This window comes from Phalacrocorax aristotelis, chromosome 12 (genome assembly GCF_949628215.1).
Source record: "Phalacrocorax aristotelis chromosome 12, bGulAri2.1, whole genome shotgun sequence".
NCBI lineage: Eukaryota > Metazoa > Chordata > Aves > Suliformes > Phalacrocoracidae > Phalacrocorax > Phalacrocorax aristotelis.
The window spans coordinates 7,169,788-7,393,630 of NC_134287.1; the positions used below are offsets into that span (position 1 = coordinate 7,169,788).

At 54.1% G+C, this 223,843-nt stretch overlaps 8 protein-coding genes and 1 long non-coding RNA gene across 25 annotated transcripts; 5 read left to right on the forward strand and 4 right to left on the reverse strand.

Moving 5' to 3' along the window:
• Positions 1-5,120: 5,120 nt before the first annotated feature.
• NKX2-3 (NK2 homeobox 3) lies at positions 5,121-7,558 on the reverse strand. The gene is made up of 2 exons (XM_075107395.1): positions 6,861-7,558; positions 5,121-6,193 (listed from the first exon to the last, which is right to left on the reverse strand). Exons 1-2 carry the CDS (start codon positions 7,201-7,203, stop codon positions 5,553-5,555), a joined length of 984 nt encoding a protein of 327 aa, XP_074963496.1. The 5' UTR covers positions 7,204-7,558; the 3' UTR covers positions 5,121-5,552.
• A 24,363-nt stretch (positions 7,559-31,921) lies between these two features.
• Positions 31,922-36,237, forward strand: GOT1 (glutamic-oxaloacetic transaminase 1). The gene is made up of 9 exons (XM_075107396.1): positions 31,922-32,143; positions 32,438-32,619; positions 33,204-33,327; positions 33,577-33,689; positions 33,885-33,989; positions 34,550-34,700; positions 34,837-35,002; positions 35,132-35,274; positions 35,557-36,237. The coding sequence occupies exons 1-9, from the start codon at positions 32,029-32,031 to the stop codon at positions 35,694-35,696; spliced, it is 1,239 nt and encodes a 412-aa protein (XP_074963497.1). The 5' UTR covers positions 31,922-32,028; the 3' UTR covers positions 35,697-36,237.
• Positions 36,238-37,961: 1,724 nt separating this feature from the next.
• Positions 37,962-57,921, reverse strand: CNNM1 (cyclin and CBS domain divalent metal cation transport mediator 1). The gene is made up of 13 exons (XM_075108174.1): positions 55,955-57,921; positions 45,952-46,095; positions 45,237-45,377; positions 44,791-44,960; positions 44,514-44,613; positions 44,316-44,363; positions 41,706-41,768; positions 40,562-40,725; positions 40,179-40,356; positions 39,711-39,824; positions 39,507-39,623; positions 39,093-39,220; positions 37,962-38,726 (listed from the first exon to the last, which is right to left on the reverse strand). Exons 1-12 carry the CDS (start codon positions 57,729-57,731, stop codon positions 39,141-39,143), a joined length of 3,096 nt encoding a protein of 1,031 aa, XP_074964275.1. The 5' UTR covers positions 57,732-57,921; the 3' UTR covers positions 37,962-38,726; positions 39,093-39,140.
• Positions 57,922-61,354: 3,433 nt separating this feature from the next.
• Positions 61,355-66,086, reverse strand: LOC142063869 (uncharacterized). Its single transcript, XR_012662921.1, has 2 exons — positions 64,342-66,086; positions 61,355-63,516 (listed from the first exon to the last, which is right to left on the reverse strand). It is a non-coding gene; the product is annotated as an uncharacterized LOC142063869 (long non-coding RNA).
• Positions 66,087-66,831: 745 nt separating this feature from the next.
• HPSE2 (heparanase 2 (inactive)) lies at positions 66,832-180,904 on the forward strand. Of its 11 annotated transcripts, XM_075108184.1 has the most exons (14): positions 67,478-67,632; positions 68,931-68,970; positions 69,057-69,100; positions 70,164-70,321; positions 81,763-81,924; positions 141,075-141,248; positions 141,790-141,961; positions 152,625-152,672; positions 161,419-161,512; positions 164,211-164,317; positions 166,544-166,658; positions 178,826-178,971; positions 179,942-180,088; positions 180,171-180,904. In XM_075108184.1, the coding sequence occupies exons 1-14, from the start codon at positions 67,571-67,573 to the stop codon at positions 180,334-180,336; spliced, it is 1,635 nt and encodes a 544-aa protein (XP_074964285.1). In that variant the 5' UTR covers positions 67,478-67,570; the 3' UTR covers positions 180,337-180,904. The 11 variants fall into 11 exon arrangements, 10 of the variants coding, with proteins under 10 accessions (XP_074964276.1, XP_074964277.1, XP_074964278.1 ...); XR_012662920.1 differs by lacking the exon at positions 81,763-81,924 and adding an exon at positions 69,407-69,626 and having other exon boundaries at positions 66,832-67,632; positions 68,931-69,100; positions 141,079-141,248; positions 161,419-161,516; XM_075108175.1 differs by lacking the exon at positions 81,763-81,924 and adding an exon at positions 69,407-69,626 and having other exon boundaries at positions 66,832-67,632; positions 68,931-69,100; positions 141,079-141,248.
• A 155-nt stretch (positions 180,905-181,059) lies between these two features.
• Positions 181,060-186,258, forward strand: HPS1 (HPS1 biogenesis of lysosomal organelles complex 3 subunit 1). 5 transcript variants are annotated; one of them, XM_075108188.1, is made up of 18 exons: positions 181,060-181,142; positions 181,650-181,787; positions 181,854-181,996; positions 182,223-182,331; positions 182,549-182,709; positions 182,786-182,888; positions 182,984-183,091; positions 183,180-183,249; positions 183,359-183,426; positions 184,025-184,192; positions 184,267-184,443; positions 184,521-184,582; positions 184,717-184,839; positions 184,941-185,006; positions 185,202-185,346; positions 185,444-185,557; positions 185,692-185,774; positions 186,047-186,258. In XM_075108188.1, exons 2-18 carry the CDS (start codon positions 181,785-181,787, stop codon positions 186,207-186,209), a joined length of 1,866 nt encoding a protein of 621 aa, XP_074964289.1. In that variant the 5' UTR covers positions 181,060-181,142; positions 181,650-181,784; the 3' UTR covers positions 186,210-186,258. The 5 variants fall into 5 exon arrangements, with proteins under 5 accessions (XP_074964289.1, XP_074964290.1, XP_074964291.1 ...); XM_075108189.1 differs by having other exon boundaries at positions 182,987-183,091; positions 183,177-183,249; XM_075108190.1 differs by having other exon boundaries at positions 182,987-183,091.
• Positions 186,259-187,406: 1,148 nt separating this feature from the next.
• Positions 187,407-192,136, forward strand: PYROXD2 (pyridine nucleotide-disulphide oxidoreductase domain 2). Of its 2 annotated transcripts, XM_075107637.1 has the most exons (16): positions 187,407-187,631; positions 188,063-188,082; positions 188,302-188,395; positions 188,481-188,554; positions 188,666-188,812; positions 188,956-189,109; positions 189,313-189,374; positions 189,488-189,585; positions 189,976-190,117; positions 190,209-190,343; positions 190,437-190,509; positions 190,619-190,775; positions 190,909-191,063; positions 191,202-191,308; positions 191,415-191,535; positions 191,752-192,136. In XM_075107637.1, exons 1-16 carry the CDS (start codon positions 187,475-187,477, stop codon positions 191,820-191,822), a joined length of 1,767 nt encoding a protein of 588 aa, XP_074963738.1. In that variant the 5' UTR covers positions 187,407-187,474; the 3' UTR covers positions 191,823-192,136. The 2 variants fall into 2 exon arrangements, with proteins under 2 accessions (XP_074963738.1, XP_074963739.1); XM_075107638.1 differs by lacking the exons at positions 188,956-189,109; positions 189,313-189,374.
• Positions 192,137-195,101: 2,965 nt separating this feature from the next.
• LOXL4 (lysyl oxidase like 4) lies at positions 195,102-201,939 on the forward strand. Its single transcript, XM_075107279.1, has 14 exons — positions 195,102-195,399; positions 195,578-195,756; positions 195,885-196,096; positions 196,672-196,710; positions 196,834-197,050; positions 197,199-197,382; positions 197,652-197,806; positions 198,107-198,274; positions 198,488-198,650; positions 198,767-199,010; positions 199,266-199,381; positions 199,478-199,614; positions 199,808-199,919; positions 200,024-201,939. Exons 1-14 carry the CDS (start codon positions 195,120-195,122, stop codon positions 200,092-200,094), a joined length of 2,277 nt encoding a protein of 758 aa, XP_074963380.1. The 5' UTR covers positions 195,102-195,119; the 3' UTR covers positions 200,095-201,939.
• Positions 201,940-202,119: 180 nt separating this feature from the next.
• Positions 202,120-214,147, reverse strand: R3HCC1L (R3H domain and coiled-coil containing 1 like). Of its 2 annotated transcripts, none has more exons than XM_075107549.1 (7): positions 214,088-214,147; positions 207,337-208,820; positions 203,473-203,648; positions 203,288-203,358; positions 203,074-203,169; positions 202,747-202,887; positions 202,120-202,569 (listed from the first exon to the last, which is right to left on the reverse strand). In XM_075107549.1, the coding sequence occupies exons 2-7, from the start codon at positions 208,804-208,806 to the stop codon at positions 202,514-202,516; spliced, it is 2,010 nt and encodes a 669-aa protein (XP_074963650.1). In that variant the 5' UTR covers positions 208,807-208,820; positions 214,088-214,147; the 3' UTR covers positions 202,120-202,513. The 2 variants fall into 2 exon arrangements, with proteins under 2 accessions (XP_074963650.1, XP_074963651.1); XM_075107550.1 differs by having other exon boundaries at positions 207,337-208,816; positions 214,088-214,126.
• Positions 214,148-223,843: the final 9,696 nt, after the last annotated feature.

Consider the following 223,843-nt stretch of genomic DNA (forward strand, 5'->3'; position numbering starts at 1 on the left):
CTTCCAGGAGATGGCGGGCTCCAGCCCTAATCTCCACAGCCCAGCACACTTGCAGATACAGCACTGCTGGTAGTGCGAGCCCCGGAGAAACCCTGCAGTCCCCCCAGGGCACTTACAGCCCAGGGACTGACAACTGAGCCTCCTGGCAGGGCATGAACTGCGTTTGGCATGGCTAGGTGTGTGCCAGGGAGAAAAGCAAACTCAAGCAGACTTCTCCTCTGTCCCCGGCACCTTTGGGTGCCCATGAAACCTGGGCAGTATGTCGCCCGCAGCACTGCCAAGGGCTACAAACAGGGGAGGGAGTAGGGAATTGGGCCAAAATTGGGGCGTGCTTTTGGCAGGGACACAGCTCCCTCTGGTGAGGACGCAGCTGTAACAGACACCAGGCACTGGACACCACAACCATCAAAAATGTCCTTGGGGAAGGACTTGCCGGGGGCGGGGGGGGATGAGCGCGGTAGCTGGAGGCTGCGGGCAGTGCCGGGGCATCGGGACCTTTGGGGCGGAGGGGCTCCTGGCACTGGGAGAATTGCACCACCACTTTGGGACAGGGAAGATAATCAGAGCTAAAAAGCTGCTGGGTCTCTCACAAAGCCATGCTGGATTCTTATGCTCAGTCAGAAAAACCACAGTGAGCAAAATATTGCTCATGGGAAAGGGACCTGCACGGTGGCTGGGAGGTGACACTGGCCCTGTCCCCAGCTCTCCCACCACAGTGGGTGCACGTGTGGGTGCTTTCCTTTCGCTGCATGTACAGTCCCCAGCGATGCTGCCTGATGCAGCAAAGCTCCTGCGTGTATGTCAGGAGACCCCAGCACCTGCAGAGACACCAGCCTGCCCCGAGCCAATGCAACCACCCCAGCCTTTCTGATGCCCAGCGTGTCCCACTGCTGTCCCCAACACCGGGGACGCGATGCCAGCGGGGGGAGGCAACTCTGCCCGCCTGCTCTGCAGCCTTCCAAGACTTGCAGAGGCACTGGGGCATCCCCAAACGAAACCGACACCAGAAAGAGTCCCTGTGGCGTGGGGTGACCGGGACAGAGAGACTCCTGTCTCTCCCTGTCCCGGGGTGCTTGCCGATAGATGGCGGTGGCGTATCTCGCTTGGGGACAGGCCCCGGGTGTCCCAGCTGGCAGCCCCGGGGACCTGGGTTTCCCAGCCAGCACCCCGCCGGCAGCCGGAGACAGCCCCGCCCCGCCCCCGCGGCAGGGCACGCTTGCAGCCGCCCCGGGCGCAGCGAAGGGTCGTCCTCAGGAAAGTGGCCGTGGGTTTTATTGCACAGGCAGGGAAAGGCGGCAGGGAGCAGCCGGGAAGGGCTCTGCAGGGTGCCGGGGCAGCTCTGGCCTTTAGCAGCACTTTGCTCTGGAAGGGACGAAGATGCAGTCCCCTTCTCCAGAATCCCTTGTCGCAGCACTGCGTGCAGGGAGGTGGGAAGGAACACCTAAAATATGCAAGTCCCCCCACCCTGCTTAGTCAGGTATAGTCATCTTGTGAGGCACAGGACAGGCTGGACGACTGGGGAGGGTCTGTGGCCCTCAGTGACTCATCCATGGAAGGGAGGCAGGTGCCTGGCCCTCGTGCTGGCAGGGAAGTAGTGGGAGAAGCCCTCACTGGAGGCTCCACAGCACAAGTGCTGATATTGTAATTTAATTACCTGATCCATCGCTGGCCTCAGCCTTCTTGGCACTTCAGAGTGCTTGTGTGACAACCCCACATTGTCCTTGCCAGGAGGAGCCTCCAGCATCTCTGGCACTGGCTGCTCATCAAGCCCTGATGGCTCCACAGAGCCCCCATGGTCAGGCAGCCTCAGCCGCACCCAGCTCACAGTGTGGGGTGGCTGTGGTGGGAAGCACTGCAGAGCAGGAGCTGCCACTCCAACCTGGCTCCAGCACAGAGGGACAAGAGCTGGGCACCACCCCAGCACACAGCTGGGTCCCCGGGCTCCTGGCCCCAAGGCAGCAGGCGGTGGCTGTACCTGGGTTGAAGCAGATGGGACCAGAACACAGAGAAGTCTTCCCAGGTCCACTGGCAGCCTGGCTGGCCTCACTGGGAGCAGGTGTCTCGCTCTGCGCCCAGGCAAGCGCCTTGCTGATGGTAGCAAGTGGGTGGTGAAGAGAGAAGGATGAAGGGTGCAATGGGGAGGGATGACCACGGTGGTGGTAGGGGGAGGAATGGAAAAAGATATCAGGAAACAAAGGAAACCAGAGCATATCTGCAGTACTGCAGAGGGAATAGGGCTGCTACCGCACGATCCTGAGCGTGATGGAGAGGCCAGAGAACACCAGCTAGCACTGGGGTTTGGATAGAGCCTCCCTGGGAACCGCTGGACAGAGGCAAGTTCTGCCCATGGGCTCCCTCCTTGGCCGGGAAACCTGAATGAAAAACAGAATTGGAGCTCGTGCACAGAGCCAGCCTGAGGCCCGGTAGTTAAAGCCTTGCTGCACCCTCAGTCCATCCTTTGCTCTAAGTCAATGCGTGGTTTTAGAGAATCTCGTCCCGGTCCAAAATCAATTGGCACTTTCCCTCTCTGACTCCCAAACAGCAGTAAATCCCTGTTTGACTGGGAAGAAACAACACGCACCCTCTGCCCCTGACCAAGGGCCTCCCCATCCCTTACTCCCTGATGTCCCTCTGCCTGCACCGTTGCCATACTGGGACCATGCCAGAGGGATTTCTACCAGCACCCTGCACCTCTCACCTCTCATCCCACCAGCAGCACCCCGCTTTGCCCTGGTGCACGGGGGACGAGGTGAGTCACAGGCAGGCGCTGCCTCTAGCACGGCCACGCAGCGACTTCCCTCCATTGTGTCTCCCCTCCCTGGGCAGCCTGTCCAATCTGCAGCCTCCCACCATCTCCCTCCCTCCGGCCTCTGCCGGCTGTTTCTCCTCTTTGCAGCGCTGCACTTCTGCTGCCCTGCTCCGGGCCCTCCGACACCACTAGCTCCTTGTGCTGCTCCATTCTCCCCATCAGCTCGGGGGCTTTGGGTGAGAGTTTGCAGAGGGGTCCCTCCCACTAACCCCCTGCCCTCCCCCCAGTCTGAGCTGATGGGACAGCTGGAGTCTGTCCCAGGAATGGAGCTCACTATGGTGGATGTCTAGAAACTTCCACCACCATGCCACATCGGCCTGCAGCCAGGCCTCTCCGCATCCCCCAGCTGGGCACTGCTCCAGCTCTGTGTGGGGAGGGGGGGCCAGGGAGCAGACATGGGAGTCACCAGGTGTAAGTGGGGTGAGCACAATACTGACCTCACATCTACAGCAATGCTGGGTGCTGGTGGTGCTTGATAATGCTGGCACTGCCTGGCATTGCCTCTTGCAACACAGCCGTGGGGTCCCCACATGACCCTTCGCTTTACATAACCATCGTTAGCTCCAGAGGCTGTGGCTATGGACATGGGCAGCGTATCCCGCGCAAGGGCTTTGGTCTCAGCCGGAGCCTCTGGGTGCTGCTGGGGACACAGTGGTTTTCTAATCAGCTGCCATGTACTTGGAGGGGATGTGCTAAGGTGGGAGCTCCTCTCACACACCCTGATTTCAGACGAGCTTGTATTGTGGTTACAATCCCTCTGACTTGCACGCTGAGGCATGAACTCACACGGGTCTCCTATTTTTGCAGACAACAGTCTGGCAGAACGTGGAGGAAAACACAACTCTTTCCTACGGCGGAGACAAATCTCCCCAGCCTGACTGCTGCTCCGAAGAGAGAGCATTACCTATCTTTGTTCTTGGCTATCCTGTTTCTACCCGCGAGACCACAGGGCCTTAACCGCTCATCTCTGAAAGCCAAGAGCAGGGCCTGGGCTTCCTCTCCCGCGACACCTTGCTGCCATCCAGCAAACAATCGGCTGGGCGTGCCGCATCCTCTCCCAGCGCCAACCCCGCAAAGCCTGCCGGCCTCGGGGTGGCTGGCGGGACAGCCGTGCCGAGGCAGGGCTGGGAGCCGGGGCCTGCTGGTCGCCTGCTCTCTCCCCGCAGTGCTGCAGTGGAAAGGATTTCTCCGATTCATTTCAAACAGCAAACCCCAAGGGTGCACATTCAGCTCATGTGGTGGAAATGTGCAGCGTAAAACGGGGTTCAACAGCGTAAATGGTCGTTACCTGCTGCCTCTGTGATGGCAGGCTACGAAACCGGGTCCTCTGCTCGTGGCAGAGGGACCGTCACATGACACGCGTGGCTAGGGCAGGGGGAGGACACGGTGGGCATCACTGGGCGACGGGGGAGGCGTACCAAGCCCCCGGGCTGCGTCCATCCTGGCGGCTCCGAAAAGGCTCCGCTGGAAACATCTTCGGGAGCTCCAGCGTCATGTTTGCGGAGACGTGCGGGACAGTGCAGCAGAGCTCCGCTGCGCCTGCGGTCTTCGCTGCCGCCCGGGGCGAGCCGGACGGGGCTCCGCGGGTGTCCGGCCCTCCCCGAGTACGGCTCTGGCACCGCCGGCGGCGGCGGCACTCAGCGGGACCCGCACGGCAGAGTCACGGCCGCGGCGGCAGAGCCGGGACCGCCCCGAGAGCTCCGCGGCGGCAGCGGCGGTGGGACGGGGCGGCCCAGGATGGAGCGGGCGGAGGGCGACCTCGCGGACGGTCCCGCGGGGCTCGGGGGGCCTCGGACGCCCCCTCCCCCTGCAGCCGAGCGAAATGGCTGAACATGTAGCAATAATGCCCCGGCATTCAAGCTGCCCGGCCCGGCCGGCCCTAATCAGCGGCCCGCGGACCCCCCTCCTCTCCTCCTGCGCTCCCAGAAAGGGGAACAAAACCCAGCACGTTTCTGCAGCCCCCGCGCATAAAGCGCCGGGCCTGGGCCTCAGTGGGGGGCAAAGCGGCCCGTCAATCTCGGCGCCGGGGCCCCTTTGTCCCTCGCCTCCCTGCCACACCTTTTGTTCCCGAATCCAATAAGCGCCTATTCCCGCTACCTTCCTCGGCGGCTCCTTTCAGCGCCGGCCCGGCGGCCACAATGGACCCGGCTCTGAGCGGCTCGGCCCCATTCAGCGCCCTTGGCACGATCACAAGCCGGCCGGGCCGCCCAGCCCCGCGGGCACGCCGCCGCGACCGCCCCGCCGCCGGGCACCGGACCCCGGCCCCGCCGGGCACCGGCCGCTGGGCGAAGGAGAGGCGGGCGGCGGATATTGCACCTGGTTTATTGACTGACTGGGCGAGCTGGCGCTGGCAGTAACCGATACAGAGTAGATAGAGGGGCCGCGGCACCCCCGGACCCCGCCGTCGGCTTTTTACAAGCAAAGCTGCTCCGCTGGCGCGGCGCGATCGGCTCCGGCCCGCCCGGCCGTCGCGACGGCTCCGCGGGGCGGCGGCGCTTCGCTGCGAGCTCGGCCGGCCCCGTCCCGCCGCGCCGCTCCTCCCGCCGCCGCCGGCCCTGCACTGCGGCCCGCGGGAGCGCCGGGGTCCCGCCGCGCCGTCCCGTCACCCCCGCGCCGCCGCCGTTCCTCCGGTCCAGGGCGCGCCTTGCGCGGCGCGCAGCTGGGCTGCGGTGCGGGTGATAACCGGGCCCCGGAGCCGCCGGGCCGTCCTGCCGGTACGCTCCCGGCCCTCAGTGCGTGCGGGCTACCAGGCCCGGATGCCCTGCAGTGCGCCCTGGCTGCAGGAGGGCCCCGCCGCCGCCTGGTGCAGCGGCTGGCCGCCGCCGCCGAAGCCCCCGAGGCCGCCCACGTTCACGAAGGGGCCGGCGGCCGCCGCCGGGCTGCAGGCGGCTTGCATGGAGGCGCCGCCGGTGCCCGCCGGGTAGGTGCAGCCGTAGCCGGGGTTGTAGGAGGCGGCGTTGCCGTAGCCGTAGGCGGGGAAGCCGTTGTAGGAGTAGGGCCCGTTGTACGCCGAGCTGTAGCCCTGCGACCCGCCGAGGCACGGCTTGCCGTCGCGGACCAGCACGGGCACGGCCACCCTGCGCGGCGGCGGCGGAGCCGCGGGGCTGCCCAGCTCCAGCGACTTGTCCTGCCGCTGCCGCTTGCACTTGTAGCGCCGGTTCTGGAACCAGATCTTCACCTGCGTAGAGGTGAGCTTGAGGCTGCTGGCCAGGTGCTCCCGCTCGGGCGCCGACAGGTAACGCTGCTGCTTGAACCGCCGCTCCAGCTCGAAGACCTGCGCCTGGGAGAAGAGGACGCGCGGCTTCCTCCGGCTCCGCTGCTTCGGCCTCTCCGCCTCCTCCGCCTTCTCCGCCGCATCCAGCGGCTTCTTCAGGACGCAGCTCTCTGCACGGAGGAGCACAGGTCATGGCTGCACCTCGCCGACGCCGGGCGCTCGCTGCTCCCGACAGGTCCCGCCGGCGGGAGAGAGCCCTGCCGCCGCGCCGCGCCCGTTGGGGAACCCCGGTGAGGGCGGGGAGGCAGCGCCGGGACCAGCCGCCCGCGGCACCGCCTTGGGTTTGCGAGCGGCCGGTTCGGGCGGCGGGGCCGGGCGCGTCCCCGCGCCTCCGGGTCGGCTGCGGCGGTACTGCTGCGGCACCGAGGGGCCGAGTCCCGGGCCGCGCCGCGCACGGCGCCGGGCACCTGCTTCGTCGCCGCGCTCCCGGGGAGCCCCGCCGCAGCGGGCGCGGGGTGGGCCTAACCCGCCCCGTTCCTCCCGCTCCGCTACCGAAATTGCGGGGTGCGGGCCTGAGCCGGGCAGCTCCGGATCGGGGCCTTGCGGAGGCGCTTGCCGGGGAGGCGGCGAGCAGGGCGCGGAGGAGGGTAGTGGCAGCCCCACGACGTGCCACTCCCGGCCCGACATGCCCCGGGTTACGCGGCGGCGGCGGCAGGGGGGACCGCGCTGCAAGCGCCGGGACAGGGGCTTCGCGGGGCGATGCCCAGCACCGCGGGGAGCGGGCCCGTCCCGGCGCAGCGGGGCGAGTGGGGGGAGCGCGGCGGGGCCGATACTCACTTGGGTCGCGGGTGGCGGGATCCAGCTCCTGTCCCGGGCCGGGGGCCTCGCAGGAGCCGCGCAGCACGGCGTGCACGTAGCTGTCGGCGGAGATCCGCGCGTCCGCCTGGCTGCCGGGCGCTGCCATGGGGCTCAGGTAGGACAGCTTCTCCTCCTCCTCTTCCTCCTCGCCGTCGGAGAAGCGGGCGCCGTCGGCGGCCGCCAGCAGGCAGGCGGCGGGGTGGAAATGGTGCTCCAGGTGGTGCGGGAGCTGGGCCCCATAGTGCGGGTCCTGCTGCTGCTCCAGGTTGAGGATGTCTTTGACAGAGAAGGGCGTGGAGGTGACGGGGCTCGGTAACATCATCGGGGCAGCGCAAGCGGCCAGGCAGTCCCGCGGGCCCGGCGGCGCTCGGGCGGCGGCTAGGCGGGGAGCGCCGCGCCCGGAGCGGGGGGGAAGCAGGCAGCGCCGAGAGACGAGGGGCCGCGCCTGCTCCTGTCTAAGTTGCCTCCATTAGCCCGGCGCTGGGGGGTCTGCGTTTTGTTACAGCTTCTGCAGGGACAGCCAAGGGCTCGGGAGCCTCCTCTGCCCCGGGCCGGCACGTCACGGCGAGGAGGGGCCGGGGGCCGGGGGCGGCCTCGCTATTGGAGGGAGGGGGAGGCAGAGCCGGCCCCCTGCCCGGCTCCGGCCGCCCGGCCAGAAATAGCAATGTATTAAGGCTGCGCCGGGGGAGGCCGCTTCCCCGCAGAGCGCCCCGCCAGCCCGGCACCCGCCCGGCGGGCGCGGGAGCAGTGCACCGGGGTCGGGGTCCCCGCAGAGACCCGCGGCCGCCGCGCCTCCCAGTGCTAACTAAGCACGTGTAGGTAGGTAGGGACCCCCGCACCCGGCGCGCCCCGCTGGCCCCTGTCCGCACACGGCGCGGCCCGGCCCCGGGAGGGGCAAACACGTGCGGCCCCGCCGGCCCGGCCTCCCCGCCCCGCCAGCACGGCAGCCCGGCCCCGCAAGTGCCTCCCGCTGCCCAGGACGCGGCGCGGAGGGGAGGTTCGCCTCCGCCGCCCCGCGCTCCCACTGGAGCCGACGGCAGCCCCGCCGTCCCGTAGCCGTGCGACGTACACGTTAACCGACCCGCTCCGCATCCCCGGTGCCCCCGGTGCCCCCCGCCGGTGTCCCCGCAGATTCCCCCCGCCACCGGCCCATCTGCCGCCCGCCTCGGCTCGCAGCAGCCGGTGCGCTGCGCTCCCACCCGGGGAAAGGCGCGCTGCGCCGCCGGTGCCGGATCGGGCCCCGCAGCCCCGCGACCACCAGGCCTGGCCAGGCCGGGTCGAACGGGCATCCCGGGGCCGCGGCGATGCGGGGCTGGGGCGGAAAGCACTACCCTGCGCCCTTCGATCTTTTCTTTCGTTTTCTTTCGTTTTCTTTCCCTTTCTTTCGTTTTCTTTCGTTTCGTTTTTCCCGTCGGTAACGGGAGGCGAGACCCTCCACCGAGCTACCACGTCGCCGTACTGGCGGGTAACGCACCGAGCAGGCCCGCCGAGCCCCATCCGCACCGCGGGTCCCCCGGGCCCCTGGGCTACACCGAGCACCGGGCCGAGCAGCCCCGGTGCGGCGGGGCGCGGCGGTGGATGCCGCGGGCCCGGTGCGGTGCCCCTCGGTCTCCGGGCCCTCCAAGGGCTCGGCGCCGCCGCGGCGCGGGGAACGGGCGCACCGAGGGCGGGACGGAGGGTCCCGAGAGAGATATTTCGTTGTGATTAAAATCCTGCCGCCCCGCAGGGCTGGGATCGGCGCCGAGGCGAGGCCACGGGGAGCCGGGCGCACACACCGGGCAGGTGAGTGTCCCGGTGCCGGGGCTTCGCGGGGCCTTCCCGGGCGCTTCTCTCGGGTCGTTTCACCATCCGGCGGCTCCGCCGTTTACCGGTTCTGTTGGCGCCTTCGTTTCGCCGGCTCCTGCCGCTCCCCACGCCCCGGAGAAACCCGTTTACTGGCGGCGCATCCCGGGACGGGAGCCCCGGTCCCGCGCACTTCGCCGCAGTTCGGGCGCTCCCGGTCCCGCGGCGGGGCCGGTTCCCGTTCCCCCGGGCGCGCCGGATCGTTCCCACCGCGCCGCTTCCAATTCCTTGCCATAAATCCCGGCGGATCGGTTTCTCCTCGCCGCTCTCCGCCCTCTCCCGGTGCCGGCCGCCATACTCCCGCCCTGAGGCCGCCCGGTTCAGACGGTGGACTGGGAAAGACGCTCGCCATACCCAGGCCTGATCGGGGCCCGGCTCTGCCCCGCGCCGCCGGTGTGCAGAGAAGCCCGGTGTTGCCTCGCTGCCGCGGCCCCGGTAACGATTAGTAACAATTAGCGCCTTACCGGCGTTACATATCCTCCACAGGCCCGGCCCGGCCCGTTCTCGCCTGCCGCGGGGCCCCGCTCCCGGGGAGGTGCAGGAGCGGCGGGCGGCCGGGGCTCTGCACGGCGCCGCGCTCCCCGGGAGCCACGCGGCGGGGAGAGCAGCCGCAGGCACCGGTGCCCTCGGTGGCGGGGGCAATGTGGGCTGCCGGGCCGCGGCCCGGTGTCCTCCTGCCCGGCCGTTTGCGGGAGCAGCCGCCGCCGTGCCGAGGGCCCGGGCCCGGCGGGGTCTGGCTCGCCTGGCGCCATTGCCCTCCCGCCCGCAGCAGGATCCCGGACGGGCCGAACGCCAGGCGTGGCCTGCGGGCACGGGGAGCCCCGGGCCGGGCGGAACCGGAGCTTTCGGGACGTCTCAGCGGCGGTGGGAGCCGTTCTCCCGCCGGGACCCGCTCAAACGTGCCGCCGTCGGCCGCAGACAGTGCTCGGGGAACCCCACGCCCCGCGGAGGGAGCAAGCCGCGGCCGGGCCCCGACACGCGTGGGAGCACCCCTTTGTTATCACGGCCTTTCCTGCGGCCGCCTCGTTTCCCGCCGATGCTCCCGGTGCGGTAACCGAGCCCGCGCCTTCCCGCCCTGCCGTCACCCCCTTTTCGGTGGGGCCGGATCAGGCCCGCTTCGGCGGGACACGAGCGGCGATTTCCACGCTGGGGAAGCCGAGGAAGAGGGGAGATGCTCAGGCATGACCGGGCCGGGGTAGGAGCCAGGTGGCGCAGCCCCGATACCTGCCGGCGGGTGTCAGCCCCGGGATGCGGCTCCGGGGCTTTCCCAAGCCGGCCGGGCTGGGGTCACCGGGCTGTTAACGGTTATTTTATTTATATCATTAGCGGCGTCCCCTGAGCTCTGTTTACAGCGCGGCCTTGTTGTCCCGGCCGTTTCTGCGCTCTGTTTAGACAGGGGATTATTGTAATAGATGGAGCTCGCCGTGCGGATGCTGCCACGGATCCAAGAGCCACCCCCCGGGCCCAGAGAGGGGGAAGAAGCCCTGCAGCGGCCGGGCACACCGCGGCTGGAGGGCAGCCCCCGCCTTCCCTTCCCCGGGGTCCCCCGGCCACAGTCAGCCCACCCCCCGCCGCCTTTCCCGAGCTCCCGGGCGCAGGCAGCCCCCCTCCCCTTCCCCGGGCGCCCGGGTGCAGGCAGCCCGGTAGCAGGCGGCTGCGGCCGGGGGCCTCGCCTGGGGCGATGCTATCAGCCACAGGGCTGCTAATTGCCCCATTAGTCTCGCGGGTGCCGAGTACTGGTGCCGGCCCCGCGGTAATGGCCGTAAACAAATAAACACCTTAATCCGGCCCGGTTTTCAGCTCCGGTGCTCGGAAAACAGACGAGGGACGGCGGGGCGGCTGCGGGAGGCCCTCGGTGGACAGCACCCACCTGCCCGCCGCCCCGGGCAGCCCGGAGGCCCGCGGTCCGGGGCCGGTGGAGACCCCCGCCGCCGGGAGCTGCCCCCCGCGCCCGGCTCTATTTACACAGACCCGGCCCTTGTGTAAACGCTGCGCGCCGTGGTTTATCTCAGGGCCCGTCTGTTTCTCGTTCTCTGTCAGCAGCGCCCGGTGAAGGATGGCCCTTTCCCAGGGGCTCAGCCCTGATTTATGTGAGAACCGCAGAGCACCGGGGACGCCCCCGCACGGCGGGGCCGGCGCCGCGCCGCGGAGAGGCGGCGGGTGCCGGGGCAGAGACCCGCCGACAGGGACGCGCCCGGCCCGGCCCGGCCCGGCCCGCACCGGCCGCGGACACCTGCCGGCAGCGGGCCTGCCCGCCACGGCGCAGCCCGGCACGGCACGGCACGGCACAGTGCTCCGCCCGCTCCCGGGCCGTGCTTTCCCTGCACCGAACCTCGGCTGCCCCGCACCGTGCGCAGCGGGCGCGCCCCCGGGGGGAGCGGGGGATGCGGGGAGCATCCCCGGCGCTCCCACCTGAGCACGGCCCCTGACCTGCCGCATCTCCCGGGGTGAAGGACGGCTTTTACCCCAGCCCCGCCACTTGCACAGGAATGATTCTTTTTCACAACTTTGTGCAACAAAATGTTGTCTTTATTCCCCAGTGGGCTGAGAGCTCCTGCAGGCGGGGAGCCACGTCCAGGCAAGGGATGCTGCACACTCACCCAGCTCTCTTCATCTCCCGCTTCTCTGTCCCAGCCTTGCCCAGGCAGTGCCCAGACCGTCCCGCCCACTTGGGTCTGCCAGTTGACACCTGCATCCACCTCTCAGGGTCCTGAGAATGCCCTGCTTGGGTTTGCCAAGAACCACCCATCTAATGCCCATTTTATTGAGAAATATGTCACTGCAAATATTTGCTTTTCTTTGGTATTTTCTTGCTCCACTGGCATTGGCTGGTTTACTTTTGCTTCACAGTCCTTGCAGGGATGTATGGCTTGGAAATATGTCCCAAAACAAAGCCTTGATGAGAAATGTGTTTTCTGAGTGTCAGAACCAGACTCCTTAGTATCCTGAGCAACGCATATGTTTTCAAGCTGGGAGCTTTATTTGGGGGAGTACCAGTAGCTGTGCGCAACATGCAGCGCTCAGCGCTTTGGGGGACAGGAGTGGCGCATGCAAGGGCACTGATCATTGCAGCAAGGGGAGCTTGGTAGGTTTGGACTCCAAAGGCAAGGCTGCCCTTGATTTCAGTGCCCGATGGACCCCTGAAACTGAGACTGATGCATTGAGCTTGGTGAGGGCCAACTTGCAGGAGCAAGTAAAGGTCATCCTACATCTGGCGCAATGCAGGATAGGAAATGTCAGTGCCAAGCACCCCCTCCCACCTTCTTTTATTTGGCATCCCTTGTGCACAAAATATATCCAGGCTTCACAAAGCCACCCTGCTGCACAGCACAGCCCCACAACTGTGGACATGCAGAGGGTAGCAAAACACCTCTTCCTCTGGAGGAGAGTTGTCATAAATCACCATTTACTGCTCGTGCGATGAGAAGGTCCCCTGCCCAGCAGCAGGACACTGCTGCAGACACACATACACCACCCCCTTGCTAGAGCAAAACCCACAGCCTTTCTGGGAGCACCTTTACTCCATGCCTCAGAAGCCACTGCTGCATGTTTACGTCCACAAGGTTAAGAAGCTGGGCTGAAATTCATCCTTCAGCAGGAGGCCCAGCACAAGGCTTGCTCACTACTCGCATCACAGGCCTGTGTACCACTTGCATCCCATAGGGCTTAAGTGGAGCCTAAGTGGACCCTGGGCCTTGCGCTGGCGGCCTGCCCAGCGCTGGATTTCAGCTCCGAGCCCAGGCCTGCAGATCTGATTCATGCATGTAATCCTGCTGAGGTCAGCGGGTTTCATCCTGCTCCCACCGCAGCCTGCGGGATGGTTCACACGAGAGCGGCAGGGTCAGGCTCTGTGTTTGCATGCGCCGTAGAAAATGGAACAATTAAGATTAAACCAATTAAATTTTAACAGGTCTGGAAAGCGTTTTATTACATAATAAACAGGAGGGATTAGCTGTCTCAGGCTTTGCTGCGTGTGTGCTGGCGGAGCGGTTCCTTGCTGTCCATGACACTCGGTGTTCCTCTGGGCTGGGGACCTCCCTGCACCGCTGCTGGGGCCAGCCCGCAGGGCTGGGAGTACAGCTGCACGCTGGCTCCTGTTCCTGTCCAGTGCCTTTCCCCGAAGCATTCTGGGTGCAATGCTTTTCTTAGCCTGAGCAAAGCCTTTTCTAGAAGAAATTTCGCAAGTTATTCGGTGGCTATTTCTACAGACGTCCTTTAGGGAGAGGGAAGCCCTCGTGCTTCTGTACGGGCGTGCTGGTGAGGAGTGAGCAGCCGGGCTGGATCTGTGCGAGGTGGTGACACATGTCTCATCTTGGAAACAAAGCTGATAAGTTCCTCTCTTGTTTAGGGCATCTGCCTGGCAGCCAGTCCCCACTTCTCTCCCTGCTTAATCAAGATTCCTCCGGCTGCAAGCAGGGCTTGTTCCCATGCAGATGAGGCCATCCTGGGCATGGCTATCCCCGGAGCTGGCAAATCTGTGCCAAAAATGGCACACAGCTGTGGGGTGATTGGACTGGGAAAGGATGCAGAAACTAGCTTTTGGTAGAAACTATGCCGCAACCTTGGCTGTGCACGTGCAGGGGCAGTGCACATGCAGGGCCAGTGCACAGGCAGTTGCCTGTCTGTGGTGGCACTCGCTCGTCTCTGCTGGCATTCATCTATAGGGGGCTGCCATGGGTTCTGAGGGGCACTGCAGCCAGGGGCTGTTGCACAGCTTCACCTTCTCAGCGCTAACTCACCGCTGGCCAGCTCAGCAGGCTTGTGCACAAATAGCCCCTTGCCTTGCCACAACCTGCAGCTGGGATCGAGGGAGGAAGACAGGGGCTGGGGAACCTTGTCCTCTGTCTCCGCTGGGTAAATATGGGACAAGAGCCTGGCAGGCTCAGCTGAAAGGCATTTTCCACGGTGCTTCCAAAGGCCACCATGGGCCAGCTTCTGACGCCATGGCGTCAGGGTTTTTCTCTGGAAGCAGAACGGTTGCTGCAGGTGGGGACAGTGCCATGTTCAGCGGTAGCAAAGGCAAACAGCTCCCTGGCTGGCTACTGCGCCTGGAAAGGTTAATGGTGGAGCATGCACTTGGTCTGCGTGCTTCTCATAAACACTAATTCTTTCATTTTCCTTTAAAATACTTCTCATATTTTGCTATGGCTGCTTGTGTTGCTCCCTCCTGAGACAGCTCCTCACTGACGGCCACTGTATAAATAGAGCAGCCCCTGGGTTGTGCACACAGGCAGGCAGGTGGGAGATTTGAAAGCTTCTGTTAATCGTTTATCTCTGAGTCCACCTAATGAATTCTCCTTGTAATTACTGTGCAGAAATTGTTAGTGTATCCTGATGATTCAGATCTTTCTAACAACAACTCTGGACCAAATTATAAACTGTTTTTCTATCTTGGAGTGGAGACTTGAGAGAGGATTCCTAATTGTTCTCGTCCCCTCGGGGGCCAGAGCTGGATTATCCCACACAGGCTTCTCTGCAGACTTGTTTTCAGTCTATCAGTGGGCTCTCTGCCAGACTGAAGGGATGGGGAACTCAGTTTTCCAGATTTAAATCCCCCTTTCCACCCTTCCACTCCACTTACACCTCTAAGGAAGAGCATGGATTAGAAAGGATTTGCCCTCATGGGGCTTTGGTTTGGGTTTGTGAAGATGCATCCTTAAAAGCTTTGCTGTTTGGTTGTTTTTTTTTTATCCCCATGTAAACCTGACTCTCAGCTTTACACCAGCAATGGACAGAAGTGAGGCGCTATGTTGTTTAGAGAGCAGAGATCTCCTATTTCTTTTTAAATACCTGCCTTTAAATGGCATTTGCTCTTGCAGACAATGGCTTAAAGTGAAGGACAAGCAGGTGGGGATGGGCAAAGGTAGTGTTTCAGGAGCAGGGCGTGGCTGGACCCCCCTGCCATGGTTGCTGTGCTTTGGGTACATGTGCAAAAGGCTGGATGGGCCCAAGGCTCATCCAAAATGCATCCCTTTGCCAGCAGTGACAGGGCAGCCTGGGTCTCTCTATACAGCTCCTGGCTTGTCCCTGTACCTCTGATGTCCCAGCGCACTGGTGGCCATGAGCAGGCATGCTGGGTCACCATCACCAAGGAGAGTGGGGCTGCTTTCCCCCAGGACCCATCCTCCACTGGGAATGACCCATGCAGCAATGCCGCGTCAGGCCAACAGTCCCAGGGCACTGGGGCTGTGGTGAAGGTGGCCAGCAGTTAGAACGAAGCTAAGGCAGCTCTTCCCTTCCTTGTCCCTGCTTTGCCAGGGAGACACGAGGCCACACCGCCAGCTGTGCCCCATCCCGCTAGAAGCACTGACGCCTGTCTGGCTGCTGGGACACCCCACCGGCCCTGTCCCAGGCATGTCCCCAGTGCCCGGCAGCAGCAAGTGGGCACCATGCCGCATCACGGGGCTGCCCGGGCCCAGGCGCCCTTCTCCAAACATCCCTCCCGCCGTGCGTCCGTGGTACCCCCATGGCTCGCCCACGTCCGCCCTGCGCACCCGCCCTTGCTGACGGCAGAAAAAGTAGGAGCCGTGTCCTTGTGTTGACCTTCGCCTGACCTTCCAGTAACGCTCGAGAAACCCTCGGAAAGGCTTTCTCATTGTGCAGCCCCAGGGTTTCCAGGGAATTAGTCAGCAGGCTGGAATTGTGCTCTGTGTATGTGACCCCCCCGCCTCCCCCCCCCACTCCCGCCTCTCCCATCTCTGGAGCCGGACCGGTCCAAGAGATATGTTGCCAGGGTGACAGCGAGGTGTGATGGATGGACAGAGAGTGGCTGTGGAGTGGCAGGGCCGCTGGTCAGTAACCCAGGGCTGTGTTTATAAGAAGGAAGAGGCTGTTTCCTGGAGCTAACATAATGCAGCTCTAAAAAAGGCAGGGGAAATACATCATGCAAGGAGAGCGCAGCCCTGGGAGGGGAGGGCCGCTGGGGAGCCCAGCACCAAAGAGAGCCTCCAGGTCAAGGTGCCTTTGACAGGGGCCTTTTTTATAGGCCATTTGCGTGAGAGTTCACTGCTGTTTCTCTGCAGCCCTGACAGCGGCTCAAGGGCCAGCCGGGGTTTGGGGAGGGTCTAATCTAAACTCACCGCTTTCCAGCCCTTTGCTGCAAGACCCGCTGATTTATTTGGAAAATAAATAATCATCACTGACTATTGTTCTGTTGCTGGAGAGTGACAGTCCACCCCTCAGTGTCGGTCCGTGCTCTGTCCTATGGCAGACACTAGAGGTGTGGGGAGCCGGTGCAGAGAGAATGAGGGGCTGAGCCAGCAGCCCCCTTCTGTCCCTGCCTTGACGGGCCCCAGAAAGCAGCCATGCTCATCGCCACAGTCCCTGCATGGGGTGGGGACCCAGGGCATCTCTCACAGTGCTCCTGGTGCCTGGGCTCAGAGCTGGGATGGAGGTGGCCAGCTGGAAAGTTGAGGAGACATCTCACCCGCCTTCTCAAATGCCAGCCATGGTGGTTTTCCTCCCTTTAGTCGCACTGCAGGTGTGCCAGGTCATCACACCCGGGGCCGGCATCTCTCCCCCTGCCAGGGGGTCCAGGGGCTCTGCAGCCCCACTGCTGCGACAGCTGTGGGGTTGTTCCCATGCCTCGTGTCACCTCCAAGCACTGCGGCCGTATTCCCCTGAACGCCACCCCCTCCACCGGAGGGTCTGGCTGCGGAAGAAGTGGCAGCTCCCAGAGCTGCAGGCAGGGTTTTTGACTGCTGACCTGGCAGCATGGGAGCTAAGCCCCCCGGGTGGGCTGGGGCATCACCCCTCCCTCACCCCTGCTGCTGCTCCCCATGCTCTGCCCTGCCCTCATCTCCTCTGGGCCTTAACCATCCTGGCTAACTGGAGAGCAGTGCCCCAGAAAATAACCCCCAATTTTTCCCTACCAAAAAGAAAATCTAATTAAAGCATTTCAGAAAAGAACCTCACAAAAAAAGGGTTTTTTGGCTTGAAGTCCCACCATTTTCTATGTGGGCATAAATTACTTTTATTACAGCTGAAAAATTATTGAAATTTTGAAAATCTTTTATTCTTTCTTCTCCTATTCCTTTCATTCTTACAGCCCTTCAATAGCTGAGCAAGTGATACTGCATTTAGGGGTTTTTTGTTTTTTCTTTTACAAGAGTGCCAAAACTTTGAAAGGTGTCAGCGTAGGGAAGAAATGATGAGAAAAGAGAGGAGGAAATCTAGTGCGAATGTCAGGCATTCTTTGAGCAGCTTTGGGGCAGGAGAGAAAAAGAAAACAAGGAAAACTTAAGAATACAGTGCTTTCGAATTTCAAACAGCTTTCTGGTTTAGGAAACTGAAATTAAAACTTGTTTCAAAATATCCAATTGAAAAGTTAAATGAAAATTATTTCCATAGAATAGTTTCAAGCTAATTAATTTGGGGTAAGAAAACTTTCAGTAATTTTTATACTGAATAAGTATAAGCTTTATAATTTATTTTTCACATTGTTAATAATTCTACCTTGATATAATAATAAAAATCCTCAATTTCCACCTTCCCAGCAAATATCTGGGTTCAGTCCTGTCCTCTTTGGCGCAGAATTAATTTTTTTCTTTCAAGTAGAGCCTCATTTCTGGATCAGGTTTTTGCTTTTCCCTATTTTCTTCAGAGGAGTGTTCTGTCTTTGGTGTTTTTCATACTTCCCCTGCTCTAATTCGTGCAAATACTGCCACGTGCACAAATTCCTCAATGAGTTCAATATTAATCAGCAAATAAGTTTTTTTTTTGCGATCCAGCCTGATTGCTGTCTAAAAGCCACTTTCTAAATAGGTATTTGATGAGTATTTGTGTATTTCATGTTTGCATTGTTCTAAGTGACTTTTAACATTAGGTTTTTTCCCTTGGTTTCAGTTCAAATTAGTACATTCACAGGCACTTACATCTGAATTTGCGTTCGGCTCGGATTTTATACAGCTGTATTGAACAACTTTCAAAAAAACAATCCATATTTTGGAGTTATTTGGTTTTGTCTGACATATCCGTCACAGCTGCCGGTGCAGGGGAAGGCGACCCGTCCTTCTGGAAGGCCCTGTGCCGGCAGCCCGGGGCAGCGCTGCCTGGCCGGGGAGGTTGGACCGCGCTGGTCCCCGAGCAGCCCCAGCCCCAGCCTCAGCCCTGCTGCACGGGGGTCGTGGGGCTGCCCTCTGATATCAGCCGTGAGTGTGGGCCAGTGTTTTTTCAAAACACTGGTTATTACCATTTCCATGACCAGTTGTCACTGTATTTGTGTCGGCTCCCTGTGGCACCCCTGGACATGCGTTGCCCTGGGGAGAAGCAGGGCTGGTCCCGGCGGATGGGGGGGTGGCTCATCCTTCCAGTTCGGCAGATTAGGGCTGACTGGCTCCTCTGCGAGCCTCCCCAGGTGGCCGTAATATTTCTAAAGGACTTGTCTGTGTGCCACAGTAAGCTCATTAGCTAATTCCCTTATTACGCAGCATCAACTGAAGCATGTGCGTTTGGGCTTCCAGGCAGCCCCCTCTCGCCTTTCCCCCCAGCTCTCCTTGCCTCCTCATTACTCCCTTCTTCGTTTTAGCTAAGAAGGTGGGTTTTTAAAAGTACCCTTGGCACAGCCATTCTAGGCACGTGCTCATCCTTCCCTCGCTGGTCCCAGTCCTGGAGTACCCCCAGCGAGAGGGGCTGCTGCGGGCTGGGGCTGCAGCAGACAGGACCCTGCTTGCCCAGCGGTGTGGCGCGGCACTTTCACCTCTGCCGAAGTGGCTTTTCGGGCCTGTTCACATTTCTGTGTCAATCTCAGAGCCCGGCTGGGCAAACGTGCTGAGGGTTTGATTCAGACAAAGCGAGGAGCGGGGATGTTCCTAGGAAGGAGGCTGTGGCATGAAGCCGCCATGGTGGGATGCCGCTGTTTGCGGGGTCGCCCTGGGTTTCGAGAGGGTTGGTGGGCTCTTGCATCTTGTTTGCAAAGTGACGCCGAGCCCCTTGCCCCCAACCCAGTGGATGCTCGCCCAGAGCCAAGGGGGTCAGAGCCCATGGGGCCAAGAGTTTTGCCCCCAAACATGGGGAGCCTGGGGGCCCCCTTCCCTCACCGCCTGCTCTGGGAGAAGCCCGGTCACAACCCCTGCCTGGGGAAGACAGACAGAGCCGGCATCCCACCCTCTTCCTTCTGGGGGGCCACATGCTGCAAAATCCACCTCGCACTGGCGCTTTCCGGCCCTCTATGAGAATGTAGAGTTTGTGGCTCCTTCATTGACTTTGAAGAATGTCCCTTTATTCACAATGTTATTTCCTTTAATCACTGTGAGGTTGCAGGAAATCTTCTTGGAAAATTGTTTCAGATTGGCTGGAATCACCGTACTGTTGCAGGGATGGAAAACTCACTTGAACTTGTTTTTATTTTACCCTAAAAAGTCACTGTCCCCAGAAGGTTCAGATGAATTTGGATAAACATATGAGTTCCGAGGATTTAGTTGTTGTTGAGCAGATTTTTCCCCCTCCTTTTTTTTTTCCCAAATGAACCTCTGTGTCTTTCCAAGTTCCTGAGCTTTACTCAAGACCAGGGGTGCAGAACTGAAGGAAAAATGGGACATTGGCATAAACAGATTGAAGACAGGCAAATACATCATTAAGGGACACAACACGCGAGTAAAGATAATGAAGCAGTGACAGCTTTGGCCATCAGCTAAGAGCCAAACCAACTGAATTTTCTTCTACTTGAGGATATCTATGCTGGCTGACACAGGAAAAATACAATGTGCTAAATTTTGACTTTCACTGGAGTTTAGTCCCATTTCCACATGAAATTCTTGTGAGTAATAGAGAGAAACATGGTCTAGGTGAATATGTGATTGGCTACGTGAGAACACAGCTGACTGGAGAACTTCACTGAAGGGGCAGTTACCAGTGCTCAACCCTCAGACAGGGTCTGGTCTGGGTCTAGGGCTAGTCAGTGCTTTCATCAGTGATTTTTACCTGCAGCACCAGTCTGATAGGGCCTGCAAGGGTGCTTTTCCTGAGAAATTGGAGAAATCTGAAATGAACCTGTTGATAAGAACGAATATAAGGCTTTTCTATGAGTTAGGAAAAATTAACGTTGCAAGCACTAGCTCCAATGAGCAAGGTTGCTCTGTGGGAAAGTAGCTGGAGGTGACACTGGGTCCCACAAGGAGCGCGAACCAGCAGCAGCCTGAGTGAGAAGAGCAAAATCAGATCAGGACATATAAACAAGGTGTTTGTAAGACACCTGATGTGATCCTGCTGCACTTAGAAAGTGTTAGCCTGAGCACTGAATCCCACTTGGGGCTCAGCGTTTCAAGTTGCGGTTCCTGGAGAAAGCCCAGGGAAGAACGAGATCAGAAATTCAGAAAACATGACATACTGGAGAAGGCTGAAGGACCAGGGTAGCTTGGTATCAAGACAAAAAGACTGTGGGGAAATAAGATAAAAGTCTTTAAATGCATAAAGCCCTGCTACAAAGCATGAGATAATGGGCTATTCCTTGTTTTCAGGGTGGGTAGAAGAGGAAGCCATAGGCTTACCCTGCAATGAGTGCGGTAAAGAAGATTAAAACTCGTTTTTCTTGGGAGCCGTCTTCACCACTAGAGGCTTATTTTAGGAAGAGTTTAGACAAAAGCTCCACCAGGAAGGTTTTGCCTCATCTAGGGGCAGGCAGACAGGCTAGGTGATCTTTCAAGGGCCTTCCAGGCTTATTTTTTATAATTCTGTGAATGTGGATACTAAAAAAAGAGAAGATCATTTTGCCTTTAGCCAGTCTATTTGGGACTGGTCCTTGCCAGGTGTGTTTTGCTTCTGCTGTGAATGTCGTCCAGGTTTCCGTCACCTCCATCAGCTTTGTTATTTGCTCCTAAACATTTTTTTTGCCATCCCATTTTTTGCCCATGTCTGTACATCCCTGTGGTCCTACTTTTTCCTGGAATAGTCGTGTGCCTTGTGTGGTCCCCCAACAAGCCATGCACAGAGAGACCTTCTCTTCCCTACCCGATGGACTGTATGCCTATACTTGGGATCCAAGAGCATCCTGGGGGAGACCCCATCTTGCTCATGAATTTGCCTGGTGTCAGACTCCTGATATTGCAACCTCACGTCTCACTCGTGTTTTCACTCCCTGTGGATCGTCCGTGGGCTGGGTGTTTTTCTAAATCAGGACTAGCTACTGTCATCGTCCTTCATCTGTGGGTTTGCAGATGTTGACTGTCCAGTGTTTATGCTGAGGTCATGCGATGGGCATTTTTCTATGCACATTAACAGCGTGATGTATTTTTACTCACGATGTTTAAGATCAGAGTTGGTCATTATATCACCTATGCTGATCTCCCCGATTGCCTTGTCTTGTTACTCTTTCTAGATACGAATAATTTGGGATTTTGCTAATGCACAAAAGCATCTGGTCTGGAGGAGCAAGGGAGTTCATGGTTTGGTCTTACTTAATCACTGATGGTTAATCCGCTGGCTAATCAGCATTGCTCAGAGAATGTATGTCGCATTTCTTATTCAGGTTTGTCTGGCTTTTAATTTCCAACCATTGATTCTTGTTCTGCCTTTTTTGGCTGGAATAAAAACGCTTTAGCACATGGTATTTTCTTACTATGAAAGTACTTGTGCATAGCAGTCAAATTTCTTAAGCTTTTTAAAGAAGAAAACAGGTTGAGCTTGATTCTGTCACTGTGGGGTGCATTCTCCTGCCCTTCTTTCTTTTCTGTGGCTGTTTTCTGCACCCTCTGTCATTTCACAGAATAATTTTGGCCTCAGGACCTCTGGCGGTACAGCCCGCTGGTCGGGCCTCGATCCATCGGATTTTGGAAATGTCTGAAGATGCAGATCCCACTGCCTCACTGGCTCTCTGTGCCAGCACTCAGTTTTTACCCCACCTCATGCCTCCCCACTTCCAGCCCACACTTCCCCAGTCTGGCTGCAAGGATGCTATGGGAGATGGTGAAAACAGAGAGGGGTAGGAATCACATCTATGCTCTCCCTTCATCTGCATCTTTTTAAATTGGGGCACCAGGCTAGTCACAGTATTTCAGGGCTGGCAGCTCATCCCCTGCTATGTAAGATGCTGCCTTGTAACTCCCTTTTGCTGCGCTCCCTGCTCTGATGCCCAGGATTGCATTTGCCATGTGGTCCTAGCATCAGGCTCACATCCAGCTGCTCACCCCTGGGACCCCAAACCAAATCTGCTCAGTACCAGAGCCCTGCCTTAGCCCCTGCTACCCAGAGGGATAGCCCATTTTCTTTGCCAACACATCCAACTTGTCATTTGGCTCAGCCAAAACCCACCATCAGGTGATCCCGTCTCTTCTATCACACATTGGATGGCAGCCGAGGTTGGCAGCAGCACGTTGGTGCTGACTCTCAGCTTACGTGTGCCTGTGCTGGGTACCCAGAGTCTAGCACTTACCTTTCTTGACATCATTTCAGCAACATCTCCCTGTTGAGAACGACTTTTGGAGACTGGTCAGGATGTAGGTAATGGGTGGGCAGTCAGCATTAATTAGGACAAACACTTAACTGGGATATCATGAAGCACCTCGCAGATACCCAAGTGTCTGACACGTGCAGCCTCACTGCCCCGTTTCTCTGAAGCCATTGCTTTTGGTCCTTCAGGCAGTTGGAGTCCCTGCTTGAATCTCACAAACCTCTTTGTTTCCCATTTTCAAACAAGATTTCCTTGGAAGATCCTATGAAGACAGCTAGGGACTAATAATATCTTCACCATATATGGTGCATTTCATCCTCGTTTGGTGCGCAGCTGTGAGCATGCGTTGCCCTGCATGCCACATGCAGCCAGCTGCTCGCCAGCGAGCACGTGTTATTCAGCCCAGCACGGCTGCACACTGCAGAGATCCAAGGCTCGGATACAAAACCAGGTACATTTTGGCCAGGGCCCTGCTTTTCCTTCCCCGTAACTTCAACACTGGACAGGTTTGGCCTGTGCCGTGCAGATGACTGCTAATGCTTACGTGTGCTTTTATAGTGCAGCATTTCAAAGGGCTGGTTGCAAGGAGGTGCATGAACATTTCCTGTACGTCTGGCCAAAAATCCGATACTTGAGAGTACCGGGGAACCCTACAGTTTCACAGTAAATGCCATTTTGATGTTCACAAAAGACAAAACGTTGCCAAAACCTGCGGAATGGCTTGGAAGGTGCCAGCATTATTTTCCTGCTCCTGGCTTCGCTCAGTTTTATTTCTCACTCTGCCCCTCCATGACCATCCAGCTGGCTTGTTCCCGCACTGTGCAGGTCCCAGCCCTGTTAGGGACAGCAGCTAGATGTGCCCCAGCTGGGATGGGGGCTCAGATTTAGCCTTGCTCTCTGCCAGCAAGTCGGAGGTGGCCAAGGCACAAGTGTGTGTAACACATGCTGATTGTTGTAACCGTAACACTCCAGGCTGGGGGAATACAGGTATCCACCTCCGGAGGGCAGGTATGTCCCCAGGTGCCAGCCATGCCATCAGGGGCACCTTTTCGTGCAAGTCAGCCCCCTCAAACCAGCCCCAACATGCCAGGTGCTCTCTAATGGCCAGGCGGGAGGACAGACCCAGTGCTTCCAGGTCTCTCATGACATCCGCCGGGTCCCCTTCCCGCACTAATCTTGTCCTTCTATCCAAAACAATTATGGAGGGCTTGTTGTTTTTGGCACAGTCCTTTATTTACAAATCCCATCCTGCTTATAGCTCATGGTTTCATTATCCTTTAGATGTTTACAGAGCTCCTTTTCTTAATATTTGTGCCATTATTTTACTAGGGACCCGGGTGAGACTTTCCAGACAGTAATTGTCTGGCTCATCCTCTCCCCCATCAGCTCTTTCTGCAGAAGTGCACATCTCCCTGCTGTCCGTGCATGCCCGGGGTGCCCGGTGGGGCAGGGACAGGCAGCACTGTGGGCAGTAGCAGAGGAGTGATCCGCTCCAAGGATGCGGGCAGTGATGTGCAGAGGGGGCAGCTGCTCCACCACCACAGTGCGTGTGCACCCCGCACCCCCTTGTTGCTGCACGTGGGTCACTGACATCCTCCCATAGCCTCCCGTACCTCCTTTCTCTCTGAGCCCCTGCAGTCCCTGCTCCCAGGCTCAGGGCATGGGTGCGCATCCCTGGCTGGGGGAGTAGCCCCTTGGCAGGCTTTGGGCCGGCTCGGGACCGTGTCCTGGGAAGGCAGACAGTGGCAAACCCGTTGCTGGGATTGTGGGGTCATTAGCGTGGTGCAGACATGGATCAGAGGTTTATGCTGCGCATCGCTCTGATGCTGGTCCCTGCCCCTGGGCCGTCTGTCGCAGGGGCTTGTTTAACCTTCTTTGCCACAGTATCTTGCAGTCTTTAATCTGTTTATCCTCGTAACCCCACTATGAGGTGAAGGATAGTTATCCTCATTTCAGAGGTAGGGAACTGAAGTGATTCTTTTCAAATGTAGATCAGTGTTTAATGATGCAGAGATAAAGATTTAAAAAACACTCCCAAGACAACAGGCGTACTGTGGCGTGAAACTGAGCCGGATGTTTCTGCAAATCCCATTAAGCACCTCTGCCTTTTTCAGTTGGTGCTGTTTTGGGGCAGACCTGGCACAGGGACACCGTCGAGGTGCCAGGTGGGCTCCAGCCTCCTGGCCCATGAGCCAAGCACGGGCTGGGCATGGGGAGACAGAGCTGACCCCGTGCCTGCCATTCAGCTTCCCTGGGTGCGCTGGGGGTGTGCCATGCCACAGCAGCCTCTGCTCAAAGCAGATGCTGAAACCTGAATTGCACAAGTGCAAAGATCCTCAGCTGCATTTAGGGATGAAACTTCGAGTTTGTTTGTGCTGCAAGTGTGTGTATAAAAGTGTAACATAAGGAGTACGAGGAGGTACTTCTGTAGCATCCTCAGGCTGTGCAACACAGGCAGTGCCGAGTACACCGTGCTGCTGAATGAAGAGAGAGCAATAACAGCAGGCTGTCTTTGCTGTCACTGTCTGAGCAATCAATATCTACAGTAGATCTGGTTGAAAACCCTGAGCTGCGGTTTCTCTGCAGTGATCCTCGTGGAGGAGTCACCAGCTGCTGCGCAGGCCCTTCCCGGCACCTGGCCAGCAGGGTTTGGTGCAGGTTTCCCTGCTGCTCCTGGGCAATTGTTGCTGTGCTTGTGGGAATGCAGCGGCTTGGGCTGCGCGGAGGTCAGTGCCTTTGTCTTGCTGCGGGGAGTTTATCTCTGCGGATCTTGCCTGCTTTCCTGGGTCAGGCTTCACCTCCGCTGTTATCAGCAAACGCAGGAACAGCCCGGTCCAGAGCCAGGCTGTGTAGGAACCTCTCGACCCCCTTGCAGGAGGAGGCAACACTCTCACATCCCTCCCACATTAATGGGCACCCGCCAGGCCCGAGCCCAAGGGCTGGGGATGGGACATGCGTGGCGCCATGGTTGCCGGTCCCCCTGCACCACTTTTTCTGTGCCATTCCCATGCACCTCGGCGGTGCTGGGTGCAGGCAGCAGGCACAGTGGCGTGCCAGGAGCTGCCCCACACTTAAAGCTCAGCCATGTGTTTTGCAGCGGTGGCTGCAGGCAGAGGTAGGGAGGAGGCAGTGGAGCTGGGACAGATCCCCAGCGGCAGCACCGACAGGACTGGCTCCCCCTTCCCTGCCGAGCTGCCCTGTCTCAGCACACCCTCCCCTTCCCAGCAGCTCTGGCTGGACCCCTCCAGCTGTCTCCACAAACCCAAACCATTAGCATTTCCTGTTCAAACATTTCCAATAAATAAATGGAGACATCATGCCACAAGCCCGCAAGTGACCCAGAGGCGGGTCCGAGGCCAGGATGGACACGACCACCCAGCGCCCGACCCCCTGGCTGGGCGCCAGCCCTGCCTTTGTTTGAATTCCTGGGTGAGTAAGCGCTCGGCTGACGCCAGCCAAAACATCGTAAGAAATTATTTTTGATATTAAATAAATTGTTTTCAGTAAATCTGCTCCTACACCAAGGTCCAGAAGCTACCCACGGCACCGGGCTCCCTGCAAGGAAGCCTGAGTCCTCTTTCCTGGCCTCATCCTGGCCATGCTGGGGCACACACCCTGCCCGGAGGGGTCCAGCTGGGACCGGCTGTGCTGCAGATGCCTCTGTCGCTCTGGCCCTGTGGGTGCAGCCAGGCTCCCGCAGCTGCCCAGCAGCCTGGGTGCGCCACAGTGGAGCAGCTCCCTGTGACACATCGGGACTATCTGTCCCGAGGCATGATCCAGGCTCACCAGTGAGGGGGCAGACCTTGGGTAGGGGATTTGCTGCCTCTGGAGCACTCCAGGCCTGGGGGGTGGCAGCTATCTCCCCCCATCGGACCTCCCAAAAACAGCTTCCTTGGCTGTGCAAAAGTCTATGCCCTGACATAGCAGTGACTGTCCTGCTCCAGAGCTGGGGATGCTCAGGGACCAACAGCCCAGTCTTCTCTCCATTGGTCCTCTGCACCCTTGGGAAACCATCTTTAATGCACCAGGGTACTGGGCATCAGCACCTGGACAGGTCAGGGTCCATGGGCTGGTCTCCTGACATCTGCCAGTGGGTGCTGATGCAAAAGGAAAGATTAGAGGAAAGCAGGTCTCTGAAACAGGCTTTCCCAGCCCCAGTGGCTCGTCCCGTGGTGAGCACTGGGACCAGCCCATCCCTTGCCCCTTTCAGGGCCAGTGCTCCTCCTGGGTTCCTGTGCTCCTCCCCAGTGCCTGGGGGCCAAGCAGATGCAGAGGAGGTGAGAATGGTCATGAGGCAGGTCCTGAGTGGTCCATGGACTGGCCTGGGACTCCAGAGACACCAGGACTAATATGCAAGATGGGTTTAAACAGAGAAATGGTGAGCCTCTGGCTATGCCCAGGCAGCAGTGGTGGCAGGAGAGGTTTGAGTCTGATAGGGTTGGTGGATATGCTCCTTCTTGGGGGCACACAGGCTTTGTTCTCGCTAGAGAACAGGGTTGGCCTCTGGCTGCAAAGAAGATGTATTTGGAGCTAACCAAGCTCTGTCATGGTGGCAATTAGGAAAAATACCGGGAATATAGCTTCCACTAGTTTTTTAAATTTTGTTTTGCTGAAGCCAGAAATTCCTTCAGGAACATTGTGTTTAAAGGCAAAATTTTGCTGTTGAAATTTTCTGAAGCATTTAAAGAGGTTGAAATGTTCTTTGAAAGAGAAGATGTGGATGTTCTGCTCCAGAAGTCTTCATTCAGTGGGATGTTTTGCTCCAGCATTATAAGAATCCAGAAACTGAAATGCAGTAAAACTACACTTTAAATAATTTGTTTTATGGAGAAACAATAAAGTCCTTTCTGATTTGGAATTATTTCATTTCTTTGGAGCGTTTGCCTTGCTCAAGGGAAACTCCTGTTGCTCCCACCTACAGCAGGTGAGAGAGGTGGCACAGTGTTTCAGCAGACAGGCAGCCGCTGTGGGCACAGTGCCTGAGTGAGCAGCTACTGAGCACCTGCATGTTCACCTGCAGCTCAGCAGAGCAGGAACTGATTTCTTTTTGTGCTGGTGGGTGAAATCCCTGGCACACCCTATCTGTGTATGTGGTGGGGCTGGGGGAGCAGGAGGTTGGCGCTGCAGGGCAGTGTGGCTGGGGGCTCAGCCTCAGGGGCACCTGTGGGGCCATGCTGTGGTCCAAGGCACTACCAGTGCCCCAGTGCAGCAAGAAGGCAGCAGTGGGGGCCCCTTCCCAGCCCCTGATGGTGCCCCTCGGTAGGACCTGCGGCCCCAGCTGCCACCAGGGCTTGGTGCCATCAGCACTCGCAGGCGTTGACAGATGGACCTGACGAGGGGCTGGTGGGGGCCGGAAACTCCTGTTCCCTCTTTATCTGCCCCTTGCCCTGCTCTCTTATATCCCTGTCACGCCCTCCATCTCGCCTGGTATCTCATGCTCCTATTCCTGTGCCTCCCTGGCTGCTGGGGGGCTGCCCACTGTTCGCAGCACCCTGCACCAAGCACTGGCCATCAGCACCCCATCCCAGCCACAGCGTGGGGTCCCAGAGCCCCCCATGACCTTCTGGGCTCGCTGCCTGCAGAGATCACCAGTCCTGAGCAAGGGGAGGCACCACAGGTGGCCCCGTCCTGTGTCTGCATGCTGAGCATCAGCCACAACAGCAGGCAAGTGCCTGGGACAGGGCTCTGCAGCTGCGGTGCATTGCAGGCTGGGGGGGGAGGAAAGGATCAGGCCCATCTCAGCAACACCATGTGCACTAAGGAGGTCAAGGAGGCTTACTGCTATCTTCCCAAAAAGTGCCAGCTGCTGCTGGGCCAGGGTCCAGCGGGGTACCAGCTCAAAAACAATCAGAAGCCTTTCACTTGGCTCTCCCGGCATCTCTGATCCCTATCACTCCATTGCAAACCCACTGCCCCAGCTGGGCAGAGTGGCGTCAGGGGTGTCAGGATCCACAGTTAATGTAGCTGCCCCTAAACACGCTGCCAGAGATCAGCTAATCTGATAATTACAGCAACAAAAGCCATTTAGACAAACCATGACCTGACCCCAGGAGCTTGGAATGAAAACATTTTACCCTCCTCTGTCTGGATCCTGCACTGAGAAAACATCTGTATTCGGAGGATGGCTGGGAAAACAGCCCCCACACAGCAGCCAGTGGGAACAGCCACAGCTTTGCTCCTTGCCCACACGCTGCCTGCACCCAGCCTCAGCACGGGATGGGCAGTGCCTTGGGGCAGGACAGCCTAAACCCTTGCTGTGATTCCAGGACTGAGGGTGCCCCAGCGCTGGGCAGGGCTTTTTGGCAAGGAAGAGGATGGGGCAGAGACTGGAGGGTGCAAGGGTGGACCTTGCTAGCAGGAGCGAGGGGGATGGGGTGAGTGGAGGTCGTCTATATCTTCCCAGAAAGGGCTTTTTCCAGGCCCACACAGGGCTTGACACCACAGGGAGGGCAGCACCTCGTACCCGGCTGTCCCTGCATCCCCACAGCAGCCTGAGCTTTGCAGGAGCCAGGCTGGCCACCGAGCCCACCTGCCTCTAGCTCCCAGGAGGGGATGAGTGTGGGGGTCCGTGCCTGCGTGCGGCGCAGCAGTGCGTGCCTAGGGGGCTCCTTTGCTCCAGGTAAGGTGTGCAAGCTTTCCTGCTGAGTGGCAGGTCATTGCTGGCTGTCAGTCAGAGGCAGGAGATGAAGGGAGGGATGCCTCAGGGCTGGCTCCCATGTTTCTCCTGCTTTTACATACATTTTGGTGGCACCCTTTGTGTAGGCTGGGGAGATGAAAGCTCAAGGCCAGAGGGATCTTGCTAACACACAACCACCCAGCTCGGGGGCCCGGCGGCCTGTTGTTTTGTGCCTGTCTGTCTCGTTCCTGCATCTGTTCCCAGCAAAGCCCCGTGCTGTGCCGCCAAGGGCACGGGACACCGGCGGGCTACGGGCAGCCAGGCGCACTGGCAGGTAACTCCTGCTGGGTCAGCAACCCTGGCCTTACAGGCATGGGCCATAGTACAGATGTCTCCACTGGACCGGCACCACTCAGCTCATGCTGCCCAGGAGCCCCTAAGGAAGGAGAGCAAGACAGTGCTGATTTGGGGAAACTGTATGTTCTCTCTTGTGACTGGCACTGTTCAGCCTGCTCTGGCGGTCCCAAGCAGCAGCTTGGTGCAGCCAGCTTGGCAGGCAGCACCTCTGTGCCTTTATGACTTCCTTGCTCTGCACTGGGAAAGGGCTTGGCCATGTCCCCAGATATCCCAGTGCTCTTTGGAGAGCAGTAGGATTAGGAACCAGTAAGTGCAGTGAAAGCCTGCCAGTCTGGGGACTCCCCAGCACTTCTGTCTGCTCCAGAAACATGCAGCCTTGTTCGGCTTTTCCCATTGCAGCATCCCACTTGTGCAGTGCTTTACTCCTCGTGAGCAGAAAATGTGACTCACCCGGCGGTGGGCTACCCTCATTTACCTCTGATGCCCTTGTTCTCATCAGCTGCTTCCCTGCTCAGCACTGCAGCATCCACCAACCTCAAGAAAACCAATTGCTTTTCATCCGGTCGGGGTTAGAGTTAAGCTTAGGGTTAGAGTTACAGGTAGGGTTAGATTTAAGGTTAGGATTAGAGTTAAGGGTAGGATTCGGAGATGCCCTGACAGCACCTTGACAAGGTCAGGCGCTTGCAGGGCTTCAAGGCAATTGTAAAGAGCAGACCTGAAGCCCTTTCGGGCTTTCCACACAGCTCTTTCTGAAAGTCCAACAGAAGTTTTGTCTGAGTTGGGCTAAAAAACCCACCAGGGCCAAGGCTGTGGTCTGGCGCTACTGTCTTGCTCCTCTGCCTTTCCCATTACTCTGTTTTCTCCAAAGGCAGAAGCGTTGGCACACTGCTGTGCCGTCGGGCAGCTCAGCTCTGCCTCTTCCCTGCTCTTATGCTAAGCAGAAAGTGCACTGGGCAGTTCTTCCAGGTGCTGCCCGGAGCTGGGGGAGGCAAGGGCTGTGCCCCTGGGCTCCCTCCCAGGCAGCCGGGCTGCGGAGCCACCATCGGCATGGGAGCGGGGCGAGGCACCAAACTGGTTTCCAGAGGGATCTTGGCTGGGTTAACAAAGGGAGCGTAGGACATGGGCTGTCTGCAAAAGCGTTTGGGGACAGAGGGGCCTTTCCCGTCCCGTATCCCTGTGTTTTATGTCACGGGAGGGGGCGGAGGGGGGGTGGGGTGCGGTCGCGCTGTTGTTCGCAAAGTCCTCTCCATTTCCCTCGAAGCCTTTCCCAGATGCTGCGGGATCGCGGGCGGACTCCCGCAAACTTCAAAAGCCGCTTTAGACTGGCGGCGGGCTCCTAGCGGAGCCGGTCACGCACCGAGCGGCAGCGAGCCCCCTCCCCGGGGATGAGCGGGGGGAGCCGCGGGTGGGATGCTGGGGCAGCCCTGGGCCACGTCCCGCCGGGACGGGCCGGAGCCGCTCCCGCCTTACGGTGCCGCTCCTCGCCGGGGCTGCGGAAGCAGCGGCAGGGCCGGACGGGGCGGTCGTGCCGGCGGCGGGGCGATGTGCGGGCCGGCTCTGCCCTCTGCCGACATCCCTCTGCACAGCCGCCGTTCCACCGCGCCCCGCGACGGCAGCCGCCCCAACACCCGGTGTTCCCGAAGGTCCCCGCGGGGCTGGAGGGAGCCTCCGGGGCGGTGGGACCACAAAGGGTGGGGGCAGCGTGGGGAGCACTGTGCCTGCGGGAAAGGTGCAGATCTTGGCAGCGAGGCGCCGCGAGAAATTCCCTGCGGATTAAGTGCAATGCCATGAGCTCGGGGAGGAGGGTCCCGAGCTAACAGGTGACCCCAAACGCTCCCCCTGGGCCGGAGCAGGGTTCGCCTTGGCGGTGCCACCTGCCAGAGGCTCTTGGTGGGAAGGCAGACACGCCCAGGGGACCCCGGCGTTTCCCCCGGGTTGGGAGAGTCTCAGGGGGCCGCCGCGCAGCGCCTGACCTGCTCGCTGGGAATCAGGAAAGCGACTGAAAAACCCGGGGCAGACGCACTGGAGGAGCCCCGTGGCCCGCCTTGGGGTGGAAACACCTACCGTCCTCACAGCCGTCCCCGTCCCGCACCCGGGTCGCTGCACCCCCGGGATCACCCCGCACTCCCGCCAATGCCCCTGCACCCATCCGCACCGGGGCACGGCCCTCCTGACCCCTTCCTGCACCCCCCAAGCCTTTCACCCTTGCACCACCCTGCACCCCCGGGCGCGGCCCTCCCTGGGGCTGCCGTGAACCCCGGCTTCGCCCTCCAGGGGCGATATGCAACCACACGTATGCTGCACCCCCGGGTCCCCCATAGGGAGCATGCCGTGCCCCACCGGGCACTGCACCCCCGAGCACTGCCGCAGAACAACACCGCCTCGGGCGCACGGCATCCCCACGCCCCGGGCGTTGCACCCCGAACCCACCCCGCACCATCGTCACGGTGGCTCCGGGACACTCCATCGCACCCCACCGGACGCTGCACCGCCGCAGCCCCGCGCCCCTGTGACGGCTCTGCAACCTTCGCCGCGGCCCCGGGCCTGCCGGCACCTCCGGGACCACACACCCGGCCCCGGCCACCTGCGGGCCCCGAGACGCTGCGCCCCACGGCGGCGCCGCGCGCCCGCCTGCCCCACGCGGCAGGGGAGTGGGTGAAGCTGGGCGGGAGGGAGATGGACGACTCCGGCCACCAATGGGCAGCACGTGCGTCCCCGCTGCCGGCCACCGTCCCCCTCTGCAATTGGCTGCCCATAGCTCCGCCCGAGGGACCGCGCTGCCCGCTGCCTGGCTGGCGGCGGGGAGGCGGGGCCGCTTGGAAGCTCGCTGATTGGCTGAGGCGTGCGGCGGGCCCGCCCCCGCCCCTGCCGGTGAAGGTGAGCGTCTCCTCCAGGCGCCGCGCGCCGCCCGTAACGGAGCGCAGCGGAGGGGAGGGGGTCGCGCCGCCATGGCCGCCTCCATCTTCACCGCCGTCCCCCGCGCTCCGCCTGTCGCTGTTTTCAAGCTCACGGCGGACTTCCGGGAGGACGGGGACGCGCGGAAGGTCAACTTGGGCGTGGGCGGTGAGTGTGCGGCCTCCCCCGGTGCGGCGGGAGCCCCTTCCCCGCGGGGTAGGCCGGCCGGCGACCTTGATGGCGGCCCCGGCCCCCGCCAGCGGGGAGGCAGCGGCGGGACCCGGGCTCCAAAGGTCCCCGGGCGGCTAGGCGGGGCGGGGGGCGACGGGTCACCGGCGAGCGTCAAGGTCGCGGGGGCGACCCCGTGCTGGGGGCCCGCCGCTCTCGGGTGTCGGTGCCCCGGGGCCGGGAGGCCCAGTGTCCCCCCGGGCGCTGAAAGGCCGCGTGTCCCTCTCCTCGCAGCCTACCGCACGGACGAGGGGCAGCCATGGGTCCTGCCGGTGGTGAAGAAGGTGGAGCAGATGATCGCCAACGACAACAGCCTGAACCACGAGTACCTGCCCATCCTGGGCCTGCCCGAGTTCCGGGCCAACGCCTCCCGCATCGCCCTGGGTGACGACAGCCCTGCCATCAAGGAGAACCGGGTAGGTGGTGGACGGGGAGCAAGACCACTCCTTGCTGGGAGAGCTGCTGGGATCCCTAGGGCATCTCTCCAGCAGACCAAGCAGAAGAGCACAAATACGTGGAGTAACAGCATTTTGGCAGGATTTGGGGATTTTTTTCCATTGTGGTCTTTACTGGTTGTAGGTTACTCAATGATCCTGTGTACATGAAGCTGTTTGCACAAGTAGTTGTAACTTCTGGGAAAAACCAAACATGGGCTGCGGTTGGAATTTGGTTTTTCCTTCATTTTCTAACTGTTGCCCCATGGGAAACCGATGTTAGATAATAGACCACCTTTCCCAAAATAAGGTGCTAGCTGGGAATCTGTGCTGTGCCAAAAAGTAACAGGAATAACTGGAGTCTATTTATAACTGTAGAAGGCATCAGGGTGGGCCTGAGCTCTGAAGGAGGTTGAAGACCACTGGAAGGCGATGATGCCCTGGCTGGGATGACCCCAGGGAGCGTGTTTGGGATCCTGGCTCACTCTTGCAAGCGCCTCTGTTCTCTGTGCACCGATAGTGAGGTTGACCTGGATGGACCCTGCTGGCAACTGTCTCTGTTGCAGATTGGAAGTGTTCAGTCCTTGGGTGGGACAGGTGCTCTGCGTATCGGCGCGGAGTTCCTGAGGCGCTGGTACAATGGAAACAACAACACAGCAACCCCGGTGTACATCTCTGCTCCATCCTGGGGTAAGTGCTGTCATCAGTGCTGCCATGTCCTTGCAGGGTCCCCTGTGGGTCAGCGGACGAGGGGGGCACAGCTGAGCTTCTTGCAGGGCAGGGGCTTGGGTAGCAAGAGGGGGGCCTTCCTCCTGTGCATAAAGGGAGCATAAGTGTCTCCATTGTGTATTTGGTGACATTTAGGGAGATGCTGGGACTGGAGAAGGTGGCTTGCTGGAGGGGCAGCCTGTTTTTCTGAAAAGTGATTTCTTTCCTCAGAGAACCACAACTCTGTGTTTGTGGATGCTGGCTTTAAAGATATTAGAACCTACCACTACTGGGATGCTGCTAAGAGGGGCCTGGATCTCCAGGGGCTGCTGGGTGACATGGAGGTGAGTAAAACTAGCATGGGATGGGCTGAGCTTGGTGCTGTGCTGTCAACAGCTGGCTGTTCTCTTGCATGCTGTGCCTGGCAGTGGTTCTCTACAAAAGAGACTGGCGGTGCCCAGAGCAGCTCGGGGCCTCTCCCTCTGCTGTGGGTGCCCAGTCTCGTCCCTGTGTGTGACCAAGACCCGCTCTCTCCTCAGAAAGCCCCAGAGTTCTCCATCTTCATCCTCCATGCCTGTGCACACAACCCAACTGGCACAGATCCCACTCCTGACCAGTGGAAGCAGATTGCTGCTGTTATGAAGGTATGGGCTGCTGCTGGGGCTAAAACGGCGCTGAGGGGACAGAGAGCTCTTGAGCCAGCTGGAGATGGGCTGTAGGGAATGGCAGGAGATGTGACAGAAGCTGGAGGAGTTCCACAGGGCAGGTGTTGAAGGAAGAGGCCGACAGGATGCTGGTTGTCTGCACTCAGAGGACAGAAGCATTCCAGTTCTTCTCATGCCTCAAAGTTCTTCCTTTCAAACTCTGTCACATGGGCTGCAGTGAGGTTTCCCATGCTGGAGAGATTATCTATGGGCACCTGCTTTTCACAGGTGCTGGATAGTAAGATATAAGGCAGTGCATCTCTTGTGCCTGTGACCTCAGATGCAGTTTTCTCCTGCATTTGACCCTTTCTTGACCAGTGCAGCCTTCCTATTCCTTTACGCCAGTAGAAAGAAAATATCTCAGTCTGGTGTTGCCAGACCATGTTTCCTTTGTGAAACCTGGAAGCTCAGTGGTTGTTTTTCCCTCCTACAGGGACAGCGGGGGGTAAAGTGAAGATTGTGGGGAAGGGGTTTCCCTCTAACACTGTTCCTCCTTGCAGCGACGGTTCCTGTTTCCGTTCTTCGACTCGGCGTACCAAGGTTTTGCCTCTGGCAGCCTGGACAAGGATGCCTGGGCTGTGCGATACTTTGTCTCCGAGGGCTTTGAGCTCTTCTGTGCACAGTCGTTTTCCAAGAACTTTGGTCTCTACAGTGAGTGTCTGGCAGTAAGCTGGCCCAGTAGCATCATACCCAGACAGATGGGGCTGGCATGCTGGGGCATGGGGAAAGCTCTGCTTTGCCATGATGCATGGGGACCAATGGCTCACATCCCTTGGCTTGTCCACAGATGAACGTGTGGGTAACCTGACTGTGGTGGGGAAGGACGCAGACAACGTGCAGCGTGTGCTTTCCCAGATGGAGAAGATTGTGCGCACAACTTGGTCCAACCCTCCCTCCCAAGGAGCACGCATTGTGGCAACTACGCTTTCTTCCCCACAGCTCTTTGCTGAGTGGTACGTGTCGCCAGGGCCAGTGGGAGAGGGAAAGTGGGGGAAGCCGCCTCACTGAGTGACAGGCTTGGCAAGAGGGCTCCAAACCAGGCAGGTGCCTGTCCCTCATGCTCTGCTTCCTGCCTGCTGCAGGAAGGACAATGTGAAGACGATGGCAGATCGAGTCTTGCTCATGCGGTCAGAGCTCCGGTCTCGCCTGGAGTCCCTTGGGACCCCAGGAACCTGGAACCATATCACAGAGCAGATCGGCATGTTTAGCTTCACAGGGTTGAACCGTAAGTACCAAGTGGCCTAGTGATGGGAGGACTGGGTGAGGACAGTTTTGCTGGGGGTGAACGGGGCTGAAGCAGTCCAGGCAGAAATCTCTCAGGGACTTCACTAGAGCCCTGGTATCACTACCTTTGTGGGTAAGCAGGGACATAGCAGCAAGCAGCATTTTAGTGGCCAGTGCTGGAAGTTTTCTGCTTGTGAAAGGTTCAAGCAGCACTGACTGGTTCTGTTGGCTTTTCTGAGCTGTGGGATTACTGCTCTCACCTGATGTCCAATTGTTTCCCCAGCTAAGCAGGTGGAGTACATGATCAAGGAAAAACACATCTACCTGATGGCTAGTGGGCGCATCAACATGTGTGGCCTGACTACCAAGAACCTGGACTATGTGGCTAAGTCCATCCACGAAGCTGTCACAAAAATCCAATGAAGCACATGAACAACCAAACTTACATGAAGTCACCAAAGCTGTAGTGTGTAGTCTGTGTCTTTCCCTGCTCGTGGCTAGCCTTGTCCCGCACCTCTTGGGGTTTAATAAAGATGGGAGCAGTAGCTCAATCAGGGATAATAATCTCTTGACCTTTTTGAAATACTGCTTGCAATGTGGTGGGTCAGTGCCCCCAGGAGGGTGGGGGCAGCATGAGCCGCTCTGGCTCTTGTTTGACTGACAGCAGCCTGGTCTTTAGGCACTTAGAGCTGCATCTTTAGCACATCAAAATCAACTCCATGTGACTGATCATTTTGATCTAGGTGAAGTCTAGTACCAGTGCAATGCGCTGTGGGGTAACAGCCCAGTTGGCTGGGATCTTGTACGGCTTTTGAACTAATGTCACTCGGTAGTATTTTGGGGAGGGGCGAAGCTGTTGCTGGCTTTCCCCCACCTGGTTCTGAGCCTTATGTGAGCAAACATTTGTAATTGTGATAATTGCTTCTTTGTGTTGCTGACAGAAAATTAAACCTCCATCTCTGAACTTGCCTGCAGTTGTGTGATGTCATACCTTCAGGCTGTGCTAGCCTCTTCCTAGGCTGAGATCAGAGCCTCAGCATCATGGTTTGTCCATTGGGTCTTAGTTTGTTTCAAGGCTTTCCCTTTCTTCCTCATGGTGTGTTGCATCTCTGATGATCACGGTTGCTACCAATGGGGCACAGTGCTATTGGGATAGTGTAGTTGAGATCTCCCTCTGACTCTACGTGTAGCTGACCAGTTCCTCCCATGTCCATCTCGTGTTCCTTTTCCTTTGCTCCTGCCCTGTGCTGTCCAGCCCATCCTGTCTATGTGCTTGCTTTCTGGATGGTTGTGTGTTACCCATCCATCTGGCCATCCCTCCCTGGCCCAGAGCTCCTGGCCTGTTGCTAATACGTCAAAAACGAGAGAGTTCCTGCTTCTCAGCAGGCCCCTGGTGAACCACCACCTACTACCCCTGGCTTCAGCAGGGCCTGCCAGCAACAGCCTGCATTTCTGGCACTGAAAAAGAGCTGGGACCATCTGCTTCTGCTCTTTACAGCCACTGTTTGCACATCTATTTGTGAGCTGATATTACCACCTTGACAGAGCAGCCTCCTGCCGAGATCTTGGTGAAGAAAGGGGCCCAGCCCCTTTCCCTGGGTCAGTTAGTGGTAGTCACTGCTGCCCTGATGGATTTTGCTTGTGCTGCAGCTTAGCGAAGGGGGAAATGGTGCCTTGTTTTCTTGGTATGTTTGCAGAGAGACAGTGCATGGGGTCTTGTGTGTCCTTTTCAGATTAGTGTCTGTGTTGCATAAAAGAGTGAGCCAGAGGCAGCCTTTCTTCTGTGCAGGTGGGGTTTTTTCTCCTCTTGATGTCCATCCACAGCTGGGATGATGGGGTAGTGGTTAAAGGATGACTTCTAGGGGTGATCTCAGGACAAAAGTTTAAGGAACCAACTCTTCTTTTGCCGTTTCTGACATCTGCATACACTTCTGTCCTGAGAGATTTCTAGGTGTGGGGCCTGGCCCACCCCACATGTGATCTGTACCAATGCTTTGCCAGTCTTACCAGCCTTGTTTTTCCTAATGAGTGACCTAAATTTCTCCCTTTCTGTAGTGTAAGCTCATTACCCATTATCCCATTTACCATAGCAACGGAGAACAGATTATTCCTTTCCTCTTTGCAACAGCTTTTTATGTATTTGAAAACTTCCTCTCTCCCCTTCACATCCTTCACCAGTTAAGATTAAGCGACCCTGTTTCCTTCAGCCTTTTAGGTAGGCTGTTTTCCAGCCCTTGCTTTCCTCTGGCCTCTTTTCAATTGCTGTGTTTCCTTAGAAGGGCAGTGCCCAGACAGGGATGCAGTTATTCCAGCTGAAGTTTTATCAGCATTGGTGGACTATGAGATTTCTGTTATCTGTCAGGCTGTACTCCAGCATGTGTATCCCACTATTGTGTTTGCAACAGCACGATATTAACTCCTGTTCTTCTCCAGCCCTTGTCAGCACTGCTGTGGTGTCACTCTCAGCACTGCTGAGTGCTTTCCTGGCAGCAAGAGTGACAAAGAGCCCAGGTTCACAGAGAGAAATTGGGAAGCACTTGCTGACCTGGTCCTCTACCTGTTCCCTTCAGCGATGCTGAGTCCTGTTACTCGAGCCACCTCTGGCTGTGGGTATGAGAGGCAGCCTAGCATGGTGGGAGAGGCTAGCACATCTTTCCCTACACCCATTGACACAGACAGGGCATCGCTCAGGGAGAAATTATTTTTAATGTTAATATCCCTGTTGCGTTCAGCCTCTACAAAAACTACTGACTGGTCTGTACCAACCCGAAGGCTCGGCGCGAGCCTCCCTCGCACAGGCAGCCATGCGCAGAGAGGGTGGTTCGATGCAGCGTGGAGCGTCTCTCCCCAGCGAGGGTGGCTGCGCTCAGCGGTGAGCTGGGCTCCCTGCCCTGATCCTAGCAGGGCTTCCGGAGTGCCAGGCTGCGTTGATGGTCAGTGTGCGCAATGCGCTGTGTTCATGTCACTAGGCATGGCACAAACATGTGCTGGGGCCCTGAGCTGCGTGTGGTAACCCCCAAATAACATGTTCTCCTTATGGTGGAGACCATGTCTGTGCAGCACCCAGCGCTGAGGGGCTCCGGGCCTTGTTGGGATGGGGATGGTAAATGATGCTAAGGGCAGTTCTGGGTAGGGCCGCCCCTCCCTGCTCTGCCTACAGGGAGGCCGTGCCAGACACTTCTCCACCTTCCCTTTCTCCACCTCTTCCTGAGACCAGATGCTACCAGGGAGCAGCTGGGCAAGGGCCCTCAGACTCCAGCTAGCTGGTCCAGGCTGCCTGGGTGGTTCAGCCCTGCTGGGGGCATGTCCTTTCTTGCCTGGGGATGGGGCTCTGCACAAGTCCTGCAGGGAAGGGCGGCATGAGCGGGCGGGCAGGCGGGCAGGCAGTGAGCGAGTGCAGACCTGCTGCTGTTGAACATGAGCCTCGTGGCAGGAGACCCCCATGCTGCAGACCTGGAAGACACAAGTGCAGCCTGGTGCAGGTGGCCAGAGCTTGCCCTCCCTGACCTGCTGCTGCTCAAACCTGCAGCACCTTTCCTAGCCAGGCTTGGGGATATTGGTGCAGACATACATGTCTAGCTGTGAAAATACAAGTCAGGGTCTCAGTCTGTCACCGACATCCATTCCTGCCCCAAGGATGGTTGGAGTCTGCCACTGCAGCCCTTGACCCTGCTCCAGCCCCCAGCAACACATGTACCTGCATGGACTCCAAACCACATTGGCTGGCTTTGCTGCTTGAAACTTGAGTTTACACTACTAAAATTGAGCAACCTCCCATTTGCTGGGGACGGAGTATTGCACCAAGAGGCAGGTTCCTACCTCCAGTCTGCATGGGCCTCCAGCACTGTGCTCTGGCCGCACTGCTGCTCAGGTGATTAACGGAGCGAGATTGGAGCTCTCCTCTGGCGTCTTCTCACCCTCCGGCGATGGCCGCTGCTTGCGCCCACCTGCAGCAGCAAGGGTGCCTAGGGCTGGGTGCTGGGGGCCAAGGGTGCTCAGAGCAGGGGGTACATGGGGTCGGGCCAGGACCAGGCAGCTGGCTCTGCCTGAGCTAGCCCTAGGTGCAGTTTTGCCTGCTGCTGGGGTACTGCTGGGGAACTGGGCTGCCCCCCTGCTCCAGGCTGGGCCCATGCAGGGTGTCCCCAGGACAGGGCTGGGGAGTAACTGATTTGGGCAGTGGGGTGCTGGGGGAGAATTCTCCCCTGGGTACTCCCTCCCGGGTCAGTCACTCACTGAGGGATCTCAGCAGCCTTCTGCCCAGCGTCTCCTCAGAGCTGCTTGGTGATGAGCTGGTCCCAGCCTCTCTGTCTGGGGACTCTGCCTCCAGGACGGTGCCACAGCACTCACTGTCTGCAAAAGCCCAGCCTGGCTGCAGTGCCTCGAGGTACCACAGCCCTTGCTGCCCCCAGGGTCATGTGTCCCCCCAGCCAGACTCACTCTGCCGCTTGCTGTTCTCCTCGTTGTCAGCCAGCTCCTCCTGGATGAAGGGGATGCCCTCCATGCGCAGGAACACCGACTCGCTGGGACTGTGCAGCCCCTCAGAGCGGCTGCCTGTGGGGACACAGGGCAGGCATGGCGGCAGGGCGGGCAGGCACCGTGCCCTGGGGCAGGACACTGGGGGACGCCTGCCACAGCAGCAAGTTCCAGCGCCAGGGACCACCAAGGAGCACAAGCACATGGGGAACAGGAATTCACATACCTGCACACCCACACCTGTGTGCACATGCAGGTGCAGAACAGCATCCACGGGGGTGTGTGTGCAAATGCCCATGTGCCCTGGGCCACATGCAACTGCATCTCAGTGGTGGTGTCCCCATCATGCCAGTGGGTCCCAGCATGACACACCCCCCCAGGGGACACACAGAATTGGCCTGTGGAATGAACGCGTGCTGCTCGGCAACTCACACATGACGCTGTTCTTCTCATTCAGTAGGGTGGTGGGGTCTTCCTTGGGTGTCTGTGGGGTTCCCCGCGTGGTTGAGGCCTTGGTTGAATCCCTGTCAAAGGCCTCCATGTCGGGGGACTGGGGTGAACTGTCCATGCGGCTGGCCACCAGCGCGTTGTGGTACTGCTGCCGGGTGACCTGGCCACACAGACACACGTGCCCAGCTCAGTGGGCACTGAGCCCCACTGGGACCTCCTGGGGATTTGGTGGCACCAAACCCCTGGGCAACAGGAATGCCAGACCCCCCAGTGCCCGGTGGGCACTCACTGGGGCACGGTGGGGCAAGAGGGTGCCAGGGCAGGGGTGGCTGGGATGGGACAGTTACCACCAGCCCAGCCAGTACCTTGACAAACTGCACATCGCAGAGGATGTGCACGGAGTAGTCGGGTGTGTAGATGTTGTTGCTGCTGCTGTGGAGCTGCGTGGTGCTGCCCCCGTAGTCGTTGTGCTCCCGGTTGGGGGACTCAGAGCGGTTGAGCCCGCTGCACCGTGACGGTGACCTGTTCACTGCAGGAGGGGATGGCAGAGAGGCAAACGCTCTCACTTGTGGTGCCGCTTGTGTCCCTGGTGCCGGTGCAGGGCCAGGGTGGACCAGTCACCTCCAGCGGCTGTGCCCCACGCACACCGGGGCTGACAGGGGCCCTACGCGGACCTGTGGTGGGGTCCTCCTTGGTGCACACTGGCGGTGGAGGCTCTGCACCATGCTAGCTCCATGCAAACCAAAAGGACTGGGCAGGCAGGCATCTAACCCTGGCACTGGCAAAAGAGGTTAGGGCTGCTGCCTGCCACCTGTCATGCAAACTGACTGACAGCTCTCCTGCTAACGCAGGCCTTCTGCACAGCATTTGGCACAAATTCTCCTGGTTGCAGCTGGCAGCCCGTGGGGGTTTACTTAACCTGCCTCAAGGGCAGGCTCCTATCCACTCCAACTCCGACATAACAGGAGCAGAGGCTGCCTCAGCAAGCTGGCCCATCATTTATGTTGACTGATGGCCTCTGACATGCAACGTGATGGATTTTGTCTGGTCAGTGATTTATTAGGGAACAAAGGCACTTTGTTCCTTGCACAGGTGAAATCAACAACTTGTTGAGTTTTCTCTGCTACTGAAATGCCCTTCTGTTACCCAGATTACCAGAAAGCAAGAGCAGCAGGGCAACATGCATGCAGGGCTGTGGGTAACTATCATCAGAAGCAGCAAGTAGCAAGAAAACCCAAGCACTTGAGTGCAGGAAATTACAGAATCCACACACCAAAGAAAGCCCAAGCCCTTGTCCCCATCCCATTCCTCCTGGGATTTGCATCTTACTGGGGAGGCTGTGGCAGGGACAGGGCTGCTGTCCCCCATCTCCAACCAGCCAACCCATGCTCCAACCAGCGAGGGGCTGCCTGACATGCAGGGTGAGGGGGGGCTTGGTGCACTGTGCACAGGGAGTGGGAAAGAGCCTGGCACATGTGGAATTCCCTGCCCAAAGCCATGCCCCATTACCTGGAGAGCCAGCCAGGGAGTCCCCTCTGCTGAAGGCGAAGGTACGGGACCCTGAGACAGGCACTGCAGAGAGAGGGAGGTGGAAGGAAGGAGGGGACAGGTGAAAGTGAGGGATGGAGGTGAGGTGGGGGGAAAGACCAAGAGGAAGAATGAGAAAAAAGACTCATGTGCCAGCAGTGCTGGGCTGGGCTCCCACCACTGCTGCTAGCCTTCCCTTCCCAACCCTTTTACACCCTCCTGCTTTTAGTCCGGGGAGGCTCTCGCCAGCCCTGGGGACAGCTGCTTCCTGTGGGAACAGCAAGAAGCCAGGACCCTGCATCCAGGGCTGCCTGACTCATCGCCACAGAGAGGGCGAATCACATGCCATTCGCTTTCCGTGTTTTATTGCCATAGGTTAGAGCAGCAGCGACAATTTCAAGGGCAGACGTTTCCCCACCCTGTGCCTCGCTGCCTGTGGGGAGCTGCCCTGCTGCCCACCACAGCATCGTTTCTGGGCCATGCCGCAGGGGTGCAGGCCTCCATGGGGGAGCATGGAGAGACTAACACACAGTGCGAGCAATGCACTCAACACCTCCCAGCCCCTCATCTTTGCTCTTACTGCTGGCAGTGCCCACCTTGAAAGCAGCAAGAGATGCACGCCCACTGGCTTCCAGCCCTATCCTCCAGCCATAGCCACTCTTCCCCAGCTTCCAGCCCTCCTGCCCGTGGCACGCTGCCCTCCCTCCAGCCACTGTGCCTGCACCATGGCTGCAACACCCTAGGAACTGTCTACTGCCTACGTGATTAATGTTTTTAAATTGCTCCAAAGGTAAAAAGCCCACGAAATTTGCCCTGCAGCCCTCTCCTTCTGATCTCCCTGCTCTTCCCCCAGTAACATTCTGTTCCTCGTCCTCCCTTGGATCAAAACCTGCAAATAAAAGTCCAAGCAAAGGCACCAGCATGAAGCGCTGCCCAGAACAACCTTGTCCAGACGGGAGCAAAGGACGGGTTGATAACCACTAGCACTCGCTCCCTGCTCTCACTGCCTGACCCTCCTGCAGTGGGGCTGGCCATGCTGGGTCTCTGCTGCCGCACCCCTGCCCCAGCTGCCAATGCCAAAGATTGCCTGGTGATAAAAAAGTTGCATAACAATGGTTAATTACTAACAAATTGTTAAATGCTCAAGGGTTAACGTCTGAATTCTCTGCTGTGACATGCTAGTCACACTCATTTCTGCTGGGCTTTGCTTCAAGGAGGAAGGACAAGGGGAACACCCTGTGACCTCTGCCTCCACCCTGCCTCCTTGCTGGCCAGGGGTGTGACGCTGCACGTCCTGCAGCAGGCAGGGGTGGCTGGATAGCAGAAAACATCTCATGACACAGCGTCACGTGCGAGCACAGGGAGCAAAGGAGCCCTTAGCAGGCTCCTGCCATGGCCCACACCTTGCCTGCCCCATTGCCCATGGGCAGCATTTACTACCTGAGCCCTGATGGGGCCCTGGGGACAGTCACCGAGGACCTGGGGGCATCAGGCCATGCAGCAACATCCTGAGGGGAAATCATCCACTTCATTGATTTCCTCTGTCCAAACCGAGTGCATTGCGGACGCACAGGGGAGCAGGAATGCGCACTGAGGGGTTAATCCAGCAGTCCACGAGCCAGCCTTTCGAATGGAAGCAAAGCAAGCAGCAAAAATACGTGAACCCTAGAGCTGCATGCAGATTGGGACCCATGGGAGTGAGAGTCATCTGCCCCAAGGGACTCCCCATTCTCTCAGCGACATCCCTCCCTACACGTCCCTAAAGGTTGAACTGAGTGGGTTCTTGTTTTGATTAGGCACCCAGCACATCCTCGGCTTACCATTAGCACTGCCAACCTGACTGCAACATCTGGGGTTTGGGATGAGGGATGTGCTGGACTGGGGGTGGGCAGCACCTCTGCCTGCTCCCAAGCCACCAGGGACTAAACATTTGCAGGGGTGATCAGCAAAGAAGTGGGGGGCCTCACAGTCTCCCCTAGTCAGAGCTCCCTCAACTCCTGCAAGCAGGGGATCTGCTCATTAACCCACCAGCTCTGCAGGCAGGGAATTTACTGGGGCTGGGGCACCTACTTTTAACTCAGCTGATTTCCCCCCCACCCCCCAAGTACGAATGGCTCACAGGTAAATTGACCCATCTCTGCAATTCCCGAACTGTCCCCATTCCCCCGGCTTAGGACCCATGTTAAGCTCATGCTCCAAGCCTCAGGAATGCAAACGGGTCCAGAGATGTTACACTCAGACCTAGATGCACCATGCCAGAAGTCACAGGGTTTACTGCTCCCATCTGTGTGGGCATGCTGCCACCCATGGGTAGAGCCCCTTGCAGCACCAGCCGTGCTGGGATCCACCTGCAGGAATCCAGCACATGGCTGAAACCTCAGAGGCACCTCAACGAGACCTCAAAGTCCTTCTGCTGAGACTTTGCTGCATCAGCCCCTCAGCATGTTGTTTCTCCACTGAGCTGTTTAAAAGGGGGTGACCTCGGGGCAGAACCCAAGCTACTCTTTGTGGGGTGCAAATCCATCCCTCCTCCAGCCAGCCGGTGCTGCAGAGGAGGGGTTTTAGAGGCCCAGCCTGTCCGAAAATACTTACATAGGAAGGAGGATCCAGCCAGGCTGCCCACTTTCCGCACATCATTATCTGAAATGACAGTTAGAGGTGTATGAATCACAGAGGATTCTGCCCCGTGCCCTGCAGCGGAGCCGCCCCACCGCACAGCCAGCCCATTCTCCTGGCCACCAGCTGGTTTAGCCCCTGTGGAGGGCTAGAGGAAGCCCACAGAGCCCTTACCAGAGGAGACAACAGCCATGATGGCAGGGACGCCATAGTAGGTGAACGCCCCGTTCTCAAACCGCAGTCCTTCCTTGCCAACCTCTACCTCCACTTTCCCCTGGAAGTAGAAGGAAAACCAGGTGCTCCTGGCCACCAACCCACCCAGTGCTGCAGGGACCCCCACCACCCCATACAAAAAGACAGGCATCTCCCCTGGCAGGAGCAGCCCAGCCCAAGGCAGCAAGGAGAGATGGGCCACCCCGTGCCACCCTCTGCTCGCCTCTGCCCCTGGCACCTGCAGGATCAGCACGAAGTAGTCGACAGGGCGGTTGCGCTGGTAGAGATAATGCTCTGCTGCCTTCTTGTTCTTTCGGTCATACTTGAGCTCTTGGATGATGTTGGGGTGTTTCAGGAGCCGCAGCAGGATCTTCTCGGAGAGGTAGGGGGACTTGAAAGGCTCCACTTCTAGAGGGGAGGCAACGCGCACTTGCTCAGTGGGGCTGGGACTGCCGGGAACCCCGCATCCTCTGAGCTGCATAGCCTTAGCCTCAGCACCCTGCTGCACAGAGGGGAGCCACGTGCAGACCCATGATGGGGAAGCAGCAGGATGCCCTGGCTGGGGGTCCAGTCAGGTGGAAACTGCTTGCTGCAGGGGAGCCCAACCCAGGAACAGCTCAGGGACACCCTGTGGGGCTGACACTACTGCAGGGAGACGCAGGGCTTGCATAAAGGCAAGGGTACCTGTTGCCATGAACCGATGCGTAGCCAGGAGGAGCTGCGGGGAGATCTTCACCTTCATCTCGCTGTCCGAGAGCCTGAAGATGGAGAAGTCCTGGGGCTTGCGTCCCCGGTGGGGCACCCGCTCCTTCTTCCGACTGTCTGCTGCGGGGCAGAGAGCAGAGTGGTCGCCCTTCTGCAGCAGCCACAAAGCCACTGCAGCTGCAGGGCCCCATACCACATGCACACATATGGAGAGCAGCACGTCTTGCTGCATGCTATGGGGGGGCTGCTGTGGAGCAGCAGCTAGAGTAGCTGGGCACACAAAACCTGCCACGCATCACAGCCTTGGGAGCAGCTCCCTGGGGAGGGAGGAGGGTGGTGAAACGCTCTTCTTTCTCAGGAACAAGTCCTGGATTGCCCTGGCTGTATGCATCACCCAGAGTCGGAAAGGAGCTTGGGAACCACCCATGGGCACTTCATGCCCAACACATGTGTCCCTGGGTCAGGCTCTGCTCAGCCACCAGCTGCTGATGCTGGTCCTTCTCTGCCTTGAGCTTTCAAGACTCCCTGACATCTGAGCAGCATCTATCATTCTTGTCTTTCCCACCATGACTGTTAATTGCTCTGGGGAAGAACCACAATTTGCTCTGGCCTGTTTCCTACCCACATGTCTGTTTGTCTGTGCGGGCTCCCACCCTGGGTCCTGCAACTGCAGTAGCTGCTCTGGGACACTAACTGTACAGATCCGTCTCATCCAGGATCTCGGACTTGATGATCTCCTCAATGACATCCTCCAGGGTGACAATACCCATCACCTCGTAGAACGGGTCTCCTTCCCCTTCATTGTTCACCCGCTGCACGATGGCCAGGTGGGACTTTCCTGTGGGGGAAGAGCAGAGCAGCAGTGAGACCCTCGCCCCTGGTGAGAGGGGTCCCCAGCACGGCAGGGTTGGCAGGCAGACAGGGCTCAGTGGGAGGCACAAAGCAAAGCCAAACCTCAGAACCAGCCACTGTCGCACAAACCCATCCTAACCACGCTAACCCAAGGAGAAGGGCTGGACACACAGCCCAGCCTAACAGGGCTGCTAGTCTCCAGGCTGCTTTCTAGGTGTCACAGGACTCTGCCTGGCTCTTTTCCGGGGAAGCTTGCTTTCTTTACCATCTGCTGTGAGTCACTCCATTTAGCTCTTTGACAGCCTCCTGTGCAGGACTGAAGTGTACGTTATACCAGCTGCTTCTTGCTTACCCTCAGCTTCATTGGCACAAGACAACTCTAACGGAGGAATGAGACAGTGTCCTGCAACACAGAAATGTGTGTGTGTCCTTGGGCTCTACTGGCTCCCCTCATCCTCTCATTCTGTTGTTAATTATCTTTCCTATCAAATTGCCAGGAACAGCTCCTCCACATCTTCCTATCCATCACTGTCTGGACCGATCCTAAAGCTTTTCTTAAAACACAGGCAAAGCCTCCAGCTCCTCGAAACAGCAGCTGGTTTTAATGCAGAAATGCGTATGTTTGTTTGCAGCTTTCAGCCCAGCTCCAGCGGAATTCTTGGGTGAACCATCTGGATGCAGAAGCTAAACACTTTTCAAGCTGTCAGCCTGCACCTGAACATCTCCAAACCCTGCCCCTGACAGCACCTCCTCTCTGTTACCTTAAACAAGCAGACTGGGACCAGGACCTTCTTTCAGCCACAATGGCAGTGACTCCAGCTCAGAAATCACAGTGTTTCTCAATCACAGTCTCAGCTTCCTCACTTGCCCCAGGAAGCTGGCAGTTCTGCTGACACATTCTCAGGCTTCTTCCTTTTGGCATACTCGAAACAACGCTATTTGCTTTTGCATGACCAGCTCACTGTAAACTGTTTTGACTTGTTCAACTTCTCCCTTCCTTTATTGTCTGCTCTTATTTACGCTCCTGCTCAGCAGCTTGACCAGAATCCAACTTCCAAGTCACAAACAACTTCTGGGTTTCTAGCTCTGATGTATTCTTGGACCTGCCAATGAACAGCACTGGTTTTCTTACTGGCCCTGGTGCTCCTATGCTGCTCAGCAGCACACCCAGGTTCTGAACCTCTAGTTCTGCTTAAAACATTAAAAATGTCCTTCATTGGCACCACAGCGAATGACTTTCCCTCCCTCTGTTTGCTCTGTTTCCTTGGTCTCCCTTTACAATGCCTGCACAAACCCAGCGTGTACTGTGAGCACTGCAGGGACCTCCAAGAAAGCAGCAAACACCTTATTTTCCCCAGAGGTTCAGAGCTGAGGTCCTTGAATAGCAATGGTCACCCAAAAGAGGGGCAGGTCCCTTCTGCTGTGCCGCTGCCTCTGCATCTGCTTCTCCCATAAAGCCTCCCCAACAAATTTGCCTGCCGCTCTGGGTGAGGGGATGTGAACAGTATTTATGCATACAAATGCAATACGGGTGGGCTCCTGCCTGCTGCACAGCTCCCTCCTCCCCTCCTCCTGGCTCATCCCTACAGAGGGACAGGGACAAGCGCATCCAGGGCAGCCCAGCAGTCCCACCAAACATGTCTTGCTGGGGACCATGCGACCATCAAATAACCTTGACATGGATCTGAGATGAGCAAATTATATTTCTCAGCCAAAGATCAGCACTATGCATTTCTCACAGCAGAGCTTGGGCATTTTCCACAGTATAAATTCCCTACTCCTCATACCAGGCTTTTATTGCAAGATTTCAGAGAGCAGCTCACTGCCTCCCACGCCTACAGAATTAGAAACGAGAACATAACATCGCAGCAAGTAGCACCAAGATGCACTTTAAAAACCCAAATCCATAGCCTCAGGGCACTGAAAATTCAGCATGTTCTTTGGACTAGGCTATTTCACTCCTTTCATACACAGGTTTGTGCATCTTGTCCATTCGGTGGGTAATAAAGCAACACAACTTGAGACTTAAAAAGAAAAAATCAGCAGAGTTGGCCACAAGACAGCAGCAACAGCTACGTTTCATCTTAGCAAAGTCCAATTTTTGAAAATGTCTCCTTTGCCAAACCTCGTTCCCAAACACTGGGGCCATCTGGTCTCCAACAAGTCCTCAGGTGAGCGAGGAGAGGGGAGAAGTTATTTCTTTTGGCTGAAAACTTGTTGTTAATGGCATTTACATGCAACCCTAAACCACCAAGCCCTTACGAAAAGCTTAGGTGCTACTTAAAGGCAGTCAGAGTAATGGAGGCAACTCTTTTTTTGGCCAAACACCTACATCAAGGCTGTAATTTACCTTAGAGCAGCCTCAAAGAAATGTGATTCCAGCTCCATGTTCACAGAGCGGCAAATGAGATTATTTAGATATAACCCAGTACCGTTAGCCTGGGAGGAGGCTCACAATTTCACTGCACTGGAGGCAGAGCCAGGAGGGCTGTTAGACTGCTCAAGAGTTCTTTATTTTCACAGAAAATAAACACTTGTAGCCATGCTATAAACCCCCAGCTTTAGATTTCCAGGCTAACACCCACATTACAGATGGAGCAAGTACCCAGCGACGGAAAATTGTTGCAATGCTCCCGGCCCACACTGAGTGAGCTGATCTTAGCCCTTGCCCAGCCGGCTGGTACCTGTTTCACAAAAACACCCCAAAACCCGCTCCCACCCCTCGTAGAGCTCCTGTAAATGACTGCTGCTCCCAGCTAGCCCCTGCTGGGAAAGGGCTGACTTGCCCTGATCTCCCACCCGAGGGACATAAGATTGTTTACAAAGTGCTGTCCCCCAACCTGGCTGGGCCCTGTGCCTCCTCCCATCATGTTTTTAACCGACCATATAAATTTGGCAGCAGGGGTGCTGGTGGCTTGCAGGTGCCCTGGCTGTGGCTTGCTCCCTTGTGAGCTGGGGATGCTGCCAAGCTCAGCTGTAGCCCACTGCCCGGCCCTGGGAGCTGCTATGCTTGCACAGAGAAAAAGCAGTGGCTTTTGGAGCATGTATGAGGGTAGAAGTGGGGCAATTTCATGAGGTGGTAGCAACATCCAAGGGAGGGTGGCACAGGGACAGACCTGGGGATGTCAGAGGGATTCCATTCTCTTCTGTAGCCTGTTATCCTGCAGGTCTGCCTCAGTTGGGGTACAACAGAGGGAGATAAATCATTTAAACACAATCCCAAACTTGATCTAAACCAGCTTTAAGATCTGCAAAACCAATTCCAAAAAATGTGCTATTGTAACTGATGCTTGATAGCTCAAATGAAATTAATTATAAGGGCAAGCTGCTTCCCCACTAGCAAGCTGTCACATGTAATTTTACAGGGCTATCACTGATGCAGGAAAGCACAGTGAAACACTTGAGAATCAAAGCTTTGGTCTGGCAAATGCTAGAACAAATGGGCAATTAACTTTACTTGTGTGAATAGCTTCACTGGCCTCCGCAGGACTGCTCTTGCACAGGAAGTCTATAGGTGATTAAGTGTCTGCTCAGCATGGGATACAACTGTACTAAATTCTTTATGAGCTACATGAAATCTGCTTTTTTCTAACAACAGCTTCAGTGGAAAGTTAATGCCTCAAAATGCTAAATTACAGAGCTAATATAAACAACCGAAAGCTTCCGGATGGAGCAAGCATCTGAACAGATATCTAAAGCTTTTATGCCCATTTTTAGAAGCCTTGTTTCTCATAGGTAACTAAATGACCTTGGGCTCATAGAGCCACCTCAGAGTCCTCCCCAGTGGGAGAACAGAGTCTGAACACACAGAAATGTCTTTACTTGTGGGAAAGAAAGTGCTGTTGGCTGCAAATATAGCCCAGACTACTTCCTTATCAGTTTTTTTATGTAGGTGCTCTGCCAGAGGAACGTTAAAGATGCTTTAGCCTTGTCTCTCTTTCCATGGGATGAGCATTCTGAGCATGAAATTTATTTTAATGGATTTTATGGTAAGATCTCAAGCTGTTACTAGGAGACCAAAGGTACAGGCACAAGCCATGAACCACTTACAGCTACAAAATGGAAGGAAAAAAAAAAAAAAAGAGTAATTGGTAAATAAGGTTGATTTGTGAAACAACCGTGATGTAGCTGAAATCTGTTTTCTGTGTGCTTTTCATCAGAGCTCTTCTCTGGGCCAGGGACTGCCGGCATCTCTGTGCCCCCTTGCAGACCTGATCTGAAGTAAGTGGGGACCGATTTGAACTTCTTGAAATGGAAACGTGTGTGAGTGTGCTCTTGTGTTATCACAGCTCTGCACTGAGGGTGCAACCACATGCCTGAGGAGTTGCACCTAGAGACAATGCATATCTACACCTAAATGGGGGAAATAACCAGGAGGGCTGCGGGGCACCCAGTTCTATGGGGAATCAGAGCTATGCGAAGGCAAAACTGTAAATCCTAATCTAATCCAGACCTTCCTCACAGATGAGAACTTCACCTGCTTACACGTGTCTCTAGCAGAATACAAAAGCCTTTCTCATGCTCTGCTTTGGTGCTTTCCCTAATCCTAAGGAAAACTGGGGAAAAAATTGATTATTTGGAATAGCTGATGTATTACCACTGAACAAACAGGAGGGTAAGGGGGAAGACAGTCCTATCTGCTGTACAACAGGGTTCTGACATCCTGGGTATGACCCTGCTTGCCCACAAACGGTAGGCCCCCTTGCATGATACCTGGAGCCTAAGGAAACCCACGAGGATGCCGAGGCTTTCTGAAGCTAAAAACTTCTAAAAAGCCAATGCAAAACTTCTAATTGGTGTCTGTAGCATAGGCCACTCTATTCCTTCCCACAGCTCAGTCTGAAGGTGCCTTTGACAGCTCCCACAAGGGAGGTGGCCAGCCAGGTACCCTCTCGCTTTGCTGAGCACCTCCCTGAAGCAGGCCTGCTCCCGGGCTTGCTGAGGGGATTTAAAGCAGCCCAAGGTTCACACAGTAAGATTTTGCACAGTTTTGGAGGGCAAAGCAAAGTATTTTTCAGGCAGAGTTGCAGCATGAGTCACTGAAACCATCGTTTGTGTATCAGCACCTCACCCACTCTCAGCCTGCCAACTGCCCTTCAGGGCACAAGTATGGAGAGCTCCTGGGTAACGACAGGCTCTTTAACCCATGCAACTGGCTAAGGAGGTCGTTGCTTCAGCCCATCAAGGTGCCCAAGATAGTGGCTATCACACTTGCAAAATCTCTTGAAGGCTGACTTAAATTTCAAGCCCTGTTCTTGCTATGGCTGCAGGCTCAGGACAGTAAGAAAAACAGCTGGAACAGTACTGACCCCAGTTCCTGGCAAGTGTAAGCACCTCTTCCAGCTACATTCAATTTGTAGAAGTCTAATAGAGGCTGTAGAGTATTTCGAAAAGCAAAGACAGACCCTAGGGCAGAGCTGTCCTCCTCAGGACAGGCTGTTTTCCTTGCTAAGCCAGGAAGTTTGGTTTTGGAGAATTTACTTTTAGTAACTCTTAAAAGATGCCAAACCACAGAAGGCTAATTTGAGTTGCACCTCAGTCTCTGCCTTGCTGCAGGAAAACTAACAGACAAGCAAATTTCTACTGTTCTTCTAACAGAGGAAAATTACTTGTTGAAAAGTACCGCTGCTGTATATAGACTTCTCCGGGAAATTAGTCAACAAAATCCATAAATTACTTGAGGAATAGGATAAGACAATGACTTCTGAAAGGCACTACAGAGCAAGAAGGCAGACCTTGCAGAAGAGCTTCCCATGAGGAGTTATATCACAGGACAGAAGCTGCAACGTGCATTGCTTCAGCTATCTTATAGGCATGGAGAAGAAACAGACTGCATCACCCACAGAATTTCACACTGAATGAATGCATAAACCTTGCCTCCTAGCTCCATATTCCCAAGGTGAATCTTATCCTACTGGGACCTCATTTGCCCCTCTACATTGCTTTAGCTTGCTAAATATGATGCAGTTATTTCTTTGGTGTATTAGGTGTTTCCTCCTGGGAGCCTGGAATAAAGCGAGGTACTCTGAGATGTGCCAATACAAATTGCCAAGAAATTCCCTCCAAATTTTTTCACTCCTTTGGCAGTTTCAGATTCTTTCAGGCTGCAGGTGACAAAGTTACTCTACTGGTATGTATCTTCTTATTTCTAGAGAAGAGGGGACACATTTTGTGTAGTGTCTTCCACTTAGCACTTCTAGGTAAATGCTACACAACTATGCAAGCCTTCTAGGGTCCAGACCTTATTATTTCTGAGTTTACTCCACTGAGTTTTGATGAGAAGATAAAGTCAAAACCATCTTCCAGCAGAACTACTTCCTTCAGCTGGACCTGTCTCACACAGCTGTAATGCTGTTCTTCAATAGTTTTAGCAGCTGCCCTCCTCTTTCGGGCTGTGGCACGAAGTCCAAGCTATCCTCTCACAGGCCAGCCCCTCCCTATGCAGCTGTTTGCAGCTTTCATTGGGTTTCTCCTAGTTTCCATTAGTGCTCCCAATTTGACCACCTTTCTCCAGGTACTGGTGCCAAAAGAGACATCAAATAATGCCAGCAGTGGGTTTGCGAAGAGCAGATGTGAAGGGTTTGACGCGTTTTGTTGTGATGGGGCGGGGTTTTGTCAAGCAGGAGCTCACAGCTGCTCTTGGGTGCTGTAACCACTCCGGGCCATTAGCTCCATAGACGCTACTGAAGTGTGTGCTACTATTTTCATAGAGTTGAAATGTTTTTGGCAAGTTGATGCTACAGAAGCGCCCTTCCCAGGGTCCGTGGAAGGGTAATCCCATCTACCCAGGGTCCTGCTAGGGGAGAGGGGATTCGTGACTCATGTCTGGATGAAATTTAAGGCAAAAATCAATGTATCTTAATGGAACTGAGCTCAAACAAGGTTAGGAGTGAGCATACCAAGAAACCAGTGAAGGAAAATTTCCCTTCAAACCCTGCTATACAAGGCCAGAGAGGAAAAAAAGCTGATAATCTTCATAGCTAGGATAGCACAAGGAGAGAAAATAAATGCTTCAGGTAAACAAGGGTAATACAGTGTGATATCAGTGAGTAGGAGAAAAGACAGAAATGGGAGAGTGCTGCTGGAGGTGTGAGCAAGAGTCCCAAAATGCTGTATTTAATCATCCTCTGACATTTTCAGTAAAAATGAACAAATGTTTGTGTACTATGGCAAGGAGCTCTGGTGGTGAAATCGTTGCTTGTCATTTTTATTGCATAATGTATATTATGGGTATAGTGGATGTGGCAGAACATTAATCACTAGTGAAACAGATCAGAAGTGTACATTGCTATCCAGGAAAGCAAGCTATAAAATGTGATGGGTATCTTGTATAAACACTGTAATAACTGAAAGAAATAAAGGATTAAAAAATCTGGTTGAGTTGTTCATGGCAGAAGGAAAAGAAAGCTAGCAAGGTCACCCTAGAGGTTTGTCAAGGCCCTAAGGACCTGGAGGTGGTTATCAATGACCATCCTTACTGGAGACTTTAATTTCCTAGAAAAAGCCAGGGCCTTATCAGTGGGAGTATTTGCTGTCCTGCAGGCACCTTGGATGTGTGAAGTGATGAATGCCTTCATTAAGCACTTGCTGAACCAACAAGCAATCAGGCTACTCTCTAATTAGTGGAGGTGTCACAGAAGACCTAGCCACGGAAAGCAACCTTGATTAGATCAAACAAGGTACTTCACCATAATTCAAATGGACACAGAAAAGGAGACAGTGATGAAGATTCTTAATTACAAATGGGAAATCTTTATTTTAGAAAATAAAGTAAGGCAGCTGGGAGCAAACGTCTATCACAGTGCATGAGCTGGCACAGGAACCTGTATTTGGAACTGGGAACAGAGTTTAGGAGGGGTTCAAGGCTGGGATGGGGGTATAGATAGTTTGCTATCTACGAAGACTGGGGGTGACCAAATGCCTACAAATAGGGGAAATACAAATTGGAAGAGAACAGCAACACCTGAGGAACATTTCAGGGGAGAGCTAGAACTGCTAAACACCACACTGAGTTAGATATTAAGACCAAAAGTTAGGCTTTTCAGCCATGTAATTTAGAAAATGCAAGGAGAAATTAGGTGGGAACAGAAATAAGTTTTAGGGAGAGGTCTATGCAAGGACTGTATGAAAACACCCCAGAAGGCCATGATGGCAAACAGATGCAAGGGAGGAAGAGCCTGAAGCAAAATGCTAAGAGTCTAATGGAGTAAAGCTGAAGAAGGATGGATAATCTTCAAGATGAGGACTAGCATGTGGAAGTGTAGCAAGGCAGGTAGCAAGGCTTGTTAAGGCACCTGTCAGCTCAGGGAGCGACACACAGAGAACATCTCTGTTTAAGCAGGGCAGAGAGGACGGCAAGCAAAGGACAGTGAGCTAGCCAACCGCAAGTCCATCTCTATAGATGTATTGATCCATAGGATATCAGGCTGCAGAACAAATCTGAAGGGGGAAGTAGCTGAATACATCAAAGTAAAACAGATAAAGTGCAGGGGGACTGTGCCAAAGTCATCTGACATCCTTGGTAATACCAAACTCTCTAGACAAGAGAGAGGTAGCAGAGACCTCAGGTGAACTTCAGTAATGTGATATCATGCAGGAAGCCACAGTTACGAAGGAACTGTAAAGCACATAAAGAATTAGTGAGAGACAACTGGTTATGTTAGAAGAGGCGTGGGGTGGGGGGCAACTACTGCAGCTCATCAGGGTTGAACCTGGAGAGCAATCTTAATGCTTTTGCTAACAGTCTCAGTATAAAAACCAGGAATTTGCTGATTTGCACCATTGGGAGTCTCCAGTCGTGCTGGTGGGCAGAGAGGGTAGGTGTTGTACGCCACACATAACTCCTCTCCCTCTGATCCTGGGAGGTGATGGGGCCACAGTATGCTGCCTGCATGTATCTGATGATCCCTTTCCTGGCACACAAGAAACATCCTATCCTCCCCATCTCCTGACCATGGAGATGACTCACAGGAGGGCTTTCTCTGTATCTGGGATGGGTCAGGTTGGCCTTTCTCACATGATCAGCTCTGCTTACGGCAGAGTGGCTCCAGGCAGCCCAGGAGCGGAGTGCTGACCTCCCACATTACATAATGCAGGATGTCATCGCTGCAGCTATTTCTTAAAGACTCACTCACCACAGTATGACGTACCGAGTACCAGGCAGCAAAACATAATTCCCGGTAGGGGGAAAAAAAGCTGCGTGTATTCTCAAGGTATCGTTAATGAAATACAGCTCTCAGCATCTCTGGGGCTGCCAGCAGCTGCTGCATTATGAATGCTGTCACAGCTGCAAAAAAAGTAACGCTCTTTCTAAGGGTTTAGGCTTTTCTTCTTCCTTTAAACCACTTGTACAAAAAACACTTTCTAGACCTGCTTCTCACTCCTAAGCTGAAAATGCGAGAGCTAAGAAACAAGACGCAATCTCCTGCCATAAAATCCTCCGCACAGAACAGAGTAGCAAACGAGGCCTTGCCTGGGCAGGGGTGCAAGGCAGGCACTGGGCCCCTGCTGGCAGGCTCCCGCAGAGACATCAGCCCTGTGGGACAGGCTCACCCGCTGAGCCAGCAACCTCTGAGGCTGAAGACTCTTACAGCCTCCATAACATCACAGGCATGACCAGCATTGCAGGCTCTCAATCCACCCAGGGGCTGTTCCACCCGGTGGCACCAGTGTCACCGCCACACCAGCGCATGCAGGGCCCAGCTCCCCCCAGCGTTCCCCGGTACCTGCCGGGTCCTGCCAGGAGGCCATGCAGGGTGGGCCGTGGGGGCTGCCGCCCTAGGAATCATTAGGGGTGTGGAGGGGGCACAGGGGGATCCCTGGGGGTGGCAGCCCGGCGGCCTCACCCTTCTTGAACTCCTCAAGTAGCGTGTCGAGTCGCGTGTCGTTGAAGACGCAGTGGAGCGGGCGGCGGTAGAAGCGGGTGACGGTCTGCAGGGGGGTGCAGTCATCGGGGTCAACGAAGGCCAGGTCCTTGACAAAAAGCAGGTCAACAATGTTGTCGCGTCGGTCGCCCTCATAGACAGGGATGCGCGTGTAGCCGGAGCGGAGGATCTCGGAGACGGTGGCGAAGTCCAGAACAGCATCAGCACGGAGCATGAAGCAGTCGGCCAGCGGCGTCAGCACATCCTCCACCACCTTGGTGCGCAGCTCCAGGGCTCCCTGCACCATGGCCAGCTCCTCTCGCACCAGGTCACCGTGGGGGCCGGCGGCGCGCAGCGTCTCCAGCAGCCGTTCCCTCGTAGAGAAGACGCTGAGCTCCTGCCGCAGCGCCCAGTCCAGCAGCCGGCTGAGCGGGTAGCAGAGGGGGAAGGCGGCCAGCATCAGCAGCCGGGTAAGGCAGAGGGTGCGGGAGGCGATGGCCAGCCCGTGGCGGGAGCAGACGGAGTAGGGCAGCACCTCGCCGCCCAGGAAGACGGCGGCGGCGCACAGCAGCACCGGCAGCCAGGGCGCTCCCCGGGGCCCGCCGGCCGCCGCCGCCCCGCCGCCGGGCAGCGAGGCGCAGAGCCAGCCGGCCAGCGCCGCGTTGGCCCCCGCCTGCCCCAGCAGCAGCGTGCAGAGCAGGTAGGTACCGCCGCCGCCCCGCACCGCCTGCACCCGCCGCGCCTGCTCCCGCTCGGCGGCCGAGCCGCTGTTGCGCAGGACGCGGAGCTCCAGCGGGTCCAGCGAGAGCAGCGAGAGGCGCAGCCCGCTGAACAGCGCCGACAGCCCCAGCAGCAGCAGCGCGCCCAGCGCCCGCAGCCAGCCCGCCTCGGGCAGCGGCAGCAGCCAGGCGCCCAGCGCCGGGGCCGCGGGCCGCACCCGCAGCAAGAAGCCGCCCGCCGCTCCGTGGTGCGCCCAGGCCCGCCCGTCCCAGGCGCACAGCGAGAAGAGCCGCCCGCCCGGCGGTGCCGCCGCCGCCTCGCCCTTCCGCGGCTCCCGCACCCGCACCTCGGCCAGCGCCGAGCCCGCCGCACCGCCCGAGCGCAGCGGCCCCACCACCTCTACGTCCGAGGCCCAGGCGCTGCGCTCCCGGCACCGCTCCGCCGGGCCCCGCACCGCCTTGCCCCCCGCCGCCGGAGCCGCCTCCTCGATGAAAACCAGCCGCGGTTCCCGCTCCCCCGCCGGTCCGCGGCTCGCGTTGCCCTCGGGCGGCGGCTGGAAGTAGAGGCGCAGGAGGAAGCGGCTCCCCTCCGCCGCCTGCACCGCACCGCCCTCCAGGGACACCCGGCCCGGCGCCGTGTCCTCGGGCCGCAGCCCCAGCAGCCAGGCGGCCCCGGCCGGCGGCCGCGGCGACAGCGAGAAGAAGAGCAGCAGCACGGCCCCCCGGCTCCGGCCCCAGCCGCCGCCGCCGCGCCCCGGGCCCGCCGCCGCCATGCCGCTGCACCGGCACCGCAGCGCCTGCCCGCCGCACCGGGACTGCGGCGGGGAGCCGGCGCGGCGCGGCGCCACACGTGGGCCGGGGGGGGGCGGGCAGCCGCCGCGCCACGTGCGACGGGGAACCGGCCGGCGGCGCCCCGGAGGAGCGCGACCTACCCCCCCCCCCCCCCACGCGGGGAACGGAGGGGGCGGTTCACGTTCCACCCCCGCACGGCCCACGCGGGAGTATCCCCACGCAGGCGGCACCGCACGCTCCCCCCACATCTAGTGCGAGGCTGGCGGGTCTGCTCCGGACGCGCACCCCCGGGGGTGCGGGGCCGCCCCCATCTCGGCAGCTGGAGAGGGCTGGGGGCCCCGAGCAGCGAGCCCTACCCCGCTCCCGCTTTCACCCCGGGGGCGCTGCGAGGGCCGGCTGCTGGCGGGGGCTGCGTCTCCCCCTGCACTCTGCAGTCGAGATTTGCTGAAAGGCCTTTTTACCAGCAGTCTCTAGAGGGTTTACAGCCAGCCTCCCTCAGTTATCTGCCGAGGCCCAGCTCCTTAGCTTTTCGGTTCAAATTCCTCTCCCTTCTTCCCCTGGGAGTGCTTTTTAAATTTTTTATTTAATGGGGGAATAGCCATCAGTTTGCAGTCTTGCTAGGAAACAAATGCACCATGCTGTAACTAACATTTATTCTTGTGTCTAGACCTGATGGAGAATGTGATACGCAAATGGGGTTTATCAGCTTCATAAGTATCTGCTGAAGAAGGCACTTTGGGACTGTTGAAACACTTGGGTTTTCCCTGGACCAATGTCCAGGACAGCCTGGAAGCAAAGGCTGAGGAACTGGAAGACAGTCCGTTGCTTACAGCTATAACGAGCTCATTAATGGCAAAGCAGGAAGCTAGTCAGAAAATGTCATGGAGGAAAAGGATGGCCTTCAAAATTTCTTATTATTTACTCATTATAGCACCCAAGAAAATGGGCCACTTCCTGTGTCAGTATGTCAGCAGGCAGATAGGCTTGAAAAGCTGCCAGGGAGATCTGTGCTCCTTGCTGCTTTAGGAGAGACTCTTCCCCCTCTCTGGGAGAGGCAGCTAAATTTTTTCCGAATTTGATTAATTCCCTGGGATTTCACAGCAGCCGTATGCTGCTTCACAAGCTTTTGCAGATTTTCCCATTCTAACTTTCCCTAGCTCATTGGGGAAATACTGTCTGGTGCTCTACCTGGGTGTGATTTATGGAGGAGGCAACTGGTAACTTCCTTTTCCAGACCTTACTCCAACTTGTACCACCTCAGGAACATATCTTACAAACTCTCCTAAGCATTAGCTGGAGTGACTAGGGAGAAGCTCAGCCTGCTCCTGCCTTTCTGTCTGCAGGTGGTGGGCACAAGCACGTGGACACCTTATATAGGACCCTGTGGGAACTGCTGACCGAGACCATCCCGAATTTTTGAAAGTGCAGGCTGTCATCAGCCCTGAATTTCTCACGGATTTCTTGATGCTGAGAATATGGTAAAGACGATCCGGTTTTGTGCATCCCTGCCATAGCATTTTGGATCACTGTTTGGAGGCTAGGTACCTGTGGTAGTAATTGTCTTTGTTAACTTGCAGATTAGATTCCTGAAAGATATTCTAGTGAGGAGTTTCTTAGTATAGGACCTGAAGGCTGTGAATTACTGGCTTGCTTTTTAGTTATGTGCTTGGAAAATATTGTTCTCCGTAGTACCCTTGACACCAGAAATCCTTGGACAGCAGTTTGGAAACTGGTTCGGGCTAGTACAATTAAAAAAAAACCAACAACAACAACAACAAAAAAAAACCACCAAAAATAGCCCAAACCAACAACAAACCAAACCATGGCACTGCAGGAGGAGGAACCACAAGGTGGCAATCTCTCTCCGTGCTTCTACTGGCAAAATAAACCTCGGGGAAAAAAAAAATCTGGGACAGTAACTGTGTAAAGTTGCAGAGATGTTTGGTCATGTCTCGTTTCTTCCAGAGTCGTGGCAATGTTCGCTTCGATGCTGGGTTTTCTCTTCTGAATGCTTTTCCCTTTAGGGTGAAACTCTCAGGCTTGAAGTGGTGGCCCTGGCAACTGCTCTTTGCTGGCTTTTCCATCCTTTGCCCCAAAATGGGCACCAGATGTTGCTTGTTAGATTGCTAACTACCAGTGCTGCTTGCGTGCATGCTGGCAGAGCTACTGTGTGCTTGGAGAGGAAGTTTCCTCCTTCACTGGAGGCACTGTCTGGTTCAGAGTATTGCTAACCTCATGTTGTATTAATGTACAATTGCATCAGGATCCTGCTTCATGCACTGAGATACCTCAACAGGAGTAAAATAACCTGGATGCTAGGACTAGGCAGTGACCTGTAGGTTGAGTGTGGCGTATGGTCTCGAGGGGACTGCAAAGCCTTAGTGACAATAGCTCCATTCCCAAAGAGATGTGGCCAGAGAGTGTAAAGACACAGAAGAGAAATAATGCTCCGTTTGGGGTGGAGTTGCCCTGGTCCTGCAGTATCAAACACCATCTGTTGCAATGAGCTCCATCTCGATCAGGACATAGTTGTGTTCTTGCCAGATGTTAGCTTACATGTGCTACATGTAAAAGTAAACTGGTGCGAAAGCTGTGGTCTGATGTGCTTTCAGTAGGATTTGCCCTGCGTAAGTGACGACGTGCTAGCCAGCCTCTCGCTGAGAGGATGCACTCCAGAAGTTGCAGGTGTGTGGCTGGAGCGTGTTCAATGAGTCAAGATAGGAAATATCTTCCAAAGCTCCAAATAAGACAAAACAAACTGAGCTTTAGCACATGCTCAATTGATTGAGTCTTTGGCAAAGTATGACATGAATTTGCAAGGCTCTCACTGAGGCCTGTCCTGGCTATATCCTGCCTGGAGAGTCCTTCAGCAAGCACGGCATGGCTGTCCTTGTTTTCTTCTTACACTTATATGTTTCCTTCTCTTACCTGTTCTCCCCTTACCACATTGCTCTCCAGTTAGGAATAATAACCTGCTTCCCGCTCACCAGGACTGCTCAGGTTCTGCTTTACACCATGTCTGCCACCACTGAGCTCCCTTTGCAGCTTCTGTGTCACAGCCTGCAACGCCCATGTTCCCTGCCAGTGGTGACATCTCTGATGGCAGCAGTCCTCCACCAGCTCTGACTGTGCAGGTCCAGGCAGGGCCTGGAGGAGGCAGGAAGTGTGGACATGGGGAATTTTGTGAAGTCCCTTCATACCACCTTGACTTTAAGGTCTGAGGCCAGGTTCCCAGAGGCTGCAGGTTGCAATACACTTCCTTCCTGGTTGACAGGAGCCCAGGGGATCTGCTGTCTGCTGGTCCTCTAGAAAAGGGCCAGGAGCCACCAGGGACTGCTGGTGGGGATAGAAATGTTAGCAGTCCAAATCATGATGGGAAACAGAAGGAGTAAAGAAAATCTGGAATTTCCCCCCCCCCCCCCCAGAAAGCGGGAAGAGATCTAGCAAGCACAAGGCTGGCTTCTCCTGGAACATGTGTGCAACATGATTGTTGCTAATGCTCTCTAGTCAGCTGAGAGAAGCTACTTTCCCCAAGTAAGTGAAATAAGCCCTGAGATGTGGGATATATGATAACTTCTGAGGCAGAAGGAATAAGACCCCAGGCAAGGGAGCTCCAGACAGTGCACTGTGTCTTCCCCCCCCCACCTCTGTGTCTGTGGTGTTCAATTAACCCCTTTTCTCTGTCCTGGCCATGGTTGCTGCAGGTTTGCAAAGCTTTACCCAGCCTTCTGGATGATGACGTGTTAAGCGCTCGATTTGTGATAACCAATTTTCTCCTGAAATGATACCAAAAGCCTGCTGTTTTGATTTAAACTGTTTCCCAAGCATTTTGGTTAGTAACAAAAGACAGTCCACTCCAAGAGAATCTAACTTGAGGAAGCCATGAAATTTAATTCATTTCTGCAACTAAATATATAATCAGTGACATATGGTAATACTAAATACAGGGGGAAATGTCATTGTTTAAGTCAAATTTCTGCATTCAGTCAAAACCCAATAGTTGTAACATCAAACTGTAGTTTCCATTATACAGGAAATAAAGCATAATTTTTTCAAAGAAAATAGACATGCAATTGCATGCCTATTATATTGCTTATATAGCTTTATGTTTAGCTTTCTCCATGTTGCTGTTACTAAAGGGCTAACAGAAGGGAAACTGTGGAGGGAGAAGAAACAAGGCAACACCCAGATCGTGACAGAAGGGACAAAGGACATGTGCGCACTACAAATACATGATCTTTCCCTGCAGTTGTGTCTAGGGGATAAGCTACTGTGCCTGGGTTAGGGACCTTGCACCTTCCCCTGCGCTTCTGCACCCCTGCCAGCACTGAAGCAGTGATGAGGTGAGGCTGTATCGCTGTAAGGGCTGTGGAAATGCTTCTCTCGTAGCTCTTTGTCGTGATGCAACACTTTTCTCCTGCCCCCTTGCTCCTAAGACAGAGGAAGGAACCATTTGCTTGTTCGTTGTCAGTAGGAGGAATGGGCTTAATGTCAGATTTGTGTAAAGCTGCAGGCAGACCGTGTCTTTGCATGGTTAGAGAATCCCAAAGAGATTCTCCAGATTCTGTACTTTCAACCTTACAAGTGATGCTTGCAGACCTTTGTCACTCCACCACTGCGATAAAGAGGAGCAGCTCAGGAACTTAACTGTTGTTATTGGAATTTATGCAGAAAGAGGATTGCTTTTTCTGGATTTATTTAATAGGTTTCAGTGGACAATGTAAGCAGACTATTATTTTAAGATCTATCCAGCATCAGCCCCACTCCTCCTCCCTCCATTAGTACAGCTCAATGGTGTACTGCTGGCCTTTCCTCCTCATTCTGTGGTGTTCACTTCTGATCCTCCTCATCTCCTGGGTTCATCCTGGGCATCCACTGCATCTACATCGCTGGCATTTCACTTCCTTTCTCCTTTATCTGCTTGCCTGGTTCTCAGGCATGACCCATAGTTCTCAATGGTTCCTCCTCTTGCTCTTTAGCCATGAGTTTCATAGTTTGCTTCTGATTTCTCTATGCAAGCCAACGGTTTGCAGCTTTGACACAGCTGATTTCCCCTGTCTCTGTCCATAGCAGGGCCACGCTTAATTGTTCTGATAGAGCTGGTGACAGAGGTTCCATAATCAAATAGATACAGAGGTTTACAATTTTATCTTTACCTGAAAGATTCTGATTTTTTTCTGCCTCCCTCACCCCAGCAGCATCCCCGACTTGAACACGTTTTGGCTGCTGTTTCTTCCCCTGAGCTCCATCTCCTTATTGGTCTCTGCACACAGCCCCTTCCTCTTTTTCATAATTGACTCGTTTGCTCCTCCAGCCTTGCACTTCATCCATCTTCCTATTTCCCCTCTCTGATCTACTCCTCATGTCCGCTTCCTTCATTTTTGCTGCTGGAATGTGAAGCATCTCTCCAGAAGAATAGAAGGTCTCTGTGAACTTTTACCACCAAAAACACGCCCGCCCCCCCCCGCCCCTTCCCTCTTCCTTTACCTCTATCATCTCCTCCCAGACTCCCAGATGATGGGACAAATACTTGCTTACATTCATGCTCAGGCTTGTAAAACCGGCATATTCACTTCTCTTTCTTTTTCGGGTGAAACGAGGATAATTCTACACATTTCTCTGCTCCTCAGGGCTGGGCTCAGTTTGAGGAAAATGTTTCTGAGGCTATTGTGGTCTTTGGATCGCTGCGGAGCTCCGTGTCTCACTGTTGTTTGTCCTCTTTATCTCTTTGACTATAACAAATTGCTGCCACGTTTGCTTCTACTCAAGATACGAAAGACAAAAGCTGAATCAGACCCAGCCATTGATGAGTACAGGGAAGTTCATGGATCTAAAGAGCCGTTCTCAGTCAAAGGACGTTATACAGAGGTGTTCTCAGTCATTACCTGGGACTTTTTTTCTGCTTGCTGAAGACGCAGTGGGCAAAGCGGATTTCTGTCTGCTGGGACAGCACCTGGTTTGACCAGCCTCCAGAGCCATTCTCACAGCTTTATGGAAATCACACATCTCAGTTTTTCAAGAGCTAAAAAACACCTGTTGGGAGATGGACAGTTTGGGAGCTAGCTAGTTCTCTCCACAGAGAAATCTGCAGGATGAGGGTACCCTGGGTTTGTCAGAGTATTTTTGAGACCACACATCAATTTAGGCAGGTCAAGGAAAATAGTAAATGCAGTTCATTGTAGCAGAGCACATGGTAGCTAACTGCTCACAGAACTGGGAATTAAGTTACAAAAAGGAAAAAGAGACAGAAAAAAAGATCATTGATCAGAAGCTGCCTAAAACTCCACCTCATCCCTCATTTCTCATGTGTCTTCCCATGGCTGCCAGCTAGGGAGAGCACACACTCACAGCCTTTATGGGACTGGTGCCTTCTTTTTGTCCCTGTCCCTTATTTGTATAGGTTTTTTAATTAGGCAGCTAGCGAGTACAGATTATCTCTCACAGGAAAGCTGACACCACCGTGCTCTATTTTCCTACGGCTAGATTTGGAGATGCCAGTTTGTGTTCCTTTCATGCTGGCAAAAATGCAAAGACAGCATTGCCAACTGTGCTGTTACTAGCCAGGCAGTTGATTTTGATCAATGCCTTGCTTTTTGCATGTGTGGAGGGAGGAAGCTCTCTCAGTAGGCTTGCTTTCCTCCCGCTGTTGCTGAGCTCCCTAGCCAGCCGGTCGTCCTAGCCCAGACAGATGTATTTGCTTGTTACAGAACTTCCCAGGTCACCTACATTAAAGAGTAATGCACGGATACTGTATTAAATCAAGCACTTGTCCTCTGCCTGCTTGTTCAGGTTAGATATGATATATAAACGTGCTAGAAAATGGTTTCAGCAGTGGAGTTCAGACTGTGCAACACCCACCTTGAAGCACTGGCAGTTTTAGGAGGTCGCATTCCAGACATTAAGGCTCTTGTGGTGAAAATGATGGACACTGCAGTGCAGAAAGAGCAAAAACTTAAGTGAAAAGAATCTGCCGTGCAGTTGCATGCTCTGATGACCACAGCATTACCACATTCACTGGTCTTGTTCTTCTCAGAAATTGCCATGCCATGGTACAGGGCAGGAACTTAAAGAGTCTGAAAAGAAAGTATATTTTGGTAAAGTATCTATGAGTAGTGCTCTTGATTTTCACTTGCTGAATGTTCTCCTTGCTGGCTTCTTTTAGAGCATCCATAACTCAGGTTTACTTGACAGCACTACAGAAACAGACATGGTTGATATCTTGGGAATCAAAGACGTGATTATTTTTTTTTTAAAGGCTGTCTAGCCTGTTTTATCCTTCCCAGCCTAATGGAGGTTTGTTTGGTACAGCACATCCTCTGATGATAATAACTTTCATCATTTATGAGCAGAAGTTTATTTTCTAGTGAACTAAAACGGTTCCTCCTAAAGAGGTTTCCCTGTTTTCTTCTGGGCCGATTTATACAGCCTGAGATCTCAGTTGAAATTTCTCTTGCGCTTTTTCCTCTCCTTTTTTTTTTAATCAACCCTGCCATCCAAAGAGGTTTCCTCTGCTGGAACCCTTCAAAAACTGCTCAGACCATTTACCACTTTCACAGGCAGTAGCTCTACAAAAGTGAAGAAAAATCGAAGTAACTACCTATGATAACAAAGTTAAATGCAGGTTTAAGTGTTTGTGAACTGCGACTGACTGAAAGGGTGCCAGACATTTTGCAAATATACACAAAAAGACAGGCCCCTGCTCTAATCGCCTTATAAATTAAAAGGAAAGTACATTGGCAAGAGCAGAAGAGATGATATGTCACGCTTTAAATAGTTTATAGGGAGCTGGAGGATTGCTGTTTATTTGGTGATGTTGGGAAAATATTTAATGTGCTTTGGTTAAACTCTTTATAGAAATGCTTCTCCTCCCCCAGTTTTCTTTCCCAATGACTCTTGGAGATTAAAAACAGCAAGTTTTGAGTAGATGGAAAATGGAGAAATGTATTTCTAAATCGACAAAACCGCGAGTAAATCTTTATAGATACTTTTTATGTGAGTCAGGCTTTCTAAAGTAATTATCGTAATATAAGAAAGGACCAGCGCTTCGCCGCCCCTGCGACGGCGAGCCAGGGTCGCAGCTGGTGTAAATTGAGATACCTCCTATCTGGTATGCATTGCTGTGAAGGGGGTGCGCCGTGGTCCCCCATTGCAGGTTCCCGGGGCTCCCGGGGCCCGGCGCTCCCCGCACCTCCGCTGCTGCCCCGGTGCTCCCAGACAGCCAAAGCTTTTTGGCGTTTAAAAGGCTTCTATAGCAAACCCAAGATTTATTTAAAAAAAAAAAAAAAAAAAAAAAAAACCACACGAAAGAAAAAAAACACCACCAAACCCCCAAAAACCCCAAACCGGTGTATTTTCAGATTCGACTTGCCATTGCTGCAGCCAGATGCAAAGTGGGGTGCAATTGTTTTTCCGAGGCCACAGGATCGGGGCTGGTTCCAGGTGTCGGTCTGGAAAGCTGAGATAGGTAAGTGAATATTTCCTTTAGCGCCGTCTTCCCAGAATCTGGAAGTTGACCCTGGCAGCTGGGAGACTTTTTGCCCCTTTCCCTGCTGTGCTGTGTTGTTGGTGATATCTCCGCAGATATGTGACTTAGCCGCATCCGGAGTTTGCATTCGAAGCAGAGACTAATTGTGAAGAACTTTTCAGAATAAACACATTTATCCTCTAAAGCAGTTTGTTTGTAAGGAGGAAAAAAAAAAAAAAAAGGAGGTTAAGCGAGATAATGTGTTTTCTGTCTTGTCTTTAACTACATAACGCACCAGAGTTTCGTTTTAAAATAGAGCCATCCTTCCTGGAGGTGCGATGCAAAATTTCGGCCTTCAACCGCAACACTGATTTGAGCAACAAATGCCCCTGAAGCCTTGCTGACATCTTCTGATAATACAGAGGGAAAAAAATTATAAAACAACGAGATGATTCAGAAATTCGTGTCCCTCTTTCGGAGGTGACCCCAAAACCGAGCAGCTTCTGAAGCGGAGGCTTCAGGTCCTGGGTCAGTTTTGAGCGTTGTTGCAAGCTGCGGCTGAAGTGTTTGCAGCCGCACACGAATTTCCAGGCTTAAATTGCCTTCTTCCTGTCCCGGGATGCCAGGGTTTTGCACAGCTGAAATTGCACAGTCCTTTCCCCCGGATCCTCTTACTTCTTCTAGCGCTCAAAGCCCCGCTGCTCCGGGCACCCCTTGGCTGCTTTTTGTCAGCCTACGCTGCGCTCGCAGCCTCTTCCGAGGCAGGTTATGAGCCCCGCTCCCCTCTCCGCCTTAGCGGGACGATTTCACGCCAAATCCTGGTTTGTGCATTCCCGGCTCACCCGTAGCAGAGCCAGAGGTATGTTTTATCCTTCCTCTGCCCCGTTACTGGTCGTTGCACGGTGACTCCGTGCCCCCGCTACCCCTGCGTGGCTAACGCGGGGCTGGTGGCGGGGCAGGGCTGGTGACCCCACGGGGCGATGGGCTCGAAGCGTTTCGTGGGGCAGATTTCCACAGGAGACGGCGCTGCCCGTGGATTTCCCCCGGGCTTAAGGCCCGAGTGTTTCCACTTCGCGCGGGGCTCCGCCGAGCGCCGGGACTCGCCGTCGCGGTGGACACCAGCTCCGCTCCCTTCGCCTCCCGGGCCCCGGCCGGGGCGGACGAGGAGGGGGGGTAGCTCTGCACGGGTACCGGGAGGAGCGGGAGGGGGCTCCGGCCGCGGCGAGTCCTGCGGGACGGGACGGGGTTGCCGGTGCTCCGGAGCGCCCCTGGCCCGGCTGCCCGGCGCGGCCACGGCGCAGCGCTCGCCGCCCCTACTCGACCCCGGCCGGGCTCCCCGAGGGCGCGTCCCTGCCGGCTGGCGGCTCTTCCGTGCGGCTCCGGGATCCGGGAGCCCCCACTTGCTCCCCGCAGCCCCGGCACCTCCGATCCCGGCGCGGGGGGTGTCCGCAGGTGGGTGCCGTCTCCCCCCCCCCTCCCGCGCCGGGCCCCTCACCAGCAGATGGTGCTGCGGGCGCCCCATCTCTGGGGCTGCGGGGCCCCGACGGACCGCACCGGGCCCAGCTCAGCCCGGCCGCTGGCAGCCCTCCCTCACCGGGCCGGGCAGCGGTACCGGGAGCCTGCATGCCGCCTGGCCGGGGCGAAGAGGGAACCGGGGCCGGCCACGGCGGCGGTGGAGCGCCCAGGTAGGACGCGTTACGTGTCCCGGAGCTCGCTGACTGCCGGTGTGCGGGAGCCCGGCGCCAGCCCGGGAACCGGCTGCTGGCGAGAGAGGATGCCCGGCTCGGATGGACACTCCCTGAGATGGAACATCGCTCCCAGGATGCTCGGCAGCCCCCTCCGAGCCCGGGTGTCACAAGCCTACGCCCAGCGCCGAGAACCGTGGCCGCTTGCGCCTCTGCAGCGCGCCGAGCCCGGGCTGTACCGCAGGCAGCGACGGCGGGCTGGCCCCGGCGCGGGGGGCACCGTCGGTCCCATCGAACCGTGCTGTTCTTTGCACCCCTGGTGCGGGCGTTCCCGCACCTGGCGTTTTTGCTGCCTCCTCTCTCCTTTCCCCGCGGCAGATCGGACACCGCTGGGCCCCGAGGGCAACCGTCGGCCCCATCCCCCGGGCCCCGGTTCTCCGCGGCGTCCGAGCGGCCTTCGTGCTCCGGCCGGGCCGAGCCGGTGGCTCCGGGCGAATCGAGCGTGCCGTGTCGGGGCTCCGGGCCGCCGGTAGCGCCCAGCCCCGCTGTGCACGTCGGGTGCCGCGAAGCCCTCAGCGCCCGGCCCCGGGGCTCTCGCCCCAGCCCCGCGGGGCCCGGCCCGGCTCTCCCCGCCGGTAGGGCTCTTTTTTTTTTTTTTTTTGGGGGGGGTGGGGGGGGGGTGAGTACCCCCCTTTCCCCCCAGCCCTGGCTGCCCCCGCTGCCTTACCTCCTCGGCCGTCCCTGCAGCCGGCGACAAGCCAGGGCCGTGCGGGGCGGCCGCCGCGCTCCGGGCCCGGTCCCGAGCTCCTCGGTGTCCCGGCTCCGGCCCGGTTTTGCTCGGTGCGGGAGCTCCTGCGGCGGAAAGCGGCCGCGGGTGGGCTGTGGAACCGGCGCAAAGCGAAAGCTCGGTGCTGGCGGGGCTGCGGCGGTCCGGCGGGCCCCGAGCCGAGGGGGTTAAACCAGGAGCCTCCCCTTACCTTCAAAAAGTTAAAAATGTCTGGAGCCTGCATCTCTTAAAGGGGCGGTGCTGGCTGCAAGGAGTCTTGGCACCGGCTGCGAGAAAGGCTGGTCAGGGGCGTGAGTTCCCCTCCACCAGCACCAAAACATTGCAAAAAAAGGCAGAGCGCCCCACACTTTAGATAAGGACAATTAGCCATCAGCGAGCCCCTGCAGACAGCGAGTTAATTAGGGGTTTCCTGCTCTCCGGCATGCCCTGTCCCAGCTCCTGCTCCCCCGGGCTCTTAGCCCTGATGGCACCTGGGCTGGCTCTCATGGCCACCTTCTCGCTGCCCTCCCAGGCCGGGGACAGGAGAGCGCTGCCGGTGGAGAAACCTCCAGGTGTGAAGGGAAGAACTCTCATTCTCCTTGATGTCAACACCAAGAGCCCTGTCAGGATAATCAGTGAGAATTTCCTCTCCCTGCAGCTGGACCCCTCCATCATTCATGATGGCTGGCTCGATTTCTTAAGGTAAGGCAGGAGCCCCCTGGCGCCCTCCCCACGCCGCCCGCGGGGCGCCCCGGCGGCCCCGCCGCCCAGCCCCGCCGGGCTCCGCGCTGCTGGCGGCGCTTGTTGTGACGGAGGGGAGCGAGGCCATGGTTTCCATTAAGATGCACATGTTTGCAACGGAGAAACCATTTCGGAGACTTATCAGTTATGACTGCAAAAATGTCGTGCTCCTCTCGCTCCAACGACCGCTCCTCTGCAAAAAGCACAATACGGGGCCGAGGCAGCACAGGGAAAAAAAAAAAAAACCCAACAACCAAAACCAAACAGCCCAGCAGCAGGAACGGGGCCGCCTGCCGAGCCGAGCCGAGCCTTCCCCAGGTCCCGACGGGCGGAGAGCGGGGTGTCGGCCAGGTCTTCAGAGCCCTCCGCTCCCCGGACTTCCAGCCGGGCGCGGGGGGCTGCAGCTGCGCTGGGCTCCACCGGCGGTGCGGAGCGGCCGCGGCCTGGAGGCGCTGGGACGGCCAGAAAGCCCTCCTCTCCCTGCTGGGTAAGTCGGGGAGGGAGAGCGGGTCCCCTCCGCACGCCCTCTCCGAGGGTCCCTGCGGCCGCCGTCTCCGGGGAAGGAGCGGGGCGAGGAGGCGGGAAGGCGCGGGAGAAGCGGAGCCGGGCCGGCTCCCGTTCCCTCCCCTCTCGGCTCCGCTCCCCGGCGGCTCGGCCCGCGGCACGGTCCCGCGTGGCGTGGCCGGGCTGTGCGGGTCTCTGACCGCTTCTGCCTCCAGGACGCCGCTGCACTTGTCCGGGGGGCGCCGGGGCGGGGGGACACGGATGGACAGACGGAGGGACACACACCCACACCCACACCGAGCCGGGTCCCGCCGGCCTCCGGGCCACCATCGGCGGGGCGCGGAGGCCCCCGCTGGGCCCGCGCAAAGCCCCGCAGCCGGTGGTACCCGCACCGGGCGGGGCGGCAGGGCCGGGGAGAGCAGCGGCGGGCCCCGGAGCCCCGCGGCCGCCCGTCCTCGCCGGTACCGGGGCAGGAAGGGCCCGGCCCGCGGCGCCCTCAGCCCCTCTCTCCTCTCCCCAGCTCCCGGCGGCTGGTGACCCTGGCGCGGGGCCTGGCCCCCGCCTTCCTGCGCTTCGCGGGCAAGAGGACGGACTTTCTCCAGTTCCACAACGTGAAGAACCCGGCCAAGAGCCGCGGCGGGCCTGGCCCCGACTACTACCTCAAGAACTACGAGGACGGTGAGCTCCGGGGCCGGGGCGGGGGGCGGGCGCGGCGGCGAGGGGCTGCGGGCACCGGGCGGTCCCGCTCCGCCTGCCCTGCCGCGCCCTGCGCCCAGGCGGGGCCGCGCCGTCCCTGGGCACCGGGCAGGGCAGCCGCCCCCTTACCCGGGGGACCCGAGGAGCCCGGCGGATGTCGGCCCCCAGGAACAAAAGGCCGGCACCGGGGAGCGGGGCTTTTCGTATCCCACCCCCCTCACCCGCACCCCCTTCGCTCCCTAGCGGGCAGCACCGGCCCTAGAGGGGGCTTTGCCCCGGCTTCTGGCGGGCACAGGGCACCGCAGCGCCGGGATGCCTTTGCAGTACCGCCCAGTGGCTCTCGGGGCGGGAGAGCCCTGCTTTTCCCTCAGGACCCCGGCGTCGGTCCTCGTTTCTCCGCCCGCCGCAGCCCCTGGGCTCCCCGCCGGGGTCGGTGGCCGCCCGGTCGCCGCCTGCCGCCCCGCCGCCGCTCTGCCTGTCGGTGCCCGGGTCGCTCTGCCAGCCTCGGTCCTTCCTAAAGTCACCGCCTGGCCCCGGGCTTTCCGCGGCCCTACTCTCCTCCCAGTGCTCCTCAGCTCCGCCAGAGGCTCCCACCTTTTGCGGCCTTTAATTCACACAAAGAAACTTCGTAGAAAAGTCAGGGCCGAGTTTCCGTCCTAAGGCACTTATTTTAAGAAGTGGAATACTATGTCCGCATGCAAGAATTTATTGATTTTTCTCTCCTGCTTATTTTTTTTAACTTTTTTCCCTACTCAACGAATCCCCAAAATTAGCTGAAGATCTTTCCAAAAGTAACTTTGAAGGCCAATTAATGCCAGACAGATCCCAGTGGGCAGGTCTGTGGAACAGAGGAAGTTTTGCAGAGATCTAGTCAGCAGCACAGTGCTGAATGGAAAAAGCAGATGCATTTGCCAGTTTTCTGATGGCTCTTGCTCCCGCTGTTCCCTCGTGTAACATCTGATCTCACCGAGATAAATGTCCCTCTATTCCCACACGCAGGCAGGTGGGTAAGCTTGTGTGCTCCATCTTTCCTGGTCTCCTAGCCAGAGCAATCCCAATGTTATTCCTTGCTTTTTGTCTCCTCGTAACAAATCTCAGGTGAAGGGTTTGTTGTAAGCTCTGCCTACTGAGATGCACCTCGGGAAAAAATGCTGACCAAACCTGCCGCAGCCACCTCGAACAGAAGAAATTAAGTGTAGCGCATAAAATTGTAGATGGGAGTCATACAAAATATTTGTAGGAATAAATTTTCCCACTCTCAATATTTCAACAACTTGCAGGAGAGAACTTAGACTTATTAAATGTCTTCACAACAGCTTTCATGTTAGGGAAGGACTGAAAGCTTTTGGTTTTTTCAGTTTTCCTCGTGGCAATAAAGTTGAAATGTAGCAGCCCTTCAAAATGAAGCTTCTCATAGAAGTTGTAACCACAGGTCTTAACTTTTCATCACTTAAATATGGAACAGAACCATTGTGAACGTGGGTGAGGGAAGGAGGGGACACATGTGGTGTGTATCAAGCATCCGTGTAAATCAGAAAGGTGTGGTAAAAGGGATTTCCTGCCTGGAAGCAAAGCTTTCGTATTTGTTCTTAAGATCTGTGTGCAAACTCCAGGGCTATAGAATTGCTAGTAGCTCACATCTTTTTGTGCTGCGGCTGCACCGAGTGCTTCACTAGAGGGATCCAGTTCTCCAAAATGAAATCCTGATGCCACTGCAACTCTCTGCCCCGCTGTACTGGATCAGAGCAGCCATCTTCTCCTTTCAGAGCACTGGTCTGGTTTTTGTTCCCTCATCTGTGGCATGCCCAGGACCTGCCTGGGATCTGGGCGTGCACAAAATGTGCAAGTAGGTGCCCTCTCTACAAAAACCTTACAGCCTGAACAGACAGCACAGAAAAAAGATGCCAATCACACCTGAGCATGTAAGAAGGCAGCAAGCATCCCACTAGGTACCCTTCCCCCTCCCCAAGTTATATGGGGTGGTTTGGGTTGTTTTCCATATCTGTGGGATGTTGTATGGCCAGCATCTATTTTCTGAAATTTCTTGTCTAAGCTTTAGGGGCACGGGAGTAGGGAAGAAGCTGGGGGTCTCGATTAGTTAAAGAAGTCAGAAAATTATTAAAAGAGTAATCTGTGAATTTCTAAGTCTTGTGCATCACCTCAGTGATTTTTAGTGACATGGCAAGTGATAGTTCAGTTGTTTTCTGCTTCCAGTGTTTGTTTTTTTGACCCTTTGCCCTGTGGGTGTACACAGGCTCCAGGCCTGTGACCCCAGTGTCTGGGGTCCCTGTGCAGCCCCTGCGGGTGTTCCTGTGCCTCGTGTGCCCATGTGGCAGGTGCACAGATGGGGAGGGAGGGGCATGTCCTATGCTCCTCTCAGCTGCAGCAGCTCAGTAGGGTGCCGGACTGAGAGGCTGAGGGCACAGGTACAAGACTGCTCAGGGAACTGCAGTTACTAGTAGCTCTGCGAGTGGTGTTCATGTCACAGGCAGCTGCACTCCTCTGTGTGCTCACAGGCCACCCCAATGTGGCCATCTGAGGCATTTGGACGGGCAGGAGCAGCAACAGGACTGCTTTGCAGCATCCTTCATGGATACTTTGCACTGTGGCCATGCTTGCTGGAGTTTTAATGAATCCCTGTGTAGGGATCCTTGCTACCTATAGATCAGGTATTCTTCACTGCTGTCTTTGATGGTCTTTTGTATCTCTGTAGAGCTCCACCTTCCTGACAATCTGACCTCCTCAGATATTCATCCTACTCTTCCCCGTCCATTTCAAATTATATTTATTTCCCTTTCAAACTGTTACAGCCATGCATACTTCCTCCTTCTGAAAATTGCCTTCACCTCGATCTGTCTTTGGGTTCACTGGCCCATCTTTTTCCTCTCCTTTCCTCCACAGAGAGCATGGGTGCTCTGTGAGGGTCATAGCAGCTGCTTTTGACTTGTATCTAATATGGGCTTCATTTTCCTGAAATGAGGTTTTTCCTTTAGGCTTCAGGGTCATTCCTTTCTTGTACAAATTCTTCCTGGAAGTACAGACCTGGAAGTATTGTGTAATACCAGGTGTGTACGGCTCCTTTCCTTTGTAACTCTGAACGGCCTTAGCCCAGTCCAGACCAGTCATGTTTGGGCAGTAAGGGTAACAGAGTGGTGAGTGAGCTGCGGTGGCAGCCTGTGATGCCCACGAAGAGGGTACATGTGACAACTTGTTTCAGCACTGCATATAAAGCTGGCACAGAAATTTCATCACCTGGTGGCAGATTTGTCCATACCTGACAGAGCAACTTGCAAAAGCAATTGCCTATGGTTTAGATGAGCCATAGGGTGTGCGGCCCCTGTTGATGCTAGCATGGCTATATGTACCCCCTGAACTTGTAGAAGATCATCTAATTAATCTGTTATATTAACCCCCCATGTATAATGTGTGCCAGGTGACTGCTATTCTGTGCAGACCATGTTTCGCCTGATTAGTCCTGGAGTCCACCCTATTTGCATATGGCATTGGCCAGCCTGAGGTCTGTTAGAAAGAGAAAACCAGTTTAACGTATGTCAAGCTCTATGGTACCAGGAGGTGGGGCTGTGCCAGAGACTTTTTAACATTTGTTGATCACGAGGTGTAATATTTTTAGCCTGAGATAATTTTCTGTCCCTTAAATGGTGTTTCTCTGTATATTCCCCACTGAATTCATGCTGCTTCACCAGCTGCGCTGAGAGTTTTGCTTCATTATCTGGAGATGTGTTTCTCTCCTGCCATAGGCACAGGTCTGATCTCTTGGGCAGGTACCAAGATGTAAGGTCTCATGCTCAGTCTATGTAGTAGACGTGCTTCTCCTTTTGCTATTGGATTGTCTACCAAACAATCATTTGGTCTGTCCTTTCAACTGCCTCACACTTTGCCAAGGTCCAGTTGGCTTTGAGGAATGGTACAATAAGAAATACTGGTCTCCAGGAAAACAGGCTTGAGCCTCTCCTTTTTGGAGCAAACGCACAGGGCTACCTGTTTGCCCAGGCTATAGTTGCTGGTACAAAACCTCTTCTGAAATTGGGTGTGCTAAAGCCTGACTCGCGTGCTGCCCTGAAGCTTGGCGTTGGAGTGTTATGTGTGGTGTAGAGACCTGGGGTCTTTTCTGTTGGTTCAGCAAGGTGGCAGGTGCCGTCACAGTGCCTGAACCTAGAGCCCGTTTTGGAAGCTCCCTGCTGGTGCCACAGCATGACCTTGGTGGGCTAATGTGGAACCTCGTTGGCCACTTCCCAGGCATGCAGACCAGCTTTGGACAACCTGTGGTGGCATAAATTTTTCTTAGAGTTTCCCCCGTGCATATGTGCTGTGAAGCAAAGCTCAAGGGAAAAAGAGGTTACTCATAGTTGGAGTCCTTTGAGATGTGTTGGCCCAGCGCACAGCTTCTCCATCCTGCCCCTCAGGCTTTGCGTAGCCTATTGGGATTGTGTGGCTGAGAAGAGACCAAAGGAGGTTTACCACACACAGCCAGCGTGGCCCTGTGTGGGTCATGGGAGGGAGAGGGGAAGGGAAGCACATATGCATGCTGTAGGTAGTGCGTCAGAAAAGTTTCTGAGCTGAAGTGCATATGGACAACACATTTAAAAAATACTTCCTTAATAGCTGGTAAGTTACTTCCTTTTATTTTATCTCCTTTTTTGGAGAGGATACTGGGCATCTGGAATAATGGCCAATTACCACAAAAAAACTGGAAAAAGACATGTTTCTTATGTCTTCCATACTAGTCAGGAGATTATGCCATATAGTGTGGGAAATTTCACATTATGCTGTGTAATCCTGGCATAGGTTTCCTGGTTGTCCCCTCAGCTTGGGATCAATTCCTTCAGATGCCTCCAGAAACCTGGCACTGCATCTGAACCTTGAGGCTTGTGCAGCAGTGGGAGCATCATTTCACCCTTGCTCATTCTGTATTGCACAGGCAGCTTCTAGGATGCTGTGCTTTTAGAGTATGTGCAAGGGTCTTAAGTACTGGATGGAAAGGAAGATGATAAATGCTAAATGACCTGAAGATTCCTTTATATGTGTGTGGTTGCACAAGCGCTGGGGCTGACCTCAGCCAGGGCTGCTGCTCCCATTTTTCTGTCCCCTCTGGCATGTTCCTACCCTCTCCTATGCCTGGAGCCTGAGTTTACATGGTGGGTCAGTTCAGAGGACTCAGGTGGCCAAAACCTGATGGTGGAAAGGTGATTGCACTTCAGCTTGTTCAGCTGCCTGAACCAATGTGTGTGACCACGGAGGTGTAGAGGACAGTGCTGGGAACAGAAAACCTGCAGTGAAAGGTGGGACTGCAGCAGCCTCAGCCTCGGTCAGATTAAATCCTGCAAAACTGTGTCCCGAAGGTGGTGAAGCACATTGCTTGGTTCTCTGCCACCAAAAGGGTTGGTCCCCATGCCTTCATTTTGCTCTATGCTGAGTCTTTCTGCTGCTTTCCTTGTGTTGGCTCTGGCCAATTCAAGGAATCACCTTTTGTTTCTGGTCACCCAGAGTCCCTTTTTGTCTGCCTAAGTGTCCCTCAACAGTTTAGGCACCTGTCCTTTCAGAGCTTGCAGAGGAAACAGTTGTTATTTCGCTCGCCGAGTGTTTAAAACGGCTCCTTCAGGAGGGCTGCAGCATTTCAGACATTGCAAGCCCTCGGTCCCAAAGACGGGTAGATCCTCTGATGTCCTTCGGTCTTCTGGGATTGGCCAGACCTCGGGCTGCTCCATGCCTTGGCGTGAACTCTGAGGCAGCCTCCTTGTCTCTAGTTCCCAGGGACCATGGCTGCAGGGAAGGAGCTGCCACCTGCTCTGCCTGGCAGGGATTTCTGTGTAAGGAGCTCCAGTGCTTAGTTGTTTTCTCAGAAATTTGAAAAAAGAGGCTGTAGAAATCACCTTACACAAGGGAGATACTGCCTATGCAGGAGATACTTCCAAAGATTACCTGTTTATATCATTTTTTTCTTTTTAAATTTCTAGCTGTTTTACTAGAAACATCCATGAAAATTGCTTTAATGACTGCAGGAAATGGCCATGCAAGCAATTAGGTCCTGATTTGTTAGCTATTTGCTGGTGTATGGGTGAGATGAAAGATTTCTATGGTTATAAGTTTGATTGTTTATAATAACCATCCTAAATTCTCTAAAAAACATTACATATTTCTGCTAGTTCCACACTTCTTTCCATACTACATCTTCTCCTTACGAATTTAAAGTGATTCATGCAAAGTTACATGCACGGGGGAAATGCATGTGGCTTTTTGTATACAGCTATGGGTTTTACATTAGCAGTTGCTATTCAGGGAAAATGTTTTGAATTTATTATGGATTGGTCTCTGCATAGATTTAGGGAAGTAAAAAGTGAATCCAATGTTAGGAATTATTAAAAAAGAACTGCAGAAACCCATTGAGAAAATTCTTATGCCATAAGCAAACTAGGTGATGACATACTAATCAGTAAAAGGATATATATATGCAGAATAGGGTGATAGGAGTGATCGAAGTCACAGCTTTCAGTCACAGAGATCAGGTTTTTTTCAGCTTGGAAAAACTGACTGAGGATATTATAAATGCTGTGAACTCAGTGCCACACAAAGACGACAATTTGGGAATGATTATTTCTTTGTTTTCATGACACAAGGAATAGGGAGCATTCAGCGGAATAAACACATATAAAACAAACAAATATGTTTGGGTTTTTTTATATAGTGGGAAGTAACTTGTGGAACTCATCAGGGAATTTTTTTCGCAGCTAGATGATGGGAATAATACTAATGTATTAGAAATTTGCCTATTGAAGACAGACATGATGAAGATGCAGTTTCTGGCTTGAGAAATATTCAGGCTTTCTAAATAGAAGTTTTGTTCCCAATTTCGTAGTCACTGGGCATTTTATAATAATTTCAGCAGGCAAATCTGGTGTTTAAAGCATTTTAAAATGTGTTGATTTAAAAAGTAGGGGTTTTACAAGTTTGGCAACCTGCTATTCATAGGAGTTTTTTCCTGGTGATGCATTAAACATACCTTTAACTTCTGCACTAACACCATCTTCTAATATTCCAATTTTTAGTGAGAATATTTAGTTTTTGTTAGCATGAAATAGTTTGTTGGGGTTTTGTTTGTTTGTTTGTTTAAAATTCATTTTCTGAGACTGGAAAGCAGAAGCAAACAGTCCCATGAGGAGGATGGGCAAACTCAGCTTGCTCTGGTGCCACAGCAGTGGTGGCTGTGGCTTTTGCTGCAGTGGTGATGGCTGTGGGAAGCGCTTGTGCTCGCACACACAGATGAGAGTTACTTCTCCTCTTCACCCTTCCGTCACACCTCCCTCTGACCGTAACCACATCCCTCTGCCCTGTCCACGTAAACCTGGGGCTGTGCCCTCCTCCTCCCATCTTCCAGCTGATTAGCTCTAATAGCTCATGTCTGCTCCGTGACTCCAGTGATTCCTGGAAGGGAGCTGGCTGTGGGCGGAGGGTGGCATGAGCCATGGGACGGGCACATGCACACAGGCCACGCTGATGCTGTGTAAATTCCCATGTGCAGAAGCTCACTCTGAAGGTCAGGGAAACCCTCCCTGGGGGCCATCTCTGTGTGCTGTGTGCCATCCTGGTGCTTCACAGCTTGGGAGCTCTCTGGCCTGTTACTTGTATGGTGGGAAATGGTTAGTGCAACCGCTTGGTGCAAGTGACTCTCTGAAAGGGGACTGCTCAGCCAGTCCTGGGACGGGCATCTTGCCCTGGGATGGGATTGCTGTGCTTGTGTTGCTCCGGAAGGTTGTTTTCTAACTTGTTCTTCAAGATTTCCGTTGGTAGATTTGGTGACCTCCTTAGGCGGTGTGTGCGTAAGCTGTACAGATCCCGAGGCGTGGTAGAGAAACGCGCAAGCTCTCGGAAACACAACGCAGCCTTTGTAAAGCAGCATCCTCCACCCAGGGCTGGCAGCCTGGCGAGGGGAGAGCTCCAGCAGGAACCCGGCATCCCAGCCGCTCCCGGCGAGCAGGAGGCAGGCGGGGTGGGTGCCGAGGCGGGTGTCCGTCCCCCGCCGCCGCCGCCGCCGGGCTTTCCCCTCCGAGCGCCGGTGCTTGCCGCCAGCCGCAGCTCACCGGACCGCCACACGGGTGTGCTCCCGCCATACCGCACGGCGGCTGCCGGACCCGGCACCGCGGGACCCGCGCCGCAGCCGGGCCGTCCCGGAGCGCCGCGCCGCCGGGGTCCGCCCGGCCCCGCCGCCGCCGCCGCCGCCGCCGCGGCGGGAGGCTGAGCTGGCCAGGGTACTGACCCGGCACGGCCCGCCCCGGCCCGGCACGGCCCCGGCCCCTCTCGGGGCAGAGCTCGTCGTCTGCCGTCTTTGGAAACCATTTGGCGTCCTCTGGGGCTCCCACATCTGGAGTTCTTCTTTCGCACTTCTGGCAAGAGCTGCTTGGATTCGTGTTTTTCTGGGTAGTTTATTTCTATTTTTTTTTAATTGACGTTCGGGAAGGCAGTGTCCTCCTCCTGGAGCTCCTGCTCGGCGGGGGTTGCCCCGCCCAGCACCTCCTGGGGTACCCTCCTCCTTTCACCCCTTGCGTCTTTCCCTTTTCTGCCTCTTCCTTTAAGTTTTGAGGACTCCTTGCTGGCTGTTTCCCTTGGGGTACTCTTGCTGAGATTTTCCCGGAGCCTCCAACAGCTGTAGCCTGCCAGCCCTTTTCCCTTGGTGCTGCTGGTTCAGAAGAGTGGTAAGAAGATGCCCTTGCCTCCTCCTCTGCACCGAGCATGGCCCAGTGGGATCTGGATGACCAGGCACTGAGTATTTGGGGACCTCCATATCCCAGACATCTGCCCACCGTTTAAGCTGGATCTGTAATGAATGTGAGGTCCACCTCCATTTTTATGTCTTCGGCAAGTTTCTTGGGTCCTTCATCAATCTGAGAAGCCAGGGCCTTGCATACCTTGCCTCTGCTTCCTGAATGTCTGCAGTGGCAGCTCTCTGAGAACCCCACGAAGACAACTGCCAGAGAGTGCCCCACTTTCTGTGCCCTGCAAGTCGTCTTCCAGACCTCAACATCTAAGGAAACACCAGGGATTTGTCTGAATGTGACTTGACTTCCTTGTGCTAATCCCTGTCACAGCAGCTCATCACCTAGGGATGGGACTCCAAACTCTGCTCCTGCCCCTCGTTCCTGGTTCTGGTTCCCTGGACCTGCCCTTTGTCCCCAGACCCTTCTGACAGTGCACGCAGGGCCATCCCTTGGCCATCCATGTGTTTGCTGTGACCTGTGGCCCCCGAAGATGGAGGTAGGGGTGTGGTGCAGACCCGATGCCACCTCCCCTTGCACTCTCCAAGGTGCTGTCCTGGCCCCTGACCAGGAGGGCAGGGACCCTGGCCCCAGACCAATGGTTCCTCCACGTGGGTCCATGTTGGCCCTGGTTTGGGTCTTAGGAGCCCTCCATCCCTTTTAGGAAAAAAACTTGTTCTGACCCAGCCTGGACTCCCTTGTGGCAGTTTGAAGAGGATTGGAGACAGTGTATTGACTGTCTAGCTTCAGACCTCTCTGCTTCTCAGTCTCCTCCTTCAGGGCCTCCTTGATGTGTTTTGCTCCATTTTGCCTTTGGGGTGGAGGGTGTACAACTGTTGCATTCAGTTCTGTAGAAAAGGAAATCCATCACCCAGGAAGGTGAATGACTATTCGTGAGCTCCAGGTGACGCAAGTAGCTGTAGTAACAGCCTTTTTGGTGCGGGAGAGTGATAAGGTTAGGTTTCTCGATTTTTGGCTCTACAAATATCTCACACAACAGGGGTTCAGGACTATATCATCCATTAGTTGGGCAGAGTCTGGGTAGGCCCAGATCTTACTCAGTGCCTACCTAAGAGGTTGTGCTCCAAAAGCACATGGTTGGGATGTGTGTGCCCATCATCTGCAAAGGAATGTTACTCCTTCCTCTTTCTCCATCTCATCTCTCCACGTGAAAGCCCCTGTGCTGGATGTGGAAATACTGAGTCGTATTTTCATGCTAGCCTGTTGTTGCCCTATCTCCACTCCTGAGCATGCTAGCTGTGGGTGTAGGAGAGAACTCGTGTCCCTAACTACAGAACACAGGTGTTTTTATGACATTACTGTTCCGAGCAGTCTTTTTTAGCCAGGCTTTAGAGAAGCTGTGTCAATCCCAAACTATGCCATAAAGAGACAGATAGAGCAAGGCAAGACAAGTGTAGTGACTCTAGCTAGGATGAGGCTCGGAGACAGGAAGATAATGTGGCTTCCAGTCCTCCACTGCACCTTTGGACGGGGTTCCCTGCCAGCCCAAGATATAGCAGAGCTTTGAAGCTAGGTTTGATGAACCTGAGATTTGAAACCTTGAAAGATAGAGGCATGAATATTGGAAACAACTTTAATGTTTCTTGATGTGTGTAACAATAATGGAGCTGGGGAGCATATGTGGAGTAAGACATCACTGTCTTCTGACAACAAGCTCCTTCAGAAACTTCTAGCTAGATGGGAATTAAAGCAAGCAAAGCACTACCTTGTGATACAAGGGGTGACCTCATGCAATATGGTGGAAGAACTTCAACTTCCATCCTTCCTTATCACTGCTGGCCGCCTAAGGTTTTTGTAAGAGTTAGGCACAGCATATGGTGCCTGTGGATCCGAGCATGTTACAGAGTTTATTAAACTCAGAAAGGGACCTTGCAAGGACTAGTTTGCACCACTCCCCTCCTGTTTAGAGTTTAGACTGGACACATCTCACTTGATTATTGTTCTGCCCTGCTACCCCCATCTTTGCATTTCCCCAGCCGGTGAATAGTTCTAGGAGAGGGAATATCTTATTCTTATTCCACAATATGACTTATAAAACACTCATATGGAGAGAAAACAATTGTTAAATAAGCATTCTGCCTCCTGAATTGAATGTCAGGAGTTAGAAGTGTGCAGAGACCTGTCATAAGCCATGCTGACCTAACTCTAGCTGTGATAGCTGCAGTGAGGATAAACAAGGTGAGAACAAGCCTTCTTCATCACCTCTTTGACAGGCAAGGGTAAATGGAAGCCAGGGGTCACCAGAATGGGATTTAGTCTTTTCTCATTATTTAGCATCAAACACACCAGGAACAGAGTCATATTGTAAACGTTGGGAGACTTTTGCACTTTCTTGCAAGGGAGGGGTCGTCACTGTAAGAGATCAGCTGCTAGGGGGGTGAAGGGTGGAAGGGGCTGTAGGTTGTGTTAGCATATTAAAGTTAGTGACTTGAGTTTTCTGTGGGAGAAAAGGAGACTTGAGCAGAGGAGGTTCCTTGGATACGTGGATCCCAGGGGTTTGGACCCTTTTTTTGGGTTGCTCTTGCTGAGTGATGGTTGTGTGGCTGTCATGTTGGCTGGTTCTGATCCAAGTGTCTGGTGAAAATGAAAGCTGAGGTTTGGCCATCTCCCTTTTTTCTTTCCCTTTTGCTGTAGACATTGTTCGCAGCGACATTGCCCTGGATAAGCAGAAAGGCTGTAAGATCGCCCAGCATCCTGACATAATGTTGGAGCTACAGAGGGAAAAGGCAGCTCAGATGCACTTGGTTTTGTTAAAGGAGCAGTTTTCAAACACATACAGCAACCTCACATTAACAGGTAAGGCTGCAAGACCAGCTCTGGAGCCAGGAGCTGGGGCTAGTTCTTGCTAACTCACAGGTGTGTTAAAACCCTCGGGTGCTTCACCTCTATATGAATCAGCATCTCTCTGACTGCCTCTGTTTCCTACCAAGATTACTGGGTGCTGGGAGGGAGCAGACCTGCAGGAACTTGTGGTGGACTCATAAGGCCTCTGCGGCTGGCACCTATGCAGACACTCCAGATTTGGTGCCCCTGGACAGAACGTTTTCTGCAGTCTGACCTAAGCAGAATACCATGGCACGTGAAGTGCTGGAGAAATCTCCCTTCACGTCGATGGGGCTGCAGCAATTACTAAATTTGGAGTCCTTTAAGCTGCAGCTGATTTTTTTTTTCTTTCCAGAGCATGCACTTTGTGTGAACCCAGTAAATATTAAAGAGCAAATATAAAGGGATAATGGCCCAGACAGAGATGAGAGGATACTCTTTTTCTGGCAACTGTTTGTATTATCCAGGGAACAGAATCTCAAAGGATGGAGGAGACTGCCACATTTTGGATACACATTTAATGGTGCTTGTAAAGGACTGATGTCTTCAGGCAGTGAGCAGGCAGAAGGATGAGATTCCAGCAGCCAGCAGTGTCCTTTCATAGCTGCTCTCCTTATCACTACAGCTGGATGAGCCACAGACGATGGGAAGGAGGAAGAGACTAATAAATCAAACAAGATCCCCTTCTCCTCTTGCTGGGTCCTTTCCTGTGAAAGGGAGGGAGGCATCCAGTTCTTATGGGAGGGAGGGCCCTGTGCTCTGGCTGGGGAGGAGATGGCAAGCCCTGTGATGGCCCTCCCCTGCTGCTGGGCTGGGAGAGGCAAGCGGGTCCTGCCCAACCTCCCCCACTCTGCTGCTTTTCCTAATTCGATGTCTGGCCTCTGCCTTTAAGCCAGCACAGGTCTGCATCATCCTCGCCAGGGCCAGCAGTGAACTCCAACTCTCTCCTGGGGACATCAGCTGTGCTGGCCCTCCTGGGGACCCTACAGAGGTGGGATGGCAATATCAGGTCTGGCAGAGAGCTCATCCCCGGGGAGCTGTGGGCATCGGGGCCACGAGAGTGGCTAAATCGCATCATTCCTGAAAGCCCAGCATTTAAATGGGATCCTCTGAGCCGTTTCTCATTCTCTGTAATGTAATCCACTTGGCTGTTTATTCCCAGTAAAACTGCTGGAATCAACATTGTCGGCTTTTCCCCTGACAACTTGCTTACTTTCCACTAAACAAACTTCCCTCGAGAAGAGAAGCTGCTCTCCCCTATCCTCCTTCTCTCACTGCTTCAAAAGCTCTCCGGCATTGCTCACATTTTTTACAGAACCTGCAGAGCAGAGGTGCTACCTGGTTATCAGCTCAGCTCTTAGCCTTTCCAAGTGTGTTTACAGGATAGTTCAGAAGGTTTTAGCTCTAACTCCCCAGGGAGGAGAGAGCAATTTCACTGGAATATTACCCAAAGAACTATTTTAATGTCCCTTAACTCCCTTTGAATGTGAGCAGAGCAACTTCATAATTGTTATGAAGTTTAATCTTTTATTTCATAGGCATAGTCTGAGAACATGGACTCTAGACAGCTAAGCATAATATTTAACTGGAACTCTACTAACTTGTGTAAATATTTCCCTTCTCCATGATGGATCTGGTGTTTGGGGTGGGCAGAGGGGGTTGTACATCTGTTGCAGAAGGGCATTCCTTACCTTCAAAATTCAGTCAGCCAGAGTTTGCTTGAGGACTTCTTTTTGTTCTGCACAGTGTTTTGCACAGTGCTGTAGAGAGACCCTAGATCAGCAGCAAGTTACATGGGGTGAGGTTTAGGAGCAAGGCTCCAAACCTGGTTTGGGGAGGGATAGTGAAGGACTAAGTTTCCAGGGATGGAGTATCCAGGGGATCCCTGAGAACAGTGTTTCCTCCCTGGAGGTCTGTATCCAGGAGTCACTTGGCCTTATGCAGTGCATGTACTGTGGATGACCCTCAGTACTCAGTATCCAACCCAGACTGGAGGAATATTCAACCGCACGCCTCTGAGAGGGGCTCCTACTACTGCTAGTTCCTGCAGCACTTTAATTATACCAAAGAAATGTAAATGGAGCCTCTTGCCCAAAGTCAAATGAGAATTAAGGTGCTTTACGATGGGATAGCTATTCTAGGAGAGCTTGGGAGTGAGGCACCGTGAGGCATCTTTATTCCTGTGCTACTACCACTACCACTGATTTGGATAAAAAGTCCCCATCTCTTCTTCCTCCTCCCAGACAACATAGTTATATGAGCAGCTAGATCAGGCCTCCCACGCTGTCTGCAAGTGTGGGCAAGTGATCCTGCCATCAAACTTCCATGCAGTATCCTCGTGGCTTTAAGAATGAAAGCTCTTAAAGTGCAGGGAGTGTGATTCTGCAGTCCCTGTAGCATCAATGTAAATCGGGGGCTTTTTCAAATCTATTTACCAGTTGCACAAGGTTCCCAGGGTGCTCCTTATCTCAGCAATCTGGCAGGGTTGTGGTTTTGCACTGGGATTTAAGCTGCTCCCAGCAGCAGGTACCTCCAAGGTAAGAGGGTGTCTTAAAATGAAATGTGTTTTTTTGTGCTAAGACATAACTGAGACTGAGGGAAACCAGGCAGTCTTTCTGGCTCTTGTTCCTCCAGGAACACATGTTAGACTCTGGCTTAGGCCACTTTGGTTTCTCTAGACAAGTATGAGCTTTTCTCGGCTCCTGTCTGCAGGCTTTCTCTTGCATCTTGCATTTGCTTTCTGTACGTGATCTTTCTAGGCTTACCAAGCCTGCCTCTCTGAGATGAATGATAGTCTTTGGTCTGTGACAGTACTATTTAAATGCTGTGTGACATTTTGAAGCTTATTAATCTTTGCTGCTTCCCCCTTGGTGCTCAGAGATAGGTGTCTCGTTTCACAGATCAGCATCTCTGATGCTCTCAGGTGAGTCTGTAGCAGAGCAGGGGGAGAGTGCACAGCATCACCTGCTCTCCTCTGGGAACCGGCTCTCTCAGCTCCGCCTGCAGTGGGATAGGGGAGGAGAAAGTGGAATCTTTCACTAGAAACACTGCTTGTATCAGCAGAAGTAGAAGTTGCAATCATCACAGCAGGCTCCCCTCCTGTGCAGCCCTCAGGAGAAATGTCCAGGTAACAGTAAGGTGCTTTTGGAGCCCTGGAGCTGAGGGGTGAATGCACAGCATTGGCTTGGCAGCAGATGAGGTGTGAGGAACTGCCCGAGGCAGCGGAGACACAACACACATGCAGGTTTTAGGGACTGGGATTGTGGAGAGTGGGGCAGCAGCAGTCAGATCTTTAATAGATTAAATCTGAAACTCTCCATCTGTGGTGCCATTTTGGGCTTGGTTCATGTACTGTGTTTGTACTTTAAGAGATTAGATATCCACAGGTTTCTGCACTGTTTTTAAGTAAAACCCATTAGGCCTAACAGAAGAGAGAATTGCTCATATCAATAGATATGTGAAAAACTGTATTAATGTGAAGTGTTAAGTATAACTGAGCTTCTGAAGACACAAGGACAAACCATAAATTTGCTTTCTGGAGTTCCTGGCCTGAGGAAACAAAGTAATGCCCGGCTTCTCATTCTGAAGAGTGGAAAAACGTCTCCTCTTTCTGTTCTACCTTCTGCTTCAACCTACAATGCAGGTTACTTCACTGCATCAAGAGACTGGTGATGACAGCTCTCCAGCCTGTCCTACCCCACCACATCTGCACTGAAAAGCAAGTGAGGAGACCACAGGGTGCATGTTGGGAGCCCCCCAACCTGTCACATCATGCAACGCAGCCTTTACAAGCAGTGGTTAAGGGAGGAGACCCTCCCCACAGGGTACATAGTGCTCCCAGTTGATCCTCCACAGTCCCACCCTGCTGAGGGTGCTAGCAGAGATTATCCTCCAGCTGCACTGGGCAAGACGGTGAGCTTAAAATCAGGTGGGAGGTGCTAGGAACATTGCTGACAGCTGCCGAAGGGCACATTTCACTGTTTGTGTCCAACAGTGCAGTCAGGTGTTTTACATTGGCATCCCCTTACCCCTGTTAAGGTCATTAGATAACTCAGCTGTAACAGCTGTTGTGAGCTCTCTGTAAGGCTTTACTTACGAAAGGCTACTTCTGGAGATGTTAGTAACCAGGCAGAGACCTTCTTTATCTGGGGTAAGTGGCACAGGTGTGTGAGGTTGTGGTGATAAGGGAGGGCACATGTCAGCTTCTCCTACCTAGGGATGCACAATGGTGGTAGAGTGGGAGAAAAGCAGGTTATGCAGGAGCAGAAGCATGTGTGTGGCTACTGCAGAGCAATCATACATAGGGTGGCATGGAGCAGGGATAAGGGTAGCGTGTCTGTGTGAAGAGCTTGCAAGAGAGAAGCTGCCCCACAAAAATAGGGGTTTTTTCCTCTCCCCCAAAGACAGCGAGAGCTGCAGTTGTGCTTGTTCCTTGGCAGAGAATCACATGGCTCAGGTCAAGCACCTGTGACATTTGTGTTTCCTGCACTTGGGAACCTCCCCTGGTGGTTTTGTGATCCCTGCTGAATGCTGTGGGGTTTGTGAGATGGTGGTCCTGGAGCAGGACATGTCTGCAGGGCCCAGGACCTGTCCTGTGGGGTGCTGGGTCTGGAGGGGGCTGTGGCTCAGAGGCTGCTTTTGTGAGGGGGTCTGTGGAGAGAGCGGGGCGTGAGGCTGGCTGTGCTTTTGGTGCCTGTACTGCTGGGCAGAAAGGCTGCTCTGCTTGTTGTTGCTGGAGTTTTCCCCAGATATGTTTTTATCGCCAGTTAATAGTGAACTCTGTGGGGGCTAGAGGGAGGGCTACCTTGTGAGATGGGACCTGGGAGGGTTACTGCAGAGGTAGATGCAGCTTCGTTGCCTTTTTGGCACTGTGTTTGGGATCAGCAGCCTACAAGTTCTGTGGTTTGCACAGCAGTGATACATATTATAGCTGCTTTACTGGGTGCTGCATCGGGGTGGTCCGTGCTGCACTTGCTTTCCAGCTGTCCTTCAAGGAAAGTGCTCTCTGGGGCTTTGCAATGGGCCTGCAAGTGGCTTTTGGGACAGGCTGTCTGCTCTTCTGTATATCACAGCCCGTTATGTTATACATATATATGTATCCACAGCATTGTACGAAATAGATCTGAAAAGGACCTCAAGAGGGCATCTTCTAGCCTTTTCCGTGACAAATCAGCTGTACCTGGACTCCACTTGGGGAAAGGTGCATAAAGAGAGGCAATATCTTCTATGTGACCAGCTGATACAGTTGGAAAAACAGACAGTATTTGGGGGGGGCCTTGAACCCTTTGTCGGGGCTGAAGAAGAAAAAGCAGCATTCAGAGCTAAATACACAGTGAAGATAACTTCCTTGAGTTTGTCTCCTTGATAAGCACAGGTACTGGTACCTGTGATTAGCTGAGGTACTGGTGGAGAAGTCATGTCAGCAAGGGGAAGACAATAATGTCATCAGCTCCTATAGGAAAGAGACAGGGAGAGAGGACTGCTGTGAAACACTGAGCAGTTTCCTGGGAGGAAGGGACCTGAAAAATGTGAACGTGCCATTAAAACAATATCTGAACCGAGCCCATAGTTAATGACCAGCAGAGTTGCCAGGTCCATTCTGAGGATGGTTTGCAGGTGCCTCCTGAGGCCTCAGGAGCAGAACTGAGGGGATGGTGCTGGGAAAAATAAACTGTGAAAACCCATGTCTCATAAATGAATATTTTTGTGCCATTATCAGTTGTTTACATGAGTTCATTCTGAAGCAAAGTGGCTGTTTGTTTTTACTACGCAGCTTTCTGAGGTTGTTTGATGTATAGCTGAAATACATTGCATTTCTGGGCATGTCTCTGTAAAGCCAGCAGGTTGCTGGATCTCAGTGGTGGGCACCGGCATTCCCCAGGGGACATCACTGATTCAAATGGTGTGGCTTTATCCTTGTTCTTAAGCCTCCTGTGATAGGAGAGATGTCCTCTCCCTCTGTGATCAGCTCTAGGGCGTAATCATCTATGTCATTATGGAGTTGTTTTTTTTAAATCTCTTGCTTCAGTTTAAGCCCATTATGGCATGTTCTGTCCCTGTGGACATGGAAAGCAGCTTAAAGCACTCCTTTCCTCTTTTCAGAAATCTTTTACATATTTGAGGCTTGTTATCCTGTTTCCCCAAAGACTTTTATTCTCTACACTGAACAACTGCCTTTCTTTCACTCTTTCCTCTTGGCCATGTTATTTTCAAGTTGAATGACACATGCGTGGCTGGTTCTGCCTCCTGAGGTCCCTTTCAGCCCTCTTCAAAATTTTTTATGGTTCTGTGTTTTGTTGAGGTCCCTTGGGCTCTCTGCTTGGTCTGGACTGTTTGAGATGCGTTGCCTTGAAATGAGCCCAGTATTGTAGCCAAGGCCTTTCTTGACTGAGGAGAGCAGAAGGGTTATTTCATGTATCTTGTGCATGACTCTCCTGTGTAATCATGGATTTTTTGGTACAGTATCGCTTGTTCATGCCTGCACTTTTGTGTACCATTTCCCAACCAGCTGTGTGTTCCCACTATGGAGTTTCATCTACACTCTATTTTCCTAATTAAAATGTTATGCAAAGCTGGAGGTAAAGCCTTATGAAAGTAAAGGTAACATTTGTTGCCTTTATCTTGCATATAAGACCCTTGTGCTCTGTCAAAGAGAAGGTGGGTTGACTCATTGTGGCAGGGCTATTGTTTCTAGCCCTTCCTTGCAGATGGATTGTTTGATTTCTCAAAATTTAATTCCAGGAATTGAAGTTCTGTTGACTGGCCTGTAATTTCCTTGAGTTTTCAACCTATTGAATATAGCTACTATATTTACCCTCTTCCAGTATTTTGAAATCTCATTTGTCAATTTTCCAGAGGGAGTTGCTGATGGACTTCAGCCTATTTGACAACATCAAACTTCAGTAATCTTAATTCTGATCGAGTGCTACTATGCCTTACACTTCCACTCTGCTGCTTTTGACTGTATTAATTTTGTGGTGTTAGTTATCCTTTTTCATGAAGTCTGACCCAACAAAAGCATTAAACGTTTCAGCTTTGTCTCTGCAACTCTGCAAACTGTTGGCTGTTGTGAAATTGTGTCCCAGTTTATACCTCTCTGCTTCCTGAGACAGCTGTGAGCCAAACCCCTGGGATCCCCTGCCTCCTCCTGCCCTAATTAGTAGTTTTACAACTTTTTGTGCACTGATGGGGTGTGTGTGTGTGAGAGAGGTCATGAAGGTGAATCTCTTTTTCAGGTGACACTTTCTAGTCTGTTAAGCAACACTTTGGCTTTCTCATTATCTGATTTGGATATTGCTTTTCTAACTGTGGGGAACGTGGCTTCTTGTGACGTGTTCAGTAGTTACTAAATTCAATTTACTGTCCAGTTTAACTAGCCTCGCAAGAGAAAATATTTTATAAATTGTGGATCTTTAGAATAAGCAATTATATGTACATCATAATATGTAATGTCATTACCAGAACCAGCCAGTTCTGGGTGCCGTGTAGAGAGTAAAGAAAACACATAAACCTAACAGAAAACAGATTTCGGTGGGAGGGAGGAGGGCTGACATGCAGTAACAGCTTTGGAAGGGTTTGCGGCGTGTGCAGTGGCATAAACCAATCTATTAACCTTTTCTCCCCGCTCAGGAGGTGATGAACTCTTTGGTCTGTCTCTTCCCACTGATGTAGTTATCAAATGTCTCCTTGTTACTGCTGGCTATCCCTGCTGCCATCGGCTTCTGTTTAACACTTGGCTCTTTCGTTCTGTCCCTCTCTCCTGGTGCTGTAACTTTGTGCTCATCTGCATTAGCCTGGTGGACTTTCCTTTTCTTCATGGTTTGCAGCACACAAAGGAGGAGTCTGTAACTTACCCTTATCATACCCCCATACTGAGGTAATTTGCATTTGTTCCCTTATCTTGCTGCATGTTTACAAAACACGGTATTTCCTGAGCTCCTTTTCGTTCTGCATGAAATCTCACTTGCCAGCCTTCTGAGTTTACTAAAGCCTCTGTCCTTACACTGCACTGCATTTACCCTGCTGCTATTTTCCCTTCTATTCCTAATGAGCACAAACGCTTGTCTCTGGCTCCCTCGCCTGTGGTGCTTTCCACCTTCATGTTTTTTTCCCCAGTTTTTCTCTGCTGATGGGAATCAAACCTCGAGGAGCCTCCTTCCTAGTTTTGTTCCTGTCTCTCACAATTTTTTTTCTTGGTGCATTCCAGGAACTTGATGCAAGGCTATGTCTGATGTCTTCCTTTCCCAGCAAATGTGTGGGCAGTTAAAGGTCCCTAATTACCAGTGGGTTCTGTGTTTCAGATGCTCCCAATAAGCCTGTGCTTCTGATCTCCCTGATTTTTTTAGCCTAAAGCAGACCCCCAGTGTGCCAGTGTCTGGGCTCCTTCCACTCTTACATTACACAGAGGTTTTTATACCTGCCCTTTGTACTACTGAATTTCACCCCCTGCTTTTATCCTGGGCCCCAGGATCACCCAGACCTTCTCATGTGATATTTCTCATCCTCTGATAATTTTTCTTTTTGTCAGCATCATGCTTAACTTTGACTTTCAACCCCTGGAACTCACGTTGCCTCTTGCTATCAGGTTAGAAACCCCCTGTCCCGCTGTGCTAATGTAATGCCTATGAGGAACAGTTGAATCTTGTGGATTTTCTTCTTTCATAAGCTGAATAGATTTGGCTCCTTAAGCTTCACTTTGCCAAAGTCCCTTTATAGCTCCTTCTTTGTCCTGTGGCTGTGTAGGACAGACTTTTCCATCCTGGAGATAGGAGCTCTATAATGTTTTCCCATACATGTATTATCTTGTGCTTGGCTGAATTAAAGCATGCTTGGTTGGGTGGTGGGCGTTTAGCCACACAAATTGGATTGCAGGATAAATGGGGGCTGTTTTGTTTATTTACTAACTCACGTTTGTGCTATTTGCAAGCTGCCTTTAAGAATCTTATATTTATCTAAATGACTGGTAAAAACACTGCATCCTGTGGGATGGGAAGCAGGCGACGGACAGCTTTTTGTCTCATCAGCCACTTCTATTCATCTAGTTACGCCAAATGATTCCTAATAATGCAAGTTCTTAAATCAAGCTGTAACATCGGTTAGACGGGACTTGATTCTGTACAACATATGTTGGCTGGTAATTAGCTGAGACATGAATATAATGAATTATCAGTAGATTCTCATATTGGCTTTTAATTACATTGTCTAGGTCTGCTGTCAGGCTGACTGGCCGTTGCTCCCTAGGTCAGCTAGTCCTGCCTAAGCACCGGCATGGGGTTGGGGTTCTCCTCCCTTCTAGAATTACTTGGAATTCCAAGATTTATTAAAAATTAGCATCAGCAGGTCAGAGACCTCCTTACCGCACTCGGAGGTGCAAATTATCCAGGGTGGGTGATTTAACAGTGTTTATCTAAAGCAGATGTTATCTAATACCTCTCTTGGTCATTAGTAATCTGTGAAGTACATCATTGTCTTAGGAGTTCATCATATCTTTTTCCCAAATACAGAGCACACATAAATATATTTTTGTAATTACATTGGTAATTTCACTGTGTGCACAAAATGATGAGTCTGTGTCTCTGTTCATATTTCTCTTCTTTATATTTAAATTCCCACTGTTAACTCAGCAAGGCATGAATTTTCCATTGTGTTTTTTAATACTTTATTAATTGCCTAAACTTTCTAATTTAGAGTTGATTGCTGTTTCTTTAGCTTTACAATCATGGCTTATTGTTTTCTGTTATTGCTGTTTATACCACTGCAAAAGGACAGGTTTCCAAGCAAAATCCCCTTCCATCATGGTGGTGGAATATGCTGATTTTGGCCATCTAAACCACCTAAAAACAAACAAAATGAACTTTATTAATTTGGACTCTTTTGTCCAATATTTTCTTCCCAATAATTTAATAATTTTTTTCTCAGCCTGGAGAAGTTGAAGCACCTTGTGTATGTATTTCTGACTGGGATTACAGTCCCACTAGCTTTTGTCAAATGCAGGCTTTGAGAAGGCAGCTGCTGATGCGGACAGAGCAGGGAATTATCTGAGGTCTCCTCATTTTTAAAATATTTCCTAGCAAATTGTGTCACAGCAACAAATTTCACTGCAGTTGGAGGAGTATCGCCAGCTTCAGTGCTCCAGCCACCATCCCTATGTATTTTCTCCCTGTGAAAAATAACAGGAATGGTTATTTACGTGCTGCTGAGAAGCTTGCAGCTGGGAATCGGGGATGTGTGTCTGTGGTGTGCAGGATACATCTCTGACAGACCTGTGCTTTGTGGCTAGGCTAACTCATGGAGAAAACAGAGAGGAGAGGGGAGAGGCGTGGTTGGTAAGCCTGGCTTGGTGGGGAGCGATGGGGATAATCTCTGCGTCCGGACCCTGGCTCCTGCCTGCACCGCGCTGCTCGGTGGGGGCACTGCCTGCTGGTGGGAATGCAGTTTGGTCCCAAGGCTTGTTCTCCAGTTGCTCGCTCTAACCCCTTTTCCATCTGTCTGTTCATTTATTATTTACCACTTTCTCTTGCTCTTTTCTTCGTTAGCTGATTCCTGATGCTCCTGGCTCAGGAAGGGGCTGTCTTACGGGAAACAAGAGGGCAGCAGCAAACATGGCTGTACTGCTGCTCTGCCAGCCCTCCCTGTCACGGGGACAGGAGTGTGTGGTGCGCACAGTTAAAATTTTTTAAACATTTATCCAAGTTAAGAAAAGGATCAAAATCCTGGAAATAAGAGATTCACAGTCCCACACACAGTCTACACTCTGCTTTTTCAGAGGCCTGAACTTGGGATGGATATGCTGGGGTGGGAGAGTAATGTGAGAGCCTGCGGAAATGCACACTTTGCGCAGCTAGAAGCGGTGTGGGGAAGAGTGAGGTTACAAGGTGTTCAAAAGAAATTTTGGATCTCCTTTTACCTCATTAAGTTTTATATTGGGTTGCTGTGCCAAGAGACACAATCACTGACTTTCTTAAAGAAGCAAAAAAACCTCCATGAATTTAAATACTTTTTCAACGGGGCGGGGGGGGGGGGGAGAGACAGGGAAAGGTGGCAAAAGAAAAGGTTTTGCAGGAGAAACTGAAACTGGTTCAAATATAATTCTGTTAACTAATTAGGGGAACCCTGGAAATGGGGTGAGACTCGCAAGCCTTTTTTCTTCTCTTTGCTGGGGCACTCCAAGAATCGGATCACCTGGGGAAAGCATGTTTAAGAAATACCAGATGGTCTCTGCGATGCTCCAGCTGTGGACAATCACTCCCAGCCAGGCAATCTGCCTTGCTGTCGAAGCCCTCTAAAACTGTGCTGCCCATTTGTCATGCTTCTCCAATTGCAGCGCTCTGGATAGCTTCTTTTTTCCTTGTCTGGCTCTTCCTTTCCAGTTTTTATCACCCACCCCCTCCATGAGCTAATGTAGTAACATCCCTTCATTGGCTATAAATCCATTGAAGAACCATATATAAAATAGTACTTTGTTAGGGAAGATTGGGAAACATCTGGTTTTTACCCGTAAGAGTCAGTCTCTACTTGTCTCTTATGACGATGTGACTATTTATGTATTTGTAAAGTAAAAAGAAGGAAAGATGGGAATCCTAGAAACAATTTGAGTGGAGCCTCTAAATGGAGGAAACTGATTCAGCTCTGGGATTTGTTTGGAGGCTAATGCTTGGGAAGAGGGGCACAGGCCAAAAAATTGTTTAGATGTCTGACAAAGTAACAGTTGTACCAACGGCAGAAGGTCCTTCTGGAAACCTTTTGGTCCTGTATAATTGTTCCTAGGTGCTCCCTGGCACATACTCACCCAGGAAAGCTGTGGGTCTAAACTATTATGTATTTATTATCTACTACATAGAACAGGAACCTGGGAACAGTGATAGTCCTTAGATCAGTAGGAGACTAGAACCATAGGGGTGTACGTGCATAGCAGTAAAAGTATGTACCTATGGAGGCTTCGCGTGTAAGTGGGAATGCCAGGGTACGGTGTCTGAGCCTGTTGGTGGGCACTGCCTCTTGCCCAACTGGCTCAAGCAGTAGTGCCTTGCAGAGCTGCCTGCTTTTGCTCACACATGTGGCACTTAACCTACATTTCCATCCCCTTGCAGGACAAGGGTGTTAGTTTCTGTGAGCGTGTGTGTGGGGAGGGCTGGCTCTGGGTGCCTGAAGGTAGTGGTGGTGCAAGAGCGGGATGCTGGGGTTGATTCATGCCTGCCGTAGAATGTGACACGAGAGCTTGGGGGGGTATGGGGCCTCTGGGGTTGGTGTGGGAAAGCTGTCCCAAAGAGCCAGCCAGGCTTGGGACACTTCACTCATCCTGCTGGCATAAGCCATGGAGTGAGATGCTCTACCAGCCGTGCTGAGGTTGCAAAGAACAAGTCTGTCTTTGTGAGGAGGGTGCTTGGGAGCAAACAAGGGAGGATGCTGCTTGGGGTGAGCTGCGTGGGCAGGAAGGATGGACCTCCAGAAGACTGTCTGTTTTGCTGGGTACCTCACCTGCAAGGCAGCTGCTTTGCCCGTCTCTGAGCCCCTCAGCAGGTGAATGTGGGAGAAGGAAAAAGGGATTTCAGTGTTTGCATGCAGGTGGTGGCAGGGTTTGCCAGGTGGCCCATGCCACAGCTGTTCTCTGTGCTCTGCAAGGCTGGCATATAGGAACAAAGTGCCAGAGCTGCTACTGATGGATGCCATTCCATGCAGCTGTCCTCCTTTCCTGGGCAGGTTCTCCTCTCCTCAGGGTTATGGGTTGCTCTGTTGGTTTGGATCCAGCTCAACCATCTGAGGTGAGGAATGCCCCAGAGGGACCCCTTCCCTCCCTCTGCCAGCCAGCCTTGCACATCCTGCATAGCCTCTGTGATGGATGGCTGCCTGCTCTTCTCAGCCTGGCCAAAACCAAACTCTGTGTATCTCCCCTGCTGAGCCCACTCATGCCTTTCTGCAGGGCTGTGGTTGACAGCTGCATCTTCCCTGTGGCCTCATAATGTGCTCATGCTGCTCTCTCTCCCTTTCTCCCACACACTAGCTGCTGCACTGTCATCCCCTCTTGCCGTGCAGGAGCTCAGCCTGTTCTGGTGGCTATCTGACCACACCGTAGCCTCGTGACCCTTGTGCTTGGCTTTTGCAGCCTTTCCTTTTTCAAGCTTCCTCTTATCCTTCCCTCTGTAGTCCTCTGGCAGCCTCTCTTGCCAGTTAGACCTTGAGCCCTCTTTTCCCCCTTCTGCCTGGTCAACATTGAGCTATGCTCCAGCCCCTCCAGGCACCAGTAAAAGCTCTCAAAGACCCACATGACACTGACCTCCACCTGGTGCAGCTCCCCTGAACACTAGTGACAAGTAAAATGTTATTTTAAAATGGTAAGGTATTAAATAGACATCGCTGCTCTAACACCTGTTTTATCTTTGTCTTCTCTGTGCCAAAGCCTTCGTCTTGCACGGCATGTCAGGGGACTGGTGTAAAATCTGCTACTTGGCTTTGGCCAGCTCCTGCAGCAGCAAGCCCTGTGCAGCTCTGAGCTTGGAATTGGCATCTGATAGTTTCACAGGTCAACAAACATCCATGTGTTTTGATGATGAATGTAAATTTGGACTTAACAGGACCAAAGAGCATACGCTAAATTTGTGAGGTGGAAGCAGATAATGAAAAAGGAGTTGGAGGTGTTGCAAATAGCTGGGTGGGCACGAGCTGTAGAAGCAGAGCGACAGGTGAGATGACAGGCACAACCAGAACCCTGTAAGGGTTAATGAGGAGCTCTGATTTTGGAGATGGCATTGATGAGGCAGCGTTGGGCACCATGTGCAGTTCTCTTGTCCATTTTAACAGAGGAAATATGCTGTATAGTTGGAAAAGATTCAGAAAAGAGTAATAAATGTGACCAAATCCTGGAAATATGGAGCTATAGACAAGGTTTTAGTAAGATTCATCTACTTAGGGAAATTTTAAAAATAACTTGATCATAATGCACGAGTACCAACAAGGGGAAGAAAAATTCAGAGCAAATAGCTCAAGATGTTAGCAAAGAAAGGCATAAAGAGAACCTGTGATTTAAAGCCTAATACAGGACAACCTTGGGCTAATAATGTGCAGATTTATAATGCTGAGAATAAATGTTGGAATGTTTCTACCTAAGTATGAGGCGGATTAACAGCCACTGTCAGCCTGAAAGCCAGACTCCTGCTGAAACTGTTTCAGACAGAAGTTGTGGATTTTGTGTAGTGGTTACTAGGTTACGTCCTCTAACCCCTATCGAGCAGGAAGCAAAACTATGTTGTATTAATGGTCCTTTCCATCCTTATAATCTGAATAAATGTGTAATGTGAACATTGTGCCTCTTGGAGAAGAGGGGATCACAGCAATTAATTGCTCCCTGAAACCAAGCTGAATTAGTTAGCCTGTGCTAGTAACTTGGCCAGGTGGACCCTTCACTCTGCTGGGAGCAAAGCTGAGCTTGGACGACAGGCTCCAGTTCTGTCCTGGTTAAGAGAGGAGTTGAAGTTAGCCCCTACCTAGGCTGGAACCTGCCTGGCCTTGGTGTGATGTGCATTGGTACTATAAGAAATATCAAGTTTAGAATCAGGTTTTTTTGGCCAGAGGTGGCTGAATTTAGGCAAGCTTAGCTGCTTCTTGCCATAACCACCTCCCTGGAGGAGGTGATGTGTTGACCAGGACAGCGGGGCAGTCTTCACTCGCTGCCACCAAATCCTTCCCTGAAACATGATCCAGAGATCAACCAGCTGAAATGCAAGAGCTTACCCAGGAGGGACCTATGTTTGATACAGTAGTCTTATTTTCCTCCTTTATTTTAAAGCTTGTTCGTTCCCCAGAAAAAAGATTTAGCAGTCATTTCATTGAATAAATGTAGTAGAGCTACCTCTGAACTTTGGTGTCCAAAAGTTCATTTATGATCTTGCTGTATATAAATTCCCAGATCTAGGGTTTGACACAGAAATAGTCTTCATTTGATAGAACGTTACAAATTCAAGTTTCAGAAATTATCCTCTTGAGCCATCTCCGTGGTGTTTGGCACCACGACAAGTCATTAGTCAATCCTGAAATAGTCATCAAGCAGAGAAACAGCTTATTTTATATACTGTTTCTTAGAGAGTTAAATATTTCCCCATATTCAGGCTCTGATTGGAGTCTTGGATCCTTTCCAAATGTTCAACCTGTAAAGATATTTGAGAACCCCAGGACTTAGGCTCTTTCCAAAAAATGATAGATTTCACTTGAATTTTCACAAATGGAAAACCACAACTCCCCATAGCTGCAAAGAAGCAGCTGTCATACCAGGTACGGAGTATGAGAAAACACTTTCTAAAAGCTTCGGGGACTTCCCATTATCTGGAAGTTTTTAGTGCTCTTAAAATTTGCGAAGACAACAGTGGTTGGGGTTTTTTTGGTGTGGTGTGTGTTTTTTTTTTTTTTTTTTTTCTCCAGCTCAGCGTTGCCTCAGATAATCGGCTGCACCTGTTTGGAAGCGGTGCTTCACATTGTTCCCTTGTACAGACCCTTGCACGTGTTTCTGTTAATTTTTCCTAGAAACCCAAGTGTCAACAGATCGGAGCCCCTGCACTGCAGCTCTGTGCAAATCCCAAGCTGGTGTATTTCTGAGCACTTTGCCATGGGAAGTCTGTGGTTCTGAGTGACTGAACTTTGGAGTTTTGAAGCTGAAATCCTGGGATGTGGGGATACAGGCAAAAAGCTATTGAAGAAATCAATAGCTCCAAGTTAACAGCTCCAAATTCAAAGTTTTGCTTTTTTGTGGTTGTTGTTGATGCTCTTCTCTTCAAAAAAAGAGGCAATTTTCCAATTCAGAGGTTGGGATGGATTTTGGTAAGGGGAATGGGCTTCTTTCAGGAAGGCTTAATTTTTGGTGAAATTCAGTGCAGACATGCATGATGAGAATTTGGGAAATGAGGAGTTAAGTCATGATGATGTAAATCACTTCAGCATTTAAAATAATAGTGTTTGGATAATTTTGATGTTGGGGCTTCTGCTTTTATTGGCTGAGAGGTTGGCAAAATGTGTATGTTGTTCTGAATTAGTAAATGAGTCTTATTTATAGGACAGGTGTCTTCTGATGTCCTGAGCTCAGTCTGTTTGTAATCCCAGATCCTGTTTCTGATATGCATTTAATAATGTGTGACAGAAGAAGATAGGAACCTTGCAAACCAAATCAGGGTAGGAATGTTTTGAATTTAGCTCTGCCCAACTCTGTCTGCTTGTTATGCAGGGTATCTTTTCATAAGGAACTCGCCCTTCTAAAATTCATTTTTGGACTTATCTCTTCTTTCTGAAACACGTTGTCTTTTGGCTCATTTACATGCAGCCTGAAGGCTGCTGAGTGTGCCAGCCTCCTTCCTTTGCACTGACTCAAGATGGAAATGCTTTCTTACATATATTATTTTTTAATGCAGTTTTTCTAATGCAGGAGCCACAGTGAGACAGGGCTACAGGGAGCGATGTGGTGGCAGGAGCAGAATCAAGGTGTATGTGATAGCAGCTGTGCAAATAAAACCTTGTGTTTCCACCAACATCTAAATTAAACAGCGCTTTACAGCTATTGGTTTGGGTTACACAGTATCATTGAACAAAGGGTGGGATTAGTTACAATTAGCTATGCGACTGTCAAAATGACTCCTTCATCTTGAAAGCTGGTGGTAGAAATGAAGACAGACCCAGTTATTGTGAATCTGATGCTTCTGCTCTGGTCATCATACTGCAATATGAAAATAATTACTAAAAAAAAAAAGCTTGAAATGAATGTGGAGCCAATGAAGGTGTTTGATAAGTGGGAAACAAAAATATAACCAAGCTCCTATTCTAAAGAGGATTGAAGGCTTCGGAGCTCGGGGTTCAAAAGAGGTGCAGGCTGTTGGGAAGGAGAGAAATGCAGGTTCACAGGCAGGAGGGAAGCTCTTGAGATGCCTAATTCAAGGAAAGAAGTGTAACTGCAATGTCGGGGAGCAGGGTGAAGGGAGGAAGGAGTGGAGCTCCCTGCCATGTCTGCTGCCCCTTCACCCTCTGGTCTGGCCACTGCACAGCCAGGCCCTGTCATGGTGCGTCTGGCCATGGCATGGGATGTCAAAAGCACCGAGGAGTGCCAGGCAAGCATGCTGCGGCGGGGTGGGTTGGCAGACGGGTTTGTGAGGAGCAGCTCGCTGTCAGCCAAGTGCTGAGGATACCATCATGCCAGAAAAGGAACTGGGTCTGGGGGGAGGAGGAGGGGGCCATGAGAACTGGATGGGACGTTTGGCTCTTTTTCAAGTCATTTCTGAAACTGGATTAGTCTTCCTCACCAGCTGGTGTGAGATGTTAGGTTTGTGTTATTTCTGGCAGCCCCACAGGGACTGGGAGTAACTCCATGCCTCTTGTTTCTCTTTGTGAGGACAGGATAGTCCAGAAGCAGGGCAAGCTTTGTGTTCCCGTTCCCAAGAGATGCAAGTGCTGGTTTTCCCTCGGGCAGAAGGTGTGAGAAGGACCCAGGCTGCCATGCTTGTCTTTCACCGCTGATGTCACCAGCTTCCTCCTCTGGCTGCATCTCCTGGGCTAGTCTGTTCTTTGTGTGACCATCTGCCCAGGTTTCCCCAGAGGTGTCCTCTTGCCTGTCATGGTCCAGCCAGATTTGGGGGATTCAAGCGTCTACTGGCCTTGCATGCTGCTGTGCGTGCACAGAGACTCTGACTGGACTGCCCCATGTCTGGGAAGCCCAGATGTGTCCACAGATGCAGGAATCCTGACGGGCTGCCAAACGTCTGGAAATGTAGGATATGCCCACATGCATAGGACCCTTGAGCTGCTGCTTGTCTGCATACTTATATGTGCAAGGGATTGTACACTCTTGGGGAGTTTTGGATGGGCCAAATGTACATGTGTTATACAAGTGCTTTTAGTGCACTTGAAGGAAATGCAGGATCTCAGAGGAGTTGGTCTGTGTGTGTCCAAGCCTAGTACATCCCTAAAGGTTTAGGATTAGGTTTGTTGCACATGCACAGACTGCTTCATACAAGCATGCATACTTTAGAAATCCCTTCCAGACCGTCAAACTCCTCTGTTTCTTTCCTAGATGGGGGTATTTTCCACCTGGATCAGTAGGAAGGCCCTCCATGTCATGGTCTTACTTTGAGGCAAGACTTTGTATTTGTCCCATGCCTAAAATTCCTTTTTCTGCCTTAGTTTTATGCTTCCTTGCTGGGCTCCTCTGTCTCCTTTCTGCACAGGTCCCCGCAGGGATTTGTAGCTTCCAACTCTTCTTTGCAGCTGAGAAGAGCAGAGGATGCAGGATATGGTGACTCTAACGTATGTCTGACATGCTGCTCACTTGCATTTGGGATATGGAAGGACTGTAACTTGAGTGTAAGCTGCTGTATTTTGCACTGTGGCTTTTCTGGACCAGGATCCCAGACTTTTGTGACAGGTTGGAGAAGGAAGGGGAGGAAGGATTAAAAGCTTTCTCTCCTAGATCCAGGCAACATGCAAGCAACTTCACCAGACTTTGTCTGTGACACTTCTTCACTTCCCTTCTACAGGACCATGATATGTAGTCCTTACTCTGGAAGTGAGTGAACCTGTCTAGCTGCTGTCATGGCATTGGTGGTGGATGCCTCCCACCTTCCTGAGAGCTGGCAGATGATGTGCCCGGAGCGTGGCCAGTGCAGAAGTCACCTTCTTACCTGAGCCCCTACTCTGGGGTGACCAAACTCCTGGGATAGTCCCTTTTTCTTGTGGAAAACAGATTTGTTTTGGCATTTGCCCATGTCCACATGCTCCCCCTAGTGAATTCCAGGGTTAAAAAAAATCATGTAGGCTTTCCAGAAGAGCTGTCTCACTTGTCATTTAATGATTCAACCTCTGAACTGGGACCCTGCTGCTTTACTGGCTGTCTTGGTAATATCTCATTTGTCTTTCCTTCTTTTATTTAGCTTTTCCTACATTTTTCACACATTCTGTAGATTCTTCTGCATTCCAAATGTCTTATATTTTCATGCCTCCTTTTATCTCTCTATTCATCTATCCCAGTATAGACAACAGAAATGCTAAGTCCACATAATCTGTAGAAAGCATGAACTAGGTTGTTAGACATTTTCCAAACATTACACTTCATGGAAATATTTTCCTGTAAGATGTAGAAATGAAACAGCTGTCTCCTGCTCTCTCCTGGGCTGTTCCTGTGCAGACTCTCCTGCTCTCTGAATTTACAGCACCATCCCTTGGACAAGTGACCAATGGCTGGCTTCAAGCAGTTGTATTTATGATGTGCCAAGCAGTGGTGAAGACGATAGTGTTTATATGCTAGTCATACCTATGTGGTGGAATTAATGTACTACAAGAGACCTGGTGTTGATGTTTCCAGCATCAGGAATGTTTCACCGTCAGAATTGTCACTAGGAAGCTTGGTGCAAGTCATGGCTAACAGCTCACTGCAGACTGCTTGCTTCATATGAACTTTTGGTAGACTATGGGACAAGCAGGGATGTTCCTCACTCGTGTGTGCTCCTTCCTCCTGCCCACCCCTGTCCTGGCTTTGTGCTTGGCCAAACGATAAAAAGCCTCCAGCTCCTGCCAGGATCTGAGTACTGGGGTAAGGAACAAAATGAATAGGTGCCTCATGAAACCCAACTCTCTGGAAGACAGTGGGCGTCTGGCTTTTATCCTTTTTTCCCCTGCCTTGTTGGGTAGCATCACTTCTCAGCTGGCCTTCCATGGCTGGCCTGGGCATGGAACGGCAGCCTGATGCCCTGGTGGGGTACCTGCTGATGTGGGCATGCTTTTGTCACCCCTTCCTAGTGTAATGGCTTGTTTTGCCTGTGTGTTGTATAACTTCAGTGCACGGCTGAAGATGTATTGATTGCTGGAAGGTAATTATTTCTTGATTCTTGTGGGAATTTATGGAAGCTTAATGCTTCAGTTGAGTTGTCTGGACTGGAAAGGTAAATCAGGAAAAAAAAAAAAAACATCCAAGCAAAAATATCCCACACATAGTAAAAATGTTTGGGCTGAAGCAAGCAATCCTTCACCTTTCACATGGGGAAGTCAACACCAGGCTTTTTCAGAGAGAAGTGTGAACATCAGTGTTGGTGTGAGCTAGCAGAGAGCAGGCTCCTGAGCAGGTGGTGGAAGAGAAGAGAAACAGTGAGACTTGTATGTTGCCATCTCCAAACGGAGCAACCAGAAAATGAGCAGGATGGACCAGAAATTATCTGAAGATTCACTTTCCTTCAGTGTTTTACTGGAATGGAGAGAGCAGATTTTTGCAGGCTGTATTCCAAGCTGAGGTGATTTCTTCAGACCGTGTTCTAGCAAAGGGTTGTTAGCTACAGCACATTCTCAACCTCAATGACTGGGTGATACAGGAAGGGCCAGAAGGAGGATCCGGGGAACTACAGGCCAGTCAGTCTGGCCTTGGTACCAGGGAATACTATGGAGCAGTTCATCCTGAGTGTGCTCACCAGGCAAGTGCAGGACAACCAGGGGATCAGGCCCAGCCCGCAGGGCTTCAGGAAAGGCAGCTCCTGCCTGGCCAACCTGATCTCCTGTAACAGGATGGCCCGCCTAATGGATGAGGGAAAGGCTGTGGATGTGTCTACTTGGGCTTTAGCAAAGCCTTTCACAATGTCTCCCACAGCACCCTCCTGGAGAAGCTGGCGGCTCATGGCTTGGGCAGGTGTACTCTTGGCTGGGTAAAAAACTGGCTGGATGGCCGAGCCCAGAGCGTTGTGGTGAATGGAGCTAAATCTAGTTGGTGGCCGGTTGTGAGCCAGGTTCCCCAGGGCTCAGTGCTGGGGCCAGCCTTGTTTGATATCTTTATCAGTGATCTGGATGAGAGGACTGAGCGTGCCCTCAGTAAGTTTGCAGATGATACCAAGTTGGGTGGGAGCATCGATCTGCTTGAGAGTAGGAAGGCTCTGCAGAGGGATCTGGACAGGCTGGATTGATGGGCCTTAAGTCCTAGGTGCCTGTTACAGAAACAATGTGGGTAACATTTTCATCTGCATGTTGTCTGATGCAAAGTGATCATGTCTGTAAAGCAGCACAGTTTGTTTTCGCATAAGTAGAGGAGAAGAAAATAATTCCCTAAGCTTATAAGTAGAGATAGGAAATCCGAGAAGAGACAGCAGAGTTCTGGGAAGTCTCTGGAAGGAAATGTCGTACATGAGCATCTGAGCTGTGCTGAATGAGTACCAGGGGTGGTTTGATCAGTGATCATGGCTAGTAATATGTCCTTGCAGGGAGGCGACACCAGGTGAAGACAGATTTTTATATTGGGATGGGATATGGGTCACAGATTTGACACCTCTTGTGTTTCTTGCATTTGAAGAATGTATTACTGGATTTGAAAAAAAACCACTGCCAACTGCTATTTGAAAAGATTTTTTAGAACTTCCCTGGTCTTACACTAACTTTGTAAATGAGAAGAAAATTGAAGGAAAAAATTGCCCAAGTGTATTAGTAATTTAAAACAAATATTTCACAATTCATGCTTCAGAGCATGTAGGAACAATACTTTCAGTTGTTTGCTTCCTATGTAATAAAAAAGTGCCCTTCCTTATGTACCTGTTTCATGACAGGAAGGCTTGTAGCTCACCTTACCTCTGTTGGTGTCTGAAATACCGTATGCGGCACTGCCTTAGTGCCTTTTTTTTTTTAATCCCCATTTCCTGGATTGCCTGCAGTGTCTTTGAGGCAAAGTGTATTCAACCACTGGAGAGCCTTGTAAAAGAGCGAAATTAATCTTTTCACCTGAGCTTTGCAAAATAGGTTAAACCAACACAGAGTACTCATGGATGTTATAAGCTCAGATATGCACACAAAATGTGAAGCTACTGAATTAAGAAATAACTGCTGTTCACTGTTTCAGCAGCTTATTGTAATTATCTCTTTATTTTCCCTGTGATTTTTGCCAGGCTGAGATTGTCAGAAAACTGAAAATTAGTTTAATATTTAAATATCTGCACTACTATTTGTGCAAAGCCCAGAGTTTAAACAGCCAAATAATGTGAAGGGAGAGCTGAACCTGAGCATGTGTAACACAAAGCCCATTAACTTGTTGGAAACTTGGGCCCAAGAATTGTTTTTTGATATGCGCCGCCAGCCCATTTCCACTGTTCTCAGTGAATGTTCTCTTGGTCCCAAATGCTTTGTCTGGTATTAATGAATTTAAATTGTCTGGAATTAATAAATTTAAAGTCTTCTGAAAATATTGGCTTTACCAGACACTTCAATACATGAAAATGCTTGTGTTTTAAATCTTGATACTAATACTTCAGCTTAAATTTTTCAAGTTCTGTGCTATGCTCATTTAGGGACAGTCACAAATTAATCCTGTGCCACTGATATGCTTGGCCCATGGCTGAGGTGCTACCCTGTGTGACTTGGTGCCACAGCTGCAATGCATCCTAGAAGTGTTTGGCAAAACATTCAAGGAGATATATATATGAAATAATAAAAAATAATATTATATTTTATTAATTTTTAAATTATATTATAAAAATGCATGCATTTTCAGTAGGAGTGTGTAGCAGATTTCTTAAAATCAAGTGTTAGTGCTGAGCAGATCAAGACCCCAGTCTAGGGTTAGGGTTGTGCAGTACAAAAGAAGGAGAAATCTGGACAATGAAGGGACTTGTGTTAAAATGTGGCAGCCCTTTCATTTTCTAACACAGTGACTGTCTTCTGCTTCCATGTCCTGCAACATATGGTGAGAGCTGCTGCTAAATTGCTGGGTGAAGAGCCTGAAATGTTATATAAAGTGCACCTTACAATGCTGTGGTTAGTGGATGGAGTGGCTGTCGTCTGGGGGAATAAGGGCTGTCAGGAGCAGAGATCTTGATGAACTGTCTTAATTGCTACTGTGCTGAGTCCAGTTCAGGGTATCTTCAGCAAACTGTGGCAAATCCTGTTTCTGCCGAAGATGAACACATGGGAAAGGAGCTGGGTGTTCTGGGCGCTCATCATAACTGGAGTATTACTGAGGAGGGTTGGAGACCTGTGGCTCTGCCACCAAAGGCAGTGACCGATGTTGGGGGTGGGCCAAGAGTAGGTGCAGTAAGACAACCTCCTCTTCCTCCTGCACCTTCTGTGGCTCCTTTGCATGTCTGAGGCTGTTTGAAGCTCAAGAGAGTTTAGATACTTTTCCCCTGTTTGTTCCTGTGCGGCTTTTCTCCTGCATTTCAGAAGAAAGTTGCAAAAGAGACAGTGAGAGGTCCATCTGCTCAGTACCTGTAGCCGAAGCACAGTTGAGGAACTAGAATTGCTGCAGAAGTGACTTTACATGCCGTGACTTCAGCCCATGTATGTAGTCTTTAGAGGCCTCATGTCCTGTGAAGAATAAGCTAGACCCCTGATTCTCTAGGACAAACCCCCAGTTCTCCTCCTGAATCTCACTACCATGGTCTGGAGCTGCAGGTCTGCCCTCAGAAGTGGCCTGTGATGTAGAGTACGATGAGAAGTAAAAGCTGCTTCCCATAAATGTGGGATCAGATAGAGGGGCTTTGCATTTTGGCTGCAGGTCTCCCACTGCAGAAGAGTGGTGTTAGCTGGTTGTGAGGCTGAAAACTGCCTTGGAGGGGCCCAGGAGCAGATATCTGCACAGATGTGCCAGGGTTGGCTTCACAGCTAGCTCCCTGGCCTGGCCAAACCAGGCAGTGCATCGTCAGTACCTGTGGATGAGTTGCTTTGGTCTCAGGAAGGGGCCTCCAGGGCTGGTGCAAGACAAATGAGTCCTTCCTTTTCCTCCTCTCCCCCCAGAACTGCATGTATCCGTGTGATTTATGTGACTCCGGATTTTAGCTCATGTTTACTCTGCAGAGAGCCTGATGGCTTCTCTGTTTGCCTTGGTGCTTGCCTTAGTGCATTGTTCTTGCTGCTGACAGTTGTGCTGGCAGTGGTTTTATTTGGAGAGTAGCGGGGGTGGTGGTGGTGGTGAGGAAGAGGTGTCGTGCTGCGCAGAGCCAGTGCTGCTGGCTGGGCTTCCTGACCCCAAGCAGGCAATTCCCACCCACACTGTGCTGCTCGATGGGAAACACAGAGACAGGGAAGTGTGTTAATGGGTCAGGAACCAAACAGGTTGGAGATGCTTAGAGCATTTCTGCACGGGCTCGAGACCCTGATTTTAACCACCTACTGGCAGGTAAAAATCTGCCTCCCCCATCCCTGGGAGGCATCAGGCTGCTACCACCTGTGAGGAGAAACTGATAGCTTTCACTTTTTTTCAGCTTGAGTTGAGGGAGATGAAAGCAGCTCTTTGGATGATGTGGGATACAATCACTGCTCTGCAAAAGCTTAATTGCCTGTAGGTAACATGCATGGTTTTGCAAATGGGAAAGAAAGCACAGGGACTTGTCAGAGGCTTGTTCCTGTCAGTTTGGCTTTATTTTGTGGCTCTTTAAGGGAGGATGGAGCAGGAAAAAGAGCCAGATCTTATGCAAGCTTGTGCAGCACTGAAGCTGGGAAGAATTCTCCAACTCCCAGCAGGTGGAAGAGATTTCTGTGCGAGAGAGGGGTTCAGGTGGCTCTGCTGCTGAAGACACCTCTTGAAGTAATATGCAGCTCTTGATGACACCTCCTCAACACTTAGTAAGTTTGACCTCTTCTTTCATGTGCCATTATACTGCCTCACATGGCTGCGCAGGCAACTAGCACATTGAATCCGAATTTTACGTTTTCAGGCAAGGAACATGTGCTCTTTCAAATTGAACAGTGATCCTACCAATGGCTGACTCTACTTCCCATTGCCTGGGAGGTGGGAGGTCAGCAGACAGGAAATCTCATTCTCTGCCATCCAGGAGAATTGCCATCCTTCACACGAAGGCGGGTTGGGTTTGGTTTGGTTTAAAGCCCTTGTGCGTGCTGAGCAGCACAGGTGCTCAGCCCCTCCTAGAAGCACTTAGCCTTAAGTACAGTGTACTTGTCCTCAGTGTTGTTAAATAGCTTTTATAAACACTGCCTGAAAGTGCTCTGATTATACATGACCTTCCCCTTCTGCTTAGTGTCATCTCATTAATCTATCTATTAGGTGAATAATTCTGTTTTCAGAACAGAGCAAATATAGAAATTGCACAATGAAACACAGTTAATATATTCAAACAACTTTTTCTTAATATAAAAACAATCATTTGCCATTCATTTTTCATGTCGTGTTGAGTATTTGCAAGCCAACATTGGAAGCAGGCTGGTAATTTGGTCCTCCTTAATTTTGGCACCTGTAGTTATTTTAGAGCTACAGGCTGCTTTTCAGTGGCTTTACTGCTCTGTAATTCTATACCCTTTTAGGACCTTAATGCTGCCATTAGTAGCAAATTGGCCTCTATTCTGAATAAAACTCTTTATTACGTTTGTTTGTTTAATTTTTATTAGAGAAGGGTTGCCCAACAACCACAGGGAATGAATTTCCTAGGGAGGTACAGGACTGGTGCCTGAAATCCCTTTCCCGTAACTGCTGGTGTGAGCAGGAAAGGCCAAGTTGCCGTAGGGATCTGCAGGGTGCGGATGGTTAGCTCTAGGCTTTGGGTAGCCAGGGTCGTGGTGGTGGCATCTTCTCATGAGCCCCTCTCCGCACCTCAGTAACGAGCTTCATTACCTAATCTGTGCACAACTAAGGGTTCAAAGTCCTGTAAGTACTTTTCTCTACTGACACGTTTTTTCATTTTTCCTTTGCAACTTTTTCCCCCCCAAAAAAGATAGTTATTGAAATTTGAATTCCTTCGTTTTGTTGACCCCTTTCTTCACTAGGCTAGCTTGTCTGGTTTTGCCTTTCTGTTTGCATTTGCGTTAGCAGGGGGAGGATCAGGGTTGCAAATGGTAATGGAGGTCCTATGTCTGTGCCCCTTCCTTTGTCTCAGTGACTCTCATACTCACCAGAGTGGTGGTTTGCTCCCAGGACTCTGTTTATGTGGATGAGAGGAGAGGGGAGCGCTTTAAGCACCAGCCACTCCAGCTCTCCTATTCCTGGGGCAAGGGACCCCAGGGTTCCTGACCGGGACTGGTGCTGGTGCACGCAGCTGGGGTTGGCAGGGTGTTGGAAGAGGGAGCTTGCTCCTCCTGCTCTGTTTTGGAAGGAGCTGCCTGGTTCTCCTGCATCCTTCCTTGCTTGGTGTTGGCCCCCCATCTCCTGGGACAGCTTTGCCCTAAAGCCAGGAGAAGATGCTCAGCCATTTGGTGTCCATCTCCTTGGGAAAGGCATTAGTGCAGGAGGTTGGTAGGAACGGCTCATGTCACCAGCGCCCAGGGTGCTGATCAGCGTGACTGTGTCCTGCTGCTCTAGGCCAGCAGAGTTGTGACAGTGGCCACCCTAAGCCCCTCTGCCTAGGGACAATGGGATGAGCTGGGAGCACACAAATCCAGGGAAGTTTTCTTCATTCTCTGTCCACCATTTGCTTATAGTTTTACAGGTCTCTAACATGCACAAAATTTAAACCTTGTTCAAGCAGACATTTGAATGAGCATGCAACGCCTGCCTACGCCAGAGTGCTGCTGAGTGCCTCTAGCACAGCAAAGAGCTCAGACTTGCTAATTTTCAGCATCCCTGGCTGCTTGGTGGGGGAAGACCTAAGGCCCACATGCAGTGAAGTGCCTGTTATGTAATTCCTGCTCCAGCCTTCTGCTCCCAGCAGTTCATCTCTTTGCAGAAGAGACTGAGATCTTTGTTGCTCCTTTAAGGTCCTGAGTTAGGGTTCTGCTGCAGGCGTTTGCATCCAGTACATTTGTGTAATTTCATTTCTATTTCTTTCGTTTTTGTAATGAAAGGTAATCCTAGACAAAGTATCCAAAACCTTCTCTGTAAAGCCACAAAAATCCGTCATACAAAAGTTAGAAAATACCCAGGCCCATGCGACCTTAATTCAGTTCCCTTGCATATATGCATTACAAGAGTATGTGATCATGTAATTAAAAACTATTGCCTTGGCAGGACCTTGGCACACTCCCTGCGCAGAATAAGATAGAGGACTGCAAGAAGAGAGGGAATGTTTACTTGTAGTTAAGGCACTGGTGAGGGATGTGGGAGAATTGGATCCTAACCCTGGCGCTGTCACAGGATTCCTGTGTGACGCTGGGCAGAGCCGATCCCCCTGCAGCCACGGAGGGTGTTGAACTCCATTATCAGCAGCTCGCCTACTCTAGCTTTTTGAATATTCAACTTTTCAGCCTACAAAAAAAATCCATTAGCGCTGGTTATTTGTATAAGATATGAATCTGAATAAACATATGTGCAGACAATTGTAGGGAAAGGACGAAAACCTCTTATCGGAGGTTTTATCCCAGATTGTTTCCTTCTGTAGCCACTCCAGAGCCCATGAATGAGGCTGGCTGTTTCCATGTTAGAGCTATCAAGATTTAAGGGTTCTCTGTGTCCAATTAAACAGTAGCATATCTCTTCAATATTAACACATTAAAAGCAATATACTTCCAGCAAGAAATCTGATCCTAATTGGCCCTGGAATATTTTATTTTCCAAACTGAGTTGTGAGCCGTTAAGCTTCTTTTTTTAAGACTAAGCAAACATTACATTCTTAGAGGAAAGTCAGCTCAAGGAATGGGGAAAAATAGACTCTCAGACCGTACCTGTCAATCTCCCATTTTCTAGTGTTTTGCCCAGAAACAAGCACAGGAACTAATTGACTTCTATCCCCTTCTGTCTTTTTTTTCCCCCCTTAACATAGTGACTCAAATTAAAACAAAGATAAAATTCCAGGGGAAGCTGGCATTAATCAGGGTTTGGATTAAATTAAATTAAGTGCTTTTTATTGAACTCAGCAGTATTAGTTATTAAAACCAGAAGGCCTTTCCCAACTTGTGTAAAAAAGCAAACAATGACTCATACTGTGGCATAGATTTTATTGGGAAATTAAAATGCTCATTTTCTCTTATTCTTTCCTTTTTTCTTTTTCTTTTTTTCCCCTGAACTTCAGACAAACACATGTAAACTACTGCTGGTGAGCCCGTGCTTGCAGACCCCTTAGCCTGAAGCACACGCTGTTGTTGCTGACACTGGGGCTGGCTCTGCTTGTGGTGGCACCCGATGGTGGCAGAGTGAAATTGCTTATGCAGAAGTGGTGCTTCCACAGGTCTCCTGTACCCTTGATGTGAAAATGTGACTTGTAACTGATATAAGGACCAGTCTTGTGTGGTGCTGAGCTGGCACTGGGTAGAGCTCAAGACTCTGGCCATTGTATAATGGGAAGCAAGACTTAGCAGGGTGGGTTTAAAGACAGAACAGGGGTGCCTGTCCTAGCTTTCCAGCATCTTTCCTACCCACAATCAGCCATGCTTTCACCCTCTTTTCTTGTATAAGGCTTATTCTTCCGGAGCCTGCCCAGTTCATCTGTGCTGGGCTCACAATCAGGGATAGGAATACCCTGTTTATGCCATGCAATGCCAAGTCCTCTTATTAACCCTTGAGAGGGATAAATCTCAGCTTTTCATATCCATGGGGTGGTGATTTCCCTGGGACCACTTGCTCTGCTCCCAGGAAGGATAGAAAGACATGGCCAAGCTGATGCTGTGCCATGGCAGTGGACCAGGCAAAGCTGTGCTGGTGTGTGGGGAACGGGGAGCATGCTGGAGCCTGGCTGGCGCTGCCAAGGATGCAGAACATGAGGCTCTTCTGACAGCATCTGTGAATGTGGGGCTTGTGCATAGGTAGGGTAGTAAAATGGCCTAGGAAAAGGTTTTAAAGAGTATGTAGATAATCCAGTCCCTGCGCCAAAACAGCCATCTTCAACAGTCCATAGAGGATGGGTTGTGTCCTGGCAGACAGGAGGACAAGAAGCCTAATACTTCTTCCCTAAGACAGGAGACCTGGGTAATTATAAACTGGACATTTTGACCTTGATAATGAGAAAGATACTAGAGCAAATTATGAAGCAATTTAAAAACACTTCTAGGATAATAAGATGACAAGAAACATTGGTCTAACCTAGGCCAGTCAAGAACAAATTTGTTTTCTTTTTGACATCCATTGATCTGGGAAGGTAATAGTAGCTGTGATATATTTTGACTGTAAGACAGTATTTGTCTCGAAAGCAAACCAAGAACACTTGGTTTGGATGAAATAATTACAAAATAGGTGAAAAAATATATTCAAAGAATAACTACAGTTAGTTCTCTGTCAGACTGGGAAGAGAAATCATGTTGGAAGCCTTAAGGGCCAAGTCCAGGATTATTCAATAGTTTAATTAACTTATTTCATTCCTTCTGTTAAGATTCAATTTAGAGGGGTTTCAAACAAGCACATTTCCATTGTTGATTCCCTGTGGCATGTAAGTATTTGTTAATGAAGACAGCTGAGAAGAAGGGAGATGAGTGGGTGAGGGCACGCAGCCCTCCCCACCATCAGGGTGAGGGCGGTGTGGGATACTGCAGTTACCAGCCTGGCCCAGTCTGGGTTTAACCCCTCCTTCCTCCACCAGCACAAGGGTAAGCTGCAGGAAAAGCTTGGAGACGAAGAAAACAGCATAAACTGAGAGCTGTTGACCAGCCAGCTCAAATTGCTTTACAGATAGTATAAAAGCATTGAATTCAAGGCAGCTGGACTGAAGCCTTGGAAAATCTGGCTGTGGTTTGGTTGGGAACAATATATCTTTCCCTTAGGTGTTGGGCAGGTTTACGTTAGCAGTGCAGTGGTACTATGTAAGATGTTACGACATGGCTGGTGCAGAAGCACGCCTGGGAGAGCAGGGGGCAGCTGGGAGTTTGGCTTTTGCAGGCAGTGCCTGAATTTTTTTTGTTGTCATTTTGGCCTATTTGTGGCCAGTTCAAATAGGAATTGCTTTTAGCTAAGCAAGGACTAGACAGAGGAGGCTTGCTATGTCTTGCTGTGGAGGAGCATGCCTGGCAAAAAGCCATCTTTGTGTATCTGCCTGCTCTGAGGTGATGTGTACTCGTGTGTCCCGAGCGTGTACATGAAGGAGGAAAATGTTTAAGAATCCGCACAACATAGGGTACCTTGCGCCTGGATTTCGTTTGAGGGAATTAAGAGCTGATCCTTAGCTGGAATATCAATCAGATCTGATTGTGTCTGTGTTAACTAAAAGAGGTTGTGTGGTGTGCATGAGCTGGAGCTCAATCTAATGTGGAAAAGTTTGATCCAGAGCTCTGGTTAATTTAATACTTGACTATTCTACCTATTTTAGTTCTGACTCAAAGTTCAGCATCCTTTCTCATAGGCGGTTGTTTGTATTAGCAAAGGACGTGTGTGCAACCAGAGGAGAAGGACCTTACTGCACCCAAGTTCTGTGAGTCCAGCAGAAATTTGTTATTGGGCTCTAATATTTTGTCTGTGTTCCTAGAGGGACTGGAGGAGCTTTTTCTTCACCCTGCTGCCACGATGGGGGGGAATTAATATCCTGCGACATCCCATCAAATCCCCAAATGCATTCATAGCACTGGGTTAGTAATCCATAGTTTTACAAGGTTTTAAGCTAATACACTTCAGATATTTTACGTGCTTCAGTAAGTCTATTGTGCTATATTAAATATATGTTAAGGAAAACTCCCATGATTAGTTTTAGTACCTTTTGATATCTAAATAAACACTGACCAAATAAGAATATCTATATCAAAGCAAAAATTTTCAGAATAGTTCAAAGAAATACAATTTAAGTCCCTTAATATCATCTCCTTTAATGGGAAACCTCTCTCATTACAATTATTTTTGGCTTTTAAGGTCAGTATGAACTAATACAAAAATCTTGTCTGTCTTGCATAATAACATTGAACAAAAATTCTTATTCAGAAATTCCTGCTTAGAACTTGCAACTTCTGGTTGAACCAGAGCAGACTTTAATAAAATTTTCTATTCTTGCCTTAAAAAGATAACATGTGATGGAGAGTCCTCCACAATGCAGATAAATTGTTCCAATGATTAACTGCCTTCACTCTATGTATGTATAAAAAGGAGGCTTATTTCTAGTACATACATTTGTCTCTTGCTTCATTCTGTCTCTAAAAATTGCCCTGGCTTTGATAAATTAAAGTGTAACTTATAATTAAAAAAAAAAAATCTTTTTAACGTATTCCGGTGCTTAAGAGGTGATTGACACACTATCTGTCACTAGAATGAATTGAATAGCTTGAAGTTCTTTGGTATCTCGCTGTGGAGTCGTTATGCCAGCATTTCTAGGAGCAAAGCCATCTTCCATTCATCTGCAAATTTCCCCTTGTTATAGCCAAATTGAAAGCCCTCATTTCCTGCCCCAAGGAGGTCTAAGTGAACAACAGAAAGTGAGACTTCACTTTTTTTAAACTAAATATATGAATATATAATCTGTAGGCTATTTTTTTGGTGGGACCTTGAAATTTTCCAGGGGGTTGTGGGTGGGAGTTAGGCTCATGAATAGAAAACTTCAATCTCCAGGTGCTGTCTTCCACAGAGCCCACTTAAGTGCTGCGTTCCCACAGGCATCGGAGACCTGCAGTGGCTGTGCATGAGGCTCCGTGTGTCCTGGGAGGCTGAGTTCATTTTTGTAAGTTTAAGAAATGAATTGGGCCTTGCCTCTGACTAGCAGCCTGATCCCTTGGGAAGGTTCAGTGGGGGAAAACCTGAGGCTGGAACATGTGCAGGGGCAAGTGGGTAGTGAGAGGAAGGGGCTTGTGCAGTTCTCAGAGCAGTCTAGAGTTTAAAAAAAATATGTCCAGTTATAAAATTACACTTTTCTATAGCTTACATATATTTCCATCTCCAACCCCAAATTTTCCACCACTCCCATGTTTGTGATTTTTTTTTTTTAACCCATAAAAATATTAACCTTAATAATGGAGCCCTGTTACAGGCAGCATTGCAGCAGGCTCTCGTGGGAAGCACCCTGTGAAGCCAGGAAAGTGTTGCTCAGGATAAGTACCCTGCTCCTAATTTCATCGTCTGTGGTACTGTGACTAGTCTTCGTAGCCATGTGAATGATGATGGCAGAACATGCTTGGTACCAAATAGCATTAATTTATGCTGGAAGCAGCCAGGACCTTGAACCAATGCATTTCCCAGTTACTGGGAGTTCATGCTTTATGATGACCAAGGATTTCCAGTATGGTTTTAGGCATAGTCCTCAACCTCTCTAGCACCCACAGCAAAATTATTCTGAACCCCAAAAGACTGGCCTGTTTCACAGCACCATCCTCCCCTTCTCTCTTCTTGTCCTTTAACTATAAGTCCTCATTACTGGGACCTTCTCCCAAAGAACAGCATTAAAGCAATAATCAGGGTGATGGCAAGTCTCATTTGGGTGTTCACCTTCAGCCTTCCCTCCTTCTGGGGACTGCTTCTCCCTCCCATGGAGGGATTTCCTCTGTCTCTTGCCTTTAATGGAGAGCCTGGAGAGGAGTGTTGTGGAATTGTCATGCATCACCTCCAGCTCGGTGCTGGTGGTAGATTTCTTCCTGCTCATTCATCTTGGATCCCAAGGAATCCATCCATCCCTGTGGCACCCACAGTGCCCTTCTGGTGAACAGCTCCTCTGCTTAATTACCTAGGGTGGGGGGGAAGGTGGCACTGGCTGTGAGTGTTGATATTTTTGCCATGTGATTTCCTGGCTCTGGTGTTCCTTTTGCAGTGAGGAGCAGTAACCAAATTTGGCTCCCCTGTCCTGCCTGCCCAGCTCCGCAAGTCCCTGTCATACCTCTGTTGCTGGTGCTGCGGCTGGAGACATTCCTCTGGCTCATCCCCTGTAAAGCAAGGCTCTGCTGCGGGAACCTTCTTAAGCTCCTTCGTACACATGCCAAGAATTAATTTAGCTTTTCTGCTGTAGCCTTATCTTTTTGCCTCAGCCATACACTAGCTATACAGACTCTCTGGCAGGCTTCCTCCTTTTGATGTATTTTAAAAAAGCTTTTATTAGTTTTTAAGGCTCTACTAAGTTGTTTCTTAAAATCTTTTTGACTTGCTTTATTATGCTCTTACATTTAATTTGCCAGAGTTTATGCTTTTTCTGTGGGACTTTTTCTTTTAGACAGTCTGTGTGGAGCATTGGTCAGAGAAAAGGCTGCTCCTTACCCTGCAATAAGGTGGTTCTTGGGGGTTTGTTTTCCACATAATGTCCCAACCTGCCCTTCCTTTCCCATGATTAAGGGGCCAATGCAGTGCAGGAAAATGTGCTATAAAAAAACAAAACAAAAAAAAACCGCCACCAAAACCCGTGTCACCGCATTGGCTGCAAAAATACATCCTGACTGCTGTAACATACCCTGCCATAGCTGCAGCCTTAGCTTGCTTTCTCCACACTGAACACCAACCAGGAGAGTGATTTAGTGCAGCACCAGGATGTGGAGGTCACTCCACAAACAAACCCTCAGTCGTTATTTCTGTTGAGCTGGACAGATCAGCTGTGTGTTTCTCTGATGCTGTCAAAGGCCCATTAACCTTCTGGGAAACCTTCAGGGGAAAAAAAACCAACATGTAATGAGCATGACTTACACTGACACCATGCAACCAGAAGGTGCTTGGCTGCTGTGGCTACAGATGGGTTACTCTGCAGTGTCTTGCTGACCCCTGTTGTGGTGTGGGAGCAGACAGGCTCCTGGCTGAGAGCAAGCAGCACTGCTGTAACCACCTGTATCCATCACTGTCACAGGCAGCAGCTTCCCAGGGTGGCTGTGGCAGAAGATCAGCGGGATGTCTTGCTTGTGAACATGGCGCAGCCAGCCTTCGGCAAGACCTTTCCCACTCCTGGCCTCCAATCTCTTCCTTGCTCTGATTTATCTCCTCTCAGTCCAGGACTGTCTACCCGCAGAGTTTAATCCTCTGCTGTATCAGCATAGGAAACCCCCACCACCAGAGTGCTGATGCCTCATTTAGTTTATATCCATCCCCTCCTGTGTTCCCAGCCTGTAATCTCGGCATCGGGGTGTCTCAGCCCTGACAGAAGCCCACTGCCAAGCCAGCTGTGCCCGTGTGCCCATTGCTCCAAGCACCAGCCCTTGTTTAGTTTACTGGTGTATGGCTACTAATATGTAAGTACATATTGCTGATTGCTAATATGCAAGTACATCTCCTCTTTCCTTTCAAAGATAATTATTTTGACATTTCCTCAGCCCTCTCTAAATGAACCGCTGCTGGTTTCTGGATTCATGCATGACATTTGAGTACCTTTTCATAGGCGTTTCTTACTTAACTGTAAGTGTTATTAATAGCCATAAAGTTACCCAGCCCTGAAACAAAGTAAAAATGCAATAAAAGCTTTAGCTTCAGTGAACTCCCAAGAGTGTGAATCCCAGAGAGGGGCTGTGGTTCACGTAGCAATGTGATTGCCCTTGGGGCAATCATGTCCCAAAACTCAGAACTGATTATAGCCTTTGCTTTAAAAAGCTCATGTGTGAGTTACCTCATGCATTTGGGCTGCTTGCATTGCCTTTGTAACAGGAAAGTACATGTGCTTTTCTTCTTGTTGGATTTGTTAGTACCCTGAGCAGTAAATAGAAACAACCTGGTAGTTCTTCCAGACAGATTTTGCTGTTAGCGATGCTCCTGTAGTCCCTCTGTCCTTGTTCAAGTGCACTGCAAGGCTGAACTCCTGCTAAGTGGATTATCCAACTTAAAAGCCAGCTGCTTTGCAGCAGCAGAGCTGGTGGATGGTGTTTTTATTAGTGTTTGCATCACGTTTAAGCTGCTTTAAAATGGCAGATTTAAGTTCCAGAAACATGAGGTTTAAGGGGTTTATGCTTTGCAGAAACACTGACTGGGACTTTGTGGGGCAGATCCATGCTGGTGGCTTCCTTTAGGCTCAGAGCAGCACCATGTGCCTCGGCACACCATAGCATCAATGCTGCCTCCTGCCCACCCGTGTGGCCGTGAGGCTCGGAGGTGCCTGGGAATGGGGACCCCTTCACGGCACATATTCCTCGAAGTGGCTTCCTGAAGGAAGAGTGCCTTCAACACTGTAATTCAGTGCAGCAGCCTCAGTGCCATTTGGTTGTGCTGTTTGGACTGTCAACTCCTGACACAGGAACACAGTTCTCTGGTAGCCCCCTCCTTAGGCACTGAAGGAGCCCGATTCCCACTGATGGAGTCTATGAACAGAAAGTTAAATACAGCCCATGTTAAGGCTGGGACTTGAGCTCCCATGGGTTTCTGTCCTTGGGAGGGATTTATCTCACTGGATGAACAGGGTGATGAAAGAGATGAGGAGAATAACATTAGGTGTTATGGTGTGTCCTCCTTTTGGCTTGTTGCAAGTAAATGCAAAGAGACTATATGCACCCTGGGGATTTGGCTGCCACGGTGCATCTCTCATCACAGTAGACATGCAGGCTTTGGTTTGCTCTGCATTTGAGTGCTTCAGTCTGAAACTAACTAGAGACAAAAATGAAATTTTATATGCTTAGGTATAAGCTGGGTATCATATGCACAGGAGTATTCCTCCCAGTGGCAATCTAGGTGTGATGGTACTGGGGATAATAATGAAGAGGAGGCTTGAGGCTGGTGGTTCCAGTAACAGCTAGTGGGTGCTGCTGTGGTTCTGCTGGGTTATGACGGATGCATTGGATGGTATCATATTCTGGGGAGAAAAAGCAAGGTTTTACTTTAAGTAGCTTGATTCATGACAGGCAGGTACAAGTCTTTGGAAAGAATTTAGAAGGTAAAAAGATGACCGCTAGTGGAGATGTTCACGCATCAGAAAGCCTGGGAGAAAATGAAGGGATACGGGAGGCTACATACAAATACAAACCTCGTGCTTAGGGAAAAACAGTGCATGCCCAGCTGGAGAAAGTGCATGTATGGATACCTAACAGTTAACTGTGAGCATCACCCACAAGAACTCCATCCCTCTCAGGATGCTGGTGCCTCCTGGTGTCTGAAGGAAGTTTTTGTTAAAACAATGTAGAGGTAAATACCCTATATGCTTTGGCTATATGAGGGTCTTACTGTAATCTTATTGCTTCCTTTAATCAAAAGTCATGCTAGAAATTAAAATGGCCCTTCTGTCTCTGCCGACACTTATGATTTTAAAAACACACCTTTGTGACCCAGGTGTCTCCCTGTGCTGCTGAGGAAGAGCTGTGTCAGGGACCCCAGGGGCTGCTCCAGCCCTGGCCCTTACACCCACTCTGTATAAAAGGTCCACATAAAACCAGCCCTGTATCTTTCCCTCCCCACCCCCCCCTTCCCTCCATGGTGCTTGACCTCTGCTTTGCAATGAGGAAAGCACAGAGCTTTCTTACTCTGTGGCTGATTTTGCACTTGTTTCTTGGGTGGCTTCTTTAGGAGGTTCAAGACAGCCTGTAAAAGCTTTTCTGTTGGCAGTGAGTTCCGGGTGACTCCTGAATCTTAGACACACTCTTTGCTATCATGTTATTTATTAAGTAGCTCAGGCTAACCTTTTCCAGAAAATATGTTTCTCATAACCTGCCAATTCAAGTTACTTGCTTAATGGCTAAGTTCTTGCACTTAATTGGTGGATTGGCCTGAGTTAAGTTGGAAAGTACGTGAAATAAAAGATGGACAGAAATTATAATAATACAATACCACTCTGGGGTGTAGCCTGGGCAGGGAGGGGACCCCCAATTTCTGTGCAGCATAGACAGAGCAGTGTGCTCCAATGTGACTTCTCCTGGTGATGTAGGGCAGGTGTGGTTAGTGCTAGAGAGCCTTGGGGTCAGGTTTATCACTAGGCAGGGCTCAGGTGCTATGTTATTTCATTAACCTGCCTGACCCCATGGATTTACAACGGTAGGGCAAAGGTATGAAATAATAAAATGCATTGTCATTTAAAGATCAGGTTTGCCCTGGAGGTCACAGTATCAGGGGGGTTTGAGGCTGGCTCATTAGACATTGCTACTCTCCCAGGACTGAAGTACAGTATCTTGGCTTCTCCTGTTCTTCAAACTGCTACTCACAGCAGAAATAGGTGATCTGGTCTTTTTCTGACTTTCTCCCATTTGTCCAGCCCTGGTTCCCTTGAGTGGGCACTGAAATACCGTAATGTGTGTCATATCATCATATTGTGCATGACCATGTGGAGATCAACCCATTTTTGTCTCCTCTTAGCTCTGATTCCCTCATTAACACTTCTGCTATCACTATCATGAGACAGGGATAATTGGCTGAGTTATAAATCACTGTCTGTTGTGGGAATGTGTGCATTTTAATACCCAAGAATCCTATCTCATACTTGATGTCTTTGTTCACACTTTGTTCGCATGGTGACAGATCATGATAGTCCATTTGTTCCAGCTGCCCCATGTCTGAGGCTCCCAAACCATCACATCATTGCTTATACCCTGTCCCAGGAAACATTTAACCCTTCACTGGGTGGGTAGCAGTAGAGAAGTGGATCTGGTGCACGTGTTTTTCATTTAAGAAAAAAAAAAGTCTCGTGCTTTTTGCTATTGAGTAAAATTCAGATTTCTGAGTTCAGTGAAGGTGGCTCTGGGAGGTCCCTGGCTTTGGCTGTATGGGAGGGTAACCTAGATAATGTGGTGACCTTTCCTGGCCTTCATATAGACTGAGGTTTCTTTTTTTTTTTTTTTTTTTAAAGGATAGTTTTCTGTGCATTGATGTAGGAATCACACACGTGAACAGGAATGGCACTTTGGACGTTGCTGTAACCGGAGATCTCTACACTCTCCAGGACAGAGCTTGGTACAATCTCCAAACTCCCCTGAGTTTTCCTTGTGGCTGAGAATTGTTGTCCCCCTTCATCTCTCCCTCCCTGGGCTGCCCATGCACCAGCGGAGGCACTTCTCTACCAAACACATGTGGTTTGCTATATCATCTGGATGTGTGCAGGTGGGAGGAGTGGAAGGCGCTCCACAGGATGCCAAGAGGTATTGGCTCACCCTGTGGAGGGATTACCCTGCTGCAGGAGCTTTCACAAACTCTGTCAGTTTAGTGTATCAAGAGGAAGACCAAAAAGTTACTTGATTTGTGTGTTCTCATGAAAAAAAGATATCGTATACTGCAGAGTCTCTTAATCTAAAGGCTAGAGGCAGAACAAGAATCAGGGGTGGAAGCCAAAACCAAAGAATTCCCATTAGAAATGGGACCCAAATATTTAGCAGGCTGCATAAACTACCTAAGGAAAAAAAGTGGTTTTTCTTCTTCATCTTGTAATACTTTATATTCAGTCTGGATGCCTTTATAGAAAATACACTTCAGCCAAATTCGAGTTATTTGGCTCAGCACATGGATAAGTGGGTGAAATACTATAGCTTGTGATGTACAAGAAGTCAGGCAAGGTGATCTGGTGGTTCCTCCAGCTTTAGAGCCTCTAAGAAGTTTTAGCACGGGTGGAAGGATGGGGCCAGTTAAGGTGTGAGGCTGCGACTCCATCTGTGCTCTCCTGGGACTAGCAGAGGGTCTGCGTGTGACCCTGCCTCTTGTTCCCCTGATCTCAGGAGAGGATACTCTGAAAAGAAGCTAAAGGTTATGAGTTTGGAAGTCATATATAAAAGTGAATTCCCATGTTCTTTTTTGTTTTGTTTTTTACCCAGCACTTAAGCCATGCGTGATCCAACCCACATATGAGTTTGAAATGTTCCATCATGTTTTCATTATTTGTTTAAAAATGGGAATTGTCAAGATCTGTTTTTGCGTTAATTACCTGATGCTACAGGGCTTCAGAGTGCCTTTTTACACTCTCCAGAACATGCTCTTGGGATGGGACAAGTCTGAGTTGTGCAGCAGATGCTTTCAGGAGAAAGTTGTTGGCATGAGTGGCTGAAAATAGAAGCTTGTTTACAAGGCTGGTTTTGCATTATCAGCTGTAGTGCTCCAGTAATTAAGGCTGTGAACTTAATTAGCTCAACACTCCATAATTCTCTTCTGCCTCTCTAGGGGCTTGTCTGCATACGGCTCTGCACTGCTTCAGCTTGGGCCGGGAACTTCGTTATCCCTGGGAAGCTGCGTTCACACAAGTACCACCTTAACAGCCGTGAATCCCGAGCTCTGTTTTTGAGTACACAAACCCTCCGTAGGGCTTTCTGGAGAGCTCATCCCTTGATTATTTGGCTGCTTTTATTAAAACCATACAGGCAGAAGTACTGATCTTGACTGAAGCATCAGGAGAACTGAATGATGCCATTGTTACTACTGATTGAAAGGGTGCTTTTACACTGGCTTGTGTCTGTTCTTAAGTGGAAAATGTTTCTTAATGCTGAATAATGTAGTAACATTTCTGGCCAGCATGGTCTTTTTGACAATGAAACATTGCTACATGCTTGAGAACTGACTGGGGCTGCCGCTTTCACCTCTCCCATCTGGGTTAGGAGGCTTCTGAGCATTACCCGACCTTGGGCAGGGGTTGGCGTTCTCTCCAGCCCTGACCTGAGGTGGCCCATTCCCCAGTGACCCCACTGTAGCATGCCCAAGCATGTCCTGTGGCCAAGACCACCCTGTCCCTGGGCATAGTATCCCATGTATTTCCTGATCCTTAGAGCCAACCCACGCACAACTAGGAGATGTTTTCCTTCTCAAGTGCGTGAGCTTCAGCTGTTCTGACTCTCCCGTGTGTGCGTCCTTCCTGTTTGGACAGATACTTGATACATACACCTCAGATGGAAAGGGCTGGACATGATTAAAACACACAGCCCAGCCACAGGCATCCTTTTTTTGCTCAGTGCCCCCCCGCCCCCGCCCTGAGCAAACCTGATGGGCTGTAAGGATATTTAGGGTCTATTATGCAAAGCGTTCAGTAATTCTTTAACTATTTTAGATGCAGAGGGACAGAGGCAAGGTGCTACATGCTGGCACGCTGTGCCTGCCTGTATCATGGCTGAGATTTGCTACATTCATGCTGAGATACTTTCTATTTCTGCAGGCATATCTTGGCATTAAAAAGTCAAACCTTCCTGATTTATTTGGAGTTAAATTAAAGTTGGTATGTAAACTGATTAGCTTTATCAAAATACTTACATTTTTTAAATTCTCTGAACTCCCAGGATAACTGATGTTCCAAGTTATTAACATGTAACATTAACATTTCCCCTTAATTACAGGGCTGTGATGAAAACCTCTCTCCCAGTGGGTGCATAGCTCTGGAACCAGCAATGGTTCCTGGCACGTGATTAACAATTCTGAATCAAGGCAGGACCTTTCCCGTGGACATACCGGCTCTGTTGAGGATGATGGCATTCCTGCGGTATATCCAGCTTCACCGTTGCTCACATACAAACACAAAATCATATTTGTTTTACTCCTCTAAAAACAGCACTTGCATAGCTCAAAAGCCTTGAAAGTCAAGGTAAAAGCAAATATTGCTGTGCTGGTTTTCACGAGCCCTGTTGTTAAGCAGTTACGTATGACGTGGTTGGCAGAACATCAGCTAAAACAAGCGCGCTCATACTTGCTTCTTTCTCATCCTTGTTCGTACCGTGTGGGCTTTCTGCTGCACCCTGCCTTTCGGCACAAAGCTGGGCTAAGCGTTGTCCCCGTCGGTACGGTGGGGAACAGGACTATGACTTTATCCTCCACGTTGTCTGTTGTTCTGGTTCCTGAATGCTTCAGTGAGTTAATTGCTAGCAGAGGGAGAGAGTAGGGAAGAGCCATATGCAAAAGAGGAAAGGGATATTTTCAGCTGGGACAGAGACAAAGACACAAGCTGTGAAGAGCAGCAATACAGAGAAGCAACAGGGAACATTTCTGGTGGGACTGTGAAACTGTGGGGCCGGCTCGCCAAGCAGAGCTGAGAGGGCAGGTCCAGCACTGTTATGCTAGATAGCGTAAAAGCAAAACTTGCCGAACTTATAATGGATAATTTATGATGTAACCCTCGCAGAAACGGAGCCCCTCCATTTTGTGAAACAGAATGTCCTCTAGAAAATATTTGCACTTAGCTAGTACACGCAGATTCAAGGAAATTCTTTCAGGAGGGTTTGGGTCTAATAAAACGGGAATGTGTGACCTGGCCTGCACCATTATTTGCCCAGTTTTATCCTTTTGTTATTATTTCCAAATGTGGAATTCTCATTCTTCTACAATTCTGCAGGTGAAGCTAGGCCAAGAAAAAACAATGGTCTCCTGCAATTACAGGGAGCACCTATTAGGGCTGTAACAAGGCTAGCAATGCAGGCCATCATCCAGAACGACATGTGTTCCCAGGGGGTTGTGGAAATGTCCCTGCCAGCACCCGGGAGCCTGGTCTCCGCGTGGGCGAAGAGGCGCTGGCTGGAGCAGTGGGACCCCCGCGGGGCTAGGGGACGTTCACTCTCAGCCCTTCTCTATGAGCAGATGGGTTGCCTTGGCCAAAAGAGCGCAGCATTTGGCTCTGATGTTCCGGGATGCAACAGTTTACAGATGGTATGGTCCCCTCCTCTTCCAGGATGTAAATCTTCTGGGACGGAGTCTGTGCCATCTCTACATGCTCGTGTTGGAGTGCCGGTCCTTGCATAATGCAGAAGACAGAGCTGTTGTAAGCACATTGCCGGCAAGCTCAAGGTCTTCTCTGCTCTAATATTTATTATTTTACCTACCAAAAGAGCTCCTTTTAAAAAAACGTGAATGTTCTTACTTCTGTCTGCCAGATATTACAACTGGGAGAGCTGGATCCTTCGAGTGTGTCCTTGCTTCTAGTTATAAAACCAAATTTGGTCAGCAACGTATAATATTTGCAAAGGGTTTTACGTAGGCTGTATGGCACAGACGTGGCAAGTCCCAGCGCTTGGTGTTAACCGGACGCTGGTGGGGCTGTGGGCTGCAGCGGAGCTGCTGCTAGCGCGGTGTGGGGATGCTGTGGCTGCAGGATGAGGAGCAATGAGGATGAATGCAATGACTATTTCCCAGAATGTAAACAGCCTTGCAGCTTAATGGCTCTATTTACGTTGACGGAGATCAGGAAACACACTTTGTTATTTTAGTCTGAATAAGCTCATGCAGATGGTAAGCAGAAGCAACGTGTTTGGAGTTTCTGGTGTCCTCTGACAAGCCAGGTTGCACATGAGTGTGTTAACCTTGCCTTTGAAAAGCACTTGATTTTTATCAGTTTGTTTACCAAACTGTCACAACAAGGCATAAAACCACAGAAGGCTCACATGCTGATCTGAGAAATGTGCGTGTTCTTGGTAGTGGAAGAGGAATACGCGCTTTCTGCTCTTTGTTAAATGCAGTAACAAGCCATTTTTTTTTTCTACAAACCACGGAGCGAGTTGTTGAGTGGGGAGCTGGGGCGGGAGGAAGATGTTCTATGGACAAATTGCTCTTCTCTCCCACCACCTTCAGCCTCTGCAGTTGTGTGGGGTGGGATTCGTCAAGTTGCTCAAAAAAAGCCATTTGCATTGTATCATTTACTGGTGCCAGCGAGTCCCCCGCTCCCTCCCGGCCAGAGGTTTCCCGTGCTGGTGGGCTGGCTCCCCATAAGCCAGTCTTGTGGCTGTGGGAGCCGAACGAGTTAAGCTGTGCTCGCCGTTCCAAGTGGGAGCGAAGAGCCATTGCAAAATGTTTTCCCCCCGTTGGCTCTGCGTGTTGTTTTAAAATTAAATTGGTTCTGGTTAGCAAACAAGAACAGGACGACAAAATTAAATTTTCTGAGGAATGTTGTGAATCCTGTGTGAAAAATAAACCCCAAAATGTTCTTTCCCTCCTGCACTCCTTGGCTTGCCTTCGTCCCCTCTTTGCTTGCCATACCTCCCTCTCTGCCCCATCCACAGATGTGTCGGTGGGTGGCAAGGCTGGTGTCCTTATGCCGAGGTGCTGTGGTGAGCAGCAGTGGGAGTTAATGGGTGCTGGGTTGTCATGGCTTGGCCAATACGTTTATTTCTTTTTCCCTTCTACTTATTGTCTCACATCTTCTTTTCTTGCTCCTTTGTTCTCACTGTCCTCCCAGCCCACACTGCCCGAGGAATGTTGTTGCTCCCTCTCTAGCAGGTGAATGCTGTGTGGGTCCGGAGAGTGTTTCAGATGCATACAGAACACGGTATTAATTTTAGAGGCAGAATTGGACCTATAAAGTATGATTCAGCCCCACGCAGATGACTACTGCCGGCCATCTGCAATGCTTCAGGCTCACTGGAGGCCAGCACAGACTCTGCACTGGAGGAGCTACACCCACATAGGGCTCTGTGATGGACAATACAGATTTCTCCCTGTCTGCTTCCATCTTCCTTATTTATTTATTTATGTGCAGATGGAAAATCTTTGACACAAATTGGCACTCCTTAGAATCTGTTCCTCTGGAAAGCTCCTGCAGTTCTTAAAAGCTTCTCCTCCATTTGGTCAGCCCTGCAGGCATTCACTGTGCACTTCATAAGTCATTTCTCTAGTCATTGCCTCAGTATTTGTGTCAAGTCTTCTTGGATCTTTATTTATAATTTGGCGTGAGTTTGTTCTGAGGGCTCAGCAGACTCTCTGTTTTGTGTGAACTAGGACATCTTGCTCTGAGACCTTTAGATGGGACAGCAGGTTACTCCAAGTTGAGTTTCGTCATACTTGTGGTGCATGTGAAGTGCTTGGGCTATTGTTATTTACTAGGTTTTGCTATTGCATTTATGCAGGAATTAAGACTCCTGATGCCTTTTAATGCTTGGAGCCTTGTGCCACCGATTCCTGGAGGCCAGGAGTATACCCTGGGAGGTGTCACAGCATGGTTGTCCCTCTCATGCTCTTCTCCAGGCACCTCCTCTTGGCCATTTCCAGAGATGGGAGGCTGAAATGGTCCTCCAGCATGATGTGGAGCAACCACATGGGCCCACCTGACTGGGGAAGATGGACAGAGTCAGACAACAGGTCTAAGAGAAGACTAAACACCTCTGGGGAAGCATCATGGGTCTGCTGAAACCTTGCCTCCAGGCAGCACATGAGGAAGGGCACCTCATCCTTGTCAGCAGCGTTTTCTAGAGCCAGGCTGAGCATTGGACCCTGTGTCTGCAACAGGGCTGTGGCTGTCGTGGGCAGCCAGGGAGCACTCCTCCCTTGCCATCAGACCATTAGAATAAATAGCTCTGCTTACACTGGATGAAATCAAGTCTTCTGGATTGTGGCCTAAACACGGTCAAAAGCTCCCCTGGGCCCTCAAGCTGCCAATAGCTTGCACCTCCTAGCGAGTCTGTCCTTGGGAAGGAGCCATTAGAGGCTAAGGAAACTTTGCAGATCTCCGTCCTTAAGAAGTGGGAAATCATCACTGATAGGACTTGGAGCACCTCTTGTGTCAAGGAATGGGCTATGCAGGAAACATGCTGATTAGAAACCAGCTCTTAGTGCAATGCCCCAGCCAATGCCCTCCTGGAGCATGGTTATCAACAGCATTGCCAAAACTCCTCCAGGGCACCACGGAGGCTGGGTTTCCCTTCTGTTCAGGCCTTGTAGTGATTACAGTGCATGTGGATGTAGAGCCATCAGCAAGCTAATGAGGCTTTCCAGGCCCCTCTGATAGTTACAGGCTTGTGTTGCATTTGTTGTGCCAGGACTTGTGTTCGCTGGGGTGCCAATAAAGTTCACCAGAAAGAAATCATGATTAACTAGGGCCTGAAGCATCAATTTGATAAACCTGTCCCCGCCGCTGCCACCTCTTCTAACACAAGTACTGCATATGTGACTCCTTGATTGGATGGCCAAAAGTACTCTAGAAAGATGTGTAGTCATCTGTTTCTACACACATGCACAAAAAACATATCACGTTCTTCCCTGAATTGCTGTAGATACTTACTTCTTCATCGCCATCAGTCTTTGTGAATAAAGCTGTTGTGTTGCATAGCAGCACACCAACATCAGATGTTGGTTGGGGCTGCCGGGAAGAGGCTGGCGCTGCCAGAGTTTGCTGCCACTACTCCCTTCATCCTGGGCACCCCTACATCTCTCTTCAGTTTCCCTCCAGGAGGTGCTTCTAGTGTCTGACTTGTTCTGCTGGTGTCCAGCTTCTCACTCTGCTTGTTTCCTTGGTGCTGATTTAGCACAAGAGCATGTGGAAAGAGCATGCTCTTTCCACAAAAGCACAAGAGCATGACGTTGGCGGTTTCAAACCTGGTTTGAGTGTTTAATTGAGTGTTTATAATTTTATCTTATCATTTTTCCGTAAATGGGAATTCCTGATGCTAAAGTTTCAGACCGAGGACTTGAGGAGATGACCTGAAGTCTGAGTGAGAATCTGTTGAGTCATTTTAGAGTGCTGTGAGTATAAATATATTTCCCAATTCTGAAAGTCTAACATCTATCAGCTGTACAATAATGCGCAACCAGCCTCATTTTGTGGGATCGGGCTTCCAACATGCACGGCCCTCAGCAATAAATGAAGCAAGGTCATTGCAAAGCTGGAAAGTAAATGCTTTTGAAGCATTTCCTCCTAGGACAAGACCTAGTTTTTTCTTTCAACTGCTAACACCTTGCTCCCTGCCCTGAGTAAGCTTATAAGCTTTCTCAGATACAGAAACTTTCCTGTTCGCTGCTGTCAAAGCCTTTCAGCCCTCCTTTTTTGTCTCTCTTTAATCTTCCCCAGCATGCCATGGTGCATTCTTCTGCCTTTCGCTGAGCTCACCTTTTCTTGCACTTCCTTCTTCTAATGCTGCCCACATGGTTCCCATTTGTCGAAGGTGGGAGCCAGTGGGTATATCCCACATGTGATCTGAGGGGGTAGGATTCTCAGGTGGAATTATTTAATTAGATATTGCCATGCAGTTTTGGGGGAATTTATTTTAATATGTTTATTTCAATATTTTCCATGTATTTATTTTTCAGTGGAGATTATGCCATATGTAGAAAGATAATAATTTACTTAACCAGTGAGATACATTCAGTTAAACCCTGAGAAATTGTGCTTCTTTAGATCAGCCTTTATCCCCAAGAATTGTCTCGGAAGGCTGTCTCCTGGCTGGGGGCAGAATCCCTTTCAGAGGCTTAACAGCAGTTATTTGTTTAGCTGAGTAAGTTTAAAAATCTGACAAGTACATTGCAAAGATCTCAGATCCCTCTCCCAGAAGGCAGGCCAATGACACCATTAGCTTAATCCAGCACCTCATATACTCAATTTTAATACAACTCTTTAGCTCCAGAATATGATGTATTTTCAGTTGAAGGATTTGTATTCCAGTAGTGAGAAGGGAGAAGGAGTGAGGGCAGTGCTGTAGGTCACTTAGCAGTTGGGTACACAGATGTATTAAAAAACATGCAGAGGGTCTCTGGAAAAGAGCTAACATCTGACATCTAAATCCGTTCATTGATTGGAGTAACTCATGGCAAAGCGTTTTGCTGTGTGTTTAGCTGAGTTCCACATACCACGAGTGAGCTGTGCTCTTGTCTGCCTCTTCTGCCTACGTGGCTCCCTGCATTTTTGACAGCCACCTCTAGGCATGATACAATTAATGGATGATATTTGGAGCTACTGTCCTGGCAGGCTATGCGAGCACCCCTCTCCATCTCCACAGCGACCGAGGATGTGCTAAGTAATGCGGAGGAGTTGTGCTGGCAGCAGTGGCTGCAGAGTAACTGTTGTGAAACATAACATCCATCCCATCCAAGCCCATATATCTGCAGTGTTGATCTCCAGGGCTGGGCTGGCTTTGGGTTGTTCTCCAGGAAGATAGAGGTACAGAACTCCTGTGGAGTTCACCTGAATGGCTTTAGGTGCTTGCTTCATAAGAAGTCATGCCTGTTCTTCCCTACTCACCTTAAAAGGGTAAAGAACAGCAGTTCAGATGATATCTCCATTGCAGTAAAGCTGGAGGAGATGCATTCTCCCATAATGCTGGCAAGCAGTGAGAGGAAGGGTGTCAGGGAATGCATCTGTTTCCAGGGGAGCAAAGCAGTAAGTACACTCCCAGTATATCAGGAGTAAAACCATTTCAGCTAAGTGCAGCGTTATTGCAAGAGGGCACACTGAGAATGGCAAAATTCTGGGTGAAAATGCAGAAAAAATATTTACTGAATACATATGAATATTCTGTGTTTGACAAAATGATCTGGCACAGATTTCATGGTGATAACTGAGCACTTTTGTGGTTTAGGTTTCCTAAGTGGTCTTTCATCTGTTCCTTCCCTCTTCAGGCCTGCTTCTGTTTCACACTTGAAATTAACAGCCATGACACAGTTAATTCTTCTATGAAAACTAAAGCAAAGAGCTGTTTCTCTGTCAATATGTTGTTTACTCTTTTGCAGTGAGTTACGGATTGATATTTTCTTCTTTCCTCCTCTTATTTGTATGTATTTGCAGGGTATTTTCCTGCTGTTCTTTCTGCTGCTCTCTCCCCTGGACCCACAGCACAGCTGTTGCCTCTCTGTGTCTCACTGGTTGGGAAATGCTGTCTTAAACTCCCTTCCCCAGAGATCCTCTTGACCTGTGCCCTGAATTTGTTCAAATTTGCTTTTTTTGAAATACATTATCTTTAATCCGTTGTTCTTGTTCCTTCCCTGCCTTAAATTGCTGAACTTTATGGTTTTGTAACCACTTGCACTCAAATTAACTTCCAGTTTTGGACTATTAATCAACTTTCTGTATCAATAATATCTAAGTAATAAACATCCCCTCCCCTAATATTTTTCCTTCTCCGGAGCAACTTTTCCCCGCGTGTTCCAGCAGCCTGGAGTATCTGGGACCTGCCCTGCTCTGTCTTTAGCAGATGCCAGGGTAATTAAAGTTACCTGTTCCTACCAACTCCGATTATTTGGCTGCTTCAGACAGACGCTCAAAAAGGCTTTGTCTGTGTCTTCTTTCTGGTTAATGGATCTCTGTGGGACAACTCCTGTGCTCTTTGTCTCTTCCTCTGTCCCTGGGGACATGCACTGAGTTTGTTTCTCACCTCTTCTTGAACCCTAAAGTATTCTTCATACAAAAAAAACCTTCCTATTTCCTTCTTCTGTTTCCTAAAAAGGTTACATCTTCTCATATCAGTATTCCCCTCCAATGATGTCTTTCCATGAAGTGTGTGTGAGGCTAAATGCTGCAGTTGTATATGAAGGCTTTAAAGTCATCTCGTTTATTCGCTGTTCTCCTGGCATTTATGTGCAGACATATAATACGATCAGAAAGCTGCCCTGTTATTCTCACTCAGAGTTTTCCTCTGAGCCTACTGCAGTTTCCCTTTCCCTTAGCCATATCCCAAGCCTTCAGTTGTTTTTAGGGCACCCACTAGCTTTTGTCAGTGGCTTCCTTCAGACCTAGTTTCCAGTTCTCTCACTAGGTTGGAGAGGTACCAACCATCTTCTCTGAGACGCTACTTTTTTCAGCATCCTCTCCCTGCAGAAGACCATCTTGCCTGGGCAGCAGCAGGCACTCAAGCACAGCTCTGCATCTGCTGTGGAGGAGCAGGAGTCTGAGCAGACCTAGCCTCCCTCAGCACATCAACACCATTTCGTGAGACCCTAAATGTCACACACAGCAGCAGGTAGTTGACATAGCTTGGTAAGACTTGTAGGACAGCAGAGCTACAGGATTGCTTGGAAGCTTGGAGAAATTGCATTACTGTGAAGATACTGAAGACCTGCAACAAATGCTGCTTAATGAAAGTACTTTTAGAGGAGGCTTGATCTTAATCTTGAGCTATCCGGAAGAAACAAAAACCTATCAGGCAGGGGTTTAGCAAGATCCAGTCACTAGAAGGCCAAAACAGGTAAGTTTGGACTAGAAGCCAGGTGCCTATTTTGACAACAGACACTAAATAACTGCGATGTTTAACGTGAGGATAGGCCAATTTCCATACTTGCAGTAAATTTTAAGCAGGCGGTGGATACCTTTACAAAAGGTGTGATTTGTTCTGCTGACAGACTCTTTTTGACTCCTGCACTCCCTGTGTGCGTCCCAGGCTGCGGGGCGCAGAACATCAGGCTAATGACGCTGGCCTTTTCCGCCATTTGTCTGTGCCTCCAAAATCAGGTTCAGACTCCACCCTGTGTGCTTTGGTACAAGATTCCCCCAAAGATTAGCTGGGGAGAACTCCTGCCAAACCGGGTCCCTCCAGCTGAGCCGTATCTGCGAGCCCAGAGGAGCAGGAAGAGCTAGGGCCAGTTGCTTCAAATATTTTACAGATTAAGACCAGGGTCTGGGATCTGCGGGAAGTCGGAGGAGTTCACAGACCCCAGCGGGTTATGGTCCTTGCTGCAGCCCTAGCGGTCTGCGCCAATAATTGTTGTCTTCCTCATCTGCCCTGGTCGTTGGCTATCGCGTTCGAATGCAATGACACTCAGCAATGTGGACAAGCCCTCTGACATTATTTGAGTGCAGCTGGAGGCATCTACTTTAGCCTTGAAAATGCCTCTTTCTTGGCAGTGCTTTGTGTTTATTATAATGCTGTCTGTAATGTGCAAAAGTACATTTCTTTTTAACTTCCTTCTTTATGTACTAAAGAGTGTGGTTTTAATTAAGGATTTCAGATTGAAACATTTCCGGTTTTATGCGTTGTTTTTTGGTTGGGGCTTTTTTTCTTTCTTTTTTTCTTTTTTTTTTTTTTTCAGGACAGTTTTCAGTTAAAATGTTTTAGAGTTTTGAAAAATACCAGATGCCCAACTCACAAAGTGTGTGAAGAACCCTGGTCACTCCCTCTTCCTCCCAGGGAAATCAGCTGCTCCGCAGAGCGGGAACAGCCAGGGACGGCTGATGGCAAGAATGGGGTCAGCAGGCAGGAGAGGATGGGCTGGGACTGGGATCGGCGGTTTTCAGCAGAGCGCCATGGCTGCGGCTCCTTGCACGATAGGAAATGCTGACTCAGACCCATAAAATGAAGCACCTGATTTTTGTGGATTTTGGGTTTATTACCCAAATAGCTAGGGGTTGTAAGAGGGGATGGGCAGGTCCGTACTTAACGGCAGAGCATCTCTGTTGCCACACCCGCCTGCGTGCCCCTGCCATCCCTGGCCGCCGGCTGCAGCCCCCACCCATGGGGAAGTGAGGCCAACCCAAACAACTTGTAAAATAAAACAGTTGTTTTGCTGCACATCAACTGCTGTTAAAAGGAAAAATAAAAACAAGCCAGATTTTAGCTCTCCCAGTAGTAGAAGAGCTTGAAAATGTCCTACAAGGCACCCAAAATTTTTGAAAAGAGCAGGCAATGAAAATTTTGTTAAAACCAGGTTTTTCAAGCCAGTCCCACGATTTTTGGGAGCTTGACTCATGATCTTTGAATGTTGGGGTTTGGCAACGCTAAAGTCCTCAGTTTGAATTTGTTCCCAATGTAGTATTTCAGCTTCCTAGCATGACCGATCAGTGTTGCTCTCCTCTGGAGCAGCAAGAGACCTGGGTGGTGGGAGGTAGAGAGGTCCGGTACAAGGCGCTGCGCCTTCCGCAGCTCCGGCAATGCTGTTGGGTGGGTCTGGCTCGCATCCCTGTGTGAGGCTCTTCTGAATCGAGCCGTGTGTCTCCCACATGACAGCAGTTCAGGCAGGAAAACCCGATATCAGAGCTGCTGGATGGGCTGAAGGGAATGGGTGAACTGGATGTGCAGCGTACCTGGGTTAAGCGTTTTACTGCGATTAAATGAACGTGTTAAAACACACAGTTCATACGGTGCTCAGCCCATGCTGCTCAGCTCACTTTTTGCAGGAAAGCTCTGAAAACATCCATCCTCTTGCTGTAGTGTTAGCACTTCAGGTGCTGATGAGAAAAAGTATTTATAAAGAAAACCTCTGTCTTGCAACTGTGGTACCTTGGAAGAATGATGTGGATGCAGCTTGCCTGAGCAGCAGGTGATGCGCAGGGGAGTGGGTTTCTATGACAGCTGCTGTCGTCTGCCCCATGGGCGCTGCCCTGCAGCTGGCAGGAGGAGGTGAGCCTGGGGACAAGCGTGGTACCTGCCCTTGTGTCGTCTCTCTGTGTTGTGTTACAGTGTACGACTGTATAGCAATCTACGGCGTTATCTTGCACACACCTGTGTGGGTTTGGGCTGTGTGGGGTTTCTCATGCCTGGGAGGTAAGACTCTTACAGAAAGAGATCCCCCTCCATGTGGCTTCCTTAGCCAGGGAGCAGCAGCACACAGGGACCCAGTCACCTCTCCTCTGTGGCAGCACAGAAATGGCCAGATTTAAACCATATGAATCACCAGCTGCTCATGTACCCCTGCCTCAAAGCCCCCCCATCCTGCTGTGACCCACAGCCCTGTCCTCTCTGTAAAGTGGCTTGGGAGGGCATTCGGTCCTCCCATCAGCCATCCCCATCCATCTCCAGCTGCCTGCCTATTTGGGAGCTCACAGATTGCTGAGTGCTTGAAGAGATGACCACTTCTTGCCTATTTGGGAATGCTTTTAAATTGTTCCAGAAACTGCTGTTTGTTGATAAATCAGGGCGATCTCAGAGAAGTGTTTTAGCTAAACTGTGTAAAAGAAGGAATGAGCTGCAGCACAGCACTGCCAGCTGTCATTGGATTTAGAAACACACATCATAGATTTTGTTGCTTTTCAGACAGCTGCGCTTATAGCCGCTCTTATAGCCATATAAAACAGTCATTCTGTCAGCAAACGGTCTGGCAGCGGAGCTGGGCTGTATCTGCAGCCGTGTTCCCAAGCCCAGCGGGTTCGTTCCCTCCACGTGCAGAGGTAAAGCCCGGAGGAAGGTAGGTGGCTTTGTAGCTCAAGCTGTAACCTGTCCCCAGTGTTGTAGCTTTGCACAGGGTAAAGAGCAAAACACTGGGCTGTGCACGGGACAGTGCTGACAGGGCTTGTCTTAAGCACCCCTGGTCATTAGGAATGGGTGGTTGCTGCCCTGGGAGAGGGTGTTTTGGGGGGTTTTACCCCCAGCCTGCAGTTGCTGCTCAAAAGTCTGGCTGATTTACAAGCCAGAGCTTGTTATAGCAGTAGTCACAGAGATCAGGTTCTGTCCTCTGTGGTCCATTCTGTTTGGGCTTTGGAGCTAGAGCTGAAAGCCCCAGGGACCACAATTAGATTTTAAAGGATTTCCTCGAGTGAAGGGAGATAGTGCTGAGTTATCAAATTTGAAACTTTTCACAGGAATAATACCACTTTCGATAAAACCATGTCCAGGAACGGTTACATATGTAACGAACCAACTGTAAATGCCCACTGAAAGTAGCACTTGAATATTTTATACATGTTTTATTTGCATTCCTTTTTACAAAGTAGAATGACTTCAAGCAAACTAGCCTAGTGTGTCAGGAGGCTACTCCACTAGTGAGCTATGAGAGCAGGCGTGAGTTATTGCTGTGCATGCTGTTTCACACCAATCCCTTGTGCAAGTGGTGTCAGTGAGAAGTAGCTGCAACGCAGGCTATTGCTGTCTCTTGGTGGGATGAGCTGCCTCCCATAGAGGCCCCCAAGGATGCCCAGCGGTGCAGGCACTGCAGAGCAGTGAAGGTGCTGATGAGCTGTGCCCATGTTTCCCCTGGACCAGTTTCGGTGGCTCAAGCTCAGTGATTTGGATTGGCCAACAAGGTGTACAGAAGCAGATAGTGCTCAGTCTTATTTTCCCTTGCTTTGTTCTTCTGCTTTTCTCAGACCTGCAGTCCTCTCCCTGCCCACCTCCATTTCCCTCCGAAACTTTAGAAGATGCTAGATTCATCCCGATCCAAAAGGGAAAATGTCTTAAGTTATGCAGCAGAAGAAAGCAGCTTTCTTAGCTGTAATGTGATCTTGATTCCTTCCCAGGCACCAGGCTGGAACAGAGGGTTTGGAAATTGCCCCCCTGGCCATTATCTGAGCTTTACAGCATCTGGAGATTGAACCCAGATCTCACTGCTCTTCTGAAGCTCCATGTCAATTTACACTTGTTCCTAGAAACCATTACTGTCCTGTGAGCTCTTTACCACACAAGGATTGAAAACAGAGCTATTCGGCATGTTTGAGCTTTTTTTTTTTTTTTTGCATGAAGGCAGAGCTCAGGACTCATTTCTTTTTCTCACCATCTGAGAATTAAGCCCAATCCTGACTGTTATCCGACCTCAATACCATTTACACACTGAACCCAATGCCTATGGCTTTTATCTGAGCCCTTGCAGCATTTGGAAGTGGGCCATGCCCCTTGTCTGGTATCAAAAGCATTATATTAATTTGGGATTCATTCCACAAAATGAGGCTGTCAGCCAGACTCCTTAGCAATTGGATATTGAACCCAGACCTCGTGGTTGTCTTCCAAGTTATATGCCAGCTGGGAACTCAGCCCACAATCCATGGCTGCTGGCCAAGCTCCTTATTGGCGAGAGATTGACACCAAGCCCCCAGACTGCTCTTGCTGTATGGTGGTGTTAAGGACTAAACCTAGCTCACGTGGTCAGCATAATCACCTCTGCATTGGCAGTGAAATGAAAAATCTAGTTAAAGACTTGAATGAATATTGAGGGTCGATGTTCAGCTGCTTAAAGACCAGGGATGATGACAACAATTCCCTTGGAACAAGGCCCCCTTGATACTCCGGGGGGAATAGCTCCAGATCCCCCATCTGTCATCCATCTGGATATAAAATCCAGGTTCTCATTAACACACAGTGTGCAGCATTTCTTTACTGGCTGGCAGTATTAAAGCCTGTTCCTCCAACTTTCAGGTATTCCTCAGATGGGATTAAACTAGATCCCTTTTCTATAGCACCATTAGGCTCTGCCAAAGCACTCCTTGTCACTCAGAGCAGACCCCCAATGCCGCACCTTGCCTTGGGAAGGGCTTCCTGTGTGCAACACACCCCCAGCCTTTGGTGCCCCATAGAGCAATAAGGAAGCCTGGGAGGCAAATGAGAACAAGGAATGGCTCTTCTCACCTCCATCCTCCTTGGGGGAAATCAGGAGCCTGACCAGGTAGAGGGAGCATTTCAGGTGAAACATGCATCTGAGGCAAGGAAACTCTTTCCTCCTGCCAGTAGTTTTGCCTGGGAATTCTTCAGCATCTTTACACAGGGTGGTTTTACTGCATAGCAAAATGCTTCAGAAGATTGAATTAAAACCAAACAGCTTTCCAGCTGGGATGGTCATCATTAGAATGCAATTTCCAGCAACTGTGTGGGTTTCTTGGTAGCCTCAAAATCTTTAAAAATCTCTTTAAGCAGCAACTTTGAAGGAATGGCTTAGCATGCAGCTAGAATTGGAAAATCCTCCCATGATCCAGTGGATCAAGCTGGATGTTATAGCGCTTATGGACAGTGTGGGATGTTGCTTTTCCTCTGAACTTGCAGTGATGGTGAAGGCTACTTTTTGGTGCTCTAACTGTGCAAGTTGTGGATGGGGGGCTCTGGTTTCCCCATCTGAAACCCCACTATGACTGGGGATGGAATCCATGGGAAGTTTTCAGGTCAGTTTTGCAGACCTGTCCCATGGGTCTGGAGTTACTCTGGTTGCCTGTTGCATTTCTTCTGATTCATGTTTATTTGCTAAGAAAACATTAAGTCCGTGCCACACACATGGTTTTATGAGGATTTTCAGACCAAGAAAGCCAGTGCAAATGCGATTCAGCTGACTATGGTGGTAATTTGTTTGTAAACAAATAAATTTTCCATGTACCCACTTGTTCTTCAATAAGTGGGAATACCTTTCTTTTTCCATTCATTGCTCTCGCCAGCCATCTTACTCATCTCTTGTCTGAACACTCTGTTCTGCCCTTTCTGCCGCCTTCCTATAAAGCTCTCTTTGGGCTTCTTTTTGCCAGGTCTTTCCCAACCTATTCCCTCCACTCTCTCCTGCAGGGCAGGGGAAGTTGCTGGCTTCAGTGCTGGCACCAGGAGCTGTTTGCAGGGATGCTCCAGGCATTGCTCAGAATTTATGGGGAATGCAGAGTCGAGCAATACCGGTGATTAGTTGAAATTGTTATTTCTAGAGCTACACTCCTTAGATTTATCTAAGGAACAGTTCATCTGTTGTGCATTTGCTTGGGCTCTCATCTAACCTCCAGATTTGGGGAGTGCAGTGTGTGCTACCCACTCCATGCTCAGCTGTCCCCCCTTCCTCCTCGGTGCTGGCGCACTATGTACGTGCAAGAGACGAACGTGGTGAACAGTGCAGATAGAAGGAGAACAGGCTCTTCTTTCCTGTCCTCCTGGTTGACTTCCCAGAGTTACGAAAGCCGCCGGCATGCCGTGCCATGCCCCACCACCCCTCAGCCCACTGGCTGATCTCAGCCTCTGTCTCAGCGTGCACATGAATTTCCACTCTTCACGCTAAACTCTGCCAAAACAAAATTCCTGCAGCAGAATAAAAAATGTGGAAGACTTTCAAACCCAGAGATTATTGAACTGTCCCTCTTACCAAATGGCAGTCAATATTATGTTATTTATAAAGTCTCTAATATAACGTTTAGTTCAGTAACTACAACTGGAAAGACTTTCCAATTATTTTAAAATGCCAGAGACGTTTTAATGTGCCTCAGATTTTGTGTTGGCATGCCACAGACTTAAGTGCCATCCATCTTTCAGAGAACTTTAAAATTTAGCCTCCTGTAGAGGAGAAAAATGGGAAAGAATCCCAAAGGATGTACTTGTCCCATGAACCCCACCACCATTTGTGGCCTCACACCTTCTCCTGCATTTTAAAATTGTTTATCTCCCTCTGTGCAGGGTGAGAGATTCATGCAACAGCCAAAATCTTTAATTCCTGTGCAGAGCTTCAGCTGAGGGCAGGACTGCAAGCAGATCTTCACTGGCGGCCACCCAGCCATGCATCATCGGGCAGTATTCATTCTCCAGATGTATCCAAGCCTCTGCAACCAAGGATGTAAAAGCTTCAGAAGGCCCAAATATCTTCTGATTTCTTTTTTGTGCCAGGGCCATGAGGCCTCTGTCCCTGTCTACTTGGCTGCTATTAGTCCCAAACCCACCGAGGTGCCCTGCCCCAGCGAAGCCTGCCGGCACAGCACTACCGCTGAGTGCGGGGGAACGGAGCTGCCTTGGTTAGCCTCGCTCCAACTATGTGAACATTAGTAAGTGGCAGAAGCTGACTGTCAGCATCCTTGAGCTATTTTTTTCCCTCTTTTTAAAATCTTTTTTATTTTTGTTTTATTTCTTCTCCCTAAGCTCAATGGCACATGAGCGTGTGCATCTCTGCACCAGGCAGAGGGGAAGAAGGGGCAGGGAACACGTCTTATAAATCCTGTTCTGCTCTGTTAAGATTCATTCTGGTACAACAATGGCTTTTTCTATTGAAATGCTTTGTGAAAGCCTTGCCTAATGATCTGTTAGCTGGGGAAAGGTTAAATTTCTGGAAGATTTTCTGTGTTTGATGAAGAAAAAGCAGTGTAATTATCCAGAATCCAAAGAGAGTTTTAGCCAGCTGTTAATAATACTGTGATTCTTCGTGTTCTCATTACTCAGAAGTAACGTGGCCATCCCTAGTCATGGCAGTAAAATATTTATAGCATTCTCTTTTGGCCCTGTTTGTACTTATGGAGGGATGGACATCACTTGAAATCTTCTAAATATGCTTCTTATTGTGCTTTAGCCACCCATGACAGTAGTCTTTTCATCTAACTGCAGCTGTCTGCAACAGAGATGTCCAGTTTAAGGCAGTCACCTCAGGAGGGGTCAGACATGCCCTTTAACCACTAACAGTTGGGCATCTTGTGCAAACTGGTCACCAAGGCTCTACTAGAGTTACTGGAGAGACCGGTGCTTTCAGATTCACACCATCCTTAGAGAGATGCTAAGGATAAAGGATATAAATGGGTTTGATACCTGATACTCACGATACCAGGAGTGTCTATATTAACAGTCTGGTTTGATGCAGAGGTAGGTTTGTTAGTAGTTTTCTGCTCTTTGCAGCCTAGTTGCAGTCTGCAGGTCAGTTTGTGTGCTGGGAGACCACTGGAAATGTTCAGGACCAACCCCCAGACATCTGTGTGTTTCTCCCAGTTCTCTCCCTGATCGCTGAGGTTTACAGCTTGGAAAGTCATGGCAGAACATGAAATACACATGGCATCTCTGTGTCCAGGCGCACGGAAACAAAATAAGTGTCATGGGGAAAATATAATTTCGCAGTGGCAGGCCTTGCACTGGGATAAACAGGCAGTGTGTTTCCTCCAGTGGATGCATGGAAAATCAATTCCCAGTCCTCTGCAGAGGCTCCTAAACATGAACCAAATCCCCTCCTGTAGTACTTAAGAGCTACAACTGTTTTGCACCACTAAAAAGGTTTCATTTCTAGCAAGGGAAATGCAGCCAATGCCTTTTTTCTATCTTCGTGTTGTCATTCAGGTGTCTATCTTATTCTCTTTATAGGAGTCTCATTTCAAGTGCAGCTTTTTGCCTGGAGGTCTGTGGTAAATGAGTATTAAGTAACTGTATCTGTCTCTAATTCACTAAACATCCAGAAAAGCAGCTAATGTGCCTGAACCAGTGGGATGAATACATTAGATTAATCTAATTCAGCTACTTTTCACTCAAACAACCAGTAGCATTTAGAAAAAGGTTGTGAAAGGGATTAGGAATTTCTTTTCCACATTTTTCCTTTCTTCTTTTCCTTTCCATGACTTTGCTGTGTCCCATTAAACAACAGATATTCAGTTAGCTTATTTCTTTGACCATCCTAAAAACACTGCTTTTAAAATAAGTTTATTCTTCTAAGACCTCAGAGCTGGCTCCGTATTCACCTAGGCTTTCAGTGACCAGGAAAGCAACAGAATAAACACAGACGTACAGGCTGTGAGCAGCTTATTTTGACCAGCATGAGCAGCTCCTGGCTGTCACCATCTCACTTGCACCTTGGTCCAGCAGTGCAGGCACAGGGAGTCTTGGAGCATTGCCCCTGGGCTTAGAGCAATTCCCTGGGCATGCTGTTGTCTCCTCTCCATCCCCTTCAGCTCCCTTGGCCATGGTGGTGCATACTAGCACCTTAGTGCCATGGCAAGTCTCATGTATGTATCCTCAGCTCCTTTATACCTCTCTTTATTGGAAATGTGTGAGGAGACCCAGAGCAGGCTGCCTAGACTGCAGTTTAACAGCAAATTACTGGTAGCTGCTCTCAGTGTGCATATTTTTCACTGCAGTTCAGCCTAGATCAGGGTTACCTCACTTGCCAGAGAGAACACAATGCGCAATTGTGTCAAAAGCCTTAAAAACCATCAAGGTATAAGACCAAAACGGCTGCTTTGCTGCCTGCAAGCCCTGCTCTCCTGTCAGTAGATTGCTTCAGCGTGATTTGTTCTTGACACATTCCTGTGGCTGTTGATCATCTCCTTATACTTTGTAAGTGCTGACAAGCAGCTTGATTATTTGTCCAAGTATTTTTCTGGGACCCGAAGCTCATTTGCCTACTCTGTTAATTCCCCAGTGCCTCCTTCCCCTCTTCTGAAAGTGGAGCCCTCAGTCTGCCCTCCTCAGCCCCCTGGAACCTCCCCATCCCTGGTGGCTCCTCACAGTTAAGTGGTTGCATCTCTGAGGCTGCTTCAGGAAGCTGTCCTGGCATGCAGTTCAACAGGCAGGGATGATTGAAAAGACCACAGTTATCTAATTGCTCTCTAACCAAATCTCCTCTCTCTGTCACATGAGTTCGTAGCCTGCTAATGCTGACATTAGCGTTGTCAGGCATTTGATTGCTTTTGAGTTTTTAGGGAAGATTAAAGCAAAAAAAGACATTAAGTGTTTCGGCTCTCCCAGCAGAGCCCTGTGCTAATGTCATTCCTTCCCTGAATAGTGGGTCAGTTCTTTCTTTGGTCTCTACTTCTGCTGCTGGCTGGTGTCTGCTGTTCATCAAGGCCACAGCATGGCAGGGGATGTGCCAGCTGGGGGGCTCTGAGGCCAGCAGGTAGGGCGTGAATCCTGCAAAGACCCCAGCACCGCCACCCCAGCAGCAGGGCTTGGCCAGGTCCTGAGCTCAAGGGGTGGCACGAAGCTCTTCTCTTTGTGTGCAGAACGGAGGTTAGCTGGGTGCGTGGTGCACACCTTGGAGGATCTACTTGATTATTGCTGGGGCTTGGTTACTGCACAGGGGGCGGTGGGAGCAGAGAGCAGGCTATGGTGGCATGCAGGAGAGGTGGCCGTGAGCTGGCAGCCCTGGAGCGGTGATTTCCTCCTCTGGTCCCCAGGCACTGCAGGGATCTGCTCTGAAAAAGATGAAAGGCAGGATAAGCACAAGAAAGGTTCAACTTTCCTTGCCAAGAGCAGGTGAAAAAAGATGTTATGAAGTCACGTGTCTCTGGTAACATGGCCTCTAGCTCTGACACAGTGGTGGAGGGCATCCAAGTTTCATGCTGTAAGGAGATGAGCCCACACCTGGGATCCTATCCCAGTTTCAAAGGTCAGGCGCGTTTCTGTGGCTACAGATGTCGCGGGGATGGCATTTGACCTTAGTTCATCCTACACAGAAGGCGAGGTCTGATGGTCAGCAGGATCATTTGAACCTCTCTGGAGTTAGATTTCATTTGAATTACAAACTATTTTTTGTTTCTTCCCAGCCAGGTCTCTAGACAAACTCTATAACTTTGCTGACTGCTCTGGCCTTCACCTGATCTTTGCACTGAATGCTGTGCGCCGAAATCCCAACAACTCCTGGAACAGCTCCAACGCCCTCAGCCTGCTGAAGTACAGTGCCAGCAAGAAGTACAACATCTCCTGGGAGCTGGGCAATGGTGAGTGTGGGAACAGGAGAGGCACGGGAATGGAGCTTACTGGAGCAGAAAGGTAATCCCTTTTGGAAGACGATATTTGCAGGTCCCGGGATGCTTTGCCAATGTAGTTTCAGAGGGATTTAAAGGCCTCTGCTGTAAGGTAGCACCATTAGTTTCCATTAGTTGGTATTAAACACATGAAATGTTTCTGCCCCAGCTGCTGGGCACAGCTGGTCCTGTGGTGGGCAGACCAGCAGCTTGATGGACTTCTATGGTGGCCGCAGTGCCGGGGAAGCAGGGGACGTTATGGGGACAGGAGCATGACACCAAGGTGTGGGTCCATCACAGAGCAAAAGGGGCATGGGACGAGATGCTGGCACAGGAGAGCAGGTGATGGCCTTCGTCTATTCCTCAGAGGCTCCTTCTGCTGCTCTGCAGAGCAGGCAGGCAGCTCTGCGGAGTTCAAGCTGTGCGACGGCGTGTGAGCTGTGTGTCTCTCTCCGGAAGCGCGGATGAAGGAGCAGAGCTGGCAAGCCTTGCTTGTCTATTTTTATTTTCCCAGAGCCCAATAACTATCGGACCCTGATCGGCCGCTCAGTGAACGGAAGCCAGCTGGGGAAGGACTACATCCAGCTGAGAAGTCTGCTGCAGCTTATCCGCACTTATTCCAGAGCAAACCTCTATGGGCCAAACATTGGGAGGCCCAGAAAGAACGTCATCGCTCTCCTGGAAGGGTAAGTGATGTTGCTTTGATCAAGAAGAGATCAGAAACCCCTCCTGAGACCCATGCCCTTTGCAGCAGGTAGACTTGCTCTTTGCCTTCCTGATGTCCGACAGCTGCCAGGACAGCAAGGCTCTGTGCAGCTCAGCCACTGCGGTACCAGGGGCTTGCAGACATGGTCACTGCTAAACTTCTGCAGAGGTCCCTGGTGGGATTTTGGGATAGGCTGATTAACATTCTCCCAGGTACTCCTAGCGTTTCCCAATTATAGGCAGACTGAGGTGCCCACCTTGTTGGGATATGAAGATGACTCAGTGGTGTGGATGCAGGCTGCTGCACACCTCCGGGCTGCAGGGCCAGGAGGTGGGTCCTGGCACCACTTACCAGCTTAGATGTTGTTTCAGAGTCCTCCTGGACAGATCACTTTGTTCTTCCCCTTTGATGGCTTCTTTCTGTGCTTTCTCCATCTGTGCAGAGGAAGAACCTGTAGCAACTTTCTTCGCTGGCCAAGCCCTCTGCTCCCTCCTAGGAGAATTGGCATGTCTCTAGTTTGGGAAGGCCAGAGGTGGAGAAGGAATGGTGACAGTGAGGGACGCAGACACCTGGAGGTGACACTGGACAGCTACAGGAACCAGGGAGGTGTGGGAGCCTGCTGGCAGTAGGAATTGGGACTGTGTGGCTCGAAGGCCATGCAGCAGAGGGGAAATTCCCTGCAGGACTGTAAACAGAAACTCCAGTGCAGAGGGCTGGGCAGGGGGAGGTGTGGAAGAGACTCTGCTGGGAGCAAAGCTGGGTCTAGCATTCATTAACATCTGCATGAATGATCTGGCAGAAACAATAAACAGCACACTGATGCAGTCCCCAGTGAGGCGGGGAGGGAGCCAGGGCCAGATTCTCAGCTCTGCTGCAGCAGCACAAAGAGACCATAAAGCTGGTGGAACCAGCTGTGACGCCAGGATTCCTCCTGCTGATGAAAGTTGGGGAACAGCCCCTGCACCCACACCACGGCTGCCACCGATGCCACATGGGCGCATCACTCGCCGGACCCCCGGTATTCTGTATGGCGTGGGGGGAGTTAGAAAATGTTGTAGTAGCCTTGATCAGCAGGAAACCTATTAGCGCCGGGAGGAGTGGGCTGAGTAAGAAAAACAACAGGGATGAGAGCCAAGAAGCTCTTAGAGAAAGGGAAGTCCTACTGCTGCATTTGCCCTTCGTGCGCCGCAGCCGGGTCCCAGGGAAGAGGGGTCGGAAGAGCTGAGTCGCACAGCCAGGGTGGTCTGGCAGCTCTGCGTTGCTGGACCCGCACTCTGACAACAACCCCAGAGTGTACAATCTGATGAAGGGGATGGCAGAAACACCATATTGAATGAAAGGGAAGGAAGGTAAGAGCTAGGGTTTGAGCAGCCCTGGTGATGGGGTGGTGAGGGCTCTCCAGACCCCCAACTTGGTCTGCAAGAGCTGTAAGGAGCATGCCTGCTCTGCAGAGTGACTGCTGCTGCCTGCCAGGGTTGACACTGGTCCACAGGCGCTCAAAGTGATTTCTCTCTCCCATGGAGAAACCTTGTGTCCTGCACTCCAAACCCTGGTGTCTGCAGCTCATGGCAAGCGGCACGTGCCTGCATGGCTTTACAGCCCATGGGGTCCTGTGAGACAAAAGCTTCTTGTCTTTCCACATAAAGACCCTGTTATTACCAGGCAGGGCGTAAAGAGGAGGAACAAGTCTGATTACACAAAGACAAAGGGCTAAATGCCCACTTGCAGTATTCGGAAATGGAGTTGCAAAAGAACAAACAAATAAACCCCAGCGCCTAGGCTGCTTGACAGCATAAGCTTTATTGCCAGCAGCTCCCTGAGGTCTCTTCAGTACTCTTGGTTAGCATTACCAAGAGCTCTGCCTTCTGCAGGAGCATTGCAGAACTGGTCAATGGGATGTGGCTCAGCATGTGCCTGGGGCTGCCGCAGCCAGGACGTGCCTCTGGGGATTCTGAATGAGCACCACACAGTCAGGGAGACGGAATCTGGGAAGGTGCTCTCAATGGCAATCCTGCTGTCTGCCTTGCTAGACCAACATGAGAGGTCTATGTAGTGCTCGCAGCAGGGTGAAGGCTCCAGAGCAAATAAAGCATATGCAGTTAATCGTCCTGATGATGTGAAAACGGCAAAGTTTTGCTCTTATTTTAAAAAACATGATGAACAGCAGAAGTCCACCAGATAGGAAGAGATATGCCAGGTGGAAGATTATGACTCAAGTGTTAAGTAAGGCTGGACGAGAGAGAAGAGACACCCCAGAGCAGAAGTCAGGATGGGTGGATTAGTCTGCCAGGCAAGCAGTGCCCTATTACACAAAGTGAGGAAGTGGATTTGTGGGAGGGCAAATAATGGAAATGAGCTGAAGTGGGAAAGGAGAGCTCAGAGAGGCCCAGGGAATGTGACCTCCAATGGTAGAAGCTGGAGTTAGATGTTCTCCAGGGGAAGCTTCTGGAGTTACCTGAGGTGCCAAAAGACTCAGAATAGTCTCATTGTGAAGTATTACTTAAAATTACATTTTCCTGTTGCGGGCTCGGTGTTCCAAACATCATAGTCTATTGTTTAACCATTACCTCAAGCAACCAAGCTAAACTTATTCTTTGTGTTTAAACCTTGTCCTGCAATAATGGTATTGTCGACATGAATTGGGCATTGCACTCTGCTGTGCACCAGGCTCTGTCTCTGTGGTGGCAGATGGACACCTCCAGGGCCATTCCAACACAATCCTAGGGTCTGTCCTCCAGGACAGGGTGGGACTGAACCCCTCCTGGGGTCCCACCATTCTCTGGAGTCTGCTAGAAAGATTAGATGATGAGTGCAGATCAGGTACCCAAACGGTTGTGCCAGGTAGGGGTGCGTGCACGCTGTCCCACTGCAAAGGCTGTCCTTAGGCAAGTGGCAGTGAGCTGTACTGGGTGTAAAAGATGCGCTTTCTGATGTTAGAGGTAGGATATGGTGAGGGGAGGAGAGCGCTGCCTGAAATGCAGTAGCACAGGCTTTGCACACCCTTCACTGCTGAGTTATTGCTCCTGAGCTCTTGCACCACGCTGCATGGTGCAATGGCTCAGAGCAGTCACAGAGTGTATCGGTGTCACTCTGGGCTGGCAAGTCCTGGAGACTGGACCAGAACCGCTACTGCTGGTGTAAGGACAGGCTCTGCAGCGATGGAGCATTGCTCCGATGGCTGGGGCCTGCTGTGCGGGAGGCTAGAAATAGTGTCTTGTGAATGCACAGGTGCAAGAGGGAATTTCTCCAGACACAACCAACAGTTGAGTTTGATGAGGTGTTAATTAGACCATTCATGCAGCCTGAGCTGTTGGAGAGCAGACCATGTTAGCTACCTACTGCGTCTGCGGGTACAGGAATCCCAGAACTACTCAGAATTTGCTTGGGGAAAAAATTGTGAGATTCTAAGGAATTAACATAGATTTTAACAGTGGATCAGGAATTGGACACAAAGGTTAATGCATAACTGAATCATGCATTCAGTGCTGGAAGAGAAGAAACATGAGGGAAAGCTATTAGGAAGAAGGGATGCTAACATGTGTTATAGCTCAGACCATTTGGTACAAAACTGAGGCCGGCACATCTGGGCAAATTTGGCTAGGAACTCTCCTGACCTGCTGCATCTCAGCTGGTGTCGCCTAATTTTTGCCACTGGACACTCACAAGCATCAAGGTGTTACCTCCACCAAGGCAGGAGCTGCGGTGCCAGGAGGGTAAGGGCTGGCGGGAACTTGGGTCCATGCTAGGCTGGCTGTTGTTGATGCTCTGTGGCCACTTTTCAGTCCTGAGCCTGCTGAAGTCACTAGAGAAGTGAAAATCCTTCTTGTCTGGAGCTACAACCTTTCCCTACCTCCTCATCCGTCAGCTCTCAGAGCCACCAGGCTTGCTGCCTCCTTGGCTTTCTGTCTGCCCTCTTCCCACCCTCCTTGACCCCTTCTTGCTGCTGCTGTCTCCATTGCACATCTACCCTCTGGTCACAGAGCCACAGCACCTCTGGCCAGGTAGCAGCAGCAGGTGAGGAAGATCCCACATGTCAGTCCTCACGTCGCAAAGCACAAGAGTTTCTCATCCTTTGTGACTTTTCTGCGTCCTGCTCTTGGTTTGTAGTGCCTGTGGAGAGCTAACCACCTGTCTGGGTCACTTTGGCACCTTTTGGTGATAATGTCATTCTGTAGTGCTCTGAAAGGAGCCCATAAAGGTGAGGAAACACATTTGTCAGTGGTGATGAAGCCCTTTCTCCCTGCTAGTTGTGGACACGGCAGGGTCGGAAGGGGGCATGGAGACGATGTCCTGATTATCTGTGGGCAGCCCAGGTAGGGATCAGGTTAAAACCTGTCCCGATCTTCAGCCCTGCTCCCTGCATCCACAAATCAACCCCAAGCCCAGGTTCCCATGTTGGTGCTTATGTGGTAGAGAGAGGCGTTAGCTTATAGCTCATGAAATGGTACAGGGCTGTACACCTGGGGTCCAACAAAACCAGAGGGCAAAGCAAAATCGAGGTGCTAAAAATGGGAGAGTCTTTAGTAGTATTTTTATGATGACTGTCCATGCCTCGTGTTCATGCTGTTACAAGGGTGAACAGGGCTGGGGCTGTTTCAGCAGGTCAACACACATAGTCAGTCCAGGCATTGCTTTTTATCTGTGACTTATTCTGGAGTAGCAGCCAAAGACGGTGTATGGACAGAGCTTGTTTGTTTAAATAGAAGTAGGGAAGAGAAACAAGGAGAGCCTGTAGTAGACAGCATCTGGCAGAGGGAAGGACGCTGGGTGGGTTTCAGGAAGAAATATAGGCATTTGTCCTGTCCTTTTGCTGACAAGGACTTCTGCCCTGTTTGACACAGGGAACTTGTAAGCACTGCAGTTCTTTAGAAGCTCTGTTTTGGCTATTTGACTTTCTTTAAAAAGTACATGGTTGCTGTATTGGTCTAAGGCTCTTTTGTGATGCTGCAGAGGTGAGCGTGTCTCAGTCAGCAAAGCCGGAAACTTCACCCTTATGCAAGCTACTACAAGGCTGGTGGCACAGGCTGTACCGGGACACTAAATAGGTCCAGAGCAAGAATTTTGTGCAAAAAATCAAGCCACAAGACAAGCAACATTAAACTAATGATACAAAGGGTGGAGGAGGTCACTGTAGTATGAACTCAAGCACTGGTAGCATTGAACTTATGAGTGAATCCATTCATAAATATATTGAAATGAAGTGTGAAGGATGTGATGAGGCATTTTGAGGTTGGAAAGGGTTAAGATAATTGTTGTTGCTGAAACTTGATCAGGATGGCTGGAATGCCAGAATCACAGTCACCTGTATAGGAAGAACCAAGTGGGTAAGAAAAGATATAGATGAGTTTATGCCACTGTATGAGTACACAATGTACCTTCATCCTGATAGCTATTAAATCTTAGTCATTTCATCTCAGAAAAGATGTAATAGAACAGGAGGGTTGCAGGGAGAGGAGCCAAGGATGTGCAGAGGAATATGGTGTCTTCACGTGAGAAGCGGTTAAATAGGCTATGCCTCTTCAGCTCAGAAGACAGGGCAGGCAGCTAGGAGGGAATGTTATGGAGGCCCATGAGCCTGTGAATGGGGTGGTTTTTCCACAGTGCAGAAAGTACTTTGGAAGGAAGCTTTGGAAAGAAGGAGGAAGCTTTTTCACATGGTATGCAATGGCGTTGTAGCAGTCATTGTCACAGGGTATTGTGGAGGCCAGAGGTGTGTGTTCAGAAAGGGACCAGTCAAATCAATAGTGCAAAAAACATCAGTGGTAATGCAACATCATGGTCCAAATGCAACCTCCAGGGTCCCTGGAGTGTAGATTTCCAATGCTGCATGGGGCAACCTGGCACATAAAGCCCTTTTTGCTAGACAGCTAACTGTAGATCAGTTTGGTTGAAGAAAGGTGAAGCTGAGCAGAGAGAGAATACAATACAGCAGGAGATTTATATGTAGTCCCTGCCAGGCTCTGTTCCCTGGAGTGGAATCCCAGTCTGAAATCTGGCACTGCAGGTCAAAGTCTTCGCAGCAGGTGGCATGAGTTGGGTCTAGTACCTGTTCCTGCTGCTGCTGCTGCAGGTATTTGATTGTGTTACTGGGACCTGAAGAAGTTAGTAGGTGAAGCCTGTGCCTTAGTCCAACCAATGTGTCACTTAGCCCAACCAGTGTCACCAACCAATTTAGACACAAGATAAAGCTATTTCTACTCATCACTGTTGGCTCAAAGGGCAGAGATCTGCCATCCCAGCTCTAGGGATCCACTACGGCACCACAGGCAGGCCAGTGTTACTTCTACATTTGGGGCTTGGGGGGTCAGTTTGCTTTTGTAGTACTTCAGGGAGTAACAGATGTTACAAACAGCCTGTGTTTGTGAAGTCCAGCACCCAGGAGTCAGATGATGATGGTAAACCACCTGGGAGCCTGTCCATGGTAACTTGTCTCCTTGTGCAGCTGCATTCTTTGTTACAGGATCACTTTTTTTATTATTTAAAGGATGACAATCTGCAATTACCTGCATGGGAAAGAGATTTCCAAATGCAGATGGCTCTTTAAAATATCAGGAATAAGCCTAGGAAGTTCCAGTGGCTGGAAGCTGAAGCCAGACACATTCAGATGAGAAATAACATACTTGGAGGTTAATTAACCATGGGAGAAATTTGCTTAAGACTGCAGTAGGTGCCCCATGGCTGGCAAGTATTGAATCAGGACAGGAGATCCATTTCAGAGATGTGCCCATGCTCAGGGGAAAGCTGCTGTCCTGGGAGATATGGCTATGGGAGATGCTCTGGAAAAGGTCAGATTTGAGCGACTTGAGTTTCACAATATAGAGGTGTGGTGTCAGTACCATCTGGTGGTGGTGCAGCCCTCCTGCCCTGCTCTCCCACAGCTCATTCCTGACCCGTGAGGTGCTGTCCCATGTCATGTCAGTATTACCATTTCTGGGACAGAGCTGTGAACTGTTTGGGTGACTGATCAATGTTAAATTACATTTTTCTCAGTGCTTGTTTAAAAGTAAGCTTGAGCCTCTGTTCTAGCTCAACACAGGCCCCGCAAGTAGTAATGCTGGCATGGGGTGCTGGCACACGGGCAGCTGCAAGGGTAAGGAGATGGGCATATCCAAGCTCAGTGACTTTTTCTAATCCTCAGCATCACAAACTTCCTGCCAAAGGCTCCTGTTCCTCCATGGGCCTCTGACATGTTCTGTTTTCCCACCTAGAGATGCTGCCCCAGCAGATTTTGAGGACTTTTACATTCACCCAGGTTTCTTGTAAGTGGAAGTCCAGCCAGGGATACCACAGGGGCATGCCCTGGGGCTGCCACCCACCTGAATTACAGGGCATCACTAGAGTAGTTGCCCTCATTGCCTGCACAGCATGGGCTCAGCTTGTCCCACTACTCCTGGTAGGGGAATTTACTGCTCACGTGCTGCATGGTCGATTGTTGCTCACACAGAAAGGCCAATGTGTAGGAAAAAGGCAGATTTACTGCGCCAGCCCATCCCATCTGTGCAGCACATGTGCAAGGATCTGAGCCCTCCCGGAAGCGTCTGGTTTGCTCTGCCTGCGCCACGCTGCATGCATGGACATCACGCAGTCCAGGAAATCCCAGCTAAAAATGTGCCGGCACTGGTCATTTGGACTGTGTGGATCTTCACTGGCCTCAAAATCTGTGGTTTGAGCAGCACAGGTGCTACAGGAATAAAGGGATTAGTAACATCTGTATTCCTAAACGGAGGATGTTCAGATACCTGTGCATCACTGCATCTCCACCTGCCCTGGGCTTTCATCTCTCGTTCGTGCAGTACCACTGGTTGGCTGCTGAGCTGCTTTAGGTTCCCTCCTTTGGAGGGTAGAGACCATTGCCCAAGTCATCTGGGGTACTCCAGGCACAACTCCAACTTTAAGGCAGGACTTGAAGTTTTACCAGGAACTTTTGAATTTCATCCTGAAAAAATCTCAATAAAAGGGAAATTAAAGGAGGGAAAAAAAAAAAAGAAAAAAGAAAACCAGGCATGGAAAGCAAAATTTGAGCTAGTTGAGCTAGATATGCATCTTTTATGGTAAAATTTGAAAATGACCAGAACTAACCAATTTATTTCACTCTTATGGAGACAGAAGAGGAACACTAAGCAAGCGAGGGCCTTTTGTGTCCTGCTTTTGGTCTGTACTGTGCTGCCTGAGTGATGCCTGTGTCCCAGAACAATGTTTTCTCAGGAAGTTTTTAACAACAGGTCAATTAGCTTCCTAGAGACATAGGAGATGGGACAGATGGATCTTCTGCTTCGGCTGCTCCAGGGATGCTGGAGGTTATACCGAGGTCTTGTTTTGCTTTTCAGCCCCTGCTCAAAGTCCGCTGTAGCGGGTGTGTTTGCAGCAGGGCTGTAGACACTGTGGAAGTGGCAAGGAAAACTGAAGAGCTGCTTCCTCTGAGCTATCTGCTCATGGTTTTGGACTGTGAGTGGAAAGTGCCAAGCTGAGCCTGAAGAGGTGTTTTAGTAAGGTCCAGGATGGTTTATTTTGCAGCCAGAACATAAAGCATTTGAGGTTAGAAAGCAAGCTGAGCTTATCTTCAAACCCAGTTGCAATATATTGATCTCAAGCCCAATATAGATTGTGTTCATAATTTCAGTTTAGAGTTCATTAGTTCACTCTTGTACACTTCGTGTGTTACATTTTAGGCAGCAGTCCCTCTTCTGACCATTTAAAATCCGGGAGTCGGGTTTTTGATCCTTTTGGCATATTTCCACACCCTTAGTTTTGTAGAACAATATTTGCAAAATCCCCTTTTTGCCAGGTGACCCACGTGAGTTGTCCCTCTGGCTGAACCATGGCTCGCCCAGCTGGTCTCTTTGCCCTGCTCAGCTGGGGAGGAACCAACCCCAAACCACTGCCCTGGTAGTGGCCTCCTGGGCCTGGCCCCCAAGAGAGATGTAAAAGCATTTCTGAAAGGCAAGCCTGGGAACTGAAGCTCACAGCACTGCTAGGCAGCAGAATCAGGGATGCATCAGTGCTACAGGGTTTTACAGCATGTTATTGTTTTTCCATTTCTAATTGTATCTCTTCCCTTTCTGTCCACAGGGATTTATTACCGCTGCCTTTGCCAGTGTCTTCTTATGCTTCACAGGGTCCAGCTGCCCTTTTGTCCCAGTCTATAATTGACCATCGTCATGAATTTAAAGTCAGAATGATTGCTTCCAAGCTATTTTTAGCCTGAAGTTTGCTGCTCTTGTTTCAGAGCTGAGTAGTGGCTCATGTGCCGGAAAGCTTGCTGTTCTTCCCTGCCATGACAACTGGTCTGATAAAATGTCTCATCTGTCCTCACAAACCTTCCCTCTCCTTCCCCACCCTCAGTCACGGGGCTGTCCCAGAGGACATGGGGTTGCAGAACCCAGCACCATTCATCCCTGTGTCCCGGTGGAGCCAGGACAGCTGTGTGATTCCTGTTGTGTTCCCAGGATCCCCATGCATCAAAAAGCAGCCCGAGACAATACAGCAGTGGTTTGGTTTTTTTTCTCATCACATTCACTTGCTCAAGCCAATGTCTCCTGTCATGTGCATACATTTTCACTTCCAAAATGCATCAGCTATGCAGCACACATTATACTACTGAACAGAAAAGCGTGCCTGTCCAGTTGGTGTGTGCCTTTGTGTGTTTTCATATCTCCTCCTAGGCGTAAGATGAGAGTAGATGCTTGGGCTTCCTCCTGGGAGCTGCAGTTTTCCGAGGTGCACTTTTGATTGCTGGAGGGACTGTCTTGGAAGGCAGCAGGCCTGCGCCAGAGGCTGCTGCTGCAGTGGTCACATACAGTCCCCAGAAGAAAAATTGTTTTGGTTTTGGCATCAGTGGCATAAGCAGATACACCTGTGTAGCCTCAAGTCTGACTCAAATAGGAGCTGCCTAGAGGAGGTGTATTGCCTTTAAGAGAGCTGGGACGCAAACCATCAGGAGACTAATACGTACATACAACTCACTGTAACTTTGTGCATGGAAGTGCTGTGGTTAGTACTAGGAACAGGTCAGACTGAAAGTGCACCCAGGTCAAAATCCCATCAATTTGCTAACAGCCAGTGCCCAAGAACAAGCATCAAAAAAGGGAAGCATGTAGCAGTATTTGTCCAGCCTTTCCTCCCATCCTCTAATTCTCAGGGGTTTCCTGAGCTGGAGGTGGCATCTTTGCATCTAATAGCTTTGCTGATTCTTTCCTTCCATTTTCTTCCATTTTTCCAGTCCTTGCTTGAGTCCAGGGAAGGAGTTCCTCAGCTTAAATACCTGTTGGGTGAAGAAGTGTGTCCTTTTAAGATAGACATTTAAAGCTTTTTCTTTAATCACTATTGAGGGTTGTTGCAGTCATAGAACTAAGTACATACCCCAAGACTTTGTTCTTTTGTGCTCCAAAAACCGCCCCAAAATGATGCTCAGAGCTCTGCTGCCAGCTGGGTTTCACTCTTATTCTCAGCTGTGCTTGCTGCAAGCATTTGTATTAAGAATAATTTATTCTTTCCATTTAAGGATGGAACGGTTTCATTAGAAAGGCTCTACGAGTACAGTGACCACCTTTGGGGTCCTGTGATGCAGGATGGCCATTGGTTGTTTTAGGACTTCCCCTGTGACAACGTTGGGCTTATCTGGTTTCCTCCTCTGTTTCCTATAGGTTCATGAAAGTCGCTGGCAGCACGGTGGATGCTGTTACCTGGCAACAGTAGGTATTCACCATTTCTTCTACTTTCCAGCACTAATTGCAGTGATCAGAGGATGCTGGGAGCAGAGCTGATGCGCTGTCTAGGTGTGAAAGGGGGCAGATGTGCGACAGCCACCTCCTCTGTCCTGCTGCATTTAAATAGGTGAAAGAGGCTTTGTCCCTCCCTCTGGAGCCTCTCGAACAAACACAGGAGGGGGTGTATTAACCTTTACCGTGCAGCTGAGACAGAGGCTAAAAACACCACTGCCTGTATGCCTGGCCTGCCTGATTACTGGAAACAAAGCCTGTGCTGGACCGCTGAGTCCCCAGAGGTGGCTGGGAGGACAGGCAGCTCTGGTGGTGGCTGGGGTGGGGATGACAGGGAAGCAAAAGCCACCTGTGACAGATGTATGGGACTATCTGAAAGCCCTTTTCCTTTCACCCCAACCACTGTCTCCCTGCAACCACTGGCCTGAAGCTAAACTGTATTGGCCCAAAGGAGGGAGAGGCAGCTTAGTCCAATGGTAAATATGTAACGCCCCATTCCCCGCTCCTTTTTGTAAGGGTCTTGGATGTCTGTAGACACGCCACTGTCCTGCACTGCAGATGGAGCCCTAGAAGATGTCAATGCAAAGGAGGTGAACATATAAGATCCAGGTCCAAGTGGGAATGCCAGAGGGATGCTGATACCTGGTTCCTACACATGAACATGTGCTGCAGCTCAGGAGAGGCAAAGCAAGCTCTGACCTGTAGCACTGAGTGTGACAAGCACCAAGTGGAGGGAAAAGTTTTATTATTTGGGGAAAAATCCACAAACACCTCTTTCCTCCTCTTATTTCCAACTGCCCCAGTTTGTGCACTGCAGCCAGGGGTAGGTTTTCCAGCTGGCTGTGACCCTCTGCAGTGGGAGTGTAAATGCTAGTGCAAAGGTGAGACAGTGTGCAAGCACATCAGCGACCACCAGAATTGATAGGAAAATGGATTGTGGGGCAGGCAGGACTCTCTCCTGCCACTGAAAGGACACATTTCAGAAATAGGTATTCACGGGAGCAAAAACCATGGTGAGACCCTCTTTGTTCCCAGAAGTGGATTTGCTCTGATGCTGGGTTGAACTTCCCATGTGGGGCACTGGCCTTGAGCATGGGAGCCAGGGTCTCAGGTCCAAGGTGGGCTTGTGTGTGCTGCCCACAGGGCTTATTCCCCAAACTGGTCCTCTGCTGCGACCTTTCATGGGGTGCTCAGGTTGCTTTGCTGAAGTGAGGCAGCATGGTTTGTAAAGCCTATCTCTTGTAAAGCTCTCCTGGAGACCTGCTCTTAAAAGGAGCTTGGTGGGTTTTAAGACATGAGGTTTTTTTGCAAGTGTGCCCAGGGTCTCTGTGTTGGTGCATTAACCTTGGAGCCTCTGGCAGAAGCAACTGTTGGCATCTGAGAGTGGTTTATAGCACCAGCATCCAGCAAGTCCTGTTCCTCAGGGAGCTTAGCTTGCCTCACTGTGCTGCAGCGTTGCTTGCTTGGGTGTTTGGCTCCTGGGGCTTCTCTGCCAGGCAGAAGCAGCCTGGGGCAGTGGGGTAGCAGAGCATTTGGAGTGGGATTTGTGTTACTTACAGGCTCATGCTGTGCAATGATGATCTATGTCTCAGCTGGGAGTTCACTTTTCATGATTACACGATGTGCTGATCACATTTACTTAGTCCAGGAATTTGCTTTCTGCAACAGGGCTTGATCACTGGGCCAAGCCCTTGGAGGAGTTGAAGGAACAAACTTCCAGGCTTCAGATGTGGAGTTTCATCCTGGTGTGCAGGGTGTCTGCCCACACGGCTGCTTTGAAATCTCCTCTTATAGGATCAGTGCAAAATGCTCAGCCGCTCTGTGGCTGAACAGCCATGGTGAAGCAGCAGCCTGTACACGGGAGGGCTGGTGCAGCTCCTGTGAGGGTTGGCATAACTGAGATGCTGCTTGCTGACCCATTTCCACTGCAGCGTAGGAGCCGCTTCTCCCCCCAGCCTGGGTTTGCAGCTCTGGAGATTGCACCCGTATGCAATGGCCACAGCTCTGAGCTGGGCTTCTGTACTGTTTATGAATAAATGTCAAAACAGTGTCTCATCCCTCTGCTCCAAACAGCAAAACAAAACAAAATATGTATCCAAGAAGAAAATTATTAGCAGGAAACTAAACTGCTGTCTAACTTCAAGTATGAACGTTTCTGTTCCAAACCCTAACATTCTCCCGGGATATTGGTTATAAATTTGTCAAATCTGTTATTCCTTTGAAAAGGCTGTGCTCGATCCAGAAAGGGAACTGAGAAGGGAATACATTGCAGGGATCCCTATTCTCTGTGTGAAAACAGAATATATCTGAAATATAGCTGACAGAAAAGTGACACTGGGTGGAAATAAGTAACCTCGCCAGCCTTTCTGAGTATAGTTTCAGTTACATATGTAACTCAGCATGTGTGCCTCCCTCTTCAGAAGTAATGTGTTGCTGGAGAGGGATGTGTGAATGGCTTCGAAACACTCAGGGAATTTCCACTAAAGGAGGGTGTGGCAGGTGGGACTGACAGTGGCTCTGAGAGTTTTGGCTTTTCCCTGGTAATTTAGTTTGCTTGTTACGAGTAAATGCTTGGTTTATTGCAGACCCCCTCAGTCTTCGGATGTGGGTTTCCACTGCTCAGAAACCTCCCCACAGCCTTCTCTTTGCTTGGTGCTGGCATCCTCGCACATGGGGAAGATTCGTTGCTCACTTAAACCTGCAGCCGTGCCCATTCCCATCCCTAGGTGTGCTCTCTCAGTCTGTACAGCTGGTTTTCCATCCAAAGTGTTGTGCAAAACTCCAAGTTTTGCATATTTAATGGGCAAATCCTTATGCAATGCTGCCTCTGAAGCACAAATCCCTATTAATTACAGGGTAAATAAATGTTTGCCTCTTTAAAGCCAGTGGACATATTTAATTTTGGCTCCTTAGAGAACACCACATTCTCTTCCAAGGTGGAAGGTCACCCACCCTGTGTGGCGAACCAGAGATGCTAGGCACATGGGCATGTGGGGGATGCTGCTTCAAATGCTTTTGCTGGGCTTGGTTTGTGTGACATCTCTTCTGGCTCAGACATGTCGCGTGTGCTGGCAGAGTTGGTCATGAGGCAGTAGCTGCAGGGGTCATATTTCCCAAAGGTGCTGGGCAGAGTTGCCCAGTGTGCTCACACACACAATGATGTTCGTACCAAGGGAACCAAGGGAACATATCTGGCGGCTTGCATGACCCTGCTGCGCATGCTTAGAGCGTGGTGTCTTCTGAGGTTGTGCCTGGAGGAAGGGGTTGCATGAAGGAACCACATGCCCATCTCCAGCTCTAAATATACCTGCCAGGACACAGCTTTTCCCACTGGCTTGACATCCTCTGCACTGTCTGATGGAGGGTGCAGTCCCTGGCAGCATCATGGCCCTGGCCACCACCATGGTCCCAGGCAATGCCAGGGCATGGCCAGTGAGATGATATGGGCCAGAGACAGCTCCCACCAGCTGGACAGACAGAGGCACCTCTGGGGGCAATGAAAGGCATGGGTGTGAGTTGTGCCTTTAGAATCATAGAATCATTAAGGTTGGAAAAGACCCTTAAGATCATTGAGTCCAACCGCTGCCCTATCACTGCGAAGTCTACCACTGAACTGTATCCTCAAGCACCACATCTACCCTTCTTTTAAATACCTCCAGGGATGGAGACTCCACCACCTCCCTGGGCAGCCTGTTCCAATGCTTGACAACCCTTTCGGTGAAGAAGTTTTTCCTAATATCCAACCTAAACTTCCCCTAGCACAGCTTGAGGCCATTTCCTCTCGTCCTATTGCTTGTTACTAGGGAGAAGAGACCAACCCCCACCTCGCTACAACCTCCTTTCAGGTAGTTGTAGAGAGCAATAAGGTCTCCCCTCAACCTCCTCTTCTCCAGGCTAAAACCCCCCAACTCCCTCAGCCGCTCCTCGTAAGACTTGTTCTCTAGACCCTTCACCAACTTCGTTGCCCTTCTTCGGACACGCTCCAACACCTTGATGTCCTTCTGGTAGCGAGGGGCCAGAGAGCAGCCCCAAGTCATTCTTCTTTATCACTGTATTTATTAGTTGACTGGAGGTGGGCAGCACCTCTCCCCTATGCCGGCAGGTCTTTACCTGGGGGAGCAGGTCGCGTCCTGCCTCTCCTCTCCCGGGAGAGTGGTGGGGTGGCCTGCGTCCTGTGCTGCAGATGGAGGCTTTGCCATCTCCTCGGGAAGATGCTCAGGGGTGGGAGCTGCCTCTGTCAGCAGAGGTGTCTCAGTTTCACAGCTGTGGTGGCAGCAGGGTGTCACGCTGATGGCGATCTGTCCTGCTTGGCGTCCCCGGCAGGCGGGTGCTCTAATTCCTAGCAGACTCTCCCCACAGCAGCAGGCAACAAAGTAGATCCGGAAATTCCTGAGCTTTGGGAAGTGGGCTTTAATGTAATTAACTGCAATAGAAGAAGAGGTCAGATAATAGGGGCAAAGGTTTCTCTTTAAAATGAAAGGGGAGGTAAATGAAACCAGCTGCCCAGGAGCCAGTGCACTGCCTTCATTAAATATGGGACAGCACTCATGATCCCACGCAGCAGATTGTGGATCTTTCCAGAAAACCATTTTAAAGGCAGCACAAGTCCCAGAGGAGACAGGATGGGGATGTGTAGCTCCAGATTCACCCAAATGCCCAGGTACCTGGCACTGCCCTTCTCTGGGAGGCTGTGTGCACTCTGGCCTTACATCCTGCCCAAGAACAAGGGCTTTTCTGGCTGGCAGCTGTGCTCAGCCCTGCCTCAGTAGACCCTTTGGCAGCAGCTTTTTCAGGGTGCTGTTCCTAACTTTTGTCTTTGTGTCTTGAGTCTCACGCTGCTGTTCCAGACAGGGATGGTGGCTGGAAATTGGGGTGGTGCATTTCCTCACACTGGCACAAATCCCTGCGCAGCCTTTGGCAGAGTCTTCCCCCTGCACCATGCTCTCGTTTGGCCACCTCCAGAGAGATACGAGTCACACCTCCCTTTGCAAAGTGCACTGATCCCATCCTGGGTTTCTAGGGCGTATTCAGATTAGGTTTTTAGGAACGGGATAATGTAAATGGAAGGGGGAGAACCGGCCTCAGCTTTACATAGTATAATAGGGCACCCAAAGTGTCTGTACATGCCCTTTCCTCTGAGATGTATGTCTCATCTAGGATTTAGTTGTTAGATCCCTCTTTTCCTTGGCTGGCTCTTCTCAAGTTCCTGCAGATCGTCTGTCTACAGAGACAGTGGCATCAAACTGGGGGGACACGATGAGTCAGTTCTGCATGCAATTATCTGTATCTCTTCTCTCCCGTATTATGAGAAACAGCATAGTCTGTGCCCATGGTAGGCATGCTGAAACCTAGGCTTCAGGGCCAGCTCTGGTGCTGCATCGTACTCAGAGCCCACTGGAAGATCTGCCAGCCTGTGTTGGAGCTGAATAGCTTGTCCATGAGCTACGTGTCCTCTGCCTCTGCAGAGCTGTCGCTGCCAGAGACCCCTGCTCACACTGGGGAGGGTCTGTCCATTCATCTCCTTTGGCACTCAGACTTCATTGGCATGGGGAGAGGAGGACGTGGATGCTGCGGCCCCTAGGGCTGGCTCAGCCCGGCTGCCTGTGCACTGTGCTGCTGCCTGGGGAGGTACTTGTCAGTGCTGGAGCTCTCTGCAGCTGCTGCTGGCTTTTTTGGAGGTTGGAGAGTTGCGACTGTTTGGGGTTTTTGGTTTCGTGGTGTTTTTTGTTTTGGTTTTTGGTTTTTTTCTTTAAAGTCAAGTGCACTGAGTCATTGTAAATATCAGCAAAGCTGCAGCCTTTGCTCCTGGGAATAATCCACGCCTAACGAGCACTTCTCATGCTTTAAAGGCCTGTCAGTTGTTTGCATTTTGTGGATTTCTATACTGCCTTTACTGACAGTTAAAGTTCTCAAAAGAAAGCGCCCAAATCTCAGCGATGAAGCCTACAGCTGGAAACAGCTCATCTGTTCTCAAGTAGCCCGCTACCAGGGAAGACCTCCGTGCCTCTCTCTTCCTCCCAAGCCTTTTGCAACTGGTGCCATTTTCCCTCTTTCCCAGTTTGGGGACGTTGAAAGTACCTGTTAGTGTCCAAGAACTTCCCAGGCAGATCTGCAAGAGATCCTTGCCCATCTTACAGAGACTTGTAATTGTCTCCATGATCTGTTTAAATACCCAAAGCCAAAGTGCTCCTCTCCTCGCTCCCGCAGGAGAAGATTTCCTGATAATGAAGCAAGTTTGTTTTTGCCCTTCATCCCTCTGCCAGTCCCCATTTCTCTGCATTGTTAATGAAGGTGTCAAAAAAACATAACCATGGCACTGTCCTGGGGCATTTCGCTTCTCTGCAGGGTCTCAGCTGTGCTCAGCACAACACCACCTTCCCAGGCTGCCTCCTCTGTGCAGTCCCTGGGAGGGCCGAGCCTCTTCTGGGGCTGCTGCGGGAGAGATGTTCTCCCTTGGCAGCAGAGCTGTAGGTCAAAGCACACCCTGTGCTTGGACGAGATGATGAGGAGATGCATGCCTACCTTTGCTTTCCGAGGGTTTTTTTCTGAGATCATATTGGCTTGCACAGAAAAGCTGAACCCTGCAGAAAGCCTTCTGTGTTGGAGAGGCCATATGTGGACTGAGGTATCTCTAACTCTATCTTTTCCCATTCAATGCAACCTTATTTTTATGGCCTTTCAGCCAGTTTTCGGCCCAGGTGATGGAGTTTTTAGTCCACAGCAGTCTGAAAAAATTGTTTCTGTTCAGTTCTTAAGTGCTGTGCTAAAATCCAAACATCTGCCATCCCCAGAGTCCATTGCTTTGTAATTTTGTCTTAAAAAGTAATCTCTGTAAACCCCACCACTGCCTGCTGCTTACAGATCTGCTCTCCTCCCGGCAGCCAGTGGTTTGATAGTGTGTAAGTGATTGGAATGATTTCGAGCACTTCCCAAGTCCCCCCTGGAGATAATCTCTACCCTTAGCACTTTCCAGTCAATGCAGACATACAGAAATGCATCTTTGCTCTTTCCCTGGGCTACACAATGTTGGAGAGAAACTGGGCATGATCCCGTGGGGACACAGCAGGGACTATGCATCTGGGGGAGGATTGGCAGAAGAGACTCTCTTCATTTAATGCATTTCTGTTCTGGGCCAGTTAGTCCTGGTGTTGCTCCCCTTTCACCGCAGCCCTGTGCAGCTCCAAATGCATTTACCCTGTTACCTGGGCAGTGACTTGGAGCACTGAGATGCAAAAATCCTCTCTGAGCACTCGTGTACGTTGCATGTGTGCTGGGTGCTCTGGCTGAGGCTGTTAGCCGGCAGCATTCTTTGGGGATGTTCCTGCATTCCAGCACCCAAGTGAAGCAGCCACTATGGCCACTACATCTGCTTGCTGGTGCAGATGAGATGCATGTTATGGAGAAATCAGCCATGGAAAGCTGAATCCACCTCTCTTCAGACCCCAGGCCTTCAGCCCGCTATGCATCCCAGCACCCATGGCTGCACTGAAGTCTGTGGAGAGGAAGAAGGGTCTGTGTAACTCTAGTGGATGTGGCTCCAGCAAGGGATGGGAGGCAGTGCCTGCCAGCCTCAGCCAGAGCTGCTGTAATTGCCATGCACCTCCGCCACTGCAGCACAGCTCTGACATATGCCAGGGCTCGCTGTGTTGAGCAGGGGATGCACGCTGAAGATTTGGGAGGAAAGGCTCAGAAACTTTCTCTTGCAAAACCTATTTATCAGCCAAAGAGCCATCCCAGGGGTATGCCAGTGCATGCTGCAGCAGATGTCCCAGTGTCCCTGCATGGCTGGGTGAGCCTCTGGGAGATGTGCAAGGGCTGCCACGGCTTGTTGCGTGGGGGCAGAGGTGCCAGCCCCAGACGCTTCCTCAGGAGGAGCCAGCTGGGATTACCTCCAGCCACAGGGCACTTGCACTCCAGGACAGGCTGCTTCACCTTATGTCCTGGAGCCAGGAGACCGTACTGAGGCATTTCAGAGCCTTCCTTCCATCCTTAGAGACAAATGATTCACATCATGATTGGCAGCACTATAGCTGTGTTTTAAATAAGCAAGGACATGGAGAGCAGGAGTCAGCCCTCTGTATGGGAGATGTTCCCTGGCATTCCCAGGGCAGAAGCAGTTTCTGTGAGAGCAGGGCTTCCCCTGCAGGTCACGGACACAGCATTTCTTGAGTCAGGGATTCTGCTGTGGACTTTGCTGGGAGGGCAAGCAAGGAGAGTGCAAGTGGTGCAGGGGTGCTGGGAGCAGGGCTCATTCTGCTGCTATATGTCCTCAGTCCATGCACCCCACAGTCACTAAACCTTGCCCAGAAACACCATCAGGGCTTAGCCTGGAGGCTTGTTATTGCAGCAGCATGTCCAGGAGCAATTCTGATTCTCAGACCAGAAGCGGTTCTGCACAGTCCCTGCTGCAGATCAGCCATTGAATGGAGAGTGTCCAGTTACCCAGGCAGAGTTAAGCAAGTGCAAAACTTCCTGTGGTTTCTGCAGTGCAAGATGCTCTGCATTCAGGGTGCAACCACCTCACACACTTTTTTAGAGATTGAAAGCATCTGCCAGACACAGGCATGGCCGGAGGGCCAGGTCAGGGCAGGGTGCGAGCAGGGGCTCCCCTGGAGCAGAAGAGTTTTCTTGGTATGGGGCAGAAGCAGGACAGGAAGATGTAGTTCCAGGCAAAACTACTCCCAGCTGTCTGATCCTTGTCTTTTTATTTTCCTTCCAGTTACTACATTGATGGTAGAGTGGCCAAAGTGACGGACTTCCTGAAAACGCGCCTGTTAGATACACTTTCTGACCAGATCAGGAAAATCCAGAAAGTGCGTGAGTGCAAAGGGTCTGCAAGGAGCAAGGAGCAGTGTGTCTGCAGTGACCAGCCTTGGCACAGCTCATGGCCGGGGCTCTGGCCTCAGCACCGACATGCTCCCGGGGGAGCTGGCATGGGGCAGGGATGGAGGGTGGCTGCTGGGGGCAGCTGTACTCCCAGCTCAAGCGCAGCCAGCCCTCACTCAGGGCATGGGAGGGAAGTCCAGGCAGCATGGTGCTGGCTGTGGGGGGGGATGTGCAGCGGGTCGGGAGGAAAGCAGCAGCGGGCTGCAGCATGGCATGGGCTGTGCAGGTGTGCCAGGATGCAGGCTGGATGATCAGGACAGGGACAGACACTGCCGTGCAAAGCCATTCTTAAGCAGCTGACTCTCTCCAGTCTCCCATCCATCTATTCCTGAAACTTGCTCCCAAGAACGAGGAGAGAAGGGAGCAACCAGGAGATACCAAAGCAGCCAGAGCAGGGCTGGTGCTGTGCCTGCTCAGGATGGGTATCCTGCTGCAATATCTTGCCTCACTTTCTCACAGTGCCTAAAAATGTTGCTTGCAAATTTGTGACAGTTGTATTTCCAGGGTGATTTTCACTAGCAGAGAATTATGATCATTATGAACAACTGTTTTTTTTTCCCTGATGATTGTGTTTTGACTATGTTATAAAACCCAGCTGTTGCTGGCGTACTGTGTCAGAGCCCATGGATCTGCCTGGTTAGCTCAGCCTACAGCAAGTGCTACTCTCCCCGCTGGTCAGGGGCACACGGTTTCCATCTCTAGCGACTGGATAGGGCACAGGAGCTTTGCGGGGTCCCCCTACTTCAGCTGATACGGGGGCCAAGGCTGTGACTGGCCCACTCAGCCGTCAGTCTGACAGAAATAAGGAACACCTAGTAAGTGGGAAAGGCTTTAGGGACTAGAAGAGATGTCTGTCTGTCTGTCTTGTCTAGGTTTTCATATCATACCAGTCATCACAATGTCTTACTGTTGTAATTCCTGCAGGGAGAGACCATAGGATGAGTAAACAATTCAAAGAGACCCTGGGAAAGGGGATGTGCGGGTCAGCACAGCAAAACTGGAGGAGGGGACCCACTTGCTGACTCCCCCAGCGCTAGGTGGGAATCCTCCACGCATGTGGATGATCCTCCCACTGAGGGGACGCATGGTGGGGCAACCAGCGGGATCAGTGTGGGGGCAAGCAAGAGGCACTGGCTGGCCCTGCTCCCACTGGGGGGACATAACCCCACCAAAAGTGATGGCATGTGTCCCACCTCTGCCGTGGGTTGGGAACCTGCTGAGGAGGGAGCAAGAGCCCCCAGGGTCGCTGGGCAGAGTGCTCCGGAGAGTGGAGCATGGACAGCAGGATGGTTGGGGAAGATATTTGCTGTCCTGGCCTTGGGCAGCTGGGTGGTGACATCCCTGGCAGGACAGGACACTGACCCTAGGGGCTCTCTAGACCCCATCCATCCCCCGACCAGTGGCAGTGAGGAGCTGCCCTTGGCATGGGTTGGGGGAACGCTCACACCTACAGGGCAGGATTTAGTCCGTGCAGGGCAGGGCCGGGGAAGGGGTCTCCTGGGAATGCCAGTGTGGCTGAGCAAAAGCACAGCACTGGGTGCTAATAGCCTCCAGCTTGGCTTTGAGTCCATGCATCCTGCCGGGGCTGATTAGAGCAGCTGGGCTTGTCCACTTCCCTGTTTTATTGCTTCCTCTCCGACGGGGGAAGGTGGCGGGCTTAGATAATTACAGGCAGGATGCCAACACCTCTGGGGCTTCAGTCAGCGATGTCGACTCTCACAGTCTGTGAGTGGGAGGCAGCCCAGAGCTGGCGTATTTAACATCTTTGAGGGATCCCAGTCCATCCAGCACATTCCAGCGCTCCTCACTAATGGGGCAGGATCCATCAGGCTGCACAGAGCACTCCTCAGGCCGCTGGGTTTGCAGACATCTGGTCACAGGAGCTCATCACCCAGCCTGGAGAAGTAGGATTGCGGGAGAGAGGACAGGGCATTGCATGGTGCTGCAGGTTGCTTGCACTGGGAGAGAGCAGCTCTGGCCATCTGAGCCCTCCCATCCCGCCTGGCATCTCACAGGTTTCTGCACTGCCAGCTGGAACCTTGTAAGGGGTGAGACAGCATGCTCAGACCTGCATGTTCCGTCTGTGCCAGGGACCCCTTGACACTGAAGAGCCCCTCCTCAGCCACAGGGCTGGTTCTGTCTGTGGCCAGGGACATTGACTGCCCAATATTCCTCCAAGTGGCTCCAGTTCATGTCCCAGTGCTCCCACGCTGCAGAGCCATCAGGGCTCAGGTGTTTCCTGGTGCGGGTGGCCACCTTGCATAGGGGCATAGAGAGCTGAGGTGACGTGGCAGGGCAGCCTGTGGGACAAAGCGCATGGGGAGGCAACAGGGAAAGTGCAGGGTCTGGGTTTGGGAGCATGAGAGCACATTTGGGAGGACGCGTTAGGAGCAGCTCCAGAAGGTGGGTAGCGGACATGGAGAATGAGGACCAGTCTCCCACCACCCAGACACCAGTGAAGACACCGAGTGACTGTGCCAGGGTTGGACAGGCACTGACTGCCCAGCATCGGTGTTACCGAAGGTCTCAGTAAGCTTTCCTGGAACATCACACAGGAGATGTCTGCCTTGGCTTTAAATCACAGGTTCATGAGAGTCATTTTGGTTGCTTTTGTGTCCCACACAGGTAGTGAACACATACACGCCAGGGAAGAAGATCTGGCTGGAAGGCGTTGGTGCAACCTCGGCCGGAGGCATGAACAACCTCTCCGATTCCTATGCAGCCGGGTTCCTGTGAGTTACACCAGCTTGCCGGCACCAGGGCACTGCCACCCCCAGGGGCTCTGCGGGCTCCGGTGCTGCAAAGCCGCTGCAGCCTGGAGAGGGCCAGCTCTGTGCCCAGAGACCCCACCTGTACTCTCCCTTGGTACTTCCCCGGCAGCCTGGGTACTGTTATTTTCTCCATAGAATCCCTATTACCCCTCTTCAGCTCTGCTTTCCTGTAGGTGAACCAGCTTCTGGCATACTCAGAGAAGCAGAGCAAGGAGGGGACTGCTCGTGATCCCACATGGGTACCCATGGTGTGCCCGCAAGGCATGGGTGTGAAAAGGGAGGTGAGATCCAGGCATGCCAGCTCCAGGACCCAGGGCCAGCATCCTGACAGGCTTGCCTCACTCAGCAACTCAGGATTACCCAGGCCTCTTCCCACTCTGCGTTTTTGGTTCAGCTGCAGCCACGCATCCTTGCATTGCCGGGGCACATGCCCAGGGAAGCGCTTGGCAGGACTCTGCTCTGGTGTGGTGGGTTGACCCTGGCTGGATGCCAGGTGCCCACCAAAGCCCCTCTGTCACTCCCCTCCTCAGCTGGACGGGGAGAGAAAATATAATGAAAGGCTCATGGGTCAAGATAAGGACAGGGAGAGATCACTCGCCAGTTACTGTCATGGGCACAACAGACTCAACTTGGGGAAATCAGCTTAATTTATTAACAATCAAAGCAGAGTAGGGTAATGAGAAAAAACCCAAATCTTAAAAAACCTTCCCCCACCCCTCCCTTCTTCCCAGGCTCAACTTCACTCCCAATTTCTCCACCTCCTCCCCCCAGCAGCGCAGGGGGACCAGGTATGGGGGTTGCGGTCAGTTCATCACACGCTGTCTCTGCCGCTCCTTGCCCCTCGGGGGAGGACTCCTCACACTCTTCCCCTGCTCCAGCATGGGGTCCCTCCCACGGGAGGCAGCTCCCCCAAACTTCTCCAACGTGGGTCCTTCCCACGGGCTGCAGTTCTTCACAAACTGCTCCAGTGTGGGTCCCTTCCATGGGTGCTCCTTCAGGAACAGACTGCTCCAGCCTGGGTCCCCTGCGGGGTCACAGCTCCTGCCAGCAAACCTGCTCCAGCGTGCGCTTCCCGTGGGGCCACAGCCTCCTTCGGGCACATCCACCTGCCCTGGTGTGGGGTCCTCCACGGGCTGCAGGGGGATATCTGCTCCACCGCTAACCTCCACGGGCTGCAGGGGCCCAGCCTGCCTCACCATGGTCTTCCCCACGGGCTGCAGGGGAACCTCTGCCCCAGCGCCTGGAACACCTCTGCCCCTCCTTCTTCACTGACCTTGGTGCCTGCAGGGCTGTTTTTCTCTCATATTCTCACTCCTTTCTCTGACTGCAATGTCTTAGGGTTTTTTTCCCCCCTTCTTTAATATATTATCCTAGAGGTGCTACCACCGTCACTGATGGGCTCGGTTGGCCTTGGCCAGCAGTGGGTCCATCTTGGAGCTGGCTGGCACTGGCTCTGTCAGACATCGGGGAAGCTTCTGGCAGCTTCTCACAGAAGCCACCCCTACAGCCCCCCTGCTACCAAAACCTTGCCATGCAAACCCAATGCGTCTGGAAAGCATTTTCTCTCCTTTGAAGCCACAGCCGTTCCTGGCTCCTGGGGCTTGTCTACTGGCACGATACCGTGGCACGGGCATGGGCATCCTGCTGCAAAGCCCCAGTTCAGATTTTCGGAGCCAGCTGTGGTCATGAAAGATGGAGGAAGGTTATCCAGGCTCTGGGGGGAGTCATGGAGATGTGTCTGGGGTATCGGGGCTGTGGCAGGCTGCGAGGGTTGGAGACTTTGCCCAGGGGGTGTGAGGAAACAGGCTGATGCAATGGTCTGGTCACACCTGCTGAGGTGGCAGGCACAGGGTGCTGGCAGGCTGGGGGGACACCCCAGGCTTCGGGCACAGGTCTGTGATGCCGGCGTGCATGCAGGGCTTGGGCATGGTGTCAGGACATGCAAGCTGAGCACAGTTGAGGCAGAGTTGGCTGCAGCACGGGCAGAGGTGTGCAGGAGTGCCAGGGTGGGGATGGTGGGAGCCAGTTAATACCCAGCTCACAAAACCATTTGAAGGCTTTGGCTCAGACACTGGGAGCAGACGCCAGGTCAGGTGCATGACAGCGATGCCATATGCCAGAGGGCAGCTATGCTGCCAGCTCTGGGGTCCCCCTGCAGCAGCCTGACCCTGCTCCCTCCATCCCCAGGTGGCTGAACACGCTGGGCTTGCTGGCCAGCCAGGGCATCGACGTGGTGGTGCGGCACTCCTTCCTCGACCACGGCCACAACCACCTGGTGGACCAGAACTTCAACCCCTTGCCGGTAGGTCTGCCCGGGGTATCGCACTGGTGCTGGCTTCTCCCCACTCATTTGGGGGGAGGTTTCTTTCCTTGTGGCTTGTCCAAACTCGGCTTGGAAATTAATTTTTCCAGATCTGTTTCTTGCAGTATTAATAGGAGACGTTAGTTCATGTGAAATGCAACATGTTGGAGGCAGATGGGAAAGCGTTACCTCTCTAGCTGAAATTTCATCTACTGCCCAGGGTCGGTAGCATGGGAGAGAGGCTGATGCCGCCAAGGGGTGCCAGTGCGGACTGCGGAGACAGAGGGAGGGAGGTACGTGGCAGGACCACACATGGCACAGGGCAGGCAGCTGGATCAGTAGTGGTGAGCTGGCCCGGGGGAGGCCAGGCCAGAGACCCAACTTCAGATCTCTAGAAACCGAGATGAAGGGCATTTGAAGGGCATTCCCAACTTCACAGGGAGCAGCAGTTCTCACCAGTGCCCTGCAGCACCCCTCTCTCTTCAGAAACGCCTGGGCAAAGGAGAACTCCCAGCGCACATGGAGCTGATAAAGAAACTGTATGAAAACCCCTGTTAAAAGGAGCAGGTTTCCTTTTTGTCTTTTTTTCGGGGGGCTAGTAAATACCCTGTCTTGTAAGTGGAGAGCCATGCAGAGCAGCTGTGTGCTCTGTATCTCCCCTGGATGGGATTTATAAGTCCATGACCTGGCAGACACTGCAGGGGGGGCCGGGGATCCACGTCGGAGAGGTGCACAACCCTGCTGCTGCGAGCCTGCCTTTGATGCTGCACTGGGATCTCGGGGTGGCTGCAGGGGAACAGAGGCTGAGGGAGCAGAGTCTTGGTCAGCTCTACCTACTCAGCTGGTGAAAACAGCATCCCTGTGGCAGCATCCCTCAGGGTCAGGGGAGGATGCAGAAGGTTTCTGCAACACAACGTCTGTGCAGAGCCCCCCAGCATGGCCTGGTGGGTGGCTCCAGTGAGCAAACCAGTGAGCAGGAGAGCAGAGACCCCTGCCTGTGCTGCTCCAGGTATCTCCTGGAGCACTCTGGGCTGCTCCTGCACACACCCCTCTGGCAAGCATACCTGCCAGCTCTGGGGCCCTGGGCTGGGGGGAGCCTGGGGGGCTTTGAACTTTGTTTAAGATGAATCTGAGCCTGGAGCAAGCACTTGATGGATTTCCTCTGAAGAGCCAATTCCCCTGGCCAAGACACATCCCCCCCCCTCCCCAGGGCCTCGGCCCCCCCTGGGGTTGCTCCTGGCTGGACGGGTGCAGACCAGCTCTCCTGGCACAGCAGGGACAGTGAGTGGCCCACGGCCAGCTCTCCCGGCACAGTGGGGGCAGCGGCCCCGGAGCAGCTGGAGCAGGCGTGCGGTTAGGAGCGGGATTAAAGCCAGGGAAGGAGTTCGAGGAATAAACCCCAGGCTGTTAAACACAATGGAGGTCTTTAAAATGGATTTTGCTCTTGTTTTAAAGATAACCCTCCCCGTAAGTTATATGCCACCCCCCTCGTGGCTGTTTCCTTGCTCTACCACGTGTTTCAGTGTTCATCTATTTCCCACACCCCACTGCCATGTTCTTGCACAAACTCCAGTGGGTGCTTCTCCAACCCTGTTCCTCCACTCCTGTGCTTTAAAAGCACAATGGGCAAGTGCAAACCAACAGAGGGTTTAAAAGCTGCAAATACCAAAAAGCCCAGTGAGACCAAACCGTGACCTTCTTTGCAGGGCAGCTCTTTTCCCGTGGGAGATATCAGGGAGATGAAAGCCGCTGGCCATACCTACACAGGGCCATGGGGCTGTGAAATACAATCTGCTTATTAGCTGCCACGATAAAGAGGTTTCCGCACATGGGCTGGGCGTGAGGCAGCTGCCTGCTGAGAGAAGGGCTGTACCACCACAGCATCAATCGCGGCTCCAGCTGGCAGCTCCTCACAGAGCCGGGAGCCAGGACTGGGCTCCCTGTAGAGGCCTTTGCACCTCCTCCTTGTGCCCTGCCATTGCTGATCCCTGCTTGTTAGATAAGAGGATGGTGTGTTTTGGGACACCGAGCTGAAGCTGAGCCTTTTACAGCAGTGTCCTTACATGCTGGTGAACAGCATGGTCCAGGGAGAGTTTCCTGCATGGTCCAGGGATGGTGTGGCAATGCAAATGCAGCCCTCCATCCTTGTGCTGAAGAGCTTCCAGTATAAAACCAAGTGATTTGTAGTCCATCACCATATGAGCACTCTGCTGCTGCCATGGGAGCCCTCCTCCCTGTCCCTCAGCTGGGCCCCTCAGATGCCACTGGTCTTGCTCATGTGAGTACTGTCTCTGTTAGGGCACGTTACAGTGAATGACATAAGGAAGCTCACAAAATGTGGTGTGGGTGCCACATTTGGGGATCAGGGAATGCAGATAACAGGGGTCACTTGGTGGGCACTGCTGTGGGAGTCTCAGCTTCTAAATCACCACGTTTCTTTCTGCCACTCCCCTGGGACTGCAGCCCTAGGGGTAGGAGCAGGCAAATCACTGCACCACTTTATCTATAGCAGAATGCTAGCTGCTATCATGGGCCATGCTGTGAGCTAGCAAGGGGTACTGATGCATGGGCAGGCAGAGAGCACAGCCACTCTCTGGGTGCAGGCGCTGGGTGGCAAACCCAGGCAGGCTGTTCAGGCTTGCTCTGCATTTTCTGAGGGTTAGCCTTGGCTTGAAAACAAACTTGTAAACTCTGGCTGTTTCAGTGGGAAATGCAAGAGCACCTGGGAATAGCTGCTTGCAGGCAGGGATGCAGTGAATGCTTGATAGTGGAGGTTTAAGCTGGTCCATCCCTGGCTTTTCACTGTGGTAGCTTGCCAGTGCAATGTGGCCTGGCTCCTCAGAAATGATCTCAGGCAGCAGCAGTGTGCTGAGGGGTGCTGCAGCTTCATGGATAATTTATGGAGATACTCATGTCTCTTCTGCTGGGCTTTCTGCACACAGCTGTCTCATGAGCTAAGCAGCATCTCATAGCTTCTGGGGCATCTTGCAAGGGGCATTTGTGCCTCCATCCCAGTCCTTCACCTGTGAGAGAGCAGATCTGGATGCCCATCCTGGCTGCCAGAATTGCCTGCCCACCCTCTCCTTAGAGGTGGTGCCATCAACGTCCCATGCAAGGGATGGGTGCTGCAGGGAGGGGGGGGTGAGGCCATCTCTCTGAGCCTCCTTCCAGGTGCAGATCCAAGGAAAGAAATTTCTCTTGCTGGACTAATGGGGACCAAATCAGGAGAAACTGGGTGACACGAGGTTCCCTGGCCTGGGCACAGGGGTGATCAGGCTGGGGAATAGAAATGCTCCTGCCAACCTTAATGCAACCGATCTCAGTGTTCTAACGCCTTGTTATTTTTGAGATAACTTCTCCATGTATTGTTGGATTGCTTTTTCTTCCTGAGCGATTGGGGCAGCCAGCTGTATAATAATCAGGGCTTGTGCTTGAGAAGTCCTTCAAATAAAGCCTCTCACAGGTCCATCAGCCTGCCTGCCTGGATCTAAAAACTTCTGTACATGTGTGTGGGAGTGAGGAGGGGAGGAAAGGAGGGCAGGAGCAGCACTGATATTCACCCTTCACAGGGCATTGCCTTTGGAATGCCACTCTTGCATTTAGTAGCTCTAGGCTCATTTCAGGCACGCAGTGTACATGCTCCATCTCTCTTTCCTTACTGTTGCTCTGAAACTGTCCAGAAGGATGCAGTACATTTATTTCATTGGAAAGCCCCCCAGGTAGGCATGAACTTTCTCTAGAGCATGTTAAAGACCTTGCTGCATGCTCTTCCGCATGGCATCGCCTTCTTTTTACCCATCCTTGATTATGATTTCTGCTCCCTTAAGGCCAGTACTGTAAGGTTATACCTATGCATGGAAAAACCTGGGCATATTTCTAGGCAGTGCCAGAGCAACACAAACCCCGTGGAAAAGCCAAAGCTAAAATCCAGACTTCCATCTCCTGATAACTCTGGCTTCTCTTGGACCTTCTCCTAAAGACTGTAGATGGTGAGATACTTCGTTCTCCTGGGTTAAGTGGATGCTAAAACTTTCCTTCTGCATGTGAATTTCATATGCAGCATGAGGAAGGCCCAGAGGGATCACAGGGTGAAGCGATGGCAGGGGCTGCCTGCTCAGCTGTGGTAGCAGAAGACAGTATGATATTGCCTGTGAATTGATGGCGTCCTTGAGAATGCATCACAGCAGTATGGAGGTCTGTGCCTGAAAGTGCCATGGTCGGACGCTTGGATGCTGCGGGTGATTTTTCACCTCCTTTGCTTTAGCGCAAAGGCACTGAGGAACTCGACGGGAAAGTTATTGTCTGTCCTGGAGGAGGGAGGACCCTGGGCTCGTACCAGGTCCATCCTTAGCGATCTGTCCCCTTCCTACCCAGGCTTTCATAAAAGTCCTGGTGTGAACAAGTTTGGCACCAGGCTGTGGCCATCCCCAGCATCCCTTGAGGTCCATAAGGCAGAGCCGTGGTGTGAGCTGTGCCCTTGGTCTGCACTGGCGATTCAGTACTAACGGCGCCTGCCTCACCCATCCCGAGCACCTCCCCAGCAGGGCATGGGCTGGGCCCCCCGATCTCTGGGTGCACAGAGGCATGGTGCCCGCCGGCAAGGTGCTGCGCCGGGTGCCGAGGTGGGAGTGGGTCCCCCAGCTGTGCTCCCGCCTGCCGCACGTACGCACTCCCCGGTGCGCTCATTAGCTGATCTGGCTTGGCCGGAGGCACTGCTAATTGCAGCTGGAGGTCCCAGACGTCTGCCTGGACCGTGCCTCTCCCGCCCCTGCACTGCACGGGAGGGACCTGGCCCCAGGCCAGGGCTGCGGGGGCCAGGTCCTCGCCCACCTGTGCCCATCCCCACCCTGCCGTCCGCTCGCCTGGTGGCTGCCCAGCTGCTGGGCTGGGCAGTGTCCAGAGGCAAAGACAAGACCTGGCATCTGTAGGGGGAAGCGTAGAGAGAGTCCTTTTCCGCAAGTGCTTGTGCTCCCACCACTGAGCGCGGCCAGCTGGCTGCGGGGCTGGGGGAATTCAGCCCCGCTGCTGCGCCGGCCCATCTGCACGCCCAGCACTGAGTCACTGCGCTGCACACACACAGCTGGCCGAGCTGCCAGGGGTAGGATGGCGGCTGCTATTCCCCCCAGCGGGGACCCTTGGCTTTGGGGGTCACTGTCGGGGAGAGGGCGGTCAGGTCAGGCTGCAACGCGCCTTGCGCTGCGCAGGCAGAGGCAGAGGCATGGTCCTGAGCCTGGGAGTGACAAAGGGTGGGGAGAGGGAGCGGGTCCAACGGAGCTTGCACACACATGGAAACTGTTCCTGACGACCATAAATCTGCCACGCGGACGTCTGGCACCCCCATCTGCCCTGCATGCTGGAGCACCGGCTCTGGCAGGAGTGATGCCTGCAGACAGGGAAGGGGTGGGAGAGGTGAGGACAGGCATCTGTCCTCAGATGGGGACATCTGTACAGGACATTCGCTCCGGCCATGGGAGGAAGGAATGAAATCCCGGGCAGTTCAGGTGTACATGGGGGAAAGGCTCTCCCAGGAGGTGTCAAGCCAGAGAACAGCCTGCTGAAAGGCAGAGTGGAAACTCCCAGCCAGAAATCTGCAGAAATCTCCCAGCCAGCCTCAGCATGAGCACCTGAAGCAGGTCCGAGCAGGGCATCCTCTCCACTGCCTTGTCCTTTCAACCATGATCATACCATGTCTCGAGGTCTGTGGCATCCTCTGCTCTCTGCACCCTCACTGCATTCAGCCTCCAAGAAGCTCTGAGTCTGCTCTGAGGCTCATTTATCTGCGAACAAGGAGACGGATTTAAAGCGCCTAAACTCTGCTTGCTGTCACAGTGGGTTAAGGGGGCTTTCCCTCTTAGTGCACCATAAATATACATCTCTGAAATGTGTATGCTTGGAGTCTCAAATGCATCAAAGCCATGCTCTGGCTAGCAGCTCTGGCACCCGCCCACTGGAGATGTGGGACATGTGCAGACCTGGAGCCAGGCTGCTCCTCCGCCACCAGAGACTGGAGCAGAGACATGCTCTGTCTGGGACCAGCGGCAGCAGCTGGTACTTGGAAGGATGGACACAGCCATTGCCCACATCTCCCAGAGGCACCATGCTAGTGACAGCCCTGCCCACCTCGGTGACAGAGCCATCGGGGGACTGTGGAGGAGGTGGGACAGCAAGACCCTTCCTAGGGTGGGTTGGTGGTCACCAGTGGAGCAGAGGGAAATAACATTATGGTGAAAAGCAGCAGAAGAACAGAAAACAGCAAAGTCACATTTGGTTTCCAAGCCTTCTGATCTGGCAGCTCTGCTCCCTTCCTGCGGCCTCCATCGCCTGGACCCTGTTAGGGAGAGGTGATGACACAAGAGAGGTTTGGCTGTTCCTCCATCTGCTCAGCTCCCTGGGAAGGTGGAGGCCACTGGCTGGGGGCCAGCTTGCGAAGGGCAGCAGTAGGCAGGGGCCACTTCCCATATGCCACTTTCCCAGTGCCCAGGCAGGCTGGTCCCCTCAGTGCCACTGGTCCCTGGCAGCAATTCCTGTGGCTGCTACTCCCACATCAGGAATTTTGCCTTAATGTCAGTGTTTGGCCTTTCTCCAGGATGGAGAAAAAGAGCAGAAGAGACAGAGGCAAGGGAGAGGAGCTGAGAAAAGTGTGCAGCAGCTCGAAGGCTGGGATGACATGGTGCTCATCAGAGGCTTAGCAGGTTGTGAGGCTGGCACAGCTAGGGGAGACCCCAGACTGTAGGGCAAACGGCTGATGCTCAGCCCAAGCACAGAGCTTGTGGTGCTGCTGGAACTAGTGGATAAGAATGCTGCTCTCCGAGCCCATGGTTATTTGGGATTGGAAACAACCCACCTGGCTGTCCCCACATGCTGTGCTTTGGGACTCATTGCAGAGCCGTTGCAAAATGTGAACTGGTTTCCTTTCCTAACTAGGAGCTGGCCTGCCATAAGCCCCCATAAGCACACAGGGTGCTCAACACATCCACAGCAGCAACTGTTCTGCTCGACGGAGCTGCTCCTGCCCTGGCTAATGTCCCATTGCCCTCCGTCACCCTGCCTGCCTCCTCTCCTCTCCCTCCTTAGCCGAAAGGCACTGGGGTGTGGGACTGGCAGCCCCTCATGTCATGCTTCAGCTGTAGACTGCTTTCTGGCAGAGAAAGGTGCCAGGAAGATGTGAAGGTGGAAGGCAGTGCAGGACAGAGTGGTGTGAGATGAGACGTTCGCAGCCGTTAGAGCAGGAAGGAAGAGGATCAGTAGAGTGAAAGCAACGGACGCCTAGGGAGAGATGTCAGCAACTTCAGGGAACTGCTGCATGGGCAACTGCAGGGACCGAGTCTAAGCAAGAAAGGAATTGGGCAGCGTTGGTCAGTCCTTTCACAGGTGCAGGTGCCTGGATCAGAGCCAGAGTCTGCCCCTCTCTGCCAATGCCGCTGGCTCCTGGCAGCCTGGTCCACCTGGAGGCCCCTCGTTTGAGGCTAGGTGGAGCATTGTTCCCCATTTATAGACACTCTCTGGAGTGTCCCCCATGGTACTCAGGGCACACCCACACATTTCCCCAGTACAGCAGTAAATGTTGTAGGAGACTGTTCACCAAGTCCTCAGCTCTTCAGGACCTCCACACAAGGAGAGTGCACCCACAAAATGGCACACCGCTCACTTCCCTGAAGATAAGTGCATGCAAGCCTGTGAGGACAGCATCAGTGCCCACTCCCAGAGCTGATCATTTTGACTTCAGCAAATTTTCCCTCTGGGGAGATGCTCTGCCCTTCTGTGCTTGTCACAGCACCTTGCACAGGATTTGGGTGGGAAAGCCTCAAACTTCCACAGTCAAAGAAGCACATAAAACTGAGCGATAATGTTAAAAGAGGCATCAGTACAGCCTTGCTGAAGGAACAACCAGCCATGGATTGAACAGGATGTACAGACCTCCGCAGGGAGAAAAGTTTGGATGTTGAGGATCTCTTTAATCTAGTGGAAAAAGAAAGAACAAGAACCACTGATTGGAAGCTGAAGCCAGACAAATTCAAGCTGAAAATAAGGAGTGGGATTGTTAACAGTGCGGATGTTTGACTGCTGGAACAGACTCCCTGGGAAGTGGCAGCTTCTCCATCCCTCCAAGCCCTCACAACCACAATCACTACTTTTCTGGAAGATTTTTTTTTTGCCAAAAACAAGACATCAGGCTCAACAAAGGGATAAAAGAGTGAAGCTTTCTATCCCATGGTGTACGGGAAGGCAGACCAGCCAGCCCTTATCTTCATATGGGTTGCCTGGACTGTGGAGAAGGTGCAGATGAAGGTGCAGGAATGGAGCAATCTATAACAGGCTGTTGAAACTCGAGCATGCCTGAGGGACAGAGGAAGAGCTTGGGCAGCTTCAGAAGAGGGAAGAAGCAAGAGGAAGAGGAGGAGGGTGGGCAGCAGCCAGCTGATGCTGCCGGTGACACAGGGGCACAGGGCCGTCAGCCCCAGCCAGAGGAGGCTCTGCACTGCAGGGTTGGCAGCCTGCTCATTTGAAGTTTAGTCGCCTTTGCTGGTTACAGCCCCCGCGAGACCGAAGGGCTACGGCTCTGTTACTCGTTTTCTGGTTATGGCAATGTCTTCTCACATGTGGTGAACATGGAGTTGAACAAACTCAGACGGGCTATAAAGCTGCTTTGCTGCCTCTAGGAGAGAGTGTGGGGATATGCTCCTGCGCCCTTCCTAATGGCTCTGGAGACAGGAGGGTCTGGTTAATAGGTCTGTCTGAAGGTCTGCCTAATCAGCCTTGTTTCCAAAAGCTGAAGTCTCTAAAAGCTCCTGCAATGAATTAAAATGTGCAAAGAGATCAAGTGGGACCCTCTGGGCGTTCCCCATCTAGCAGAAAGCTCATGGGTCTTCACCAGCCCCATGGTGCTCAGAAGATGTGGCTGGCCTAAGCCCTGCGCATCAGTCAACTTGAGACAAGTGCCCTTCCTGCCCACTAATCAGGGGTCCCAGGCAGGAGACCTCCTGAGGCACAGGATGGCTCTGCCTTCAGGTGCTGTTTGCCTGCAGCTCCGAGGGCTGCAGCGGCAGCACTGCTTAACGAGTCTGCAAAGTAATTAAAACAAGAAAGATCCCTCAATTCCCAGGGGACTAATAGCAGACTAGATTCCTGTCTGTTGTTCCTCCTTTACCTCTACAGTTGTATTGCTGGCTCAGTCCTCACAACGGGAGCCCTCCGTGACTCCAAAAGCCAAAGCCTTTCTGCCATTGTGCTGGTCAGAGCCACGCGTCTTCCTTGGGGTCACTGAGGCTGCCTCCAACAGGATGCCTGGCACCACACTGCAAGGCGGGCACTCGTCTTTGCAAGAGGCATATGTGCGCTGCCAGCCTGGGTGTCATGCTTGCACAGGGTTTGCCATATGGGAGAGGGTGCAAGCCATTGCCAGGGGTCTGAGGAGAGGTCACCGATCAGTGGAAAAGCCACCCCAGTTGCAGCCAAGCTGGGTTTCAAGAGCAAATGCTTCCCAAGCTGGTCACCGTTTGAACAGGGCTCAGCATTCCCCAGCTCTGCAGGGCAGCAGGGTTTGTCAGAACACCTTTAGGAACAGTGTTATGCTGAGAGGAGAGATTTGGCAGCAACTGGGCAGGTGTGGGGCTGGGCAGCTCCCTGCACACTCACATTACAAACGCTGCTGCTGAGCCTTGAGAGCAGAGGGATGCCGGTGTGGAGGCAGCAAACCCCCAGGGACCACCCAGCCCGGAGGGATGGGTGCTCAGCAGAGTCTGGAGCTGCTGGTGCCATCATGACAAGGCCATTGCGAGCCCCCTGCAACACAGCTCTTGAGACCAATATGGAAATTTCAAGGGCAGCCACGAAGCCTCTGACCTCCCTCTCTCCCATAACTTGTGGGTGAATGCAGCATCTCATCAGTGGAAACACAGAGAGGAGGCGAGAAACCCCAAGGGGGCTGCTAGAAAGACCTAAGAGCCTGAGCTGACAGGTAGCTTGGAGCACTGAGCTCATTGATTTTTTTAACTCAGGACTGTGGGGCTAAATACTGCAATCCACGGTCACCTTTGGCCTTGCTCTAAACTCAAGTAATTACTCATCTAATGACACCTGCTAATCGGCATGGGTTGCTGGGGAGCTGGCAGCGTGCTGGGCACTGCTTCTCCCACCTGCTGTAAGCCCTGCTCGCGGGCTGGCACAGCTTCCCACGGTGGAGGAAGGCTGGCAGAGCCCCTGCAGCATGGTGCTGGCAGGGACATGACCAGGGTGTGGGGCAGCACGGCCAGCCAGCAGGGACAGGGACAGTGGCATGCGCCACAGGGACAGCACACATCTGTGGTATTGAGCAACTGCAGCTCATCCTCCCTGGGATCTTTGGCGTAGTGGGCTGCACCTCCCTGGGGCGCACAAGCCTCTCACTTCACCCTCGTGTCTCCTCCAGGGCCCGGGACTTGCAGGGGAAGCATTTACCAGGCTGGGGTGGCACAAAGCCCCGTGGTTTGGGCCGGGAGCAGTGAGAGGAGAGCAGGAGGCGGCTTTTCCTCCAGCACTGTGGTGAAAGCTTACCCAGAAAGTGGGAAGTGGGTTTGGATCTCCCTTTGCCAGGCCAGCACAGCACTGCTGGAACTGGTCAGCTTCTGCTGAGCTGGGCTGGAGGGAGGATGGGGACAGGCAGTCCAATCTGTATGGTGGGTGTTCGCCTCACGCTTGTTGCTGCTGCAGCATTGCTGTGTTTCATCTGCTGGCTCCTTTATCCAAAATGCATTTTAATCAGGGGTTGTGTGAGGGTGTCCCACCTACAGGATGGATACCTGTACCTGTGTGAGGGATCTGCACTTCCACCTGCCCATTCTGCCCTCTAGTCTGGGTCCTGGAGACCTCATTCCCCCCTTCCATGCCTCTCTGGGGTGACAGACCTCTTCCTAGAACTATCCTGACCATGCAGGGCTGTCCTTGTGCCTCCCCAGACAGTGTGCAGATCTACAGGGTGCTTGATTTGTGCTCCTTTCCACATCAGCTTTGGGTCCTCCTCACTGTGCAGGTCAGGTGCTGCCAGGTAGAGCCATCCCTAGTGCCAGCGTGACCATTGCTGCTGGTTGTCCGACACTGCCAACAGGTTGGGGGATCATCCTAATTGCCCTGGGGCACATGGTCCCTCTGGGGCAGCCAGTCTGGATTGCACAGATGGTGTTTATCCAGAGTGTTCGTGTGTGCAAAGGTGCCCCAGCACCCAGGTGGTGCCCAGCGCACCCACAAGCAGCACCCAGAGGAGCAGCATGAGAGGCTCCATCTCTCTAGCATCACCTTTGGGGTGCCCAGAGCAGCAGCAGGGCCAGAGCCCCATCCTGCAGAACAGCTGGTGAGCGCCTGAGACTGCCCTTTGCCTTCCCACAACCCTGCTTCATTTACTGCACACCTCCCAGCTTCTGCAGCGGATGAGGGGGGGCCCTGCCGGCAGCAGCCTCCGTCACCACACAGCCTCGCCTCCCTCCCCAGGGCTTGGGGCCCATCCTGTGTGCCGAGCGAGGCCGTGCCCTGCAGGAAAAAGCAGTATGTGGTGACGTAATTAAAGGCTGCATCACTAACGCATGTGTGCAGGGGCTGAATGTTTCCTACTTCTTGAGTGCTTGGCTTCCTCACTCTATGTTCATGGGTGCTTAACTCCATGGGAGACTTTAAAATGGGAGAAATACCTCCAGGAAGTGGAACATCCTCAGCTCTCTAAAGCCAGCATGCCATGAACAGAGCTGGAGAGCATGGGAGAGCTCTGGTGTGCTTCAGCCAGATGTACAGAGTGGGGTGGAGGGCGACCTGCCTGCTCCAGAGACCCACATGCCTCAGCTGGACCTGGTAGTGCACAGGTCCGCACAGGTCCGCAGTGTGGCTATGTGTGCATCCACGCTGCTCCCCACACTCCACAGCCCAGCCAGAAGCCAAGATGCTTTAGAGGGTATCAGTGTGTCTCAGCACAGGCAGAGCAATGTATTCTTCCCTTAATCATTTTCCTGGAAAAAGCAATGCCATTTTGGCTTGGACTGCACAAAAAAAACCTCACCCCAAGGCAGACATCTGGCACACAACATTTTCATCCAACAGCCAAAATTTTGCTAGGCTGTAAGTAGGGAAGCCAGCCTCCCCTGCCCGCTCCCGCTGTGAGTTGAGGGGGCTGTTTTGCTGCTGACTGTCCCCTCTGCCCCCAGGACTACTGGCTGTCCCTGCTATACAAGCGCCTCATTGGCCCCAAGGTCCTGGCGATCCATGTGGCTGGTCTCCAGAGGAAACCCCGGCCCGGCAGAGTCATTCGTGACAAGCTCCGCATTTACGCCCACTGCACCAGCTACCACAAGTAAGAAGAGCGAGCGAGGCTGGGGGATGCAGTGGGGGGATAAGTGGGACCCCCAGGAGATGGGGACTACCAAGGCCATGCTGGGGCAGGAGCCCAGCTCCGGTTTGGCTCTAGAAAGGCAGGTTGGCTTCCCAGGGGACACACTCATATGCTGCTCTGGCTGCTGTGGCAGTGGAGGGAGTGCAGGGGAACAGCGATGCCTCCGATGAAAGTCATGGCAAGCCCATGCCTGGGAACGGGGCCGTCCAGGGCCGGTGTGGTGGCTGTCAGGCAGCCCCAGCAGCAGAGATCAAGGGAGTGGATTTCACATGAGGGGCCCCCGGTCGGTCGGGTTACCTGCAGGGCCGCGCTGCCGGCGTGCCCGTCCTGGTTATTGTTTCGCTGATAAGGTCTCTGAAAGCACCCCAGAGCAGGGGGGGCAGCCACCTCCTCCACAGACACAATTTGCTATTGTGGAGGAGGAGAGGCTGTTTCTTTACACAGTCCAGATGCTTTCAACATGCCTCCAGCTCGGTAGGAAACCTTGTCCAGTAACTGACAGGTGCAAAGTGCTTTATAGACTTTGTTTGGGGCTGCCTGATTAGGCAGGGGCAGAGGATCAGTGTCTGGACCTGTCAGTTAGGTGCCCAGGGCAGCGGGGGGCAGACACCATTCATGCACAGAGCTCTTCTCCATTCTCAGCCTCCTCCTTGCGAGGCCCTGGGGAGGCTGCCCTGGGACCGCCGCCCCCCCATGCCATGTCACCCCTGGCTGAGGAGGAAAGGGGGAGATTGGGAAGGTGCCATTGCGGAGCTGGGCTTTGTGAGGGGCGGGTGGCGTTTCCCTGTGGAGGGTCAGCCGGGACTGTGATGTACCCTCTGGACAGCTGTTTAAGGCCAGTTCTTGCAGAGACCCCCAAACCCCTTCCTGGAGGTGATGCTCCTGGGGCACATGCCAATGCACCCCTCAGCTCCTGCTCTCCCCTTTGCAGCCACAACTACGTCCGGGGGTCCATCACCCTTTATATCATCAACCTGCATCGCTCCAGGAAGAAAATCAAGCTCGCAGGGACACTAAGGGATAAAATTGTCCACCAGTACCTGCTGCAGCCCTACGGCAAGGATGGGCTCCACTCCAAGTAAGTGCCATGCCGGTGGCTGGGGCTGCCACCACCGCACTGTCCTCGATGCCACTGCCCTGACCCTCTCCTGGTCCCGCAGGTCGGTCCAGCTCAATGGGCAGCCGCTGGCCATGGTGGATGACGGGACCCTCCCTGAGCTAAAGCCTCGTCCGCTGCGGGCTGGCCGTACCCTAGTCATCCCCCCACTGACCATGAGCTTCTACGTGGTGAAGAACGTGAACGCGCTGGCCTGCCGGTACCGATAGCCCGTGGCCCAGAATGGACCCGCCGGCCCTGCTCCTGCCCCCGCGCACTCCCCAGGACACGCTGCCTCCTCGGCAGCCTGCACAGCCTCGCAGCAGGGCCACGTCGGGCAGGCACCGCGCTGTGCCCTTGTCCTCATCCTCACACTCTGGACACCCTCCGGCTTGGCACCCTCTCCCACCCTGCGACCACAGAGGTCCGTTTGGCCCTTGACACTATCCCGATGGAGCGGTGCGACGGCAAATTTGCAGGGCCTGCCGTGATCCGTGTGCAAGCTGCAAGAAGCACCCGGGATCCAATGCCCACCGTCGTCTGCCGGGGAGGGCCTGGGGGGCTGAGCCCTGGTATAGCCAGGGATGGGCACCCTCCCCGGCCCCCCGGTCCCGCTGCCCCTCAGGGTGACCCCTCCAGCAGCCGGGTACCCCCTTGCTCTGCACTCCCCCGGCGGCGGGGGACGCGGACAGTGCCGCCGGTGCAAGAAGCGCATGGAAGCAGCTCCCTCTGCTGCCTCCAGCCCGGCCGGGGCCGGCGCGGGGATGCTGCGGGCAGGGCGGGACGGGGCGGGGCGGGACGGGACGGGACGGCAGAAGGGGAGCCGGGATCCGGCCCCGGGCGGGGCTCCGCGGCTGGAAATGCTGATAACTAGGTTATACGGCCCTGAGGGGAGCGGCGGGAGGCGGGACCGGCAGGTAGCCCCGGTCCCCCCGGGGCGAGGAGCAGCGGCGGCCGGGTCGTGAGTGTGTCCTGTCCGGGAGAGGGACGGTGTCGCGGGCAGGAGCCGCCGGGACGTGCCGAGGCGCTACCGGAGGTGTAATAAAGTTGGGCTGTCACCGTGCTGAGTGTCTTCTGTCCGCCACGGGCCGGGACCGGGAGAGGGAGCGGGGCGGGAGCGGGGCAGCCCCGGGGCGGGCAGGCGAACGGACGGACAGGCGGACGGACAGGCGGACGGGCAGGATGGGTGGGTGCCGCGGTGCAGGGCCGCGCCGGGCCGCCGGGGGCGCTGCGCGCGTGGGCGCGGCGGTCACGCGCGGCGGAGCAGGAAGCGGCACGGGGCGGGCGGAGCCGCGCGGTCCCGGTGTCCCCCCGTCGCCGCCGGTGCCGTGGGTCGGGCCAGGCCGGGCCATGCGCTGCGTCCTGATCGCCAGCACCGCCGCCGAGCTGCTCTTCTACTGGGCCGATGCCGCCTTCCTCCGCCGGCTGCGGCCGCCCCACGCAGGGCAGGTGGGACGGGACCGGCGCGGTGCGGGGAGGGGGGGCGCGGTGCGGGGAGGGGGGGCGCGGTGCGTGGGTGCTGAGCTGGGGGTGTGTGCCCCAGGGCCCCGCGCTGGAGGACAGCCTCAACACCCTCTTCGCCCCCCTCATCATCTCCTGCGCCGCGCTGTTGGAAAAGCTCGCCGACACCTACACCTGCTTCGCCACCGAGCACGGGCGGCATCTCCACGTCCTGCACATGGTAGGGCCGGGACCGGGGACCGGGGCACCCCGGCTGGCCCCCACCTGACCCCGATACCGGTTACAGTTTGGCGACTGCCTGTACATCGCGGTGAACGGCGATGGGACGGAGAGCGAGGACGACCTGCGCCGGACACTGTTCGTGCTGCGGCGCTTGGTGGAGGCTCACTGCGGCCTCGTCACTCTCGATTCACACCTCATCCGCAAGGAGTGAGCGGTCACGGCCGGCCGGCACGGGCTGGCACGCAAGGGTGCCGGGGCAGCTGCTGAGTGGTGCCTTCATGCAGCCCTGGGGGGGTGGGAGTGGGTGTTTCCAAGCTGGGACACCCGTTGCAGCAGGACCCCCTGCCTGCTGGGCTGCAGCTGGGTTTGGGGGTGCCTGTTCCCCCGGAGAGGTGACAGACAGCTCTCAGCTCATGCTTTGCGGGCATTGCAGGTTGCGGCCGGCCGATTCGGAGCAGCGGGAGCGTGTCTGGAGCCTGCTGCGGGGCCTGCTCGAGACCTACAGCCACCTGCGGGAGGAGGACCAGAGCTTTGCGGTGGAGGTAGCATGCCCTGGGGTGTCCCTCACCTTCGGGGTGCCTCTCACCTTCGGGGCATCCCAAGGGTGTGAGACTGCGTGGAGTCCTGGGATGCAGGGAAGGGCTCTTGGCCGGGAGCTTTGAGGCAGCTCCCTGGAGCAGTGGAGGCTCAGACCTGCCCTTGAGGCCGCATGGCCGGGACTGGGGGCACTCAGCAGCCTTCCGCCGACCTGCTTCCCAGGCCGTGGAGCGGCTCGTCCATCCTCAGTTGTGTGAGCAGTGCATCGAGTTCCTGGAGCGGCAGGTGGTGCAGTACATCAACACCAGCCCCGAGCGTGGAGGGGACGAGGTGGGCCATGCCTTCCTCCTGGTACATACCAAGCTGCTGGCCTTTTACTCCAGGTGCACCCAGACCCTTCATCCTCCCCAGGGCAGCCACTCGCCCTCCTGGCTGACCCTTCCCTTCTCTGTCCCGCAGCCGCAATGCCAGCTCCATCCGTCCTGCCGACCTACTCGTCCTCATCCTCCTGGTGCAGGACCTGTACCCCAGCCAGAGTGCTGAGGAGGAGCTTAGCCCCGAGGTGCTCCAAAGCAGGGTGTGGGGGGCAGCAGGTTGGGGTGCCCCCGTGGGGTGATGCTTTGGCAGCCTGGGCTTAACTTTTTCCCCTTTTTCCAGAAGCCAGTGGCACAGAAGTTGCTCCCCCAGGGACCCAAGAGAAGCAAGAGCATCCCTGTGAGCAGCCCTGGCTCTTACGGAGCTGCAGAGAAGGACTCTGATGACCAGGTGAGACCCTGGGATCGGGAGCGGCAGGGTGGGATGCTGGCTGGGCTGCCTGCATCATTGTGTCTGACCCAGCCGTACTCACCAGCAGGACACAGATGATCTCTCCGTGCCTGAGGTCTACTACACGCCCGAGCCCTCGCCAGGCAGGCACAGCACGGGTGAGTACGTGGCTGGGCAGCAGCCCTGCCCCACACCCCCCAGCCCTGTGGAGGCTCTGGGGCTGTGTGGGGAGCTGGTGGGGAGGGCGACCTGCCATGGTCCCTGCAGGCAGCGAGAGCTGGTCAGAGGGTGCTGAGATCCTGGGCACCGAGGAGGCAGATGCTGCAGATGTCCAGGTGAGCAAGGGGTCCTGCAGTCCCTCCCAGCTCTGTGCCTCCCCAGCCTGTCCTGGTGCTCTTTGCGGTCTTTGGTCCTCATCACTCATCCCTTGCTGTCCTGTGGCTGTGGGTGCCCCAGCCTCTAGGGCTGGGGATGCAGTCCACCTCCCCGGTATTGTGCATAACCCTGTGAGGGCTGTGACTGCCCTCCCTGGGGCATTTCTTACCATCTCCCTGTCCAGAGCTGTCAGCACGGAGGGGCTGGAGCTGCAGAGCAGTCTGGTGTCTCCCTCTGCTGCCTCTGGACTTTCTGGGCTGCTTCCCTGCTGGATGCTGCAGAGCCTCACATGCACTCTGCAAGCAGGCGCTGGCTTTGGTGCAAGGGGTTTACAACCTCTGTCTTTGCAAGCAGCTTCCCCTCTATCTGCTGCTCTTTTTGGGTCCCTGAGCACTTTCCTTGCTGCTGATCTTTTGCTGTGTGGCCCCTCCAGCTCTCTCGGTTCAGTCATGCCCAGTTGGAGCTTTCAGGATATTGCTGTGTCCCTCCAGAGCGTCCTGGGTCAGTGCGGGCTGTCTTGTCCCCTCAGGAGGCTGAGCATCTCCCCTCTCTCCCCAGATGGCAGAGGACTTGCTCCAGACCCTGGGGCCTATGGTCCCTGAAGCTTCAAACCCCAGAAGGATCTTCCTGGACGCCAACCTGCGGGAAGGTTACTGCCCTTTACTGCCACACACCATGCACTGCCTCCCGCTCTGGCCGGGCATCTCCCTCATCCTCCTGACCAAGGTGAGCTGCCTCTAAGGTGAGGGAAGCAACGCTGGGCGGGGTCCTGGCTGAGACACCTCTCCCCTCCCTGGCAGGGCCCTACGACCCAGGTGGCCTTCACCTTGTACCAGCTGCTGGATGGTTTCTTGGTGCTGGAGAGGAAGCTGGAAGAGGGGCCAGAGGCAGGAGTCCCACGCTCCTACCCATTCCTGGCTGAGCTGCGGCAGCGCATGGACAAGTTTGTGAAGAAGCTGGGCGGGCAGGACATCCAGGTGGAATTGGGGACACAAGGACCCTGTCGTGCTGTCCCTGCAGCCTGATGCTAAGCCCTGTCTCTCTCTGGTTGCAGAACACCTGGGTGGATTTCAAGAACAAGATATTCTCCCGGAGCGAGCCTGGGAGCTCTCTGGAGTGAGTATGCATTGGCCAGAGAAAGCCTCCAGGACAGGCGGGGACTTTTCCCAGCCCGGGTGGTGACGCAGCTGTCCCTGTGGTGCTGGGAGCCCAGGGGCCAAACTCTGCACCATCCATGTCTCCTGGCTCAGGCTGCTGCAGGCAGTGGCCAATGTGAAGCGGCAGCTCTGCTCCTTATACCGCCAGCTCTTCCTGGCCTCTGCTGGCCACAGCCTGTCCCAGGGGCTGCGGGACCGTGCCCAGAAGCTGATGAGGTGAGTCCATGGGGGCAGGAGACATCCCCGGGGGTTCCCCCACAGCCAGCCATGCTGAGGCTTTGGGGATCCCGGCCTCTCACCGTGCCTCTTCTTGGCAGGGAGAAGCTGCTGGACTGGCGGGACTTTCTGTTGGTGAAAAGCAGGCGCAATATCACCATGGTGTCATACCCATCTCTGCGGCTGGGAGCCCAGCCCAGCGAGGAAGGGTCCCTGGGGGGTAGCAGAGGTGGGAGTGGGACTCTGCCCCCGCAGCACTGGGCTCAAGGGGAGGAGTGTGGTGGGTGAAGGTGGCTTCCCCAAGGCTCAGGGGCTGTCCTGGAAGAGCACCAAAGTTGTTGGACACCCTTAACCCATCCCACATACCTGGAGGACTTCCCTGGCCTGGTGCACTTCATCTATGTGGACCGCACGGCTGGGCAGATGATGGCACCTTCGCTCAGCGTGACAGAGAAGTCCAGCTCGGAGCTGGGCAAGGGCCCCCTGGCAGCCTTTATTAAGAGAAAGGTACCGCTTGTGGAGCTGGGGCTTGGATGGGGACCATAGGAGGGGGTGGTGTTTGGAGGATTTTCTGCTCAGGCTTCAGGAGCCCCTTGTCCCCCAGGTCTGGTCCCTGATTGCATTGGCCCGGCGATACCTGCAGAAGGGCTACACGACACTCATGCTGCAGGATGGTGACTACTGCTGCTCCTACTTCCTCTGGTTTGAGAATGAGCTGGTATGTGGGGCAAGGAAGGGGCTGAGCCCCTCTCCCCTGGCAACTTCTGGGGGCAGGAAGCAGGGCTGTAGGGACCCTCTGGCTCCTTGGCAGTCCCCTCTGTGCTCCTGCCCTCTGCTGTCATCTCTCCCCAGGGCTACAAGCTGGAGGTGATGGAGGTGCCGGTTCTCTCTGATGATTCTGCTCCCATCGGGATGCTGGCAGGAGAATACTACAGGTGAGCAGTCCCCAAGCCTGTGGTTTGTCACCAGGGGCATGGGACTGTGCTGGCACAGGGGACCCCATGAGTGATGGTGTCTTCACTGGGACGTTGCTGCAGGGTGCTACCAGTGCTGCAGTGTCAGTGGAGTTGCAACAGCCTATCTCCCCATGGTCCTGCCAGCAGACGGGCACTGTGTCCTTTCCAGGGACTTGCTAGGGGGAAGATGGTTAGAAAGGGGGTGCCAGGCTGCGCTGCACCTGCTGAATCCCCCGTCTTCTCCTTCCCAGGAAGCTGCTACGTTACTACAGCAAAAACCACCAGGCAGAGGTGGTGAAGTGCTATGAGCTGCTGACCGTGCACCTGGGCATCATCCCCTCCGAGCTCGTGGTCCAGCAGGCCTGTGACTTGGCCCGGCGCCTCTGGGAGCCCTCCCGCATTCCCCTGCTCTGAGCTGACTCCAGCCACCCTGGGGCTGGGATTAAAGTGGGTGTGTGGGTGATCCCGGTGCTTAGGCTGCTTTCTCGGTGTCTGTGTGCTGTCAGCCATGCCTGTAGTCAGCCACAGACAGCCTTCCCATCCTCCAGCCCAGCCGAGGCTCCCACTGCCTGCCTCCCTGCTCCCCATGGGCTTCGCTGGCACCCAGCAGGCTCCAGGGACAGGTGGGGGTGAGAAGTTGTTGGCAGATCACCTTCTTGCTGAAAAGTGCATTTCCAAAGCAGGATTTATAGCATTGGCTTGGCATCACTGCGCAGCTTTGGCTGGAGAACAAAACAGTGTAGCCAAACCTGTGTGGAGGAATGGCCCAGGGTGCATCCCCCTTTCCCCTTGCCCCGAAATGCAGTGTGGGGCCCTCAGGGGCTTGGCAGGCTCTGGGGAGGTGGAGCCCATCGTGCACCCCCTTCCCTGCACCTGGGCTCCCATACACCAGTCAGCTGTGGGGCCAAGCTCATCTGTGAACAGTGGGTAAAGCCGAGGCAGCTCATGTGTTTCCCAGGCATGTTTGGGCTGGGTGCACATGCAAATCCCCCAGGCTTAGCTGGGGAGGGAGCCAGCCCCGAGGGGCTCCAGCAGCCACTTCCCTCGTGGCTCTGTGCTGCTTGCTAGGGCTGAGGACAGTGGTCCAGGGAGCACTGGACCACAGCGGGGCCTTTGCCCCATCCTGCTGGGCAGGAATTTGCCCTGACAAGCCACAGCACTGGGTTTGGAGCCAAGCTGCTCCTTCTCCCGCTGCTCTCAGGACTGCTCGGGGCTTGCCTGCTCAGGGCAGGACTCAAGCTCCTCCTGTCTCGAAGTACTTGTTGGCCCATCACCCCAGCGACATGCCCCTGGGTCCTCCCTGGAGCAGAACAGGGGCCGGGGCACCTCTCAGGCCCCAGTGCCTTCCTGGGGTGCAGGTACCCTGCTGAGCACCAGGCAGGATCCAACCCTGTTGCCTTTTCAGTGCTGGGGCTGGTCTCCAGCCTCCCTGCAAGTCCCTGGCAAAGCTCCGCCAGGGTCAGTGGGGCGCTGCGGGGGCAGTGCTTGGCATGTGCCCCTGTCCTGCCCAGCCTCCCCACAAGCCCTGGGACGCAGTGTCCGGCTCTGCGCCAAGGCATCCACTGCCCTGGCCCCCCCCAGCCCCTCCCCATGCCCGGAAGCCCTGGGAAAAGCTCCGCCATGAAAGCGAAGTCCAGGCTGCCGGGCTCCACGCAGCCACAGCTGGGCACTGCGGGGCAATGGCAGCCAGGATCTGGGCAAAGATGGGCACAGGATGCCCTTCCCGCTGGCTGCGAGGCTGGCATCTTTCCCCGGGGCTGCCAGGATCGCGGCTGGCCCACGTCGGGGTTGCAGACCGGCTGCAGCGGGAGTATGATGCAGTGGTGATCGGAGCAGGTAATGCAGGGTGAGGGAGCCAGTGCTGGGCTGCAGGGAGCCAGTGGGGACACCTAGCTGCCTTCCCCCCAGGGCAGGTGAGGGGGTGGCTAGGTGGGGACTATGGTGGTGCTGGGCACATTGCAGGCCACCGACATGCTCATTGTGCCGGCAGGGTGCAGGGGTCTTGCACAGCTGGGCACGTTGCAGCCCCCAACATGCTGCTTGTGCAGGGCACAGCTGGAGCATCTGCTTTGACCACTTCTGTCCCACTCTCCTGCACCCATAGGTCCAGGGCTATAGGGATGGGGGAGGATGCTCCCTGTCACCTGTATCTCTATGTCCAGAGCCTCATTATTTGCATAGTTGTGGCACCCCAGTCATGGCAGGGTGCCCTGTGCTGTGGGACTGGCCTAATGCTGCGCTCAACTCACCTCCCTCTCTCCTTGCAGGGCACAATGGGCTGGTGGCAGTAAGTACCGAGAGCGGGGTGCTGCCACCTTCATCGCTGGGGGAAGGTGGCGGACCAGGGAGGGTCTGTGCTGTGGGTAAGGGGGGGGTGTTGGTGGCAGGGCCCGTGGGGCTGGGGGTTCCCACAGGGCTGTGGGGAGCAGAGCCCCCCCTGGTGAGGGGGGGATGAGGACACATCCCACCCAGAGGGATGGGCAGCATGACGCTTCACTCCCCCCAGGCTGCTTACCTGCAGCGGGCAGGGGTGCGCACGGCCGTGCTGGAGAAACGCCATGTGCTGGGTGGTGCAGCTGTCACAGAGGAGATTGTGCCAGGTACCCCTGTGCACCCTGTGTCCCCCCGCCCCTGGTCAGCCCTAGGCACAGGCACTGCCACCCCCCCACACCCTACATCTTCCAGGCTTCAAGTTCTCCCGGGCATCGTACCTGCTCAGCCTGCTGCGGCCGCAGATCTACACTGAGCTGGAGCTGCAGGTAGCAGCACCCATCCCTTGCCAGGCTGCCGGCACCTCCGGGCACACTGGCAGGGTGAGCCCACTGCCAAGCTGTTCCTACAGGGTGGGTTCTGCCATCCCTGTCTTGCAGCAACACGGTCTGAGGGTGCTCCCACGGGACCCCTACTCCTTCACCCCACTGCTGGAGGACAGGAGCCCCCCTCGCTCCCTCCTGCTGGGGCACGACATGGCCCAGACCCAGCAGCAGATCGCTCAGTTCTCCCAAAAGGATGCACAGGTATTACGGGGGCACATGCCTGGCACGGCAAAGACCCCGAGGAGCTGCTCTGCCCAGCGGAGCGGCAGGGATGCTCCTAGGTGGGGTATCCATTGCACTCACCATGGCACACTCCCTCTTGCCTCCTGTCTGTCCCCTTTCAGGCTTACCCTGAGTACGAGGCATTCATGGGGGCCTTAGTGTCAGCCCTTGATCCACTGCTGGATGCCCCACCAGTGGATACAGCTGCCCTGGGGCAGGGGTCCCTGCTCCAGCGGCTCAAAGCCCTGCAAGCCCTGCGGCCCCTGCTGCAGGCAGGTACATTTGGGACCCCAATAGCAGCGGGTATTTACCTGCACCTGGAGTGGGTGAAGCTCCTTCCCAGGGCACAGGCTCCTCAGGAGCTCCAGCTGGGCTGGCTGGCCAGCAGGCTTGCCCAGTACCTGTCCACAAACCCCTCCAGCGCAGGCAGCTGACGCTGGCACAGCTGTGCATGTCTCATGTTGCCTCTGCACCCCCAGGGCTGGCACTGGGGTCGCAGCTGCCCCGCTATTACGAGGTGCTCACAGCCCCCATCTCCAAGGTGAGTGCCAGCAGCAGTGGCACAGAGCCACCAGCTGCCTGCCTGCATGCCTGCGAGGGTGCTATGGCAGGTCCCTACCCCAAGCTTGGCACACCCCTTTTCTCCTGGGCCAGATCCTGGATCAGTGGTTTGAGTCGGAGCCCCTGAAGGCAACTCTGGCTACTGACGCAGTGATTGGAGCCATGGCCAGCCCCCACACCCCGGGCAGTGGGTGAGGATCCCTTCCTCCTGCCATCCTCTGTGCAGGCAGCCCCTTGGCTCTGCATGCTCTGGCACCCTGTGCCCTGCCCCGCTGCACCTCCCTCCTGCTGCCCACTCAGCCTTGCCAGGGTGGCTCAGGGCTTGGGGCTGGGCAAGGTGCTGCCCCCATCCCTGCCATATGGCTCTCCTGAGTGGTCCCTACTGCTCCTTTGCTGTTTGGACACCCCTGTCCCTAGGACAGGTCAAGTCCTGGCCAGGGGGTGCTCCCTGTAACTGATTTGGCATTCCATGAGCTGGCACAGTCCCATCTACACGTGCCGTGGCACCATCCTCACCATGCCGTGCAGGTGACAGACCTGTCCCCTCGGCTGGTGGCTAACCTGGGGTCCTGCCATCACAGGTACGTGCTGTTGCACCATGTGATGGGCGAGCTGGAGGGACGGCGGGGGGCCTGGGGCTATGTGGCTGGTGGGATGGGAGCCCTGTCCCAAGCCATCGCCTGCGCAGCGGCTGCCCGGGGTGCCCACATCTTTGCTGAGAAGGTATGAGGTACCTGGGTGCGGGTAGGTGCCTGGCCAGCCTGCAGGCAGTGGGGATGCTCTTGGTGAGGTCCTGTCCCCTTTGCCTGCCCAGGCAGTGTCCAGCGTGCTGCTGGGCAGGGACAGGCGGGCACAGGGTGTCGTGCTGCAAGATGGGACGGAGGTGAGGAGCAAACTGGTGCTGTCCAACGCCTCCCCCCAGATCACCTTCCTGGAGCTCACTCCCCAGGTATGGGGCACACAGGACTGGCAGGGGCTTCGCATCCCCCGGCCGGGCTGCCCCGCTCACTGCTGGGCTCTGCCCCGGCCTCTCCTACCCCAGGAGCAGCTGCCAAAGGATTTCATCCAGCGCATCCGGCAGGCCGACACGCGCTCTCCTGTCACCAAGATCAATGGTAGGTACTGGCAGGGCCACCTCTGCTGCTGTCCCTGCTGGAAGGACACTGGCACCAGGCTCAGCAAGAGGCTGCACCACACTTCCCCCTTCTCCTCTCCTGGACCCAGTGGCCGTGGATCGGCTGCCCAGCTTCCTGGCTGTCCCCAACGCCTGCAACGGCCAGCCCCTGCCCCACCACCAGTGCTCCATCCATCTCAACTGCGAGGGCACCCACCTCCTTCACCAGGCCTTCACTGAGGCCACCCAAGGTCACCCCTCCAGCAGGTAGGAGCCTGCACTGGCTCACCTCAGTACCCCAAGGAAGGGGCAGGACAGCCATGGTGGGTGGTGCTGGGGGAAGAGGTTTGTGGTGGCTGGGTTCCCCTCTGCCTGACCAGCTAGTGTCCTGCTTCCCCAGGCCCATGATTGAGCTCTGCATCCCCTCAGCACTGGACCCGGGGCTGGCTCCACGGGGCTGCCACGTCGTGTCCCTCTTCACCCAGTACACACCCTCTGTGCTGGCGGGTGGGCAGCCCTGGGACGAGCAGGCCAGAAATGCATACGCAGACACGGGTACGTAATGCATACGCGGCCCTGGGTAACACCAGGAGCGTTGGTCCATGCCCACAAGCAGAACCACCCTGGAGTTGCTCAGGGGTTGGCCACCATGTCCCCCAAAAACTGCCCACCAGTCTCTTTATCCCTCTCTAGTGTTTGACTGCATCGAAGCCTATGCCCCAGGGTTCAAGGCATCTGTCATCGGTAGGGACATCCTGGTGCCACCAGACCTGGAAAGGATCTTTGGGCTGCCCGGCGGGGTGGGTACCATGTGGGCTAAGCTCTGAGGATTGCTCTGGTGCCAGTGCTGGTGGGCGCACAGCCCTGGGCCAGGCACACCCAGCTCTCACAAAGCTCTGCTTGCAGAATATCTTCCATGGAGGGATGTCTCTGGACCAGCTGTACTTTGCCCGTCCAGCACCATCCTACTCAGGCTACCGGTCCCCAGTTCCCAACTTGTACCTGTGTGGAAGCGGAGCCCACCCTGGTGAGTAGGACTGTGAGCCAAGACCCTCCTGGGGGGCTGCAGGAGGAGGGCAGGGATGCATGGAAGGGGTGCAAGGGCAGCACAGGGCAGAGGGTGTTGACTTCCCTCTCTGCTCTCGAATGGGTAGGGAGCTGGGGCAGCTCCACTGGTGCAGCCCTGGGCCTCATGTCCAGGGGCTGGAGCTGCCCGCTGCTCCCCATTTCTGCTCTCCTGCAGGAGGAGGAGTGATGGGTGCAGTGGGACGCAATGCCGCCCGGGTGGCCCTCGAGGACTTCAGGCGCCTGTGATGGCAGTGGTGACACCGACTTTGCCTATGCAGGTCTGTGGATGCAGCAAGCCATGTTGACCCCATACAGAGCCCTACCCATCCCCAACTTGCTTCCCAGGCACTGCAGGGTAGCAGCATCCCCTGAGAGCCAGGGGGTGCAGGCTGGCAGGATCCCTTGTGCTCCCAGCTGCTACCGTCACCTTGAACACGTGGCTGCTCCCAGTCTGCCACAGCCCAGCCTTGCCTGAGTGCCTCCTGGGCACTGGGCAGCCATGGCGAGCCTTGCTCAGGCCCTGCCTGCACCTGTGGAAATAAACCCTGGCCCGGGCTCTCTCCTGAGCATGCTCGCTGTGTTTTTTTCAGCTCTTCATGCAGTTCCCAACATGCCATCGTAGGGGGGTCTGCGCTGTGCCATCTGCACTGGGGCTGGTGTGCAGCCCTGGGGGAGCTGCCAGAGGGGACAGACATGTCCCAGAGCAGTGAAAGGGGACAACCAGCCCTTCACCCTCTCCTCTGCTCACTGATGCAGGCTCAGGTGCATGCAGGGCTATTTGGCTGGAGGCATCCAGCCCTGGGCTGGCCTGGATGACCACAAGGTGCCTAGAACAAGCAGGCAACCAGGGAGCTGCTTGAAACCGGCTTTGCTACCTGGAGCCCCCAAACTGTCCTCCTGGCCCTCAGTGGCTGTACAGCAGCCACGTGCCCAGCAGCGCAGACCCTGCAGGAGCCAGGCCTGGCAGCTGCCCCCCCGTGCCCTGCACACCCCTCCATTCCTGCCAGGAGCTGCCTGCACATGTACTGGCCCTGTCCATCCACAGGGCAGATGCTCCCTGCAGCCCAGCAGCTCTCGCTGGCCACCCCTCAGCCGGCGGCAGGCCCAGGGTGTGCCGCTCTCCCGGGCTGCTGCCGGGAGCCGCTCACTGCAGATTACAGAGCTCACATCCTCTCCCTGCCCTCTTCCTCCCCTGGACAATGCTCCTGATTCAGCCGCCCGCCTCGCCTCCCACCGGGCCCTAAATACGGTGCTGCCAGGCTGAGCTGTTGCACCTGAGCTGGCTGAATCAATATTGACTGGCCAGGAATAGTCCCGCAGCCCTCTGAGAATAGCCCCGCACGCCTGCCTGCTGCCCACAGCTTCCCGCGCACGGGGCTGCCCTGCTGCCGGCAGTGTATTTTTAGCTGCTGCAGTTGCTGGCTGCCCAGGGCTGCAGGTGCTGGCACCCAGTAAGCCCCAAGGGCTGGGATGGAGTGGGATGACAGTGATGGGGGGATACCTCCAGCCTGACATGGTCACACTGAGCAGCAGGACACAGAGCCCCCACTGCTGCAGGTTGAGGCTGGCAGGTCCCAGGTGTGGGAGAGCCCACCAGACCCTCCAGCTGCTCTCTTCTTGCAGCCCCTAGGAGCAAAGCCAGAGCTGGGAGCGGGACCCAGTACCCACCTGCCCTGCACCCCTGCCGGCTTCCACCTTGGAGAGGCCTGGGGGGCCTCCTGGCCTCACACTTGAGTAATTGAGCTCCAAAACATTGAGACACGACTGAGTCACGGGCTCTGCTGCTGGCCCCCAACCCTGCCTTTCCCCAGGGCTTTCCATGACCCCCACGTTGGCCTGGCCAGGGACCCCCAGCCCAGGAGAGGCTCCAGCATGTGCCCTGAGGCAGGCTGGGGCATAGGGCTGGGAGGAGGGTGCCCTGAGAGGAGGTCCTGGGACTGGGCACCCCTGCATGCCTTGGGGGTGGCAGAGGCTCCTGTGGGATGTGGCGATGAGCTCACCGGCTATTCCCAGCCATGTTGATCCTGGCCCCTCCCGGCAGGAACCAGCTGCTGCGACTCCAAACAAACAGTCTGGTGGCCACCAGCACATTCCTGGCTGGGCCCTGGCCACGGCGAGGGCACAGGGCTTCCTGTTTATCCCCGTCCCATGGCGTGGCACAGCAGGGCAGGCGGGAAGCAGGGTGCCCCAGGGACAGATGTCACCCCAAGCTGGAGGTTGCTCCCAGGGCAGGTCAGGGAGGGAATCCCACATCTCCATGTCCCACGGATGGGGGGACTGTGCCTGGGGACCCTCACAGCCAGCCTGGCTCGTGGATGGCCCAAGTGATGCCCCAAGCCCCAGAAGGACCCTACTCTGGGCTACCAGTGCCAACCCACAACCTGTCCTGGTTTCTGTGCACCCCCAGGCACTCCAGCCTGAGCTGCTGCTTGGGGTGGGAAGGTGCAAGGGGTGTCCTTTTGGGGTGTCTCAGATGTCACCCCTATAAAACCCATGCTCTCCCTTGCTGGGGTCCACCCCCATGGTGTGGTGGTGCTGGGGGGGGTGTCGTTCCTGACTGGAGACATTGGGTTCATTCTAGGGGGGTTCCAGGCTCACGTAGGTAGGGGCTATCCCAGGGATGCTCGGCCCCCTCCCAAGCTGGGGGCGGGGGGGCGGGGCAGTGGTTGGGGCAGGGGCCAGGATGGCAGAGGAGGGGCGGGGGAGGCAGGGCTGGACTCCAGGCATGGTGCGGGGAGGGGGTGGGGGGGCCGGGGCCGGGCTGGGCAGCGTGGGCCCCCACCCGTGGCGGCCCACCCCGCCGCACCATAAAAGCGGCGGCAGGCGGTGCTCGGCGGCAGGAGCGCTGCTGGAGGCCGGGGTGAGCCAGCACCGCGTTCCCTCGCCACTGCCCGCCCCGCGCTGCTGCCTGCCCCGCACCATCACCCGCTGCCAGGGTGAGTGCCAAGGATGGCCCCGGGGGCGGGGGTTTCTGGGCACATGGAAGGGGGGAACAGCAACCCCACTAGTGCTCTGAGTGGGGATGCAGGGGGAGAGGTGGAGTGATGGGGGACAGGGGCTCTGTGCAGGACGGGGAGGGACTCTGGTGTCCGGCACAGTGTTCGGGGGGGGATAAAGGGGGGCTCGGTGGGGCCCCCACCCATGGCCTGAATCATGGAGCAGGCAGGAAGCAATAGGGGCAGGGTAGATTCCTGGGGGTTCCCGTGGCTGTTGGCAGCAGGGCTGTGTGGGTCAGTGAGTGCCTGGGGTGGGGGGTGGGGGCTGTGCCAGGGCTGGGTGCCCCTGGCGAGGGGCAGGTGAGTGTGGGGCTGGGGCTGAGCCCCGGGGTGGGGGACTCTGCGAGCTGTGGATGGTACGGACTAGCCCCTGCATCCGCCGCAGCGCAGGGACAGGGGTGTCACTGCTGTGTGAGGGGCTATGACATCCCTCCACTACAGCCCAGCTCCTGGGGTACAGGGGGCTGCAGCAGCAGCCCCCATCCTGCTGTGACCTCCAAGGGCTCAGTGTTGGGCTGTCTCCAGGCATCCCACCCCAAGAGCCGCAATGGTGGTGCCGGCTGGCGTGAGCCCCATCCAGCTCCCGCTGCTGCTGCTGCTGTGCTGCGTGGCCCCCAGCGGGCAGGAGCCAGCCCTGGCACAGCTGCGGCTGGTGGGGCCACGGGGGCCAGCCGGGGAGGGTCGGCTGGAGGTGCTGTACCAAGGGCGCTGGGGCACCATCTGTGACGACGGCTTCGACTTCCACGCGGCCACCGTCGCCTGCCGGCAGCTGGGCTACTCCGCAGCTGTCACCTGGACCCATAGTGCCACCTACGGCCAAGGGGAAGGTAGGGGGCAGGTGGGAAATTGGGGGACGGGGGGGGTCCTGGCAAGGGCAGCGTGCTTAGCACCGGTTGGGGCAACCTGCCCAGTGGGGCGCTGGAAGGGGCCCATGGTGCTGGGGAGGAAGATGGGGACCCCCTGCCCCAATGGTGACCCACAGCCCTGCATGTCCTGTCCCCCCAGGCCCCATCTGGCTGGACAACGTGCGGTGTGGGGGCAGCGAGGGCTCCCTAGCAGAGTGCGTCCACAACGGCTGGGGCACCAGTGACTGTCACCACGGTGAGGACGCTGGTGTGGTGTGCTCAGGACAGCGCCTGCCCAGTGTATCCCCCCAGGCCACCACCTCTGGTCACCTGGGAGAGGTGAGTGCCCAGCAAGATGGATGGAGGGGCTGAGGCAGGTCCCTTTGACCCTTCCCCTTGTCCCCATCCTGCACACCCCGCCCTCCGTGCTGGAGCCCCCATGCCCATGCCTGTGCCCACTGGGACAGGTTCCGGGGCAGAGCCTGGAGGAGGTGCGGCTCAAGCCCATCCTGGCACGGGCCAAGCTGAGCATGCCGGTGACAGAGGGTGCTGTGGAAGTGAAGCACAATGGGCGCTGGAGGCAGGTGTGTGATGCTGGCTGGACCAGGAACAACAGCCGTGTGGTCTGCGGGATGCTGGGCTTCCCCCGGGAGAAGCATGTCAACACTAGCTTCTACCGGTAAGGATGCAGGAGAGCCATGTTGCAGCCATGGGGCACATGGGGCAGGGCGCCTAGCTGGACACGCCGTGGGGGCAGGAGACTGGGGGTGTCGGGGAAGGGATGTGCATGTAGGTGGGTGAGCAGGATGCTGGTGTGGCCTGGCCGTGCCTGGGCCCCCTTCTTGGGGCCTTGATGAGGGGCAGAGCTGGGCTCAGCAGCAGCCAGGGAGCTGTGGGGACAGTCACCAGCCATGCCCAGTAAAGTATGGGTGGAAGGAGAGGAGAGGCAAGCGGCCCTCAGCCCCTCCGCCCCCGCCTCGGGCTGGGGCTATAAATACAGCCCATAATGAGCCCTTGCCAGTGCCAGGAGTCACACAGTCCCGCCGGGGCATGCAGGCTTGGCACAGTAATTGCCAGTGGGGAGAGGACCTGTCTTCACCCTGCCGTGCCATGGGAGGACTCCCCCCAGCTCCTGCACTTGCCACGGGGTGGCAGGGAGGGCAGGGATGATGAAGTGGTGGGTCCTGAGCCCTGCAGGGTTGGCACACACACACACACACACACCCCCGACTTTCTGCCTCTGTGCACCCACAGGAAGCTCTGGAACATGAAGCTGAAGGACCCCAACTCCAGGTAGGGCCCAGCCCTGGGGAGGATGGGCAGGGGCACCCTGAGTGGGCACCCAGCACGGGTGTTGGCTGGGGAGAGTCTCCAGCACCCGAGCTGACATCAGCCCCTGCTCCTCTCCCTCGGCAGCCTGAAGACTCTTAGTCAGAAAAACAGCTTCTGGGTCCACAGAGTGCGGTGCCAGGGCACGGAGACCCATCTGGCCCGCTGCCCCACGCAGGTGGCCCCGCCAGCCCCCCGCCAGCATGCCTGCCCCCGTGGCATGCACACCATCGTCAGCTGCCTCCCCAGCCCTGCCTTCCAGAAGGGCACAGTCAAAGGCAGGAGCAAGACCTCCCCAGGAAAGGTGAGCCCTGGCATGGCCCCATGACCCATCTTCCCCACAGAAGGTCCCAGAGCCAGGTAGCACCCAGCCACCCCATTTTCACCTATGCCTGTGGTGCAGGCAGGTGGCTGTGCCCTGGGGCCACTGACCAGCTGCTCCTCGTGTCCAGGTCCTCCTTGTGCGGCTGCGAGCTGGCACCCACGCCGGCGAGGGCCGGGTGGAGGTGCTGCGCCATGGGCAGTGGGGCACCGTGTGTGACAAGCAGTGGGACCTGGCCGCAGCCAGCGTGGTGTGCAGGCAGCTGGGCTATGGAACAGCAAAGCAGGCACTGGTGGGCGCGCAGATGGGTCAAGGTGAGGGACATGGTGTGGCAAGGACTTGGGGCATCACTGGGCTTGGAGGGGCACAAAGGGGAAAGCCCCTGGTTTACTGGGTGCTGCTGGAGCATCCTTGGATGTCCAGGCAGCTCCAGCCTGCACTAGGATGGAACTCCCCTGGCTGCTCCTGCCATGGGTGGCCCTGTTCCTGCAGGCAACCCCCAGACCAGGAGAAGGAGGGTGGGGGACATCCCTGCTCCAGGATGGGCACAGAGCGGGGAGCGCTGACCTTCCCTCTGCTTCAGGCCTGGGACCCATCCACATGAGCAAGGTGCGGTGCACTGGCCACGAGCGCTCCCTGGGCGAGTGCCGCTTTCAGGATGCAGAGCGGAGTGGGTGCGGGCATGAGGACGATGCTGCTGTCCGCTGCCATGTGCCCCACATGAACTTCCAGAGCCAGGTGAGCTCCTGCCTCCTCCCCAGAGCCTGTGGAGCCCCTGCCCCGCAAGCTCTGTGCCCAGTGGAGATGCTCAGAGCCACCCTGGGGTGGCCCAGGGGATAGGGGGACACAGAGCAGCACATTGATGGGAGGCTGCAGGATGAGCTGGTGGCACAAATGGTTTTATGGGGAGGAAGGGAGGGAGAAGAAGGTGGGGGAGATGTTCAGCTGGATGCATGGGGCTGCCTGCCCCATTGCAGAGCTGGGAGGGACGGCTGGGGGTCTGCCCCAGCCTCCGGCTTAGCCCCTCTTTGCCTGCAGGTGCGGCTGGTTGGGGGCCGCAGCCCCGAGGAGGGTGTGGTGGAGGTGCTGGTGCCAGTGCAGGGGCGGCTGCAGTGGGGCGCAGTGTGCGGCGCACAATGGGGGTTGAATGAGGCCATGGTCGTCTGCCGACAGCTGGGGCTGGGCTTTGCCAGCCATGCCCTCCAGGTGAGTGGGGTCCCAGCTTGGGGCTTGGGCTGCGAGGGGTCCAACAGGATGTGTGGCGTGGGCACGGGGTGGCCGGGGGCTCTGGCGTGGGGCAGTCTGGGGCTACAAGCTGTGGTGGCAGCACTGGGGCAGGGGAGCTGGCAGGGGAGGCGGGGTGGGTGCTGGCAGGGGGTGCGAGGGCTGGTCTGAGCGCTGTGCTCCTCCTCTGCCCAGGAGACGTGGTACTGGGCAGGCAGCCCCGATGCCACCCGGGTGGTGATGAGTGGGGTGCGCTGTGCTGGCACCGAGCTGGCCCTCCAGCAGTGCCAGCGCCACGGCCCTATCCACTGCCCCAGCGGCGGGGGACGCTTCTCGGCAGGGGTTACCTGCACCGCCCGTGAGTACCAGGAGCCCATGGGGGGGGCACCCCCCTTCTCCTGGCACAGAGAGCCAGGGGGGGCTATGTAGGATGGGGATCACCTGCTCCATCCCTGCCAATCCCCTCCACACCAGATGCCCCAGACCTGGTGATGAACGCCCAGCTGGTACAGGAGACAGCCTACCTGGAGGACCGGCCGCTGGAGCTGCTGTACTGTGCCCATGAGGAGCGCTGCCTCTCCCACTCTGCTGACCACATGCAGTGGCCCTATGGCCACCGCCGCCTCCTCCGCTTCTCCTCCCAGATCCACAACCTGGGCAGAGCTGATTTCCGACCCAGGATGGGGCGTCACGCCTGGACCTGGCACCAGTGCCACCGGTGAGTGGCCCATGGGCAGGGACTGGCAGGGGGCTGCCCCTCCCTGGGCCAGGCAGGACACGCTGGCACCCATCCCACAGCGGTTGGCCCGCCCGGGGTAATTAGCAGCATCCGTGCTGGCACTGTCATTACAGCTTTATTTGGCTTCAAGGCTGTAATTTGCACAGAGCCTCTGGGTGCTGCCTGCTCCCGGCTGGGCTGCCTGCGTGCTCGCCAGCCGGGCACTCGCCTCCCGCTTATCCCCTGTACCCACAGGCACTTCCACAGCATTGAGGTCTTCACCCACTATGACCTGCTGACACTCAATGGCTCTAAGGTGGCTGAAGGGCATAAGGCCAGCTTTTGCCTGGAGGACACCAACTGCCCTGAGGGTAGGTGCCAGCCGCGGAGCTGCCAGCAAAGCCCCCGTCCTGCTTCCCAAGGTGAGCTCTGCCCGTGCCCTCCCTCACCTCCCTTCCCTCCCGCAGGGCTGCAGCGACGCTTTGCCTGCGCCAACTTTGGGGAGCAGGGGGTCAGTGTGGGGTGCTGGGACACCTACCGCCACGACATTGACTGCCAGTGGATTGACATCACCGATGTGCCACCAGGCAGCTACACCTTCCAGGTACAGGGACAGAGGGGCAGGGTGTGCCCCAAGCCACTGCTGCTCAGGGCTAGGGGCCACCTTCCATGGGTACCACCAGCACCCCTCACCCTGCATATCAGGGTGCTGTTCTGCACCCCACGGTGCATGCCATGGCCCTGCCTGGCCAAGGCACGGCAGCGATACCCCCAGCCCTGCCACTCGCCCTCCCCAGGTGGTTGTGAACCCCAAGCATGAGGTGGCTGAGTCGGACTTCTCCAACAATGTGATGCGGTGCCAGTGCAAGTATGACGGGCAGCGCATCTGGATGCACAGCTGCCACACAAGTACGGCGGGGCGGGAGCAGAGGCGGGCAGGGAGGGGGGAAGCGTCAAGGCTGGGGGTCCCACAGGTCCCATGTCCTTCGCACCCACACCATCGCTCTCCCCAGGTGATGCCTATGGCGCCGACGTGGTGAGCGATCTGGAGCGACGGGAGCGCCTGGCCAACAACCTTGTATGACCCCCGCCTGGCATCATCACATGCCTGGTAGCGCCACGGGGCAGCCCAGCTCCCACACCCCGGCTCCTGCACCCCGGCAGCACTGGCCTGAGCTCAGGAACTCGAAGACATTTGTATTTATTGATGCTGCCACAGAGGATGAAGACAAGCACTGGGGCCAGTGAGGAGCACCAAGGGGTGCCCAGCACCATGCTGCTGGCAGGACCTGTGAGAGGGGCCTGGGTACTGCAGCAGCCCTCACCTCTGCAGCTCCCATGCTCCCCAGGATGACTACCTCAGTCTGCCCACCCAGCCCCTGGTCCCAGCAGGCTCAGGACAGGCCTCGGCCACTGCCACCCGTGCACCAGTCCTGTCCTCAATAAAGGTGCTGTGCAATGGGAGAGGGCGTACCCCCTTAGCAACCCCACAGTCCCCTGCTCCTTCCCCTGCATTCCTCCCCACCAGGACCATGAAGCCAATCCCCAAGAACACCCCTGGTCTAGGCGATGTCCCCGCAGCCAGGCAGTGTACCCCCTCTGCCACCCAGAGCCACCAGCCCTCCCCCGCTGCTTGTGTGTGGCCGGTGCCAAGTGGCTCCGGCTCACCGCCAGCAGTCCCTGCCAGCCAGAGCACCCTGGCCCTGAACTGGCTGACCCCATGCATGCAAAGGGACCTGGCCAGCTCTGTGGCAGCACGGGCCAGCAGCCAGCCCACCGGCTGCTGCAGCTGCAGCTGCCATGCTGGGCTTTCCCAGGCTGCCCTGGCAGCTTCCCAGCCCCAGGAGTAGGGATGGGGCCACTCTGCCCCCCCAAAGCCCTTGCTCCTGGAAGCAGGGTGGGGACACAGGGGACACCGTGCCCTTTCTCTCTGTGTTTCTTTCCTCCCATGGTTTCTAGCAAATATTTTTTAAAGGAAATAAATGGGAATATTCACCACTGACCCACACTCTGTACTGCCTGGCCCCTGGTGACCTGGCTACCAGGCAGTGCCACCCTTCTCCTTGCACACCCCTTCCCGTTCCCACCTTCTCAGCAGACACCAGCCGAGGGTGGGGGGGGTGCTGCCAGCACCCATCTCAGCCCTGCACAGCCAGGACAGGCTGGGTTGTACCCACATGTGACAGTCCCCACGTGTGGAGGAGCCACTGGGGATGGTGGTGATAAACCGGGGTGGCCCAAGGCCAGAGGCTGTGGCAAGGCACATGCTGGCAGAGGCTCACTCTGCTGTGGTTGGGATTCAAGGGATGCTGGTCAGCAGGGAAGATGCTTTCCAGATGAGAACAGCTTTGTGCCCTGAAATCTCAACTGGCCAAGCTGCAAGCAGCCGAGAGCTGCAACCAAGACGTGTCGTGCCACCGGCAAGGGGGCAGGCAGCCACCGCTGCAGGGTCATGACCGGCTCCACCACCGCCAAGCTGGGGGGACAGCCAGGGGACACAGGGCAGCCACACGAGCCCTTCCGTGCAGGCTGGGGTGAGGCAGCCGTGACCAAAAACATGCAAACCACTGGCAGGGCTGGTGGAAAAGCACAGTTCCTGCTCCCACCTGCTGCAAAATGCAAGGGAGCCCCACAAAACACGGCCCCAAGAGTTTGGGCAGGCTACAGGGCAGGAGTACTGGGGCACAAAGGGCTGTTTTTTGGATGCTGAGACGATGCAAAGCAGAGGAGGCAAAGACAGGTCCCAGCTGCCTGCCCACACCACCACCCCAGGGCAAGGCAGGAAGCCCCCAGCCCACCAGGGCCAGCAGTGCAGCCACATCACAGCCCCGCACTGGGCCAGGAAGGCAGCCCTGCCCATGCACCAACAAGGGCCCCGCTGTTCGGGGCTGCAGCTGCTCTGCGGAAGTAAACAAGGTCCCTGCCAGCACATTCCTGCCCGCTGCCCTACCCGACCCCTCCTGCCTGCATCCCCACCCTTCCACCCGTCAGGGACACCCACCACCTGGGAGAGATGGACATCCCCACAGCAGCAGGGACCATGCGTGGCAGCCCTCAGCGTGCACACCTTCCCCCAGCGCTCAGGGGCATGGAAAGCTGCAGCCCAGCAGGCAAATAAAATAAATGGTATTTATTAGCAAAATAAAGGACAGAAACTCTTGCTTGCAAGGCCCTGCCAGGTGGCCAGGGCCGCCCCGCACGGCCCCATGTGTTCACTGCCGAGCTCCCCACATCCCACCGGCTACTCCCGCTGCAGCAGGCAGCACAGGGGTTCCTGCCCTGGGCAGGGCAGGCAGCATTGCCCGACAGTGACAGCGTCCACAAGGCACCAACCAGCCTGCACACACACCCTGCTCAGCCCCTTCAGTGGAGCAGCCCAGTGCTTTGGGATGCAGTGTGGGATCCATCCCCACTCCAAAACGCATGGTGCCCTGCCTGCCCGTAGAGGGGGGCCTGGGCACCCCAGGGGGTTTCCCAGCAGGGGTAAGGTACAGCCTCCACACTCACTCCCGGCCCTCCCAGGCATCCTCCCGCTGCTTGTTCTCCAGGCGCTTCCTCTCTGCAGAGACAAGAGGAGGGTCAACCCCATGCCCCCATCACCCTACAGCCACCCACTTCACCACAGAGGTGGCTGGAGCCCACCCTGGAACAGCCCCCTCCCACCCAGCACCCTGTGAGAAGGTGCATCCATGGAGATACCCCCAAACTGCAAGCGCACCAGGCATCCAAATCTCACCCCGGGCTTCTTGCAGCTTCCTCCGCTCAGCATCTCGCTGGGCTGGCGTCTGGTTGCTGCGTACCCCCAGGGCACCAATCACCAACCGCCTGGCCAGGGCAGCCGACGTTTCAGGGCGCTCCTTGGCTGGCTGCAGATAGTCTGGGTGAGTGGAGATGGGGGACATCACTAGGGGCATCCTAGGAGGGACAGAGCAGCTGGCACAGCTCTGCAGCGCTTAAGCATTGCGGAGCCATGCCGGATGCCCCATCCCTCCCCAGTTATTGGGATGAAGATGCTGCAGCACAAGCACCATGGCACAAGCCAGCACAGGGCAGCATCACTCACCAGCGTACGCCCTGGCTTTGGCTTTAGAGGCACGGGTGCCCTGGGAGAGCGGGCGAGTCTTCACCATCAGGTGCTTGGTGCTGAGGGCATCGTGTGCTGTGGGGAGAGAGCAGCGGCATCTGCATGCAAGGCCAGCCCCATGCCCAGGATCCGGCCATGGGAGAGGCAGGGATGCCTCCCCTCTGGCCGTCCACAGCCAAACTGGGAGCAGTACCTGTTATGGGGCTGGAGAAGATGCCCAGGGCGTGCGTATCATCCACCCACTTAATATCAAAACCTTTTTTCCTGCCGGAGAGAGGGAAGCTCAGCAAGGCATTGGCACTGGGTGGGCAGGGGTCCAGAGCAGCACCCAGGCAGGGGACCCCAGCGCTGGGGATGGGCCATTGCTGGCAGACTCACTGATAGCTGCAGAAGACACGCAGCAGGTCCTCGGTGCGGAAATTCGAGGGGAAATCATAGATCTCGATGACATGGGGCAGCTCGGCATCGCTGAGGTCCAGTGCAGCGGGCTCAGCCCCATAGTAGTCAAAGCGGGGTGACTGCTGGCTTTCCCGGTGCTTCTTGCCCCCCGAGAGCTAGAGGTGTGAGAGGCAGAGCACTGAGCAACCCATGCCTGCCCTCCCCAAGCTAGCTCCTGATCCATGGCAAGTGCTCCCCGGGAAGCAGTCTGGCCCACACTGCCTACCCCAGCACTGCAGAAGGATTAATTGCGTTGAGATATTAGGAGTTATCGACAGGGGCTCTCATGCCATGCACTTGCTTTTCCCATTACTAGCATCCCTTCACTTGCTGCGCTCTGTGGTCCCGCCAGGGACACAGTGGGAACGGCACCAGTGAGACAGCACGTGCACCCCCATGTACACCCCTCCTTCCACAGTGACGTGCTGACCCGAAATACATTTGGGGAACAACAAGCAGGACCACAAGCCCAGGAGGAAAGACTGATGTCTGCCCGCTGCACAGGACCACCAGACTCAGCACACGCCGGCTGTAGCACACACACCAGAGCAGCCCATCGGCGCCCCGGATGCTGAAATGGAAAAGCCAGCACTCCCCTGAGGAGCAAGTTCTGGTGGTTAATCACCTGTGCGGCCAAAAATTTATGCATTATTTCTCATTTGAATTTGTCTGGCTTCGCTTTCCAGCCAGCAGTTCTTGTTCTGCCTCTCTGCTGGATTAAAGAGCCCTTGGTCCCTGGTACCCTCCCCATGATGGCACTTACTCACGCTAATCAAGTCCCTTCTCAATCTTCTTCTTGATAAGCTAAACGGGTTGTGTGCATTTAGTATCTCACAGCGGGGCACTTCCTCCAGCTCTAAAAGATGATGGCTGTAGCACTTTTCTCCCTCTCCCATTTTTCAACCTTCATTTTAAGACATGGACAGCAGTCGCCCACTGCCACGCTGTGGGGGGCACAGCCACCCGCTGCTCCCCTCCACCCCGCAGCATTGGTGCTGGTGAGCACCACTTGCTGAACCTCTGCTTTCCAAACCACACTGTGCTGGCGGCCGAGGGGATTCATGGCCCCGCTCCAGCTGTGACACCAGGCCAGGCACAGCAAGAAGCCACCGGCAGCTCCCCTGTCCCTGCCGGAGTGTGGGGCCAGCACAGTGCCGGGGAGCGGGTACATAACTCAGCCGGGTTCCCAGCTCGATCCCCCAAGTGATCGTAGCCGAGCACACCACGGCTGGAAGGTTAGAGTCCATAAATCCCAGCCAGCTCAGTCAATAAAAAGTGCTCATTCCGACAATTTTATGGGGAAGATGGATTCACGGCAGGTGAGGGGGTGCTGCCAGGGCGGCTGGATGCCGGTGTAGGGGAGAGCTGAGTTATGGAGCTCACGAGGCTGCTAGCAGAGCCGCCTGCCCCACCGCCGTCACCCACTAACCGAGTGCACCCCATGTGGGGCTGCACACTCATCTAGCACCCCCTGCCCGCTCAGGGGACACAAAGGAGCTGTCCCTGGGCAGGATGAAGCCCTGCGGTGCCGCTTGAGGGAGCAGAGCACTCGGGTAGTGCCAGGCGCCAGGAAGATGATTAGAGACCGGGAGCACCGAGTGCTGGAGCGGTCCTTGACCTTCACAAATCACCAAGTGTGGCGGGGCAGCAAGGACAGGCGCCGTCTGGCAACCGGGCTCAGCCACGCAGCAGGCACAGCTCAACAGGTCCTCCGTGCACTGCCAGACCAGGCACACAGGGTGACTGCAGCCCCCCAGCTGTGGGGGGTGCAGGGAGCAGGAGCCAGGGTATGGCCCCCAGCCCTGACAGGCACCCAGTGCTGGGAAGGGTCTGCTGATGTATGGACAGATGGATGGCAGAGACAGGAGGCCGTGGGAAATGAAGCCTGTCCATCATGCCTCTCTGCTCTCTAAAGATGCATCCTCAGTGGAGCACGTTAGAGGGGTCCATGACCACTCGCTTATACTCTCACGCACTCACAGAGAGCGCACCTCCAGAGCTGGAGGGGAGGTGTGCGGCGGCACGCATGCACCATGCCCCCCGGCACATGCACACCGCAGCTCCTGCCCCGCCATGCTGGCTGATGGAGAGTTCACCAAGCCTGAAAAGAAATGGTCGCAGTGCTTAATTACCCTCTGCATTCAAACTGATTTCTACTCTGAATTTGTCTGGTTTCAGCTTCCAGCCAATGGATCTTGCTATGGTGTTTTTTGCTGATAGATTAAAGAGCCGTTTGCTATCAGAAATCTCTCCTCCACACAGAATGCCATAAATCTTGCTCTCTGCCAGCTATCCGCAGTGCATAAGGATTCAGTTATAAGGAAGAACGGTACTAATTTTCTCATCCTTTTTGTTAATTAACAACAGCTCCACCTCCCCAAGAGCCTGTGCCCTCCCCAAGCAGCCACGTCCACCTGCCAAGAGCTCAGAGGGCTTGGGAAGCACCAGGCTCAGTATGGGAATCTGCATGGTGGTGAAGATAGCAACTTTTAACTGATAAATCCCTTTTTCAGGTTCTTATTCACCCATTTTGGGAAGCTCCCTGGAAAGCTCAAACTTTGCTCCGAGCTTGTGCACGGGGGAGTTAACACGGACGCTCCAGAGCCATTCACAGTCAGCACCAGTGCTGCACGGCACAACCGCGCTCACAGCACCCTACAGCTGGACCATAACACAGGCCCTCCCTGACCTGCCTCCCCTGCAGGACCAGGCAGCCGCTCTGCTCTGTCTGAGGGCAAAGTTGTGCCCCCATGCCAGCCCACGGAAAGCCAGCACCACATGCGCCAGCTGCCATCGGAGCACCGGTGCCACCCACCTTGCACCGCTGCTCACCACAACCTCCCAGCTGGAGGGTGAGGGACCGCAGCTGCAGGGAGCACAGTCAGGCACAGATGGGGGTACCCAAAGCTCTTCCACATCTCCCTCTGAGCAGCCCCAGAGGCGAGCCCTGCATGCCCCACACCCTGTCCCAGCCCCACACCAGCCTGAGCACAGCCCCACAGACAAGGTGGGTACCAGCGCTCCCCAGTAATGATGCTCTTGAGTTAAGCTCATCCCTCCCCAGAACCTGTTTTCAGGCACTGCCACTTCATACCCTGCTTCCAGCCTGGGGTGGACAGACGATGGCTGTAACAATATTAGCGCTGTTTGTTACTTTGGGCACATTAATGCCATTTGGAAAATTACCAGTTTGACGCTACTGATTTAAAATGCAATAAGGGGTATCCAGCCTCACTGCAGAAGCCGAGATTTCCTCACAAATAGCAGGAAAACGGCTTGGGTCCCAGTGCTAACCAGCTAATTGTAGTAAATTCAGTTGTATGCATGCAGGAGGGGATGGTAATGAGCCACAGCTGATTAAGAAGCCGTAGTTTCGAGGAAACATCCCGTTGCTATTTCAATGGGAGCCCATAAGTCTCAGCCCATTTCTTTATCACCAGCCCCAGTTTCACGAGGGTGCAGTTGCATTTTACGGTGCTCGAGCAGGTTTTACTGGGTGCGCTTTATGTACTAGAGAGGGAAGATCTGCCCCAGCCTTCACCGCCACTGTGGGACGGATGGGAACCAGCCGGGGGGCAGGGTGGAGGTCCCAGGCAATTTGGCACCACAGGCCATGCCCTCAGGGCCAGCTGATGGTGACAGCAGCAAGGGTGGCCGCATGCCCTGGGTGCAGCCCGACCCACCATGCACCCACCCTGGAGGACATGGGGGCCGCCGACTCCCAAAGACCCCTGCCCCCGTATCCCAGCAGGCAGCAGCCACCATCCCTGCAAATCCCCATGGGCACTGGCTCACAGGACATACCTCCTCCAGCAGGCGGGGGTCCAGGCAGTCCCCATCGTCGTTGAACAGCGCATCCCAGCTCTCCTCAGGGCCTGGGCTGGCCTGGGTCAGGGTCCCGGCACTGGCCTGCTCTGCCTTTGGGGAGCCACTGCAGAGACCTCCCTCTTCCTCCTCAGCCTCCCGGCTGCACCGGTGCTGCTGTGGTGAGGCCGTGTCCTTGTCTGCCCTCACTGGCTCCTCAGCCCAGGCTGCAGGCGAGAGCCCCTCTATGCCGTGGCGCAGCAGCTCCAGGGATGGTGGGGGCCTGTGGCTCTCCAGGGGTGCCCCTTCCCACGCGCCACTCGCCGGTTCCTCGCCAGCACCCAGCAGGCTGTTCTCAGCCCTGGCACTGCTGCCTGTGCAGGCAGAGGTGCTGCCTGCTCCCTCCACAGCAGGCACCAGGATACCCTCTCCACCAGGATGCCCAGCACCAGCAGCACCCTCCTCCATGCCAGGTGGGAGCTGGGATGGGCTGCCCACATCCTGCCTCAGGGTATTCTCCCCAGGGAGCACCGGTGCGTCACCCATGCCACCCCTTGAGTGCTCCGTTTCGCAGCCAGCTCCTGGTACATCCAAAGTGCTCTCCCCAGCAAGCTCAGCCATAAGCAGGCCTCCCTGCCTCTCCTCTTCCTCCTCCTCCTCTGCCAGCACCCTGGTAGCACAGCCCTCACCCTGCCTTGCCAGGAGAAACGCGCCAGGCTCCCTTTCCTCTCCCTGGGCTTTTGGACCTGCAGCCTCCCACATCAGCCCAGGCATGCTGCCCCAGTTGCTCGCCTGCGCCAGAGGCAAGACACCCCCTCCTGGATGCTGGGAGAGGTACCTGGCTGGATCCAGGCCACTGTCCCCCACATGCTCCGACACACCACTTGGCCCTGTCCAACACACCGACGTTGTGCTAGCAGGGTGTGTTGGGCTACCGGGGTCACCCCCAGGCTTGGTGGAAGCCTCCATGGCCCCAGGCTGGGCACTCAGTGGGGATGGAGGGTCAGGCTCGGTCCTCATCATCCAGCAGCTGCGGCTGAGCTCCTCAAGTCCTTCACCATGGGATGCTTTGTCCTGCCCATCCCAGGGTTGGGCAACGGGTGGATTCGGGCATGGCTCCCGCACACTGGGTGATGACCCCAGGCTCTCCGGTGCAATGGGGCAGCTGCCTCCCGGCCTCCGGCAGTGCCCAGCAGAGGCTGCCCATGGCTCCTTCGGGCCAGCATCCACTTTGCTCTCCCTCCTCACCGCTCTGCCTGCTTGTGTCCTGACACGGGGGCTTCGCCTCTGCCCCTCACCACTGCCCAGGCAAGCATCCTGTGCCAGGCGGTGGTTCTCAAGCTCCCGGCGGTGTCCAGCTGGCGTGTCACCTGCCGCTTGTTCTGCTCTCTCCCGCCGCGCTTTGGGCACATAGAGGGCCATGTCGGGCTTCCTGCGGCGCGGCCGGCCAACCTCTGACTCCTGCTGCATGGTGCCACCGCTGCCTGCCAAGGAGAAACAGCATCACTGCCCTGCCCGCGTCCCAGCAGCCCCACAGCCAGGCAAACGGAGGGCAGCCCCTGCCCAGGTTGGTGGGTTGGGGTCCCAGCCTGGCACCCACCCTCACTCCCATGGCAGCTGGCACACAACGATGGCTAGTGGAACCCCAACGCTGCCCCCACAGTAGCAACTCTGCAGATGGGGTTTGGTGCCCAAAGCACCCCACAGACCTACAGCCTTCAGTGGGGCGTACCGGGCTATGGGAGAAGCAGGGAAACCCTGCCAGCATCACTGAGGAGCCCACCCTGCTCCAGTGGCTGCTGCCCCGGACCCCCCAGCCCCTGGGTCCAGCAGCCACAGCTGAAGCATGACACAGAGCCCTTGCACCTTTCAAGCATCAAAAACCTTAGAGAAGGCCACGGCAGCCACAGAGCCCCAGAAACGAAACCCCAGCCTGGGGACACCCCAGAGCAGGATCACGGTTGCCACCCCGGCACGCCACAGCCCCGTTCACCTGCTGCACCGTCCCAGCAGAGATTTATTTTTCATCATCTTTGGCGGAAGCAGGCATACCATGAGCTGCCAGGCCCCCCTGCCCCTATAAATATGCATCAGGCAGGGTTTATGGAGACGGATGGTGTGGGGGGGCTGCGCTGCGGTTGAGGGGAAGGCAGAGCGGGGCTGGGCTGGGACCCCGTGATTAATCACTGCCCACTCCGTTTAGGGGGATTCATCACGGGACGTTGTCAGGTAAATCACTGGAAAAACACCTCTTCAGTAATTAATGTGAAGTGACGGATGGACAGCCCCCGGGCCCATTAATCTGGACCATCAGCGCCGACCGAGATTATGAATGTCAGGATGCATAAACTGCCGGCGGATCAATAGGGCCAGGAACCCATCCAAGGCTCTCATTTCCGAGGCACCTCCGGTACATTAGCCTCCCCTCCACGCAGCTCCTGACCGAGGCGCGAACGCTCCCCGTGGCCCCTCACCGACAGCCGGCAGCGGTGCCGGGAAGGCGAGGGGAGGCCAACCGCTGGCTGGAAAGCGGCCGGGGCTGCCCGTGCCACACGGCATCATCCCCTCCTCCTGATGGACGGATGGACAGACGGTTTCCTCGGCGTGATGGATAGGTCTCTCATGGCTCTCTGGAAACCGCCGGCAAGCCCAGGCAGGGCAGTGCTCCCCAGCATAACCGCGGCGCCCGTGCCTGCGCCTCATGCCGCAGAGGTGGCACCGCACTCCTGTCCACCTCCGCAGCACGAGGCGCAGGCACGGGCGCCGCGGTGATGCTGGGCACCATTCTGGGGCTGCCCCAACCACTCTTCTGTCTCTGCAGCTCTTGTCATTTTTTTCCCCCTCTTTGATACACTAATTTTGCTGGCAGAACAATCCCCTTTATCTTTATCGACCGTGAGAAAGGAACGTATCCTACAAACCCTCCAAGGTCTGGAATAGTCATTTTTCAACACCGAGGCATTATACATTTTCTCACCAAGTGACAGCCGAGGTGCCAGAGGGGAGGGGGCACTGGGAGCCCCCCCAGCACCACCATTTCCAGCCACGCAGAGCTTCCAACTGTACCAAACCATGTCCTGCTAAAGGACGTCTCCCAACCAAGCCCAGAATCTTAGCCCATGGGACATCACTGATTCCCCCCAGACTCTGCTTCTTGAGGATTTCCAGCACGGGGAGCAGCCAGGAACAGCATCGCTCCACGCATATCCTGAGTCACCTCCAAGAAGAGCCTTCGCACACAGGATTTACGGGCTCCTAGAAAGCTTGCCATTCACCTTGCCTCACCCTCCAAAGCAGATGGTGCAGCATTAGCCAGACGGCTGGTGCTGGGAGCATCCTCTCCACAAACAGCCCTGCCTCTGCCTACCACACGCTGCCAGGGAAGAGCCGCTTCCCGCAGCCCAGGCAGAAGCATGGCAATGTGGTGGGTGGCCCAGGCTGGCAGGGATGCTGCTGCACTTTTTTCTTCCCCACAGGGCAGCACAGCACCTGCCCTCAGCCTATTACACACTTCATCGATGCCACGGCCACGCGTCGGCACCAACTGATTTCATGGTCCAGGAGGCAGAGCAACAGCCCTGGCTTCGGGTCTCATTCACACTACACTGGGCAGGGCAACCCCGCAGCTTCCAGATTCCAGGACCAAGCTCACCCTGCAAACCCAGGCAGTAATGGTCAGCGCATCCCCAAAAAGGCCTGTGCTGTCCCGGCTGCTGCCCCACGTTTCAGAGCCAGCCAGGAAAACAGCTTGGCATTGCAGCATTAAGCAGGGAAAGGCGGCCCCGCACCAGGCACACCACGGCACCACGGTAAAAGTGGTGTTGGGAGTGCTGCCCAGCTGCCTGGCACATAATGCCTGCCAGCCCAGTGCAACACAGCCTGGTGTGGCCAAGGGAATGCTGGAGCATCAGCCAGGAGGTGGCTGGAGCTCCCTGCAGGCACAGACTCCCCTCGCACCATCGCCAGGAACACACTGCTCATGGGGAGCTTGTGCTCATGGCTCGAGTTTGTGAGGTCTCAGAGCAGCTGCTTGGGCAACACACCAGCCTGCATTTTTCCTCTAGTGACCTGCAGCACAGACAGGCAGTGGTTTCTCCCTGATTTCTCTCCCCTTCCTCTTTGGGGAAGGACCCCACAAACAACAGCAAGACAGGGCTGACCACATCACAGACCCTACTTCACATTGCACAGCACGTTCACCAAATTCCTCCACCTTCTGCATCCCCGCCCAGCAGGTGAGGACACTTATGGTGTGGCTCTGGCAGCAAAGCCAGGGCTCCCGCCACCTTCTCCCACTGCAGGCAGAGACAGCAGCCACAGCCCCACATGGGGAGCCTGGGGACATGCACGGATGCCAGGCTGCAGGGCTCACACGGAGAGTGCCAGTTCCCGGAAAAGTTTTGGTGCCACCCAGCGCCCTCCCAGCAGGCTGCCGCATTTCCTGGCAGGGAGCTGTATTTTTAGCCTCCGAGGTTTCTAATTCCACTCAATCCATACTCCCATCGATAGAGCAGATAACCTTAAAGACTTGATATTGAATGGGGACAGCAGCACCGGGGGACCAGGAGCCTTGGGGGACCACACACAGCCTCGGTATGCAGCTCGCGCACCTGCAATGTCACTCTTTACAGCCTGCCACAGATTGGGCTCTTTGGAGGGGGGGAAAAAATAAATATAATAACAAGACTAATGAAAAGGCAGGTACAAGGAGATTCTAAACAGCCCCACTGGGGAACCCGCTGCTCACAGGGCTCATCCCATGCCAGACACGTGCCACGGCATGCTTGCCGACTGCACAACACTGGCACCCAGCAGCCTGGGTAAGGATTGTCATAGGTTTTGGCTACCCTGCACCTCTGCTCTCAGCAGAGCTCCAGCCCAGCCTGCCCAGCTCACACAGCAGGTGACAGGGCCAGGGAAGGACCCAGACACCTGGCAGGGAGAGGCAGAGTAAAAGCAAGAACACAGAGCCACCGGCACAAGGTAAAGCAAAGCGCTTCAAGGACTGGAGAGCCACGTCCCATCCGATGCCCGCCTGCAGTCCCACAGGCTTTAAGACGACCCTGTCCCCTGCCGCTGGGAGAAAGACACCCTCCATCAGCTGGAGAAAATGCTGGCTACGCAAGGAGGCATCGAAGGCATCAAAGGCACTGAGAAAAGAGAGAGATTTCAATTGTGCCTTTCCCTTGCAATGCTCTTAGGAGACACCTGGAACAAGAGAAGGGGAACGCTTCAGACAGGAGGGGGATTTGTAAATCAATAGTGTCTCCTCACATCTGCAGGGGGAAAAAGGGACAACAAACCAGCAGAAGGAGTTAACAGCCGAAGGGCTAATGGGAATACAAAGGACTTTACAAACATACGTGGGCAGAATCAGCACAAAAGTGAAAAGGTCTATTAATAAACAAGGAGAGAGAGAAAATTAATGACAGCTCAAAAATAAAGATGACTCAAAAGGACAAAATTACTGTTTTTAACCAGAAAAAATGCAAATGAGGCGGAAGCCTCGCAAAAACAGCTGCAGGGAAAGCAAAAACAGTATCTCCACATAGACACGGTCACCTGGCTGGCATGGCCAGCGCCGAGGTGAACCGATTAACCCGCCAACACACACACGGTGCCGGGAAGAAAACAAGGCCCTGTGATGGGCAGAGCAAACCAGGCACCAATCTTCTATGTCAGAGAGGACAATAAAACTGGAGCCAGGCGCAGGATAAACCCTGTGCCCATCCCTAGTACAGCACATAACATCTGGAGGAAGGAGCCTGCACACCCACTGTGATGGGCTCCTGCATGAAGGGCAAAGCTTAAGGATAAGGCAAGCAAGACACAATTTAGCTGAGCTTCAGGGTATCATTTTATACTATCTCCCAAACTTTCACTTGAATAGTGAATTGTAATTATACTTGTAGATGATACTGAGCAAAGAGGTGCTGCAAATACCAGCCAGAGCAGAGAAATTATTCAAAGGGTGCGAGAAATGTGGCAGGAAACAAAACGAGACCCAGCCTGGGACAAAGAAGGTAAAATGACCTGAAGCAGCATTCGGTGGGCAGAGGCAGCCTGGAAAGCAAAGTCCAGAGCCCTGGGTGTGATCAAATTGGAAAGCAGGTGGCTGGAATGACCACCCCAAAACATGCAAGCAACAAAAGCTGGACGCTGGCATCGTGCTACAGGCCACCCCGGGGCTGTGACAGCCCCACGGCGGTCAGCACACAGAGCCCCGCAGGCAGCGTTACGGACGGAGGGGACACCGGGGGCAGACAGGCAGCCATGAAATACAGCATCTAGCGCGTGGGAGCACCAGGCACGTGTTTTACGAGCCACGGGAGCCCAGCACACCAAGCACGCATGGATGCTGTATAACTCCCCTGCCCTCGAGGGTTGTCACCGCCGGCATCCCCCGTGACTCAGTAAGCTGGGGAGAATTATGGGGTCTGCAACGTGCTATGTTACCCGGGTGCTCCAGGGGCTGCAAGCTAGCGGGGTGGGGGTCAGGGCTGGGACAGGGGATGAGGGACAAGGCTGGGACAGCGGGGTGGGGGACAGCGGGTGAGGGACAGAGGGGTGGGGGACAGCGGGTGAGGGACAGGGCTGGGGGTCAGGGCTGGGACACGGGACGGGGGCACAGTGTTCAGCCCAGGGACCGGGCAGGGCGCGCACCCCGGGCTGCCGAGCCCCTGCCCCGCGAATAGCGCCGAGCCGAGCCCAGCCAGGCCGGGCCGAGCCGCCTGCCGGGCCGTGCCGTTACCAGTGGCCGCGCCGGGTCCCCCGCCGCTCCGCGCCGCCGCCGCCGCCGCTTCCGCCGCGCAGGGCCCGCCCCCCTCCCGCCCCGCCGCGGGGAGCGCCGGGACCTGTAGTGCGGCCCCGCACCCCTGCCAGCCCAGCCGCCCCGGCACCCCGCACACCTGGAGCCCCGCAACCCGCACCCCTGCCAGCCCCGCCGCCCCCCGCCCCGGCACCCCGCGGGACTTTGGGCTGCCGCCCCCCGCCCTGGTGGTCGGCGCAGCCCCGGAGCTGGGACCGTCGCGGGCAGCCCCGGTGCCACCGCGGCCCGACCTCCCCCGGGCACTCCCCCGCGGCCGGGGTCCGAGGGCAGGGTGCTCCATACCTGGGGAGGAGGGGGGGTGCGGACACAGGGCAGCAGGAGGGAGAGGGACCTCCCCTCCCACCCGCGGGCGGCCCCACGGGAAGCTACCGTGGGTTTCCCGTCACCATTTAACGTCACACGCTATCGGGAGCAGCGGTACTCACTGCTGTGCTGGCTAGGCCAGCAGACCCCCACTCCCACCTGCCGGGGGGCACCGGGGGAATGGCGAGGCTCAGGCACCTCCAGACCACCTCCCACACCCCGCGCTCCCGCCGCAGGGCTGCAGGCTGGCCGGCGTGCCGGCTGCCCAGACACCCGGACGGGGAAAGGTGTTTGTGCCGGGCAGTTTCGCTCCGCTTCCTTCCTGGGGTTTGGCGAGGAGCAGCCTGCCTGCGCCCAGCAGATAATGTACCGGGCCCCGGCGCTCGCACGCACTCGGGGGCAGCGTGGGCAGCGAGGGGAGCATGCCCGGGACTGGCGCATCTGCTGGCTCCTAATGAAGCGCTGGTGCTGCAGAGCACGCCCGAGCCGGGGCCTGCACCTGTGGGGGAAGGATGGGGGACCCAGGGGAACAGGGCGGGATACTCCCACAGGCAGGGTGAGGGTTGGCGGGGGAGAGGGGGCAACCCAGAGGATGCAGGCAGGTGTGGTGCCTTGCTGTCCAGAGCTGGCAAAGTGGGGCCATGTCCTGGCTCGCTGGGGTACAGGGCTGCAAAGGCTTCGGGCAGGCTGGTGCAGATGCCCTGGTTCATCTGGCTGATGGGCAGGGGGTCTCTGCACTCCCCCACGTACCCAGGGCCGGCTTCGTAATGAACTGAAGCTGTCCAATGTGATTTGCTGCTTCCTAGGCAGCCTCATGATGTGGGTGAGGGAGGGGTGATGCCCCATTGCATACCCACTGCCAGTGTGTGGTGGGACTCGAAGCTGGTGCCCGGGCAGCCAGTACAGCTTCTGCAGCTCCCTGGAAGCCATGCAGCTGCTGAGGGACTGGGGACCAGTCACCTGGCACCCTGGCAAGATGTCACTGAGGCATTGCATGGGGCATCAGCACGTGGGGTTGTGCCAAGCATCTTATCCCTCCTCAGGTGCAGCTACAGGGCTGGGACTGCTGATGCCTGAGGTCTGGGATGCCCTGAAGTACTTGGACATTTGTGACCGCCCAGTGTGTGTCCCAGTACCCACAGGGGCTCAGCACATTAGCCCCAGAGACCTGGTTCTTCTGTGCTGAGTGGTAGACCCAAGTGATAACTTGTTTTACCTTTGAATTCCCTTTATTTGGGTGCAGGTGTGAACAAGGTGGGACCCTGGGAAGGAAGCTGTGCTCCATCACCACAGTCCTGGGGGATCACTGCTGGGAATGGGAAAGGAGGGCTTGGAAGGGGAACCTTTGGGCAAGACAGACATGGACGGATAGGGTCATCCCGCCACAGCCATGTGGCCCTGTGCAGGACAAGGAAGACTCACACCAGGCAGGGCCACCCAGCACCCCCCAGGGAGCAGCCCTGGCCCCAGCCCGCCATGGCACACAGCGGACCGTGGTTCCTCTCGCAGGTAATCGATGGCAGCAGATCCTGATCGCTTTCATTATTACTATTTTCTTATGCATGTGCGCACAGGAGATTTATCGCCAGCTACGGAGGCAAAATCAATTATTCATGTTATAAATTAGAAAATGATTTATGTTTGTGGGAGGCCAAGCAGCGTGGAGCCCCTGGCCGCGTGGGAGCTGGGTTTGTCTGGGAATGGCACCAGACACCGCCTGCCAGCACTTCCCTGGCCACTCTGTCCCTGCCACGCCCTGGGTGTCCTACCCAGGGGTGCCCCTGTCCCGCCACAGCCCCAAGGTGATGCTGGGATGGTGGCTGGCAGGGAGCACCCAGCCTCTCCCACTCTGTCAGCCCAGGTGCCCGGGGACAGAGCCTGAGGAAGGCTGGGGACCGCAGTGGCCTGGTCGCTCTGGCTGGTGAGGCAGGATGATGCTCCACGGCAGTTTCCATGGCAGCAGTAGCACAGTCCGAGTGCTGAGAGGTGTGGGCTGCAGAAGGACCCCCTCGTTTTCCCCCGCTGGAGACACCTTCACCTGTCCCCTCCAGCCCCAGCAGGTCTGTCTGTGCTCCTACATCCCACAAGGGACACCGTGGTACCCTCCAGACTGCCACTCACAGGGACAGGGACCCATTGCACTGCTGACACCCTCATGCTCCACAGGAAAGAGGGGATGGGTGAGGGCAAGGGGTGGTGTAAAGGCACCCAGCTTGCACCAGCCACTGAGGCCAGCCATCCCAGAATTGGGCTGCAGGACTTTGCATGGCTGTGGCCCACCTTCTTCTGGGCTAGGGGGGTCTCAGGGACCCTGGGAGTCTTCCCAGGTGCAGAGATTCTACTCCTCCATGGGCTGACTAATGTTCTGGGCAGAGCAGGGTGGCACTGGCCTCCCAGCACTCCCAGTGCTGGGGCAGGGAGTTGGCCATTGCTGCCAGGTCTGCCCCCAGCCCAGCCATGCCCCAGGCACTCAGCCCAGGACTGGTAGGAGCTGCAGCATCCCATGGCTCTGCACTGGGGGACCCAGCACCCCATTCCTGGCTGCCTTGGCATCCTAGAACCCACTGCTCATGTCACATAGCCAGTGGGAGCAAGTGCCGGGAGCCAGCCCGCCCCTCTCTGCTGATAGCCAGGTCTGCTCTTGCTTCCAAAGAGTCTTGATCTAAAGCTGCCATGTCTGTGCCTCCCCAGGGATAGCAGAGCAGGACAGGAGTGCTGCCTGGCTCTCCTTGTCTCTTCATCTGCGGCGGCGTCAGCTGGGGCCGCGGGGAGGCACAGGCTGAAAGGAGCAGTGCGAGAGAGAAAGAAGCTGTCAGCAGCCCCAGATCTGGATCTGATTGCAGGCGAACCGTGCATCCAGCTCTCACTCGCACAGCATCCTGCACTGGGCTGACCCCTGGCCCTTGGGATGGGAAGGAGAGGCAGGATGGGGCAACCTCAGCTCTGCTCTGGCTCCCCAAGCAGCCTTTTCTCCCCCAGCCCTGCCTCCAAGCTCTGGAGCCTCCTCCCAGCTGCCAGAGAGCCTGTCACCCCCGGTGGCTCCCAGGGCTCTCAGGGAGCTGAGAACTTACTGGCTCAACACACACATGGAGGTGTCAGAGCAGGCAGGGATTTTGGCTGCCCCACTGGCTCCCTGCCAGGCTGTGAGCAGGAGGAACACCAACAGCCAGGCACAGTCCGGGCACAGGGAATTACCTCGTCCTAGGGAATTGGCGCTGCTGCAGCCACATCAGGCCCAGCCAGCCCCACGGACCCTCTGGGACGACACACAGGGTGCAGAGGAGTCCCTGCTTTCTGTGCTCTGGCTCGAGAGGAGCCAGAAACCCGGGGAGCTCAAAGACCTGCCAGCATGACCTGGGACCCCCCCCCGCCCCCGAGGTGTGAGCACTGGGTTTAGCACTGAAATGCTGGGAAATAAATGAGTCACGTTCTGGGGCTGAGCATTGCCTCAGGCACCTCACTGCATCCCAGTCCTGGGGAGCCCAGCACCGGCCCATGCTTGTGTGAGCATCCCTTTGATTTATTGCTGCAGAGCAAATGCTTACAGAGTACTTTTGGCAGAGAAAAGCCCTGGGGAGCTGCAACGGGCCCGCAGGGGCAAGGAGGGAATCACACGTCAGCCGCAGCAGGCCGGGAGCACCCAGAGCACCCACGTCTCTCCCCCACGCCCAGGCAGGGCACACGCTTAGCCCATGGGGAGAAGACTGTGGAGAGCTCAGGGCTGGGGCGGATTAGATCTGCTTTGCATTATTGCACCAAACACCTGGGGACTCGGCAGCTCGTGACAGTGCTGTATAATGTGAGGAAGCAGCCCGCGGTGCAGGCAGGCACCGGTGCTGCCGGCATCTTGCGGGCAGGGAGGCGAAGGGGCCGTGCCCCTAGGAGCATGGGCTGGCTGTGGAGGGGGGGACCCGGGCTCTCTTGCTCCCTGTTTTCCTGCACACCTACAGTGAATAGGCACAGAAGGCACTGCTTGTGCTGCAGGAATCAATACTGCTCCAGTAGCGGCCTGGGTGCTCCTCCCTGCGCTCCCCCAGGAGCCTGCCCCCGAACGGCTCTCCCTGAGCTATGGCTGTTGTCTCCTTCCCGCTTTTGTCTTGCTTTCCAGCATTCTCAGCAGGACTGTGCAGCAGCATGGGGTGGCCAGCAACAGCCCTGGGGCTGGGGAGCTTGCTAACCTGAATAGCCTGGCTCCTTCAGGAGGCGGGAGGAGTAAGCAGGAGAGACCTCTTGGGTGAGATCCAGGTTTTATCCTGACTCGAGGTAGCCCCCGTTGGCACTGTGTCACACTCTGCTCCATCATGGCCCATCCTGCCAGGGTCCCTAGGAGGTACCAGGGCACCGTGGCTGACTCCAGCAGGCAGAGATGCTGCCAGGAGGCGGTTTCTGCCCAGCAGCCAGTGCTCGAGGATGCTGCGACTGGAAACAGCTCCCGATCTCGCCCAGTGCTGGCCATGGCAGTGCCGCCGTGTCGGGTGACAGCCGCTGTCCTGCAGGAAGGAACCTGGCTGCTTTTGATAGACCGTGATTTGAATTGATTCATCAGCGGGATCCACTTGGAGCTGATAAATCTTTCAGGAGACCTGGCAGAGGAGGCTGAGCTGGGCAGGCTGGGCATTCCCCGGCCTTCCTGCAGCTGCATGGCTCCGCTGAAGCAGCCGGCTGCCCTGAGTGTGTACCGTCCCCATGGGTCCTGCCAGCCCCAGCCAGCGGCTGGCAGCACCCCAGGTTTCCCCGCAGCCTGTTTGCTCTTCCTCAGCCAGGGATGCTGCCTGGGTGGGCTAGAGCATCGCCTGCTGCCTCCACCCTGCTGAAAGCCCCCGGCCAGGGAGCCCCATCCCAGTGCTCCTTTCACAAGGGACCCCATCATCACTGGCCGAGAAGAGCTGATGGTTCCTGGCTCCATTGCAGCACCAGCCAGGTCCCTGCTCTGGCCTCCTGCCCTGTCTCCTTGCATGGGGCAGGGCAGTCCCCAGGCTGAGCGCTGGCACTGGTACATCTCCATGCCAGCCACGGCTCTGGGATCCCAGGGGGGACAAGCCCAGCTCATCCCATAGGGCTGTGTCCTGCAGGGGGATGGGGGCTGTGTCTGCCCTGACCCCCCCACCCTTTACCCCAGTAGGTAGCCAGGGAAAGCAGGGACAGGGACTGCGAGGCAAGGTGGGAGGCGAGCGTGGGCAGATCCGGTTACAGGCAGCACGGGGCAGAGAGATAGGCAGAGAATAGCAATGCAGCAAAAAGGGCTTTTAGTGATAATTAATAATTAACATTTCTAATGATGTCCCGGCGACAGGAAGAGTCCAAGCAGGGACCCAGGGGCACTGTGCACAGTGACAGGAGCAGCTGGGGACCATGCGGGGACCAGGGAGGCTGTGCAGGGCCAGTGGCTGTGGTGGGAAAGAGCCGAGGGCCTGGGGGTCCTGGGGCAAGGGCTGGGCACCCCTTGGGCTCCCCTGGCTGGGAAGTGCCCAAGGCCCAGCCTCTGTGCCCAGCTGCTGCCAAGGGTGCAGTAAGTCCGTGATGAAGGGGGACTGGAAGATGAGATAAAACACACCTCTTGATTGACCTGGCCTCTATGATAAAATGATACCTTGCCAGGGGTTCCCATGCCCAACAAGCACCTAAGAGGGACCTTGCTGGCAGGAGGAGGGGACCAGGGGAGGGTACTGGGAGGCAGCAGCTCACAGGGAGCTGCTGGGATGGGTGGCAGTCCCCAGGTCACTGCCAGCCCCAGCATAAAGAGCCTCCAGGTTGGGAGGTGTCCAGGCACCAGGAACGAGTGGGCTGTCCCGGGGTGCAGGACCAGAGCAGGCAGGGGTCCATGGGCAAGGCAGGAGGTCAGGTACTGCAGGACAGTGACAGGGAGGGGACAGCAGTGAGGAGAGGGACGGAGCTTGCACCTGGCTGAGTGTGGGAGTTCATCACTGCAAGCCACTGCACGATGGGCGTGCAGTCGTGGCAGAGGCAAGAGCAATCCTAGGAGGAACCAGGAGAGGCATTTCTGGCAGGGCTGGGGACTTGTGTCCCTGCAGGGCCTCCAGTGGACCTGCCTGTGCTGGAACCAGCCTGGAAGAGGAGAAGAGGCATCATGGAGCTGCCAGGGGAGGCAGAGCCCAGGAGACCTGTGATGGGAGGACAGTGGCTCGTGCCCAGCACAGTGCAGGCTGCGGAGGAACAGAGCGCTCACTATAAATACATCAGCAGGGAGAACGCCAGGGAGAAGAAGAGCTATTTCAGCTAAAAGAAAACGTTAGCACAGGAATGACTGGGGATAAATTATCCATGAATACATTTAGGGTGGAAATTAGACCCTCAGAGCAGGGAGGTCCCAGCACCCTCCAGAGAAGGAAGCAACGCTAGGCAGGAGCTGGGGTCGGCTCAGCAGCTGAGGGATCCCACAGCATGCTGCGGTGACAGCATGTGCTTCTTCTAGTGTCAAAAAGCAGCAAGAGTGGCTTGTGCAGCCCACACAGCTGCTGCCCCAGCTGTGCTGGTGGGTGCAGCGAGCAGCAGTGCACGGGGCAGTGTGCATGGTGGGGTGCGTGCACTTCACTGCACAAACATGTGAGTGCAGATGTGTGCGTGTGTGCACGGGCTGCACGCACATTTGGGTAGCGCATTGAGTGCTCACACATCATGTGTGTGCATAGAGTGTGTGCAGACGGGGCGGCTGCACACAGACCATTGCATGTGTGCACGTAGATGCGAGTGTGCTGATGGTGTGTGTGTGTGCTGTTCACCCACCTGGCTGTGTGCAGGTGTCCCGGCCTTCATGATACTCTAGAAAGAGGAACAACAGCCCCGGCAAAGAATCTTGGAGGTTAGTGCCTTGGGTGAGCACTGTTCTGCTCACCTGCACCCAGTTTGTGTCACACCATCTGGAATTTGCTGGACGGGAGACTGGGTGCTCCATGAATTCAGCTGACCCTGGGAGGATTCCTATCCTGCCGATGGCCCCCCAGCTCCCAGAGCAGTGCTGTCCATGCTAGGGCCATGGGGCTCACCTAGCACTGCCACCCAACAGGCTCACCCTGGCTGGCCGGAGCACTTGGCACTGCCAGCAAACAGCCCTGTCCCACCCCTCCACCCATTGCAATGCGAGCAAGGGGCAGACCAGTCCCCACCATCCTGCTCCCTTCTCTCCAGGGAGGTGCTGGGGTGGTAGTTGAGCCAGCAGGCACAGGGACACAGGGTGCCAGGGCTGTTGGCTGCAAGGAGGTCCCCTCTCCCAGGGGCCTGGGTCGGCAAGCACCCCAGGAAGAAGGGCCAGAGAAAGCCGGGATACCTCTGCCCTGGGGATGGGAAAGGGGGGCCCCAAGTGTGCGAGGAGGTGGCTGGTGCTCATGCTGACCCCAGCTCAGCAGAAGAGCCTCCCCCTTCCTGCATGCAGCCTTTGGTGGAGCACAGCAGCTCCCTTCCCCCCCAACGTGTCTGCCTGCCGCTTGCTCTAATTTCCTGCGCATTGTCCCCAGCACTGCTGCCACCATCCCCTGCACATCCCCCCATGCGCCGCTCAGCCAGGCTCCCCGCACCCCAGCACCCACGCTCTGCCTCACCGCCCTGCCAATGCCCCCGCATACATCCCAGCTTGTTTCACGGATGTTCTGCGCTCCCCTCTGGCACTCCTTGCAGAGACCCGTGTCCCACCCCCGGGTGCTCACCCCACCGTACCCCGACGCAGGTGTGATCAGAGGGGTGGGATGGAGAAGCTGGGCCAGGCTAGGCCAGCACGGGGCACAGAGCCAGATGCAGGGCTGTGGATTACAGCCATGGCAGTTGTTATCGTAAGGTGCCTGCTGGCTGCTCTGATCCCCCAGAGAAATGTCCCAGCTCAGCTGGGTGGTAGCATCCCTGGGAAGGGCACTGAGGAGCTCTGACAGTGGGTATTGGGGAGCACCTTGCAGCCCCATAAGTGGAAAGTCACCCTGCTGGGTGCCAGTAGCATGGGCTGGGGGCTGCAGCATGCAAGGCCCTCTCAGCACTATGTGCCCTGGCTGCACGCAGCGTGCATGTACCCATGGTGTCATGGTGTGAGCATATCCCTTCTGACGCAGCGTGTGCACCTGCGGAGCTGCATGTGTGCACCACGCTGCCTGTCTAGCTGTGCATGTCATGTGTGTGCACCTATGCACGCACACACGTGTACAGGTGCATGTGTGCAGCGTGCTGGCAGGCCTGCCTGTGTCTGCTGGTGGGTGTGCGCACGCTCAGGGCCAGGGCCGGGCCCCGGTGTGCTGGCAGGCTGGGTTTGCAGCCCCGGGGAGCTGGTGTGCCCAGCACCATGCTGAGTCTTGGCGTGCTTGAGCTGGCTTCCTGCCGGTGTTCGTACTCTGTATGTGCCAGTCACAGGGAGGGCACTGGGAGCCAGCTTGCAGTTTGTGCTAATAATTACCCAGGTGGTTACTAAATCTGGGATGAGCTAACGACTCAGCAGAGGAGGTGCTTGCCCTGAGTGCACACGCACGTGCAAGGCTGCAACCAGCTGCTGGGGCTGCAGGCCGCTGGCTGCCAGAGTGCACCCGCAGTGGATGTGTGAGCGTGGCATTGCACATGTGTGATGGTCACGCTGGCCTCCCAGCCCCAGTGGGCATCCCGGCCTCCCCATCCATGGTGAACAGAGAAAGCAGTGACAGTTCCTGCCCCATGGCGGTGCCCCACGGCAGGTTCCCTGTGCCCAGACACCATTGTGCTGGCCGTGGGGACCCTGCAGCAGGCAGCTGCGCAGTAAGCCCAGTGCTCAGCCAGGCACCCTGCGAGAGAGGGCCATTGGAAATGAAATCAAGGGGTACTTGATGGCCACATGGAAGCACCTTCATGGGAGACAATCACTGGAACTGGAGAGCTCTCGAATCCAGCAGGGAGAGAAGAACAGGGAGCAACAGGCAGAAGCTGTAGCCAGACATGTTCAAATCAGAAATAAGGCTTTTAGCAGGGCAGGTGATTAGCCTCTCAAAGCAGCCCGAATGGTGGGGGCTTCTGTGGCTCCTGTTGTCTCTTAGCATGTCTCTCCTGGTGTCTCCTGCTGTCTGTCCTGGTGGCTGCAGCCCTAGGCTCCGTGCTGGGGCACCTGTGAACATGCTCTCCTGGGGTGATGTGGTAGCCTTATGCCCTGCCAGTGCTGTCCCAGTGCCTGCCACAGCCATTTTCAGCATCCAGAGACAGGCGGAGACAGCTCTGTGCCCAGCCCTGCAGCAGCCCCGCAGGAGGAAGACATGCCAGGGAAGGCAGGCTTGTGGGGTAAGTGTGACCCTGGCTCGGGCGTCCACTGACTACAAGATTCTGGGCAAGTCAGTGTCTTGCATGGCCTGGATGGGGCTTTTCTTGCAGTGCCGAAGGGCTGCCAGGGCACAGCTGCTCCTGGGGTCCCTACAGAGG

Coding starts and splice junctions, on each gene's coding strand:
- NKX2-3 (XM_075107395.1), bottom strand. CDS start 7,203: ATGATGTTACCGAGCCCCGTCACCTCCACGCCCTTCTCTGTCAAAGAC. Junction 6,194..6,860: donor TCCCGCCACCCGCGACCCAA/GTGAGTATCGGC, acceptor TCCTCCGTGCAG/AGAGCTGCGTCCTGAAGAAG.
- GOT1 (XM_075107396.1), top strand. CDS start 32,029: ATGGCCGCCTCCATCTTCACCGCCGTCCCCCGCGCTCCGCCTGTCGCT. Junction 32,144..32,437: donor GGTCAACTTGGGCGTGGGCG/GTGAGTGTGCGG, acceptor CTCTCCTCGCAG/CCTACCGCACGGACGAGGGG. Junction 33,690..33,884: donor GGCTGCTGGGTGACATGGAG/GTGAGTAAAACT, acceptor CTCTCTCCTCAG/AAAGCCCCAGAGTTCTCCAT.
- CNNM1 (XM_075108174.1), bottom strand. CDS start 57,731: ATGTGGGGGGAGCGTGCGGTGCCGCCTGCGTGGGGATACTCCCGCGTG. Junction 45,378..45,951: donor GGATGAGACGGATCTGTACA/GTTAGTGTCCCA, acceptor TCTGCCCCGCAG/CAGACAGTCGGAAGAAGGAG. Junction 39,624..39,710: donor GGAGAACAGCAAGCGGCAGA/GTGAGTCTGGCT, acceptor GGGCTTTTGCAG/ACAGTGAGTGCTGTGGCACC.
- HPSE2 (XM_075108175.1), top strand. CDS start 66,928: ATGGGCTCGAAGCGTTTCGTGGGGCAGATTTCCACAGGAGACGGCGCT. Junction 67,633..68,930: donor GGCGGCGGTGGAGCGCCCAG/GTAGGACGCGTT, acceptor CTGCCCTCCCAG/GCCGGGGACAGGAGAGCGCT. Junction 69,627..70,163: donor AGCCCTCCTCTCCCTGCTGG/GTAAGTCGGGGA, acceptor TCCTCTCCCCAG/CTCCCGGCGGCTGGTGACCC.
- HPS1 (XM_075108186.1), top strand. CDS start 181,457: ATGCGCTGCGTCCTGATCGCCAGCACCGCCGCCGAGCTGCTCTTCTAC. Junction 184,193..184,266: donor CCCTCATCCTCCTGACCAAG/GTGAGCTGCCTC, acceptor CCTCCCTGGCAG/GGCCCTACGACCCAGGTGGC. Junction 184,583..184,716: donor GAGCCTGGGAGCTCTCTGGA/GTGAGTATGCAT, acceptor CTCCTGGCTCAG/GCTGCTGCAGGCAGTGGCCA.
- PYROXD2 (XM_075107637.1), top strand. CDS start 187,475: ATGGCAGCCAGGATCTGGGCAAAGATGGGCACAGGATGCCCTTCCCGC. Junction 188,555..188,665: donor ACACTGAGCTGGAGCTGCAG/GTAGCAGCACCC, acceptor CCTGTCTTGCAG/CAACACGGTCTGAGGGTGCT. Junction 191,309..191,414: donor TCTTTGGGCTGCCCGGCGGG/GTGGGTACCATG, acceptor CTCTGCTTGCAG/AATATCTTCCATGGAGGGAT.
- LOXL4 (XM_075107279.1), top strand. CDS start 195,120: ATGGTGGTGCCGGCTGGCGTGAGCCCCATCCAGCTCCCGCTGCTGCTG. Junction 197,051..197,198: donor GCAAGACCTCCCCAGGAAAG/GTGAGCCCTGGC, acceptor CCTCGTGTCCAG/GTCCTCCTTGTGCGGCTGCG. Junction 199,382..199,477: donor GGACACCAACTGCCCTGAGG/GTAGGTGCCAGC, acceptor TCCCTCCCGCAG/GGCTGCAGCGACGCTTTGCC.
- R3HCC1L (XM_075107549.1), bottom strand. CDS start 208,806: ATGCAGCAGGAGTCAGAGGTTGGCCGGCCGCGCCGCAGGAAGCCCGAC. Junction 203,649..207,336: donor ACCCCCGCCTGCTGGAGGAG/GTATGTCCTGTG, acceptor TCACACCTCTAG/CTCTCGGGGGGCAAGAAGCA. Junction 203,170..203,287: donor CTTCTCCAGCCCCATAACAG/GTACTGCTCCCA, acceptor CTCTCCCCACAG/CACACGATGCCCTCAGCACC.